We start from the raw sequence: 213,047 nt of genomic DNA, 5'->3' as shown, positions 1-213,047 counted from the left end.
TTTACTTATTTCATCCCCACAACTACTTCACCAGGTCCAGTATCTCTGTTTTTTCCTATTAATTTTTGAAATTAAAGAAGTAAAATGTGTCTATTGTAAAAAAAAGAAAAAAAAATCAAAACATGGAAGTACATAATGAAAATTTTGAAATAATCCTATCAAAGCCTCTCCATCCTTCTCACTCCCCATCTTCCCCAGAGTTTAGCACTGTCAACAATTGGGTGGTATCTTTTCAGAATTTCTTTGTATCAATTTGAACAGTTTCCCCATAACAGATAATTTTCTATAGTTTGTTTCTTTTTTCACTAAATAAGTCATAGTTAAGATGGTGGCGTGACAGGAGAGACAGAGAACTCCCAATACGACATATAATATGAAAATATAGTTAATACAACTAATCCTGAAACAGCAACAGGAAAGAAGGCTGCACCAGACTGCATACACCTGGAGAACAGAGCCGACCTCACCAAACAGGGTAACGTGCCAAAGCCTTGATCCAGCTGGACCCAAGCCCTTCCCACACCCCACCTCACAGAGAGGAGGAAGAGAAACAGAGCAGGGAGAGGGGGTGGAGGCCTAGGACTGCTGAACACCCAGCCCTGGAGATCTGCTTTGGGAGCACAAACCTACATTGCATGGTGCCCTGGAGATTAGTGGACTTAGAAAGCTAAAACAGGTGGAATACTTGGAGAGACTGATATTCCAGCTGTTTGTGGAGGACAGGGTTCCACATCCAGCCACTCTGGGACTAAGGGAAGGCACGTGCTCTAAGAGGCTTCCTAGCAGTGAGAGAGCTGCTGAAGGAGTGGGGATTGCACAGAGCTTGCTGCGTGGGAGAAGAGATAGGTGGACAAGATTGCCTGGGTGGTGTCTGCCAAGCAGGTTGCAAACTTTCAGGAGCTTCAGGTGCTCCATCCCCATGGCTGCCTACTCAGCTATGAGGCCCCCCACTGTGATACGCAGCCGGCTGCACCTTCTTCCTAGCCCGCTGGCACAAGCTCACAAACCCGCAGTCACTGCCCTGGCGTCAGGCCAGCCAGAGGGAGGCCCCGCCTATGACAGTTATAGATGCAAATCACAGAGGCTTACACCTGTGTGTTCCGCCCACTGGCTCTGACAGTGGAGACAGGCGCTGCAGCTGGGAAGCAGGAAACAGCTCTTTCCTCCCCCAAGGCACCAGCGCTGCTCCCCTGTGACCCCTGACTTCACCCCAGGGGGTGAGCAGTTCCAGGGACTAGAAGCCAGAACATAGTCCTGGAGGGCCTAGCCACGGCAATCAGACAACACAAAGAAATAAAAGGCATCCAGATTGGCAAGGGAGAAGTCAAACTGTCCCTGTTTGCAGATGACATGATATTGTACATAAAAACTGTAAAGACTCCACTCCGAAACTACTAAAACTAACATCTGAATTCGGCAAAGTTGCAGGATACAAAATTAATACACAGAAATCTGTTGCTTTCCTATACACTAATGATGACCCAGCAGAAAGAGAAATCATGAAAACAATTCCATTCACAATTGCATTAAAAAGAATAAAATACCTAGGAATAAACCTAACCAAGGAAGTGAAAGACCAATACCCTGAAAACTACAAGACACTCTTAAGAGAAATTAAAGAGTACACTAACAAATGGAAATTCATCCCATACTCTTGGATAGGAAGAATTAATATTGTCAAAATGGCCATCCTGCCTAAAGCAATCTATAGATTCAATGCAATCCCTATCAAAATACCAACAGCATTCTTCAACGAACTGGAACAAATAGTTCTAAAATACATGTGGAACCACAAAAGACCCCAAATTGCCAAAGCAATCCTGAGAAGGAAGAATAAAGCAGGGGGAACTCGCTTCCCAACTTCAAGCTCTACTACAAAGCCACAGTAATCAAGACAATTTTGTACTGGCACAAGAACAGACCCACAGACCAGTGGAACAGAATAGAGACTCCAGATATTAACCCAAACATATATGGTCAATTAATATACAATAAAGGAGCCATGGACATACAATGGGGAAATGACAGCCTCTTCAACAGCTGGTGTTGGCAAAACTGGACAGCTACATGTAAGAGAATAAAACAGGATCATTGTCTAACCCCATACACAAAAGTAAATTCGAAATGGATCAAAGACCTGAATGTAAGTCATGAAACCATAAAACTTGTAGAAAAAAACATAGGCAAAAATCTCTTGGACATAAACATGAGCAACTTCTTCATGAACATATCTCCGTGGGCAAGGGAAACAGAAGCAAAAATAAACAAATGGGACTATATCAAGCTGAAAAGCTTCTGTACGGCAAAGGACACCATCAATAGAACAAAAAGGCATCCTACAGTATGGGAGAATATATTTATAAATGACAGATCTGATAAAGAGTTGACATCCAAAATATACAGAGAGCTCATGCACCTCAACAAACAAAAAGCAAATAATCCAGTTAAAAAATTGGCAGAGGAGCTGAACAGATAGTTCTCTGAAGAAGAAATTCAGATGGCCAACAGACACATGAAAAGATGCTCCACATCCCTAATCAACAGAGAAATGCAAATTAAAACCACAATGAAATATTACCTCACACCAGTAAGGATGGCTGCCATCCAAAAGACAACAACAAATGTTGGTGAGGTTGTGGAGAAAGGGGAATCGTCCTACACTGCTGGTGGGAATGTAAACTAGTTCAACCATAGTGGAAAGCAGTATGGAGGTTCCTCAAAAAACTAAGAATAGAAATATCTTTTGACCCCAGAATTCCACTCCTAGGAATTTACCCTAAGAATGCAAGAGCCTAGTTTGAAAAAGACATATGCACCCCTATGTTTATCACAACACTATTTACAATAGCCAAGAAATGGAAGGAACCTAAGTGTCCCTCAGTAGATGAATGGATAAAGAAGATGTGTTACATATACACAATGGAATATTATTCAGCCATAAGAAGAAAACAAATCCTACCATTTGCAACAACATGGATGGAGCTAGAGGGTATTATGCTCAGTGAAATAAGCCAGGCGGAGAAAGACAAGTATCAAATGACTTCACTCATCTGTGCAGCATAAGAAGAAAGCAAAAACTGAAGGAACAAAACAGCAGCAGACTCACAGAACCCAAGAACAGACTAACAGTCACCAAAGGGAAAGGGACTTGGGGGTGGAGGACTGTGACCAGGAGTCTCACCTGGCCCTGGTGGGCTAGCTCACCACACACGTGTGAGCAATACGTTGCTATTGACTCTGTATACAGAGCCCTGCCCAGTGCCCTGGAACACAAGGCGGCATGGCTGCACAGCTGCAGGAGAGCGGAGATGAGACTGGAGTGGTGGCAGTGCTGAGGACAGAGACTGAGACGGCTGTGGGGGCAGAAAGGCCCAGAGGCAGAGCCCGGCTTGCTGCATGCAGAGTCGCTCTGAGTGGATGAGATTCTAGTGACTGACCTGCCACCGTGGGAATAAAGTTGGGTATGACCCTTTTACCCCAAGAAAGTTCCATTGTCATTCCTCGGTCTCACTGAATCCATAGTGAGCTTGCTGGGGGCTGGAACTCACTGGCAGATCACCTGATCACCCCTCCTCCTCTTTTTACTCTCACTTTGCTGTCCCAGCTTCCTCCTTCCAGCCCCAGGGCCACCAAGGCGCCCCAAGAGCCTGTCATTTATGGGGCAAACCCACATTCACCCTACATGCAGTCTCCCTGCACCTGAAATCTTCAGGCTTAATGCTTCCCTCACCCCATCTTCCTGCCTTCCTCTTTTCTTACACTTTTGTGCCCAAATTGGTTTTGGCCTAGGTCATTTTTTTCTCCTTAAATAATGGTAACATATTTAATGAATACTTACATAATTATAGTATACTTGATGGCTATTCTGTTTCATGGTTGTACCATCCCTTATTTAACTAGTCCCCTACTGATGGCCATCTGGGTTGTTTCTAATAGTCTGCTCTTTCAAACATTGCTGCCGGGACTAACCCTGTAAGTACATCATTTTCTATATGTCCATGTGTGCCTATAGGAGAAACTCTTTAAGGGAAGCTTCTGAGTCAAAGAGATATCTACTTCGAACTTTTTACTTAAAAAAAAAATTTAGTCAAGTCAGCTATCCCCTCGGTCTAATTTCCAGATATTTTCATCACCCTACAAGGAGTGATCAAGCCGACTCAAATACATGATGCTGGGTGAAAAAAGCCTGACACTGAAGGTCACATATTGTATGATTCCATTTACAGGAAATGTCCAGAACAAGTATAAGTCTGTAGCTACAGTGGTTGTAAGGAGGTAAGGGAAGGGGGATGAGGAGTGACTTGCTAACAGGCATGGGGCTTTTTTGTGTGGTGACAACAATGTTCTGGAACTAGATAATGGTGATGGTTGCACAACTCTTTAAGTCTACTAATAACTACTGAATTGTACATATTTAATGGTTGGAATGATATGTGAATTTTCTCTCAAACTGAAAAAAAAGGGTAGGTATTGCTGGTATTATTTTTGTCCCTGGTGCTGTCTTTATTGACCCTAGAAAGCCACATCTAATCTCCCCAGGCTACTGGGATTTGCTCTCTCCCTTCTTATCTCCTTGTAGTCTTTCCCCTGATATGGGGACTTGTCTTTATGTCACATTTCTCTTACTGTCTCTTTCATGTTTGTTCCTTCTACCCGTGTAGCTTCTATGCTTCTTAGGCTGCACACCTGTCTTTTATCTCCCCTGGAGGCAGAGCTGTTACTCGGTAGGTGTTCACTGAGTACCTGTTAAGTAGGTGAAGAGGTGAATGCATGTAGCAGGTGAGCCCCAGCTCCTTGTTTCTGATCGCCGCATGCTGAGGGATTTTCTGCTCACTGTCCTTGTGGAAGTGTGGTTCACAGAGACCAGGCGACCAGGTCGGTCCTGATCCTGTGGCGGCGTTAGAGCAAGGTGCTTGCTGTGGGTAGACACAGCCTCAGTGCACTTACCTAGGTGAGCCCATGCTGGGGGCTTCAGCCTTCATCCACCCCTCCAGCCCAGAACCCTGGTGGCAGCCTGCACGCGGAACCTGCAGGCCCTGGGAGGGGGCAAGGGAGGGACCCCCGGGAGGGACCCCCCCCCCAATGGAGGATCAAAGGATACAACAGGGGACCTTAGCAAGAAGACAAAAAGAGAATTTGCCAACAATTTTGCCTGGAGCAGTGGTTCTCAAACTGTAGCATGTATCCAAATCACCTGCCTTCAGGTGATTCTGGCTTGTTAAACCCAGATTGAAGGGCCCTACCCCCAAAGTTTCCAAGTGTAATTCTGGGGTGGGGCTCGAGAACTTGCAGCTCCAGTTCCATCCCATGTGCTGCTGTTGCACCAGGGACCATATTTTGAGAACCACCAGCCTAGATAATTCCTTACTCTCTCTTTACTTCTAAGTAGATGAGTAAATCGTACTTCAAAAAGGAAAGGGATTGCTGGGGAACATCTCTCCCTATGGAAACACTGTCAGACACCACACAGGAGCCAGCCTTTTCAGGTTTTGGTGCTATGGTGTGGTCACCTGCTTCCCTGTACCACTTGTGCCCTAAATGACAATGGGAAGAACTGACAAGAAGCAGTACGCTCTGAGCTCCCCTAGGGAGGGGCTCCCTCTGGGCCCCTTGCCCGCCCAGCACACACAATGTCAGGGGCTGACTGTGTATTACATGCCAGGAGATGCTGGTGAACAGAACCACCGTGCATCTTGGAGCTCCACTTTTAAAACTGCATGAACACTACCTAATTATAGCCACTTGAGCTTTCTGACTCAATCTAAAACTCTTCCTCAGTTCATTCCATATCCTAGCATTAGCCTTCCCTGTTTTCCAGTGTCAAGATTTTCAGCCATGGAGCAGCTATGTATAGAAGCTCCCCGTTCCCTTCTGCTGAGCATCTTTGATCAATGTTCAAACCGAGAAAAAGGCAGATGTTAGAAAAGTTAAGGAGGACAGAAATTTCAAATGTGTTAGCCCTGGTAAGGTGGTTAAATTCAAATCTACCTAAAGATAAAAAAAATTAGATTCATTTTAGAAAATAAACATATCTCACAGGAAACTAAGCTTGATCAGGGATGTGAAATAAAGAGGAGCAAGAAAAAGATAAATCGCTCAAATTAATGTGAAGAAACAGCTAACCAAGCACTTTAAATGAAATCATGGTCTAATGTAGATGCAAACATAGGTAAACTTCAGGCTAGAGAGAAGCCTATACATGTCTCTGAGGAAAAGGCCCTCAGAACAATAGATGCTTCAAAAAGTATAAGAAAAAGTTTCCTAAAAAGAGAGGCAGAATCTCAGAGGGTAACCCCAACCAAGTCACAGGACCACTGTTTTCCCATTTCTATGAAATGGGGATAAAAATACCCATTCTGAAGGGTGGTAGTGCAGATTAAACATTGGTTGATTTTTGCCCAGAGTCTAACAGAGGCCTGGCACAGAGGGACTCCTCAATAAATGTTGACTAATCAAGAAGCATCCTCAATTGTCACCCACTGTCATTCCTTTCTGACAAGGGACAAGCCTGATTTTCAATGATTACTGAGCATCCAGGACAAACTGTAACCCTCGATAGGAAGGAATTAAACAGGCAGACTGACAGGTTGGAGCCATGTACCTGTGGTTGGAGACCCAGAGAGGAAAAGGGCTTTGCCAAGATGACCCGCTCGCTGGTGGCCACCCTGGGCTCAGACCTGAGTCTGTGGCTTCTAGCTCCCTGTGCTTCTATTACTCTCTCATACAGGTAAAAGAAACATTTGTAAAAGCTTTGCAATTATACATACTTTAAGGAAGGACATTAAAAAAAATTTCTGGAACCAACTGATTTGTTGTAGCAAATTTGAAGCAACATCTGAAAAAACCTTCTGCTAGTCTATTTTTCTTTTGTATTTTCTAACAGCTTTGACATAGTACATATTGTACAACATTTCATTTCTGTTGTTTTTCCCCTTTTCTTTCCTTTTGTTCCAGAATCAATTGGCAAGAAGTTAACTTCTCACTGGAAATGTTTTGCTCTCTCCTTATCTGGTGTGTACCAGGGCCCTGAGTCAAAATTTAAAAGATGTAAAAAAGGAGGAGGTTGGAAGATAGTTCAAGGAAATTACTCAAGAGATAGACAGAGGCCTGGACTTTCAGAGAAGAAAATTAGAGAATCAATCCAGAAGGTCTGACCTCTGAAGAATGGTGTTCCAGAGAAAGAAAAGAGCAAAGGAGGTATCAGATATCCTTCAGAAGTGGTCTTCACCAGAAATGCTACAATAGCAGGGCAACTTTATGAATTGAAAAGTCTCACCTAATAGACTGAACATACAACAAATGTAACATTCATTCAACAAACATTTATTGTACACCTACTATGTGCCTGGCACTGCTCTAGGGGACTCGTGAATGTGAGGATGGAGACATAGATAAAAGTGACGCTTCTACAAGCCGAGGACACCAAAGATGGCCAGAAACCATCAGAAGCTTGCAAAGAGGCCTGGGACAGAGTCGCAGGACCTTCAGAAGGAACCAGTCCTAAGGACATCTTGATGTTTCTGGCCTCAAAATCCATGAGAGAATAAATTTCTGTTAAATCACTCAGATTGTGATATTTTATTATGGCAGCCCTAGGAAACTAATACAATAGGTATTTATTTTTATACTCCAAGTTGCAGTTTATAAACAGGATGGCTTTTATGAGTTGAATTTAAAGCAAAAGGACAAATTAGAATCCAAGGTAGCTTTATGCACAAAAGTCCCCGTCAGACGTTTAAAAAAAAAAAAGCCCTAACAATATTCTTTTAATTCGGATCATGTATGAGTTGGCGCTTTCCTAACTCAAATAATGAAAATGAGAACTTCTTGTCTAGGAAGCACCGAAGATGGAGCGAGAACAGGCCCGAGCTTTGCAATGAAGTCAGAATACAGCTCTGCAAGCCCCGCACTCTGAACAGACCTGTAGCTCTCGGGTGCCCCCTATCGCCTCTATCTGTCACTGCGTCTCCACGACCGCGGGTCCCCCACCCCGCCCCGGGGGCAGCCTTGACCCGGCGCGTCCTGCCCACGCCCGCCCGCGAGATTCGGCTGGCGCACTCAGAATCCGGCCTTGGCCTCTGCTTGACGAGTGTCCGTGCTAGACCTCTAGTGGATGACCAACTTCGCCTCATTCGACATTCCTTGATCGAACACCTGCTATGTGCCACTCGCTGTTCCAGATGCTCGTAATGCAAACGCAGACGTTACTGCCCTGCTCACGAAATAAGCAAGCTGCGGAGGAAAGAAGGCAGGAAAGTCAGGTTGCAGATTGCAGCTGTAAATAGAGGTCAGGGAAGCCTCACCGAATACTTAACATTTAAACAAAGACTCAGAGGAGATGAGGGAGGGAGCTTCGGCCGTGTTTGGGGAGAAGTGGGTCCAGGCAGAGGGAACCGAAGTGCAGAAGCCCCAGGGCAGCAGCGTGGCCTGTGAGCGAGCCCAGGAAGGGGTGTGGTGGGCTGGGTAGGGGGGCGGGGACAGAGTCGGCTGGGTAGGGTCTTTCGGTTCTATTACTCTGAGTTTAAGGTTGCCAGGTAAGTGCAGGATGCCCAGTTAAGGCTAAATTTTAGGTAAACAACCAAGATTGGCTTAGTGTAAGTATGTCCTAAATACTGCATGAGACATACTTACACTAAATTATTTGCTAAATCTGGCAACCCTGTCAGGGATGTGGCAGAAGGGGGGACTCTGAACAGAGAAATGACTTGATCAGACTTTGTTTTAAAAGGAAAGGTGATTTGGGAATTAGCACATTCATCTATCTGACTCCCGTTTATTAAACACGCACTATTCTTGACCGTAACCAGGCTCTGGGCTGTTGGGGACGGCCTTTGTCACTCACATGTTTGAAGGCAGAATGGGAAAGCACCTTCCCCCAGGTCTGAATGCAGCCCGGGAAAGCACCAGCTTGAGAACAACCGGTGCAGCCCTTGGAAGTTATCTGCCCACAAAAACATATCTTGTCCTCGAAGACAAGCCAAGACTCCTCTCTCTGGAAATAGGGAGACCTTGAGGATGTGTGAAAACACCGCCACTGCTTACCAGGCAGTTCCTAAGAAAATCAACAAGGTGCTCTGGCCTGTGCCCCTCTGAGATGGGAAAGATGAGTACAGCACTTGGCTGAGGTCCGAGAAAGGCAGTATAAAAATAAAGGTGCTGCGCCACATCGGGGCTGCAGCCATTGTCTGTCTGTGTTGTCTGTGTTTTTTGTTCTCTCATTTCACCCAAAGAAAACATGTGGCACACTACATCAGATGCCCAAACGTGGGGCGTCCTCTCAGAGTGAGTTGTACATATATTCAGCTCCACGCCTCCCCTTCAGACTGTTCGACTTCGGCAACAGGCACTGTCACTGGGCATTCAGCTGTAAGCATAATGAACTGAATGGCTGCCATCACAGGTGGTTCACTCTGCCCAGGGGCCTCTGTAACGCTTTGGCCTATGCTTATCTGTCCTTGTCCTTTGGAATACAGTCAAATGTCCCAGTCTCCAGGAACCTGTCCAACCCTCGCCCCAGCATGGTTTACGTATACTCGGCACAACATCTAAGCTTCTCCACTCACTCCAACACTTAGCCAAAGCGTGAGCTCCACCGGGACAGATTTGGTCTGTTTTACCGCTGTTTCTCTGGGGTTAGGGCACTGCCAGGGTTAATGAGTATGTGTTGACTGAGTGGCCTTTGTCTAAACCTGGTTTTCCAGCTTTCCTGGTAGTGGTGTGAGCTACCTAATGTTCTTTCAGTAACGCCTGTTGTGTTAAGATCAGTTAGACCTGGCATCTGCTGCTTGCAATAGGGGACCCTGGTGCTACATTGGCTGTAGAGGGGTTTTTGAAGTAGTCAGACCAGAGGAGTGGACAGTGTGAAAAGCTGATGCTCCTTTCTGGTGCTTCTGGAGCACCTGCCACAACAGCAGAGGTGGTCAGGGACTCTCAGAGACAAAGAGGCCCCGGGGCCATGCAGGTAGGAAAATGGACATGTTTGAGTTTTGTCTTCCCAGCCTATTTTTTCTCCTCTTTTGCTTACAGACCCTATCCCTTTGGAGTAGGTACTGTTGGTTGCCCAAACAGCAGCAGTTTCTTGATTTGTTCACGTTCTAGTTAACAAGAGAGGACAAAATGAAGACATTTTGCAGATATTTAAGAGAAGGGAGGTGGGGGGAGAAAACTATGACTTACCACTTAATGAAACACCGAGTAACCATTTAAAATGACATTTACGATTATTTAGGGATATGCTTACGTTAGAGTATTAAGTACAAAAAGCAAGATAAGAAATTATATTATTTTTAATAAGGTTGCATTGAATCCCAAATACATGTATGTTTTACATATACCTGTAGGGCAAGAAAAGATTGGCAGGAAGGATGCCAAGACCCCAGGGGCCGTTGTTTCAGGCGGTGGGAAATTCGGTCGCCCTTTGTCCTTTATCGGGTTTTCTCTATTTTCATAGCTTTATACAGCCATACCAGAAGCTCTTGACACATGGAGTTTCTGTGCTGCAGGGATTCTCGGAGATAAATAAAAATAGCTTTGCAAAATTTAAAGTAAATAAAAATGAGCTGTAAAATTTGAAAATCGTAGTCCCGAGCTATGGCTCCTGTATGTAATTTGAGTTTTCCCTGTGAAAGCCTCCGTTCGCTTTAAGGAGCTATAGGCCTTCTTAAAGGCCCCCGGGTCTCCGTGTTTTCCCGCAGCCAAGGGTTGCAAGACTGGGTGAAAATCGTCCCAGGCGGAGCCTGGAGAGTCCGTGCACACGCGGGGCCCAGTGCAGCTAGAAACCTCATAATTCCAGCGGCAAAGCACGGTTTCAGGTGGCCGGTTAGCTCAGTTGGTTAGAGCGTGGTGCTAATAACGCCAAGGTCGCGGGTTCGATCCCCGTACGGGCCAAGAGACTTGTTTTCCTCCCTATCTCTACAATCATTTCACAACTCTTTTTGAAAATATATGCCTTTGGAGGACTGTGAACAGCGCGCAGACCGGAGAGAACTGCGGAATTCTTGGAGATACTCAACCTCTAAATTGCAGGCCGCCTGCGGCGAGAAACCTCAGGTTACGCGGAAGTTCCCTCCCCGGGTCCCGGCGCTGCACGGCCGCAGTCCGGCGCAAAGTCTGTATGTAGGATGCGCTCGGATGCTATCTACCTTTGCCTCCTAATGCAGAGCTTCTGAGGGCCCTCGGTGGAGACCCCACTTTTCATCTAGTTCTTAGAGTTAAAACTCCAGGCCTGGAGTTTATTCATTTCAAAAGTACTTCTGCACTGCACGCCTGGCACGGCTCTAGGCAGGGTGCAACACAGCAAAGGAGAGACACAGATGCCAGCACGCGTGCTGACAGTGGCCAGCCAACGACTACCATGATTCTAGGGAGGTTCTGGATGCGGAGGCATCGGGAAACCCCTAGCTACTCTTACTTTTCAGAGAGATTGTAGGCTTCATATCTCTACCTCTGGGTTCCGCAGTTCGCAGCCAAAGGACAGTTGCATGGATTTCTCCCTCGTGGTTCAAGTCTCCAGGCGTGATTAGGTGTGTTTAACGTGAAAACCAGTGTTTTTAGGGTCAATGCCATTTTATGGAAGGGTCCAGCAGGGGCTCCAGCCATGTTGGAAAAGTCTCCAGTGAGAACGTCTAGAAAATCATCCGTTCTTTTCTCAAATATGTTTTAAGTTGTGACTTAAATCAGTAACAGCTCCAGTCTACAGACCACAGGGGCAAAGCCTTTGCAAGTGCTCACCGCGTAGTAAAATTGCTCACTAAGTGCTAGTGATGGAAGCATTGTTATTAAGAGAACCTGGGGCTAGTGACACCTTCAACAGACACCTGTACATGTGTTGGATGGCACTCACACCTTGGATGTATGCGCCAAGCATCTTGTTAGATGCAGGGACCGGCAGTGGAGTCAGAGGAGACTGCTGCCCTCAGAGCACATGCTTCCCTAAATAAGGGCTTGAAGAGGCCCAGAATATGCCTGTGCAGCATAAAAATTATTTTGAGCAGAAGGCATTTGAGTTCCTGGAAAGTCTTATCTGCCTAAAAGCAGAGCCTCCCCAGAGAACTCAAAAGAATTCAATTGTCCTAAGTCGTCTCTCTTGCCTGAAGAGAAGTTGGCATCACACCTGTGCAGGCATTGTCACAAAACTATCATATCATCTGCTCTGGTAAGAGTCTGTTTATTTTTCCTAAAAGTCATTTGTTTTCCCATAAGTGCCCTTCTACCCCTTCAATTCCCTGTTAGGGTAGCATATGATCACCTCATTCATATATATATACATATTTATTGAGGTGTCATTGATACACAGTCTTATACTGGTTTCAAGTGTACAACACAGTGGTTCAAGAGTTAACCATATTACTAAATCCTCAACCCCACAGTGCAGTTACTATCTGTCAACATAGGAAGATGTTACAGAATCATTGTCTATATTCTCCATGCTGTACTACCATCCCCGTGACCAGCTTATACTACGGTTGAGAATTTTTGTCCTTCTTTAATCCATCCCCTCACCCTCCCTACCCACATGCCACAACCCCTTCCCCGTGGTAAGCACCAGTCACTGCTCAGTGTCTACGAGTCTACCGCTAGTTTGTTCTTTTTGTTTTGTATTGTTTTTATATTCCACAAGTAAGTGAAATCATATGGTATTTGTCTTTCTCTACCTGGCTTATTTCGCTTAGCATAATACCCTCTAGCTCCATCCATGTTGTTGCAGATGGTAAGATTTGTTTTCTTATGGCTGAGTAATATTCCATTGCGTGTATGTACCACATTTTCTTTATCCATTCATCTGTTGACGGACACTTAGGTTGCTTCTGTAGCCTGGCTATTATAAGTGATCTGTGATAAACATACAGGTGCATATATCTTTTTGAGTCAGGGGTTTTGTGTTCTTTGGGTAAATTCCTAGAAGTGGAATTGCTGGATCCTATGGTATTTCTATTTTTAGTTTTTTGAAGAACATCCATACTGCTTTCCACAGTGGCTGCATCAACTTACTTCTCCCCCAACAGTGTAGGAGGGTTCCCATGTCTTTTCTCTTGTTAATCTGTGCTTTTCAGTTTAATTCACAGGTCCCCAAAGACTGAATCTTGTGCTTTTCAGTTTAATTCACAGGTCCCCAAAGACTGAATCTAAGAGGATAGAGTAAAAGTTTTTCCTTCCTGACAGGTTCAAAAAGATGATAAAATGGGGGTATTGTGTTCTAGATTGGGGAGACAGTTCTTGGCTTATGGGTCGTAGAGGATCTTTCTGACATCTGAGGATAAGAGGATGAGAAAGCCTTTCTTTCAAAAGCTTTGTAGAAATTTAGGAATTGAGACAAATTCCACAAATCTTATCTTCCCTCTGGCCAATCCATAGTGAGCTACTAATGATTTAAGTTAAAACACCCCAGGAAGCATAATGAAATGCAACAGGAATATTTACTATGTTGATAATGATGGTTCTGTAGAGAGAAAAATTATCAGAAAGTCTACCAGAACCTTCTTGGACACTCATGCGTACCAGAAATGCCAGTGTCCTCCTCTTTCTGTATACAGAGGCCAGAACAGCCCCAAGGGCAGAGATGGTGACTCACCCAACAGGTGCCTAACGACTGTTGACTAATGACCTACTGCCCTCCTTGGGGAGGCGAGCTGAGATAGGTGGACACACCGGCAGCTGCAAGACACGCTGGGAAGGACACACAGAGCCAGGACAATAAAGAGGAGGGAAGATCCGGAAAGGCTGGCCGAAGGAGAGAGTCGGTAGAGCTGGTATGAAGGGGACTGCAATGTCAAGAGGGGTGGGAGGTTCGCTCCTTTGGTCGTTCATATTCATCAATCCATCGATCATTTGCTGTGTGTGCACCTGGGCCGGGCCCTGTGCTGGGCTCTGACGAATAAAACTGGGTGAGTGGGTAGGGAGGATTGGGTCGACCTGGGAACAACTTGGGGCTTGGGGGGACTTGCTTGTAAAAAACGCACACTTTGAATCCCCTCCCAGATCTGTTAATCAGAAGGTCTGGATGACGCACACTTTGAATCCCCTCCCAGATCTGTTAATCAGAAGTCAAGAATGAACTTCACAAACACTCAAGGTAGGAGAGCAAGTGAGAGGCTTTTATTTAGAGATAAAGGGAGAAGACAGAGCTCCCGGCTCACGCCCGGAGGGGACAAGAGAGCCCCGGGGTGGTGCGTTGTCTAGGGGTTTTATAGGCGGTTGAGAGACAAAGGGCTAGGGATGTACACCTGCTAAGTGGTCTCAAAATGGTTATCTTTGAAGAGACATTAAGTTTATTATTAGTCTTCTTGATTACTTTACAAAAAATTTACTGCTCTGATTTCCTCTCAGGATAGCAGCTTCCTCGTCTGGGAGCATATCACTTAAGACTGCCTGCTTTGCTCCCAGGGTGGGCTGAGTAATTGTCTTTGTTAAAGAGTATGTTAAGAGACTTACTTTTTAACTAATGGGTCTTAAAATGCAATCTTATTTTTAAGATGGAATCCTTCCTGTTTTTACTACGTTGTTTTGGGCTTGCTAGTTAAATTGACCAGGTTGCAAACCACTTGATTAGGGCTGGAGGAAGAAAAGCAGCACCTGGGTAAAGTCAGAAAATAAACTGGGCCCCCAGCAGGCCAGAGTAAATCTCACCATGGATTACCTCGCGTTGTTTTTTCTGGAAGCCCTCACCCTACTCTGTCTAAACCCACGGTCCCTGTCTCTCACGGAGGTGGGTCCCGGGAATCTGCGCGTCCAGGAAGCAGTGACGTTGAGAACATTTGGATAGCATGAGGTTAGGACAGGGGCCTGGAACCCCCGAAGACCTCGGCCGGAGAGGTCCAGGACAGCTCCTGGAGGGAGCGGTATCTGCAAGTTAAAACGTTCCTGACGAGCAACAAGAAAATAAGGGCGGGGAGAGGCGGAGGGGCGGGACTAGCTCCGGCTCCGCCCTCCGACCTGCGGGTCAGGTGCGGTCGCCCTCTGAGGTGTCTTGGCCTGCGGGGCTCTCGTAGCCGCTCCTTTCCCAGGTGACGCACATTGGAGCCGCCATTTTCTAGTGGCCCGGGTTCGAGTTCCCGCCTCGGCCGCCATGGCAGACGCGGAATTGGAGGCAGAGGAGAGCAGCGAGGATGGCGGCGGCGGCGGCGGCGTGGCTACCCCCCACCAGAGCGGCCGCGCCGCGCGCGTGGCCCCGCTGGGCCCGGAGCAGCTGCGGCGGGTCCTGGAGCAGGTGGCGAAGGCGCGGCTGCCTGCCGAGCCGCCGCCCTTCGTGCTGCAGGACGCGGCGCAGCGGCTGCGGAACGTGGCCCAGCAGGCGGCCTTGCAGCGGGGCCCGGGCGCCGAGCCACCGCGCGCGCAGCGCCTGCTGACCCCTCAGGTGAGCCGCCGGAGGCGTGGGGAAGCGAAGGCCCGCAGGGCGGCCGATGTCTCGCGGCGGGCGGGAGGGCGGGCCCAGGCCGCGCCCCCGTTTCGCCTCGGCGGCCTCAGAGCCGCCCAGCGGCGGAGGCCGGGGTCCGCTGGCGTCGAGCTCAGGCGCCCCCGCACTGAGCTCCACGGGCGCGGCAGCCTCTCAGCTCCTCCGCACGCCTCTCAAGGGCCTGCTGGCCCCCTGCGCAGGGCTCCTCTTCCAGGCAGTTGTTCATTCCGCGTTTGTGGAGCTCGCTGTTCCAGGCGCTGCCCTGGGTGCGGGAGGTGCAGCCTTGAACAGTCGAAGAGACGTAAGGCAGGTTCTGGGAGTGACAGGAGGGTCATGAGGAGGGCCTGGGGCCTGACACCGGGGCCGATTCCGAATGGATTAAAAGGAACCATCGTAGGGGCTTCTCAGGTGAAAGGTGCCCAGGTGCCAAGGCTTAGAACTGGGACAATCCAGCACATTATAGATGGACGCGGGACGTTCCGTCCTGAGCGACGGAGCCTGGGTTCGTAACACCAGCCTCAGCACAGGGCCTGACGTACACCGCATGAGTGAAATACGAGAGCAGCCTGCCTGCTACAGAGCATCACTTCTCAGTGGCCCTGTTTCCCAGGTCACCCGCTCTTGGCCGCTGGGGAAGTTCTTCCAAGCCCAGAGGGCCCAGGGTAGCTCCTGAAGTGGGTTCCTTCCCATCATCTTAAAACCACATTTTTCAATACCGGGGTCGTAAGAAACAGTGCTTTTCACCCCAAAGTTGCTGGAGAGATGCTTCTTCCAATAGAAGAAATAGGTAGAGAATAGAATTAACCATCTCCATTGTTTTTTGTTTTTGACTGAGTGGTTTTGGCTGCTTAGAGTTGTACCCAGTACACGTCTGGAGAAATGGCTTGCTGAAGTTCAGACAAGTATGATTCTGCCCAAAGTACTTCTAGAGGTGTGACCTTGGATAACTCAACATCTTTGGGCTTTGGGTTCCTTATTTGCAGGAGGGAAGGCTTGTTGGATGAGCTTTCTGGCTCATGTTTTGCTGAAGAACCAACTGCCTCTTGCATAAGCCATGCACAGCTGGTGTGGAGTCAGAAGAGGGATGGTGGCTGCCATGTGCAGAGCCTCTGCTCTGCCTGGTGCTGTGCCGGGCCACTTAGTGTTCAGGAGCCACACAAAGTGTAGCAGTGTTTTAGAGATGGGAAACATGCTCAGAGAGGCTGAGTGTGTTTAGGGTCCCCTGGTGTGGTTGCACTCCACGGCCTGTGGAATGTGGCCAGTATTTTGTATTTGGTGTGGCAACTTAGGAAAGAGTCCAAAAGTGACATTTTCCATAAAATAAAGCAAGCTTGGAGTTAGGCAGCATTATTGTATTGAGTACCTAATCTAATCGGGACAATATAAATTCTTCCTGCACTCACAATAATGTAATTTTGTGGTCTATTCGGTGAATACTCTTTGAGCCGCAGCTGTGCGATGGAGGCCACAAAAGCAAACCTGATTTAACCTTGCCCCTAAGGAGGTTATAATCTAACCAAGGAGGTAAAACATGACTCACACAACTTCTAATCAAGGTCAGAAAGCTAGATACACACATAAAGAGTTAATTGCATATAGAGAAAGGGAGAGGTTATTTATGGCTGAGCAGGGTCAGAGCAACTTTGCTGAAGAAGTGGTATCCCAACTGAATTTGGAAGGGTGATAATCTGGAAGTTGGAAATCTGGAAGAGGAGAGGTGGAGTTGGGGGTAGGTTCCAGTGTGCCCTTGGAGAACCCAGGCCTTGTGGTTGTGGGGGTGATGTGGAGCAGAAGGCACAGAACAAGTGGACATACTCTCATGGATCAGGCTCTGTCCTCCCTGTTCCTACCCACAACAGTTTCCAGTTTCCTCCAACATGCAGTGCCCTTTTTCCTGTGTTCACAGATATTTTTCCTTATGCCTAGAATATCTTTTCCACCTCGCAAAAAATTCTCAGGCTTCAAGGCCCGCACAGAGATCACCTCTTTGGGAAAGCCTACCACCCCTCGGCTGTCCTGTCTCCTGTCCCTCCTCTTTTTAAAGGCTTAAATTTTTTAAAATTCAAGTCTTATTGATATACAATCTTATATTGGTTTCAAATACACAACACAGTGGTTCAGCAATTACCCATATTATTAAGTCCTCACCCCAGCTAGTCCAGTTACTGTCTGCCAACATAGGAAGATGTTACACAATCTTTGGCTGTATTCTCCATGTTATATTACCATCCCATGAGCAGTTTATATATATATATATATTTTTTATTACAAAGGTTTCACATGAGCAACATTTCCGTTACTAGATTCACCCATATTATCAAGTCCCACCCACATTCCATTGCAGTCACTGTCCAGCATAGTAAGATGCTATTGAGTCCCTACTTGTCTTCTCTATGCTATACTGCCTTCCCTGTGACCCACCTACATTATGTGTGCTAATCCTAATACCCCTTAACCCCTTCTCCCTCCCTTCTCCCAACCCCTTTGCCTTTGGTAACTGGCAGTCCCTTCTGGGAGTCTGGGACTCTGCTGCTGTTTTGTTCCTTCAGTTTTGCCTGTTATACTCCACAAATGAGGGAAATCATTTGATACTTGTCTTTCTCTGTCTGGCTTATTTCACTGAGCATAATACCCTCTACCTCCACCCATGTTGTTGCAAATGGTAGGATTTGTTTTCTTTTTATGGCTGAATAATATTCCATTGTGTATATGTACCACATCTTCTTTATCCATTCATCTACTGATAGACACTTAGGTTGCTTCCATTCTATGATTTCTTCTAAGAGTTTTTTGGTTTCATGATTTACATTCAGGTCTTTGATCCATTTCAAGTTTACTTTTGTGTATGGAGTTAGACAGTGATCCAGTTTCCTTTTCTTACATGTAGCTGCCCAGTTTTGCCAACACCAGTTGTTGAAGAGGCTGTCATTTCCCCATTGTATGTCCATGGCTCCTTTATTGTATAATAATTGGCTGTGTATGTGTGGGTTAATATCTGGGCTCTCTATTCTATTTCATTGATCTATAGGTTTGTTCTTGTGCCAGTACAAAATTGTCTTGATTACTGTGGCTCTGTAGTAGATGTTGAAGTTTGGGAGCGTAATCCCCCCAGCTTTATTCTTCCTTTTCATGATTGCTTTGGCTATTTGGGGTCTTATATGGTTCCATATGACTTTTAGAACTATTTGTTCTAGTTCGTTGAAGAATGCTGTTGGTATTTTGATAGGGATTGCTTTGAATCTGTAAATTGCTTTAGGCTGGATGGCCATTTTCACAATACTAATTCTTCCTATCCATGAGCCTGGGATGTATTTCCATTTATTGGTGTCTTAGATTTCTCTCATGAATGTCTTGTAGTTTTCAGGGTATAGGTCTTTCACTTCCTTGGTTAGGTTTATTCCTAGGTATTTTATTCTTTCTGTTGGAGTTGTAAATGGAATTGTTTTCCTGATTTCTCTTTCTGCTAGTTCATCATTAATGTATAGGAATGCAACAGATTTCTGTGTATTAATTTTGTATCCTGCAACTTGCTGAATTCTAGTAGTTTTAGGGTGGATTCTTTAGGGATTTTTATGTAGAATGTCATGGCATCTGCAAACAGGGACAGTTTGAATTCTTCCTTACCAATCTGGATGCCTTTTATTTCTTTGTGTTGTTTCATTGCTGTGACTAGGACCTCCAGAACTATGTTGAATAAAAGTAGGGAGAGTGGGCATCCCTGTCTTGTTCTCGACCTTAGAGGAAAAGCTTTCAGCTTCTCGCTGTTAAGTGTGATTTGGGGTCTGTTTGTTGTACATGGCCTTTATTATGTTGAGATACTTGTCCGCTATACCCATTTTGTTGGGAGTTTTTATCATGAATGGATGTTGAATTTTGTTAAATGCTTTTTCAGCATCTATTGAGATGATTGTGTGATTTTTGTCCATCTTTATGTTGATGTGGTGGATGATGTTGATGGATTTTTGAATATTATACCTCCTTGCATCCCTGGAGTAAATCCCACTTGATCATGATGGATGATCTTTTTGATGCATTTTTGAATTTGGTTTGCTAATATTTTATTGAGTATTTTTGCATCTATGCTCATCAGGGATATTGGTCTGTAATTTTCTTTTCTTTTTTTTGTGTGTGTGGTGTCTTTGCCTGGTTTTGGTATTAGACTGATGCTAGCCTCATAGAATGAGTTCGGGAGTATTCCCTCCTCTTCTACTTTTTGGAAAATTTTATGGAGGATGGGTATATTTCTCCTCTAAATGTTTGATAAAATTCAGAGGTGAAGCCATCTGGTCCAGAGACTTTGTTCTTAGGTAGTTTTTTTATTGCAACTTCAAGGTCATTGCTGGTAATTGGTCTTTTCAGATTTTTTGTTTCTTCCTGGATGAGTCTTGGAAGGTTGTATTTTTCTAGAAAGTTGTCCATTTCTTCTAGGTTATCCAATTTAATAGCATGTAAGTTTTCATAGTATTCTCTAATAATTCTTCATATTTCTGTGGTGTCTGTGGTGATTTTTCCTTTCTCATTTCTGATTCTGTTTATGTGTGTAGACTCTCTTTTTGTCTTGATAAGTCTGTCTAAGGGGTTTATCTATTTTGTTTATTTTCTTGAAGAACCAGCTTCTGGTTTCATTGATTCTTTCCATTGTTTTATTCTTCTCAATTTTATTTATTTATGCTCTGATCTTTTTTTATGTCCCTCCTTCTACTAACTTTGTGCCTCATTTGTTCTTCTTTTTCTAGTTTCATTAATTGTGGGTTTAGGTTGTTCATTTGGGATTGTTCTTTCCTAAGGTAGGCCTGTATTGCAATATACATTCCTTTTAGCATGGCCTTTGCTGCATCCCACAGATTTTGTGGTGTTGAATTATTATTGTCATTTGTCTCCATATATTGCTTAATCTCTGCTTTTATTTGGTCATTGATCCATTGATTATTTAGGAGCATGTTGTTAAGCCTCCACATGTTTCTGGGCTTGTTTTCTTTGCGTAATTTATTTCTAGTTTCATAACTTTGTGGTCTGAGAAGCTGGTTGAAACAACTTCAATCTTTCTGAATTTACTGAGGCTCTTTTTGAGGCTCTATTCTGGAAAACATTCCATGTGCACTTGAGAGGAGTGTGTATCCTGCTGCTTTGGATGGAGTGTTCTGTAGATGTCTATTAGGTCCGTCTATTCTGCTTTGTTCAGTGCCTCTGTCTCCTTATTTTCTGTCTGACTGATCTGTCCTGTGGAGTGAGAGGTGTGTTGAAGTCTCCTAAAATGAATGCATTGCATTCTATTTCCCTCTTTAATTCTGTTAGTATTTATTTCACTTATGTAGGTGCTCTTATGTTAGGTGCATAGATATTTATAATGGTTATATCCTCTTGTTGCACTGACTCCTTTATCATGTAATGTTTTTGTCTCTTGTTAGTTTGTTTTGAAATCTATTTTGTCTGATACAAGTACTGCAACTCCTGCTTTTTCCTCCCTATTATTTGCATGAAATATCTTTTTTTATCCCTTCACTTTTAGTCTGTGTATGTCTTTGGGTTTGAAGTGAGTCTCTTGTAGGCAGCATATAGATGGGTCTTGTTTTTTTGTCCATTCTATAATTCTGTGTCTTTTGATTGGTGCCTTCAGTCCATTTACAGTCAGGGTGATTGTCGATAGATGTGTACTTATTGCCATTGCAGGCTTTGATTTGTGGTTATCAAAGGTTCAAGGGCAGCTTCTTTACTATCTAACAGTCTAACAACTTGCTTATTTGCTACTTTAAGCACAATCTAAAGGTTCTTTTTTTTCTCTTTTCTTCCTCCTCCACCCTTATATGTTAGGTGTCATACTCTGTGCTCTTTGTGTATCTCTTGACTGACTTTGTGGTAGTTGATTTAATTTTGCATTTGCTTAGTAATTAATTGGTCTACTTCCTTTACTGTGGTTTTATTTTCTCTAGTGACAGCTGTTTAGCCTAAGGAGCACTTCCATCTATAGCAGTCCATTTAAAATACACTGTAGAGATGGTTTGTGAGAGATAAATTCCCTCAACTTCTGCTTATCTGGGAATTGTTTAATCCCTGCTTCAAATTTAAATGATAATCTAGCCAGGTAGAGTATTCTTGGTTGGAGGCCCTTCTGTTTTGTTGCAATATCATGCCACTCCCTTCTGGCATGTAAGGTTTCTGTTGAGAAGTCTGATGATAGCCTGCTTGGGCTTTCCTTTGTAAGTGATCTTTTTTTCTCCCTGGCTGCTTTTAATACTCTGTCCTTGTCCTTGACCTTTGCCATTTTAATCATTACATGTCTTGGTACTGTCTTCCTAGGGTCCCTTCTGTTGGGAGGTCTTGGCTTTCCATGACCTATTTCCTTCCCCAGATTGGGGAAGTTTTCAGCAATTGTTTCCTCAAAGAGACTTTCTATTCTTTTTCTTCTGGTATCCCTATAATGTGAATATTGTTCCATTTGGATTGGTTGCACAGTTCTCTTATTATTCTTTCATTCCTAGAGATCCTTTTTTCTCCCTGTGCCTCAGCTTCTTTGTATTCCTGTTTTCTAAGTTCTGTTTCATTTACCATCACCTCTACCTCATCTAATCTGCTTTTCAATCCCTCCATTGTATGTTTCATTTCAGCTACTGTATTTTTCAAAGTTTCTGTCTCTTTCTTGAAGTCCTTCCTGAGATCTTGAATATTTTTCTGTAGCTCTGTGCATATGTTTATGATTTTTATTTCAAAATCTTTATCAAGAAGATTGGTGTTTTCAGTTTCACTTAGTTCTCTTTCTGGTGTTTGTGGGATTTTTGTTTTTACAAAACTTTGCTGGTTCATATTTCTAATGATTATTATGGAATAATAACTTTGTGTAGGTGGCGCCCTCTAGTGCCCAGGAACTCTACTGTCTGGAGCCACCCAGCACCTTGAACGATTGTGTGGGTCGCAGGTTCATGGCGCTGTTATCTGATGGAAGAAAAGAGGATGTGATATAAACCATATCGTGTAGCTTCATCAGAAAGGTTGAGAAACACTGCTTGAACAGTACAGATACATTATATAAAACTTTTTAATATGTAAAATGTATTTATAATTTAGAAAAAATTTCAGATTTTTGATGAGAGCAAAATTGTAGAAATGTTGATAAGCATAGCACCTTTCTCTTTCTATTTAAGCAACTGGAGGCCATTTGTGTCAAGGTAACATCTGGAGACAGGAAAGTCCAGGAGAGGCCGATGCCCCTGCTTACCACCATCCTGCCCAAGACAGCCAGACAGGGCCAGCTGCCAGAGAGGCAGTCCAGCGCCTTGGGGCTTGGCATTGCAAGCTCCCAGCTGCTCAGAGCACAGCCCCTCCTGAGCACCGGGCCACAGCTGTGTCTCCTGAGTAACTCACCTCAGCCTCCTGTTCAGTTGTTGGTACAGAGGCCACTGCCTGCCCTCCAACCAGTGCCTGTGAAGAGAGCTTCAACCCGTGAGGTGCCAGATGGGCAGAGCACTGTGCTGGCCCCATTGTCAACCTTTGAGCCACTGGCAGTAACATCTGTTTCATCCAGTTCAGCCAATTTATTTATTTCCAACTCACATACAAAACACACTGAAAAACTAAAAAAATCTTTAAAAGTGAAAACACGTTCTGGACGGATATCTCGGCCTCCCAGATATAAAACTAAAGACTATATATTCATAAAAACGGAGGATTTGGCTGACAGTCACCTGTCGGATTCTGATGATTATTCAGAACTGAGTGTGGAAGAAGATGAAGAGCAGAGAGAAAAGAAGGCGCTCTTTGATGTATCGGGCTGCTCTCTGAGGCCCAAAATGTTTAAGTGTCAGACCTGTGAGAAGTCATACATTGGAAAGGGAGGACTGGCCCGGCATTTAAAGCTGCATCCGGGCCATGGCCAGCTGGAACCTGAGATGCTGCAGTCTGAGAAGGCCAACGGCAGCGTGATCCGGGGCCGTGCCAAGGGCAGGACTGTTAGCCTGACGTCTCCCAGGCTCTCCCCGCCAGCTCTCGTCAGTGAGGAAGGGGCTGGGTCAGCATGGGGTGGCCTGCAGGTAACGTTGCTGTTTGCTGCAGTGTCCTTGCTCCAGCCCGTCACCCTTAGGTTAACCTTACAGTGTCCGATGGGGTTCAGGCGAAGGCTGAAGCAGAGCCAAGGTCCTGGAGGGATCCATGACCCCTGCCGTTGTCTGCGCTGCTGCCGGACGTCAGGGGCTGCGTGTCTTCTGTCTGGGATAACGTAACATACCGAGCGCACACGAGAGGAACATCCCCCGATTCTTTAGATCTGGTCGGTGAAACTCATAGCAGAGCACTCTGGGCTGGTGCAGATAGAACTGGGTTGGGAGAGGTCCGTGGGGGGCAGCAGCCATGGGGTGCTCCCCGGAGCACCAGCAGTAACGCGCTGCTTGGCACACTCTCCCTGTTTTGCCCCTCCTGCTGCCTGCAGTCAGACAAAGCGGTTCTAGTCACGTGAGTTTGCATCACCACGTCACAATATGTTCACTGCAGTTTAAAGTTCTTGAACGTGTTGTGTGCATGGTGTTATTTTAGAAATAGCAGATGGGTCACTTTAACAAGCGGCAGCCCTCTGCCCTCATCCCATCTTGCTTTAACCTCTTTTCTTCCGTTTCCTTTGACTTATTGGCTGTTCCTGTGTCTGTGCTTCTGGCCAGCTGATATTTGTAGTTTCTGAGAAATTACCTAGAGAAACCAGCCTTGGAGTTACTGACTACTCAGGGGCAGCTTGACTTAGTGACTTGGAAAACGCTGAAATGCAAGCCGACCTGCTCCCAGCCGGGGGAGGGGAGCCTGGGGCTGCTGGCTGACAGATCAGCTCTCTGGGGCCTGGACAGGTGTTCTGGGCCCAGGAGAGCCATACTGAAGTTGACTGGCAGAACCACAGGACAACCCTGTGTTGAGATCAAAAACATACCTTGCTCTGTAGCATTGGCCTCAGTAATAATAGAGTAACAATAATGCCATTTATTGCATGCCTACTTTTGGGCATCACATACATTTTCTTAATCTTATGAAAGCTCTGAAAGCAGGTGCAAGAGCTCCTACTTGAAATGAGGTGTGTGGGGTTCAGAGAGGGTAATGAGCAACCCTGTGGAGGCTTGGCTAGGACTCTGCCAGTGTGGGAATTAGGCCCAGGCCTCTTGACTCCAAAGCCCACCCTCTAGACCAGGCTGCCCCTTTCAGGAGGTTCTTTGCCTCTCATGGCTGGTAAGACCCCAACTTTCAGAAACCTCTCTACTTAGGTTGTAGCAGGACCAGGATGATTTGTAGTTTATCATCCAAACCAGGACATTTGGAGGGTGAAAGGAGCGGACAACAGGCATACCCCGCACTTTCACGGTGCCACCAGGCTAACAGGTGCCTCCCACTTCCTTCAGTGATAAGCCCTACACTTCAGCAAAAGCAGCTTCTAGATATTTGACTTCCTGACTATGGGCACCTGGCCTTCGGAACGGTGGCTGGCCAGGTTGCAACAGTGGGGTCATAAGGCTGTGGGGTCCCAGAGCTGGCTCCCCCCAACGGCTGGAGGGGAGAGGGACATGCAGGTCTGTGTCTCTCCTTTCCCAAGTCGTCTGTGAAGGGCCACATGGTACTTAAAGCCACAGAGAGGCCTGGCTTTCCTCCAGAAGCTCCACTGCAGTGACGATGTGGAGGGGAAGTCCTTTAGTCAGGAGGACATCCTTCGTGCTAGCTGCCATGTCAGGCGCACACCTCTTAATGGTTTATTTAACCTTCCCGCGGTCCTGGGGCAGGGGGGTGTTCCGGTCCTGTTTTCAGAGGAGGGCACTGGCCCGGAAGGAGGAAGTAGCTGTGCAGTCACCAGGTCCAGGATTCTCCCAAGCAGCCTGTGTGCATCCGTGGAGAATGAAAGTGGGCAGGTGGCTCCAGGGGCCCGGAGGGAGGGAGGAGTGATGATGCCGATGGGTAGGGGGTCTTTTTCTGGGGCGATGACCGTGTTCGGAAATTAGTGGTGGTGGTTACACAACCTTGTCAATATGCTAAAATCTGCTAACTGAATTTTCAAAGTATGGATTTTATAGTATTTGAAATTTATCCAATAAAAAATTTAAAAAAATTAAAGTCATGGGTAAGCTAGGAATGACCAAGTTCCAGGTTGATTTTTAAGATGGCAGTGATGTCAAGAGTAGCTTCTTGCTCCATTCTGGGCAACACCCCAGGGTTCTGGTTCACTGGCTCAGACTTACTGCCTGGCTGAAACTCATTTTGTGTCTTAAAGGGGTATCTTGTTAGGAAAGTTTAAGATGCATTGATTACACACAGTTAATGTGTCTTGATTATGCAAAGAAGAAATAATTTAGCAAGTTCCTTGCTTTTGACTTGACATTTTTCTGCTTCAAGGTTTTCATTATGGTATATAAAAGCATGATTATTTTATTTTCGTTTTGGCGTGCACCAATACCTAGAATGGTCAGTCTGTAGAAGTTGAAGAGGCGTTGGTGTCTGGACCAGAAAATGGAAGTGTTTCAGCCCTTTTGGGGTCAGAGGGACAGCCAGGCCCTAGAAGGAGTGGCTACTCCATAGGCCCTGCAGAGTCCAGCACAGCCATCCTCGAGCAGAGTGATGAGGCCCCTCCACACAGGGCCGCTGGGGCGCAGAGCACAGCAAGGAGCAGAGCCAGGCTCCAGGAGGTGCGTCACTCTGAGAATGCTGTTCTTCAAACCTCTTTATTTTTTGGCAGGTATATGCAGAGTCACCATTAAGTTTCTGAATTTAAAAGTAAAAGACCCAGGACAACTAAACAGTTTCCCTGAAATGTAACTGGATGAAGTATGTAAGAAATTCAAGGGTAGGGTTATCTGAAATGACTCCTAGGTTTGCCTGTTGGCAGTGGCAGGGGGGTCTTAGGTAGAGCAAGAGCTGCCTGCCTTTGAAGTCTTAGAATGACTATACCTGTGTTTTCATGGTAGCAGTTGAGAAAACAACAGAAATGGTTTTCCACTTGTCTGCAAAAAGTTTCAAGATCTACATGCGTGTTTCACGTTTAAATCCTGGAGTCTCCATTCCAGTCCCTTGAAAGTAGGCTTAGTGAATTTAGTGGGATTGACTTAGAAAAGGGGACCGCTAAACTGTCCCAGATTGTCTTTTTGAGGATGTATTTATTTGCTTGGCAATGGACAGGTACATATCTGAAAGAAAAAAAGTGAAAAATGGCAAGAGAAAATGCAAGATAACAGGTTAGTGAGACAGGTGGCCCTGGGCCCTCCAAACTCCTAAACCCAAGGGGAAGGGGCAGTTTTCAGAGAGGAAGTGGGTTTCTTAGAAAGCTTCATGAGGTTACATGTTCTAGTGGGGAATTTAAACCCTGATGAATTATGTTTTCTCCTGCTGGGCTTGTTAACTAATCCTGGGTGACTAATTTTAGGAGTAGGAGGTAAGGGAGTCCTTGATTCATTCATTAACATTCAAACAGCCGCCATCTAGAAGTGCTGTCTGTGGGCAACTCAGCCATGCTCACCCCCTTGTCCCCGTGCTGAGTTCCAGGTATACCTCATTTCATTGATCCTGTAGTTGTTATTATCTCCACCTAAAAGAGGAGGAACCTACCGGTTTCCTGAGCTCCCTGAGCCTCCTAAGGCCTTCTGTCTCTAAGACGTCTCTGCTCCCCCTCATGTTACTGCCTCCCGGGTGACCTCACCCATCCTGGTGTCTCAAACCATCTTCCCTCTGCTGACACCCACCTCCTTCCTGTACTTCCTGTTCAGACCTTTCTTGAGCTTCGGAGCTCTGACGTCACACCTTCCCACCTGGGTGTCTGGCCTACCATTCCACCTTCCACGTTGCAGCAGAGGCCATGAGCTGCCTTCCTCCCATCCCACACACACCTCGTCTGGGGCCTGACTGGGTGCTCAGTTGGGCATCAAGAGCCATTCATGACCCCTCCCTCCTCCTCCCCCACCCCTCCCCATGTCCTGAGGCCTGTGCCTCCCCCCCCCCCGCATCCCCCCTCCCACACGCAGCCTCTCTGTCATCCCCTCTCTTCTCCCATCCATGGTTCGGCTCGGGTCTCCTGACTGCTGGCTACCTTGGGACTTGCTCGCATCTTTGTCTCTGGTGCTAATTGGTGAGCCCTGAGAGTGGGGAATTCATTTCCCCACTGCTGTGTCCTCATCCAGGGCCTGGTGCCCACGACACACTCAGGGGTGTCAGGAGTCAGACTTGGAATCCAGGAGTGATCAGAGGACTTGGTTAATGGGTGAACAAGCGAGATGTTTAATAAAGCAGAATGTTTATAGCTGAGAGTTGATCAATCACTAAGAATTTTAGGAACTTTCTCTCTTTTATGTTTTTGTGCACAAACTTGTTGGCTACTGGGAAATTCTTGCAGGCTTTCAGAGATGTCAAACACTTTCTTCTGATAGTTTCTCCACCAGTGTGACCGGGAGGCTCTGGTGGAACTGGCTTTGCCTCAACTGGCCCAGGAGGTGACCGTGTATGAATTTCTTCTGACAAAGGTGGGTCTTCTTAGCGTTTCTAACGGGTTGCTCAGGGACTGGGTGACTGGTTAACTTTTATGTGGAGGGTGAGAAAGTGGTGGTTCAAACCGTGGGCAGCCCAGCCCTCAGTAGCTTTCTTTCCGGCACTCAGGACCCTTGCCAACTGAGCCCACACTGACAGGGGGTGCCAGCATGGCTGCCCAGCCCAGTGAGGCCTGGCCACCTCCTGCCTGCAGGCCCTTAGGCCTCTGCCTTCCCTTCCCTCTCCCGAGGCTGTCCCTTCTTCAGAGCTGCAGCCCAGTGCCCTCTGGTGGCCACCACCCTAGGGTGGTCTGCTTTTTGGCCCTTTCTGGTGTCCCTGCCCAGCACAGTGCTCTGCACACACAGGCTCTTGCTGGCGAGGGAGGGAGATGCCCACCATTTCCAGGCCCTGTGTCCTTCCATATTTCCTGTCATTGCCTCAGGCCTAAACGTTGTCCTCTTCCCTTTCACTAAGGTTGACACGGGTCATGGAGGGAAGCCTTTCTTCCCAGCCGTGTACAAGGAGTTTGAAGAGTTGCACAAAATGGTTAAGGAGATGTGTCAGGATTACCTCCGGAATCCTGGGCCGCATTCTCAGGAGCCTCTGGAAATAAACAACAACAAGGTAACCACCCCATGCAGTTAGCCAAAGGAGGATGCCCACCCCACAGCGAGGCTGTTCTTCAGTGACATCTTCATATTCAGCTTCTTTTCAGCTTTTTCCCAGGAAGTGAAATTTTTTTTCTTAATATAAACATGATAAATGCTTATTCCTGGAAATACAGAAATAAAATGCAGATAAACTAAAAGGAAATTGAAAAGATTGTAATCCTCCCATTTACTGCCGATCACAGCTAATACCATGGCTAGTAGAGTGTGTCATTTTCTTCCTTATGCAGGTTTTTGGGGTGGTGGGTTACATGGGGTCATAGTTATCATTTGTGGGTGTTCTGAGAAAATTCTCATTTCTATGTCATTGTCATCAAACTGCCGTTAGATGTTTGTGTTCTTGATGGAAATAGGTTTTGAACTGATGTGGTTTATTTGTTTTGGATAAAACCCTTTATTAGCATAGCATGACCATCTGGTCAGATCATTCTGGGGCCCTGCCAATGTCCAGCCTAGAGACACAGGTCCTTGTCCCCTTGTCCCACTGGTGAGTGCCTCATTGACTCCCACAAAGTCCCGGGACGCCCAGCTCTCAGCCCTTCCTTTGTGAAGGGGAACCACTCTGTTAGGACCCTCTCAGGCTCTTGCATGCCATGGTTTTTAATAGTGCCTTGTTTATTTAAAAAATTGCTCATATAACAAGGAAGAATACATAGGCCCTGTTCCTCTATCTGCTCCTGATATTCTGTTAAACTCATGTTGGACTTGCCTAATCTGTCTTAGAAGGTCTAGTGCTTCACAGAATATGTTACTTCTGGAGCCAGAGGTCTTGGTCACACTGTTATATAATACATGGGTTTTCTTGTTTTTGTTTTTGGTCATTATCATTAGCTTTATACAAGTTTAGTATTTAATCTAACCTAATAAATGTTTATATCTTATTTCTTAAATTATATATTATAAAAATGTAGTGGATTTTTTGCTAAGCCTCCTATAGATGCCCCAGTTGGCAGGAGTCACCTGTATGTTTTTAAACTGTCAGTTAAACAAGTGTGGGTATCCTGTCACAAAGCAGTTTGGATGTGCACCAACGCTGTGCACACCCATAGGGACCTGTCCATTTAGGGGTTAGGCTGTGATGCAGCCTCCTAGGAGCAAAGACAGTGGTTCAGTTTGCAAGGCGACACTGTCAGCTTGGTAGGCATCAAGTTACCGACCCCCTTTTCCATCTGCCCTAGATCTGTGCCCTTCCTGTTCCTCTCTGGTGTTCCCTTTATGGTGGCTGCGTGTAAGGGATGACAGCTGTCAATCGTTACTTTTACATCTGGTGCTCGACATAGGCCTTGCATAGGGAGCTGATTAACCTTCACAGACCCCTTCCAGGCAGCCTAGTCTCTGAAACTAAAAGGAGACCAAGACTTGAGAGATGGGTGGCTGCCAAGGTCACCCAGGCCACAAGCGGAGAAGCTGGGGTCCAGCTGGGCTCTCGGGTTCCCAGACTGCTCTCTCCACCAACTGGGAAAGGTCTGATTCTGGAATTGGTAGGACTGTTTTTTTTTCTTCTTCAAATCTTTATTTATTTATTTAATTTTGGTATCAATGTACAGTTACATGAGGAACATTATGTTTACTAGACTCCCCCCTTCACCAAGTCCCCCCCACAAAACCCATTGCAGCCTTGTCCATCAGCATAGTGAGATACTGTAGAGTCACTACTTGTCTTCTCTGTGTTGTACTGCCCTCCTCGTGTCCCACACACACACATTATACATGCTAATCGTAATCTCCCTTTCTTTCCCCCCACCCCTTTATCCCTCCCTTCCCACCCATCCTCCCCAGTCCCTTTCCCTTTGGTAACTGTTAGTCCATTCTTTTTTTTTTTAATTTTATTTTGTTATCATTAATCTACAATTACATGAAGAACATTATGTTTACTAGGCTCTCCCCTACCCCAAGTCCCCCCCACAAACCCCATTACAGTCACTGTCCATCAGCATAGTAAGATGTTGTAGAATCATTACTTGTCTTCTCTGTTGCAAAGTCCTCTCTTTTCGCCCACCCCCCACATTAAACATGCTAATCATAATATCCCCTTTCTTCTCCCCCCCCCTTATCCCTCCCTACCCACCCATCCTCCCCAGTCCCTTTCCCTTTGGTAACTGTTAGTCCATTCTTGGGTTCTGTGAGTCTGCTGCTGTTTTTTTCCTTCAGTTTTTTTCTTTGTTCTTATACTGCACATAGGAGTAAAATCATTTGGTATTTGTCTTTCTCTGCCTGATTTATTTCACTGAGCATAATACCCTCCAGCTCCATCCATGTTGTTGCAAATGGTAGGATTTGTTTTCTTCCTATGGCTGAATAATATTCCATTGTGTATATGTACCACCTCTTCTTTATCCATTCATCTACTGATGGACACTTAGGTTGCTTCCATACCATGGCTATTGTAAATAGTGGTGCAATAAACATAGGGGTGCATCTGTCTTTTTCAAACTGGGCTGCTGCATTCTTAGGGTAAGTTTCTAGAAGTGGGATTCCTGGGTCAAATGGTGTTTCTATTTTGAGCATTTTGAGGAACTTCCATATTGCTTTCCACAATGGTTGAACTAATTTATATTCCCACCAGCAGTGTAGGAGGGTCCCCCTTTCTCCACAACCTCGCCAACATTTGTTGTTTGGGTAGGACTGTTTTTTAAAAAGGGAGGAATAACAGGCAAGAATGTTCTCTTGGTATCCGACTGACATTACTCAGTTGTGATGAGGCTGAGGAGAGTGTTGTAAAGTTTTAAAAACCCTGTTATAATCCTTGTCTACTCTGCTGACCTAAGGACTTCTGGTTCTGTTTTTTTTTAGGTTGTGTGTTATCAGCTGTTCCTTCTAACTTGATATGTATCTTCATTTTTCTCATTGTTGGACGGCCCCTCGTTGCACTGCATGCTCTGGTCCTGATGTGTTGACACGCGTCTGACTCCTGTGTGTTGGCTCTTCCCCCAGGTTGCCGAGTCCTTAGGAATCACAGAAGAACTGAGGAAAACATGCACAGATTGCATTTGGCCCAGGGACACCAGCCGGGATGTGGACAGAGCGGAGCTGGAGGAAGCTGGCCAACGGAAAAGGGAAATCAAGGTGGGTGTGGTCTGGGGGATGCGCCAGGTCACTGTCTGCAATGCTGAATAATTGCAGTTTGACTTCTTCCATGCACAGCACTGCTCCCCAGGGAGAGGAGGTGCGAGTTTGCCCACTTCTTCTAGTCTCAGCTGACGGGCTTTTCTCTTCACAGACCACAGAGAGGCTGGCCTCGGTGAAAAGGACCAGAAGGGGGCCCCCACCCCAGGACCCTGCCCAGGTGTTGGCTGACACTGGAGGCCAGTGGGCGCTGGCCTTGTGTGCCCCGACCGCCAGTGAGGGTAAGACGCTGCTTGGCGTGCGCTGTGGCTCAGAGCCTGCTCGTCAGGCTGGGCGCCCCTGTGGCAGTTCATCCCAGCCTCCCAGCATCCTGTTGTCCCCTGGCATTTTCCATAAGGCTTTGAGGTTTTCCTAGGTCCTGAGAGCGGGAGTGGGTCCCAAGGACATGCTGCGTCTGTGGCTTGGCTTTCATGGGACTTGGCTCTAGGTGCCAGCTGAGATTTAACATTTGAAAACAAGAAATGTTCTGGCTTTTATTCTGCCTCTAGCCAGACCTGTCAGCTAGACACTGAACATATACAACTTTCTAAAACCTGCCTGATACCCTGCCTGATCCTAAGGTCTCCAGGTTGGAGGCCTTCTCCATTTAATTCTCCAAACTTATGATTTATTTCTGCCATGATAGGGGTGGGGGTGGGGAGCAGATTTAGACAATGAGAACAGTGAAAGCTCTGCCTAGCTAGCCTGTATCTCCTCTTGGAGCTTCATGCATACCTGGAAGCTGCCAATCCCAAGTAGCAAGGAGAGTTTATGTTTTCTTTTTGTGTGTGTGAGAAAACTAATTTGGACTAGCTTGTTTTGGTTGGCGAGCACGGGAACAGGCCGCAGCACATGGAGGTATGCTCACCTGTTTCTCCTGTTTAGGTCTCGGCCCTCGGGTGAATGGGAGCACCTCTCACCATTCTGAAGAAAACTGTACAATGCTGGCTGCTGGTAGCAATGCAAGTGTATCACATGCAGGCCAGCAGCTTACAGCATTTGCTGACTTAGAAGCCAGGAGTGGGTCTGTGGACCCTACTGTCTTGGACCAGAAGGTCAGTGGGCCAGGTCTTTACACTCAGTTAGGAGAGCCCAGGATGCTGGCCCAGGAACAAGTGGCAGCTTTCCTCGAAGAGGATACTCAGGAACACTCTTCAGACTGGAACGCCGGGGACAGCCCGAGGGGCCGGGATCGCTGCAGCACCTTGATATCCACCCAAGGTGTGGTGCCCCTGCTGTCCAGTGGGTCTGGAAACACAGAGGCAGGAAACCCCATCGAGGTGCACAGCTACCACATGAATGGTCACTGTTCCCGCCCCTGTGCCGCCCTGCTCACCGAGGTCACAGCCCCCCTGCCGGAGAAAGTTTTGTCCACAGACATCGTGCCAGTAGACTGTGCCTACAGGACTGTGCCTGAGCCAGGGCCTCAGCCTGGCGGGAACAGGTCACTGTCCCCTGACAGGGGGAACCATATAGGGGACTTGGACCAGTTGCCCTGTGGGACTGGAGTGCCCACTGATCACAGGGAACTGGAGAGCATTGTTGCTGTTGGTGAAACCATGGCTTTTGAATTTACCCACGGGTGCCTCGAGTTGCTGTCTCAGGGACAGGAGCAGATATTTATTCAGACTTCCGATGGGCTGATCTTGTCCCATCCAGGTTCCATAGTGTCTGGGGAGGAGCATGTTGTCATAGTGACAGACGCCCTGCAGACGGGCCCCCTAGAAGGGGCTCCTCTAGAAATCATGGAGGCAGAGCCCTCACAGTGAAATCAGAAACGCAGCCCTAGATTTCTTTGTATTTTACCCAAAGAAGGTCTATTTCAAGTATTGTATATTTTTCTAATGTGAATATGATGCAAAAGAACGTTTTATTTATAAAGAATAATGTCTGCCTTTTCCTCCGTCTTGCTTGGGGCAATTTGGCAGGTGTCCCTCAGACGCAGTGGCCCGCCGATTAGCGCAGTTGCTTGTCTGCCTGCTCCCTACTCCCCGGAACAGGCCCCTCCTCTGCTGTGATATGCTGCTTTTCCACCACATCTGGGTTCAATAAATAAATAAATAAGCTATCCATTCTGGGCAGCACTTTATTGGAAAACAGGAAGGAGTCATTTCTATTCCCATTTCATGGATGAGGGAAGTGAGGCGTAAAGGCCCACAGTGCAGTGGAGCTGAGGTCAGAGCTCCAGATCTTTGATGTCCCACTTGTAAAGTCACCTATTGAGGTCTCTTTCCTTAAAAAATGTTTTTCTTCGCTCTGTTTTGGAGAGGGACAGGGAGGCCGTTTGTCCACAATCAGATGAGAGCATCAAAAGGGCAGAGCTCTCCCCCCCACTGGCAGAGACCTTCAGGAGAGACCCCAAGTGGCCAGAGCTGGGGACCATGGGCTGCCCCCCACCCTGGGCAGGCTTTATACTCTGGGGCCAGTGTTTTCCTACAGTCTTCCAGTGCTGGGGTGGGGTGGCATGTCCTGTCCTTTCCTGGATCTTAACAGGAACAGAGGGGGGGTGTCCTAGAAGGATGGAAGGACCAGCAATGAGCAAGCCACAGCAGCCTGGGATAGTGTGACTCGGGGGTCAGACTGTGCTGTGTCCTGTGGACTCAGGCACGTCTCAGGAGCCCAGAGTGAGTCTCATCCCAGGACCCTGGGGTGTGGACAGAGCCTCCTGCCTCAGGACTGTTCATAACCCCTGTTGGCAACTAACACAACAAGCTGGGGCAAATCTGCATCCTTGGGCCACAGTCTGGACAGAGGCCCTGTTAAATACACATTTATTTTCTATTTACAGGACATTACTCAAATATCCTTACACATCTTAGTTGCAGCATTGTGTATGTGCTACATAAATGGGTAGGGAATTTAGCTAATAGAATAAAAACGACCTGCATTCTGCTGAACAGAGTTGAGAGCCTGGGAAGCTGGACAGCAGCATGTGCACCAGGCCGATGTGTGCTTGCTGGCGGCTGCTGGGCGAGGCCGGGGCTGACCACAGCTGACCACGGCTGCCACTGAGCCTGCGGCCCACCACGAGGACGGTTACTTTCTGGTAAGCTTTTGTTCTAGATATGACTGCCTTGGCTTTTTTTCCATTTGCTTAGCAGTTTTCTTTCTTTTTTGCTATTTGGTTAATTTTTAGCAGAATTATACATGTATGTAAAGTGTCAGTTCTCTAAGACTTAGTTTTTAAAGAAAGCAGCCTCTCCCTTCCTCCTCTTTGTTTTGCTGATTTGATGCTCTCCTGTATTGCAGGGAGCCGCCCTCGCTTTACCCGGCCCTCCTCACGCCCCTGGTCACCACTGTTTTCTTCCTCACCCTCTTGAGGAGGCCTTCTCGTTTGCTCTGGGTATTTCAGTCTACATCATAAGCAACAGGCTTAGCCTGTCACTTTGTGGTTCAGTTTTAGGCATTATTTTTGGCTCATGGAAGATGAGTGCATCCCATGTCACTGCCTTGCACTATGACCACCACGGGTACACTTCCCCACCTTCCACTTAGTAGGACACCCGCTGGTGCTTTAACAAGTAGCAGGATAACAGCGACTTAAAACAAGATAGAATTTTCTTCCTCCTTTTAGTCCATTTGGGCTGTTAGAACTGGGTATCTTACAAACAGCAGGAATTCCTTGCTCACAGTTCTGGAGGCTGGAAGTCGGAGGTCATGGCTGTGTGGTTGGGTGCGGACCCTCTTCCTGCCTGGTAGCCAGCACCACCTCCTGTGGCCTCCAGTAGTGGACGAGGCTGGGGCCTTGTGGAGCCTCTTTTATAAGAGCACTAATCGCAGTCATGAAGGGTCTACCCTCAGGACTTAGGCACCTCCTCAAAGTTCCACCTAACAATACCATCACCTTTGGGGGTTAGGATTTGAACGTACGAGTTTGGGGAGGCCATACCCAGACCATAGCACCTCTCAAGCGAAAAGCAAGCTGGCAGGCATGCAGCAAGTTGAGTGGCTTTGCTCCTGCACCCAGACCCAGGCTGCTTTCTCACCCGCTAGGGGGCCGTCCTCCAAGAGGCCTTAGAAGGCCCATCTCCCTCCTGTGTCCGCTCCGTCCCTCAGGCAAGAAGCAGGAGGAACGCACACAGCTCTTAAGGCCGCGATCTGGCAGCTGGACAAATGACCTCTGCTCTCACCTCATCAGTCACATGGCCACACCTGGCTACAAAGGCGGCTCTGAAACCTAGTGGTAAACTGGTAGCCACCTGCCAGCCAAAACTTTAGTGAGGCAGAGAATAAATACTGAAGGACAACCGGGAGTCTGCCAAACACTGTCTCCCCAAATGTTTGAAACTGCTGTGCGTCAGTCTGGAGAGGCAGTCACAGCTCTAAAATCTAAGCAGCTTAGAACAGCAGAGTGACACAGGTGGCTTGCTATGGAAGGGCCCACTCCTCATGCCCCAGTGCCCCCAGGAGCCACCTAGTGGGACAGACACATCTCAAACACTGCAGTGGCCATGCCAGAGGGAGGGACGCCAGGGGAGGTCAAACCCACGGTAAAGGCATTTCAGAACCAGCCGGTCTCACCCAAGCACAAGGGAACTAGAAATGCCGGCTTTCATGGCCAGGAAGGCAGGACTTCTGGAGTAGATGAACAGCACGAATGGCTGGGCAAATGTTGGTCAACATTATTATTATTATTATTTTCCCTTTGACTAATTTCGGGTTTGTTTTTTTTTTGAAGAACATATTTACTAGGCTCCCCCCTACACCAAGTCCCCCCAACAAACCCCGTTACAGTCATTGTCCATCAGTGTAGTAAGATGCTGTAGAATCACTACTTGTCTTCTCTGTGTTGCACATCCCTCCCTGTGCTCCCCCCCCATATTATACATGCTAATCGTAAGGCCCCCTTTTTCCCCACCCTTATCCCTCCCTTCCCACCCATCCTCCCCAGTCCCTTTCCCTTTGGTAACTGTTAGTCCATTCTTCGGTTCTGTGATTCTGCTGCTGTTTTGTTCCTTCAGTTTTTCTTTGTTCTTATACTCCAATTATGAGTGAAATCATTTGGTACTTGTCTTTCTCCACCTGGCTTATTTCACTGAGCATAATACCGTTTAGCTCCGTCCATGTTGTTGCAAATGGTAGGATTTGTTTTCTTCTTATGGCTCAATAATATTCCATCTTCTTTATCCATTCATCTACTGATGGACACTTAGGTTGCTTCCATTTCTTGGCTATTATAAATAGTGCTGTGATAAACATAGGGGTACATCTATCTTTTTCTAACTGGGTGGCTGCATTCTTAGGGTAAATTCCTAGAAGTGGAATTCCTGGGTCAAATGGTATTTCTATTTTGAGCATTATGAGGAACCTCCATACTACTTTCCACAATGGTTGAAATAGTTTACATTCCCACCAGCAGTGTAGGAGGGTTCCCCTTTCTCCACAACCTCACCAACATTTGTTGTTGTTTGTCTTTTGGGTGGTGGTGATCTTTACTGGTGTGAGGTGATATCTCATTGTGGTTTTAATTTGCATTTCTCTGATGATTAGCTATGTGGAGCATCTTTTCATGTGCCTCTTGGCCATCTGAATTTCTTCTTTGGAGAACTGTCTGTTCAGCTCCTCTGACCATTTTTTAATTGGATTCTTTGCTTTTTGTTTGTTGAGGTGTGTGAGCTCTTTATATATTTAGGATGTCAACACTTTATTGGATCTGTCATTTGTGAATATATTCTCCCATACTGTAGGATACCTTTTTGTTCTATTGATGGTGTCCTTCTGCTGTACAGAAGCTTTTCAGCTTGATATAGTCCCACTTTGTTCATTTTTTGCTTTTGTTTCCCTTGCCTGGGGAGATATGCTCATGAAGTTGCTCATGTTTATGTCTAAGAGATTTTTGCCTATGTTTTTTTCTAAGAGTTTTATGGTTTCATGACTTACATTCAGGTATTTGATCCATTTTGAATTTACTTTTGTGTATGGGGTTAGACAATGATCCAGTTTCATTCTCTTACATGTAGCTGTCCAGTTTTGCCAGCACCATCTATTGAAGAGACTGTCATTTAGGCATTGTATGTCCATGGCTACTTTATCGTATATAAATTGACCATATATGTTTGGGTTAATGTCTGGAGTCTCTATTCTGTTCCACTGGTCTGTGGCTCTGTTCTTGTGCCACTACTAAATTAAATTGTCTTGATTCCTGTGGCTTTGTAGTAGAGCTTGAAGTTGGGGAGCAAGATCCCCCCCACTTTATTCTTCCTCCTCAGGATTGCTTTGGCTATTCAGGGTCTTTGACGGTTCCATATGAATTTTTGAACTATTTGTTCCAGTTCGTTGAAGAATGCTGTTGGTAGTTTGATAGGGATTGCATCGAATCTGTATATTGCTTTGGGCAGGATGGCCATTTTGACGATATTAATTCTTCCTAGCCAGGAGCATGGGACGAGTTTCCATTTGTTAGTGTCCTCTTTAATTTCTGTTCAGAGTGTCTTATATTTTTCAGGGTATAGGTTTTTCACTTCCTTGGTTAGGTTTATTCCTAGGTATTTTATTCTTTTTGATGCTATTGTGAATGGACTTGATTTCCTGATTTCACTTTCTATTAGTTCATTGTTAGTGTATAGGAAAGCCACAGATTTCTGTGTGTTAATTTTGTATCCTGCAACTTTGCTGAATTCCAATATTAGTTCTAGTAGTTTTGGAGTGAAGTCCTTAGGGTTTTTTATGTACAATATCATGTCATCTGCAAATAGTGACAGTTTGACTTCTTCTTTACCAATCTGGATTCCTTGCATTTCTTTGTTTTGTCTAATTGCCATGGCTAGGACCTCCAGTACTATGTTGAATAACAGTGGGGAGAGTGGGCATCCCTGTCTTGTTCCTGATCTCAGAGGAAAAGCTTTCAGTCTCTTGCTGTTCAGTGTGATGTTGGCTGTGGGTTTATCATAGATGGCCTTTATTACGTTGAGGTACTTGCCCTCTATGCCCATTTTGCTGAGAGTTTTTATCATGAATGGACGTTGAATGTTGTCGAATGCTTCTTCAGCATCTATGGAGATGATCATGTGGTTTTTGTCCTTCTTTTTGTTGATGTGGTGGATGATGTTGATGGATTTTCGAATGTTGTACCATCCTTGCATCCCTGGGATGAATCCCACTTGGTCATGGTGTATGATCCTCTTGATGTATATTTGAATTCGGTTTGCTAATATTTTGTTGAGTATTTTTGCATCTATGTTCATCAGGGATATTGGTCTGTAGTTTTCTTTTTTGGTGGGGTCTTTGCCTGGTTTTGGTATTAGGGTGATGTTGGCTTCATAGAATGAGTTTGGGAGTATCCCCTCCTCCTCTGTTTTTTGGAAACCTTTAAGGAGAATGGGTATTATGTCTTCTCTGTATGTCTGATAAAATTCCGAGGTAAATCCATCTGGCCCGGGGGTTTCGTTCTTTGGTAGTTTTTTGATTACCGCTTCAATTTCGTTGCTGGTAATTGGTCTGTTTAGATTTTCTGTTTCTTTCTGGGTCAGTCTTGGAAGGTTGTATTTTTCTAGGAAGTTGTCCATTTCTCCTAGGTTTTCCAGCTTGTTAGCATATAGGTTTTCATAGTATTCTCTAATAATTCTTTGTATTTCTGTGGGGTCCGTCGTGATTTTTCCTTTCCTGTTTCTGATTCTGTTGATGTGTGTTGACTCTCTTTTTCTCTTAATAAGTCTGGCTAGAGGCTTATCTATTTTGTTTATTTTCTTGAAGAACCAGCTCTTGGTTTCATTGATTTTTTTCTATTGCTTAATTCTTCTCAATTTTGTTTATTTCTTCTCTGATCTTTATTATGTCCCTCCTTCTGCTGACCTTAGGCCTCATTTGTTCTTCTTTTCCAATTTCGATAATTGTGACATTATAGACTATTCATTTGGGATTTTTCTTCCTTCTTTATATATGCCTGGATTGCTATATACTTTCCTCTTAAGACTGCTTTTGCTGCGTCCCACAGAAGTTGGGGCTTTGTGTTGTTGTTGTCATTTGTTTCCATATATTGCTTGATCTCTATTTTAATTTGATCGTTGATCCATTGATTATTTAGGAGCATGTTGTTAAGCCTCCATGTGTTTGTGAGCCTTTTTGCTTTCTTTGTACAATTTATTTCTAGTTTTATACCTTTATGGTCTGAAAAGTTGGTTGGTAGGATTTCAATCTTTTTGAATTTACTGAGGCTCTTTTTGTGGCCTAGTATGTGGTCTATTCTGGAGAATGTTCCATGTGCACTTGAGAAGAATGTGTATCCTGCTGCTTTTGGGTGTAGAGTTCTATAGATGTCTATTAGGTCCATCTGTTCTAGTGTGTTGTTCAGTGCCTCTGTGTCCTTATTTTCTGTGTGGTGGATCTGTCCTTTGGAGTAAGTGGTGTGTTAAAGTCTCCCAAAATGAATGCATTGCATTCTATTTCCTCCTTTAATTCTGTTAGTATTTGTTTCACATATATTAGTGCTCCTCTGTTGGGTGCATATATGTTTATAATGGTTAATATCCTCTTGTTGGACTGAGCCCTTTATCATTATGTAATGTCCTTCTTTATCTCTTGTGACTTTCTTTGTTTTGAAGTCTATTTTGTCTGATACTAGTATTGCAACACCTGCTTTTTTCTCCCTATTGTTTGCATGAAATATCTTTTTCCATCCCTTGACTTTTAGTCTGTGTATGTCTTTGGGTTTGAGGTGAGTCTCTCATAAGCAGCATATGGATGGGTCTTGCTTTTTTATCCATTCTCTTACTCTGTGTCTTTTGATTGGTGTATTCAGTCCATTTACATTTAGGGTGATTATTGAAAGATATGTACTTATTGCCATTGCAGGCTTTAGATTCGTGGTTACCAAAGGTTCAAGGTTAGCTTCTTTACTACCTTACTGACCAACTTAACTTGCTTACTGAGCTATTATAAACACAGTCTGATGATTATTTCTCTCCCTTCTTATTCCTCCTCCTCCATTCTTCATATGTTGGGTGTTTTGTTCTGTGCTCTTTTTAGGAGTGCTCCCATCTAGAGCAGTCCCTGTAAGATGCCCTGTAGAGGTGGTTTGTGGTAGGCAATTTCCCTCACCTTTTGCTTGTCTGGGAATTGTTTAATCCCTCCTTCATCTTTAAATAATCGTGCTGGATACAGTATCCTTGGTTCAAGGCCCTTCTGTTTCATTGCATTAAATATATCATGCCATTCTCTTCTGGCCTGTAAGGTTTCTGTTGAGAAGTCTGATGATAGCCTGATGAGTTTTCCTTTGTAGGTGACCTTTTTTCTCTCTCTGGCTGCCTTTAATACTCTGTCCTTGTCCTTGATCTTTGCCATTTTAATCATTATGTGTCTTGGTGTTGTCCTCTTTGCGTCCCTTCTGTTGGGAGTTCTGTGTGCTTGCGTGGTCTGAGTGACTGTTCTCTCCCCCCCGCCCCCGCCCGCCAAGTTTGGGGAAGTTTTCAGCAATTATTTCTTCATAGACACGGTCTATCCCTTTTTCTCTCTCTTCTTCTGGTACCTCTATAATGTAAATATTGTTCTGTTTGGATTGGTCACACAGTTCTCTTAATATTGTTTCTTTCCTGGAGATCCTTTTTTCTCTCTCTGCGTCAGCTTCTCTGCGTTCCTGTTCTCTGATTTCTATTCCATTAATGGCCTCTTGCACCTCGTCCAGTCTGCTCTTAAGTCCTTCCAGAGATTGTTTTATTTCTGTATTCTCCCTCCCTACTTGCTACTTTAGCTCTTGTATATTTCTTTGCAGATCCATCAGCATGGTTATGACCTTTATTTTGAATTCTTTTTTGAGGAGATTGGTTAGGTCTATCTCCCCAGGCCCTCTCTCAGGGGTTGTCTGGACTATTTTGGACTGGACTAAATTCTCCTCCCTTTTCATGGTGATAGCGGTGGCTGTAGGCACATAGTGCGTGTGTCAGCTGGGAGAACAAAATCCTTTCCTGCTTGCTGGTCGCCTTGCCCTTCTCTGCTGCGTGTGTTGGTTACCCGCACTCCTGGAGCAGCCACTGGGTTAATCTCCTAAGCTGCTGTGGGCGGGGTCTCCGTCAGAGTAGCGCAGAGCTCTGCAGTGAGTGGCAGGCGCGCCGGGTGCGCAGTCCTGTGAAAGTGGCGCCGCTGCCGGGCAGCTGTGTGCCAGCAGCAGCCTTTCAGTCCGGCTTGGGCGGCTGTGCGCTGGGCTGAGATTTTGGGCAGCTGCTGGGATTGTGGCTACTTCTGGGCTGCTCCTACGCTGCTGCCACTGGCTCCCGTGGGGTGCTCCCGGGCCCCTCTGGCACCACTGCCACTGGAGCGTGCAGGCCGCTCCCAGGGCACTCAGTTGCTGCCGCTGCGGGCTTGCGCGGGCCGCTCCCGGTCCCCTCTGGCACTGCCACCACGGGCTCGTGTGGGCTGCTCTGGCACCACCACCGCTGGCTCACGCGGGCTGGTCCTAGGCTGCTCGGGCACTGCTACCACGGGCTCGTGTGGGGCACTCTGTTGCCGCCACCAGCTCATGCAGGCCGGCCCTGGGCCACTAGGCCATCGTTGCTGCGGGCTTGCACGGGCCACTCCTGGGCCCCTGTGGTGCCACCGCCCCTGGCGCACGCTGCCACTCTCCCACTACTGGGCTGGTGTGTTGGGGTCCGTGCCAATTGGGGGAATGACTGGCAGGCTGCTTATTGCTGTGAGGATCTTCAGAGCTGTGCTGCCACCCCCAGGGGGTTAGGTTCCCTAGAGTTCCTCCGGATTCCCAGGTGCTAGGCTAAGTGTGCCGGGATAACTTCATCCAGCTGTGGGGTCCCTGTCCCTTTAAGACTTGCAAAAAGCACTCGCTTTTCTTTTGTCTCAGGGTTGCCAGTTGGGGGAATCTGCTTGCCAGTTTTGCTTTTCCGTTTCTCTAATATCCAGCACCCTGTGCACCGTGTGTCTGTGCTCCTGGTGCGGATTTCTAGAGGTGGTTGTTTAGCAGTCCTGGGCTTTCAATCCCTCCCTGCTCCAACTCCTTTGTTTCTGCTGGGGTCTGGGGTGAGGGGAGTGCTCGGGTCCCGCTGGGCTGCGTAGCTTGTATTTTACTCCCTTCATGTGATACTGAGTTCTCGCAGATACAGATGTAGTCTGGCTGTTGTACTGTATCCACTGGTGTCTCTTTTAGGAATAGTTGTATTTGTTGTATTTTCAAAAATATATATGTTTTTGGGAGGAGATTTCTGCTGAACTACTCATGCTGCCATCTTGGCTCCCCCTTCGCTTTAATATTCAACATTATTTTTTATAACATGCAAATATTTTCACGGCTGAGCTGTGTGTGGAATGTTGTGATTACTTTCATGTTGTAGTGTAAGCTTTTGTGTTCCCTAGTTTTTTTTGTTTTACTTATCATGAATTCATCTCCTTCTCCAAACCTGTTCTTTCTTTTTGTGGACTACTACCTTTTTATATTCCTTTTCTGTCTCTTTGGCAATATTTCTGGAGGCAGAGTGTAATGTGTGATCAGTCCATTATGTTTAGAAATGGGATACCAGTTCTCTTGATGGCTTTGTGTTCCCTTGGATAGAAATTGGTCTGCAGCTGTGTAATGATTTTGGAATTCACAAATCCTACAACCAGAGGTCTCTTTCATATGATGCCGCTTCCGTTTTGTGAGGATCTCTGGGGTTATGCTACTGGATGATTTGTCCATTGCTCAGCTTTTGTCTGTCCTTAGCAGTTATTGATCCTTTCCAGTAGTTCCCTATGGCAACGTGGGCATCCATGGATGAAGCATCAAGAGTACATGAATGTCCTACATGGGCTGGTTCGGTATTAAGTCCTTCAGTGTCTCCTCTGGAAAGCATTTATACTTTAGGTGCCTCCAGACGTGGAGCTGACTGCCGATGGCCTCATGCCTCTGGGGACCCCATCCACCCATCTGTCTGTGGCTCATGACAACAGCTTGCTTCCTAAGCCAGCAGGAAGCATGTGCAGGACACCATTTTTGCCAAATGCTAATCATGCAGTTTCCAGGCAGCAAGCTGTCTGGTGGGCCACTTTCATGATGGCTAAATTTTAATACTAAGAAATAGAAGAAATGTTGCCTGTAAATGCTTTTGGTATGTCAACTTGCACTTCTTTCAAAATGCTGACTTTCAGAATCTATCCGTCATATACTGTTTAGGGTCTTTTATATTTGGAATACTTTCTTTCCCTGGGAAGCACTTGCCCCTGGGATCCTAGAGCTTCAGTCTCATGGCAGCACTGATCACAAATATGTGGTCACAGATGTCACACCAAAGGGTTTGTGCCCGAAGCATCGCTCAGCCTGTCACATTCTCAGTATGCAGAGAGGTGGTTTTCAAGAGGCCAATATTTACTCAGTTAACTTTATTGTACTTTTTAAGACAAAAAAAAGTATATTTAATTTAATGTTTAAGGACAGAAGGATGATAGGACTTTGTCTAATGACTGTTTGAGAAAGATGAAAAAGGACAACAGTCTAATCCTTCCTTTTCTTATCCCTCCCCCATTACATTTTTTAAAAATTAAAGTGTCATTAATCTTATGTCGTTTCAAATGTACACCATAGTGGTTCAGCGTGCCCATGATCAACTTACATTGTGCCCCTTTATCTCCCCACCCCTGCCCCTTGGTAACCTCTTGTTACTTCTTAGTGTCTATGAATCTCCTGCTGTTTTGTTCCTTCTATTTTGCTGTTTTTATGCTTCACAGATAAGTGAAATCATATGGCTTTGTCTTTCTCTGCCTGGCTTATTTCACTGAGCATATAATACCCTCTAGCTCCATCCATGTTGTTGCAAATGGGAAGATTTCTTTGCTTTGTATGGCTGAATACTCTATTGTGTATACGTACCACATCTTTACCCATTGGTCTATTGATGGACACTCAGGTTGCTTCTGTAACTTTATGGTATTTAGACACTTGTTGTAGTTACCAAAGTAATACAGTCTCATAAAAATTAAAATAACACAGATAAATATAAAGTAAAAATACTAACCCAGGGGTTTTCTACACAAATGTAATATATGTAAAACACACCTAATTTACAAAACCAAGATCACCCGTCATTGTTAGGCTCATTTATTTCATGCAGATGTCCTCATGGGTGACAGATTCTCAACAGGTGCAGGGGAGGCCGAGTGGCACATGGCACCCAGCAGTGGGCAGCTTACAGAGCAGCAGCAAGTGTGTCTGGAGAGGCTGCAGGGAGCTGGTGAAATGATCCGGTCTCAGAGACCCTAGGAGGTCAGTGGGAAGCCACGCCAGGGAGCAGGGGGTGATCCTGAGGTTCGGTGTTGGGTCCTTGGGAAGCCTGTCCACTTCAAGAGCCATGCAAGAAGCCAGTGCCCTGCGGCCACGCTGGGCACTCACAGCACTCGGTGCCCTGTTTCGAGCAGCATGCCTTCCAGGAGCAGCCTGCTGTCGCTCTCCACGTAGGGCTGGTGCAGCCACATGGACAAGTAGCAGAGGGCGAGGTCGCTGTCTGCAGTGTGGGCCAGCTCCTCGGTGATGGTGTGCTTCAGCAGAAGCTCCTTCCTGTACATGTCAGCGAGCCTGCTGGAGACCTCCCCTGCGACAGATGGAGTCCCCCTTTAACAGCAGTAACGAGAAGGCAGGAGGCCCGCCACTCAAGCCAGACCGAGCAGCAGCCCTTGAGACAGGCTGCCCAGGGAGTGAGCATTCCAGCCAGAGCGGCCTGGGATCGGTGACATGGTGGGCGGCCTGAAAGGAACAGCCCTGTGCGCCTTCCACTCAACTCCTAGGTTCCTGCCATGACTATAAATAGTAGGTTCAGCCCAAACTGACAGTATTTCAACAAACACACGTCATTACACAGTTTCCTCTTTTCGCCTTTATTTAAAGGTGAGGTCTCAAATCAGCCCCAGATTGTTTCACTCCTTTCCTTTTGAACTAATGAAGCCAAGACAACCCTAAGCTCAGAGCTTATTTAAGTCACACATTCCATTTTCCCCACAGTCATCTTCCATGGGGCTAGGTGAAGTGACTCCAATTAATTTTTTTAACTAAAACAAAATAAAAAGCAAAAAACTCATTTTTCTTCAAAAAACAAAAACAAAAACTTCCTGCCTCCACAAAAGGCAGAATTATTTCTCCTCATTGGCTTTAAGGGGCTTCTACAGCAATTTGCTTCATGACTATCTAAGTACACTTAGTATTATTTGTTCATTATTAAGGTAATTAGGGCTAAGAAATAGGCATTTTAAGATGCCCCCATCTCCTTCCCTCCCAATGGATCCACTTGAATCAAATTTCAAAGCCTGTCAGCATCTCTTTAAAGTATCAGATCTAAATGACAGCAAATGCTCTCATAATTTCTACCCTTCAAGATCAAAGCAGAAATACTTACAAAAATGGGCTGTAGGCCACGTGTGAAACAGGGGGGGCCGTTTTTTCTCCTCCCCATAATGGTAGTTTTCCAGTTCACAAATCCCCTTGGTAGTTGAAGACAGCTTTTCCATTTTCACTTGTATTTTGGTCTGAAAAGATATTACTTTGGAATATGAGAATATTACTTGAAATCAACACCAGTTTCAGATTCAGTAACTGTATGGTTTCAAAGCTAAGAAGTTTAACGTCTGTTGAGATCAGAGGTTGGATAATGCAACACCACTAACTCCAAATGCAGCAAATTTCCAGGGAGATAAAAGCAAACAGGTGCTATGGCTACATTATTGGATGACTTCAGCAATAAATCCCGGCTTTCCAGTGCTGAAGAGAAAGCTTGTTGAGTCCCACTTCTAAGATTTGAGAATGGCACTCATTTTTTTGGGCAGGTTCTTGCTTTTGGAGACGGCAAGATAGGAGAAAAGGCATTAAATGAGCTTATTCCTGACTCGAAACTGCCTTTGAGATCACTGAAACCTCGTTGAGGCTTGGATTCCTTGTTTATAAAATGGCAATGAGAAGGGAGCCCTACACACTTCATGCAGGAAGGACCCAGGGAGAACCTGACACCAGTGGCGCCTCAGAGCGCGCTGGGCTGTGTAAAGCCTGCTGGTTGCACATCTGCGTGGCCGCTGTGGTGGGCAGTACCCCCTGCCACGTCCCCTCTGCTTGGCCAGCTGGCACAGACGGTCTGACACAGGGCTTACTTCCGCAGGACCACGTTGGTATTTTTGAAGCACCTCATTAGAGCTATAGAAGGGTTGTTAAATAAAATATATGGGTAAATAAAATTTCAGATTTATTAGTAGCGTAGGCCTATGGAGACCACATTTCTAACTCCTTAGTTAAGTATGTACACAGGGGGATAAGAAAGACATGTAACTTGGCAGAATCTTAACTCCTTACACCAGGTCCTTCAACCACCCTCCAGTCACATCCGGAGTGTCAGGCACTAAATTCAGTTAGCGGTAAGTCCTACAGGACTACATCCTTTCCTCAGGCTTTAGGTTTGATGTTCCACCTGGCCCAGCCCCAAGAGGTGGGACTCATCACCTCCCTGTCATAGCTGGGAAAAGTCTCACGGTTGGTGACCTACGGGAGGACGAGGCCAGGACCCAATACCACGTTTTCTGACTCCGAGTCTCGACGCCCAATCTTATGCTCTCTCCTCTGCAGCCTGCCCCAGCTCCCTATTGCCTTCTAATTCTAAGAAGAGCTTATAGATATCAAGAGAGCAAGGGAAATCCTGAAAGCCTGAACTGGGCCAGCACTGCCTTGATCAGTCAGGAGCTTGGTCCCCACTAGAGAGTGAAGTTCCACACACGTGTGCAGCTGAGCTGGCATCGCGTGAGCAGGGGTCCAGACTCGGAGCCCAACGTTGGCACATCTCCTCCTGCAGCTGAAAGATCACACTGTAAAATGTGCATCCCGCTTAGGGAACGGAGTGCCTCAAACCCCCCACCAAGGTCAAATTCATTAAAGATACTTCAAGTCAAGTCTGGGAAACCATTCTCTCTAAATACTAGAGGAGAATAGGAAAAATAATACTAATATCCCTACAGCATCAACTTACAGTTTTGAAGGTAAAATGTGAACTTGTTTCCAAGCCACTTTAAAATAGAATAAATTCACTGGGGCACCCAGATATAAATGCAAGCATATACGGTCAATTAATATATGATAAAGGAGCCATGGACATACAATGGGAAAATGACAGCCTCTTCAACAGATGGTGTTGGCAAAACTGGACAGCTACATGCAAGAGAATGAAACTGGATCATTGTTTAACCCCATACACAAAAGTAAACTGGAAATGGATCAAAGACCTGAATGTAAGTCATGAAACCATAAAACTCTTAGAACAAAACATAGGCAAAAATCTCTTGGACATAAACATGAGCGACTTCTTCATGAACGTATCTCCCTGGGCAAGGGAAACAAAAGCAAAAACGAACAAGTGCAACTATATCAAGCTGAAAAGCTTCTGTACAGCAAAGGACACCATCAATAGAACAAAAAGGCATCCTACAGTATGGGAGAATATATTCATAAATGGCAGATCTGATAAAGGGTTGACATCCAAAATATATAAAGAGCTCACACACCTCAGCACCCAAAGAACAAATAAAGCTATTAAAAAATGGGCAGAGGATCTGAACACTTTTCAAAAGAAGAAATTCAGATGGCCAACAGGCACATGAAAAGATGCTCCACATCACTAATCACTAGAGAAATGCAAATTAAAACCACAATGAGATACTGCCTCACACCAGTTAGGATGGCCACCATCCAAAAGACAAACAATAAGTGGGATGACATCAAATAAACAGCTTCTGTACAGCAAAGGACACCATCAACAGAATGAAAAGGAAACCTAGTGTGTAAGAGAATATATTTGCAAATGATATATCTGATAAGACTAATATCCAAAATATATAAAGAACTCATACAACTCAACACCAGAAAAACCAAATAACACAATTAAAAAATGGACCTTCCAAAGACATACAGGTGGCCAACTGATTCATGAGAAGATGCTCCACACCACCAATCATCAGGGAAATGCAAATCAAAACCACAATGAGATGTCACCTCCCACCAATCAGAATGGCTAGTATCAATAAGACAAGAAATAACAAGTGTTGGTGAGGATGAGGAGGAAAGGGAGCCTCATGCACTGCTGGTGGGAATATAACTGATGCAGCCATTGTGGAAAACAGTGTGGAGGTTCCTCAAGAAATTAAAAATGGAAATACCATATGACCCAGTAATTCCACTTCTGGGAGTTTACCTGAAGTAAACAAAATTTGAAAGAAAAGAAAAAAAAAATTCACTGGGGCAGAGACCTTTGGTACATGGCAGCGAGCACCTGATCTTGGTTTCTAATACCGTCTCTAACGAAAGGGACCTGGGCTCCTTGGAGAAATGGTGTGTCCAGGGCTGGGGCAGGAAATACACAAGATCAGTCTGGAGCGTCTTGTCATGCCAGAAAGTCAGGAAGTGCTCAAAAAAACCAGACCCAAACTCCCAGTGAGGGAAGTAGTCAAAGGGACCTCGGGGCCAGCCGAACTCAGGGCCAAAGCAGGAAGAGTTTGAGGAGCAAAGCTGGATTGTAGCCCACAGTACAAAGCAAATACCCAGGAGTCCATACTAGAGGTAAATAATTGAGTAAACAACTAAATGGAGGAGAAGAGGCAAATCTCCCGGGCAGAATTCCAAGCAAGCAATGGAGATGCTCTGCCCTCTAGGGGCTGCAGCATAACCCCAGCTTCGCAGGTGTGGGCTGCACAGTGATTTCCTCCCAGAGGACTGGGTAGAAGGGGGAAAAGAGCCCCTTCCCAGGGGAGAAACCTGGCTCATCATGCCCAGGGGCCACCTAGCGGGGCAGACACATCTCAGACTGCGGTGGCCATGCCAGAGGGAGGGACACCAGGAGAGGTCAAACCCGCGGTGAAGGCATTTCAGAACCAGCCAGTCTCATCCAAGCACAAGGGAACTGGAAATGCCGGCTTTCATGGCCAGGAAGGCAGGACTTCTGGAGTAGATGAACAGCACGAATGGCAGCGCAAATGTTGGCAAAATTATTTTTTATGACATGCAAATATTCACAGCTGAGCTGTGTGTGGAATGCTGTGATTTCTTCCATGTTCTGGCAGAGATGAGGTGTTACATCCACATCTGGTGGCCAGTACAGTAGGTACTGAAATTCAATATCTCTGATGTGCTACACCAGGGCCCACAGATCAAACCCAGCTCATGGCTTATTTCTGTATGGCCTGTGAGCTGGGTCTTACATTTTTAAATGATTGAAAAAAGATTTAAAAGTACGAATATTTTGTGACACGTGAAAATATATGAAATTAAAATTTGTGTCCCCCCCAAAAAATGGGAACACAGCCATACCCATTCACTTCTGTACTGTGTCTGGCTCCTTTAGTGCCACATGGTAGAATGGAGTGGTCACAGAGACTGTAGGGCCCACGAAGCCCAAAACATCCGCCACAAAGAAGCCTGGAAGTGGGTGAACTGACCAGGCCAACACACAGGACAAAAGGAACAAAGGTCTAGGGCAGCATCTGGAGAACATGGAGATTTACAGGACAGGTAGAGGAGGAGATACCAGTGGAGAGGAGGAGAGAGAAACCAAAGTCTGGGGAAGGAAAGCCTCTCACGGTGTTGAATGCTGCCAAGCACCAAGCATGACCCCAAACATCCCTGGGACTGACAGTGAGCACAGGTGGCCAGGGTCTTACCAAACCATCGAAGGTGGTCTGCAGCTCCTCACAGAGCATCTCCAGCTCCTTACAATATCCTGGGGGCATCTTTTCTGCACTTTCACTGAAAGCCTGGCTGCTGCTCTCAGACTCCATCCTGTCTTTACTCCTGGACCAAATGGAAAATAATGGGAACAAAATACACTCCAGAAGCATGCCTGATTTCAGTATGTTAAACTCTAGGATAAACTCAATATCCATCATCGTGTCAGCTGTTTGGCACAGGCACTGTTTCATGTCCTTACAACACATATTTACTTACTTGTATATACAACGACTATGTCCAGCAGTTACTCAATTCTGCACCAGAATACAGTCAATCCAAGTCAGCCCTGTGGCATCCTTGGTGTAGGGCATAGTGCTGAGTGTAAATCTGGCGGCTGTGATCCATGGGGCATGATGTTAATCTTGTGGGCTCACAACACTTAAGGTAACAGTTGAGCATTAAAGTAGAATAGGAAATATGAAACAGCTTCTTATGCAATAAGGGTTTAGAACTGTCTGATGGAGCCTGCTGAGGAGGCCCACGAAAAGGCAGCGGGCTGCTAACGTGCACGAAGGGTTCAAGCGAACTGCAGGAGCCAGGGGATTGATTACTTAAGGGCAGGAAGTTAATTAAGACTAGAATCCGGCCTGTGGACAATGATACATGAATATATAACTTTGAGAAATTAAAAAACATACATAGGAAAATGCAAAGAAAAAGCAAACCTTCCCATCGGAACTGGCAAGTGCTATGGCTTTTTTCATAATTCCTTTGTCTTTTTTAAAGAAATTGCTAAGGAAAAACACATTCCTGTGTGTCTGCACAACTCTCAACACCCCACTTTGTTTATGCCACCTAGTCACTCCAAGCTGGGGGGTGTCTCCACACTAAGCAATTCTTGGACACTCCAGACACCTGCCGGACATCCTACAGTTTAGCGGGATTCTGACACCGTCTTCCTGGAGACAACCTCAGATGACCTCACAGGTTCAGGGCTCATTCCCAGAAGACTGTTCCCTGTTCAACTTCAGATGCCAATCACAAGTCCAGGTTGTCATCTGTGCTTCTGACTGACTGGCTGTAAATCAGAGGTTCCTACAACCCCTAGTTGGGTTCAATTGATTTGTGAGAGCAGCTCACAGAACTCAGAAAACAGGTCACTCACTAGATCACTGGTTCATTACGAAGGATATTGAGGATATAAACGAACAGCCAGATGCACGAGTACACAGGTCTGGAAGGGTCTGGGGCACAGGAGCTCTGTCCCTGTGGAGTCTGGGGTACACCGTGGGGTACTCCAGCACGTGGAAATGTTCCTGTTTACCAACAGGCAGCTCTCCAAACCTGTCCTTTCGGGTTTGTGTGGAGGCTTCCTTACGTGGGCATGATTACATCATCGTCTGTTGGTGATTAGTTTGCCCTCCCACCCCTCTCCCCTCCCTGAAAGAGGGTGACAGGGTGGAGCTGAAATTCCAACTCTAATCCATGGCTGATTCTCCTGGCAACCAGCCCCCATCCTTAGTGGCTTTCCACAAGTCACCTCATTAACACAAACTCAGGTGTGGTGGAAAGGGCTTGGGATGAATAACAGGACCTGCCTTTCAACTTTACTGCTCTGGACCTATTTCAGGAAATGGAGGAAAAGAGGCCAAATGGCATAACAAAAGATTTTCCATTGCTCTTAACCATTAAGAAATTATAAGGGTTTTAGAAACTGCATGTCAGGAACAGGGATGAAGATGAAATATCCGTCTGTTGTAAGTCACAGCACCACAGAAATAAAATGTAACATTCTAGGGTCCCATTTACCTACATCCCCAACACTCATTCCTTCTAGAATATACCAGTATCATGAATTGCACTTGTATCCTTCTGATCTTTATATAATTTTGTATACACATGTAATCATGAATATGTAGTATAATTGTGCATTTATTTAAAACCCACATACACAGTTCACACTTGCATATATCATTTTACAACTGGCTCCTTTGCTTAATATAATTTAATTTGTTCATGTTGATAGAGACTACCATTCTCACCCTAAAACACTCCCAGGAAACTTCTGCCCAGTCATTAAGGGTGAAGCACTCAGAGCACGAGGAACTCTGTATGTACTTACAATAAACTGACTTTCAGGTTGACAATTTTATTTGCAGTGGTAAAACCTGCATCATTGAGGGTTTCCCATTTCAGGATTAAATTATGCCAATCGGCTGCATTATCCTTGATTTTTCTTGCACTGACAGATAAGACAGGTTTTCTGGGCGTTGCACTTCCAATAGTCTTTGCTGGTAGGGAAGAAAAGAAACAGTTATTAGGAGATTTGTGAAAATAAAGGAAACTTCATTTAACCTGGGGCGGGGAGTCCTGAAGGGGGAGCTGTCACCCCTGAACCCAGCACCACTGGGGGCAGCCTCAGCAACCAGAAGGAAGATTGACAGGGGAGGGCATCTTTCACACAGAAACATCATCTGCTTTTGAGAAAAAAGTTGAAAGTTCCCCATAATGGCTGTGGTTAAGTTGGTCCACTTGGCTGGGGGAGGACCCTCCCTCCCCCAGCAACAATGCACTAACCACACCTGCAGAAACGGCGATCCTGAGCACTGTTTTTTTCCAGTGAAGTATCGTTCAAAACAACACTCCCCAAATTCCTCCTCAAAACCTGACAAAAAGCTGACCCTCCCTTTGTCTGCTCCAACTTGCTGCTTTGCCTGTCCTGAAGGGCAAGTTTTCAGCTATTACCGAATCAACTCACTTTTAAACTTAAATAAAATTGCTCTTTGCTTTGTTTAAAGTTAACACTACTAGGTGTTAAGAAGTGGGCCCCGAGGGGGACCCCTGAAGGATGACGACCCTGGGATCGAGTGAGGCCCCCACATGACGCCCCCTGTGCTCATCATTCCGTGAGTCTCCGTCTGCTTTCAGTCCGTAACTGTCCTCTCGGATTTCGAGCTCCCTCCCCCTGGCGGAGCTCTGACTCTACGTGGCATCTGTTTAAAGGCTCCGTCCTTTCTGGTGGGTACTTATTTTCCAAATCTCTGATGGTTGGGCATTGGGATCCCAACTTCTAACCTCTCTCAGGAAGGTCCTCCTTCTGAGACCCTCCCTGGCCAATGCTATGTTTTAAAATTTGAAAATTTAAATAAAGGAAACCTCACTGGTATGGTGCTGGGGGGCCAGCAAGGGGAGCTCTCATGCCCACCACTCCTCATCAACTGCAGGTCCAACTGGAAGAGGCAGAAATTGCAAGGTTATCCCACTTTAGCTATTGCTTTTCTACCCAGCAGGAGGAAGGTTCACCCCCAACCCCAGCAACAGCCCAGCCAATGAGAGGCTGTCACCACTCAGCCACTGAGAAGCCATCACACGTGGGACTCCCAGTTTCCTCCAATGGGCTTTTTGTTTAGAATAGCCCTCCCAACCCAGCCTTTCCTTCTATGAAGAGCCTCCTCTCCTTTGTTCTGCCAGACTTGCCTGTGGTTTTGCTGTGGCATACGTGAGCTGAGTTGCAATTCTCTGCTGTTGTGAGGTAAACCCGTATTTTCCTGGTAAAATAACTTGAGTTTTTATTTTTAAGGTTAACAAAAACTATCGTCCCTCCTCATGTGCATTTTTACCAAATGGACTAACTTAACCAAAGACAACTTAGAACTTAAATGGCCATTATGGGGACCTTTCAACTGGGAAACTCCCCAAATTTTTCTCAGAACCAAATTAGAAAGTTGCAGCCTTAAGTTAAACAAACTACATAGGCTAGTTTAAATGGTACCCGGAAACTGCCAAACGTATTTAGGACTCCAAAACCATTGCTTTACAAAGTACAGTTTCTAAATTAACTGAGGCAAACAAGGAAAGACCAAAAAAAGTTCCTTAGGTCTCTTTCTCCCCTCTCCCATCCTCTTTGTCTCTGAAAATGCAACAGCCATAGGCCCCACCCCTGGGGCCACCTTCCTCTTGCCTCCTGCGTGGCCGCACCTTCTATGTATCATCAGCTTCTTCACTCTTCTCCTCTCACTCACCTTCCCTTTTCCTCCAAACCTCGTTTCCTCCCCTCCTGAACCTTCAAAAACCTGCCCCTTTAAAGTCAGACTCTCTGAGGATCCAAATGCTAGGCCCCTAATTTCTCATGTTCCCTGGACTAAAGCTGAATTACAATAAAAAAACTCCCAAATTGACTGAGGATTCTTATAGATTTGCTGAGGAATTTAATATAACTATTCAAATGTGTCAATCTGATATCTCAGATTGACATCAGCTAGTCCACATGCCTGTGGGTGAGGGCCAGGCCCAACACTGGATGAGCACTGCCAATCTGATAATCCTCACAAAGATCTCTAGAACTACAAATAGGGCACTGTTCCCTGCCTTGTTACATGATCAGGTTTGTGCAATAGCTAAACTTCACAGGGCAATTTCTAGGGCTTTCCCAAAACCTGTAGATTGGGGAAATTACTAGCTTCCATCCCTTCTGAAATTAGATTTTTCACCATGGTTGATATGTGGTGACTTCTTTAGCATCCTGGTGGATAATACCAGCCAATACCTCTTTGGCTTTACCTAGGAAGGCGAGCAGTACACCTGAACAGTAACACCCCAGGTTTTCACCTTCTCACAAAGCTCTAGCCCAACAAGCAGAACTATATGCACTCACACGGGCCAGCATCCTAGCCAAGGGCAAGTCTGCCAACATTGATGCTGATGGCAGAATGCCTTTGGAGTGGCTCACAGTGCTGCTGGGCAGCTGCATCTGGGGCGGTCTCTCCCTGCGCATGAGGTGAAGCACTAGGAGAAATCTCAACCTGGACAGGGAAGGGTTCTTGACTCTGAACTAGAAAGAATTCTCAAGTAGGTCAGATGAGTGTAGGTGAGGGAGGATTTCATTAAAGCAGAGTAGTAGGGAATGGCAGCTGCCTTGCAAGCAGCAGAGAGTAAGGAAGGACAGGGAGGAAAGGGAAGCTCACTGAACTACTGCTCAGCATGGGGCAGATCCCTTGCCAACTCCTAAAGCCAGGGTCACCTGGCATCCAATGTCTGCTTGGAGCCGCACGGCGTGAGGACTAAGCCCTTACCACCCCAGGATTTGGGGGTGCTGCAGAATACTGAATGGAGTGAGATTATGTTCTGAGAACTTCCCAAAGGCAAAGAAAGGAGATTTTTGGGCAGGTTACTGAGGAGCAAGATTGTACAGCTATAGTCCTGTCTGGGTCAGGCAAGCCCAAATCAGAGATCTCAGTAGCCCCTCCCTACTTGTCTGTAGTAGAACAGAGACAGTGAAAACTTGTGTCTAAGTCTGGGAAATAGAATGAAACAGCAGTGACAAAGACACCACTGGAAGAGCCTAGAGACAAAATGCACCAAGTTGAGCAGTGAGAGGGTTTTATTTAAAAAGTACACACTCGAAGAAAGGGGAGTGAGGACAACCTCACAGAGGAGGTGCCCTTAAGGGCTTAGGATTCTGTCTTTTAAGGCTTTCAAGAATGAGTGTTGTTACACAAAGACTTGACTTGTGACCTCATGATGTCTCCCTCTAGTGAGAGACATTATGTCTGTATCCACAGTCAGTCTTCTAGATAATTCAGTAAGATAAACTTTACAAGGTATTTATTGATCCAGTTCCTCTCCAAGACAGTGGTTTCCCTCAAGCACTGGGAACATAGCAGTTAATACTGCATGCCCTGCCTTAAGATTGGGTGGGTTATATTGTCTGATTAAAAAGAATATGTTAGGAATCTTACCTTCTAAGTCCCTAGTTTTTAAAATGGAACCTTAACCTTAAGATGGGGTTCCCCTGTTCTTACTATACTGTTTATATCTCAGCGTTTTTCATCTTTTCATCATAGGCAGGAAGAGTTAGTCATGATGCTTGTCCCAGGCCCCTGCCCTGCTGCAACAGTTCTGGAATGTTATGTAATCGTGGCTTCCTTACTTCCAGCAGAGATAAAGTTAAAAACGGTTATGTTCAAAACTATTAGATGCCATACTCATACCAGCTGCTTTGGCTATTATTAAGGTACTTGGGCATTCCAGATTTGACTCCCTGGAGGCTAAAGGAAACCACCAAACTAATATTCCCACTGAGAACACTGCTGTCAAGGGAACCAATAACCAAACCTCTGTCATGACCCAAAGGGATGTTTCTGCAAATGATGATCTAGAAAAACTGGCAAGAGACACCCAACAATTAGCCCTGGAAAAGGAAAAGAAATAGAAATCTAATAATTGTTGGCTTCAGAAAAAGAGAGAACTCTGGTTTGGGCCAAATGACAGTCTAGTCCTGCCAAAGACTCTAAAATTCCCATTATTGATCCTGCTGTATATACATCAAGTCATTGGTCTGCTTATAAAATAACATTTGTAAATCAATACTGGTGGGGAAATAATAAAAAAGCTGCAAAGTGTGTCTACTTTGCTTGTGTCATTTGTCCAAGACACAATCCTGGGACACTTGTCTCCAACTCCCACTATCCTGCCCGACTCTCAAAACTTAAATTGCCCAAGGGACCACTCAAGGTTAAACAAATGGATTTTATTCACATTCTCCCATCTTAGAGATACAAGTAAGTTTTAGTTATGGTGAGTTTTTCTCACTGGACTGCAGTTTTCCCTTGTAGGTAAGCTACAGACTCTTCTGTGCCTAAATTCTAATAGAAAAGATCGTCATCATCTGGGGATCTCACCTCAAACCTCACAGTGGCTGGGGAGCCCACTTCAGGCTGGTGATTCAGATGTTGTGCTGTTTGGCTGGTTCTACAGCACTTGCCCTGTGCGTAGCACCCTCAGTCCTCAGAGTAATCAGACACACTGATGTATTATTAAGATTTAATGGCAGAAAGATGGCAGCATGAGAGAGGTGAGACAGGTCTCCTCCCAAAACCACATATAATACGAAAATATAGTTAATACAACTAATCCTGAAAGAGCAACAGAAAAGAAGGATGCACCAGACTGCATACACCTGGAAAAAATAAAAGACCTTATGGAACAGGGTAATGTACCAAAGCCATGATTTGGCGGGATCCAAGCCCTTCCCACACTCCAGCTCACCGGCAGGAGGAAGAGAAACAGAGCAGGGGAGGCCTAGGACTGCTGAACACCCAGCCCTGGAGATCTGCTCTGAGAGCATGAACCTACATCACATGCTGCTCTGGAGATTAATGGGGTTGGAAAGCTAAGACAGGCAGAATACTTGGAGAGACTCAGATTCCAGCTGCATGTGGAAAACAGAGATACACATCCGGCTGCTCTGGGACAAAAGAAAGGCGGGTAGTCTCAGAGACTTCCTAACAGCGAGAGGGCTGCTAAAGGGGCAAGGATTGCACAGACCTTGTGGCTCAGGAGAAAGGACAGGTGGACAAAACTGTCTGGACACACTCTGCCCACCAGGTTGGGAACTTTCAGGAACTTCAGGTGCTCCATACCACTGGTGGGCTATGCAGCTCCAAGACCCTCCACCATGATACACAGCCTGCCGCACCTTCCTCTTGGCCAGACAGCGCTGGCTAGAAAACTGGCAGCCTCTGCCCTGGCATCAGGCCAGCCAGAGTGGGGACCCGCCTATGGCAGCTACAAACTCAAATCATAGATGATTACATCTGTGTGCCCTGCCAACTGGTTCTGGCAGACGCATAGCACCCAGGAAGCAGGAAACAGCTGTTTCCTCCCACCAGGCACCAGCACCACTCCTCTGCGAACCCCGAAATTGCTCCAGGGGCTGAGCAGCTCCAGAGACTAGAGCTTCTGGGCACTAGAGGGCGCCACATACAAATATAAAATGTCAAAGGAACCTATTTGAACCCCAAATCCCACAAACACCAGAAAAAGGATCAAGTGAAACTGAACTCATCAATCTTCCTGAAAGAGATTTCAAAATAAAAATCATAAACATGTTCGTGTAGGTACAGAAAAATATACAAGAACTCAGGGACGAATTCAGGACTGAGTTTCAAGCATTACATAATATAATATCTGAAATGAAACATACAATGGAGGGATTTAAAAGCAGATTAGATGGAGTAGAGGAGATGGTAAATGGAATAGAAATCAGAGAAGAGGAATACAAAGAAGCTGAGGCACAGAGAGAAAAAGGATCTCTATGAATGAGAGAATAGAGAACTGTGTGACCAATCCAAACAGAACAATATTAGCATTATAGGTGCACCAGAAGAAGAAGAGACAAAAAGGGATAGAAAGTGCTGAAAACTTACCCAATCTGGGGAACGAGATAGTCCCTCAGGCCATGGAGGTGCACAGATCTCCCAGCACAAGGGACCCAAGGAAGACAACACCAAGACACATAGTAATTAAAATGGCAAAAATCAAGGATAAGGAGAGACTATTAAAAGCAGCCAGAGAGACAAAAAAAAGATCACATACAAAGAAAAACCCAACAGGCTATCATCAGACGTCTGAACAGAAATCTTACAGGCCAGAAGGGAGTAGCATGATATATTTAATGCAATAAAGCAGAAAACCCTTGAACCAAGAATACTCTACCCAGTAAGATTATCATTTACATTTGAAGGAAGGATTAAACACTTTCCAGATAAGCAAAAGGTGAGAGAACTTACCTCCCACAAACCATCTCTACAGTGTATTTTGGAGGGACTCCTATAGATGGAAGTATTCCAAAGGTTAAATAGCTGTCACCAGGGGAAACAAACCACAACAAAGTAGAACAATTAATGACTAAGCAGATGCAAAATCAAGGGATAGACAAAGAGTACAGAATATGATACCTAATACATAAAGAATGGAGGCGGAAGAAAAAGGAGGGAAAAAATAACCTTTAGATTGTGTTTGTAATAGCATACTAAGCGAGTTAAATTAGATTGACAGATATTAAGGTAGTTACCCTTGAACCTTTGGTAACCACGAATCGAAAGGCTGCAATGGCAATAAGTACATACCCATCAATAATCACCATAAATGTAAGTGGATTGAATGCACCAATCAAAAGACACAGAGTCACTGAATGCATAAAAAAACCAAGACCCGTCTATATGCTGCTACAAGTGACTCACTTCAAACCCAAAAACATACACAGTCTAAAAGTAAAGGGATGGAAAAAGGTATTCCATGCAACTAACAGGGAGAAAAAGCACGAATTGCAGTACTTGTATCAAACAAAATAGACCTCAAAACAAACAAAATAACGAGACAAAGAAAAACATTACATGATAAAGGGGTCAGTCCAACAAGAGGATATAACCATTATAAATATCTATGCACCCACCATAGGAGCACCTACATGTGTGAAACAAATACTAACAGAATTAAAGGGGGAAATAGAATGCAATGCGTTCATTCTAGGAGACTCAACACTCTAGTCACTCCAAAGGACAGAACATCCAGACAGAAAATAAGTAAGGAGACAGAGGCACTGAACAAGACATTAGAACAGATGGACCTAACAGACATCTACAGAACTCTACACCCAAAAGCAGCAGAATACACATTCTTCTCAAGTGCACATGGAACATTTTCCAGAATAGATCATATACTAGGCCACAAGAAGCACCTCAGTCGATTCAAGAAGATTGAAACTCTACCAACCAGCTTCTCAGGCCAAAAAGGTAGGAAACTAGAAATAAATTATGCAGAGAAAATAAAAAACCCCACAAACATATGGAGGTTTTACCAACATGCTCCTAACTAATCAATGGATCAATTACCAAATAAAAACAGATCAAGCAATATATGGAGACAAAAAACAACTATAATTCAACACTGCAAAATATGTGGGATGCAGAGAAGGCTGTGATAAGCGGAAAGTGTACTGCAATACAGGCCTACCTCAGGAAAGAATAATAATCTTATATGAGCAGTCTAAATTCACAATTAACAAAACTAGAAAAAGAACAAATGAGGCCCAAAGGCAGTAGAAAGAGGGACATAATGAAGATTAGAACAGAAATAATAAAATTGAGAAGAATAAAACAATAGAAAGAATCAATGAAAGCAGGAGATGGTTCTTTGAGAAAATAAACAAAATAGATAAACCCCTAACCAGACTTATCAAGAAAAAAAGAGAGTCTACACACATAAACAGAATAAAAAATGAGAAAGGAAAAGTCACTACAGACACCACAGAAATACAAAGAATTATTAGAAATACTCTGAAAAATTATATGCTAATGAACTGGATAACCTAGAAGAAATGAACAACTTTCTAGAAAAATACAACCTCCCTAGGCTGACCCAGGAAGAAACAGAGACTCTGAACAGACCAATTACCAGCAACAAAACTGAATTGGTAATCAAAAAACTACCTAAGAACAAAACGCCTGGTCCAGATGGCTTCACTGCTGAATTTCATCAAACATTTAGTGAAGCCCTAATACCCACTCTCCTTAAAGTTTTCCAAAAAGTACAAGAGGAGGGAATACCTCCAAACTCATTCTGTGAGGCCCACATGACTCTAATAACAAAACCAGGCAAAGACCCCACCAAAAAATAAAATTACTGACCAGTATCCATGATGAACATAGATGCAAAAATACTCAACAAAATAGTAGCAAACCGAATTTAAAAATACATCAAAAAGATCATCCATCACGGTCAAGTAGGATTTATTCCAGGGATGCAAGGATGGTACAATATTAGAAAATCCATCAGCATTATCCACCACATCAACAAAAAGGACAAAAACCACATGATCATCTATCTACATAGATGCTGAAAAAGCATTTGACAAAATTCAACATCCATACATAATAAAATCTCTAAACAAAATGGGTATAGAGGGCACATAACTCAACATAATAAATGCCATAAATGACAAACTCACAGCGAACATAATACTTAACAGCGAGAAGCTGAAAGCGTTTCACCTAAGATCAGGAACAAGACGAGGATGCCCACTCTCCCCACTTTTATTCAACATAGTTCTGGAGGTCCTAGCCACAGGAAGCAGACAACACAAAGAAATAAAAGGCATCCAGATTGGTAAAGAATCTAAACTGTCACTGTTTGCAGATAACAAGACATTGTACATAAAATACCCTAAAGAATCCACTCCAAAACTACTAGATCTAATATCTGAATTCAGCAAAGTTGCAGGATACAAAATCAGTACACAGAAATCTGTTGCATTCCTACACACTAATGATGAACTAGCAGGAGAAATCAGGAAAACAATTCCATTCACAATTGCATCAAAAAGAATAAAATACCTAGGAATAAACCTAATGAAGGAAGTGAAAGACCCATACTCTGAAAAGTACAAGACACTCATGAGAGAAATTAAAGAAGACACCAATAAATGGAAATACATCCTATGTCATGGATACAATTATATTGTCAAAATGGCCTGCCTAAAGCAATCTACAGATTCAATGCAATCCCTATCAAAATACCAACAGCATTGTTCAATGAACTAGAGCAAATAGTTCTAAAATTCATATGGAACCACAAAAGACCCTGAATAGCCAGAGCAATCTGGAGAAGGAATAATAAAGTGGGGGGACTATGCCCCCCAACTTCAAGCTCTACTACAGAGCCACAGTAATCAAGACAATTTGGTACTGGCACAAAAACAGAACCATAGGCCAACAGAACAGACTAGAGAGCCCAGATATAAACCCAAGTATATATGGTCAATTAATAAGGAGCTATGGACATACAATGGGAAAATGACAGCCTCTTCAACAACTGTTGTTGGCAAAACTGGACAGCTACATGTAAGAGAATGAAGGTGGATTATTGTCTAACCCCCTTTACGAAAGTAAACTAGAAATGGATTAAAGACCTGAATGTAAGTCATGAAAACAAAACTCTTAGAAGAAAACATAGGCAAAAATCTCTTGAATATAAACATGAGCAACTTTTTCCTGAATACATCTCCTCAGGCAAGGGAAACAAAAGCAAAAATGAACACGTGGGACTATATCAAGTTACAAAGCATCCAGCCCCCGATATACAGCCCAGCTGTCAGTGCAGACAACTATAGGGGAGGGCTCCTGGCTGATCACAAGCCACACGGCCCACAACTCTGCACATTGACTGCTCTTCCTCTCACCGTTGTCCATCCATACTGTCTCAGTATTAGGATGGAAAGCTATGGCCCTCCATTTTGGAGGCTGCCCATGGCTGGAGCCATCTGTGTACCATGCATCTTCGGGAATAGGGGCTCTTCCCTCCCAATAGGGACTCTCTGCTACTAATGGTTCAAAAGCAAGTTCTTCCTGCTTTTCACTAGTATATGTCACCAGCCCCAGTAAGTGTTGGAGTTCGTCACTCACGGGGCTACTAGAAAGGGCACTACGCTGCTGTAGGTAAGCACCCCACTTGGCCAGTGTGGGCGTTTGTGCCACACCACTCCTTGGCTTTTGGGTCCAGTCTTGTAACCATCCCAAGATGGGATAGGTGGTTATTATCTTTATCAGGGCCATTCCAGTGATGGGTTCTGTAGCCAGCAAGGTGTGATAAATGGCACCCAGTTTTTCTATCAAAGTATATTGAACCTCTGCCCCTTTCCAGAGTTGTGACCAGAATCCAACAGGTTGGCGAGTTCATTCAAGCTGCTGCCAGAGACCCCAGCCATAACCTTCTTCACCGACATGAACATCCAGCTCACAGGGCCTTGATGGGTCTATCACACTCAAGGCCTGCCCGGCCCTGACTGCCCATTTTGCTGTAGTAAAGGCAGATACACATGCCTCTTCCCGTTCCACCGAACACCTGTTCATACCAACCGGTATAAGGGCTTCAGAATTTGTGCCAAGTGCAGGATAAACACTCTCCAGTAGCCTAGAAGACCCCAAAACACCTGTAACACTGCTACAGTTGGAGGGGTAGGAAAGGCCTGGACTTTTATCTGTAACTGCTTCTGGTATAACTTTGGTCTTACCTGACCAGACAACCCCCAAGAATTTGACAGGCAAAACAGGTCCCTGAACCTTGGTACTGTTGAAAGCCCATCCTTTCTCCTGTAGCTGCTGCAGCAGTCTAGTTGCTGCACCTTCTACATCTGAAAGAGAGTCGGACGTGAGCATGACATCATCAATATAATGGTACAGCCACACCATCGGCGGTTTCTCCTGTGTAGCCAAGTCCTGGGCTACAAGTCCATGACAGATGGTGGGGCTGTGGCGGTATCCCTGTGGAAGGACAGTGAAAGTCCATTGCCGTCCTTCCCACGTGAAGGCAAACTGTTCCTGACTTTCCTGCTCAATGTCAATGGAAAAGAAGGCATTAGCAAGATCTACCACATAATGGTATGTTCTGAAAGAGAGTCGGACGTGAGCATGACATCATCAATATAATGGTACAGCCACACCGTCGGCGGTTTCTCCTGTGTAGCCAAGTCCTGGGCTACAAGTCCATGACAGATGGTGGGGCTGTGGCGGTATCCCTGTGGAAGGACAGTGAAAGTCCATTGCCGTCCTTCCCACGTGAAGGCAAACTGTTCCTGACTTTCCTGCTCAATGTCAATGGAAAAGAAGGCATTAGCAAGATCTACCACATAATGGTATGTTCCTAGTTTATGGCTGAGGGTATCCATCAGGTCTGCAATAGAGGGGACAGCCACATGCACAGGGGGTATGACTTTATTCAATTCTCTGTAATCCACAGTCATATGCCAGAAGCCATCCAGCCTTTTTACTGGCACACTGGAGAATTGAAAGGACTATGAATGGACTTTTTGATACCCACCTTTTCCTGTTCCTGTAGGGTTTCTCCAATTTCTTTATTCCCTCCAGGCAGTTTGTATTGTTTGGTATTAGTCACCCACTGCGGCACAGGCAAAGCTATGGGCGGGTGCCTAGCATGTCCCCTCAGAACTGCCATCCCCACACATACTCTCAGTCTGAACTCATCTGCAGTGGTCTGCAACCATAGACCCTGCAGAGAATCAATCCCCAAAATATACTCAGGGATGGGAGATATAAACACAGTATACTCTTTTGGGGGTAGGCGCCCTATTCCCAAAGGGATGTGGGCTTGTTTCACTCTGATAGCCTTACCCCTGTATCCATCTATGAGAGTGGGGGTACTGGGGAACCGCTCAGGGTTACCATGAATCAGTGAACATTCAGTCCCTGTGTCCACCAGAGCCAGGACATGTTGTATGTTCACTGGGGACTGATGGATAGCGATTTCAACATGTGGCCTCTGGTCCCCCCCTGGTCCCTCAGGGCAGGTACCTCGGCCTTCCCCTCAGTCAAACTGTGTTCCCTAATCACCTTCCTGTGTGCGCTCAAGTGAGGTTGGCTCGCTTTCCAGCAGGAAGTCTTGTAAACACACAGGCCAGACTTGTGGCTCTGTCTCTGACCTCTGCCTCTTTGGTCTTAATGGCTGGAACTGCTGCTCTGGTTTCAGCTGTTGCCATAGCTCCAGTAAGATCCTATTTGACTTCCCGTCTAATTTCCTTCCATCTGCTCCTGCCTGTATTAAATCAACCCACATCTGGGTCCTCATAACCTTCACAGGGCCCTGTAAATTCTTCTTATGAGTAGCAGACCTTATTTCTTTCCGTGTTCTGATTGCTTCAGCCTCTCCTAAGTCTGCTACTGTATGTGTCACCTCGCTTATGGGATGCCCTAAGTAAGGGGCAAGAATGGCCACTAGAGACCCAAAGAGGGATGTGGGAGCCATTTGAAACACAATTATTTCTCATCCCTGTAGTGAAAGGCTGTCCATCTGGGCCATGATTCTCTGGACTATAGATGGCATTTCTAATGCCTAGCTCCCATAACACCTGTTGGAGCTCAGCATATGTCTGCCATCTAGCAGGAGAGAATGGTAGATCACCCTGACAGGGCCACACAGCATGAAGTGCAGCCATAAGCCAGTTGAGGACGGAGTGATTTCCTGGGGTCTGATGTGCAATTTGTAATCGCTGCCTCAAGGTGGGTTGCACTGTCAGGGAAGCCAGCGTTCCCATCTCTGATCCTGACAGAACAATTCCATCCACCCCTAAGTCCCACAGATGCAGGATCCAAGCTGATATTGACTCCGAGGGCTTCTGCCTAAGCCAGGAGCCCAAATCCACCAGCTCAGCCTGAGTATAGGGGCGGACCATAGTGCTCCACGACCTGGGGAGGGGGGTTGTGTCTGAGGGGGAATGCTCAGCTGCTGGGTCTTTATTTTCTTTACAACCACGGGGTGCACTTTCAATACAGGAGGGGTCAGTACCTCCGGCACCACCCCTTCATCCTTCCCCAGCTCCTCCATTTCCGGGGCTGATGGCACCTTTCTCTCCCCTCCCCCGAGTGCCTTCTCTGCTACAACCTTTCCCTTTTCTACCGTGCCTCCCAGCAATGCCAGCTCAGTCTTCAGCAGCTCTCTTACCTTCACCTCAGTGCTTCGCAGCTGACGTGCTTGAGACACCTCCACCTGTGCTTCCCTCAGGAGTTCGTCTTTTTCCTTGATGGCCTTTTCCTCCTTCAGGGCACCTGGCAGCGCTGCCGTCTCGGTCTGTAAGGAATCTTTTACCTCTTCAATGGCACCTCGCTGCTGGTGTTCTCATGCTGCCTCCTCTCACATCAATGCCATTTCCTTCTTCAGGGAATCCACAGAAGTTTGCAGCTTGCATTCTCGTGCTGCCATTTCTTGGTCTTTTTCAGGAGCATGTCCTTCTCTTCTGTAGACTTTTTTAATACTGTGAGAAGCAGCCAACCCTCAGTCCCTGCTGCCTCACGGGCACTCTGTCTCTCAAAAGGCCTACTTACTATACCAAGGGCTATCCGTACTGCCTCAGGTGTCACCTCCCCTTGCCTCTTGTCCTGGGGTGGGGCCCAGTTTTCTAGGAGGCAAGCCACCTCAGACCACATACCCATTGGGGGACGATCTACTGTCTCCCCATTCACAGGGGCAGCCCGCTGAACCACCCCTCCCATAAGGGCAGCCTGTCTTTTTCCTTGGTCAACAATGAACCCTGCCAACTTCGCCAATTGTCTCGCCAATGGGTTTCAGCCCTGGTCAAGTTCACTATGGGTTCAGTGTGACCAAAGAAATGACAGCAAAACATTCTTGGGGTGAAAGGGTTTATTACCCAGGTTGGTCTTCTGCGGTAGGTCGAGCACTAGCATTTCTGCCTCCGACCAGAGCCGATCTCTCTATATATTGCAATATTAGCTTATTGCCTAGGTGTGGAAGTGGTAGCCTAGCAACAGACCAGTTACATCAAGTGGTTTAAGTTCAGTGAGGATCCTGGCCATAGGAACCCCAACCCCCACAGATGACCTCTCAGAGAATGTCATCCAACTCCTCGAACCCATGGCTTGAAAGCGTCAATCAGGAAATTCCAGCTAGTAAATCTATCAATAACTAGCCCTTAGCTGGAGTTCTCTGTGCTCCAGCTGGTTTTATTTTTGTGTGTGGTAGAAAGCATTTCCCATGGGCATAGGAATGCTTAGATAGCTGGTAACCTGGAGGTCAATGTTTATATAACTGACTCTGTTAATGCCTATGACAAATCACAGGTCCCCTTTTGGTCCACCATATTCAGCCTCCATCGCTGTCTTAAGTGAGAACTTCCAGGGAGCATGCATGACTCCTGGTTTGCCTCAGAGGGGAGAGGTTTTCTCCCTTGGGTCAGACTAAGCACCAAGAACACATAACTAGAAATCTCTTAACATTAGGAGAGCTCGTCAATTCCATAGCCAAAGCCATAGCACCCCCAAACTATCAGTTGACTCACTGGCTAATGTCGTGTTGGACAACCATATAGTCCTTGATTATCTATTTGCAGATCAAGGAGGCATTTGTATGATAGCAACCACCACCTGTTACATAGGGATAACTACCTCTGGAGAAACAGATATTTAATTACACAAAATAAGGGAGTAACTGCACTGATTACAACAAATTTCACTCAATGACCCCTGGGCTTTTGATCTATTTAGATGGTTACCTTCAGGTTTGAGCTCTTGTTTTAGAATCATCATACAAACTGGGTTTGTCATATTACTTTTAATTCTGCTTTGTATAATTATTTTTAATAATAAATATTTAAACTTTGTACCTGGTGCCTGTCATACTCTCTGCAGAAGCAATGTACCAAATAGGGTGATGCTAGTTCAGCACTTTGAGATGATCTGCAATGCTTGAGACCTTATGTGGATAAAATGAAAGTTCCTGTGGCCGAGTCTCACCTGAACTTGGTTGGCTAGCTCACTATACACCTATGGGCAATATGTTGCTACCTGACTCTATATAAAGAGCTCCATCCAGTGCTCTAGGCAACACGGTGGCAGAGCTGCAAAGCTGCAGGAGAGCAGAGATGAGACTGGAGTGGTGGCAGTGCTTGGGGACGGCTGAACAGGCAGAGAGGCCCAGAGGCAGAGACTGGCTTGCTGCCTGCAGACTCACTCTGAGTCAATGGGATTTTAGTGATTAACCTGCCACCGTGGAAATAAAGTTGGGTATAACCTTTTCATCCCAAGAACATTTACTGTCATTTCTTTGGTCACACTGAATCCATAGTGAACTTGCCTGGGGCTGAGACCAATTGGCAAGGCACCTTACTAAGGTATAGACTTTCCATGGTAAGTACCTGAGATTTCTCCCTCTAGCCCTCCCTTATTACTCAATTATAACCTCGATGGTTTCCAAGCATTATGCACTTTCCCTCTGATGTGGAACACAACCAGGGAAAGTCCTTCCACTAAATGCAGAAAACCTGACTCTTGATCAGCAGTGCTTTCAAGGAAAGATCTTGATCAAAAGAGAGAAATGTGAAAATAAAGGAAACCCCATTTCCAATGGAGTTGGGAAGCCCTGAACGGCGAGCACTATGCTCGTACCACCAGGTGCAGCCTGCATAACCAGCCAGGAGAGAGGCATTATTTTGATAAGGGAGGACATTTTTCACGTAAGAATTTCATCTACTTTTAAGAAGAGGAAGCAAGAAAGCCCCAATTATAGCCACAACCTCAAACTCTTCTTCTCCAATGAATCTCCCCAATTTCCTTCTAAAACCTAATAAAAACTGACTTTCCCTTTGCCTTTTTGGACCTGCTTATGTTTTACCATAGCCTGCTTGTCCTGAATGGCAATTCATCTACTATTTTGAAATCAGCTCATTCTTAACTTAAAGTTGCTATTTTCTGTTTAAATTTAATACATTTATGATTTTGTTGGAGGGCAAATTTCCTTATAGCTTCCAAGAGTAAAACTATTGACATTCTACATCACCTGGACAAAAAATGTGGAAACTCAGGTTTGGATGAATGTGAAAGCTGCTGGAACAAGAGAAAACAGAATTGTTCTTGTATTTTAATTTAAGACTCACCAGAGATGGTTGACCTATTCTAGCTTAATAGCTCCACAGAGTTTTACCTTGAGCACTTTGACCACTTTCAAAGGTTGGAATTATGTTGTGACTTACTGCTAAAACTCTCCAGTGCCTCCACTCCTTAGTATTCCCACTGTGATACCTGAAGTTTGTTCAGAGCATCTGGCTTCCAAGTGCTGGTCATTTCAAGATACTCAGAAGGCTGGACCCCAGAGATTCACAGATGATCTCCAAGCCCATAATGCAGGAGAAAATCTGAATTCCTCCAGGACTTGGCTACACCTCAGCCTCAACACTTACCTCAACCTTGAACATCCCCCACACCTCCTATATTCAGATAAAGTGAATTACTGGCAGCTCTTGAAAAGCTGAATGGCCTGCAGTCTGCAATTCTCTCTTCTAGAGAACTCCTTCCTTCAAGAAAATGGCACCTGTAATTCTAAGACTCATCGAGATCCCAGCTCCTGAGGAAAGAAATCCCCAGACCATGAAAAACCAACTCAGCCTGTATGGGCCCTCCCAGCCCTGTCTCCTTGTCTACTTAGAATCCTTCAACGGCTTCTCATGGCCCACAGCATAAAAAGTCCAGATTCTGTGAGAGGCCCCGTGAGGAATGCAGAACACACAAGAGAGGTATCGTTTGGAGTCTAGTGTCTGACAACCATACAGACTAGGTTTGAATCCCAGCTCTGCCGTTACCAGCTGTGCAGTCTTGGTAAAGTTAACCTCTCAGAGCCTCAATGTTCTCATCTCTAGATTAAAAACACCTATTTCATAGAGTTTGTACCTGCACACATACCCCCCTTTTGATGAAGCCCCTCAGACTTCCCAATAACAAGAGAAGCCCGAGTACCTCAATTATGACTCATAGGGTGAGAATTAGACTAATTAGAGATCAAAGAAACTGGGAGTTAGAGAACCAAGGTGGAGCCAGAAAACTGAGATCTAAGACTCCTGGAAGAGTCCCATCACCTCACCACTGACCAGCGAGAAGGGTGGGCACAACCTGAGCACACACCCTGCAACCCTGTCCCCTAAGTTTGCCCTTAAAAAACCCTGCTTGTAACCCTATAGGGAGTTGGGCACCTTGAGCATTAGCTCCCTGTTCTCCTTGCTTGGCACCCTGCAATAAGTGCCCACCTTTCACTTCAGCCCAACATCAGTTTGGCTTTGCAGTGTGATGGTGGGGGGAGTGGACCCAGGCTGGTTTGGTTTGGTAACAAGCTGATGTGAAGATTAGATGATACAAGTAAAGCTGTGTGGGCCTGGAACAGAGAAGGTATTCAGCATAGTATCTGCTATCACAAAGGCCTCTCCAACAGCAGCAGGCAATCAACTCAGTTATGACACTATTACCTGGAGGAGATAGCATCAGATCCCACAGGTGACCTCCACCGCCCACTTCAAATGCCAACCCTGCCTCCAGGTTGTCACCTGTGCTTCCAACAGAATGGCTACAGAGTGGAGGTTTCCATGACTCTCACCCTGCGTTCGATTAATTTGGTAGAGCAGCTCACAAAACTTAGAAAAACAGTGTACTAATTAGATTACCAGTTTATTACAAAGGATTTAACTCAGAAACCAGCCAGATGGAAAAGATGCACAGGGCAACATATGTGGGAAGGTGCATGGAGCTTCTCTGCTCTCGGGACACCACTCTCCCTGAATCTTCACATGTTCACCAACATGGAGGTCTCTGAACCCCTTCCTTGTGCTCTGGATTTTTATGGAGGCTTCATAACATAGGCATGGTTGATTACATCATTGGCCATGGGCTGTTGATTCAACCTCCAGCCCCTCTTCCCCAGCTGAACTGGGCTGGGACTGAAAGTTCCCATCCTCTGATTAGTTGGTTGGTTCCCCCGGCAACCAGTCCCCACCCACAGAATACCTAGGGTCTCCCTAAAGTCACTTGTTAACAGAACAAAAGACACCTTGATCATTCTTGTCACTTAGGCAATACCAAAGGTTTTAGAAGCTCTGTGCTAGGAATGGGGATAAAGACCAAATGTTCGTTTCTTATTATAAACCACAATACCACAGGCTCTGTCCATTTCTTCTTCAGCGACCCCCACTTGCTTTCTATGCCTCAGTGCTGGCTCTGTACAAGTTATGACTTTGACCTGCGATATTTTTCCAATTAGTGTGTCCTCACTCCTCTGGTTAACTGCTAGTATTCTTTAGAGCTCTGCTTTAAATATCACTGGTTTTTCATCCATTCTTTATACAATTAACCAATATTAGTTGAGTGCCTACATTATGGCAGGCACTGGGAAGTGACTGAACTAGACAGACCAGGACCAAAGAGGAGGAAGATGATTGACAGATGATCATGATCAGTTTGAATCATAAGGCCACCCAGAAAATAAAGTGGGGTTGTGTGTTAGAGTTGTGAAACACAAGTTGACCACCCTATTAGGGAGCACCAAAAAGATTTCTAAGGCCTAAGTATTGAAAGTTTCATTAAACTCTGGGAGTCTCAAAATAGATCATCCTTGAAAACTTTAACTTTCTAATCCTATAATAGCATTTGTTAATTAAAACCAAGTTAAATGCTAAGCAAAGTATGTTATCACATCTGTTCTCCCTTTCGATCAGGATTCCTACTCAAGTGCATTTGATAAGATAAAATAAGCAAGACTGGTTGCCCTTTGGTGCCAAGATGTATATCAAACCCAACCTTTTTTTCAGTATCTTGTATTTTAGGTAAATGGAATGTATCCCTTTTGAAATTCTGTCTTTCTTGCTTCTCTCCCTGAGGATATAAAAACTTCTGTATGACTTGGACTCCTTGAAACATTTCTCCTATCCATGGGAGTTAATGTTTGTTTCTCAGCTTACCGATCCTCAGCCAGGCTCAAATAAAACTCCATCTTTATCTCAAGGTGACTTAAACGAATTTTTGTTGACAGAGTGAACTCCTGAGAAGGTGTCATTTAGGCTGAGACCTGAATGATAAGTCAACAGCATGGGGCCTAATGGGACAATGAGCTTGATGAGTCTGAAGAAAAGAAAAAGACCGGCGTGGCTAGAATGAAATGTAAAGGCAGAGTAGCACGTGAGGAGACAGTCAGGCTACCAGAAACTTATAGGCCAAAATAAGACCTTTAGATTTATTCCAAGTCAATGGAAAGTAAGCTTGGAATAGAGAAGTGACATAATCTGATTTAGGTTTTTAGAAAGTCACTTCCACAAAGAACTCTTCCTGGATCCCCAGGCTGGGTTAGGACTCACTGCACTAGAATCTGGAACACTCCATACTTTAGCTATCATGACACTGACCAGTGTAGTGTATTTGCTTGTTTAATGTCGATATTCCCTGCTAGACTGTAAATTCTCACAGAGTAGTGACTATGTCTTGTTGCCGCCCATAACCTTGGTACACAGCTGGTGCTGAATAAAATGTGTAAAAATGGATAGTTCTTGCCACATGAACTATAACGTTCTAAGGCTTTCTCTCCCCCACTGGGAGCTCCTTGAGGGTGAGGACTACATCCGATTCACCGGATCCACACCCAGCACATATTTAGGAACCAAAAGCAATTCTGACCTTAAGAAACTCACAGGCTAGTTAGTAAGAGCCCAGTATCAGGGTCACAGCCCAGCTCACAGCGAGGCAAAGCATAGCGGTCAGTTACTTATCCCGTCCCACCCGCAGCCTCGGCTCCCAATCTGTTGAGTTTACCTGGGATCGCTGTGAGGCTCACGAGCTGATCCACGTTAGGTACGAGAACAGCAGTGGGCACACAATGAGTGCTCGATATATGATACCTTTTATTACAAGCAGCCCCGTTACCGGTAATTCTGAAGGGGTTTCAGGGAAAGGTTTCGGGAGGGGCTGGGCATGCAAGGTTTGGCATCCAATTTATAACGACAATTACAATTTGAGTGTCAGGTTATGGTGACATCTCTTTGCATACAACGGGTAGTTTTCGCACGTGAAAAAACTGAAGTTCGGCAAAACTGACCGGCTCCCGGGCCTACTGCAGAGACTGCGCGGGGCCCGGACCCCCACTCAACCCGGCGGCTCCGAGCCCCCGGTCCAAGCCGCAGCCCGTAACACTCACAGCCTACCCATTTGCAGAACGCGGCCGCCTCACCCACCTTCCATGCGGTCCGCCGGGATCCCGGAAGGAGACCCGAAGTCCCGGTCACGTCGCCGGAAGCAGTGGACGTCTCTTCCGGCCCGCCCCTCTGGCTGCTGCCAGTGGCTCTGCCGCTCTAGCTCCCGGCTGAGCTGGCTGCGGCTCGGAGGTGCCGGCCCGGTTGCCCAGGGAACGGGCTCCCGGCAGGCCCTGCGGCCCGGAGTCCGTCCCCACCTCCTCCGGGCGCGCCGGGCCGAGAAGCCCGGAGGGGTTTGCCGCGGCAGGTGAGTCCCGCGAAGCCGCTTTCGGCCCCGCCGCCCGACCCTCGCCCCCTTCTCGGCCTCCCCGCCGCTGCTCACTCTCCTCCCCGGGCCACCCTTCCCTCGCCTCGGCGCCTCAGGGTGGCACTGCGCGTTTCGCCCCCTTTCCCGGCCGGGTCTCCGCCGCGCGCGGCCGCCGAGAGCGAACGCCAGGACACTTGAAGTGCCAGGCAGGCCGCCGGGCAGAAGCCGGCGTCCGCCGAGGGAGCGGTTTCGCGCACTTGCCCTCGGCCCCGCTGGTCCCCGCCCCCGCCCTCGGGCCATCCTCGCCCCTCTGCCGCGCTCCGCAGCCCCGCCTTCGGGCTGCCCGCTGGCCCCGTGGCTCCGAGCTCCTGAGTCTTACGATTGACGTTGCGTTCTTTCCCCCGACCAGCGCAGTCCCCGTCCCTTCAACCGCCCACCAGCGCTGGCACCAGGCTTTGGCACGTTCCCAGTAGATGCTCAGTAAGAGTTCGTTAAATAGAGAAGTGACGGCTCCTCTCAGCCCTATTTTAAGGCCTTGGAGACAGAATAGGTAGTACAGATTAAAGAGTGGGGTACCCTGGAGTCAGATCCGGGTTCAGGTCACAGCTCTCCCCCTTCCTTGCTGTGTGCTGGAGCAAGAGGTACCACCTCACAGTGCTTCAGTTTCACAGGCAGTAAAATGCAGATGGTAATAATTTCTACCTCTGTCTTGGAGGGAGGGTTAAACGGGTCAGTACATGTAACGTGCAAAGTACTGTGCCTGGCACGCGGTACATTTCGATAAAAGATACCCCCTCCTATCCCTGCCCACATGCTCCACTTCCATCTCTCTTCCCTGCTCTTTGTTCTAACTCACTTTCTCACCAAGATCCAGGAGTTTTATTCTGTTGCTTCTGTTCCATCCGTTGGCACAATGCAGCTTGATAAGCCTCTAGTCTCGCTTTTTTTTTAATAACCCGAGTTATATGTGGGTTCATTCATTCATGAATGTTTGCTAATTCGGCTGTCGGTGTCCTTTGTATGTCAGCCACCGTGTCAGGCTCTTGGGATGTTGTAATGGACCACAGACCCAGTCCCTGCCCTCAGGGAACCTTTCTCACCTGAGAACCGGTAGGTGCCAGGATAGGGGACACTATTCTTGAGTTCTCAGGACTGGCATAGAGAACGTTGGGGAAAATGGGCTGAGGATAGTCTTTTGCTGAAAGACTGACTGTTGAGTAGCTTTTCTTAGGTTTAAGTTATTTTGTTGCCACATTGTCTTTTTCAAGAGAAGATTGGCTCCTACATGGGATTTGTTTCTATTTTTCTCTTAGAGAAGTTACACTTCAAGTTTGAGGAAGGTGTCACTCATATTAGCTTCTGTGTCATTTGGTCAAAATGGCCACTGGAACGTGGGGAAAAAAAGGAAGGAAATGGGCATCAAGCAGAGGAGTTGACTGAACTTGAAAAGTGAAGAACTGACCGGGAAACCCATACATAATGGAAACAAGCTTTGGCATCAAGCATAGAGATACAGTGAAACACAAGGCACTTGGACGAATCAGGAGGAAGCCGTTGATGACTCTGAACTGCCGAGGTAGAAGTGGGCTGCTGTTCAGTGTGTGTTCGACTTAAAAGGAATGGATTATTTGGACCTGGACATCAGAGACCAATGAATTTTTGCCTAAGGATAGATGTAACTGAGACAGAGAGTAGTCTTATATTTTGGGCTATCGTACTTGAGGAAATCTGGCACAGTGTTTTAAGAGATTAATTCAACAAGTATATGTTGAGTGTTGATTGTACCACACTCTACTGATTTTTGAAGTACCACAAAATATGTAAACTTGCAGGATGTGGGCAAAGACTAGGAGTCCATTGAAGGAGTCAGAAAACAGATGATGAGGGTGCTGTGGGCTGACTGTCCTGTGGTGTTCAGTGACAGTAGAGAAATATCAGCTCAGTGTGAGAGGGAGTCTCTGAAGGCTTCCTGGCGCAGTAGTTCTTTTCTTTTTCAGTTTTTTATTAAGGTATTATTGATATATACTCTTATGAAGGCTTCACTTGAAAAACAATGTGGTTACTACATTGACCCATATTATCGAGTCCCCTCCATACCCCATTGCAGTCACTGTCCATCAGTATAGTAAGATGCCACAGAGTCACTATTTGCCTTCTCTGTGCTGCCCTGTCTTCCCCATGATCCCCCACACACCATGTGTGCCAATCATAATACCCCTCAATCCCCTTCTCCCTGCCTCCCCACCGGCCCTCACCCACCCCTTCCCTTTGGTAACTGCTAGTCCCTTCTTGAAGTCTGTGAGTCTGCTGCTGCTTTGTTCCTTCAGTTTTGGTTCTGGTTATTCTCCACAGATGAGTGAAGTCATTTGGTACTTGTCCTTCTCCGCCTGGCTTATTTCACTGAGCATAATATCCTTCAGCTCCATCCATGTTGTTGCAACTGGTAGGATTTGTTTCTTTCTTATGGCTGAATAATATTCCACAGTGCATATGTACCAAATTTTCTTTATCCATTCATCTACTGCTGGACCACTTAGGTTGCTTCCAAATCTTGGCTATTGTAAATAGTGCTGCAATAAACATAGGGGTGCATATGTCTTTTTCAATTGGAGAACTTGTATTCTTTGGGTAAATTCCTAGGAGTGGAATTCCTGGGTCAAATGGTATTTCTATTTTGAGCTTTCTGAGGAACCTCCATATTGCTTTTCACAATAGTTGAACTAGCTTACATTCCCAACAGCAGTGGAAGAGGGTACCCCTTTCTCCACATCCTCGCCAGCATTTGTTGTTCTTAGTCTTTTCCATGCTGACCATCCTAACTGGTGTGAGGTAATATCTCATTGTGGTTTTAATTTGCATTTCCCTGATGATTAGTGATGTGGAGCATCTTTTCATGTGCCTGTTGGCCATCTGAATTTCTTCTCTGGAGAATTGTCTGTTCATATCTTCTACCCATTTTTTTAATCTGGTTATTTGCTTTTTGGTTGTTGAGTCATGTGAGTTCTTTATGTATTTTGGATGTTAGCCCCTTGTTGGATATGTCATTTACAAATATATTCTCCCATACTGTTGGATGCCATTTTGTTCTACTGATGGTGTCCTTTGCTGTACAGGAGCTTTTTAGCTTGATGTAGTCTCATGTGCTCATTTTTACTTTTGTTTCCCTTGCCCAAGGAGATGCGTTCAGGATAAAGTTGCTCGTGTTTATATTCAAGAGATTTTGGCCTGTGTTGTCCTCTAAGATTTTTATGGTTTTATGACTTACATTCAGGTCTTGGATCCTTTTCAAGTTTAGTTTTGTGTATGGGGTTAGACAATAATCCATGGATTTGCTAATCCTTAGTAGGATTATTTGCTAATAATCCTTAGTAGCAAATTCTGGTTATTCTCCACAAACTAGCTGTCCAGTTTGCCAACACCAGTTGTTGAAGAGGCTGTCATTTCCCCATTGTATGTCCATGGCTCCTTTATCATATATTACTTGATCATATATGCCTGGCTTTATATGTGGGCTCTCTAGTCTGTTCCATTGGTCTATGGTTCTGTTCTTGTACCAGGACCAAAGTGTCTTGATTACTGTGGCATTCTGTAGAGCTTGAAGTCAGGGAGCATAATCCCCCCAACTTTATTCTTCCTTCTCAGGATTGCTTTGGCTATTCAGGGTCTTTTGTGGTTCCATATGAATTTTAGAACTATTTGCTGTAGTTCGTTGAAGAATGCTGTTGGTATTTTGATAGGGACTGCATTGAATCTATAGATTGCTTTAGGCAGGATGGCCATTTTGATAATATTAATTCTTCCTATCCATGAGCACGGGATGTCTTTCCATTTATTTGTATCTTCTTTAATTTCTCTCATGAGTGTCTTGTAGTTTTCAGAGTATAGGTCTTTCACTTCTTTGGGTAGGTTTATTCCTAGATATTTTATTGTTTTTGATGCAATTGTGAATGGAATTGTTTTCCTGATTTCTTTCCCTGCTAGTGCATTGTTAGTGTATAGGAATGCAACAGATTTCTGTGTATTAATTTTGTATCCTGCAACTTTGCTGAATTCAGATATTAGATCTAGTAGTTTGGGAGTGGATTCTTTAGGGTTTTTTATGTCCGATATCATGTCATCTGCAAACAGTGACAGTTTAACTTCTTTACCAATCTGGATGCCTTTTCTTTTTTTAATTTTATTTTGTTGTCATTAATCTACAATTACATGAAGAACATTATGTTTACTAGGGTCACCCCTTCACCGCCATTACAGTCACTGTCCATCAGTGTAGTAAGATGCTGTAGAATCACTACTTGTCTTCTCTGTGTTGCACAGCCCTCCCCATGCCCCCCCACATTATGCATGCTAATTGTAATACCCCCTTTCTTTTTCCCCACGCTTATCCCTCCCTTCCCTCCCATTCTCCCCAGTCCCTTTCCCTTTAGTAACTGTTAGTCCATTCTTGGGTTCTGTGATTCTGCTGCTGTTTTGTTTCTTCAGTCTTTCTTTGTTCCTATACTCCACATGTGAGTGAAATCATTTGGTGTTTGTCTTTCTCCACCTGGCTTATTTATACCCTCTAGCTCCATCCATGTTGTTGCAAATGGTAGGATTTGTTTTCTTCTTATGGCTGAATAATATTCCATTGTGTATATGTACCACCTCTTCTTTATCCATTCATCTACTGATGGACACTTAGGTTGCTTTGCTTCCATTTCTTGGCTATTGTAAATAGTGGCTTTTAGGTGTAGAGTTCTATAGATATCTATTAGGTCCAACTGTTCTAGGGTGTTGTTCAGTGCCTCTGTGTCCTTACTTATTTTCTGTCCAGTGGATCTATCCTTTGGAGTGAGTGGCGTGTTGAAGTCTCCTAAAATGAATGCATTGCATTCTCTTTCCTCCTTTAGTTCTGTTAGTATTTGTTTTACATATGTTGGTGCTCCTGTGTTGGGTGCATATATATTTATAATGGTTATATCCTCTTGTTGGACTGAGCCCTTTATCATTACATAATGTCCTTCTTTTTTGTTATTTTGTTTTGAGGTCTATTTTGTCTGATACTACTGCAACACCTGCTTTTTTCTCCCTGTTGTTTGCATGAAATATCTTTTTTCATCCCTTAGCTTTTAGTCTGTGCATGTCTTTGGGTTTGAGGTGAGTCTCTTGTAGGCAGCATAGAGATGGGTCTTGCTTTTTTATCCATTCTATTACTCTGTGTCTTTTGATTGGTACATTCAGTCCATTTACATTTAGGGTGATTATTGAAAGATATGTACTTATTGCCATTGCAGGCTTTAGATTTGTGGTTACCAAAGGTTCAAAGTTATCTTCTTTGGTGTCTTACTGTCTAACTTAACTCACTTATTGAGCTATTATAAACACTGGTGATTCTTTGTTTTTCTCCCTTCTTATTCCTTCTCCTCCGTTCTTTATATGTTGGTTGTTTTATTCTGTGCTCTTTTGTGTTTCCTTTAACTGCTTTTGTGGGTAGTTGATTTTATTTTTTGCCGTTAGTTAGTATTTGGTTGGTCTGCTTTCTTTGCTGTGATTTTATTTGCTCTGGTGACATTTATTTAGTTTTAGGAGTGCTCCCATCTAGAGCAGTCCCTCTAAAATACCCTGTAGAGGTGGTTTGTGGGAAGCAAATTCCCTCAACTTTTGCTTGTCTGGGAATTGTTTAATCCCTCCTTCATATTTAAATGATAATCGTGCTGGATACAGTGTTCTTGGTTCAAGGCCCTTCTGTTTCATTGCATTAAATGTATCATGCCATTCTCTTCTGGTCTCTAAGGTTTCTGTGGAGAAGTCTGATGATAGCCTGATGGGTTTTCCTTTGTAGGTGACCTTTTTCCTCTCTTTAGCTGCCTTTAAAACTCTGTCCTTGTCCTTGATCTTTGTCATTTTAATTATTATGTGTCTTGGTGTTGTTCTCCTTGGGTCCCTTCTGTTGGGGGTTCTGTGCATTTCCGTCATCTGATCAATTATTTCCTTCCCCAGTTTGGGGAAGTTTTCAGCAGTTATTTCTTCAAATATACTTTCTATCCCTTTTTCTCTCTCTTCTTCTTCTGGCACCCCTATAATGCGGATATTATTCCTTTTGGATTGGTCACAAAGTTCTCTTAATATTGTTTCATTCCTGGAGATCCTTTTATCTCTCTCTGCATCAGCTTCTATGTGTTCCTGTTCTCTGGTTTCTATTCCATCAATGGCCTCTTGCATCTTATCCATTCTGCTTATAAATCCTTCCAGAGATTGTTTCATTTCTGTGATCTCCCTCCAGACATCATCCCTTAGCTCTTGCATATTTCTCTGCAGCTCCATCAGCATGGTTATGAGCTTTATTTTTAATTCTTTTTCAGGGAGATTGGTTAGGTCTATCTCCTTCTCAGGGTTTGCCTCTGTGATCTTGGTCTGTATCAAATTCTTCTGCCTTTTCATGGTGATAAGAGGTAGTTGTGGGGAGTTGGCGTGTGTTGGCTAAGAGAAAGTCCCTTCTTGCTGGTTTGTGGCCCTCCTCTCCTGGGAGAACAGTGACCCCTAATGGCTTGTGCTGGGTAGCTGCATGCAGGTGGGGTTTCTAATTCTTTCCCAGCTGCTGGGCTAAGTGTCCCAGAACGCTTCCGTCCAGCTGTAGGGTTCCTGTCCCTTTAAGACTTTCAAAAGGCACTTGCTTTTCTTTGTCCCAGGGGCGCCGGCTGCGGGGACCCACTCGCAGGTTTTCCTGCCCCGTTTCCCTTGTATCTAGCACACCATGCGCTGTGTGTCTGCGCTCTGGCCCGGATGGCTGGGGCTGGGTGTTCGGCAGTCCTGGGCTCCCTCCCCCTCCCGCTCCGACTCCTCTCCTCCCCCGGGAGCTGGGGGGAGGGGCGCTTGGGTCCCGCCAGGCCGCGGCTTGTAACTTACCCCCTTCTCGAGGCGCTGGTTCTCTCAGGTGTAGATGTAGCCTGGCTGTTGTGCTGTATCTTCTGGTCTCTCTTTCAGGAATAGTTGTATTTGTTGTATTTTCAAAAATATTTATGGTTTTCGGAGGAGATTTCTGCTGCTCTACTCATGCCGCCATCTTGGTTCTCCCCTGGATGCCTTTTATTTCTTTGTGTTGTCTGATTGCTGTGGCGAGGACCTCCAGAACTATGTTGAGTCAAAGAGGAGAGAGTGCGCATCCTTGTCTTGTTCTTGATCTTAGAGGAAAAGCTTTCAGCTTCTTGCTGTTCAGTATGCTGTGGGTTTGTTGTATATGGCCTTTATTATATTGAGGTACGTGCCCTCTATACCTATTTTGTTCAGAGTTTTTATCATGAATAGAGGTTGAATTTTGTCGAATGCTTTTCTGGCATCTATGCATAGATAATCATGTGGTTTTTGCCCTTCTTTTTGTTGATGTGGTGGATGATGTTGATGGATATTCTAATATTGTACCATCCTTGCATCCCTGGAATAAATCCCACTTGGTCATGATGGATGATCTTTTTGATTTATTTTTGAATTCAGTTTGCTAATATTTTGTTGAGTATTTTTGCATCTGTGTTCATCAAGGATACTGGTCTGTAATTTTCTTTTTTTGTGGTGGCTTTGCCTGGTATTGGTATTAGAGTGATGCGGGCCCCATAGAATGAGTTTGGAACTATTCCCTCCTCTTCTACTTTTGGAAAACTTTATGGAGGATGGGTATTAGGTCTCCACTAAATGTTTGATAAAATTCAGCAGTGAAGCCATCTGGTCCAGGTGTTTTTTTCTTAGGTAGTTTTTTGATTAAGAATTCAATTACAGGTGAGGCTTAGAACCTCACCCCCCCTATTCTGAGAGAAATCTTCTGCATCCGTGGATGTTTTATTGCCCTTGTCTAGCTTGGATTAACACATAGTCTACAGGCACACACCTGATCATCTACATTTGCTCTCTTACAACACTAAACTATGTTTTCTACCTTTATCTTGTATCTACCTACCACTTCAGCATTTTATTAAAAATAATAATAATAAAGAGAGAAATGTGGTATCCACATATAAATCAAGTATAAAAACTAAATGAGTATTCATATTTGAACTGACTGTTTAGAGTTCATAATGCATGAGCAAAACCGAAAGTTTCTGTGATGACTGCCCTTGTACTGTTCACCATGTAACTTATTCATTATGTAAGAATTTGTTCTACATGTAAGAACTTGTTTGTTATGCCTCAGAAGATTGGAGACTGACGAAAATTAGGCTTGGGGTGGATTAATGATTGTGCATTGAGCATTGACTCCCCTATACAGAATTTTATTGTCGTTAACAACCATTTGATCAATAAATATGAGAGATGCCCTCACAAAAAAAAAAAAAAAAAAAAAAAAAAGGACAGACTTCCAATGGTAAAATAAATAAGTAACCGGGATGTAATGTATAGCATAAGGAATATAGTCAAGATATTGTAACAGCTTGGTAGGGTGATAGCTGGAACCTAGAATGTATATAAATGTTCTATCACTGTGTTGTACACTTGAAACTAATGTAATGTAATACTGTGCATCAACTACCCTTCAATAAAAAATAATTATTAAAAAAAAATTAAATTAAATTAAATTAAATTAAATTAAATTAAAAAAAAAAAGAATTCAATTACATTGCTGATATTTAGTCGATTCAGATTTTCTGTTACTTCCTGGGTCAGCCTTGGAAGGTTGTATTTTTCTAGAAAGTTGTCCATTTCTTCTAGATTATCCAGTTTGTTACCATGTAATTTTTCATGGTATTCTCTAATAATTCTTTGTAGTTCTGTGGTGTCCGTAGTGATTTTTCCTTTCTCATTTCTGATTCTGTTTGTGTAGACTGCCTGTTTTTCTTGATAAGTCTGGTTTGGGGTTTATCTATTTTGTTTATTTTCTCAAAGAACCAGCTCCTGATTTTATTGATTCTTTCTATTGTTTTATTTTTCTCAATTTTATTTATTTGTGCTCTAATGTTTATTATGTCTCTCCTTCTACTTGCTTTGGGCCTCATTTGTTCTTCTTTTTCTCGTTTCGTTAATTGTGAGTTTAGACTGTTCATTTGGGATTGTTCTTCTCTCCTGAGGTAGGCCTGTATTGCAATATACTTCCCTCTTGGCAAGGCCTTTGCTGCATCCCACAGATTTTGTGGTTAAATTATTGTTCTCATTTGTCTCCATATATTGCTTGATCTCGGTTTTTATTTCGTCATTGATCCATTGGTTATTTAGGAGCAGGTTGTTAAGCCTCCATGTATTTGTGGGCTTTTTCATTTTCTTTGCATAATTTCTAGTTTCATACCTTTGTGGTCTGAGAAGCTGGTTGGTACAGTTACAGTCTTTTTAAATTGACTGAGACTCTTTTTGTGGCCTAGTATATGATCTGTTCTTGAAAATGTTCCATGTGCACTTGAGAGGAATGTGTATCTTGCCACTCTTGAGTGTAGAGTTCTGTAGATGTCTATTAGGTCCATCTGTTCTAATGTGTTGTTCAGTACCTCTGTGTCCTCATGTATTTTCTGTCTGGTTGATCTGTACTTAGGAGTGAATGAAGTGTTGTGGTCTCCTAGAATGAATGCATTAAATTCTATTTCCCCTTTTAATTCTGTTAGTATTTGTTTCACATATGTAAGTGCTCCTGTGTTGGGTGCATAGATATTTATAATGGTTATATCCTCTTGTTGGACTGACCCCTTTATCATTGTGTAATGTCCTTCTTTGTCTCTTGTGACTTTCTTTCTTTTGACGTCTATTTTGTCTGATACAAGTACTGCAACTGCTGCTTTTTTCTCCCTTTTAGTTACATGAAAAATCTTTTTCCATCCCTTCACTTTTAGTTTGTGTATGTCTTTGGGTTTGAGGTGAGTCTCTTGTAGGCAGCATATAGTTGGGTCTTGTTTTTTTATCCATTCAGTGACTCTGTGTCTTTTGATTGGTGCATTCACAGCATTTACATTTAGGGTGATTATCGATAGGTATGTACTTATTGCCATTGCAGGCTTTAGATTCATGGTTACCAACTGTTCAAGGGTAACTTTCTTACTATCTAAGAATCTAACTCAACTCAGTATGTTATTACAAACAGAATCTAAAGTTTTTTTCTCCTGCTTTTTCTTCCTCCTCCATTCTTTGTATCATACTCTGTCCTCTTTGTCTATCCCTTCACTGACTTTGGGGGTAGTTGATTTAATTTTGCATTTGCTTAGTAATTAGCTCTTCTACTTTCTTTACTGTGGTTTCATTACCTCTGGTGACAGCTATTAAACCTTAGGATCACTTCCATCTGTAGCAGTGACTCCAAAATACACTGTACATACAGTTTTGGGGAGGTAAATTCTCTTAGCTTTTGCTTATCTGTAGATTGTTTAGTCCCTCCCTCAAATTGAAATGATAATCTTGCCAGATAGAGTATTCTTGGTTTGAGGTCCTTCTGCTTCATTGCATTAAATATATCATGCCTCTCCCTTCTGGCCTGTAAGGTTTCTATGAGAAGTCTGATGATAGTCTGATGGGTTTTCCTTTGTATTTGATCTTTTTTCTCTCTCTGGCTGCTTTTAATAGTCTGTTCTTATCCTTGATCTTTGCCATTTTAATTATTATGTGTCTTGGTCCTCCTTGGGTCCCTTGTGTTGGGAGATCTGTGCACCTCCATGGCCTGAGAGACTATCTCCTTCCCCAGATTGATGAAGTTTTCAGCAATTACCTCCTCAAAGACACTTTCTATCCCTTTTCCTCTCTCTTTTTCTTCTGGTACCCCTATAATGTGAATGTTGTTCCGTTTGGATTGGTCACACAGTTCTCTCAATATTCTTTCATTCCTCGAGATCCTTTTTTCTTTCTGTGCCTTGGCTTCTCTGTATTCCTCTTCTGTAATTTCTATTTCATTTACTATCTCCACCGTATCTATTCTGCTTTTAAATCCCTCCATTTTATTCCATAATGATTGGATCTCCATCCTGAATTCATTCCTGAGTTCTTGAATATTTTTCTATACCTCCATGGGCATGTTTATGATTTTTATTTTGAAATCTCTTTCAGGAAGATTGATGAGTTCAGTTTCACTTGAACCTTCCTGTGGTGTTTGTGGGATTTTGTTTTGAACCACGTTTCTTTGACATTTCACATTTGTATGTGGCGCCCTCTAATGCCCATAAGCTCTACTCTCTGGAGCTCCTCAGCCCCTGGGGTGATGTCTGAGGTCTCAGGGGAGTGATGCTGGTGTCTGGGGGGAAGAAAGAGCCTGTCTCCGCTGCCAGAACCAGTCGACTGAACACACAGGTGTAAGCTTCTGTGCTTTGCCTTTGTAGCTGCTATAGACAGGGCTTCCCTTTGGCTGGCCTGATGCCAGGACAGGGGCTGCTGGTTTGCGATCCTGATGTGGGCTGGCTGGGAGAAAGGTACAGCAGGCTGCGTATCACGGTGGGGCGCCTTGGAGCTGCGTAGCCCACCAATGGGATGGAGCGCCTGAAGCTCCTGAAAGTTCCCAACCTGCTGGGCAGAGTGAGCTCGGACAATTTTGTCTACCTCTTCTTTCTCCTGAGCAGTAAGCTCCGTGCAGTCCCTGCCCCTTTAGCAGCCCTCTCGCTGTTAGGAAGCCTCTCAGACTGCCCATGTTTCTTTTGTCCCAGAGCAGCTGGATATGGATCTCTAGTTTCCACAAGCAGCTGGAATATCAGTCTTTCCAGATATTCTGCCTGTGTTAGCTTTCCAACCCCAGTATTCACCAGAGCACCATGCAATGTAGGTTTGTGCTCCCAGAGCAGATCTCCAGGGCTGGGTGTTCATCAGTCCCAGGCCTCTACTCCCTCCCCACTCCATTTCTCTTCCTCTTGCCAGTGAGTTGGAGTTGCGGAAAGGCTTGGGTCCCGCCGGATCACAGCTTTGGTATGTTACCCTGTTCTGTGATACTGTTCTTTTCTCCAGGTGTATGCAGTCTGGTGCAGCCTTCTTTCCTGTTGCTCTTTCAGGATTAGTTGTGTTAATTATATTTTTGTATTATATGTGGTTTTGGGAGGAGGCCTCTCTCTCACCTCTCACGCCGCCATCTTTATTCTGGTGCTGGAGAAGTTTTTGCAAGTTGTTTGGGAGGAATGGAGAAGGGAGGTAGGCCCTTGCAAAGACGTACAAGTCATGGCATGTTCAGGGACTGTTGTGGAAGGCTCGTTGCAGCTGCAGTATACAGTGTGTGGAAAGAGAGTATCCTGAGATGAAGCTAGACACAGGCCATTCTGCAAAATGTTCTACTTCCATACTGTTATCATGCTGTCTCATGCAGACAGTTTTATCTGGAAGATAAATGACTACATCAGTCTCATAGGTTCAGCTATAGGATTTTAACACTTAAAAGAATAATGGATGTTGTAGCCAGACTTTAAAAATAGCTTGTACAATAGGAAAACTAATTGTCATTTCTTAGAAACTTTGGAGTGAATCTGGGAGCCAGTAGAATTGTCAGAGTGCTCTGGCAACTTATGGTCACTGTACTGTTGAGTGAATCATTTAGACTATATACTGTTAGTCCCAGCTCCAGTTTTGAAAAGCTGAGCACCAAGATGGCATTAGGGTGCTCTTAGTGAGCTTGAAGGTCAGCTGTCACCTTCAGTGTATGGGGTTGATGTCATTAATTGGGTAGGGAAGCATCCAATGTTGTAGAGTGGTGTTTTGTATTGTTGATGGAAAAATTTGTGACCAGTAAAGCATTACTGATTTTAAAGCTTGAATTGAGAATATTCTTTTGCAGTAAGACCTGAAGTTAACATTTTATTTATTCACTCAACAAATCTTTATTGAATATCTACTCTGTGCCAAAGATATTTTTAGGTACTAAGTTTTACATTGGTCACAAGAGAGAATTTGTGTGCCACACATTTTCATGAGAGAAATAATCATGAAACTGTTAGCAAATAGACTAAAGATTGTGATGAGAATTATGAAGGAGGTATACAAAGAGGATATGATAGTAGAAGGAGAGGACTGATCAATACTGTAAGTGATCTGGTCAGGGAAGGCCTTTCTGAAGCCAGTTTATGGAATGAGATGAAAGATCATTTGGAATTGGTGGGTATAGTCAGCTCCTCAGCCTGGAGAGGGAGACAGGGGGTCAAGGGAGCTGGAGCTTGGAGGACAAGAAGAGAGGGGTAGAGTTGTGATAGGGGAGCCAGGAAGGGGCTGACCACACAGGGCCTTGTAGCCTATGGAAAAGCATTTGGTTCTCTGCACACTGGGGAACCACTAAAGAATTTTGAATAGGGTGGGTGGTATGAGACCTATCCATTTCTCTTTCAAAGAGGTCTGTCTGTCTTTTTTAAAGACTTAATTTTTTCAAAGCAGTTTTAGGTTTCACCAAAATTGAAGAGAAGTTACAGAGATTTCTCATAAATCCCTTGTCTCTGCACATATGCAAGGTCTTCTCCATTATCAGCATCTCCCACCAGAATGGTACATTCCTTCCAATTGGTGAACCTACATTGATTCATCATAATTACTCAGAGTCCATAGTATACCTTGGGGTTCACTCTTGATGTTGTACATTCTGTGGATTTCAACAAATGTATGATGATATGAACCCATCATTATGGTTTCAGAGTACTTTCACTGACCTAAAATCCTCTGTGCTCTGTTTATTTATTCCCCTTCCCCCCACCCCTAGCAACCACAGATCTTTTTAATGTCTCCTAGTTTTCCTTTTCCAGGATGTTTTATAGTTGGAATTATACAGCATGTAGCTTTCAGATTGACCCCTTTCACTTAGTATTATGCATTTGATGTTCCTCCATGTCTTCTCATGGCTTAATAGCCCATGTCTTTTTAGGGCTGAATAATATCCCATTGTCTGGATATAACACAGTTTATTTATCCACTCACCTACTAAAGGACATTATACTTGCTTCCAAGTTTTCACAATCATGAATAAAGCTGCTTCAGATACACTGGTGAAAGTTTTTGTGTGGATGTAGTTTTCAACTCCTATAGATAAATACCAAGAAGCATAATTGTTGGGTCATAGGGTAAGATATGTTTAGTTTTGTAAGAAACCACTAAATTGTCTTCCAAAGTGGCTGTACCATTTGCATTCCCACCAGCAATGAATAAGAATTCCTGTTGTTCCACATCCCTAACAGCATTTGGTGTTTTCAGTGCTCTGGATTTTGGCCATTGTATTAGGTGTGTATCTCGTTTTCATTTGCATTTCCTGATGACATAAGGATGTGGAGTATCTTTTCCAGTGCTTTTGTCCCCCAGTGCCATCCATCTGTATATCTTCTTTGGTGATGTATCTATTTAGGTCTTTGGCTCATTTTTTAATTTGGTTGTTTTCTTATTGTTGAGTTTTAAGAGTTCTTTATATGTTTTGGATAATAGCCCTTTATCACTTGTGTCTTTTGCAAATATTTCCTCCCAGTCTGTAGCTTGTCTTCTCACTCCTTTGAATTAGCTTGTCAGTTTTAATGAAGCATACCTTGTCAGTTATATTTCATTTCATTCATAATATAATTATATGTCATGCCTTTGGTGTTGTATCTAAAATGTAATCACCATACTCAAGGTCATCTAGTTTTTCTCCTACATTATCCTACATTTTCTACTACATTATATATAGTTTTGCATTTTACATTTAGGTCTGTGATCTGTTTTGAGTTAATTTTGTAAAGGATATAAGGTATGAGGATGTCCACTTATTCCAGCAATGTTTGTTGAAAAGACTATCATTGCTCCATTACATTGCCTTTTCTCCTTTGTGAAAGATCAGCTGATTATACTTAAGGGGGTCAATTTCTGGGCTCTCTATTCTTTACTGTTGATCTGTTTATTCTATCATCAATTTCACACTGTCTTAATTACTGTAGCTTTACAGTATATTTTTCAGTTGGCTAGTATTAATCCTATAACTTCGTTCGTTCATTCTCCTTCAATATTGTGTTGACTATTATGGGTCTTTTGCCTCTCCAAATAAACTTTAGAATCAGTTTGTTGATATCCATGAAATACCTTGCTGGGATTCTTATTGGGATTTCATTGAACTGTAGATCAACTCAGGATGAGTTGGCATCTGGACAATATTGAATCTTCCTGTCGATGAGCATGGGATATCTGTTCATTTATTTAGTTCTCCTTTGTTTTTGTTCATGAGAGTTTTGTAGTTTTTCTCTTAAAAATCTTGTACATATTTTTGTTAGATTTTTATCCCAGTATTTAGTTTTGGGGGATACTAATCTAAATGGTATTGTTCTTTTAACTTCAAATTACATTTGTTCATAGCTGGTATATAGGAAAGGATTGACTTTTGTACATTAACCTTGTATCCTGCAACCTTGCTGTAATTGCTTATTAGTTTCAGGAGTTTTTTGTTGATTCTTTTGGTCTTTTGACTTAGATTATCATGTCATCTGCAAACAAAGGCAGTTTTACTTCTTCCTTTCTAATCTGTATGCCATTTCTTCTTCTTGTCTTACTGCATTAGCTAGACCTTCCAGTGTGATGGAAAGGAATGTTGAGAGAGGGAGGTCCTTTCCTTATACCTGATCTTAGTGAGGAACCTTCAAGTTCATCACCACTTAGTACAATGTTAGCTCTTTTTTTCATAGATATTCCTTATCAAGTTGAGGAAGTTTCCCCCATTCCTAGTTCACTGAAATTTTTATCATGAATGGGTGTTGGAGAAGTGATTTTTCTCTACTTTCCTCCTCCTCCTTCTCCTTCATCTTCTTGTAATAGCTTTATTGAGGTGTAATTCACATACCATATAATTTACCCATTTAAAGTACACAATTCAAAGGTTTTTAAAATATTCACATTATTATGTAACCATTACTATAGTCAATTTTAGAACTTTGTCATCACCCTGAAAAGAGACCCAACACCCTTTAGCAGTCACTCCTGCCTCTGCCCCCTTCTTCTCCCATTCCTAGGCAATCACTGATTTGTTTTCTGTCTGTAGGTTTGCTTATACGGGGGATTTCATATAAATGGAATCATCCAATAAATGGTCTTTTGTGTCTGGCTTCTTTCACTTAGCATAATATTTTCAAGGTTGATCATGTTATAGCATGTACCAGAACTTGATTCCTTTTTATTGCTGAATAGTATTCCATTGTATGGATATACCATATTTGTTTATCCATTCATCAGTTCATGGATGGGTTCTTTTTTTATTTTTTACTATTATGCATAGCAATATTCTGAATATTGGTGTATAACTTTTTGTGTAGACGTATGTTTTTTACTTCTATTGAATATGTACCTAGAAGTGGAATTGCTGGGTCATATAACTCTATGTTTAATCTTTTGAGGAGCTGCCAGAGTTTCTCATAGTGGCTGCACTTATTTTCTAACAGCCGTGTATGAGAATTGCAGTTTCTCTACATCCTTGTTACCAGTTGTCTGTCTTTTTGATTATAGCCATGCTGGTGAGTGTGAAGTGGTACCTCGTGTGGTTTTGTTTTGTACCTCACTGTTGATCAGTGATGGTGAACATCTTTTCATGTGCTTATTGGCCACTTTTATGTCATTTTTGGGGAGGTGTCTATTCAACTCCTTTGTCCATTTTAAGGTATTTTTATTATTTAGTTTTAAGAGTTCTTTTTATGTATTGTGAATACAAGTCCTTTATACAAGAAAATATCAGAAAAAATATTTTCTCCCTTTCTATGTGTTATGTTTTAACTTTCTTGATGGTGTTTTTCGGAGCACCAAAGTTTTTAATTTTGGTGAAGTCAAAGAGCTTATTCTGGGTGCTGTGTATGAGCATAGATTCTACGGGGCAAGTGTGGAAGCAGGAGAGAAGTTATTGAAAGAATATCACAGTGATCCAGGTGAGAGGTGTGATGGCTTCATCTCAGGCCTGGCCGCAGAGATGATGAAAAAGGGTCATGTGTGAGGTAGGTTAGGCAACAGAGCTGGTGGATTAAGGTGCAGGATTGTTGTAGAAGTGAGGCAGAGGGAGAAATCAGGGATAATGCTAGGATTTGAGCTTAAAAGATTTTGATTCAAATTTTGATCATGCATCTGCTACCTGCCACAGAATTGTGGTAATTTTTAATCCATGCTGCAGCCTGGTAAGTGAGCCCTGCACTCTTAAATATGTAAGGAAGGATCTTTACACATTTTCAAGTTGCTTTTGGTAGTATTATCACTGATTGTGCTAAGGAGTGGCTCCAGGAATTTTTACCTTCCATAATATCTATTAATATCTCCTAAGCCTTTATAATAGAGCTGACCATAATCTAAAGTGGAATAGTGTACTGTTGTGCAGGTAAATTTTTGAGGCAGATTCTCTGACCCCCTTCTCAGCAGACCAAAATCTCAAAGCCTCTCCTGTAGAGATTTATGGAGCTATCAGTGAATAGTATCAAAACAAGTGAATAAATGTTTGAAATCTAAATGTCATAATTTGACAAAGCTACTCTGAGGAAAAAGATTTTTAAAGGAGGACATAGTACTAGCTGACATTTGTGAAGTACTTACTTCTTCCGCTTGCTTCCTAGGAGATCTTGTCAGAAAAAGCAGAGATTAAAACGTTTGGTGGAGAAAATTTTGGTTTATGCACACAGTGTGTTCTCTGCAGCTTTTCTATACAGTCATTAAAAATCTGTTCTAGGGGAATACTTAATGACATGCAAGTGCTCATGATTTATTAAGTGAAAAGCTGTGTGTGTCTACACACATGTGTCTATAGGTATATGTCTATATGACATATTTCTCTGTGATGGGATCATGAGTGGCATTTATTTAATTCTTTGTCCTTTTCTGTATTCCTGAATTTTTATGGTGAATATTTATAACTGTTATAAAAAGAAAATTTGATTTTAAGAACATTACACGAACTGTGGTGCATCAGCATGTTCATGCACATGCACCAACCAAAGAAACAAGACCTTCATTGCTCCTGTGCCACCTTCATGCCTGAAGACAGATGGTTGTTGAAATGGGAACAACCTCCTCATCTGTAAAGTGCAGATACCAGTGGAGCCTGCCTCGTGGGTTTTTTATGAGTATTTAATGAGTTAGTATCTAAAGGACAGTTTCTACTAGGTCATAGTGTTAGCTCTTACCATTACTGCTCTTGTTGTTTTAGTTTTAGTTTCTCATCTTTGATGATCTGCATGCTTTGCTGAGATGTCTGCCTGTGGCTGCCTGTGGCTATTCTCACTTGAGTTGGTTGTTTCATTTTCATTTGATTTCTGGTCATGTGGGTCTTGCTCATCTTCCTGGAGTACTTGACCAACCAGCAATCCATCTTGCCATTGAAGAGTTGTGAATTTATGAACCGTGCTGTGGTATGTTCTGGACCTGTATTCACCATCCAAATTTCTGTTGCAACAAGGCACTGAAAATTGTGATGGCAGGCAAATTTCTGAACCTCCCAGAAAAGAGCATGCATTAGTCAGTGTTCTTAACCATCATGGAGGAATATGGTTGCTTTTGTTCCTTTTAGGAACGTCTACCTAAGTCACCATGCTTGGTTCACTGTATTGGCTCTGGTGACTGTCAAATGAAATAGGAATTGAAAAATGCTTGGGAAACTGGATAGGCTACACAGATTTAGGGGATTGTTATGCCAGCATTGATTTGAGGCCATATTGGAGTAAAGATGATATCTTGCTGCTCTTTTCTTCTTGTCACTCATTCCTTTCTTGCAGATTCTCCTTTTTCATAACTCATTCGTTCATTCAGGAAATACTTCCTGAGCACTTCCAATGTGCCCAACCCTTTTCTGAGTGCTAGGGATCAAGGGGTAGTGAGGCAGATGTGCTTTTGTGGGGCTCACAGACCAGTGGGGGGAGGGAGGCCACTTGAGGGGCCTTGCAGAGGAGGGGACATCTTATTAGAGACCTACATGCTGTGAAGAAGCAAAGCTGAGTGACATCTGGAAAAGAGCATTCCAGTTAGAAGGAATAGCCAATGCAAGGGCCCCTGGGTGAGAAGGGGTTGGTCAGTCAGCTGTAGAAATGGAAACCCCTCAGTTCAAGCACACGGCAAATCCGGCATCCCAAGAAGTTTTTACTGGAGGGGCTTGAAAAGTCTCCATGAACCTAAAGGCAAACCTAGGCCTCCAGGTCTGATCAGGTATGGAGCACTCCCCCGGAGCTGTTGCTCATCTGCCTGAGCACTGTCTGTGCTATTAGAAAAGGCCCAGGACTTGAAGGGAGAGACCTAGATTCAGTTCAGGTCTTGGCTGTGTGATCTTGGACAAGTCTTAGGACCCTGTGGCCCTCAGTTCCTTCATCTCAAAGTCGGGGATCATGCCACCCATTTTATAGGGTAGGATAAGGATTAAATGAGTGAGTGAGCACATCATAAATTATAGCATGCTATTTAAGGACTTTGTGTCTTTACTGAGGGAAGCGTTGAATCCAGAGTGCCAAGAGGTATGGGTCTCAGTGTGGACTGGACGAGAGGTGCTGTGTAGCTGAGGCTCTGAGCAGCTGGGAACCCATCTCTCTACCATCTCAACACAGCGTTTATCTGTGTGGGATTGCTTCCCTGTTCTAGTACAGAGTGTCTTTCCTGTCTCTCTTTTCCACATTCTGTCCTTGCTGGTGATCTTCATAGTTCAGAATGTTTCCAGTGAAGCCTTTTCCACACTCTGATTCATATTGCTCTCTCCCTCTTGCTACCAAGACCCACAAATGAGCAACAAACCACATGTGGTTTTGTGTATTTTCACTGTTTCTTTGGCCTTCTTGGCTAGGTCAAAGTTACTTGAGGATAAGAACTGTTTTTAATATTCTTACACCCCTCCATAGCATTTACCACAAAATAAATTTAAGGGCCAGTATATATTGAAGTGCATTTTGAATTTAAAATACTTAAAAGTGATCTTAATGACACCTGGTTTACTTTCTCTTTTTAATTGAGCTCCAGCTATAATGTTTACCCACCTGAAAGTTTCTTGTTCCTACTATTAAACATGACTTCTCTTTGGCATGACTAGACATTGAAATAAATATAATGCCATGTTTTTTAGTCTCCAGGTTTCCCTAGATGCTAAGTAAAATATTCCTCTTCCGGCCTGAAGATCATCTGTGGGAACCTTGGCCATGGCATCAATATCAGAGCCAGTTACATTCAGAGAGTTCTGCCCTCTGTACTATCTCCTCAATGCCATTCCCACAAAGATCCAGAAGGGATTCCGCTCTCTTGTGGTCTACCTCACGGCCCTTGACACCAATGGAGACTACATTGCTGTGGGCAGCAGCATTGGCATGCTCTATCTGTACTGCAGGCACTTCAATCAGATGAAAAAGTACAACTTTGAGGTGAGTCTTGCTTTTTTAAATACCTTAGCATGCATGAGCCATGCCTAATGTTTAACATGCATGTGAATTCTAGGATGGGCTAATTTACTTCTGACTTGATAGAATATGTTGTAGTGTCCCATAACTAAAAATGTTGATATTTTAAACTTTTTTTTCCTGCCACCAAAAATCTAGCATTACTTTAAAAGAGAATATTTCAGTACTTAACACTTAGTAGAAAACTTTGCAAGTAGGTATTTTTTTCTAAGTGTTTTGTTTCTCAATGTACATTGACTGACTGACTTGAATAATCTCTAGTTATTCTGTTGAAATTATTATGGAAGTAGGATTAGTATCATTATTGGCTAGCTCCTGGAACATGTACATCGTAAATAAGATCACTTTTGTAGAGCACTGCCGTTGGGATCCTGATGTACCTCTGTTCTGCACTGGTTGATTGGGCATGTCTGTGTGTTGTAGATATTGGTGGACGCCAGCAAGAAATATTGATGGACCATCATCGAGGTCACCCATTTAGTCATTATCCATGGTTTACTGAGTACGTGACTTTCCTGAGAGACTCAAATGTGACTGAGTTGTGGATCCTACCTCACTGCCTCATGGGGTTCTACTCTGATTAGTGGGCTTTTATAGACTAAGACAAGGTTTTTGTGTTTAAGAGAAATGCTTACAAATATCTGTATTTTAATATTCAACTTATTTAAGTTTTAATTTTTAAAAATTAGTTTTCCTTAAGCCTCTATACTCAATTTAAAATAACAAAATAGTTAGCATGCATACATAGCACTTACTCAATGCTAGCCATTATTCTAAACTTTTACATATGTTAACTCATTTCATCCTCACAAAAACTCTATAAGATATTACTGTTACCCCCATTTTACCAGGGAGACAGCTGAGGCACAGAGAGGTTAAGTGACTTGCCCAAAACCAGGCAGTTAGTAAATATTGACACATTGTCAGAACTTGGGCAGATTGCCTCTAGAGTTTATATTAATACTTTTGTATAAAAATTTAAACTATTTGCTGTTTCTTTTCTTTGAATAATAGTTCATGGTTTTGACTGATTAAATTCCCCAAATATTCAAGACCATTGCATAGTTAGTTAACCTTTAAAACTACACTTATGAATTTATGTCTGAAATCTCTCAAATACTTCAAACACTTAACTAGGGAAACTTATGGATCCAATAACAAACTCCTAGCAGAATAAACCAAAGAAATCCCTGTCCAGACACATTGTAATCAAACTGCTAAAAATTAAAGACAAAGAAAAATATTAAAAGTAACCAGAGAAAAATGATGCATCTACTTGTAGAGAACAATGATTTGAATGACTGCAGATTTCTCATTGGAAACCATGGGTGCTAAAAGACAATGGTATGATACTTTTTAAGTACTAGAAGAAGACTTGTCAACTGAGAATTCTTTACACAGCCAAACATATCTGTCAGGAAAGAAGGTGAAGTAAAAATATTATTAGATGAGGGAAAAGTAAGGGGATTCATTGCCAGCAGACCTGCTAAAAATAATTGCTTTGGAAAGGTCTTCAGACAAAAGGGAAATGATACCAGAAGGAAACCTGGAGCATCAGTAATCAAGGAAGAATAATAGTAAATATCTGGGTAAGTACAATAGGCTGTTTCTTCTGTCTTGAGTTTGTTAAAATATATTGACAATTAGCAACAGTTAAACATTGAGTTTTCAATATGTATAGATGTAGTAATATATAAGATAATTATAAGGGGGGAATAAGGTGAGGTTGATGGTGATGGTATATATGATGATAAGATTTCTGTATTCTACCTGAAGTGGTAAAATATTGAATCTAAATAGATTTTGAAAAAAATATGTTTTTACACACACACACACACACACACACGGTAATCATTAGAGCAACCACTAAAAAACCCTATACAATGTGCTATAGTAAAAATCACTACAAGTATATCAAAATGGGATTTAAAAATATGTTCAAACAATTCATAAAAAGCAAGAAGGGGGAAACAGAAAAGGGAAAACAGAAGGAACAAACAGAAAAAAAAATGATAGAATTAAATCAGAACATACCAATAAGTATATTAAATGCAAATGATCTATACATACCACTTAAAAGAAATTGTTGAAATGGAGAAAAAAATCATGAACCAAAACTATATGTTGTCTGTACATGCAGTTCAAGGTTAATGATATAGGTAGATAAAAAGTAAAAGGATGGGAAAAGATATACCATATAAATGTTAAACAGAAGAAAATTGGAGGGACTATATTAATATCAAAATAGTCTGAGCAAAGAAATAACTAGGGATAAAGAAATTCATAATGATAAAAGTTCATCAAAAAGACATAGCAATCCTAAATGTGTATTCAACTTAACAGCAGAGCTTCACAATATATGAAGCAAAAACTGGCATAACTGAAAAAATAAAGAAAATCACAATTATAGTTGGAAACTTCCGCACCCCCCTCTCTTAGTAATAGAAGTAGTAGAGAAAATCAGGGTTATAGAACTGAACAGCACTATTAATCTAACATGATCTAATCCACATTTACAAGTGAACATGGAACATTCATGAACACAGCCATATTCTGGATCATAAAACACACCTCAACAAATTTACATCAGAGCAGGCTTTCCAGGCTCTTGTGTTTTACTTTGTTTTGTTTTTTTCAATTTTTAATTGAAGTATAATTTACATAAGTGTACAGATCTGCAGTGTACAGCTTGATGAGTTTATGTGTATGCATCGGTGTGCTCACCCAGCCCAAGATACAGAGCATTTCCAGCAGCCCAGGAGGCTCCCTGTGCCACTTCCCAGTCAGTATTCCTCCCCCAGGCACCTACCCTCTTGACATCTGACACCGTAGAGTGGGTCGTAGTAGTTAGGCTAGCCCGTTGGGCTTTAATTCACTGTTGCGTAGCCTTTGCCATTCTGGTTTACTGTTGTAGGGTTTTATTGTTGTTGTTGTTCCACAAAGTGTTTTCGGATGGAACTGGGAAGAGTAGGACACAGAGCAGTGCAATAAGGTTGGAAAGGGGGATGGGGCTCCCAGTGAAGTTGATGGCTGGGACCTGCTTCTGGGGCGGGGTCGGTTTCGGGATGCTTCAGGACTGTGCTGGGAAGGGTCCATTGAAGGGTGCATTAGGGGAATTTGGACCTCTTGCTCAGGTTGCAGTTACAACACAGTTCTCTTTTATAAAACATGTCTCATCGATCACCATTTTATCATCTTTTTTTTTATAACTACATAACTGTTTTAAAAATTTCAGCCATCAAACTCAGAAAAACTTAAGCAAACAAGAGTTTAGCACTCCCTAGAATGAACCTACAAATTACACCTGACTGCCAATTTTATAGTTTTATCCCATTTAGTTCTCTATTTATGATATGATGAGCCCCATAAGCTTTGAAGGAGTGTGCTGTGCTAGGATGGCCTCTTTAGGGATAACCAGAGTTTGGGGGATCTAGTGTAAACTACTGGGCCCATCAGACTAGGAGGGGACTCCAGGAAAAATCCTGTGTATGTATTTTCAGCTGGTTTTCCCTTACTGAGGGTCCATAAAAAATGTGTTTTACTGGGGCCAAAATAAAAAATTCTAAAAATTGTCTATTACTAAGAATGTTTCCCTACATTGCTTGTATAAACACAAAACACAAAGGTTTGTTTTGAGCTTTGGCTCTCAAGTCATTGGCTGTGTGATCCTAGAGATGAATGGACTATTTATGTCAATGTTATTGTCATTTTGGTCTTCAGAGCTGTGTGACTCTGAGTCATTTGGTACAACCCCCCACGTTTTATAGATAAAGAAATGGTAAGATTCCTGCTCCTGGTCACAGAGCTAGCTGCCTAATCATTGTGCTCACTTCTTGTTAGGGAAGGCAGGGCTTCCACAGAATTCTGGATTTAGAGGACAGTAGAAACCAGCTTCAGGGTCTCTTTGGAATTTCCATGTAAAAATTGAGAGCTGCATCAACTAGTTTAATTTAGGGAATATCGAAGATTTCATGGGAAGGTAAATAGAAATAAAAGTTAGTTTACCCTCTAATAAATCCATATGGTGTGGATGAAAGATCACGTTTTTAAATTAAATTTTGTTCCTAAAGAATAAAGCAAACCTTTTATGTGGTAGATATAGCCTGGCATGCATTTTCAAGAATAATGCTTTAAATCTTTTTCCTACGCAAGTTTGTGGGAGAGGGCAGATGGAGACACAAGAAATTCTTCCTAGATAGTGTCAAAAGCACTAAGAAAATGCTGTGAGGAGCAACCAGTACAAAAATGTTATAAACTTGTTAAATACATAGAATAGACCAGAAAGGTAACTTGGTTGAGTTTCTAATTTTCTGTTTTGAAAGTATGATCTCTTTTCTTAGCATTCAGCAAGTTGTTCAAATTTCATGGATTTGCCTTCAGAACTGTCTTAGCATTAACCACAGCAATGCTAGTTCTCATTTCTGCAACTTGCTTTCCCAGTGAATCTTTCAGTAAGTATTTATTGAGAGCTTACCATGGGCCAGGCCCATTTTAGGTACTGGAGATGCAGCTGAGAACAGGACAGGCAAAGTCCCTGCCCTCAGGGGGCTTAGAGTCTAATGGGGAGAGCCAGAAAAATGAATAGGAGATGTCAAAACACAAACAAGGTGGGGAAAATAAACCACAGAAGGGGATGAGAAGAGCCCGCAAGGGATCTTGTTAAATAGGAAGTTCAGGGAAGGTCTGACTGAGCAGGGGACCATTGAACAAAGACCTAAAAAGAGTGAACAGCAGACCATGCAGATGTATCTGGGGTAGCGACACCAGGTGGAAGGAAGGAGAGGCCTGAGCATAGAAACATGTCTGGGATGTTTTCCAGTTAGAAAACTCATGCTTCACAATGTTATGGATGTTTCAATGACTCCTACCTGGTATAATCCTTTTTTAAGTAATGCAGAAATGAGAGTTTTTGTCTCACGACATCAGCCAACTGTGCATTTGCCTAATGCCTTTCCTCGTCATTCCCTATGGAAGCAACCCATAGATCCATTCATCAGGATTTTGTGATCTAACTTCCAGTATGTTAGTAGCATGACAATATAGGGTTTTACGGGTGTCCCTCTCAACATGGATTGCTCCTATTCATTAGTTGCTGGGAATTTAGCTTTCAATTTTTTTATAGTGACTTATAGTAAAAACTATGTTTTATTAGATGTCCATTCTTCCTAAATTGACATAAATTCAGTTTAATCCCAAGTTTTTCTTTTAAATGGCAATTGAGAGGGTGATTTAAAAATCTGTTTGAAATTGTAGTGGGTCAACGAAGGGTCAAGATACTAGTGGAGAAAGAAGATGGGAGAAGTTGCTCTAATGGGAAACAAGACTTATAAAGCCTCAGTAATTAAGCCAATGTGGTATTAGCACAATAATAGGTAACCAGATCACTGGAACAGAATAGAGAAGCCAGAAATATATGTGAGTCATTTGAGTTATTACAAGGTGATACTATGAAGCTTTTCCAACTAATGGTGTTGGGCAGTTGGATAGAACATGGGGGAAATAAATGAAATTGATTCCTACCTCACATCATATGGTTATCTTGTCTTACCACTTTGAAGGTATTACACCATTGTCTCCTGACTGCTGAGAACTGCTGGTGGTCTAATTGTTTTCCTTTTTGGTAATTTGCCTTATATCTCTGTAAGATCTCTGGGGATAGAGTCTCAGTCCCAAGGGACTTCCTTCAAGTCTTGTGGACATTTCCTACTCTAATTTACCCTATGGAGTTAAGGGAATTTTTTTCCAGAAAAGCAGATTAACTTTTAGCTTGGTTTACTTTTTAGCTCATTAAAATGTTGTTTAAATATTCAGACATTAAACTGTGGTTCTTTGTATTAGGAAAGAAGGAAAATAGTAAAACAATTCTTATGAATTTAATGAATTCATATCTTATTTGAGTCTCCTTAAATATTTCAGATAATTGGTTATTTGATATGCTAGCAGTTTCTACTAAGCATTAAGCTTTGGCATATCACAAGAAGCTCATAAAGAAAGCCTTGTTAGACTTCAGTTCCCATGAACTTGCTCACAAAGAATACTTTTCCCCTGATGCAGCTTTGTCTTGTGTGTAAAAGGAAAACTGCCTGCCAGGGAGCCTGAAAGGGTTGGCTGAATGCTGTCCTCATGGCAAAGTGTTTGTCCAGAAAACCATTGCTGCCTTCTTTCAAATCAAACATTTTTCCCTTTAATTTTTTTATTCTGTTTGAGGACAATAGGTTGCCACGGACAACAAGAAGTGTCCCCTAGGAAGTTGAAAATGAGGGAAACATGAGTTAAAGATGCAGTAGATGAAATCTGAGAAGGCCAGTCTCCTTAAAGACACAGAAGAGTGGCTCCCAGGCCAAAATAAGACTGAGCAGTCCCTGTATCAAAAGAAAAGAGAATGTGACAGAAGGAAGAGAGTGTATAGTCTGTAACTTGGGAAAATTAAAGATCAGGCCAAATTACCTGTGCAGCTGCAGGTGCGGAAGAGCCCTTTGAGCGCTGTGACCCCCTTGGCTTGGCTGGCTCCAGTGCTTACAGTGGTTTGACTAGAAATTGCTCCATGTGTGCTACACAGCTTTTGGACTAAAGCTGCCCACAGAGGAAGAATGTACATACAGGTCATACCTACATGAGCATGCTGGTTTGTACAACTGTTTAATTCACTTTAAAATAATAAATTGGTTTTTTGACTTATACTTCAACTTCTTGTGCATTATACGGTCACAAGACAACCTCCCTGGGCTGACCGAGAAGAGGACACTGGAAAGATTGAGTATCTGGGTCAGGAAGGATGAGGGCCAGACCCCTCATGTCCTAATTCAACAATGTGAATCTGGGTGTTAGGCACATATACCCACATTAGTGTGTAAGGATGCATGCACACGTGGTAGAGCTGTGAGTAAAAGCAAAGGAATAATTAATCCCAGCTTCAGGGTTGTCATTTTGGTGGGGTGGGGGTATGCAATCAGGGAGAAGGCCATGGGGGTTTCAGAGGTACTCTTTTTTTTGGGTATAATTAATGCATAATTACGTGAGCAACATTATGGTTACTAGACAACCCCCCCCATTATAAAGTCCCTACCACATATCCAATTACAGTCACTGTCCATCAGTGTAGAAAGATGCTATAGAATTACTACTTGTCTTCTCTGTGTTATACGGCCTTCCCCGTGTTGCCCCCTCTACATTATACATGCTAATCGTAATGCCCCTTTTCCCCCCTTATCCCTCCCTTCCCACCCATCCTCCCCAGTCCCTTTCCCTTTGGTAACTGTTAGTCAGTCCATTCTTGGGTTCTATGATTCTGCTGCTGCTTTGTTCCTTCAGTTATTTTCTTTGTTCTTATGCTCCACATATGAGGGTTATCATTTGGTACTTGTCTTTCTCCGCCTGCCTTATTTCACTGAGCATAATACCCTCTAGTTCCATCCATGTTGTTGCAAATGGTAGGATTTGTTTTCTTCTTATGGCTGAATAATATTCCATTGTGTATATGTACCACATCTTCTTTATCCATTCATCTACTGATGGACACTTAGGTTGCTTCCATTTCTTGGCTATTGTAAATAGTGCTGCAATAAACATAGGGGTACATATGTCTTTTTGAAACTGGGCTGCTGCATTCTTAGGGTAGATTCCTAGGAGTGGGATTCCTGGGTCAAATGGTATTTCTATTTTGAGTTTTTTGAGGAACCTCCATACTGCTTTCCACAATGGTTGAACTAATTTACATTCCCACCAGCAGTGTAGGAGGGTTCCCCTTTCTCCACAACCTCGCCAACATTTGTTGTTGTTTGTCTTTTGGATGGTGGCCATACTTACTGGTGTGAGGTGATATCTCATTGTGGTTTTAATTTGCATTTCTCTGATGATTAGTGATGTGGAGCATCTTTTCATGTGCCTCTTGGCCATCTGAATTTCTTCTTTGGAGAAGTGTCTATTCAGATCCTCTGCCCATTTTTTAATTGGATTCTTTGCTTTTTGTTTGTTGAGGTATATGAGCTTTTTATATATTTTGAATATCAACCCTTTATCGGATCTGTCATTTATGAATATATTCTCCCATACTGTAGGATGCCTTTTTGTTCTATTGGTGGTGTCCTTTGCTGTACAGAAGCTTTTCATCTTGATATAGTCCCACCTGTCCATTTTTGCGTTTGTTTCCCTTGCCTGGGGAGATATGTTCATGAAGAAGCCGTTCATGTTTATGTCCAAGAGATTTTTGCCTATGGTTTTTTCTAAGAGTTTTATGGTTTCATGGCTTACATTCAGGTCTCTGATCCATTTTGAATTTACTTTTGTGTATGGGGTTAGACAGTGATCCAGTTTCATTCTCTTAAAAGTAGATGTCCAGTTTTGAAAACATTAGCTGTTGAAGAGGCTGTCATTTCTCCATTGTATATCCACGGCACCTTTATCATATATTAATTGACAATATATGTTTGGGTTAGTATCTGGACTCCCTATTCTGTTCCACTGGTCTGTGGGTCTGTTCTTGTGCCACTACCTAATTGTCTTGATTACTGTGGCCTTGTAGTAGAGCTTGAAGTTGGGAGTGAGATTCCCCCTGCTTTACTCTTCCTTCTCAGGATTGCTTTGGCTGTTCGGGGTCTTTTGTGGTTCCGTATGAATTTTAGAACTATTTGTTCCAGTTTGTTAAAGAATCCTGTTGGTATTTTGATAGGGATTGCATTGAATTCTGTAGATTGCTTTAGGCAGGATGACCGTTTTGACAATATTAATTCTTCCTAGCCAGGAGCATGGGATGAGTTTCCATTTGTTAGTGTCCTCTTTAATTTCTCTCAAGAGTGGCTCGTAGTTTTCAGGGTATAGGTCTTTCACTCCCTTGGTTAGGTTTATTCCTAGGTATTTTATTCTTTTTGATGCTATTGTGAATGGACTTGATTTCCTGATTTCACTTTCTATTAGTTCATTGTTAGTGTATAGGAAAGCAACAGATTTCTGTGTATTAATTTTGTATCCTGCAACTTTGCTGAATTCAGATATTAGATCTAGTGGTTTTGGAGTGGAGTCTTTAGGGTTTTTTATGTACAATATCATGTCATCTGCAAATAGTGACAGTTTGAATTCTTCCTTACCAATCTGGATGCCTTTTATTTCTTTGTGTTGTCTGATTGCTGTGGCTAGGACCTCCAGTACTATGTTGAATAGAAGTGGGGAGAGTGGGCATCCCTGTCTTGTTCCCGATCTTAGGTGAAAAGCTTTCAGGTTCTTGCTGTTAAGTATAATGTTGGCTCTGGGTTTATCATATATGGCCTTTATTATGTTGAGGTACTTGCCCTGCATACCCATTTTGTTGAGAGCTTTTATCATGAATGGATGTTGAATTTTGTCAAATGCTTTTTCAACATCTGTGGAGATGGTCATGTGGTTTTTGTCCTTCTTTTGTTGATGTGGTGGATGATGTTGATGGATTTTCGAATGTTGTACCATCCTTGCTTCCCTGGGATGAATCCCACTCTCATGGCGTATGATCTGCTTGATGTGCTTTTGAATTTGGTTTGCTAATATTTTGTTGAGTATTTTTTGCATATCTGTTCATCAGGGATATTGGTCTGTAATTTTCCTATTTTGTGGTGTCTTTGCCTTGTTTTGGTATTAGAGTAATGCTGGCTTTATGGAATGAGATTGGAAGTATTCCCTCCTCTTCTATTTTTTGGAAAAATTTAAGGAGAATGGGTATTATGTCTTCTCTAAATGTCTAATAAGATTCAGCAGTGAATCCATCTGGCCCAGGGGTTTTGTTCTTGGGTAGTTTTTTGATTACCAGTTCGATTTCATTGCTGGTAATTGGTCTGTTTAGATTTTCTCTTTCTTCCTGGTCAGTCTTGGAAGGTTGTATTTTTCTAGAAAGTTGTCTGTTTCTCTAGGTTATCCAGCTTTTAGCATATAGAGTTTCATAGTATTCCCTAATAATTCTTTGTATTTCTGTGGTGTCCATCATGATTTTTCCTTTCTCATTTCTGATTCTATTTATGTGTGTAGATTCTCTTTTTCTCTTAATAAGTCTGGCTAGGGGTTTATCTATTTTGTTTGTTTTCTCAAAGAACCAGCTCTTGGTTTCATTGATTTTTTTCTGTTGTTTTATTCTTCTCAATTTTATTTATTTCTTCTCTGATCTTTATTATGTCCCTCCTTCTGCTGACTTTGGGCCTCATTTGTTCTTCTTTTTGCAGTTTCAATAATTGTGACTTTAGACTATTCATTTGGGATTGTTCTTCCTTCTTTAAATAGGCCTGGATTGCTATGTATAATTTCCTCTTAGAACTGCCTTCACTGTGTCCCACAGAAGTTGGGGCTTTGTGATGTTGTTGTCATTTGTGTCTATATATTGCTTGATCTCTGTTTTAATTTGGTCATTGATCCATTGATTATTTAGGAGTATGTTGTTAAGCCTCCATATTTTTGTGAGCCTTTTTGCTTTCTTTGTACAGTTTATTTCTAGTTTTATACCTTTGTAATCTGAGAAGTTGGTTGGTAGAATTTCAATCTTTTTAAATTTACTGAGGCTCTTTTTGTGGCCTAGTATGTGGTCTATTCTGGAAAATGTTCCATGTGCACTTGAGAAAAATGTATATACTGCTGCTTTTGGGTGTAGAGTTCTGTAGATGTCTGTTAGGTCCATCTGTTCTAGTGTGCTATTCAGTGCCTCTGTGTCCTTACTTATTTTCTGTCTGGTTGATATGTCCTTTGGAGAGAGTGGTGTGTTGAAGTCTCCTAGAATGAATGCATTGCATTCTGTTTCCTCCTGTAATTCAGTCAGTATTTGTTTCACATATGTTGGTGCTCCTGTGTTGGGTACATATATATTTATAATGATTATATCCTCTTGTTGGACTGAGTCCTTTATCATTATGTAATGTCCTTCTTTATCTCTTGTTATTTTTTTTGTTTTGAAGTCTATTTTGTCTGATACAAGTACTGCAACAACACCTGCTTTTTCCCCCTTTTTGTTTGCATGAAATATCTTTTTCCATCTGTTCACTTTTAGTCTGTGTATGTCTTTGGGTTTGAGGTGAGTCTCTTGTAAGCAGCATATACATGGGTCTTGCATTTTTATCCATTCTATTACTTTGTGTCTTTAAATTGGTGCTTTCAGTCCATTTACATTTAGGGTGATTGTTGAAAGATATGTACTTATTGCCATTGCAGGCTTTGAATTTGTGGTTACCAGAGGTTCAAGGTTAGCTTCTTTACTATCTAACTGTTTAACTTTAACTCACTTATTACGGTATTATAAACAGAGTCTGATTCATTATTTCTCTCCCTTCTTATTCTGCCTCCTCCACTCTTTATCTGATTGGTGTTTTATTCTGTACTCTTTTGTGTTTCCCTTGACTGCTTTTGTGGATAGCTGATTTTATTTTTTGCCTTTAGTTAGTATTTGGTTGGTCTGCTTTCTTTGCTGTGATTTTATTTTCTGTGGTGACATCTATTTAGCCTTAGGAGTGCTTCCATAGGGAATAAAGGAGTCCCTTTAAAATACCCTGTAGAGGTGGTTTATGGGAGGCAAATTCCCTCAACTTTTGCTTATCTGGAAATTGTTTAATCCCTCCTTCAAATTTAAGTGATAATCTTGCTGGATACGGTATTCTTGGTTCAAAGCCCTTCTGTTTCATTGCATTAAATATATCATGCCACTCTCTTCTGGCCTGTAATGTTTCTGTTGAGAAGTCTGATGATAGCCTGATGGGTTTTCCTTTGTTGGTGATCTTTTTTGTCTCTCTGGCTGTCTTTAATACCCTGTCCTTGTATTTGATCTTTGCCATTTTAATTATTATGTATCTCGGTGTTGTCCTTCTTGGGTCCCTTGTGTTGGGAGATCTGTGGGCTTCCATGGTCTGAGAGACTATTTCCTTCCCCAGTTTGGGGAAGTTTTCAGCAATTATTTCTTAAAAGACACTTTCTATCCCTTTTTCTCTCTTCTTCTTCTGCTACCCCTATTATGTGAGTATTGGTCCATTTGTATTGGTCACACAGTTCTCTTACTATTCTTTCATTCCTAGAAATCCTTTTATCTGTCTCTGCCTCAGCGTCTCTGTATTCCTGTTCTCTGATTTCTAGTCCATTAACAGTCCCTTGCAACTCATCCAGTCTGCTCTTAAGTCCTTCCATTGTTTGTTTCATTTCTATTTTCCCCCTCTGGACTTCATCCCTTAGCTCTTGCATGTTTCTCTGCATTTCCATCAGCATGGTTATGATTTTTATTTTGAATTCTTTTTCTGGGAGATTGATTATATCTATCTCGCCAGGCCCTCTCTCTCTGGCATTGTTTGAGTGATTTTGGACTGGACCAGGTTCTTCTGCCTTTTCATGGCAATAGAAGTGATCGCCAGCGAGAGGCACATGTGTCAGCTGGGAGAACAAAGTCCCTTCCTGCTTGCTGGGCATCTTGCCCTTCTCCGCTGCCTATGCCAGTGAACTGCACATAGGGAGCAGTTTCTGGGTTAATTGCCTGAGCTGCCATGGGTAGGCCAGTCCTCAGGGTGGCCTAGGGAACTGCTGGGGGTCGAGGGCATGGGGTGTGTGTTCTCCTGTGAGAATGGTGCCCCTTCATGCCTTCTGGACTTTGCGCCTGCTTCTTCTGCCTGAGCCGGGCAGCTGAGTGCAGGGGGGCAGCCTCTGGGTCTGGCCCAGTTAGCTTCATGCTGGGAGAAGACTCTGCATGGTTGCTGTGGGCAGGACCGCTCCCCGGCTGGTCTGCAGCAATGGCAGGTCAGCTGGTTTGCTCGCAGTGCTGGCATGGGGGAATGAATGGCAAGCTGCTTATCACCATGAGGGGCTTCAGAGCTGCATTGCCACCCAGGGGATTAGGGCATTTGAAGTTCCTTAAGATTTCCAGCCTGCTGGGCTGAGTGTGCTGGGATGATTTTGTCCACCTGTTAAACCCTTGTCCCTTTAATACTTTTAAAGTGCCTGCTTTTCTTTTGTCCCAGGGTAGCCGGCTGTGGGGACCTGCTCACAGTCTCTGTATCAGATTTTACTTTTCCATTTCTCTAATATCCAGTAGACCATGCAATGTGTGTCTGTGCTCCCAGTGCAGATTACTAGAGCTGGGTATTTAGCAGTCCTGTGCTTCCACTCCCTCCCCACTCTGATTCTTTTCCTCCCGCCAGTGAGCTGGGGTAGGGGGAGTGCTCAGGCCCCGCCCGGTCACGGCTTTGTATCTTACCCTTTTTGTGAGATGCTGAGTTCTTGCAGATGTAGATGTAGCCTGGCTGTTGTCCTGTATCTTCTGGTGTCTCTTTTAGGAGCAGTTGTATTTGCTGTATTTTCAAAATATATATGGTTTTGGGAGGAGATTTCTGCCGCCCTACTCATACTGCTGTCTTGAGCGCCTCTCAGAGGTACTCTTGATGTTCCCTTTCCCAAGCTATGGGACTCCACTGGTCTTTAAACTGTTGTATATAGTCATGTCATATATAGTCTTGTATATATGGTTATTCATTATTCAAAAAAATGAAAACAAAAAGATATCTTACCTTGCAGCACTTGGTATCCAGTAGGTGTCCAGCTGGCATCCTGAAGGCCACAACCTTGCCTCTCCTCCCTCTCATGCACCTGTCTGAGCTGACCATATCCTTCCTGGGACCCACCTGTATGTGTGTGTCAGTGACAACGATGCTTGGTTCCTGTATTTGTTGATGGGTCTTGCTCCTTTTCCTAGACCGTGAGTCCCCCTGAAAGCAACACCCTAGTTTGTGTCCACCACAATGAGCCCAGTGAAACCATCAGTAAACACTGACCTGCTTAGCCCTACCTCAGCGTCTCATTTTAAATTAGCCATTCTTTTAAGTAGGCTATTTGATGTTACTAATAGCCTATAAAACTAACAGTTTTGTGTAGCCTGATTCAGTCATAAAAAAGTTACCCTTGTATTTTATCTCTTTAAATGAAATGAAATTGTTGTCAATGTCTTTTTACTCTGTATTTCACCTGGTCATAACCTAATTCCAACCCCTGTCTTCCTGTGAGGAGCATGACTGATGAGCACTCTGAGTCCACCACCATGCTCATACCAAGACCAGAATGACTGTCCGCTCCCAGTCAGTGACTGAGTAGCTCGGACAAGAATGTAGACTCAGTCCTGTGAGACAGGAGCCTCCTCTGATAGTGACGTTGGCTTGGGGTGGCTCATTGGCTTGGCCAAAACTTTCTTAGACCACACTGCAGTGTGAGGTGTACCTATCTAACCCTCCTTCCTTCATTCTTTCCTTCCCGGCATGCAGACCTGCATTGTGCTCTGATAATTCTTGCCCCATCCAGCTGTTACCCCTTTTCTTCCACAGGCGTTTCCTCACACAACTGCCTCACACATCTAATTCCATCTTCGGGGCCTGCCTCACTGGGCACAGACTAATGCCCTGCTATGGTTTATTCTTTCAGGACTTCCATAGCCTACTTGTTCTGCCAATTACTGTGAGAGGAAGGTTGAAATCTCTGAACAAAATTGTGCCTTTGTTCTTTCAGTCTGTCAGTTTTTGCTTCATATTTTTTTGATTGTGGTAAAATATACATACCTAAGGTAAAAGTTACCATTTTAATCATCTTTAAGTGTATAGTTCAGTGTCATTAACTGCATCCACATAGTTGGGTTGCTTCATGCATTTTAAAGCTCTGTTACTGAGTACCTATTCATTTAGGACTATTACATCTCGTTGTTGAACTGATCCTTTTATCACTATAAAATGTCTCCTTATCTCTGGTAATATTCCTTGTTTACTTTGTCTAATATTAGTATAGCCACTCCTGTTTTCTTGTAATTAGAGCTTGCATGGTCTGTCTTTCTCTATTCTTACTTTTAGCTTTTCTGTGCCTTTATATCTAAAGTACATTTTTTGTAGATAGCATAAACTTGGGTCTACTTTTTTTATCCAGTTTGATAATCTCTACTTTCTAATTGACACATTTAGGCCATTTATATTTGATGTAATTACTAGTATGGTTAGGTTTAAGTCAAGCTTTCTCAACCTGACATTAGTGACGTTTGGTCTCAGAGTGCTGTCCTTTGCGTACTATAGGGTGTTCAGCAGCATCTCTGGTTTCTACCTTGACAACAATAGCATCTCCCCAGTTGTAGCCACTGCCATCATTGCCAAATGTCCCATGAGGCAGGGGCTGTGGCTGGGGGTTGGGGGTGTAAAATGGCCCCCTTTTAAAAACCAAAATCTGTCATCTTGGTGATTGTTTTCTACTTATCCCATCTTTTCTTTATTCTGTTTTTGTTTTTGCTTTTCCCTTTTCCTACTGCTTTTGGGTCAATTATTTTTTCATATTTCTATTTTATGTGCAGTATGGTTTATTAGGCATTACCTTTTTTTTGATAGTGTTTTAGGGTTTACAGCATGTGTCTTTTAACTTATCTCAGTCTACCTCAAGTAATTTCACTACATAGATAATATAAGAACTATACAGCAGTTTTGTTTTATTTTTTCTTGCTAGTATATAGAAATATAGTTGATTTTTATATAATTCCCTTATATCCTGCTTTGTAAATTTCTTAGGGTTTCTGCATAGATGACAATGTCTATCTATGAAGAAAGGGTTTTACTTCATCCTTTCAAATCTGTAGGTCTTTATTTTTTTTACTTGGCTTACTTAATTGGCTTGGTCATCCTGTGTAACGTCCACAGTGAGACTGGACATCTTTGCCTCAGCGTTTAGCTTTCACAACTACATTAGCTGTAGATTGCTCATAGATGCTTTTTACTTCTACTTACTTCAATCCTAGTTTTCTGGAGAGTTTTTATCATGACTGAGTATTGAAGTTTGTCAAATACTTTTTCTGAATCTGTTGAGAGGATATGACTTTCTTCTTTATTAATATGGCATATTATATGTGTTGAGTTTTGGTTATTAATCCAATTATGTATTACTCTTGCAAACCCTACCTTGTCATGATATAGTATCCTTTTCAAAATCTTGCTGTATTCATTTTAGTAAATAAAAAAAATTTGTTTTGCAATTTTTCATCATGAAAGACGATGATAGCCTTCTGCTCAACAGCTCTTGATTTTTACTTTCTTGGAATATAGGTGATAAACAATATTATATTGGTTTCAAATGTATAACATAGTGATTTGATAATTATATATTTTACTACATACTCACCATGGTAAGTGTAGTTACTCCCTGCTACGATACCAAGATAATACAATATTATTGGTTATATTCTCTATGCTGTACTTCCATTTGAATGACTAATTTATTTTATAATTTGAAATTTGTACCTTGTTATCCCCTTCACCTATTTCACACATCCCCCAAACTCCTCCCTATGATAACCAACAGTCTGTTATCTATTTATAGGTCTATTTCCTTTTTATTTGTTTTGTTTTTATAGATTCCACATGTAAGTGAAATCATGTGGTATTTGGTTTCTCTGTCTGATTTATTTCACTTAGCCTGATACCCTGTAGGCCTATCCACATTGTCACAAATGGCAAGATTTCCTTCTTTTTTATGGCTGGGTAGTATTCCATTGTGTGCATGTACTGCATCTTCTTTATCCATTCATCTATCGGTGGCCACTTGGGTTGCTTTCATATCTTGGCCTTATCATTGTAAATAATGCTGCAGTAAACATAGGTGTGCATGTATCTTCTGAATCAGTGATTTTGTTTTCTTTGGGAAAATTCCTAGAAGTGGAATTGCTGGGTCATATGGTATTTATATTTTTAGTTTTTTTGAGTATCCTCCATACTGTTTTCCATAGTGGCTAGACCCATTTATGTTCCTACCAACAGTATGGGTGGGTTCCCTTTTCTCCACATCCTCACCAACACTTATTTCTTGTCTTTTGGATAGTAACCAATCTGATTGTGTGAGGTGATATCTCACTCTGATTTTGATTTGCATTTCCCTGATGATTAGTGTTGTTGAGCATCTTTCCATGTGCCTGTGAGCCATCTATATGTCTTCCTTGGAAAAATGTCTGTTCAAGTCCTCTGCCCATTTTTTAATTGGGTTATTTGGGGGTTTTTGGCATTGAATTGTATGAATTCTTTATATACTTTGGATATTAGCCCTTTATTGAATATATCATTTGCAAATATATTCTCCCGTACAGTAGGTTGTCTTTTTGTTTTGTTGATGGTTTCCTTTGCTGTACAGAAGCTTTTTAGTTTGATACAGTCCCATCTGTTTATTTTTGGTATTGTTCCCTTGCCCAGGGAGACATATCCAGAAAAAGTTACTCATGGTGATGTTCAAGAGATTTCTGCCTATGTGTTCTTCTAAGAAATTTATGATTTCTTATCTTACAGTTAGGTCTTTAATCCATTTAGAGTTTACTTTTGTGTATGGCAGTGATCTGGTTTCATTGTCTTACATGTAGCTGTCCAGTTTTCCCAACACCTTGTGTTGAAGAGATTGTCATTTCCCCATTGTATATTCTTGCCACCTTTGTCATATACTAATTAACCATATATCTGTGGGTTTACTTCTGAGCTCTCTCATATGTTCCATTGATCCAAAATCTATTCTTATGCCAGTACCATACTATTTTAATCACCATAGCTTTGTAACATAGCTTGAAATCAGGGAGCGTGATATCTCCAGCTTTGTTCTTCTTTCTCTGGATGCATTGGCTATTAATGGTCTTTTGTGCTCCATATAAATTTTTAGGATTATTTGCTCTAGTTCATTGAAAAATGTCATTGGTATTTTGATGGGATTGCACTGAATCTGTAAATTGCTTTGGGTAGGATGGCCATTTTAACAATATTAATTCTTCCTATCCATGAACGTGGGACCTCCTTCCCATTTATTTGTGTCTTCTTCAGTTTCTTTTATCAAATGTCTTATAGTTTTCAGAGTACAGGTCTTTCACCTCCTTAGTTAGATTTATTCCTAGATATTTTATTATTTTTGATGCAATTGTAAATGGAATTGTTTTCTTGATTTTTTCTTTTTGCTAGCTTGTTATTAGTATATAGAAATACAACACATTTCTGTATATTGATTTTGTATCCTGAGACTTTACTGAATTCATTTATTAGTTCTAATAGTTTTTTGGTGGAGTCTTTGGAGTTATCTATATATGGAATCATGTCATCTGCAAATAGTGACAGTTTTACTTTTTCCCTACCAGTCAGGATGCCGTTTATTTCTTTGTCTTGTCTGATTGTTGTGGCTAGGACTTCCAGGACTATGAATAAAAGTGGTAAAAGTGGGCAGTTTTTTTCTTGTAATTGATATCTAGTTTCATACCATTGTAGTCTGAAAAGATGCTTGATACAATTCCAGTCTTCTTAAATTTATTGAGATTTGTTTTGTGTCCTAATATTTTGTATTGTGTCCTATTATTTTCTTAGTCTTGATTTTGTTTATTTCTGCTCTGCTCTTTATTATGTCTCTCCTAACTACTAATTAGCTCTGGAGAACATTCCACGTACACTTGAGAAGAATGTGTATTCTGCTGCTTTTGGGTGGAATGTTCTGTTTATATATGTTATGTCCATCTAGTGTAATGTGTTGTTCAATGCCAGTGTTTCCTTATTTATTTTTTGTCTTATTTATTTTCTATCCATTGATGTAAGTGGGGAGTGTTAAAGTCCTCTGCTATTATTGTGTTACTGTCAATTTCTCCCTTTAGGTCTGTTAGTACTTGCTTTATATAATTAGGTGCTCCCATTTTGGATGCATAGATATTTATAGTTGTTACATTCTGTTGTTGGACTGATCCCTTTATCATTATGTAATGTCTTTTTTTGACTCATTACTTTCTTTGTCTTGAAGTCTGTATTTTCTGATACAAGTATTGCTACTCCAGCTTTTTTTTTTCATTGCTGTTTGTGTGGAATATCTTTTCTCATCCCTTCAGTTTCAGTCTGTGTGTTTTAGGTATGAATTGAGTCTCTTACAGGCAGCAAATAGATGGGTCTTGTTTTTTTTTAACACATTTAGTTACCCTTTGTCTTTTTATTGTACTAGGTAGTCCATTTACATTTAAATAAATTACTGAAATGTGTGTACTTATTGCCATTTTGTTAAATGTTTCATGACTAAAAATGTTTTTTAATTGAAGTATAATTGACAATATTATATTGGTTTTGAGTATACAACATACTGATTCAACAGTTAAATACACTATAAAATGTTGTTCATCATGATAAGTGTGGTTACTGTCACCATACAAAGATATTAGTAATGTTAAGATATTTTATGTCTATATTCATGAGGGATATTGGTCTAGTTTTCTTATAATGTCTTTGGCCTTTTTCATCATATATGTAATTGTCTAGTATTTTAGTTCTATTTTTAACTACCCAAATTGGACATTATTACTATTATTGTATTTTATACTCACCATTTAGATTATCTCACATTCTTACTGGCTTCTTCACTGCCACTCCTTGTTACATCTCAGTTCGTCCCTTTGCAACCATTCTCCTTCTTGCTGGAATACATCCTTTAGTAGTTCTTGTGTTGAGATCTTTTGGTGATAAGTACTTTTGCTTTTTTGCTTGTCTGAGTGTCTCCCTGTCTCTGAACTCCTGAGACAGGTGTATTATTCAAGACTAACACTTTTTTTCTCTTGGCACTTTGAGGATGATTTTCCTCTGTCTCCTGGATGCCATTATTGCTGCGGAGAAGTTTGTTTTTAAATAATTATTCATACTTGGTTAGTTGCCTTTTTTCTCTGACATATTAATAATCTTCTCATTGTCTTTGAGGTTTTACTCTTTCACAGCAGATGCATATATGTGTATTTGTTTTCATTAATCTTGTTCAATGTTTGTGCTCCTGAGGTCTTTCATCAGTTTTGGATAATTTTCACCCCTTATCTCTGAAGATGGTGCCTTCCGTGTTCTCCTCTTTCCTTTTAGAATCCCAGTTAAATGCAGGTTGGATCTTATATTCTGTCCACTGTGACTCTTAACTTCTTCATTTTTTAAATCTTTTTGTCTCTCGTTGCACAGATCTGTGACCTAGTTCAAAATTTTCTTTCAGTTGTGACTCATCTGCTGTTTAATCCATCACTGACATTTTAAATTCTTTTGATTTTCATTTCTATTTGACCATTTCTGATAGTAGCTTATACTTATGTTCAAATTTCCTTTTATATTTCTTTAACACTTTCAGGCATATTTCTTTTATGTTCTGGGTCTCTTCAATGTACATGAAATACTTGAGTGGAGGTGAGGGATTGTCCAATTCTATTATTGGTTTTTTTAGCTGATTTTTCTCCATGGGCCTATTTGCCTGTGGCAATTTCTAATGATAAGATATATGGCTGATCTTGGTATGTGTGAATGCTGAGGGTCCCGAGTTGAGGCTGTGTCCCACAGACAGGGCTCACGTTCACTCTTCACCGTGGGGTTCTGCTAGCTAAGAAGGACTTCAGGTAAATTGCTTAGCATGGAGCTTCTGTTGAGTAGAAAGGGAGAATAAATTCAAACTCGGGTGCTGAAGAGGGCAGGCTTGTGGTTACAGATTCTTGGAACCGTTCTTCCTTTCTATTCACTCCAATCAGTGCCGGAGACAAAACAAAGTTCTATTTGCCAGGGAAGCAATTTTTCCCTAGTTTACACTTTCACTAAGGACTGGGTCTTCAGAGGCTCTGGCTTTGTACCTCATCTGACCTAAAGCCTTGTCCGCATTAACCCTGCTCAGATGAGAAAACCAAGGCCCTGGCATTGCCCAGATAGTTCCAGGGTAGCCTGTGGCTTCAGGGCTCGCTTCTCTTTTGGTATGACAATATGCTTTTTTGTTTTTGCCTCCTGTAGATTTTTCTTTACTTTCTAGAGATCATCCGTTCATTTAAAAGGATGTTCTATGCTTTATGTTTTATATTGATCTTACTCAGCATTTCTAAGTGTTTGGAGAGGAATGTTTTTCTGAATAGCTAGACTATTATGCTGTTGGAAGTTGAAGCCGCATATTTTTTTCTATCTGAAGTATAGTTAAGTATTGATAATGTGATTCTTGGGATGTTTTGTTTCTTGAGTCAAGAACTATAACATTAGTAATTATATTAAATAACATTAACTCAGCTTAATACATTGGTTTATTTTTAAAAAGTGTGTACAAGTACTGCACATAGAAGTTCAGGCTTCCAGCCCATTTTGAAACCATTCATTCAGAAAAATTACATAACCATTTTTGAGTTTGTGTTATGACATAGCAAGATCTCCAATAAATGATTTTGATTCTTGATGTGGTAGCAGTTTTTATAGTTACAAATTCTCAGGGAACATACTCTCTTTTCAACATCCTGCTGCCATGTGAAGAGTGTACATATCTAAAACACATGGAGTCACTTTCTTCCCTCAAAGCAGCACCAGTGGATTCTGCAAATGGAACCGTCACTCATGTTAGCCATGTTCAGATGATGAAGTCCTCTCATTCTCCATTCTCCTTCCTCTCCACCAGCCTACCAAGGTTTCCATCTGCAGGGCCCATAGAATCCGTCACAGGGAAAGCATAGAGCTGAGAGGCAGAGCAGGGTCTCTGGAGATAGTCACGCTTGGAAGTGACTCCAAACTCCTGATTCTTTTGAGCTGCATGACCTTAGACAAATCACTTAACCTTTGTAAACTGAGGATAACCACAGTGCCGCTCCCATGGCTGAGGATCCAAGGAGACAACCTATGTAAAGTGCTTAACAGGTTGCCTGATGCAGAGAGTGCTCAGTAAAGGAGAGCTGCCGTGCTCGTATCATTGCCGCTGCATCGGACTGACCAGGCCTTACCGTAGGCTTCTTTCTTCATCAGAGCTCACTGCCTCTGTGCTTGTTCCCTTTGCCGCCTGTCTGGGTAGGCGCATACAGCCTCTGGCCTGACTGTTGCAAAGGCTTCTAGCTGGTGTTCCTGCCTGGTGCCACACCACCCTTCTTCCATCCTGCTCCTGATCGGGGCTGTCAGAAACACTTCTGACTGACACACTGGCAAAGTCAGAATCTTCAAGGACTCCCCTTTGCTTTCTTATAGCTTTAGATGCAAATTCCTTACTCTCAATCACAATCTGTCAGCAGATATATTTATAGTCCATGAGAATACCCTGGAAGCTATAAAGTACCAGGTGAAAGTGAGCTCTGTCATTACCACCCCCACTGTCTGCAGGCAGCTTTTCATGAGCCCCTGTCATTGCTCCAGCTGAGCTTTAAGAGGGTGGACCTGCGACCTACTTTAGTTTCTTTACCATAGCAGCTGACTCAGTGCCCTGAGCGTGGTGGGCATGCTTACTACATATTTGACAGATTGATTGTCATGTAAATTTCTACACCAGGGATCAAAATGGTTCATTGGAGATGTTACCATATGTCTTGCAAGGTCAAAGTGGTTGTGTAATTTTTCTGAATGAATGGTTTCAAAATTAAAAATCACTCAAGTGGGCTGGAAGCCTGAATCTCTATATATGATGCTTGTACAAGTGCTTTTTAATAAAGTATTGAGCTTGAGTTAATAGTATTTAATGTGATTATTTCTCTAATACACCAGGAATCAGCTTATAAAGCACCTTCAGATGTATCATCTCACTGATCTTCACAGCAGTAGACCATGAGCTACAGTGGTTTAGTGACTTGTCTGCATTAAGAGAAGAAAGTGGGGCTCAGGTTTGGGTTAGTTCTTTCACTGCAGACTCCTTTTTGCGGGGGTAACTCCTTGTCCAGGCTCCTTAGGACTCTCTTTGTAAGAACGCAGTATTTTCACACTTGATTGATCAGGATTTCCTTCAAGAAAGCAGTTTTGTCATTTCAATGATTAAAAACCTAGAGAGAAAAAAGAGGGCTTTAACTGATTTAATTATCTTTTGGAATTGTGTATGTTTTTAATCAGGAATATTGCTTCAGCCCCATGAAGTTTTCTCCTCCTTTAGTAATGTTGTACATTTTGAAAGCCAGCCTGGTTACAGGCCCATTTGTGTCTGCGTGTTTCCTCGTTTAGGGGAAAACAGAGCCCGTCTCGGCGGTGAAGCTGCTGAGCTGCTTCGATGACCTTGTGGCTGCGGGCACAGCCTCTGGGAGGGTCGCAGTTTTTCAGCTTGTGTCTTCATTGCCCGGGAGAAATAAACAGGTAAGGACTGATCATTTTAGCATTTCTTTACTTCTTGGCAAATTCCTCATGTATTTTAAATGAGAAATCCTCACCTGCCTAGAAAACATATGCTCAGGAAAGCTGACCACCGTGCTCTCCATAATCAGCTAACACATCTCTGTTACTGGTAGGACACTTGGCAAAAAGCACATATCAATAATTTAAATTTTGCGTATTATTCTCTGGCTGTTCTCTCTCAGCTTTGAGGGTAAATGTACAGATGGAGCCTTGTACAGGATTCTGCATGGAGAGCAAGGTTGGGAAAATGAGCTCCTCCATAAACAGGAGGGATTGTGTACCACCTTATCCACATAGCTCCATCTAACAGTGTTTAATCCTTTTCTTTTTCTTGTGTGTATTTTTATCGTTTATTCATAGCTGCGAAGATTCGATGTCACTGGTATTCATAAAAATAGCATAACAGCCCTGGCTTGGAGCCCCAATGGAATGAAATTGTTCTCTGGGGATGACAAAGGGAAAATTGTCTATTCTTCTCTGGATCTAGACCAGGTAAGATTATTCTCAGAAATATTGTGGACCCTCTTATATTTGGAGAAATTCTTCATGATTGTATTTTTTTAGTCAGCTTGTATTCTATTGGTGATCCCTTTATAATCTCAGTTGTTATTTGTAACATATCGTTCAGGGACTTTTCTGATAAGCTTCTACTTCTGTGACGAGAGAGTTGGCCTTTCTCCTGAAGCATTGACTTATTCCATTCTCCTGTTCTCTACTGCCACTACTTGGAAAAGAGGAAAAGAAGCCATTTCATTACTCATTCCTTGTGGGGTTTGTAGGAGCGACACAAAGCATTTCATAATCATAACTTTGGACCAACGTCAGTGCTGTCAGTGGGTGGAGAACTCACCCCTGCCAAGCCTTGCCTGTGTGGGATGATCTGGTGGGAGAGAGAGTGGCAGAGGAGACGGTTTGGTGGCATCTTGGTGCCCAGCCCCCACCTCATGTTTGTTACTATATTGAATCCTCACTACAGTGCCCTGAGGTATGTGTGCTCATCCCCTCAACAGACGAAGAAACCGAGGCTCCGAGAGATCCGGGCACTAGTCCAGGGTCCCATCGAATATCTGGCAGAGCTCACCTGGAGACCCATGTTGCCCCAAAGCCCCTGCCTTTTCCACAGCACCTCTGCTTTGCTTTGTCATGTCTGCACAGCTAGAATGAACCCCTTGGTGGCACAATCCTGTCATTTCCTTATTTGTAGCTGTCATTCCTGAGGCCTGATAGGAATTCAGGCATTACTTACTGAATGACTTTCAGTCTGATCTAAGACTAACCTGCCTATTGCAAACATTCTCTAGCAGCAGTTCCCAAACATTTTGGTTTCTGGACCCCTTTACACTCTTAAAAAGAGGACCTCAAAGAACTTTCATTTGTAGGTTATATCTACTGAGTGTACTGTGTCAGAAATTAAAACTGAGAAATTTCAAAATACTTATTTTGAAATAATAAACCTATTATATGTTAACATAAAAACATTTTTGTGAAACCAGCTAATATCAAAACAAGTGAAAAGAGTGACATTGCTTTACATTTTTGCAAATCTCTTTAATGTCTGGTTTAATAAAAGACATCTGGGTTCTGCATTCAGTCTGGTGCAAATACATTCGCTTTGGTTGGAGTGCATAAAGAAAGTCTGGCCTTACACAGACATGTAGTTGGAAACAGGAGTAAGTTTTAATAGGCTTTTCAGAGAATTGTAGATTTCTTCTTTAACCACGCCCCCAAATTGACTAGTGGTGGTTTCTTTAAAGGTTAGTCACACTGTGGAATCTCACACCACAGAGAGGAATTTTTTAACAGTAAAACCCTTTGGTCTGTCCTGCTGTTTGAGTAGCAATTTGACCCAGAAGTGATTTTGTAACATTATTTTCACTTGGAAAACGTTGATCCACTGAGCCGATGCAGATCTTCCAAGTGTTGGTATATCTAATTATATAATATCACAGAAAGCACCTTTGTTAATTTTGCCATCATTCTGACCAGAAAAGTCTTTAGCTATTGGGAATCTGTCAAGTTCACAAGGGCTGATACAAGTTTCCAAATTCTAATCCTTACTTGAAAACTTGATTTTATCATCAGCAACAAATACCATCACTTGTTCTCCTTGAAGTGACGAGCTTACTTTGTTCTTCCTGAGAAAATGTCTGCCAAATACCCAAGTTGGGAACTCTAGTATTTTGGGTAAAAATGGTGTTCTGTGAAAACAGTGGCTGGTTTAGCTCTCAGCTGTGCTTTTTCTTGAGAGAATCCAAGTACTTCAGTGTACAGCAGAAGGACTGTGTGTGTACAGAAAACTTCATGTACCAAAGGTCGAGATTTAGTGAAATTACAGTTTTTTTGGTATGAAAGACCCTAAGTGACATGCCCGTATTCACTGTAAGAACATGGCAGTGAACAACTCAACGAGTCTGGGGTCCTTCTCAGTTTGGGCTGACTTGAGGTTCTAGTAGCTCTACCCATGTGGTACCCCATTAGTACAAATGCCAACCCATGAACAAGGCAGATGTAACTAGTATTATAATGAAAATGATTTGGGCCTAGCAGACCTCTTGAACAGGGTTATAAGGACCCTCAGGGATTGCGGGCTGCACTTTGAGGACCACTGCTCTCCAGGCAAATGTTTCGTCCAGATTACTCGGTGTCCCCATAGTTATGCTTTCCTGCCGCCATTGCCCCAGCCTGTGGGCAGCCCAGAGAGAGTGTTTCCAAGCATGCACCGCTTCAGGGAGTGGGGGGAAAACCACACGCAGAAAACATTGTCCTTAGCACTTTGAAAATTTCCTCCCAGCTTTATTGAGGTTCTGATAATTTTTTTTAAAGACATGAGTACTTTGTGAGATTTGCAGAAAGAGACAGGGAGGATGCATGTTCTTGTGACAGTAACTCCATTACAAGCTAAGTCAAAAACTGAGAAGCTACAGTTTTCATAACTACAGTTGTAGGAGGGAATTCTGCCTTAGAAGTCCTCAATATTTTGGGGGTAATGGGAATTTCTCTATCTTGATTGTGTTGGTGGTTACATGACTGTATGCATGTCAAAATTCATAGAATTGTGTATCTAAGAGGAGGAATTTCAATACATGTAAATTTGACTACTATATTTGATGGCTGCTCCCTGTTTTCCCTCAAAAAAGGTCTATGTTTTTGTATCACTGTTTCTTAAACAATGGAAGAAACAGGTTCAAGAGAAGACTGACTTGTCAAAGCAGATTTTGACACCAAGAAATATAGTTTGTGTTAGTAGTAAAATGCCTTCTAGAATTTTACTTTGTTCTTTAATATACTTAAATTAATTTTAACTTCTTTCTAACCTCCTGTTTTCTCTGACCCTTAGAGTTGCAAGGGTATAATATCCCCAGTGATGCTTTGACTGTCTGTGGAGGCATAGTGTAATATGAATTTGGCTGATTGCTGTCACAATAATTTTACAGAAAGTCCCATTGTGTTTTATTATAACTGAATAAATAATATGCATAGTGCAATACACTTCTGCTTATATGGATTCTTCTTTGAACTGAGAACATTTTTTTAATTATATGGAATTTTGAAATGTTTCTTGTCAAACTTGATGTAGCCTGAGATAGGTGGTAACATTGACTATTTTCTCCTAAGTAAGGACTTTTCCAAATAATTTCATCGAAATGGGTTGACACTGAATCTGAGGAGGATGAAAGCGTGTACTCGCCCTAAGTGCAGGTAACAGAAAGGATGCCTCCCGCTTCTGGGGAGCGTTGGGTTACTTTGACCCCACATTGAGTTCGGGTTAACTGGGCTTTCTTTTAACAGGGTGTCTGTAACTCCCATTTGGTGTTAGAAGAGCCGTCTTCAATTGTGCAGCTGGACTATAGCCAGAAAGTGCTGCTTGTCTCTACTCTGCAAAGAAGTCTGCTTTTTTACACCGAGGAAAAGTCTGTCAAGCAAATTGGAACTCAGCCAAGGAAAAGGTAAGCTCCAAATGTTCCAGCTTGGTGGTTCTAGAGGATCTGTAAGTACCTCCAGGTTCCTGTTTGCCACATGCCAACCACAGTGGCTCGTAGCCTGGGCTGCAGGTGAGTCCACCACCTGCCTGGGATGCCTTGTCCTTGTGTCAAACAGGAGGAACATGCAGGCTTGGCAGCTGAGCCTTGAGTGCCAGGGTCTGGAGCTGCCCCCAAGGCAGTGGGCTCCATGCCCACTCCTTGTGCCTCTGCCCTCTGTGCAGGCTTGGTGCAACTGGTAGACAAGGCCCACTGTCATGGAAGCATAATAAACTCAGCCAAAAAGTTGCATTACCTGCTGTGGAGCAATGCGCAGGGTGCCGTGGAGTTTAAGCAGGCCTACTGGCTGGGGGACAAGGAAGACTTCCTGGAGGAGTGGGCAGAGGCAGGAATGGGACCAGTGAGCGGAGGGATTGGAAGGGGTCAGGATTCCAGGCTGAGACATTGTCCCTCCTTTGACTGCTATGTGGAAGGACAGTGATGAGTGGGGCTGGGCTAGGGCCACCCGCCTTCCAGCCCTGGGAAGCAGGCAGCAGGAACACACGGGTGCTCTACAGGCCATAGCCTGCTCAACATGGCCGCTGGCATGGGATGGGGCCAGGAGGAGGGGGCAGGAAGCCAGGCTGGGGACGGGAGGAGAAGGTGGGCATCAGTGCCACCAAAGATCATAGGTCTGGAGGAGTGGGGACCCCAGTGACGGGGCACTGTTGCCTATGGAGAACTGGGACAAGTAGGCAGCTGGGCTTGAAGGCGGGGAGGGCCCTGGCCCCTTGGCAATGAACTGGGATTGGCCGGCACTGCTGAGGGCCCGCTGAGGCTGGTGGTGCCTGGGGCTGGGCGAGGCCAGGCACGGAGAGGGCCACTGAGGTGGGATGGGTGAAGCCAGCCTCGGCCTCTCGGCCTCCATTGTTCTGTGTCCAGGCTTTGCAGTGACACAGTGCCTGTTTATTCTCTTCACTGTGGGGCAGCCCTTGGGTGTTGAAAGTCACTGTCATGCCTCCCCTTCGGCTTCTGTTTTCCATGCTGAATACCCCCTAAATTCCATAAAAAATTTGGCCTTTGGCAAGCAGTAATCTCCCTCTTGGTCCCTGGAAAACTCAGTGGAATTTTTAGGTTGGGCTTAGTGGTTCTGCAGATCTTGGTTCACTTTCCCTCTACCCATGTCCTGCTCCTCTGCCCAACGTCTCTCCTGGTCCATCTGTCAATGTCATGCTGCACTGTGTCTTTTTGGAAGAAGGTGGAGTATAGAGAGTTAAAAACCAGTTACCTTTGCATGGATCATGTATCCAACAGTCTTTCTTCTAAAACTTGGCCTTCCAACGTCTTGTGTGGAAATCTAAGCAGCATTCTGTGAACCTCTCCTGGAGCATTTGTGTAAAGTCAAGTGTTTTCGGCAGCATTGATTAAGTGTGTCCGCCAAGCACTGTTCCAGGATGCATAATCAAATAGTGTGCCCCCTTTCTCTGAGGGAGGTAGTTTTATTGAGCCCTAAAGAGGTGGGGGATAACACAGCCTGAATGAGAATATTTTTAACCTCTGTGTCTTAAGGGCTTGTCTTTCTGTTGTGTGCTGTTGTAGGTCATACTTGGGGAAGGGCGGCAGCCATGTTTGCCCCCTGGAGATGGTGCTTCATTCAGCAAGTGTTTGGTGAGTGTTGGCTGGGCAGCAGGGCCATGAGCAAGAGGACAGGCATCTGTCCTCAAGCATGAGACGTGTATAGGCTGCAAGAGCTCCTGAACCTGCAGTGTAAGGCCTGCCATGGCAGTGGGCTGCTTCTCTTAGATAGAGCAGCCAGGCAGGCCTCCATGGGCAGGTGATGTCTGAGCTGAAGCTGAAGTGTGGGAAGAGCTGGCAGAAGAGCATTCTAGGCTCGGGGAGCATCACACAGCAAGGCCCCAGATTGGGCCAGGGCTCGGCACGTTCAAGGAGCCAGAACGGGCTGGGCTGGCTGTGCAGGGGTCGGGTGCATTGGTGTAAAACGAAGTTGGAAAGGAAGGCCTGAGCCAGCGCCGGCATGGGGTTCTGTCTCCCGCTCTTCTGGGCCTGATGGAACGCCACCAGAGGGCTTAGGTGGAGAATGACAATCTGAGTTTCAGAGCTCACCTGCTTCTGTGTGGGGCTGACTTGGAGCTGGGCAGAAGGGGCTGAGAAGGGCCTTTGGGTTTGGGGCCTGGTGGCCGGCATCCCTCCCTCGTCGAGAGCAGGCCCCACGGTGGAGGGGGCTGAAGGAGAAGGGTGGACAGGGCATGTCGATGACTTTTTGGAGGGCATCTTTGTGCAAGGGAGCACAGAACCTGGGGCACTGCCTAGAGGTGGAGGTATGGTCTGGTGAGTTTTTAAAAGATGGGCTGGTGGCAGCATACGGGAGATGGGGTGGCTCCACAGAGAAAACGGTGGTGCAGGTCGTTGATCCCTGGAGCCCTCTGGTGGGTGCCAGACAGATTAGCCTGAATAGGGTCAGGGGTGTTCTCTCAGCTGAGGAAGCAGAGCCCAGGTACAGGTGCAGGCAAGTGGGGCATCTCGGCCATATAAGGTGAGGGCCTCTTCCCATCAAGTCTGTGAACTGCCTCAGATTGAACAAAACAATATATATGTTCCCGCAGCAAATCTCGAAGACCCCAGGCATCCCCAAGCGTGCACTACAGTCTTGTGCTCCTCCATGTTTCCATTGCACTGTTCTGTGCCAGAGCTCTCTGCACACCTCTTGCTGTGTCCCCTGCGGCCCACTTGTCAGGGCTAACCCATGTCTGCAGCATCTCCATGTTGCAGTCCGAGCCAGGTGTGGGCGAAGCATCAAGTTCGGGACAGGGCCACCGTGGTGCCTGTGGGATGACCTTGGGGCATTTGGCTGTTGAGATTATTTTCAGGGCTTTCGCTCATTCCTCACCCATCTTTCTTGGTTCCAGGCTCTGTCTGAGCTCAGCATTTCTGGTCTATGGCACCATAATTATGTATTAAGTTAGAAAACACTATCTTATGGTTAGAATTTGTTAGCCAGAAAACACTCCTTTCATATGAATGTGGCTCATAAAGGGAATTAAAGTACTTTAAGTCATCAGTGGTTTTTTTGGAAATCATGTCCACCAGAAGTAAGAACGAGGTTAATTTATTTATGATTTTAGAACCCTGCAGTGCTCAGACCTTAAAAGTTGGAGTTTTAGCATCTGATTGAGACTGACATGAGCAAATGCTGAAGAATCACATAGCAGGTGGGTGGTGGCCAAGAAGGGGTTTAGGACAATTTGCACCTGGCCTTCGCTAGTTATCCCCTTCCCAGCCTGCTCGCCACGTGTTAGAGCAGCTCCTTAGAGCTAGCTGCTTGCCGGGACCCTGCTCAGCGTGTTCTTTTCCCCAGAATGCCTGTTCCCCTTTTCTCCACATGGCAATAGTCCACCCAGGATCCCAGGTGTGGCCTTTTTATGCCACAGTCACAGGTGTCCCCTTGGTACTCCTCGAGCGGCTCTGTAAGCCTCAGGTGTGGCGCCTCCAGGTGGTGTGGGAGCTGTTCATGCCCACACCTACTGCAGCGTGTTCTAAGGCAGGGCTGGGGTCTCATCTTATTTACCTTTTCTGTCACCCGCAGCACTAGGGTGTCGCATAGTGCAGGGACTCCCAGATGTTTGTTCAGATGAACACTTAGTGACCTAAGGAGAACAAATCAAAATGGAGGGGACAGGACATCTGTAAGAGGGCCTGTACATAGAAGAAAACATTTACAAATTGAATCACCAGATAGAAATTGATTCCACAGGAGAGTAGGAAGAAGAGGTTATGGGCTGCCCTGCTAGAACTCCTCGGGGTCCCTCCGTTTGGAGAACCTTTCCAGAACACATGCCCCTCAGGCAGTGATCAAACATGGTGCTGATTGTAGAGTTGTCCATGAATGATCTACAGAGTTAAAACACTCTCGGTTAGTCTAAGGACCTTTTTTCAAAGCTGCATTTGGTATTTGATGTCCTCCTTGGACCCCCTCCAAAGGGACCTCGTGAGATACTGAAGTGCAGGGAACAGCCACACTAGTTTATCTGTGTGACTGTGGGATGGGCTGTGGGGACAGTCTCCCAGGCCACTGTGTGCAGTGAGGTGGGAGAGGGGCACGGCCCATGTGACGAACAGGCAGCAGTGCCACAGCGTGAGGTGGGAGGCTGGGGATTAGGGGCAGCCCCCAGCTGCAGCCTCCGCGTGGCAGGCAGTGTTGTGGGGACTCAGAGTGTCACAAGTGTTGCTCTTTGTGCCTCTGCAGATGATGTCATTTAATTCTCCCTTCAGCCTCTGAGATGGGAATTGTCATCCCTGGCTTACAGATTAGGACACTGAGATCCAGAAAGATTACACATCACATAGCTCTTAAATATCAGGGTGAAAATGACCCGAGCTGTCCATCTAAAGCTAGTACTCTTTCTACTGTTCAAAATCAGAGAAATATTTTGGAGGGAAAATCAGCAGGACTTAAAGTTGTACTGAAACTCCTAAATCAACTCTGTGGAAGTCTAAGACTTGGCAAAGGTGTGGCACAATGAGAACTCAGACGCTGACAGGGGTATAGGTTTGTATGATCACACTGGAAAAGTTTGGAACTGTCTTCTCAACTTGAGGCAGCTCTTCTCCACATCCCGGCTGTCACTCCACAGCTCAACAGTTCCACTGCCGAAACGCCCTTGACAAACTGCTGCTGTGTGCTGGTGGGTCATGTGCAAAAGCTCTGACAGCACTGCTTTTCCAAGTCAAAAAGTAGAAAAAATTCAAATACCCACTGACAAGAGAGTGAATAAACATACTGTGGGACACTGTACAGCAGGGAAAATGGATGAGCCACAGCTTTTTTATCAGCACAGATAAATCTCAGAAATGTAATGCAAGTTAAAAGCAAGTTGCAAAAGTATGCAAATAGCATCGTTTTTTAATACAAATGAAAGAATGCTGAATTGTGTAATGCTCAGGAATACATAGAAATGTGGTTAAATTATCAATAAAAGCAAGGAAATAATAAACACAAATTTCAGTGTAGAAGCATAGGTTCTGTTGTTTGTGTTAGCTATTTCATAATTTTAAAAACAGAAAAAAATACCAAGCCTGGGGACCGGAAGGGAGATTGGTCACTCTGATGGGTTTAGAGAAATTCAGAAAGGGCTGCCTCAGTTCTTCATACAAAGCTCATTCATTGGGATGTTGGAGCAAGCATAGCAACCAGACAATAGAAGGAACAGAATTTCAAAGCACAGAGAGGATGTCGGACCCAGATTTGCACCTTCTGCCTCAGTTTCCTCTTTTCTAAAATGGAAGTTGTCACATCTGTCCTGCAGGGTTGTCGTGAGGAATGAGAGAGTGGAGATGAAGCCCCGAGTGCAGTGTGAACCAGGATGTGTGCCAGCAGGTACACCCTCTGGGTATAAAGTGGGGAGCATAAGACCAAGACCTTGTTCTGTGGACACAGAGGTGACAGTGTGGTTCAATTAACAGCAGTAACAAATGTAGAAAGGGTTTGAAAAGAAATCAATCTTGCTGAGGCTTAGCCAAGAAATTCTTGTTAGAGTTAGTATCAGGGGTTGACAGCTACCACCTTAAATCAGCCCCTGTCTGTTCTCCCTCTTTTTTCCTTGTAATTTCAGCACTGGGAAATTTGGTGCTTGTTTTATACCAGGACTTTGTAAGCAAAGCGATCTAACCTTGTATGCAGCACGGCCTGGGCTCCGGCTGTGGAAGGCTGACATCCACGGATCTGTTCAAGCCACGTTCATCTTAAAGGATGTCTTTGCGGGAGGAATCAAGCCTTTCGAATTGTACCCTCGTCTGGAATCCTCCGACCAGGAAGGTGGCAGCTTACCCGGGAAACACCTGGGGCTTGTTTCATGTTTCTTTCAAGAAGGCTGGGTGTTGAGTTGGAATGAATATAGTATTTACCTTCTCGACACCATCAACCAGGTAAGTGAAGTGATTGCGCCACATCTTCGGTGTCTAGAGTTCTGGGCTATCACTCAGAATGATAGAAGGAACAGTGTTGATTCTAATGCTTTCCTTTTCCTTTGGGCCAGTCCAGGAAATCAAATGAAAAGTTTTGTAGATTTGAAAAAACATTTGATTTTGATAAAGCCACCTTCTTCCTGAAGGCCGCAGCCTGGTTGTGCCTCTGACCATGAGTCTCATCACCTGGAACGTGGGGGGGAAGGGGCAAGTCCTGTCAGAGGGGTCACCAGGCTGCCGTTAAGCCCTGGGTCTCTTTTCTTAAGGAACATCTTGAAAGACATTTTTGTATTCTTCCCCAATTACAGAGAATTTAACTTTTTGTCTTTCTCTGTGTACTCTTTGAACTCACTGCGCACTTACTAATCAGTGGGTCAGGACACTTGGTGATTGTATATCAGTTCTTTCTTCTGAGCCCGTAGTCCAGGAGCAGACAGTGTGGCTGCCATCAGAGTCGAACTAGCAACGGGATTGACAGCTTTCAAACTAATGTGTTTCTAGCTGTTTATTAGGAGTATTTAAAAATTAACAAAGAACTCAGATCCTTTTTCTTTCCACAATGAAATGGTCTCTTTCTTTCACTGTTGGCTGAAAAGCAAGAATTTTCTTTTTTGAACCAGTGTGGGCTCAGGATGTCCTGTGTTTTGTTTGCTGTCTGCTTTTAGGTGGTATAGGGCAGCCCTCTCTCCTCCCTGCCTCCCCACTGCATTCAGGGCCATGAGTCACACTGCGTACTAGTCTCTCCCGCGGGAGCGCACCCTGCGGGGGCTGGGCTGTCAGCTCATTGCTGCAGCCCAGGGGTGATGTGTGTCGTGTCCTGAGCTGTATGGAGCTGAAAGGAGTCCCGGCTGTTACCACGGAGGGTGAGCTCCTGAGGAGTGCTTCCCAGAACTCTCCTGGGAAGCAAGGGGCAGGAAACTACGCTGACAGTGGGCATGGCTGGCGGCATGGCGGGCAGGTCCTGCCCAGGAGGAGGGACCTCCCACATCACAAGGAGGGGGAGCAAGGTGGGACACGGTGCTGGAAGTGGCCAAGAGATGGGGAGGGTGCTGGCTCAGAAGTGGGATTCGCTGGCAAGGTATGCAACTCCAGGTCACATATCTGTCAGCTGTTGCATTACTCTAAGAAATTTCAGAAAGTTGTCTTAACAGTGTAGTACCACTTGACTTACTGGGACTCCTACACGTGCTTATATGCTCTGAACTGGTCCCATTGCCTGGTTTTGTGATTTTTTTTTTTTTTGACAGGCCACCATTGCTGGTTTGGAAGGCTCAGGTGACATTGTGTCGGTTTCCTGCACAGAAAATGAAATATTTTTCTTAAAGGGCGACAGGAACATTATAAGAATATCGAGCAGACCTGAAGGACTAGCATCAATAGGTTTGTATTCGTTATAAAATGTACGGTGTATGTGATTGCAGTTCAGAACACAGAAAACTTACCATTATTTTTCTGGCTGACGATTGTAGGTTTATCTAAACTAGGAGGTATGGAGGGTTTCCTCTGATTTTGATTGGCTGTTCACAGTTCTTTCCATGAAACTGACCTATTCTGAAGCTCTGTCAGGCCAGCTTGCATCTGGCAGGGTCGCTGCTGTGGGTCTGGAATGTGGGGCGTCTAAGAGAGGAGGGCAGAGGACTCCGCTCACTCTGAGGCTCTGGGACAGCATGTGGGTGTCCTGCTTCAAAGGTCACGAATCTGTGTAAGATGCTGGAACTTTCACATATGTCATCTGGCACATCCTGTAGCCCTACCAGCTCTTCCTTGTGGTGCTGGTGATTGTTTGTGCTTTTGACTTTTTAATTCATGCAAGCTCACAGTCTCATGAGCAAAGAATCTTAATACGCATTCTCGCACACACATCCGAGGCCCTTTGGGGACCATCAGAGAGCTTTTTCCTGGTGGTGACGACAGCAGCCTGGCCGCTCTGCCCCCTGCCCCCGTTACTCTCCGCTCACTATGTCCAGAGACTGTGGGAGCACTTTGCATTCATGATCTTAAAGAACCCCCAGAACAACCCTAAATGGAAGGCACTGATTCTACAGAGGAGGGGCACCCAGCCTCACAGGGGTCGTGACCCCTTGACAGACCTGCAGGAGACTCCCCGGGCTGGGAGTGGCGTCTCTGCCGCCTCCCTGCTCTCTGCGCTCCTGTGGCCCCATTTGCGGGGTGCCTCACTGCTGCCAGCTCCCCGTCTTGGCTCCTGCTGCCGCCCACTCAGCCCAGGGCACCAGCCACGTCCATGCTCTGGATTTGTGCTGCCTGGAGCATGGCTGCCTTTCCCTTTGCTCTCCTCCCAACTCCTTATTCAGTACCCAGTTCCGATGTTACTGCCGCTGGGACACTTCTCAGTGCCTGGCGACGGCAGCCTCTCCCTCCCTTCACTGAGTCCAGGGGGCCTTTCCTCCTTCAGCTGTTTGACTTCAGTCCTTCACTTACTGCTTATCTCCCCCTCACGAAGTGATAGGTTTTTCCTTGCCAGGATCTTGTGGCTCACCTTTGTGCCTCAGCACAGCACGTGGCACAGAGAAGAGACCCCGTAACTATTTGATAGTAAGTGGTGTCCTCGCTTTACAGATCATAAAAACGAGGTTTGGGGCAGTGAGTGACGAGCCCCCAGTCGAGCAGTGAGTCCTGATTTCCACTGCCTCACTAAGCTAGTCAGAAGGGCGGCCCCTTTGCTGTCACTGGGCAGCCCTGCTGGTTCCTGGGGGATTTTGGCCACAGGGGCATCTCCAGTGTGATTTCTACCCTCGGCAGTTTCAGCTGAGGGATGAGTGACTGCAGGAGATGGGGTGAGATTCTGGATAGGACCCGGCACCCACTGCTAACCCCAAGGCCCTCCGAGGGCTGGACGGCAGCCAGGACGCAGAGCTCTAGCCTCTGGACACTGGAGGCCACTCCACACCCATGGCCTGCTGGAGGCATCACTAAACTTTTTCTCTTTTTGGAATGTTAGGTTACAAAGGTAGCCAGTAGGAAAATATCGAAAACAGTCCCTCATTAGCCAGACAGTTAACACCTGGATAGATGAACCTGTAATGAGAGCTGTCTTGGCTCTAAACTTACAATCTCTTAAGAGATGGGGTAAGGGAGTGAATTGCCTTTTAAGTCACAGAGGGCAAGTTGTGATGAATATCATTCCAAAATTATAATTCTTACAGAAAGTGTATAAGCTGTGACTTGAGTTTATATGTTCGAGCCACCCAGGTTGAGCTCCAGGCCCCGCTGTCCAGTAGGCGACGCTGCCCGCATGTGGCTGCTGAGCACTTGAAATGTGGTAGTGCAACTGAGGAATCTAAACCTCAATTCATTTTGATTAGTTTAAATTTGAATAACTTCCTGTGGCAGTGGCTGTTGGGTGGCTCTAGGCCAAGATCTGCCATTAGCCTGTGACCTTGGACAAGTCCCTGCCCTGCCTGCGCTTCACTCCCAGCAGAGGCCTGCCCTTCCTGTCCCCAGGGTGCCCTCCAGAGCCTGCAGTCTGCTTCTGATGATGCCAGTACAGGACAGGAATGCCATCTGTCTGGTTGATGGCCATGTCCCAGCACGGGGAACGGTGTGTGGCATGGTTCACACTCACTAACAAGAGGATGACTGAGTGGACCAAAGTGGGCCAGGCCTGTGTTGAGGGTGCTTTGGCAGGAACCATTCTGGCCCTGGTGGACTTTTGGCATCATAGGGAGAGAAGGACGGGTCCATAGAGATGGGAAGCTCACCGGCTGTAGTCATGGGGACGAAGCATGGGGCCCCATTCTGCTGTCCACTTGCATCAGACACAGCTTCGTCAATGTACTTGGCTGTCTTGAGTTTGTTCTGGTGGAAAATTACGTTCCCTTTCTTGAATTTCCGGAAATTTAATTACAGGTACACATACATTTTTCAAATGCCCATTGAGTAGTAGTAAAGTGTATTTAAGTCATGGTATAAGTATGAGGCGTCACTAAGTCCTTTTTATAGACAGGTGTCTCCCTTACAGATTGAGTCAAAGTGAGAAATGCTGTATACTAGTGCTATTTCCTTACTACTGAGTTATGACACAGCTGTAGGGAATTATTTTACTGATTTTGCTATGTGGATTTCCTAGAGAGCAAAAACCATTTGTTGGAATCTCTTGTGCAATTCTTTTAGTTTTGCTCAGTTCTCTGAAGTTAGCAGGCTGGTGTCGGGGCCAGCAAACCTGAGCAAGAACATGGCAGCTTTCTCCGGGGCAGCCGCTTGTAAAGCCATGCTCTTCTTTCTCAGCACGAGACAGGCTGGAGACAACAGGGTGCGCAGAGCAGGCCCACGTGCAGCATGTGGAGAAGCTTTCAGGGGCCACGGTTTCTGAGACGAGGCTCAGAGGCTGTTCCGTGGCCAGCGAGCCAAGGAGCAGGAGCAGCTCACTCAACTCCACCGACAGCGGCTCTGGGCTCCAGGCAGCCCCCGGGCTGGGCAAGGGGAGCCAGCCCGCCTCGCAGCGATTCAGTGTGATTAGCTCGGAAGACTTTGACCAGGAGCTTGTGGTGATGCCTCTCAAAGTGAGAAAGAAGAGGAGGAGGAAGACAGGTACGTCCACAGCAGAGCACACACAGCCACCCCTTTGCTCTCTGGGGGGCCTCAGCAAGCCCTGTGGGAGCACTGTTCCTCTGAGAAGCAGAGCAGGTCCTCAGGAAATGAACGTATTCCTCCCTCCAAGGAGTTTTACTGTGAAATAATTCATATATCCAAAAAGAATACTACACACACATGTAAAGTGTCTGTGCATGGTTTAAATAATACTACCTGCTTAATGGGTCTGGGTTTTCTACTTTTCAATATTTAGATAAAAACGCTGGATTGTCCACTTATACCATTCATTAGAGCAGAGAGTCTATGAACCTGGATGGAAAGTCATGGAAATAGAAGATTTACACTGGTATCTGGATGGATCCTTTTATGTTTAGTGTTAGAAATGTGTTACTAGAGGGATCTAACATTCAGGTTTTTTAAAATCTATTACCCTTTGCCTATTAGTCTTCTCAAGCTGAAGATCACTACAGTATTGAAGGATAATATTAATCAGATTCCTAAGCATTTCAGTGATTTAAAAAAATTGGCCTGTGATCCATTTGTCCTTCGTTTTTCTTAGTTAACATTTCTTGAGTGAAGCCCCAAAGCCCATCATGTGTACCATAGTCCCATCCATTTTGAACATCCCTCCATTGGGATAATTTGTACTTACGAGATTTATTCTTTACCAACTAAATATCCTTCATTTAAAATGTATTTTTTCTTGAGCCAAAATTTTGTTTTTCAGTCTCTTACTATTTATGTGGAGTCATACCTCATTTTAAGCTTCCCTGTTTTATATTAGAAGGCGGAAGCAGGAACACCTGCCACAGCTCCCTTGAATCAACTCCCTGCTGTGAGTTTCCTGGTGACAGTCCCCAGTCCCTGAACGCAGACCTTCTGTCCTTGACCTCAAGTTTGGGCAGCATTGTGGATCGGTGGAGCACAGAGTCTCCTGACCAGGAGAGCAACTTCAGTGGTGAGGCGAATGGGGTCCTGCAGGAAAATAATGACCCTGAGGACACCTTTAGTGTCCTGGAGGTACCTGAGCCCACCCCTGACTCACTGAATGAAGGGAAAGACAATAGAGCTGAAAGCCTGCCACTTACCTGCACGGGGGAGCTGGGGCCACACAGCGGGGTGCTGAGCCCGCCCTCACCACCGAGGGGAGACTTGGAGGGGAGCAGCATCACAGCACGCGAAGAGGAGCGCTGTCCTGAGAGCGGTGGGCCAGAGAGCAGCCCCTCGCCCTGCCGAGACCAGAGCGGCTCTGCTGAGACCTGGGAGGTGCGGGCCGCAGAACCTGATGGCCCTCAAGCCCCACTCCTGGACTCAGCCCTGGTGCCTTCCAGCCTCCGTTGGGCCCCCAGTGCTGAGCAGTGGCTGCCGAGGACCAGCGCTGATGAAGGCAGCGCTGAGGAGCCCAGGCAAGGGCAGGGCTTCCAGACGCACGCGGGGGCCCCTGGCCACCTCAGCTCAACTCCCTGGCGCACTGTCGAAGATAGCGCCACAGGGCAAAAGGAAATGGTCATTTCTGATTATGACTTGGGGAGTGTGGCAGGGCGAGTGACACCCCTGGCCTCTGCCTTGGTAGCCAAAACCCGTGAGCCTTGGCTTGAGCAGCCTTCCCGGGAACAGGTGTTGACATCCAGTGACGAGGAGGACATCTATGCCCACGGGCTGCCCTCTTCATCCTCAGAGACGAGTGTGACAGAGCTCGGCAGTGGTCGCTCCCTGCAGGACCTGAGCCGGCCAGGCACGGAGGACCCCGGGCTGCTGAAGGCAGACCAGGTATGTGGCTTCTTTCTCAAGGGAATCTTTGGCAGACGGTTATCCTTCTGGGAAGAAATTCTATTCCTGCAGCAAACCTTTGGCCACATGTTTCAAAGTGTGAGTTGGGAGGTTTGGGCACAGGGCTCTTGAATGACTCAGACCGGTGCTGAGTGGTCATCCCTGCTCAGTGACCCGCTCTGCCAGTGCGATGGCATCTCGCTGTTTACTGCAGCCTGGCGAGGCCAGACCAGCACAGGCTTAGTGTCAGTCATCTCAGAGGAGGGCTGGCCTGGCCTGGCCATTCCAGAGAACTGGTCTGCCCTGGAGGAGAAGGCTCTGCGTGGCTGCGAGGCAAGGAGGCCTCTCCGGGGGACCGGCAGCAAGAAGCAGGTGTCTCCAGTCTCCTTGACCCAAAAGCAGCTCCAAGGCCCCCTGCAGGCTATGCAGAGACGGGGTGTTGGGTGACCAGTCTCCTGGGGTCCACCCAGCCCATGCAATTATGCAGTGATTATTAACTGTTCTTGGTTATTTTATTCAAAAAGGTGATTTTTTTAGTACTTTTAGTACTTACTTTCCTTAGCAAATGATTACTATTTGTTATGTTGTACTTCAAATCTACCCTTGTACTGTAACTTTCCCTACCAAGTTGCAAGGTGTGGATTGCAACTTACAGCCACGTGTGCTTTCCCCACATGTCCCACTGGAATCTCTTGGGTGTCGCTAGTGTGTGACCTGTGGGCAGCCGTCGCTGTATGCCAGGCACCGCATGCTAAGCACTTCCTCAGGCTTGCTGACTGACTGCTCTAAAAACAGAGCAAACATGAAACAGGCGGTGTCGTGGTGCCACTTGGAAGGGGACTGAGACACAGACAGTGGAACAGCTTGTGCAGGTCACAGAGCGAGTGAAAGGCAACGCTGGCCCCAGGGCCCCTCGGCCTCTGTGCTGTCCTGCCCCAAAAGTGAGACATACTGCTTACTTGTTTTGAGACAAATGCCAAAAAGTGGCTCCCACTCAGTCTAACCTGCGTTGACCCTTTCTGGAGGGCCTTTGGCTACCTGATCCTGGGTCTGGTTCTGGAGTTGCCTCAGGCATGTGACAGCCAATCAGAAGGCTCAGTCCTAGGGAGGAGCCCAACATGCATGCGTATCATTACGGGTGAGTGGGGCCCGGGTGACAGTAGTTAGCAAGGTGAGCAGGGCTGTGGGAGCCACACAGGGGTGCCTGGGGACACCACTGCCCAGCAGATGGTCTGGGATTCTAGGCCAGAACTTCAGAAAAGCCCTTCCCTTGGTGAGAGGGAACCTGGTACTTTGAGGACCTCTCCCCTGCACTCCTTTTACCCCCTTGGCCCCTCCAGGTAGCAGGAAAGCCAAGAAATTTTGGGTCAGGGGGGTCCAGGTGCGGGAGCGGCCCGTGATGGCGAGCAGCGGCAGGCTGCGAGGGCTGGGCCCCTTTCTGTCCTGTGCAGTGTGCAAATGCATTGATTTGTAGTTTTAGGAAACTGAAAGTACCAAGGCTTTATTTAGCTTTGATTTTTAAAAGAATCCTAGCAACTAAACCTTAATTTACCTAATTGAGTGAGGCAATGTCTTGGCCAGATTTCCACCAGCCACATGATGTGTCTGATGATTGGAGCAGTGCTTGAAAAAAATATGGTGAAAAAACTAAGAAAGTGGTAGTGTTGCTTCTCCTAAAGCTTCTATGATGATTAGATGTACAACATCAATCTGCCCTTGAGTATCCAGGAACACGTCTGTGTAAAGTGAGGTTTACCTTTAGAACAAAGCCAGATCCTTTGAATGTAGCGCTCCGTTGGGAAGGATGTTACAAGCTGATAGAGGGCTATCTGGGGATGTCATGGGGTCCCCATAGGGGGACAACAGCTCCCGTTTCAGAATGCTTCTGTTAGCGCGTGGTCCAGTGATGCCTGGGGTGGGTCTCTTGCATGGCTTCTCCAAGATCCTCTCAGCTCCTTGATTCTGGCATCCTGCACACTTTTCTTGTTGGCAACAGTACGACAAGCGTCCTCTGCCGCGGGCTCACTGGGCTCTGCCCTTGTTAGTTTGCAGAAAGCTGGATGGGCTACTCTGGTCCTGGCTGCGGCATCCTCAGCCTGGCGGTCTCTGAGAAGTACATTTGGTGCCTGGACTACAAAGGCTGTCTGTTCTGCAGTGCCCTGCCCGGCGCTGGGCTGCGCTGGCACAAGTTTGAAGAAGCCGTCCAGCAGGTGGCAGTCTCGCCCTCAGGTTTGCCTCCCCAGCTCCCCTCTCCGGCCCCAGGTGCAGAAGGCTTAGCACACCCAGCAGCCCCTGCAGCAACTCTAGTCCATCCTACAGGCTGGCCTTTTCCCGAGGGTGCGAGGGGCTTTCCCCAGAGATCATGAATTCACTTGATGTCAGTTAATAAATACTGTAAATGGATTTGGGGTTTGGTTTGGGGTTCTTGCCAATTTCAGTGGTAACACGGGAACATATTTTTGTAAACTAAACAAATAGCTTGAATTTTGAGGTTTCTTTTTTTTTTTTTAGGAGAGATATTGACATACTAACTCCTTATAAAAATAAAATGTGTTTCTGTTTCCTAGTGTTGCTTTATAGCAACTGAACTAATGAAGATGGGCCCATGGATATGTTGAATATGTTCAGATTATTTGGTTGCCTTTCCGTAAATTATTTCTTTAAGGACCTGTATATATGCTTTGGGTGAACAGCCTACTTCCTGACTGTAAAAAGACAGTGCATTCATTCATTCTTTCATGCCATGATGAGGCCATTTTCAGTGACTTGGAGTAGACAGACACTTCCTGAATGAGGTTCTGCTAGACCGAAATACCTCCCCAGTCTGTGCAGGATCAGTTGCTCATCTGTTCATACGTTGGCCACCTTGTCTACTGGGAGGCCGGGAAATAGGTGGAACAGAAGTATTTGTGTGCCTTTGCCTCGGAGAAACTGGTTTACTGTTGGGATGTTGGAACAGGAGTCAGACGGGAGGCTGTGGACTTGCCCCTGTAACATGGCTGAGTGTGGAGATGGGCTCCTTGGCTCTCCTGGCCTCTGGCCCGTCTTGACTTGAAATGCTAGTTCGTGCAAGGCTACTTTGCGTCCCCTCTTTGCTTGTTTGAACAGTGTTTCTCCTTAGAGACTGAATTGATGACTTACTACTACACTAGCTGGCGTTATATAATTGAGCATTTCTTTCTTTTTCTGTCATTTACCTTTGGGTTCATCTCCCCAGCCATTTAGAAAACTTTGTTTCTTTCCTGATTATATTAATTACTTTGTGTTTCCAAGCCACTCAGTCCCTTGTTACTCTAGGAAGAACTGTGTCTCCACCAGATTAGTGAACTCATCTGAGATGTCCTTCGGGGCCACACTCAGCTGGCTCCAGAGCCCCTGTGCACCGTGGCACTCAGGGTGTGCTGCGGCTTGGCTGTCTGTCTTGCTTTTCTGCTCTCACTTGAGCTCCTCACGGTCAGACCCTCTGGTCTGGCCCATCTGTGCTCAGGTGATTCTCGAGTGGTATCTTAACACTTCGCCACCTATTCCATGCCAAACGCTGCATCTACGTATAGTGCCTTCCTGTCTTCCCTTCCTCTCCTTCCCTCCCTGTTCCATTTCCATTTATGAGAACCCCTTTCTGAGTGAGAAAGGACGCCCAGCTTCAGTGCTTCCTCTCCCTGCCCCTGGTCCACTTGGCTGGTCCAGAGCGGACGCCTTTGAGTCCCTCTAGAACTGTTGAGCCTCTCAGAGGACACTGGCTGTGCCTGCTGGTATAACAGTGACGGCACTACCTCCCTCCTGTTGGGGCATGCCCCCCATCCATCCAGCTCTGGGTGCTGTGTCGTCAATGCAGCCTCACCTCCAGCCTTTCTAACAGCCCTGTAAGGCAGAGATGGTCCCCATTTCACAGATGAGAAAATGAGGCCTGGAGATGTTAGTGACATGACACCTGAAGCCACACAGCTAGTGGGCAGTGTCCAGGGGTTCAGGCCTCAGCACTGCAGGCTCTTTCCCCAGTTGGAGTGAAAGCAAAGCAGTGGGGGATAGAAAACGCCATCCCTGAAGCACCCAGAATGATGATTTTGTGTAAATAATTCTTGGTATTTTTGGGCAGTGAGTAGAATTGTTATTTCCACAGGAGCCCTTCTCTGGAAGATTGAGCAGAAATCTAACCGAGCTTTTGCTTGTGGGAAAGTGACCATCAAGGGGAAGCGGCACTGGTACGAAGCTCTGCCCCAGGCAGTGTTTGTGGCCCTGAGTGATGACACAGCCTGGATCATCAGGACAAATGGGGACCTGTACCTGCAGACAGGTGACTGAAGGGAGCCCCGGGGCAGTCGCTGCTGGCATAATTGCTTCAAGTTGCCCCTTGCTTTGGTAGTGACTGGCTGAGAGGCTAGGAGTAATTCATGTTAAAACAATTCTGGAAGGAGAGTGTCTGCTGTTGGACTATGTCAGCAGTTTCCTGCTACTTACTCAAATTCAACCCAGGTCAAATTTCGGACAAGAATTAACGGGATTATTTAATGAGGTATAGAAGGATAGAAACAGAATCTTATTATTCTCCCTATGGCTAATGGCTAACCATTGAGTATCACTTGTCCTGCAATATCAGGTCTTAGAAGAAAAGAGTAACAGGGAAATGACATTAGCTTGGCTTATGGCTGGATTTTTGGCTTATGGCTGGATTTTTTTTCAGCCAGGTTTAAAGCCCTGTTTCTATAAACTTATTTACATGTGCATCAGGAAATAACAAGAAATAATTTGCTCTAAATAGCAGTTCAAGTTGTCCTAAGAAACTGCCCTGAGGGGAACCATTAGCTGCTGGAAGAGACACAGTGGGACTTGTTTATTAAAAATAAGCTGTAATGAGAGTCAGTGTTTATGCACTGTCAGTAAAACGGGATGTGGTTCCAAAAGCAGTGCAGTGTTCAGGATCTGGGAGGGGGTATGGGGCACGCGCTCTGTGTTGTTTGTCAAGAGGCCGTATTGGATTTCTGTGAAGATCAAGCTCACCATTTAATGTTGCGGGTTCAGAGGGAATGTTTTAATCTCTGTTATGAACTGTCAGCCAGGGATGACTCTCTGAGACGGAAAGCCCCGCACACCTGGCTGGCTCTCAGGTGTAGGGGAGCTGGCGCATCCAACAAGCTCCCGCGTGTGCCTGGTGGGCAGCCTTGCCAGCTTCTGGGCCATGTGTCCAGCCTGGTTTCTGTGTCTCCCTCCATGTGAAAACAGCCCTGGAAAGGCATATACATACCCAACTCGCAAGGTCATCTGAGTTTCGCTCCTGGTGGGGAGATGGGAGTGCTTCTGGTAAGGGTTGAGGAGTGGGTGACCTCTTGACCACTAATGCCTTAAAGGTCACCCGGGCTGTGGTTTCAGATGAGCCTGCTAGAGGAGATCCTGTGGGGCTGGCCCAGGGGATTGTAGCATAAGAGTCCTGCAGGGCCATCTCCCTAACTGAGTGTGAGGAAATAGAAGCCAAGGGCTGCGATACTATAGGTGCTGTGGTCAGGCAGGGCGCGCATGTGAGCACAGGATGGAACTGCAGGCCGAGGCCACGGGCTGTGCGGTTGGGTAGCAGCTGTTCTGCCAGCTCCCCTGGGAGTGGCTCTCAAGCTCATCAGAGGCTGCAAGGTGGGGGCACAGAGCCCTGGACTGGGTGTCAGGGACTGGGCACTCTCGCCGTGTAACAGAGCTCATCTTTGATGTAGGAAATTTGGGGGCTTTCATTGCAGCAGAATCCCAGCCCGCACTAGGTAAGAGTAGGGAGAGGGAAGCCACTTTGCTGGGCCTGCTTGGTGGAGGATGGCGGCAGGCCTCAGATCCCTGCGGGCCCCTCCGTATACTTAGCAGGGACACAGCAAGACCCGACACTGGAGGCTGAGCAGCTCTGCTCATCCGAAGCGCCGGCCACAACCGGGGAGCACAGGAGGGCGTCCCTGGGCGCCGGCATCCTCCTCCTGGGTCCTCTTGCCCCAGCATTCAGCTTCTTCCAGAATGTCTTAAGGTGCTTGGGACACCAGCGGATTCTGAATTATTACTCCATCATTTGCAAAGAGTATCTGAAAGCCCTTCAGATAGATGTTATGTTTAAGCACAATTTAACCATTTTATGTTGACTCCTCCTTAAAAAGAAAAAGCTCTTATTATAAAAGAATATAGCAAAGTACCAAAAAAGGAAAATAAGCAAACAACAAAATAAAATGAGGTATGAAATCCTGATTATGTGTCTTTGGGGCCTTCCTGTCTGTCTCCTTGACAGGTCTCAGTGTGGATCGTCCCTGTGCCAGAGCTGTGAAGGTCGATTGTCCCTACCCGCTGTCCCAGGTCACAGCCCGAAACAGCGTTGTGTGGGCGCTGACGGAGCAGAGAGCCCTCCTCTACCGGGAGGGCGTGAGCAGCTTCTGCCCTGAGGGGGAACAATGGGCATGTGACATCATCAGGTACCAGCGGGGAGGGGAAGGGACCCCTCAGCATCTGTCTGTCCCACCTCCATTCTTTATCAGCTTGACTTCCCTTGAGGCGCCCATGGGAGCCTTTCCTGGGCAAAGCTGGTTCCCTGAAGACTTCTGTGGTAATAGTGTTTACTGAACTTGTCAGAGCCAGTTTCAGCAGGCTGACCTTTCAGAGACCTGTCCCCTACCTCTGACTGGCACACTGAACCTTGGGTCAAAGTTCAGTATCTAAAAATGCTGCTTCCCTCTTGTGTAACATACAGTCGAGCATCATATCGTCTAGTCTCTCATGACAGTGTCTATTCAGAACTGCCCGGTGTCAGGTAGTTTCTGTTTAGAATTTCACATGGTTTAGGGCTAAATACCTTTCTTTATTATCCGAGTCAGTTGAAATTGGTCTCTGAATTGTAACTTATTTGGTTACTTTATATATATTAATTATGGAATTACTGTCAAATCATTTTGCTAACATGAAATCATTAATAGTCTTTAGGAAAATTATATTAGGGTATTCTTGGTTTGAAGTTAGCAACCCACTCACTTGAGCAAGCACCTCTGGGTGCTAGAACTGTGCTAGGCTGTGTGTGGGAGATGCCTGGCCCCTGCCTGCCCGACAGAGCTTCCGTCTGGGGCGGCCCTGAAAGCAGGCTGACGCCAGTCAGCACACATCCCTTAGGTCATTCCTCTCAGGAGCTTTCCCTGCCATTCTGGGTCTTCAGTGTCTTTCAGAAGCTACCACAGAGTAATTTAACTCAGAACTCAAGCTTCCTTCCTGAGAACTTGTGGGTGAGGAGCATCTCTTCACCTAGGCAAAACCCACACACGAGACCCTTGACATTGGCAGTCCTAGACATGGTGCTGACTCCCATGTTCTCCTCCTGGTTTTCAGTGAAAGGCAGGCCTTAGAGCCTGTCTGTGTAACTCTTGGGGACCAGCAGACTCTGTGGGCTCTGGACATCCGCGGAAACCTGTGGTTCAGAACTGGCATCGTTTCCAAGACGCCCCAAGGAGATGATGACCACTGGTGGCAGGTAGGTGTCCACCAGCCAGGTCCTGAGCTGGGGCTTCTGCTCCCCTTTCATGGCCCTTCTTTTTCTCAAAGAGATTGGGGAGGTTGCATTAAATTAACAGTTCACTTTCACCAGTTGATGAGTTAGATTTCACTATATTTGAGCACTATAGAAATACCAAGGACTTTTCACAATAGGAAATAACTTGGAAGCTCTCTTTGTTTGAATATGCAGGCTCTGTTTATTAATTTATTTGGGTGTTACTTAGAAATTTGTCATTTTATGCTAAATAAACCCATTGCCACCCAGATGAAGACCTAGGTGATAATGATGCTTGACTCTGAGTAAATGTGCTAAGGAGAGAGTCTAGGCAATAGGTTTGAAAACCCCAACCCACAGTTTCGTCTCTCTCTGCTTGTTCAAAAGGCCTCTAAGTAAATGATATTCCAACAAAGGAGAACTTTTCCACATGCTTCCAGCAAAGGAAACCCTCTGAGAAATAAGTGGGTGTCGTCACCCTTTCTATGACTGGATCCCAGCCAGCATGGCCTAGAATGTACTTTCAAAGGAGTCATTCCTTTCCCCCTGTTTGGTACCCCATTCGTTGTAAACATAGCTCCCACGGTCTCCCACTGTGGCAGGAGGGTTATACTGACACCCAGCAGTTGTGAAACACAGTGTCTCTTTAGTCCTGTCCCCTTTGGTGTGGGTCTTACTGTTGCTCAGATGCCCCTCGTTGGAGTCAGGCCTTTCCATCGGCTGCTGCTCCTAGGTCTCGGGTGAGAATGTGGAAACCCGAGTCGCAGTTGCCCCTTGGTGCATATGCATGTGTGTATGCGTACATAGGTCTCCAATCTGATATGCTAGAAAAGCTATACCGATTATTTTAAAATCCCTTCTCTATACTCGTAACCATATTATATGCTTTTATACATACACACACAGAAACACACCCTCACATGTATATATATTTACTAAATTCTGCTTTTAAGTAGCCTAAAGAAAACTAGATATCATTTTATGATATTCAGAACAATATCTTTAGAGAATATGACAGAATCATCTTTGAGGTATTTGGAGTCAGAGTATTTTAATCACTGTAAGATTGATTTCTTTGCAGTGCTGCAGCCAGCATTATGTTTGACTGCTCAGCCTCTCTTTTCTTTGTTTTAATTTGCATCCTGCATACCTACAAATCAGGAGCTAGGACTGAGCCTGTGGCAGACCGTGTGGCCTTGGCATTGCGCAGACGCTTGAGGAGGGGCAGAGGTCCCTGAGCCATCCCACAGCCGTGTGGCTCATTGCCTGCCTTTGGTGGGCTCCAGCAGAGACCGCCCAGCCTGCTGGTGGAGGCTTGCTGAGAGTGAGGAGGGGGCTCAGGGCTCTACGGCAGGGCCTCAGGGTCCTGATATGGTAAAGCCATTCCCAGAAACTTCAGAGGGCAGCAGCTCAGTCAAGGGAGCTCTTTCACAGATATGAGGGCAGTGTTTGTGCATGTAATAAACTACTGATTTCTGTCACAATTCCTTTTTCTTTGTGTTTATTATAAAGTAAGTTCCCTATGATGAATGATGTCACGTTCAGTCAACATTTCATTGTGTGTGACTTGGGAATGTGGCCTGCATGAGGCTGTCCTAGGAGTAGAACAACACCATTCTCCATAATCAAACCCAGCAGAGCATTCTGACCCATCTTAGAAAGAACCTTCTAACACCCTATTTGAGCTGCTGGTTGTTTTCCTCATGGGAGGCTCCCTGGAGAAGCATGTCCAGGAATGTCAAAGAAGCGGTTTGTGGATCTGGGCCAGGGCTCATCCTGCGTGTCCACGGCAGTCCTGGTTTGTGCTAAATTCTGATTTAGAGCATAAATTACCTCATCACCCCACTTCTCCTACCTTTTTTAAACCCATATTATGATTCTAAGTATTGTACACTGTTGTTCATTGGAAATATGTAAATTTAAGAGCAAAATTATCCTCTCTCACTGATCAGAGTAAAAGACTTCAGGGGGATAAGGGGGTGATATTTGAACACAAAAATAATGCGTGCTTGTTGAAACAGGTCCATGTGGTATAAAAGTGTATAAAATTTTATTCTATTCCTCAGCAGTTATAGTTAGAGGTTTGGTGCTATCCTGTCTGACTTTATTGTTGTCCTTACACAAATGGGCATGTGCACGTGTGTTTGGCACTTGCTGGACATGGGCAAGAACCTTACCTCTCAGCAACGAGCATACAGAAGGCGCTTGTAACTGCACTGAAAGCAGGGTGTCTGCCCATCTCCCCCTCTAGGTGAGCATCACAGACTACGTGGTGTTCGACCAGTGCAGCTTATTCCAGACCATAATTCACGCCACACACTCAGTGGCCACGGCGGCCCAAGTGCCCGTCGAAAAGGTGGCAGATAAATTGCGCACAGCATTTTGGTCCCAGCAGCTTCAGTGCCAGCCGAGCCTTCTAGGGGTCAACAACAGTGGTGTCTGGATCTCTTCAGGCAAGAATGAATTCCACGTCGCCAAAGGAAGTCTCATCGGTGGGTGGATTGCTTTTATTTTCACGTTGGCTTGTTAGGCAGCTTTACTTTGAAGCCAGTACTGAAAGGAAAGCTTTAAGAACTCAACCTGAGAAGATAACTGAGTGCATAGGGGTGAAATGTTTGTGATCGAGGTGTTCTTAGGCTTTGTAGCCACTTCTTTTCTGCATACCAGTGGCTGGGGGCTGCGCGATCGGATTCCTGGGAGCCTATGATAGCAGAACTAGTGGAGCTCATTTTTATGTTCATAATCTCACATTCAATTGAAAAAAATCCACCCAACCTGAAGAGCCCAGTGAGAAGAGTCCATTTCCTAGTGGAAAATTATCACACCACTGAAAATGCCAGGCTCTGGCCAGGTCTGTAAATGTAGGTGCAAATCCTCACGTACTGACCCAGGTTTTGTTTCTGTGAGTGGATACCTGCTTTGTGAGTTTTCTCCAGCTCTCATCTCACCTCGAGACCTCCCCCTGACCCTGGGCGTGATGGTGGTTCTGCCCGTCAGCATTGAGAGAGGAATAAGGGAAGGGCCTTTGCCTTGCTGGGTTGCACCGCTTGAGATAAGGGCACTGTGGACTTAGCTGTCTAGAAGGAAAGCTCTGAAGTGTGTTTTTTCTTGTTTTGTCTTTAACACATTCCTGTTTATTCTTTCTAGGCACTTACTGGAGCCATGTGGTTCCCCGTGGGACAGCTTCTGCGACAAGATGGGCCTTTGTGTTGGCTTCCACTGCCCCTACAAATGAAGGTTGGTGGAGAAATACAGCACATGATTTGGCAGTTGAAAAACCTAAACCATGGTCTGACTGGCCAAGTTCGGGTGAGGTGCAGCTCTGTGGACCTCAGAGATAAGATGTGGGATCACAGGCACGGAACCCTTGGTGGCTGAGCTGAGGGCCTCGGGAGCTGGAGAGACCTGAGCAGGAGAGCAAGATCTAGTGACGGGAGCTGAGTGAGTGAGAGGCCCAGCGCCTTTCAGGGAGAGGACATGCAGGGTGTCTGTGGCCGCTGGGGCTGGCAGCTAGTGGTGCGTGCATCCTGGGCCAGAGCACTGTGGCCAGGAGGCACCAGGCTTCTCTGAGCGCCTCCTGTTTGCCCTTGTGAATTCCCCTCGGTCCCATCCCAGAATCTGCCTCCCTTCTGGTAGACAGCCTCCGGCTGGCCTGATCTCCAGGGGGGGCCCTGTTAGGGCTGACCTCCCCTGCAGAGTCAGGTCTCCCCCCGACTCCTCAGAGCTCACAGCCCCTCCCAAAGCACAGAGTTTGGAGCCAGGAGAGGCAGCGCAGCCACCCAGCGAGCTGGGAGCCCTGCAGGCAGGTGACGACACCTTGGGATTGTGCTGAGGGTCACATGAGAAGCCTGTGGTTCAGAGGGAACAGTTGCTGAGTTCAAGGCAATAGACCCCGTGGGGGTGGCGACCTGGTCAGTGCGATAGAGCATTCTTGCCACATTCTGAACCCAGTCCTGAAATCAGTAAGTTCTGAAAACTGTAGGTTACCTCTGAGTTTGGCACAAATTCATTCAGCAGCAAAACCTGACCTGAACTGATGTGAGGCCACATAGTGTCTGTGGGCCAGTGGCTGTGGCTGTGGCCACACACATTTGGTTGCAGGATCATCACTGTACTTCGTAGGGCAGGCTGCTTGCCCCTGGGGCTGTTACTTAAATACATGGCATACTTCCTACCTCAGGTTTTAAAATACAAAACAGTTTGAGTTCCAAAACATATCTGGTAGTACTTTAGAGACTATGCTGTGACCAATTTTAACTTCCCAGGGGGCCATTTGCATTTTAAACTGAACCTGTAAAGGCTCTAAAAATGGTGGAGGCAGCAAAGGGTATACTTTTAAGATGAGGATGGGAAGAGGAGGCTTTCCAGCAGCCATCCACCGGCCCACCCACCCCAGTACCAGAACAGGGCAATTCTGAGGGACGGTTGGCCTCACTCCCTCCAGAGCACCGAGGAAACACACCACGCTGGTGGCCTGCCAGCCAGCTGCCAATGTCCAAGGGCAGAGCTGAGAAGCCAGCAGTGTAGCCTTCATAAAGTCTCCCAAACCTTGCTTTCTTTCATTTCTTTAAAACATGCCGGCCTGTTTCCTGCTCACCTGCTGACCGTGGCGTTTCCCACCGACTCAGAGGGTCCTGCTGTGTGGGAGTGGGGGCAGGGGCGTTGGAAGCAGCAGGGCGGCTGCTGTCAGGTGTCAGTGCCTGAAGGCAGAGGCCACCCAGTACATTTTGTCCATAACTGATGTGAACCGTTTCTGCAGGAAGCTCCCTGTGGCTCTGCCAGAGCAGCAAAGACTTGTGCAGCGTCAGCGCCCAGAAGGCCCAGTCGCGCCCCTGCACCCTGCAGCTGCCTCCTGACACGGAGATGAGGGCATACGCCGCCTGCCAAGACGCCCTGTGGGCCCTGGACAGCCTCGGCCAGGTGTTTATCAGGACTCTCTCCAAGAGCTGCCCCACGGGCATGCACTGGACGAGGCTGGACCTTTCCCAGCTAGGTATGGCCTCCTCGGGAGCACATTCGGCCCCTTGCCTGTACCTTAAAGCCCTGTCAGAACGTGACATCTGACAAAACTTCCCAGGGCCCCTGTGTGCAATTTGTGTGCCATTTTGTACTTTGTTGGATTTTAGGAGGTTGGTCAGCCACTCTTGCAGATGAAATGGACCTCTGAATTTCGTAAGGCTACTTCCCCACCCCTTACAGTTGGCAGGGTTCCCGGAACCCATGAGGGGCATCTGCCAGAGAAGGTCGCCACCAGGAACTGCCTGAAACAAAACTTGTTGCAGCTGCCTGTGCCAGGCCATCTGAACAGGGCGTGTTGCTTTGTGCCCTTTCCGTCTGGAAAATGGTGTGTCCTGTGCCAGGAGCAGTGGCCCATTTACCTGTTTCCTCTGTCCCTGGGGGAGCGCCTGGCACAGAGCAGTGGCTCAGCAAGCGAGTGTTGGTTTTCCCAGGCAGACTGAAGGCCTGATGTGCGTCTCTTCTCACCACCTCTCTTCTCCGTCTCTCCCCTTAGGGGGTACAGAGCGGGCCAAGTAGCGTGATGCCATTCGTAAGTAATTCATTCATATTCCAGGAAATAGGATAAGAGAATGAGCCCACAACATTAGGTTATTCCCTCAGCAAATTCCTGGTGACCAGCAGCGTAGGCATTGGCTTGTCTGAAGGCAGAGGCCGCACCCGGCCGCTCCGGAGGGTCCATGCGAGCCGCAGGGGTACTTCCCTGCCATACAGTTTGCCGTTTTGGTAACTGGCAACCAGTATTTCGTTAGGTGATAGAACTGAATTGTACCAGCATTTAATGTTTGAGAATTCAACCACACGTGCTCCTTATGCAAAGGGGATGGGAGAAGGAGAAAGCAAGCAAGAAACAGAAGGGGGAGGACTTGTCTGCCTCCCGCCCAGCAGCCCCAGCTGCATCTCCAGCTGACGGGCCTCTTCTCATCCCACAGAACAGGCCAGAGCCAGGCTGGCGGGCACACGGCCAGCCTGAGCCCGTGTGGTTCCCGTGGGGTGCTGCGTAAGAGATTGTCGTGCTTTGTCCAGCAAGGCCCCCAGGCGTAATCCGGCTTACCTGAGGGAGCAGGTTGGTTCTCAACTGAAGAAGCAAGCTCTGTTCCAAAGCCAGGAATCTTCCAGGGTCATTTTCATTGCTTATGCTCCCGGCCTCACATCAGCACCAGGGCCGGTCGCCTCCCGGCATTCCTGACAGTGACTGACCGCACGAGGCCACAGCTGGTCATCGTCCTGAATGCTGGCGCTGATGATCCCCTGCCCTGGGAAGCCTTTCATTTGTTCAGAGACCCACTGGCCTCAACCTTTCTCCATCAGTTTGGGAGATGCCACAAGTTCCTTCTGAAGGTATGAAGGCCAGGGCCTGGTTTGTGTCTTCTCCACAACTGCGTCCTGAGAGCTGAGGGAGGCGTGCTCATTTGCACCACTGGGTCAGAAGCAGGCTGCATCCCTCACACACACACACAGTCCCTCGGAGGCCACTGCACTGCAGCGAGTGTGGAGGGGTCGGGCCTTGTGCCAGTCTCCACGGTGCTGGAACCAGCACAGCGGGGCCTCCAGGCCCCTGCTCACAGCCCATGCCTCCCTTCCAGTTCCGTCCAGTCCTCCAGGCACTGGCTCACTGGCTAGAGAGGTGCAGGTCTCACAGGTGCCCATTTGGGCTTCACTGGGGTGGTGTCCGTTCTTTCTAGGGGACAAATTCAACTTTGGTGGGATTGAGTCTCAATTTGAGAGAGCTGGGCCCTGAGCAGGCTCTAGGACCCTGGGCAAACTGCTGGGTTACCTTGAAACCTCGATTTCTCATCTCTCTAGTGGGAACAGTAATTCTCTCTCTAATGAGAACAGCAAATCCCACCCCAGAGAGATGATGCAAGTAAGCCTCCTGTGTAAATGTGACCTGCCTTGGGCATGTGTGACGTCCTAAAAGCTGTACCACGTCCTGCTTGGGGTCATTCAGGCCATCATTGGCTGCATAACCCCTCAGGCTGGTGGGGGAGGGCTCCTTGAGTGTAAAGGTGTGCGTGACAGGGCCAAGGCACTGCCTTTCTTAGTCTTTATCCTGCTCTGAGCTCTCGATTTTACCTATTTATTTAGGTTACTGACTGCTACTGAAATGATGTGAACATCCTGAGAAAATGCAGCAAGTCAGAGTTGATAGGTTTTGCGTTGAGGCAGGGAAGGAGGGCAGGGTGCTGTGGGAAGGGTGCTGGCCTGCTGTGTCAGGGTGGGGGCAGGGAGGCAGGTCAGGGCCACCGGGTGGTCTGTTATTGGGCTCTCTCCAGGTATGGTCTCTGTAGCCTGTGGGACGAATAGGTGAATTGAGGGTTTTAAAAAATTATTATTTAAATTAGGGGTGCAGACATTGAGTTCAGATGTGTGCCCCCTGCCCAGGACCCTGCGTGTGTGCACCCCTGGCACCTGTCCTCAGGCATCTAGGTGGCATGAATGCTGCCTCTCCGTACCTACCTGGGTCACCTGGGCAGCTTCCTTGTTCTTTTGAAAGTTGGTGGTGCAGGTGCTCCCAGCTGCAAAAGGAAGCACAGCCTTGACACGCTTTGACTTTGCACATGAGGATTTTGTTCACTATCAAATTTCTCTTTCCCAAACTTGCTCTTTCCTGACGTGGCTCCTCTGCTCCCACTGAATTCTGCTGGGAAGGGCAGAGGCTCTCTGGCTGTTTGTGCTTCCCTGCTCTGGCCAGTGTGGTCAGTGACATTCTTTCCACCTGCCCTGGGAGGCCTCCCAGGCTGTCTTGTCCCTGCCTCCTTCCCCACACTGCCAGGGCCAGAGCCCCTTAGCACCTGTGCTACTGCAGTACTGCCTCATGGGGCTGCATGTGCCCCGACCCGCCACGGCCAGGTGAGCGAGCTGGCACCCTGGGCAGGCGTCCTCACTGTTGAGTGGCTGCACATCGCCCCTAGAGTCAGGTTCCTGCCTGCAAGGTGACACCCAGGCCCTCAGAGCCTGGCCCAGCCCACCTGCCACAGGCCCTCCCGCCCCACCCTGCGACTCCTGGTTCTGCTGCTGTGCCGTGTCGTGGCGCGTCCTCCCTGCTCTGCCCTTTCCTCAGCTCTTCAGGCCTCTGCCAGGACTGTCCCCTCCCCTTGAGCTTTCTTCCATGGGCTGTCCCTGATGTGTTCCTTCCCATGTTCTCTGCATCGTGCTCTTACTCTGTGACGACAGCCACTCTGTCCGACTCAGGTGGTGTTGACACATGGAGGGTACTGTGGGCAGGGACCACATGCTTGGCCACATCTACACCCAAGCAGAAATTAAACTGTCAGAGAAAGTTGTTATTATTTGTAACTCCACTTCTAAGTAATTCTGAGATAGGAGTTTTGATCCTGTATTTGATCTTGATACTGATAATCTCAAATGGAACTGCTAACATGTAGGCACAAGATGTCATCACCCATAATTAGTTTGTCCATCTCCACATTGCCGGCAGCCTGCCCAGGTCCTTGGGCAGGAGGTGTTGGGTTCACAGAGCCTGTTCAGAGAGGTGGTTTATCTGTCGTCTTCTCTTCAGCCCTAGCCTCTTCTTTACAGATGTTCTGACATTGAAAAATAAACAGTGAAAGCCTCTCTTTCTGGTGCCTCATAACATGATCTGGACTTCCTGGTGCCGACTTTGACCTTGGACAGCACCAAGTCACTGTAAAGTCTAGAATGTCACCAGTCTTCACACTGAAAGCAGAAATTGCAATGTCAAGGATGACTTCAACAAAGTATCAAGTCATGAACATGATTTCTACCTTTAATTTCTTTTTTAAAACCTAGCATCACTGTTTTCTGCTTTTATGCAAATTGCCAAGTCAATTGCTGCTTTGAGATTAAAATAGAATTCTCAAATCAATTGGCCACTGAACCCAGTTATAGAGACCGAATGTGAAACTTGGTGACTTAGTGCAATCCTAATTTTTGGAAGAAAATTTGCATCATTTAGCAAATATTTAAGATGCTCATAATACTTCATCTCCCACTACACATAAATGTGTATTATGTGAAGCATTGGAATGTTTATCAAACTAATGCACTTTGTAATTTTTAATTCATCTGATCACAGCATTTAATGAAGTAATAAATACTCAGTGTCAGTTTTTGCCTTTAGGTAACAAGTAGGATTATTTTATGTAAAAAGCTGTTTTATAAATAGTAAAACACCAAATAAATGCCATTTTTTGTTTTAAAATATATGTTTAAAAGTAATCGTAAAGGGGAAATGTCTGCTTTGTTGAATAAAGCAGTTAAGACTTTTTTTTTTTAATGGGAGAGAAAAGCAAAGCTGAGAAAGGCAGGAAAATTGGAGCATGTCTCTTAGTCAGGCTGACAACTGCGTCCTAACAAGCCCCGGATTCCAGGAGCTTGACACAGTGAACGTTGCTTTCCTGTCCTGCCAGTCTTTTAGGATCCTTGTCCCCTGGGGGGCTGCTTCTCGATCCCGCTGCAGTACTGTCTCCCCCATCATGGTCACTGCAGTAGGGGACAGCTGATCAGTTCAGAAGTGACAGATGGCTTCAGCTCACAGCCCATTGTCCCGACCAGTGACAGGGGAGCCATGGCGTGTTTGGGGAGGGCAGTAGCCTCTGCCGCCGGCGCAGCACCTTCTCTTTGGAATGGTCTCATAAACCTTCTGCCCTCGGGCAGCCCAGGAGACCCCTGGAGGTAGTCTGCAGTACAGTTCTCGACTAAACGCTCTCTTCTTTGACCTGTCTTTTGACTTTAGAATAAGCTGGCTTATACACTGAAGTCTGTATTCTAGCAGCCTTTTGTATTCATTCTGAAAGAATGTTCCCTTGTAATACAAGCCCCATGTTCTGTTGACGGTGCTGTTACTCACTGCTCATTCTGAGACGCTGACCCAGTGTGTTTTTGTCACCATGTAACTCTTCCCAGGATCAGCTACTGCCTCTGGTTCCTATTAGGGCAGATTGAAGACTCTAACATAAAATCGGTTTTTAATTAGCATTTTTAAATTAGCATTTGTTTCTCAGCTATTTCTGGAATTTACTGCTGAGGATACTTTACTGTGACTGGTACAAGTCTCAATATGTCATGTTAGAGCTCTAGGGAGTGTACTTGAGCTCTCTGGTAAGACTTTCTATGAGGTTAAGGAAGGAAGTAAAGTTAATCTCAGTATAAGAGAAATCATCATCTTCAGTGATTGCATAAAATAATACAGAGAATTTTTTGTAAGGTGGTGAGTTAATACTTTTAAGCTGGTAGCATAACTGCAGGCATGTGACAAGATTTCCCCATAGCAGGATCCGTGCCTGAGTGTTCTGGGGCAGACACATGGGCTGTCATCTGATGCCAGTGACAACTGTGAAGTGGCCTCAGTACACATGTAGCTGCACTGCCTTCTCCCTGCTTTACAGTCAAAGCGACCAGTCAAAACTGAAATCTCATCACAGACCCTGAAGAAAATGAATGGACAAGCCACAAATGAGAGGAAAGATTCCCAATACATATATATATATCTGACAGAAGACTTGTCACAGAATATACAAGAACTCCTTTAACTCAGTCAACAAAAGACAAGCCATTTAACTTGAAAAATGGGCCAAAGATTTGAGCAGGCCCTTCACAAAAGAAGGTATATCAATGCCCCATCAGCATGTTAAAAGATTTTCTACATCATTAGTTATCAGGGAAGTGCAAATTCAAACCATGACAAGATAGGACTTCACACCCACTAGGATGGCTGACAGGAGAGAGGTGCCCAACTGGATGCTGGTGAGGGCATGGCCATCGTGTACACTACCTGTGAGCATGCCAAGTGGTAGCACACAGCTACCCAGCAGCTGGCCCACAGCTCCACTCCCAGGTATTATCCGAGGAAAACAGCACAAGTCCACAAAAAGTCTTCTGCAAGATTGATTATAGCAGCTTTACTCCTGGTTGCAAGAAGTGAGCTGGTCTTCAGAATTTACCCAAAGAAAACAAAATCTCTGATTTGAAAAGATATATTCACCCCTGTGCTTATTGCCACATCATTTACAATAGCCAGGATATGGAAGCAACCTGTATTCATCAGTAGATGAATGGATAAAGAAGATGTACTTATATACATAGTAGAATATTACTCAGCCATTAAAAAAGAAAGAAATCCTGCCATTTGCAACAACGTGGATGGAGCTAGAGGGTATTATGCTAAGTGAAATAAGCCAGGTGGAGAAAGATAAATGCCATATTATTTCATTTATTTGTGGACTATAAAAAAACAAAATGTACAAAATAACACGACTCATAGACACTGAGAAGTGACTGGTGGTAACCATGGGGGAGAGTTTGGGGTGGGTGGGTGGGGAGCATGAAAAGGATAAAGGGGCACAAAAATCTCAATCATCCTTCAATTTGATGATGGGGATGGAAGTACAGCATGGAGAATTTAGCCAATGATGCTGTAACATCTTCCTATGTTGACAGACAGTTACTGCACTAGTGGGGCTGAGGATTTAATAATATGGGTAGCAGGTAAACTACTGAGTCGTATACTTGAAACCAATATAAGATTGTATATCAGTGATACTTCAATTAAAAAAAAAAGTGAACTGGCCCAAATGCCCATCACCAGGTGAATGGATAAACCGGCATTTACATCAGTGGAATAATACTCAGCAATACACAGGCCACTCTGTGGAGGAGTCTCACCTACGTGAGGAGCTGACCGCCGAGAGTGCATGCTGTGACCCTGCAATCCAGCGGACGTCTGGCCGCACTGAACTGGTCTGCAGTGATGGAGATCAGAAGGCTGCCTCGGGGCGCAGGGGGTTGACGCAGGCCTGAGGGAACTCTCTGGGGTGATAAAAGTGTACTGTAACTTGACAGTGTATTCATTTGTCAGAACTGACTGACCTGCATGTGGAAGATCTGAGCATGCCCTGGGCCCCGAGAGGTCAGAGGCAGCTGATGGCGTGGAGTCAGGCCGGCCGCCGCATTCCCCCTGTGGGATCTTGGGCAGATGCCTTCCTGTCTGAGTCCCCATGGCCTTCATCTGCACTGGGACAACGGCAGCACAGCACTGTTGCAAGGCTGAAATAAGGATGTGAAAGACACAGCTGAGAACCCATCCTGCTGCGGCCGCTCAGTGACTGCCTAGGGGCTGTTGCTGTTTTTGCCAGCTAGACAATCAAATGTAATTTCTCTTACAGGCTCCTCCCATTTTCTTTCCTCTTAAAATCAATTAATCAGCAGGAAGAAATGTAAAAAGAAAAATGAAGACTGACAGTCTTAGTTGGTTAATCTTAATTCTAATTAGGATCACAATCACCAGTAAAGAGGAGTTCCCTCTCCCCAGGTCAAGAATTTGCTGGTAATAGTCACGCACCTGATGAAGTGAAGGAGGGCCCCCACACTGAGACATCAGTCCCTGGGCTGACGGCCTCTGAGCCTCTTTGCCCGTGGGGCCAGAGGGCTATCTTAGGGTGCCTGGCAGGTGGCCCTCTGTGCTGTGATGTTCTCAGATGGCAGAGTTCAACTACCAGTGCAGCCTCATCTCTCTTTGAAATGTAAAATCAAAGTTCATAGATTAAATGAAAGGTGAGTCATTTTGCAAAAGCAATTAGTGTGTGTGCTTTTCCTTTATTTGTCCACAGGCGCTATAAAGCTGACGAGCTTGGCATGTGGAAATCAGCACGTCTGGGCCTGCGATTCCAGGGGTGGGGTATACTTCCGAGTAGGGACCCAGCCTCTAAACCCCAGTCTGATGCTCCCGGCCTGGATAATGATTGAGCCACCTATCCAGGTAAGCAAAAGTTAACTGATACCAACTTGCTCCTCAGTAGGACAGAAACTGTTACAATCTTGAAAAGGACCACACCTTCCTATGTAGGATTCCCAGCATGTGTGGGCAGAGGCGTGCGTCTGGGGAATGAGACTTGCCCCGAGTCAGCACATGATCATTCATTGGCATCCCAGTCGTGGAATTTGAGATTTGTGGAGTTTAAAGCTAAACAGCTTGTTAAGGATGATCTGAGCCAACACAAAGCTTTTTCTCTTTCAAAATAAAAATACTGTGTTTCTAACTTTCTACAAGATGAACACTTTTTTTTTTTAATCAAACAATACCCAAAACTATGGAGAAGAAAGTAAAAGGCACTGAATATCTTATAGAGATAATCTATTCTCAGCCTTTTGTGAGCAGCTTTGCAGGTTTGTTAGACATTCTACTTCCCATCTGCCCTCCCTTCTTCTCCCTCTCCTGCCATCTCAGTTCACCATGTGCTGTAAATGTTTCTCTTTCTCTTGACTGCTTCACCATTCAGCTCAGGAGCAGAAGTCTGATTTTAGTGTGCTGTTACTCTTAAAGACCTAACAGGCCTGGTTGCTCTGCTACATGTATTTTTGTTAAAATTTAGAATGAGGGGCTGTGATTTAATGAGTTATCTGCTCCAACTACTGCTAGTCCCTGTTTTGTGATTTTGTTGGAAAAACCTGAAATTGCCATGTACAGAGGCAGTGGGGCAGGAGTGGGTTAAACCTTGAACCAAAAAATGCTTAAATGGAGACAGGAAGGAAATCAAGGGTTTCCTGATTTGGGTAAATGCCTATGTTCATGACCATCTACATTTTGGGCATCTGTGGCTGGGCTGAGCACTGTGGGTGCATGGTGATGTTGAAAGGCAAGCCAACATGTAGTTAGTTTCATTATTGTTCTTACATATTATTATTATTGTTCTTTTATATTATCTCTGCACAAGGCACCTTGTGCTGCCTGAGTCCTGTGGTACATCATTGTCAACATCTTCCTATTTTTTTTCCAACATCTTTATGTTATTTCTTCTAAGAATTATAATTTACCCTTTTACAGTAGATAATTCCAGGGTTTTAGTATATTCACTAAGTTGTGTAACAGTCACTATTATATGTTTCCATAACTTGTTCATTACACCAAAAAGAAACACAGTGCTCATTACTAGTCACTCCCTTTTCTCCTGGAATCCACACCCCTCTCACCCCTGGTAGCCATTAACCTACTTTTATTTCTATACATTGTGTCTTCTGGATTTGCCCATTTCATATAGATGCAGCCATACAACACGTGGCCTTTCATGTCTGCCTTATTTCACTCAGTATTGTGTTTTCAAAGTTCATTCATATTGTAACATTGCATCAGTACTTCATCCCTTTTTATGACTGAATAGTACTCCATTGTATGGATGGACCACCTTTTGATGATGGACATGTGGGTTGTTCTTACTGTTTGACTGCTGTGAATAATGCTGCTTGAAGATTCATGATGAGTCTTTGTGTGAACGTGTGTTTTCAACTCTCTGGGTATTTACCTTTAGATGTAATTGCAGGGTTATGTGATGGTTTGTGTTTAAAGTTTTAAGGAACTGCTGAACTGTGTTCCACAATGGCTTCATCATTTTACATTCCACTAGGAATGAATGAGTATTCCAGCTTCTCCACATCCTCACCAAAAAAATGTTCTTGCCCAATATTTTTTATTTTAGCCATTGTAATAGGTGTGAAATGGTATCTCATTGTGGCTTTGATTTGCATTTCCCTAATGACTAATGATGCTGATCATCCTTTCATATGCTTATTGGCATTTGCATATCTTTGGAGAACTGCATATTATATCCTTTGCTCATTTTTTAATTGGGTTATGTGTCTTTTTATTGTTGAGTTATAGGAGTTCTTTATGTATTCTGATACTAGATCCTTACCAGTTACATGATTTACACTTTCTTCCATTCTGTGGATTATCTTTTCACTTCCATTGTGGTATCCTTTGATGCATGTAAGTTTTATATTTTGATGAAGTCCAACCTACGTATTTTTTCTTTTGTTGCTCATGCTTTTGGTGTCATATCTAAGAACTGTTGCATAATCCGAGATCACAAAGATTTACATTTGTGTTCTCTTCTAGAAGTCTAACTCATACATTTAGGTGTTTGATTTATTTTCAGTTAATTTTTATATATAATATGAGGTAAGTAGCCAAATTCATTCTTTTACACATGGGTATCCAATTATACGAGCACTGTTTTTCGAAAAGACTATTCTTCCCCCATTGAAATGTCTTGACAGCTTTGTCAGAATCAAGTGAGCATAAACGTGAAGATTTATTACTGGACTCTTAAATCTATTCAGTGATGTATATGTCTGTCGTTATGCCAATAGCATACTGTCCTGATTAGTTAACTTTGTTGTATATTTTGAAATCAGGCAGTGATTTTATTTTTCAAGATCGTTTTGGCTACTCTAGGTCCTTTACATATCCATATGAATTTTAGGATAAGTTTATCAATCTCTGCAAAAAAACAACTGGGATTTTGATGGCAACTGTGTTGAATCTATAGATCAGTTGGGGAAGTACTGGCACCTTAACAGTATTGTCTTCCGATCCATGAACATGGGATGTCTTTCCATTTATGTAGGTCTTCTTTAATTTCTTTCAATAGTTTTTCATGGTTTTCAGAGTATATGTTTTTTTGCTTATTTTGTTAAATTTATTCCTAAATCATTTGATGCTTTATGATGCTGTTGTAAATGAATGTTTTCCTAGTTGTGTTTTCAGATTATTCATTGCTAGTAGAGGTTTGGGTTTTGTTTTGTTTTGTTTTTTGGTGTGGTGGGGCTTCAGCCTCTCTTATCAGGTAGGCAAAGCCCAGGAAATCCACCACTAATTTGGAGAAAGGCCTCATCAGCTCATCTGGCCTTCTTGGTGGAGGGTTACTCAGGACCAGGATACCTGTCAGGGATGGAATGGTGAGGGAGGGTGTTTTTCCTTCAATGTGTTTTTTAAAATTTTTAATTGAATTATAGTTGATAGACATTCTTATATTGATTTCAAGTATACAACATAGTGGTTCAACAGTTACCCACATTATTAAATCCTCACTCCAATTAGTGCAGTTACTATCTGTCAAGATAGAAAGATGTTACAGAATCATTGGCTGTATTCTCCATGCTGACTGCTGGTATAGATTTTTGTGTTTTGAGCTTGTATCTGGAAACCTTACTAAACTTGTTTATTAGTTCTAATAACTTTTTTGTAGATTCCTTAGGATTTCCTTTTTACAAGATCATGGAATCTACAGAGATAATTTTATTTCTTCCTTTCCTATATGGAATGTCTTTTATTTCTTTTTTCTGGCTTTATTGCCTTGACCAGAATCCCCTGTACATTGTTGAATAGAAGTGGTGGGACTTCCTTGTCTTGTTCCTGATCTTAGGGGGAAAGCATCTAGTCTCTCACCATTAAATAATGATATTATCTTTGTGTTTTTTCTAGATGTCCTTTTCAGATTGAGAAGGTTCCCTTCTATTCCTAGTTTGCTTAATGTTTTTGTCATGAAGCAATATTGGATTTTGTCAACATCTACATCTTTTCCTACACCTTTTGAGATAATCATGTGGGTTTTCCCTTTTAAATATGATGTATTAATTATATTGATTAACTTTTGTATTTTGAACTGCCTTTCCTTTTTAAGTTCTGCTTGGCCATGATATATAATCCTTTATCTATGCTGGATTGGTTTGCTATTATTTCATTAAAGATTTTGGGGTTCATATTCATAAGGGAAATTGATCTTCTGTTTTCTTTTCTTGTAATGTATTGGGTTTTGGTGTTGGTAATGCTGGCCTCTTAGGATGAATTGAGAAGTGTTTCCTCCTCTTCTGTTTTCTTGGAAGAATTTCTGAAGGATTGGTCTAATATTCTTTAAGCATTTGTTAGAATTCACCAGTAAAAACCTGGGCTTTTCTTTGTGGATATTTTTAAATTATTCATTCTCTTTACTTGTGATAGGTCTATTCAGAATTTCCTGTTTCTTATTGATTCACTTTGAGTAGTTTGTCTTTCTAGGAATTAATTCATTTCATATGAATTAATGGTATGCATACTAATTTGGTATGCAGTTGTTCATAGCATTACCTTATAATCCTTTATTTCTGTAAGGTCAGTGGTTATGCCCTTTCATTTCTGATTATGGTAATTCAAATCTTATCTTTTTTTCTTAGTCTAGTCAAGTTTGTCAGTTTTGTTGATCTCTAAAAAAAATCTTTAGGTTTGTTGACTTTTCTTTATTGTTTTTCTATTCCCTGGTTCATCTCTTTTCACTCTAATCTTTATTCTTCCACACTTGCTCATGCATGGTGCTTTGCTCAGTAGTGATGTTCCTCTGATAGCTCCAAGCAGTGTTTGTCACATTTATCACGCACCTGTAGAAGAGCCACAGTGACCATAGACTGGAAAGGCTTGCAGGGATGCAGGGTGGTGCCATTTGTGGGCAGTAAAGGGCTGCTGAGTGGAAGAGTGCGGTCAGCCAGATGATGGCGGCAAGGGTGTTGTTGAGTGGACTGGAGCATGTGTGTGCCTGGCTTCAGCCTCGTCCCGTCGAGCCAAAGGCAAGGAAACAGGAGAGTGGGGCCAGGCAGTAAGCAGCGAGCAGCCATGGGGCCCAGCCAGTGTAACCTCTGAATGTGCATGGCCCACTGCACATCGGACCACTGGGCACCTGGCTGAATTGCAGCTCAGCCATAGAGTTACAATGAAGACTGTGTGAAACCGCAAATGCCTCTTCCTTTCTCTTCCATTTAGATTTTAGAATAACCTCTCAGAAGCAAAGCCAAGATTGGGGAAAGAAAGCATTACTTGGAGTACTCTGTTGCCTGTAGTGATCAACAGCTTTGCCCAGGAAAATGGCCAAATAGAACAAATTCACGTGAAAGGGCCTCAAAGCTGTTCTCTGAATGAAGTTATTGCTAAGTGAGCTTTTGAACTATTTTTCAAGTAGTTTTGCTGAATATAACCACATTTTCTTGGTCAGTTAGCATTTAGTGTGCTATAGAAGAAATTCACTTAGCTGTGGAATTTGTAGATACAAAATGCTTTTCAAATTGGTTCCTGTGGGAAAAAAATCAGGCTTAGTATTTGCACAGACCTTTATACTCTTCTTGCCAAGCACTGCCCTGTCCATAGTTCTGTCTGTACCCCAGGAGGCAGAAGTCAGGAGTGGTTCTCAACAGAGGAAGCATGTTACTTAGGACAGTTGAATGACTGTCCAGCACCACAACCTGGTAAGTGACTGAGCCTGACCTCAGGCCCCAGCCCGCCATGCTAGCATGCTCTGTGGGGAGTCTGTGCGTCCTGAGAAGCTGGGGCTGACCACGTAGGTCCTGAGATCAGGCAGGACTGCAGGCACTCACCTTGTGTCAGGCTAAGTGCTTTCAGCACATCTTCCCATCCCATCCTCACAGCATCCCAGTAAGTGATTATTGCTGTCCCCATTTAAGAACACCTAGCTCAGAGAGGATCTGAAAGGTGCTGGCGACCGTATAGCTAGCAGGGGCAGAGCTACAGTCTGGGTGTGTGTCACGCCAACTTGGTGCTGAGGACCAAGGCCTGGGCCAGGACACCGACTGCAGGAGCCAAGATGGAGCCCCATGAGATGTGAGATGAGGAGGTGGAGCTGCGTGCTGCAGGCTCAGCAACCTCACGCATAGTGTTTTAGGATAAAGCCTACCCAAATCTAAAAATTGCAGAGCATCCTTAGATGAGTCTAGCAGAGGGAGGGGAGATGAGGCTGCATTAAAATGATTTAGAAAGTCAGGACGATGTAGCGGAATCCAAGTATTAGAATGTAAATGGGAGTTACATGTTTTGATCATAATTGACCTCTTTTCTGCTTCATTTTATTTTTCAACTTGAGCTTGTTGGTCTACCTGTAGGATGTGTTGGCACTTGACACAAATGGAAGCAGGTAGTAGATGCTGAAGGGCCCAGTGAAGTGAAGCAACAACAGTCTTTTTAAATTGGCAGCAGTTTCTCTATTTCTGTTTCCTATTCTCTTCTCTGGTAAAGCCTCCCTCCGGTAGTGGTTTTGGGGTGAAGTTTTAACAAAGTACTCAAAACAAATGACTCAGTTCTCAGAATTGCTAACATATGGACAGATTTGGAGAAAATATTTATAGTTGTGTTTATCTTTTTTTTGGAGTTTGCAGCTTCAGTGAGAGAATTTTCTGGCCATGTGAGAGGCAGCTCTAAAGCACGCACAGGGATAACATGGTTTTCACAGTACTGTGGGAGCTGTGGGCCTGAGTGAGAGAGGGGGCAGTGGGCCCCCAGCCGACTCTTCTTATGTGGGCCTGCCCCCTCTGCTCGCTAGGGCTCGTTTACTCTACCTGGACTACAGCTTTGCCTAAAAAAGAGAAATTTGGGAAACCAAGACAAATGTGACTGGCAAATGGCCACACTAACATTTTAAAAATTATTTCCAATTCAGCTGCTTTAGGTATTTTTAGCTATATGAACAAGGAAAACATAAATACACGAGCATGATAGCAGATAATACCTGTGAGAATGCCATGATCACAGATACTGCCCGTGGGGAGACCACTTGACGTAACTTTATAAGTCAAGATCTTTAGAAAAGTTCACACCAGAGGACAGGGAGGCTTTCCTAGAGGAGACCTCCCCCACCCCCCTGCTGCCCAGCCTGCGCTGGCCTTTCACTGATGGGTCAAATGAAATGCCACCCGCAGGGCCCAGACGGGGCAGAGAAAGGAATGTTTACTGGCATTGCCCCTGGTAAGGCAGCTCCAGGCGGTCCTCGCTGTCACTCTTGCTCTGTCCACCCTCTGGTGGCACCCCTCGCCTGGCACAGGTTGCTCATGCCAGGGTACAAAGACGTCAGGAGGCGTATGCCCACACCCCAGAGCCAAGCTTGTGGGTACAGCTGAGCACTGCTTGCAGGAGCTGTGGGGTGTTCTGACACCTTGTCTTCCCTCCCGAAATAACAATGCTGGGCCTTGGGGACAATTACACCAGATCTCTCTCCCGTCATTTGGGAGCCCTCTTTGTGCCCTAGAGAGCAATACCACACAGCAGATCAGCCTCCTACCTGAACAGGAGTTTCCCCAACATAGCACGCGCTCCCCACAGCTGGAGGAGTGACCTGACCAGCAGGGAGGGCAGCGCTTCACGTGCCAGGGCAGCAGACGGAATCTCTTTTGTAAGAGAAAGAAAAAACATTGCTAGCTATATGGTTAATGTCTGGGAGGTCTCTGCTCCTTAAGAAGGGTGTACCCAAGGATTTCCTGTGAGGGCTGAGTTAAGTCATGATGTATTCATACTGTGGAATCTGCTACAACTCTTACACATCCCTTCACAGAAGAATTTTTATTCCCATGGAGAAATGCTTCCAGTACATTAAAACTCACAGTACTAAAACATAAGTTATGAAACATGTTTGAAGGTTCTATTTTTGTGTAAAAAAGGTATGTATACATTGAAATAGCCCGTAAGGATATCCCCCAAAATGATAACAGTAGTTATGTCTGGGTGATTTTGACTATTGTGGCTAATTTTTTTATTTAGTTTACCTCTATTTTCTGAATATCTTGCAATGAATTTATATTACTTATGGAATAAGTAGCTCATAACTGAGTAATCTACTAGCCAGAATCAGTCTTAGGAGATAATCAGAAATATTCCCAAAGCTGTTGGTTGTTACACTATTTATAACTGTGAAAACTTGGCTGTGTTCTGTTGCCTGTGGGTGGCAAATGAAGCAGATGTGGCTCTGTGTTGGTGAAGAGTTCACTTAGCAAATTATCATGATGACAGTTGTTATAAATAACCAAGGACACACTTTGAAAGGCCATTTGAAATTGTGTTCTGGCTGGTATTGTAAGGAGAATTGCTCTGAGTCTGGAGCTTGCCTCTCACTCTTTCTGTCTTTCTTGGCTTTGTCTTTACTAAGCAAATGCAGATGACGCAGAAGTACCCCATGCTCCTGGGGTTTGGGGAGGAAATGGGGGTGGCCCTGACCAGCTAGTTAGTGGCAGTCACCAGTACCTGCTCAGCATTCAAGCAGAGTGTCTTGAGTGAGTGTCAGCACAGGACCACGCTCCATATTGGGTTGTGGGCCAGGTCCCAGCAGCCACAGAGCATTGCTGGCCTGGGTCACAGGACTGGGGGCTTCATTTGGGCAGCGAGTGGAATTTTCCTAAAATTTCCACTGAACATCTCTGCTCTTAGAAGGAAAGATTTTGTATAGACATACTTCAGATATATTGCGGGCTCGGTCCCAATAAAACAAATATTGCAGTAAAGGGAGTCCGATTAATTTTTTGGTTTTCTAGTGGATATGAAAGTCAAGTTTACACTATACTGTAGTCTATAAAGTGTGCAATAGCATTACGTCTAAAAAAAAGTAGATACCTTAAATTTAAAAGTACTTTATTGCTAAAAAAATTATGCTGACTACCATCTGAGCTTTAATTATAAGTGTCATAATCTTTTTGTGGTGGAGGGTCTCACCTCAGTGCTGACGGCTACTGACTGATCAGGGTGCTGGGTGCTGAAGGCTGGGGTGGCTGTAGTCATTTCTTAAAATAAGACAACAGTGACATTTGCCACATTGACTTTTCCTTTCATGAATGATTTCTCTGTAGCATGTGGTGATGTTTGATGGTGTTTTACCCACAGTGGAACTTGTTTCAAAATTGGAGTCAATCCTCTCAAACTCTGCTGCTGCCTTATAAATAAGTTTATGTGATATTATAAATCCTTTGTTGTCATTTCAACAGTCTTCACAGCCTCTTCACCCGTAGATTCCATCTCAGGAAACCATTCTCTTTGCTCATTCTCCAGACTATTGTCTCTTTCATATGCTCTTCTTCTAGCAAGACTAACAGCTGGCATAATTAGCCCTGTGAGGTTAAAATAGATAGTATATGTAAGATACCTCACCCAGTCCTCACACACAGTAGGGGTCACCTTGGACATGAAATCTGAAGCTTTAGACCAATCAAATTGCCTTCTGCCTCCAACCAAAACAGAGTAACAGGAACCAGATTTACCCTCCTCCCTGAAACAACTAAAAATCCAGACAAAATATATAAAACAGTGGTTTTCAAGACATTGGACATACAGCAAAGGACAGTGATCCCTGGGAAACAGGAAATACATGAGGTGAACCCTGGAGTCATTGATCACAAGCACAGGAAGGGAGACCCTAGACAGAGACTAGCAGAGCCCAGCCTGCTTCCTGACTTGAAGGGATAGGGCTGGGATCCAGAGAGGCCAAGGAGGCAGGAACTCACAGATAAAATACCAGATATCAGCAGAGGGTCCCCCCACAAGGCGAGAGCTGAGTGCAGAACAGCACGTGTGTGTGGGGAACTGCCCAAAGCCAAAGAACCACCTGAGAGAATTAGAAGGAACATTCCTGGGAGCTCAGAGAGGGCCAGAAATAGTTTCTGATCATACCAGTCAGGGTGGGAAACCTCCTAAGGGATATGCGTCCATAATTTAGTCATATGCCCAAGAGCATTTTGCCTCAGTTATGGGTTAAAGTCAGCCCTATTCTAAATGTAACTCTGGCTCTGGTAATCAAAGCTTAAAAGCAAGACCTAGAACGATCAAACTGTTTCTAAGTAACTTAACAAGCATCTCAGAAAAAAACTCAAAAATATTTATAAATTACAAAAATACCCAGCACCAACAAGGTAAAGTTCACAATGTCCTGTATCTAGTCAGAACTTAGTAGACAAGCAAAGAAACAGGAAAATACCACCTTTAATGAAGGGAGGTAAATCCATTAATAGAAGCTGACCTAGAAATTATATAGATGACAAAATTCATAGGCTGGGCATTAGAATAGTTGTGAACAGTTGTTACAACTTTACCTTTATGTTCTAGAAGCTGGAGAGAAAGATTTTGTAGAAAAGTAGAGTACTTAAATAGAAAAATAGAGCTATACAAAAGACCCATAACCAAGTGGGATTTATTCCAGGGATGCAAGGATGGTATATTATTCGAGAATCAGTCATCATCCACCACATCAACAAAAACGACAAAAATCATATGATTATCTCAAAAGATGCTGAAAAATGTTTGACAAAATGGGTATAGAAGGCAAGTACCTCAACATAATAAAGTCTGTATGTGACAAACCCACAGCCAATGTCATATGTAATAGTGAAAAACTGAAAGCTTTTCCTTTAAAATCGGGAGCAAGACAAGGATGCCCACTCTCCCCACTTTAATTCAACATGTACTGGAGGTCCTAGCCACGGCAATCAGACAACACAAAGAAATAAAAGGCATCTAGATTGGCAAGGAAGAAGTTAAACTGTCACTGTTTGCAGATGACATGATATTGTACATAAACCCTAAAGAATCCACCAAAAAACTACTAGAACTAATAACTGAATTCAGCAAAGTTGCAGGATACAAAATTAACACACAGACATCTGTTGCATTCCTATATACTAACAATGAACTACCAGAAAGAGAAATCATGAAAACAACTCCATTTACAATTGCATCAAAAAGAATAAAATACCTAGGAATAAACCTAACCATGGAGGTGAAAGACCTATACCCTGAAAACTACAAGACACTCAGAGAAATTAAAGAGGACACTAACAAATGGCTCCCATGATCACGGATAAGAAGAATTAATATTATCAAAATAGCCATCCTGCCTAAAGCAATCTATAGATTCAGTACAATCCCTATCAAAATACCAACAGCATTCTTCAACAAACTGAAACAAATAGCTCTAAAATTCATATGGAACCACAAAAGACCCTGAATAGCCCAAGCAATCCTGAGAAGGAAGAACAAAGCTGGGGGGATTACACTGCCTAACTTCAAGCTCTACTACAAAGCCACAGTAATCAAGAAAATTTTGTACTGGCACAAGAACAGACCTATAGATCAATGGAACAGAATAGAGAGCCCAGATATAAACCCAAACATATACGGCCAATTAATATACAGTAAAGGAGCCATGGACATACAGTGGGGTGAAAATAGCCTCTTCAACAAATGATGTTGGCAAAACTGGACAGCTACATGCAAGAGAATGAAACCAGATTATAGTCTTAATTCCATACACAAAAGTGAACCCAAAATGGATTAAAGACCTGAATGTAAGTCATGAAACCATAAAACTCATAAAAGAAAACACAGGCAAAAATCTTAAATATAAACATGAGCAACTTTATCCTGAACACGTCTCCTTGGGCAAGGGAAACAAAAGCAAAAATGAGCAAATGGGAAAAATCAAACTAGAAAGCTTCTGTACAGCAAAGGACATCAACAGCAGAACAATAAAGCATCCTACAATATGGGAGAATATATTTGTAAATCACTTATCTGATAGGGGTTAACATCCAAAATATATGAAGAATTCACACACCTCAACACCCAAAATATAACCTGATTAAAAAATGGGTGGAGGATCTGAACAGACACTTCTCCAAAGAAGAAATTCAAATGGCCAACAGACAGATGAAAAGATGCTCCACATCGCTAATTAAAATGCAAATTAAAACCACAATGAGATATCACCTCACGCCAGTTAGGATGGCCAACATCCAAAAGACAAACAACAAATGTTGACCAAGTATGTGGAGAAAGGGGATCCCTCCTACACTGCTGGTGGGAATGTAAATTAGTTCAACCATTGTGGAAAGCAGTATGGAGGTTCCTCAAAAAACTCAAAATAGAAATACCATTTGACCCAGGAATTCTACTCCTAGGAATTTACCCTAAGAATGCAGGAGTGCAGTTTCAAAAAGACATATGCACCCCTATGTTTATCACAGCACTATTTACAATAGCCAAGAAATGGAAGCAACCTAAGTGTCCATCAGTAAATGAATGGATGGAATATTATTCAGCCATAAGAAGAAAACAAATTGCAACAATTGGCAGGGGGCAACATTTGCAACAGCATGGATGGAGCTAGAGGGTATTTTGCTTAGTGAAATTAGCCAGGCAGAGAAAGACAAGTACCAAATGATTTCACTAATCTGTGAAGCATAAGAACAAAGCAAAAACTGAAGGAACAAAACAGCAGCAGACTCACAGAACCCAAGAATGGACTAACAGTTGCCAAAGGGAAAGGGACTGGGGAGGGTGGGTGGGAAGGGAGGGAGAAGGGGAATAAGGGGCATTACAATTAGCACACATAACATGGAGGGGGGTCACGTGGAAGACACTGTAGCACAGAGAAGACAAGTAGTGATTCTGCAGCATCTTACTACACTAATGGACAGTGACTGTAATGGGGTATGTGGTGGGGACTTGAGAATGGGGGGAATCTAGTAACCACAGTGTTGCTCATGTGATTGTATATTAATGATAACAAAAGAAAAATAATAAAAAATAAATAAGCAGGAGTTTGTGTGTTCACACACACACATGCGCACACTCACCCCTTCACAGCCTTTGGAAGCACACCAAGACTATACATAATTTTTTAGCATTTCCAACTAATTTTTAAATCTTCAACTCTTTATTTACTCCATTTTACACTTGCAACTCTTATTGTTATCTTTTCATTTTTATGAAGTTTTGAATATGAATAAGCCAAAATTTGAGGCTGCCAACTTTTTTTTTTAATTGAAATGATCTGCAATTATCTCAATTCTCTAATTGAGATAATTGCAGATTCACATGCATTTGTAAGAGATACTAGAGACAAGATGTGTCCTTCACCCAGTTTCCCCCAAAGATAACATCTTGCAAACAGTAGTACACTGTCAGGCTTGCTAACTTTTTCTTTAAAAAAAAACGATGGTGAAATACGCATAGCATAAAGTGTGCCATTAGTGGCATTTAGTACATTGACAGTGTTGTGTAACCTTCACCACTATCGAGTTCCAGAGCATTTGCATTAGGTTTCAGGAAACCCCGTACCCAGCAGCAGTCAGTCTCCATTCCTGCCTCCCCCAGCCCACAGCATCCACTCCTCTGCCTTCCCTTGGAATGTGTTTCCCCCTCTGGACAGTCCACACAGATGGGATCATACAGTAGGCAGCCTTCTGTGTTAGCTCTCCTCTTCTGCATCTCAGTCTCAGTGTGTCGTTCCTTTTTATGACTAAACAATACTCCATCGTGTGGATGGACCACAGCTTGTTTATCTCATCTTTGTTGAACAGTTGGGTTGTTTCCACCTTCTCGTTATTGTGAAGAGTATTGATGTGAATTTTGGTATAGTTTTTGTTTGAACATCTGTTCCAGTTATTTTGTATCTATCTAGGAGGGGGGGGGGTTAGGTCATATGGTAATTGTGTTTAACCTTCTGTGCCAACTGTTTAATGGTTCGTGCCAAATTGTTTTCCACAGTGGCTACACCATTTTACATTCCCATCAGTAATACAAGACAGTTTTTATTCTCTAATTAGCTGTTATTTTCCATTTTCTTTTTTCTAGTCACCCTAGTGCATGTGAGGTGGTGTCTGATTGCATTTTTGAGCTGTGTTTCCCTCAGTAACTGTTGATATTGACGTCTTTTCATATGGTTGTTGGCCATTTGTATCTTATCTTTGGAGAAACGTCTGTCCAGGTTCTCTGCCCATTTTTTATTTGGGTCGTTTGTCATTTTGTTTTTGGAGTTCTTTATTCAGGATACTAGACTCTTATCAGATACGTAATTTGCAAATACTTTCCCAATCTCTGGTTGTCTTTCCTTTTTCTTTATATAGTGTCCTTTGATACAAAAGTTTTCAATTCTAATGAAGTCCAGTTTATCTTTCCTCTTCCACTGCTTGTGCCTTTAGTATCATATCCAAGAAATGATTGCCACATTTAGTTCTTACATTTAATTTTGGTCTGTTCAAGTTAATTTTGTATATGGTGTGAGGTAAGGGTCCAGCGTCATTTACTTGCGTGTGGAATTCCAGGTGTTCCAGCATCACTTGTTGATAAGGCTGTTCTTTTCTCATGGAGATCTTGGCAGCCTTCTCAAAAATCACTTGGCTGTATGGATTTATTTCTGAGCTCTCAGTTCTATTCCACTGATTTTATGTCTGTCTTTATGCCGGTACCACACTATTTGATGACTATACTTCAAAAGAGTTTTGAAGTAGAGAGTTGTGAGTCTTCCAAATTTGTTCTTTTTCAATATTGTTTTGGCTATTCAGAGTCCCTTCCAACTCCGCATGAGTTTCAGGATCAGCTTTCCCATTTCTGCAGAAAGACCAGCCAGAACTTTGGCGGGGGCTGCACAGAGAGCTGCAGGCGGCTTTGGGCGGCACTGCCGCGCCCGTTTGACAGAAGTGTAGGGCATCGCTCAGAAGGTGGTCCACAGACGGCCGGGATCACAATCGCCTGGGATGCTTGTTTTAAACGTCATCTCTGGGCCCCAGCCCCAAAGTCTGGTGTGGAAGGGCTGCCCTGGGCCCGGAATGTGCCATCTTAACACATCTCCCACTTGAGTCCCGGGGACTTGATAGCTTTAAGAACCACTGGACCTGATCTTACTCACCTTCCCTCTGGGTTCAGCAAGGACAAGTTTCCTAGTTTGAAAATGGCCTGTGAGTGTGTAGTCTTCTGGACACCACCTCGAGGTGTTTTGGCCCTTCCTTGACCACTGGGATTTGTTCCAGTTGACATTTGTGAAGCAGTGTTTCCTGGGCCACTAGGGGAACCCTTTGCTGCCTTATCACCCTGGGCAGGTGCCTGTCTTTTCCATACCGCATCCAACAAACCCCTCTCCTCCCAAAGGTCAGGACAGGCTGCCCATCTGACTGCCACTGGGTCCTCAGTCCAGCTGGGCAGCCCCTTGTATGCTGCCTCATGCCTCTTACCATCTACCCTCAGCTCCCTTTCCAAACCCCTCTCTCTGAGCACCTTCAGGCTCAGTCCTAGTGCCCAGCAGACCCGCCACAACTCACCAAGGGGACATGCCTTTGTGGCACTGCCTGGCGCCAGCCCCTCGCGCCTCACGCCTCTCCCCTACTGTGCTCTCCCTCTGCTGGCACGCTCTTCTCTGCCCTCCTCCTGGCTCCCGGCTGGGGCAGCCTCCTCCGACCTGGCCTAGCTCCCAGCTCTCAGAGTACCTCGTTCTTCGCCTTCGCGGCTCTCACCTATCGCAGTCTCATATTTCTTTGTGTGACAGTTAGCGATGTGTCTCTCATAAGATTTTAAAGTCCAAGAGTCTCAAAAATTGACCCCTAGCACCTGGCATAGTGCCTGGCCTACAGATGCTCAAGTAAATTTTGGGTGGGTGGATAGGTGGGCGCAGGAGGCATGAGTGGGCAGATGCGTGGAGGGGAGGGTGCGAGAGTCCCCCCTGCACAGTGGTGGCAGTAAACCAGCGGGCCTGGGCTTGTTGCTTCTCCTTTGCTCTCAGAGGAAGGCCTGAGAAGAGTGTAGTCTATTCTAGTGGGGGCGCATATCCTTATCAGTGCATTTCAGAAAGTGAAGCAAACAAAAGAACAAATCCAGTGGTGACAGTTAAAAAAAAAATCTAAATTCATAAAATAAATACAGCAGAGACCCAGTGAGGCTGCTAATGAGTCAACTCAAGGTAACAAGCCAGTGTGTAGCATTGCTGTGGGTTAACCAGGTGGAACCTGTTACTGCTTAGTTTACGTGAACAGGCAGAGCAGGATTCCCCGCTCCCAGGACCTCTTGCTCTTGCTCACAGGGAATTACCCTGGGGCCTGTAAGCAACCTTCTTCTCCAGAGGAAGATGATGAAGTCATTGCTTTTAGTTCCAATGATTTTCACTATGTCTGACCTAATGCAAAATAATGCCCGCCTATGTCCAGTGCTGCCTGGCCTGTCCTGCCCCTGCAGGCTTTGTGTCGTGACCTCGCACAGCATGAGCCCCCGGCAGGCTCAGCTGGTGGGCAGATCAGGCCCCTCAACTGAGAGGGCCGACAGCAATGTAACCCCCTGCCCACCAACTGGGCAAGCAGTTGTTTTTTTCCTTTGGAAAAGAACACCAGCTCGAGGCCTCTGCACTCTCTGGCCCCCTGCTCCTTGTGCTCGTGTTTGCATTTGTCAACCAAAGTGTTCTGAGTGCCTGCTCTGAAGGGGTCCAGGATCCAGCAGGGCACCCCCGCCCCATGACTGCTGGTCCAGCAGGGCATCCCCGCCTGTGACTGCTGGTCTTCCCGCAGATCCCCTGCGCTTGCCTTCGAGTCACCTCTCCAGTCCTCCAGCACCGCCCGGGCCAAGCCGTCCTCACCCGAGTTATCATACCAGCTTCCAGGATGGGGCCTCTGCTCTGCTCAGGCCTCCCTGGGGCCTGTCCTCACGGCTGCCTGTGTCTGCTATGGCACTTCTGTTCAGAACCGTCTAGTGGCTTCCCACCTCACTCAGCACAAAATCCCACTTCTTCCCTAAGCCTGGCTTCCTGCCTTGGTCCCACAGCCCTCCAGCCTCCCTGATCTCTCGCTCTCTGGGCTCCAGCCAGCCTGCCTCCTTACTGATCCCCAGCCTGTCCCCCTCCTGTTAACCGGGGTGGCTGGTGTGTCTGCACCTCACCTGACCCTCCCAGGAGAATGCAAGCTCCCGAGGGTCAACGTGTGGTTTGTTTGCAGTTGAGGTTTTCCCAGCCAAGCACAGGGCCTGGCATGTTGGAGGTGCTCAGTGTCTATCAAACAAATGGTTGTGGCCCCAGTGAGGTGTCCAGGAGGCAGCTGATCTGAGAGCTTGGAGGCCAGGAAGAGGAGACGACAGAGAGCCTTGGTGGCTGAGTGACAGACCTGGGTCCAGTCGAGGCAGACCAAGAAGGCAGGGCCTGGGAACAGGCGGAACGACTGTGGGTCCAGAAGAACAGACAGCATTTGTTGGTTGCTGGTCAGTTGGGGGTGGACAGCCAGACCTTAAAGTTTTGGTCACTTTCCAGTACTGCCAGTGACCAGAGGCTTGGCCCCCTCTAAGACAGTGCTGCCCTCACCGACATCAAGGCCTTGTCTGGCCAGGGGGTGGGCAACCCTGGGGCAAAGTGAAGCTGGTCAGTGGACAGCAAACAAGACATTGGAGGGGCTGCCTCTCATCCTGTTAGACGTGGACAGTAAACCAGAGGATGTCGAGTGTGGGCAAGGCTGGCCAAGGAGTAGGAGCAGTGAGCGCCATTGCGCCCACCCCGGGAGGCTGGCTCTGGCCCAGGTTTCCACACCTGCTTCTCACAAGGCTGGGGCAGCCACTGTTAGCCCCCCACAGGAGTGCAAAACCAACTCAGCCAGGGACATCACCTGCCCAAGGGGCAGACAGGAGGAGTCCTCCCCTTGGACGTCAGGGCACTGGGGTGGGCGTGGGCCAAGCCAGGTGGGCGTCTCCAGATGGACACCAGGAGAGGGCTCACAGAGGGCAAGGACATCGCTGGAGACAGCAGGGGTTAAGTGGGGCCCTCATTCTCAGTAGCTGCCTTGGTCCTGAGGCCACTGAGGGCCAGGCCTGTGCCCGGCTCTAGAACCCGGGACCTAGCGTGCCTCTCACGGGACCAGGTAGAACGGCACCTTCCCGTCTCAGGCTGGGCAGGGTTGCTGGCCTCCTCACCTGCTGGTGCCGGCTTCTGGGGCCACTCATGGCAGCCCTGCACAGCCAGCCTCGCCCTTGTCCTGGCCCGGTATTTATGGGAGTGGAGCTGAAGAGGGTGGCTGTGGGCATGGGGGGAGGCCCAGCAGCCAGCACCCAGTGCACCCAGTACCTGCCCCCGACGGCACCCCTGAGGCCGGTTCTCACACCCCGCGCTCCCCGCCGTGACCCTGGTGTGGCACTCACGACCCCAACAGCACTTTTTGTGGTTTTCATTTTTGTAATTTTCAAAGTTAAACTTTATTTTGGAAAAACTTTGGACCAACAGAAAACTCACAGGCCTATTTCAATAAAAGTTCCCTAGACACTTCACCCTCACTCACCCACCGTTAATGCTGCTTTCTCTTCAAGCACAAGCCCAGCACGTGTGCCTGCGACTGCGCTTGCGAGGACCCCAAGAGGCCGGACCCTCCCCCGATCCTTAAGCAAGTGTTTCCCAGAGCTGGCCTTCCCTCCGCTCCCCCACAGCACCTGCCACCAGACGGGGCATGGGCACGGGCTGCTGTCACTGCCCTTCCCAGCAGCCTCCTCCCCGCCCAGGAGCCCTGGGTGCCTCTCACGGTGCCCCCTTCTTCTCAGCACCTGGCCCATCTCCACCTCGCAGCCCCTCAGGACGCACGAGCCTCTTGTTTGGTGGGCGGTCCCTCGGTGTGAGTCTGGTGGTGCGCAGATAGCTGCCCTCAGAGGGCACCCGAGGACGTGCAACTGGACCTGGTTCGTCCACTCTGCTCCCCACCAGGCCCGCACGCCTGCTGGCTCCTGTGTCTGGCTGACCAGGGCTGCTACACCTGCTGACTTCAGGTCTCTGAACCTTCTGTCCCTGCCTTCCAAAAATAACATGCTCCCCACCTCCTTCCTGCTTCCAGCCTGCCGGGGTCACGTTGGTGAGCGTCTGTTCCAGCCCCAATGACCAGATGCTGTGGGCGCTCGACAGCAGGTGGAATGTGCACGTCCGAGCTGGGATCACCGAGGAGATGCCAGTGGGGACTGACTGGGAGCATGTGCCAGGTAGAAACAGTCAAGCACTTGGTGGCTGTCCCCTCACACGGGCCGGCCAAGCGCTGTGATCACAGGGCACTGTGGGCAGCCTGCCCCCCGCACAGCCGCCACAATTTCCCACAGCGGGCTTTGTTTTGCTTCTGCTGTTCCACTGTGGCAGGCGGCAATCACACGTCTGAACTCGCAGTCGTCGTGTGAGGAGCCGGCACTGTAGAACACCAGCCAGCCCCTGGGCCTCGGGGGTCTATGCGGGATGGTCATTCCCAGAATGCTGGGCCCTTCCGTCCTTTGGCCTGGGGCTCTCAGCAGCGTCACTAGCACCTCTGACGCGTCCTTTCCCCGGGCTCCCGCTCCAGGAGCAGCGCCCGGCAGTTACACCAGGATGCCCTGGGGGCACAGCGCAGTGTTAGGAGAGAGCAGGCCCACGGGAAGGGGTGGTCTGTTTGTCTGCAGCCAGGGTCTGAGGACAGACAGGTTCCCTTTTTTGCCTGCAGGGCTGCAGGCCTGCCAGTTGGCTCTGAGCACCAGGACTGTGTGGGCCCGCTGCCCCAATGGTGACCTTGCCCGACGGTATGGCGTCACCGACAAGCGTCCGGCCGGAGACTACTGGAAGAAGGTCCCTGGGAACGTGACATGCTTCACAGGCAGGTGCCGGGCCCGAGGCTGCACGGTTCTCCCCGGACTCCCAGGGAGGCCGGCGGGCTTTCCCAAGAGGCTGCTCCCCACAGGAGCCCGTCTCAGGGCCACACCTGAGGTGGGGTTCCCAGCACCTGGGCTCAACCAGAGTCTTCCAGGAAAAGGGCAGGGCACTGGGCCACCCGCTTTAAAGCTGGGGAAACGGAGGCACAGGTTGGGGGTGGCATGTCCAGGGCCCACCCCCAGAAACCCAGAAAGTGCCCTGTCGGGATGAGGACCTGAGCTCCTGACTGCATGTGGGCCCCACCCCTGGCTGAGTGACTAACGAGTGTGTGGCTGGGTCTGTCCCTGCAGTGACCTCATCAGATGAACTGTGGGCAGTGGGGCCCCCCGGCTGCCTCCTCCAGCGGCTGACCAGGACATTCAGCCACTCGCACGGTGCCCAGAGCAGCCACGCCACCACCCCCCACCCTGAGGACCTGGGGGACGAGTGGGAGGTCATCTGAAGGGGCTCCCAGCAAAGCCGCTCCAGGGAGGAGGCTGAGATGTGTGCTGCTGGGCACAGTGGTTCCCAGGTCACTCACTCTTGGACACGCCTCATCAGATCCTGTCCAGACACGTCTGGCCAGATTGGACACCCACACTGGCTTTCATCCATGTTTGCTTCCATCTTATTCCAGAACCCACAGCCTTGGCTGAGGGACGTGGAGCCGTTGCTATAACAGCAGCACCTCTGACCTCTGGCAGAGGTCATCTTGAGGTGGGCAGTGGCTGCTGCCAGCTGCCCGCACTGCAGGTCCTCAGGCACTGCAGTTGTGCTCTGAGCACTGACCACTCCAGTCCCTCACGGGGGATGACAGCAGGGAGCCTCCTGCGGGCAGGACCAGGTCAAGGGGCACACCCGTGAGCCCTGCACACAGCCACATTAGTAGCCCGGGGCTAAGCGGAGCCGAAGGCCAGTGCTCTGCAGCCACTGACTGTCCCGTGGCAGCTTCATCCCCATCACAGGGTCCCACCACCTCCTCTCTGAGGGACCCAGGTTCCAGCACACACTCCATGCTGGACACCTCATTGAGAAACCCGGCTGAGTTTGAGAGGTGGGCGCTGAGCTGTGCCAGGGTGGGGAATGCACGTGACCACAGACACCACAGCACACTGTTGCTGCCCGCCCCCGGCAGGGCTCCTCCTGGAGAACGCACTTCAGCCGAAACAGTAAAGGCCAGTGGATGAGGTGGAACTCACCATGTGCACCCGTGTCCAAGGTGGGGCTGGCACAGGAAGGTGTGGCCAGGCCTGGGGGACCTTAGGCACGTTAGCTAACTTAGAAATGTGTTTAGAGCAATCCTCAGCTAACACTGTGGTGGATGTCATAAAAATCAAGAAGCATCCTCAGAGGATGAATCTACTAATTATTGCCTTTTCTGTTTGTTGAATTACAAACCTGCATAAGATACCTCATTTGAAATCAAATCTTACAAATTTAGAAAAGAAATGTATTTTCTGAAACTAGTGGAAGGCATTTCATTCCTCCCCATGGTTTATCCTGAGCCTGCAGTGCGTCTGCTGTGGCTTCAGAAAGGGTGGGCTACCCCCTGTGCGTGTCCTCAGTACGCAAGGCAGTCATGGAACCTGCTGGCCAGCTCCGAGCGGGCAGCGGCTGACAGCCCCAGAAGGCTGAAGCTGGAGCCTGCTGTGGCATCTCTGTGGCCACCTCAGGCACCAGGGCTTGGGGTCAGCCTGCACCACCCACCCTTCTGGCTGGCACCTGAGCCACAGCACCCCGCCGCCCACCCACACATCCCGCCCTGAGCCCACCACCCCTCCCTCCAGAGGCCACCCCAGAGCAGGGTCCTGCCTCGGGGCTTGTTTAAGCCTGCCCCTGGCCCAGGGCCTGTGCTGGGTGTCTACTTCCTGCTAAGCCAGTGTGTGCAAGAGCCCCCAGCCCAGGTAAAGAACAATAAAGTGTGTTCTCTGTCAGGACCCTGCCAGCCATGAGATGGAGGTTTTCCAGACCTAAATGAGGACAAGATGCTGGTTCCAGGCCTTCCATCCCACTTCCCTGTTACAGAATCAATTTTTAAGGTTTGGTGAGAGCAGAGGCTGCCCCAGGATGGCTGCAGCTCCTCTTCTGTGAATGTTGTGCCTTGCCCGGCTGCTCTCAGAGGGCAGAGCCCTCCTGAACCCACAGGACGCTAGTGCAATTAAACCCAAGTCTAGTTTGATACTTTTAAACTACTTTTAGCTTCAGTGCTTTCTGCAGTTTTCTTTCTGGTTTTCATTCTTAGCTGTGCTTTGAGACAGTGCAGTCAACTAGCCTTTTTCCTAACTGGTTGAGTCTGATGTTTGAACTGTGAGAAGGTGCGCTCTGCAGCACTCTTGAGGGCTGGCGTACCTGCCTTGCTGAGAGGAACTGCCCATGGCATTTGCCAGCCCAGCCCCATTGCCAGGGCACATCGGATAGGATTTCATGACCTGGCTGGCGTTTCAGTGGATGTTCCCCAGCTTGTCCACGGGGAGTGGTCACCGCGGAAGTAGAAGTAGCCCCCAGTAGCCTCTGGGTAGGACCCTCACGTGAGGCAGAGCACAGGGCTGTCTCAAGGAGGCCAAGCCACTGTGGGCAGGCTTCAGAAGGGTTCGAGCTCCTGGGTCTAAGTCTCCATCCAAGAAACAAAACCACCAGAAGTGCCCTACTGGAAACCAACATGCGGAAAAAGACCATTCCTAACAGAAGCAGGACTCGTCACGTACCAGGAAACAACCTGAGCAAGAAATGCCAAACTTTTGTCAAGAAGTGGCCAAGCTTTGCAGAAGACGTGGAAGAAAACTTGCATGGAGGAAGATGTGCTCACCCTTCCTAAAGAAGACCAATATGTTGTGCACAGACATCAGGCCTCTCCAAAGGGATGAATGGGCTTCACTAAGGTGTCAAAATCCCTCCTGGAATTTTGTTGAGGAGAGGCTGGGAGAAATTAAAAATATAGTGTTCGTGTTCACAAACACCCCCTCAACTGTGCCAGACATGCTGCTAGGGTCTCGTCGTCACCAGGGCCCCATGCAGTAAATACTGTTAGCCCCAGTGAGACGCAGAGAGGGTAGGTGATGGCTCAAGGTTACACAGCGAGTGTGGAGATTGGAACCGAGCTCCATGGTTCCCAGTGGTATCTGAGGCCACGTCACTGTCCTGAGAGGAAGGAACAAGTGAGAATCGCCAAAACTGTGGATGACAGTGAGTGAAGCATGGTGTGAGCGACGGGCGGGTGATGGCGGTCGGACCAGTGAGACCTGCGGGGGCTGGTGGGAAGGTGGCAGTGCTGGAGAGGAGGCTGAGGTCACAGCATGGGTGGGCACTGGGTACTTAGAGAAAATAAATATGAAGTGGATTAAAGAATCCAAACTAGGTGGGGAAGTAGTGTCTGATTTCTGGATGGAGGGGAAAAAATCAAAGAGGAAAATGAGCATATAGATTTTATTTCTTCAAAATGTAAAAATGCTGTAACCCTAAAACCCCACATAAAACTAAAAGGGGAAATACTTACACAAATGTGACAACGTTGAATATATGCTTTAGAAACCTGTACCCCAGTAGGCAGAACCCAAGAGGCATATGGAATGGACAGCAGGTGAAGGGGTGCCGCCAGGTGGAAGCAGGTGGAGCAAAGAGGGGAGCCCCTGCTGTCTGTCCATCAGCAGCCTCAACACTTTCAAGTCCACAAACCACTTGCACACACCTGTCCTCAAGAACAAACCCTGCGTCAGGTAAAACAGGACAGCCTTGTTTAGAATCGTGAAACACTGAAACAGCCGGCATTCGGGGCCGCTGCTCTGCTGAGGCCATAGCAGGTAAAACGTTTGCTGCTGGAGGAAGTGAGCTGGGCAGCCTGGTACGTGGTTTTATGGTACCAATGCTAAATGTCTTGGTTGTGGAAACGATTTTGTAGAAGACTGTATATATATATATATATATAGGGAACAAGAAAGGAAGGGGAAAAGGAAGCAATAATGCGAATGTGTTCATTGTACTCTTTTTGTGGGTTCAAGTATTTTATAATTCCAGGAGGCACACAAGGGGCAGCAAAAAACAAGTTCACTAGACAAGCAGCTGGTCGCAGTGATTGCCTGTAGTATACATACACTTTTGGTACCTTTTGAATTTTGAGCCATGTAAATGTATTATTTATTCCAAGAATAAAGTTCACATTGGAAAACAGTCCTCTCCGATACTGGCTCCTGACAGTATCAACACTAGCTGACTCACTTCACAGAATAAACACCAAAGACTTCTTAAAAATCATATTTACAAAATGATGTACAGTACAGGGAAATGCTTATTCTACAGTAAGCTTGAAACTGCAATTGTGTAAATGATCTGATGTAAAAAATACACATAGAAAAAAACAGGAAGAAAATACACCAAAATGCCGGCAGTGGCTGTCTTGGTGGCGGGATGTTGGCAGGGAGTCGGCCCCTTTATTGGGGAGCCACACGCTGAGGGGGAGCAGAACAGTTGGTCTCCAGGGCAGCGCATTGGCAGGGCCCTGTCCTGGGTTTGTCTCGGCACAGTCTGGGGCCTTCTACCGTGAAGCATGAATTCCACAAGCGGGAATTCCTTTTCAAAATCACCGAAGATAGAAACCTCTGTCTTCACCCTTTGATGATTGGGCTTGTAGACATTTGTGAGAAGTCCTGAAACTACTCTTAGTGTGCATGTTCATTAAATGTCAGTTATGCCTCAATTGTAAAACACAGCAGGACAACGCCCATCACTGTGGGGCCGGCTTCCTTGCCCGTCGCTCCCCAAGCAGGCTCGGGTCGCACGGCTTTCTCCAGCGGTGCTCAGCTTCCCTCCTTCCTGCCTTCCAGGAAGCATCCTCCTTTTCAACGGGATTTGGGATAACTTGGGAAACTACTCCCAATACTATAAAGTTGGTGAAGAAATTGGGAGGGAGGGAAAGCAGAGGAGGAAAACCAGGCAATGTCCGGATGAAGTCGCATGCACAGGAGGTCATGGCACCCCAGCCAAAGGAGGGGCAGAGTGGGCCCTGTTCCCCAGCCCCTTAGGGCTGCCTCCCCCAGGCTACCCCACTATCTGGCTATCACATGCCCTTTTCAGGTTCCAGGCACAAGGTCACAACGTCTTGGGAAGGAATGGCCCAACCTCTGTCCTCCCCAACAGGTGTCTGGGGTACAGAGACCCTGGACCCTGAGCTCTAACAGGTTGGGGTACACCAGGCCTCAGGGTGTGATGGGAGTGCAGTACTGGCCGCAGCCACGTTTTGCTTAGGAAGATTGGTGGGATGAATGACCTGACCAGCCAAGCAGTGTGCTTCGCCCCAGAGGAAAGTGGGCCTTGTTCCAGGCGAGGCAGTTGTCTCTGAGAGTCCATCAAGGCCACCTGCCAAAGGCCAAGAGCTGAGGCGCTGTCTGCCACAGGGCACCTTGGCTGGGCCTGGCCAACTCCAGCCCTGCCGAGGGCTCCATGCTCACTGCCAAGGACACATTGGGGCTGCGGCCCGGGGAACCGGTAAACCCAGTGCTGGGGCCTGCCCTTCCCCCACCTCTCCCTCTGGCCAGCAGCAGCGCCAGATAACCCAAGGCTGCTATCTCCCCGCACCAGTCCTCTGGGCCCTCTGCTCACACTGAAGTCCGGGGTGCCAGTGAATCACGGTGGGAGCCGTGCCAGGAGTCGGGTCCCGACCTGGGGCCGTAGGGCTGATGCCGGCCTGGCCTCGGTTTCCTCACCTGTGCGGTTCTGTGCAGTGGGAAGGCCCTTAGTTCCTGGCCCCACCTGGCCCTGCCCCCAACAGCAGGGACGTCAGGAGCGAATGCCCAGCGACACCCTCCTGCCCTCCCAGTCCTCCAAGGCATAGGGGCCAAGGGAGCCACCAGATGGACTCCAAAGTCACCCAGCTGATGGGGCAGTCCCCACAGCTACTGACTAGTCCCCAGAGCCACTTCCAGTTTGGTTCCCAAACCCAGTCACCCCGCTGGGCCCAGACTGTCCCCTAAACCTGTGCTCAGGCTGGCCCCCCCCCTTGCTGCGGTGCCCATGTTCCTCCTGCCTATTCCGGCCCCACACCCAGAAGCAGTGCCTCCTGCTTGCCGGACAATAGGTTCTGAGGGGCCCCCAGGGCCTGCCAGGGCCCCTGCATCACCTTCCCCAGCACAAGGCACTCAGAGGAGGTTGTCACCAAAGGGACAGCTGTGGGTCTAGAGAGGAAGTGGGGGCGGGCCAAGCCCTGGGTCGGGAGGGCAGGCCCCACCGGGGACAGAACGGGCTGGGAGGGCACGAGGGGAACGTCCAGGTCCCATCAGGTGCCTGGGGTCTCTGGGCAGAAGCTGCTGGGCTAGCAGGGTGTCAAGGGTTCCCAACCCCCAGGAGCCACTGCCACGCCAGGCCACTGCTCCACTCTCCATCCCCTCCGCGGGAAGTGCGTCCTCCCACAGCAGCATCTGTGGCATGGGCACCTGGAGCTGCCCCGGAGTGTCAGGGCTCAGAAAGGCCGTTTAACTGGCCCAGAACACACAGCACAGGGAGGAGCCCTCACTCCTTGGAACCTAGGATCAGCTACTGGGCTGTGTACCCCTCCTCTCGCGCCGCCCACTGGGGCTGTGCACCCACCCACACTTCCCAGGTAACATCCTTTTCTGAGTAGGGAGCTTGGAGATGGCCCGAAATACCTTGAAAACAGATGAGGACACTGAAACCCAGGGCAGGAGCTTGGCTAAGATCACCCTGAAAGCAGGTGGCGGGTGCGGGCCAGAACCAGGCGTCTCAGGCAGGATCTTCCTGCTGCCTAAGCTCCTCCCACTGCCGCCCCGCTATGGCTCGCCACCCCGGACTCCACCACCACCCAAAGCCTCTCTGGCCCCCAGGCATGCTCCCCTCATGGCCGCTGGGGGGAGGGTGGGCGGTAGGTGCCCCCAGCCACGCGTCCCCTCCATCCAGCAGACCTTTAGCCTTCTGTTCCCGGCAGGACATTGTGGCCGTCCAGCCCAGGCCAGGATGGGTTGAACTTCATGGCCCAGCAGAATTCCCAGGCAAGGCAGCCTGGCCATCCTCCCTGGTCCCAGGGCTCCTCAGGGCATTGACCCAGCTTTTCAGCCAGTCTCTGTCTGGAAGGATCAATGGAAGTCGCCCTGGTGGCAACTTCCATTAACAAGTCTCCATCTTCAGAACCTTCCTGCAGAAACCAGCTGAGGCAGTACCCCCACAGCAGTGGTGGGGGCAGCCAGGCCCAGGGCTAGGTGCCTACTAATGGTAGGGGGAGAGCAAAGGGTGATGGGGACAAGTCAGGGCTGGGTAGACCAGCTCTGGGAGGGGTGAGAGCGTCACAGTGACACCCTAGGAGGGCAGGTGACCATTTTGGGATGAGGGAGGACCAAGAGGCCCAGCCTGTGTCAAGCCTCCCTCTCCAGCACAGCAGGTCTTCCTGCCCGCCTCCAGCCCTCTGGATGGAGTCCAAGCCCCACAGGGGAGTTTCCAAGGCCCTGTGTACTGACTGTGCAGAGGACCTCCTAGAACCTCCGGGGAACCCTGTTTCCAGGCCTTTGCACGTTACCCTGCCTGCTTGGACGAGTCAGTCCACACCCCCGCCCCCAATTCCTTCTGCTCAGCTCAGCTGTCAGTCTCTCTGGGACACCTTCCTGCTGCCCCAAGATCAAGGTGGAGGCTGGTCCTCACCCTCCTCAGGGACCCAGCAGTGAGCTGGGAACAGGGGCTGGCTCTCAGGAGTCACATGAGCCCTCATTCCCCACCCCCTGCTGGAAGGTGGGGAGCCGAGCCCAGCTAGAATCAGAAAACCTGCAGCATGGGGCCCACCTGACCACCCCGGCCCAGTCCCTAGGGCATGCAACAGACTAGGCAGATTCTGCTGTACAGAGATCAATGTATGTAAAGTGCTGGGTACAACGCTCTGAAAAATAGTATTCTCCAAAAATCCAGTGCCCAGGGTGCCCTGTGGTCTAGCCCTTGCCCGTGAGGTCCAGTGGTTGCAGGAAGGGTGGCAGCGGCAGCTCGTCTAAGGCCTCTGGGAAGCGACCAGGCGAGATGGCGGTGACCAGCACCTGCATGGCGCGTGTGAAGAGTGAGGGTGGCGAAAGGCCCGTCAGCCACTGGAACTTGTCTTCACCCAGCAGCCGCTGCCAGCGCGGCCGGTCGCCCAGCAGCTCTAGGCGGGCAGGGCCTGTGGCACCTGCAGGCGTGTACAGCGCCAGCAGATCGAGAAGCAGCAAGTGGCGCTGGCAAGGCTCGCTGGGTGCCCCGTTGGCAGGGGCGGTCCCTACGTCGTGGCCCAGCTGGCGCAGCAGCAGGTCAAGCGGTGTGAGGCCACCACTGTCACGCAGGCCCGGAGAGGCGCCGTGGCCAAGCAGCAGGAAGAGGCACTCGGGGCGCACCAGCTCACACGCCACATGCAGCGACGTGCCACCGCCCTCCACGCGGCTACAGCCACGCCGGTCGAGCACCCGTGTGCGCTCCTCGGGCGGGAAGTCACAGAGGGTGCGCAGGATGTGGCGCAGGATGCCCACTCGGTTGTAGCGCACCGCCAGCGCCACGTGCGGCCCCGGCGCGGCGCAGCAGCGGAACCCGGCGCTGGGTGGCGCGAGGGCGCGCCGCGGGAAGGTGGCCAGCAGGTAGTGCGCGTACGCCTGGTGGTCGTGCACGAGCGCGTAGAGCAGCGCCTCGGAAGGCGAGTAGGCGGCGGCGCGCCCACGCTCGTCCCAGTGGAAGGCCTCACTGGCGCGCATGTCCTCTAGCAGCCACACTGGCAGCAGGTCGCGCACCGCTTGGTAGAAGGCAAATGAAGACTTGCGGCATTGCTTCTGCAACCGCGAGCGTGCCGCGCCTGCGCCCTCAGGGCCGCTGTCGGCGCCACCGCCTGGCCGCCGCGCGTCCCACGGCATGCTGGCGGGGCGCCTCCCGGACTCACCACATGGCCTGGCGGCCGTCCACCTGTGGGCAGAGGGGGTGGTGGTGAGGGGCTGGGCCGAGAAGGGACTCCAGTCCACTCTTCATCCTGCCCCACCCATCAAACCGTCCGTCCATCCGGTCATCGGTTGCAACCCCCTTCTTTCTCAGGCCCGGAACCAGCGCCACATCCTTGATCTAGTTGCACCTGATCTGCCTCCCTGAAACTGTCCTGTTCTCTGGCACCTCTGCTACAGTGCCCCTCCCTGCGCTTGACCTCCCAGCCCCACCCACCGTCGAAGCCACATTGAAACCCTATCCCCCACCCCCTCCAGCCCCGGACCTGCAGAGTTCCCGGTCCCACTTGGGCCAGGTGCATCCACCCCCAAATAGAGAAAAGGCCAGGTAAGGGGTAGGAAAGCTGCAGTCCGTATCTCAAGCTGAGCCAAGTCCTTTCTGTAGCCCAAGCTCGCTGTCCCCAACCCTACCTAAACTTGGCCCTGTCCCTCTGACCTCTACCAGCAGTAAGCGCCCCTCGGGCCTTCCCCCAGTCCCGGCAGGGGCAGAGCCCTAGGCTCAAACCTACCTGGTTCCTACGAGGCGATCAGGTCGTGGGTGTATCACTTTCCTTCTGTGAGCCTCAGCTTCCTCATCTGCAAGAAAAGGGGAGCAGAAATGCAGGCTGAGCCCCAGCAGTGTGAGTATGTAGGGAGGAGCTCTGACCTTCTATGTAAACACGGTGTTTGCTGGGTGTTGGCACCCTAGCTCCTGGGAGGAGGCACGAGCACGAAATCACCCTAGAGACAGTGCATACAACACTTGGTCTGCAGCTCCCTTCCAGGCCGGCTACCTCTCTTGATCTCCCCAACTAACAGACGAGGCAGGTACTGTCACCCCATTTTCCAGCAAGAGACAAGCTTGGCCGAAGTCAGTCAGGAGGTCAGGTAGAACCAAGCACAGAACCCAGGTCTCTTGCCTCCCGTTTTGGACTCATTCCAGACGTGGGGGGACTCTCCAACCCACAGAGAACCATCCTGAGCTCTGCCCCTGCCCTCGGAGCCCCCAGAAGCAACCTGAGCCTTGCCCTCTGACCCCTGGCTCTGGCCCAAGTTCCTTACTGCTTTCTCTTAAGGGTAGGTAAGCCCTTGGTCACAAGGGCCTGGGGTGCGGACAGGCCTTGTGCACACACACAGGGTAACTAAGTTACAGAGATGGGTACTGTGGGGGCGGCTGAAGCCACACTGCTCTTTTGGGGCGTGGGCACAATGACCGGGGCAACCCCCAAGCCTGGGCCTCCGTGCCCCAAGGCGTACCCTGTATGGACAACCGTGGGGCACCGGGCGGGTTACGTAAAGTTGGGCCGCCCCACGTCACTGGGCAGCGAGTCACAGCCGCGGCTCCGTGAATGGCCTCGGTTGGGCCACCGAGGACAGGGCTGCGCGCTACGGACGCCCGCCTGCTTCTCCCCATCTCCTCCCGGCGGCCGCGGATAGCGGGGGGCGAGGCCAAGGTGTCTGCGGGCCGGTAGCCGGCGCAGCGAGGGCTGCACCTGCGTGTGCGTATGCCCAAGGGGCAGGAGGGAGCGTCGGCAGGGGTCTGGGTGCGGAGCGGGCCGAGCGAGGGGGGACTCACCGTGGGGGGCTGCGAGGCCGCGGGCCTGGGTCCCCGCACCCACGGGTAGGCGCGCAGGCGAAGGTCCCAAGAAGGCCGGACAGGCGGGCGCCGCCGCCACCCGCGCCCGCCGCAGCCGCACTCTGAGCCGCCGCGGCCCGATCACTGGGCGGCGGCGCCGGCGGCGGGTGGGACGGCGGCGGTCGAGCGGGTGGCGGGCGGGCCGGCGGCAGGGGGACGGCGCAGTGCGGCCCCGGCCCGGCTGGACCGCGGGACCGTCCGCCGTCGCCATTGGCCCGCGCTGCCGGGCCCCGCCGCCGCCCATTGGCCCCCGCGCTGCACCATTGTTACGTCACTGGCCAGCGGGCGGAGAGCCCAGAAGGACCCGCGGAAAAGTTGGGAGAAACTTGAGGGCGCGCGGGGGTGGGGACCGTCACGGGAAGGGCGGGGCTCCGGAAACCCGAGCCTCGGGCAGAGACCGTCTGCTGGGCGGAGGGCGGCGGGGGTCTGGGCCGCAAGTGCGGGACGCTGCTCAGTGAGAGTCCGGAGGCGCACGCAGGCTTCCCGGCAGCACCGAGCCTGACTCTTCTCTTCCCCTCGAGTCTTATTCCAAGTCCCCTTTGCACTGACCCTCAGTGACCTTGGGGAAGAGCTCCGGGACTATTTTCACGTGTGTGCATGGAGGGGTCAAAGGGTAAGAGCTGTGACCCCTTCGGGCCCCACAGACTGCGTCTGCCTGGCCGGGGCGGTGCTTCGCGAGTCCCTGCCCTGGGCTGACGTTCCCAGGGAATGGATGAATGGATGCAGTTATTTATGAGCGTCTGCTGTGTGCCTATTTCTACTGAACATACTCGATTTCGCTTCATTTTCACAACGGGTAGCATGGGAATTACGACCCTCAATCCATCGGGCAGGAAATCGGAGCTCAGAGGGAAGTGGCCTCCAAGTGAGCAGCGGCCCGGAAGGAAGACAGGTACTTCCCTGCTTTCTTGCATATATTTGTGGGGGATTGCGTCCCCACAAGGGGTCCAAGATTTGGGGTGCCTCACATGCACGCACCGGAGGTGGTGCTGAGACCCCACCGGATACCCTCAGCGCAATGTGACCTTGCAGACCTCCAAGAGGGCCGTGGACCACCGAGGAGGGGCTGGGACAGCGGTACTCCAGGGGTGCAGTCTTGCAGGCCTTTCGGAGGGGTCTGGCGGACCCCTGTGGGACAGTGCTGGTAGGGGAGGAGTCGATCCAGCGGCACTCCAGGGCTGCAGCCTTGGGGGACTATCGGAGGCGTTCTGGCGGACCCCTATTGATCTGTGCTGGTGGTAGAGGGGTCGGGCGAGCGGCACTCCAGGGATGCAACCTTGGGGCCTATTGGAGGGGGTCCTGGCGGACCCGATGTTCTGTGCTGGCGGGGGAGGTGTCGCGCCAGCGGCACTCCAGGGCTGCAACCTTGTGGACCTATGGAAAGGGTTCTGGCGGGCCCATATTGGTCTGTGCTCGTGGGGGAGGTGTCGGGACAGCCGTACTCCAGGGGTGCAGTCTAGCTCCTGTGTTCCAACTACAAGGAGCTAAAGGTGATCTGGAGGGTGAAGAAGAGAGAATGTCTATTACAATAAAGCAAGGCCCAGCATGTATTTAGAGTTTGTAAAATCAGAAGAGAAAACTACACTACAAAATTGAAGATAATTATTTTATAAAAATTTTTTTTTATAAGACAAAACCCTTTCGGAGGGTTCTGACGGACTCCTGTGGGACAGTGCTGGTGGGGGAGGTGTCGATCCAGCGGCACTCCAGGGCTGCAGCCTTCGGGAACTATCCGATGGGGTCCTGGCGGACCCCTATGGATTTGTGTTGCTGGGGGAGGGCTCGGGCCAGCGGTCCTCCAGGGGGGCAGCCTTTGGGCCTCTCGGAGGTGTACTGGCGTACCCCTATGTGTGTGTGCTGCGCGGGGAGGCTCAGGGACAATGGCACTCCAGGGATGCAGCCTTGGGGGCCGACCGGAGGGGGTCCTGGCGGACCCTATCGTCTGTGCTGGTGGGGGAGGGGTCGGTCCAGCGGCACTCCAGGGGTGCAGCCTTGCAGTCCCTTGTGGGACTATCGGAGGGGGTCCTGACACACCCTAAGGTCTGTGCTGGCAGGGGAGGGGTCGGCCAGCGGCAATCCAGGAGTGCAAACTTGGGGCCTATTGGAAGGGTTCCTGGCGGACCCCTATGGGTCTTCGCTGGTGGGCAGGGGTAGGGCCAGCGGCACTCCAGGGCTTCAGCCTCGCGGGCCAATCGGTGAGGGTCCTGGCGGACCTGAAGTTCTGTGCTGACGGGGGAGGTGTCGCGCCAGCGGCACTACAGGGTTGCAGCCTTGTGGGCCTATCGAAGGGGGTCCGGGCGGACCCCTGTAGGTCTGTGGGGGGGGAGGGGGAGGGCCACCGGTACTGCAGGGGTACAGCCTTAGGGCCTGTCAGAGGGGTCCTGGTGGTCCCTATGATCTGTGCGGGTGGGGGAGAGGTCGCGCCAGCGGCACTCTCTGGCTGCAACCTTTGGGGCCTATTGGAGGGGGTCCTGGCGTACCCCTTTGTGTCTGTGCTGCGGCGGAGGCTCCGGGACAGCGGCACTCCAGGGGTGCAGCCTTGGGAGCGGGTTCAAATATATAACATGGTGGTGATCAGCATGGTTTATTCAGAAAGCATCTACCGAAGAGTTATCCTCAGAACCATCCAGCCACCAAGTCTGAAACAACTGACTCTAATATGGGGCCTCCATTTTCTTTCCCTTCATGTTCTTGGCCATATTCTCAGGTAAGAAAAGTCACATTCAATGACTTTCCTTTCACCTCTCAAAGTAAATAATTAGAAATGTTGAGTGATTTAGTAATAGTTTGTCAGAAATGTTTTAAATGGGAAATACCTGCCACACAGAAAGATGGAAGAAGTAATTTCAGAAGATATATAGACAAGAGGCATAAAACCAGTAACTGGGTGATATAACAATGACTAGTTTGGTGTGGCTTAAGAGAAGCAGGGCAAGGGAAGAGGGAAAGCAGAACATTACAGTGGAAAGAAAACTCGTCTAAAAGGATTATGAAGTCTGTGAATATTCAGGTTCATCTACCTTAAAGGATATGGTTTTGCATAATCATCTAGGACTGTATGGTCATACAGAAAGGGGTTCAAATCCTGGGTTTGCAATTTTCTATTTATGTGCTCTTGGAAAATATAACTTACTTTAGCCTGAGTTTTCTCATATTTTAAAATGGAAATAACAGATTGTTACAGGAATCATGCGTACACTAGCACCAGCCGCCATTACTTGAATTCTTCAGTGCCTGTCACTCAATATACTTTTCTGTATCCCTTACCTTAGTACTGTTAGGTTATCTGTTTTTGATACAGAAATTTTCAGCTAGTGATGTAGATTTCTCAAGAAAATAAATGGCACAAATTGTATGTTTTTCAGTGTAAGATTACAATAAATGAAACAGAATCCAACTTATCTCCAAATTATGACCTCCTACTTGACAATTTTTTCTTATATCTAGTGAAAGGAAATAATGAAAGTAAAGAGCCTATGACCTTTAGCTCCTTGTAGTTGGAACACAGGAAATAGTGCTTCTCTTTTCATTGAAAACATTGTAGTTGTTTCAGATTGTTGAGTGTAGGTGTGATCAGAACCATTCTGCTGGGAAATATCGATCTGTAGTGATATTGAAAATGGATTACATATGAGAAAAGTTGTACAGAGATGCCATTTAGGGAGCTGTTGAAGTAATAGAGTTAAGAAATAAGACTATAGAGCTAAGTGATGGGATGGAAAAGGGACGAGCAAAGAATATATATATATATATGTGTATATATATATATATATACACATATATATATATATAAAACCATACTCTCTCTGGTGGTTATTTGTTCCTTTATATATATATATATATAAAAGATATATATGCATAATATATATATTAGAGAAAAAAATAGCATACAGGTAATACCCCTTACTAGGACATGTGTGTACCATGATGGCAGGTACCGTATCTCTTATGTATTTCAGTGTCTTGCTAGATGGCACTTAGTATGTATTCAGCAGGTATTTGTTGCTGGAAGAAAGTATATTAATACCAGATGTAGTGGTTATATTGATCTGGAGGGTGAAGAAGAGAGAATGCCTATTACAATAAAGCAAGGCCCAGCATGTATTTAGAGTTTGTAAAATCAGAAGAGAAAACTACACTACAAAATTGAAGATAATTATTTTATAAAAATTTGACTTAAAAATTGAAGATAATTATTTCATAAAAATTTAACTTAAAAAATAGATGATCAAAACCACATTCTGATATCTTAGTTATCTTTTTTACCTAAAAATTCCATCCCTAATTTTTATTGTACAAATGTATAAATATGAAAAATGATGTATTATTAGGATTTTCATGAAATCATTGTAATAGTAGAGGAGGAAATAAACTAGCTGCTCATTCCTAGAAGACTGGTTAAAAATTATGGTAAACTTAACAACTGAGATAGTAAACAGCCAATTAGGGGAAATAATTAAGGTGCTTAATTATATTGACATAGAGATACCCTCATTGCATTGTCAAAGGAGAAAATAAGGAGTAAAACAGTGTATACAGTGTGCTACCAATTGTGTGGAAAGATATTCAAATATATTTAAAAATACATTGTCTGTAATGTATTTGGTGTGAGACCTGGTACATATAATTGGGTTCTAGATAGGGAAAGAGATGGAGGGAATTGGGAAGAGAAAGCTATTGTAAACTGTTTGCCCTTTTCATCTTTACGATTTGATTCAATTTTCTTGCATAACCTACTAAAAAACTAAACACAATTAACAACTTAAAAGATCACCAATCTGTTTTTTTTTTCCCATGTCATCTATTTCTCTATTTTAATTGATGTCACTTGAAGTTAGTGCTTGTTAAGAGCGATGTTTGGTTCTTAGAAATCACGCCATGTACTCAATTCTCGGCTGAAAATATTCCTTTCCTTACCCATTTTTCTGACTATAGCCTGTGCTTCTTATGTGTCACCTCCTTCAAAAAGGGGAAATGGTGCCCACTCTCTGCTATCTTGACTCTGGGTCTATTGTCCGATTTACTTCTTACATTGTAGCATTGATCACACTACTGTAAATTCCTGTTTGTTTGTTTGCACCCACTGTTAGATTCACAGTTTCTTGAGGGCAGAACCATAGTGACTTATAGTTGTATCTCTCTATCTTACTATAGTTCTGGCACAGTAATAGACTTTAAATTTGTTGTAATGTTTTTGGTAAATTTGAATGAATGCTTGGATTACATCCGCAGCCCCTGCTCCGTGCTCTATCACAGGTTAGTAAGCCAGGCTACTAATCTGAACTCCTGTGCCTGGGCTAGAGCCCTGACCACCAGCAAGGTAGGTTTCCATAGGACACTCAATGGATGAATTTAACTTTAGTTAAATTTATGTGAAGGCATAAGTGTGTACACTCACTGGAATGTAAAGCAGGGCCATTGCAAATGCAAGTGGAACCCTAGGTATAGATTTGGAACCATTCATATTGAAATCATTTAAGATTGTATAAACTGAAAAAATTACCAAGGAACCTTGTGAAAGTGAGCCTGACTGAATAAAACTTTTGAGGAAACCCCAACTTAAGAAGTGAGGGAAGAAAGAGGAATCATCACATGGAAAAGGTGAGGAGGCCAAAAAGAAACATTTGTACCAAACCGAGAACAAGAAGCAGAAGCGTAAGACCCAGTGGATACCATTGTACTCAGTGGCCCCAAAGCCACTCCATGTTCTTATTCACTGTTTTCTAGATGCTTCTTATTTTGGAATATATGAACTGTATATATACATATACATACATATATATATATGTATATGTATATGTAGTGATGGATGGACTTCAAAATAAACTTGAGAAGCAGTAGAAAAGATGAGTTATGAAATATAAGTTTTAAGAAATAGATAATATCTATCATCTCCTTGAGGAGTTTGACCACTAAAGAAAGGAACAAATAACCACCAGAGAGAGTATGGTTGGTTGGCTGATGCTAGGGCCTTTATGGGACATGGTGGACCTAAAGGTGACTGAAAAAGAAAGTGTGTTCTGAAGAGGGAAAACAAGGCCTTCAGGACGGGGGCAAGGGAGAGGAACCTGGCCGCAGAAAGCACAGAGACGGAGAAGGGGGTACAGAGGGGAGCTCATGCCTGACAGCTCTTACGTCTGGAGTGTTTATGATGGCATCTCCTGTAGGGTAAGGTTGGAAATGCTGGAAAGGGTCCTGTGATGTGGAGAAGGTTTTAATAGGCATTAAACAGCACATGCTTGATTCATCAGGGAATCATTAAAAGGAATTTGGGATAGTTTGAAGGCCCAGTTCAAATAATTCAGATTCCAATTCAGAAATAGGACAAGCCTGCTTGATCCCATGATTTTTGGAAACTGTATAATATGGTCAAGAAAAAAAATGAAGGGACCAAAATATTCAGGCTATGAGATGTAATGGGAAGATTCTGCCTTGAGGTTTGGTTAAAAAAATCCAGAGGCATTAAATACATACTATACTGTGGGAATGAATGCTATTGATTTAAATTCTTGAAGTTGAATAACTTCATTTTTACTTTTGTGTTTATGGTATATTCCAGTATCTTCAACCCAACCTTTGAAAACAAGTGTTTTTAAACTACAAAAGGGTCCGGAGTCTGCACTTACTGTAGAGGGAGGAAACGAAGCTAACATTCAAAGGGGACAAAAGGAATCGACTAAGCCGGGAGATAGCAACATGCAAGGACGACCAGGGCATCCTAACCAGCCGGGAGAACCGGGGGATTCCAGTCAGCCCGGGGGTCTGCAAGGGAATCAGGAGGGTCTAGTGAGCAAGGGAGGCAGGATCTTCTGGCCACCAAGGAGAACCAGGATTGTCTAGGCAACAACAGAGATCAAGACCTTTTTACACTCAACAAGAAAGAAAAACTGTAGACAACCCTTTGAATCACAATCTAAAGGAGATTCAGGTTAGTGCTAATTTCTTGTTTTTTTCCCTCAGTAACTTACCTCAGCCATTATATTTTCCAAGACTTGAAATAGTTAACAGAAACACTGAACTAATGATAAACGCTAATGACACTAATTCAATGAAATGAGAAAGAATTGAGATGATTGTTTTTGTATACACCTATGATTATTAAGGAGTAGCAAGCATGCCCTTCCGTTTCATCGCATTGCTGCCTGTTTTCCACGCAAGCCTTTCTACCTGTACTGAACTAGCTCAGACCCTCATTAACTGAGCCCACATCTCCACCAAATTTAACTTTCATGCCCATCTCCATCCCATCTATGATCTACAAACCTCTTAAGTGCTACTTGTAAGCACAAATCTAATATATTTTTCCCTGCTGAAAAATTTTCAGTAGTGTCACACTACCTAGAAGATAAAATCCGAATTTCTCAGCATGGCATTTAAAACTTTTCATGATTAAACCAAGTCTATGATTGGGCACGACTGGATATTTCATGTCACTCTCGCTCAGACATCATCCACATTGTACAGAATCCTCTGATTTTCCATGAATTAGTATTGGAAAATCTAAAGAAAACCTTTAATGTAGACTGTATCATATCGCTCTGTAATTGATTTGTTTATTCAATTGTATCATGAACTCCTTAAAGAGAGTGGCATTTCTTTTCAAATGATATCCCCAGATCTTAGAACAAGGCAGGTATATAATAGAGTCTCGTGAGCTATTTGTCAGATGAGTGAACAAGTGATATTCGGAAGTCATCACTGCAAACGTGCACATCCGTAGCTCGTCTCTTCCCTTCTCAGTCCTGCTGAGCACTGCCTCCCTAGCCAGTCTTTCTCCCAACCACCAGACTCCTAAATCCATTTAACAATGACCCTAGACACTACACTTAATACATCCAACACAGTTTTCCAGAACACTTCCTACATCACATCACATTATCTTAACAGAAACTGAGTTTTTAAACTCATACCTTACCATTCCTCAACACCCTTTCAAATTAAATATGTGTGTCCCTCCTGGTCTATGTCTCGGCTGGCAGGAAGCAGTAATCTCCCAGGGACACTCATACCGTCCACACCTAATGTCACCACCAGCAGGTTTCTGAGTGTTTAGATTGTCACTTAAAATTTCTCAGTTGTATATTCTTTTCTGAAACAGGGATGCTAACCCTGTCCATTTCACAGAGTATGTGTGAGTGAAAGTAATGGATTGGTGTGAAAAGCACGGTTACCTAGAACCAGTGGAGAAGACCAAGAGACCTGTTCATCCTCCTCGGTTCTACGAGCGCTGAGCCCTCTGTCGAAGGTCCTCACCCTCCCATGTAGTGTCTCTGTCCTCATCTGCTAGTCAAAGCTTCTTTATGCGCACAGGCTTTTGTCATTCTATAACTTGATTCTGAGAAAATGCTTCAAGTACTTACTACTCAGCTGAACTCTGCAAAATTCTACCTCCTGATTCATTTTCTTTCATGGAATATGAAAGGCTCAAAAAATTATGGCCATTTGTGTTTTGTATTTGTACGCGTGACTTCTCCTGAATTATTGCTTCCTCAGGTGGGGAAAGGCTTGTCTACAGAGTTAAAGTGGCAGCAGTCTGGCATGTAGTCAGAGCAGGGGCCCCAGCGTCAGGTAACTCAGGGTCTGGATCCCAGCGTGAGTATTGAATCCTCACATTGTGGGCTTGTCACTTAAATGCCTTGTGTGCCTGAGACTATACAATAGGGCACAATATACTTTCCTTTCAGTATTGTTGCATGGATTAAATAAAAATACAAAGGACCAGCAAAATGAAAGATTTAACACAATGCTTAATCAATAATTAATTTTATTACAATATCAGAATTAAATTAAGTTCCCTATACTCACCTAATGGTCTTAAACATTACTGTAGACTGGCAGTACCGGCAACGAGAACCCAACTGGACATATAAACTGTCAGTCAGCCTACCAGCCAGTCTGTGGCTCTGATGGGAAGGCCTGTGGTGACCACTGCCTCTTCAATGAAGCAAAGAGTTAAGAGGATGTTAATGTTTTATTGTATCAGGAAGTGCTATTCTTATCCAGAGGGAGTAATAGAACATATTTCTCTGTGTCTCTAGTTTTCTCTCAAATGTGCCTTTGGTGTTTGTCCAAAGGAAACATAACAGGATATTTAGCACTTGAATAGTAAACTCGTTTTCTGAGAAAATGTGATACATTCAGCTTTTAAGTAGGAATAAATGTATTATTGAGTCATTCATCTGCCAGTATTTATTAAACACCCACTATGTGCCAGGAATTGCTCTAAGCACTAGAGGTAAGGTGGTGAGCAAAGCATATCGAATCTCCTGCCTCCTGCTTCCATGGAGCTGTCATTTTGCAGAAGACAGCAAACAACCAAAATATATTAAAGAATGAAGAGCATTATGAATCCCATGGATTACTTAGTGTTGACCACTAAAATATATTTTAAACTTGAATAACAATATTAAAAGTTGGATCTGATGAGCCATTCAAACAACTCTCTATATAAATAATAAGATGATTAGAAGGCTTTTTAAAATTAGATCACATGGCAAAAAAAGAGATATCTCAGCTTTTAAAATTAATAAATGTTTATCTATGAAGGTAGGAATAAAGTGAAAAGTATACCTTTCTCATTTTTAATAGTTCCAAATTTTATTGAGTGCTTGGTGAATTGTTATTGCAGAAATAAATGTTAAGGTAAGTGTCCCCTATGGTCTAAAAGTTAGACTCGGAAGGGACTCTGGACACCCATTCTCTCATTTTATAGATGAGATGCAAGGGCAAGAAAGGTCTGTACAAGTGCACGAATTCTCCGAGTAGTCAAGGTGACCCAGGCGAGCCAGAGCTGAGACCTGCCTTTTCTCATGTGATTGTTAAGTAATCACATTGTCTCTCTATGGCGGTAATACAATTACTTGACCCTTGACTTTTCTCATTATCTTATTTTCAGGTTGAGTAATAGAAAACAGAATCTGAACTATAAAGGGAAATGCTAAGTATTTAGAGGAACCAAATTACTTGGAATCTCAAAATCTACGTTCAAGTCTTTTTCACAATGGATTTGCCTGGGAGCTCCACCGAGGTCAGCATGAGTTCTGTAGCTATGATGGATCCGGCATTATTGTCAAGTTTGTTCCACTGCTAATAAAGTCAGTTCTAGACTTGCTTCTGATTTCTGGGAGATTTATTTTCTACATTTTTCTAAACCTTGTGTCTATGATCCACCTGTGCCCAACATGCCAAAATGGTTACAACTTCAGGACCTACAACAGCAATTTGTAAACCCTAATAGATGTAAGAGTGTCAGGATTGCTTGTCAAACAAAGACTTCCCACTTTAGAAATATTGAAATTGTAGGTCTCTGATAGAGTTAAAGAAACTGCAGTTTTAAACCACATTTCAGGTGTTTCTAATGAAGGTGGTCTCTGGACATTTCACATGAAATTGATTTATGACTTTTTAAGGATGTATTAATGGGCTTCAGAGGATCCATGTGTTAGGCAGAAAGACAGGGATGAAAAGGAGAAAGGGCCCCCCAGAGATGACTCAGGGAGTTGATCAAATAGAATCAGAAAGCCAGAAATGACTCACAGTTAATCAGATGAAGCCACAGGGTCCAAGAGTGACTCAGGAAATGTCCAGGGTCCTCCCAGATAAGAAACATGAGAGGCACAGGCACAGCACAGCCCCTGTCCCCATTTCACCAATCAGAACAAGCCTAGAGAACTGACAGCTGTCAATCAAGGACCTCTCTGCCCTGCCAAAACTGCCTAAAAGAAGCCTCACAATGAGTATCCACGCCTGCCTGTCTTGTCTCAGGCAGGCCCGCTCTGCTGCTCTGTGCTGAGTGCATTAAAACTGACTCTGCTTTCTTGACTTTGGTCTCTCGTCTCACTGTATCTGACTTCCCTGCAACACCGAGACTAGTCCTTTCCTTCCTAACACATGGAACCAAATGCAAAATAAATTCTCCATGTACTTTTTTCTTAAGAGTGTCCAAAATTCTCATTAGATTCTTAAAGGGGTACATAACCCTATATGGGCACAGATAGATTTAAAAAGAACTGACGTACAAGATACTGAAAGGTGGAAATTTAATGTATCTATCTGAGTTGTATTTTAAGTCTCTATGGGTAAAATTGCAATATTTCCAGAATCTCCATGTGTAATATTTCCACATTCTCTCGCCTGGCCTTAGTGCATCTACAAAATAATAGGTGTTTCTAAGGGGTGGAGAGAAGTAATCCATCTCCATATCAATAAGTGATTACAAGGGGGAGCAAAGGCAGATCTGGACCCCAGAGGTTTGGTGGGGCCCCTTTTGCAGCCGGGTTGCAAGAGAGAGACATGGGCGAGCAGAAGTAGATAACTGCTTGTAAGCAAGAAATGGGTTTCTCCCACTTTATTTCTTCCTTTGGCTGATTTTGGCTTTAAAGGTTATTTGCCCCAAGCTGGGAACATATTTTCCCATTGTAGTTACAGTCTGGCATAGTGTAAAACCCAGATGGTTAGAAGAATTTCACCAGGACATTATCATATTGGTTAGCAACATGGGGCTCAAGAAAGCAAACCAGACCCAACATTATGACAGGAGCAGGGCCGGTAAAAAGAATAGTTTAATGAAAATGACTTCAGAGAGGTGGAGCGAGAGCTGGAGGTCAGTGACAAATGCAAGTTCTTTTACATCCAGGGGAGCTCTGTTTAGCAGTAGGGAATTCAGACAGCAACTTATATTTGGACGGTATGGATCCGACACAACAAATGTAGCAGAAAAGCAGACCATGGAACAGGACACATGGTCCAGATAAAGGGCAGAGACTGTAGGATCAGATAGGATAAGTGGTTACATCTAAGGAAAAGGAAACATGATAGCAGCCCCAAGTGTGATGGAGAGCTATGGTCTAGAAAGGCGAGGAAGAAAAGATGCAGAAGGCTATAGCTGAAGGAAACGTAGGTCCTTAAAAAGGTGCGTTATGAAGGGCATTCAATCCTACATCTAACTAGTAATGAATGAAACTCAGAGATCAAATGTGGAATCCACTCACACGTTTGGCTCAGAGAAGATGAAGATTCATCTGGACACTCAATCCCAAATTCAATCAATAGACTCTAGACAAACTTTGCTCTATGTTGGTCTAGTCCCAGTACCCCAACATGTTTCCTTATGATATGATTTAATGGAAGATTAAACAGTTTAATTAAATGAGCTCCGAGCAAAACCCCTCATATAGTAGGTAGTAAATAAGTATTTTGAAATTAATATATGTTCATAGGAAGGAAAATTGAATGCTGCAAAATACCTCAGAACTTAATAATTAATTTCATTCAAATTATTAGCAAGCAATACAATTTAGACTAAACATAGACCTCAGCCTTCAGACACACAGATTCCACTGCAGAGACAGAATTTGTAACTTTTTCTTAAATACTTGATAAAAGATGAAGTTCTATATTAAAACCAGAGGGTTTTTTTGCATACACACGACAAAAATAGCTATTTCTGTTTGTTTTGGACGGAAGGGCCTGCCGTACGGGGGCGTGGCCACGCAGCCGCCGTCCGGCCGTCGCGGTTCACGTGCCGGCGGCGGCGGCGGCCGCTCCTGGACCCGTCGTGGCCCGGCCGGGGACTCCGAGCCTCAGCAGCGAGGTAAGTGCCGCGGTCCGGGGGCCTTTTCGGGCCTCGGAACGGCCCCCCTGCGTCCCTCCGGCGGGCGCGCGGTCTGGCGCCGAGCGAGGGCGGGGAGGGCGGCTGCGGGCGGGCGTCCCGGGGGGCGTGTGATGCGGCCCGTGGGTGTCTGGGGGGGGCCTCGGGGAGATGATTCAGGCCCTGCATCCAGTGCCCTCGTCTGCCCACGAAGCCCGTGGTGCTTTCCTCCCAAGGCCGTGAGAGCCGTGCTGACCGGAGTCCGGGAGGCGCGCTGCCACCCCGCGTTACCCGCCTTTCCTGGCCGCCGGAGGGGAGGGCGGGATGGAGACCCTTGGGGGGTTCCTGACCCGCGGCTCCTCTTGCACGGGACCGTGTCGTCTGTAACTGTGTGTGTTCGTTGCCGCATGTCTTCTCTCCATTCACACCGAAATTTTAAGAGAAAGCCGTGGATGCGCGCCGTGTCCAGTTCTCTTCCTCGTTCGTAGATGCAGCCTTGAATCGGGCATTTGTCTCCTCACCTCCACCGTAACGTGTCACGGTCACTAGGCCACCCTTCCTGTGCCCATCGTCTTTCCACTTTCCGCTCCTCTTCAAGGGAGTCCTAGGTCATCTGAAGACCTAAAGTCATCTGGGAGAGCAAGGGTCACATGAGGGTCTCACAGCTACAGCAAAGGAATTATTTTGTTGTCTTTATTCAGTGGGTATGAGGGTGTCTGCCCGTGAGTAAGCCACTGTTCATACTTTGTGTAGTTGTGCATGACACACTCTCAGTGGTCAGGCAAGCCACACTCATAGGAAAGGGTAGGAAACACCCACCTGGGATACAGAATAATGCCCAGAGCAAAGTGCGGCGAGTGATGTTTGTTCTTGTTTTTTAAGGATCTTACACAGGAATCGCAGTTGGTGATTAGGGAAGGGGAAGAGGGCATTCCAGGCAGAGGGACTGGATAAGCAGGGAAGGGGTGCAGTAGGGAGCCTCTTGGAACGTATAGGGATAGATAACTCTCCATTGATGGGAACTTGTGGGGTGAAGTAGGAAATAAAACTGAAATACGTTACTGCTTTGCTGCTAGGTTTTAAGCCTAGATTTCATTTTAAATATATTGAAAAGGGAACCTGTGAGGGCATTTAGTATATATTCATAAGCATACATTAAGCTTGTGCTAGTTCCAGAGAACATTTGGGGGGCTTCTACCGTTACTGATTACCTCTGAGGTAGTCTGAGACCTCACCTGGAATGATATCCCTGGGAATTCATGGAAAATGCTAGTGAGCTTCCCGTCCAGTTCTGAAATTACTCCGAGAGTAGGAGTGATAGTCATTTACCACTCTTCATTTACGGCTCTTTCTTCTTGCACTTAGTTTCCAGGCCCCTTCAGAACAGTTAACATTTGACCTTCAGGGAGTCTTGACTAATTCTCCTCAGTCTGGGCGAGGTGTCTGTTCTGTGTGCAGCCGGAGTGCTTTCTGCTTTGGGAACACTTGTGCCTGTTTCTGTTTTGTGTATATGTCTCTCCCCTACAACGCAGTGCTCTGTAAATGTGTGCTGGATGTCTGAATGACCTATACACATCCTACACTGAAGCAAATTTTTTGTGTTCTAGGGGGAAAAAAGACAAAAAAGTGGAGAGGAGGGAAGGTGTTGAAATTGAAAATAAATGAAAGAAAAACTACAAAGGGAAAAAAATACGGATACATGTACAGAAAATCTGAAGAACATGCCAAGGAAAAAAATAGGACAACCAATTAGAAAAAAGAAATACAGCAAATATGACATAAACAGCTAATGTCATTACTATAAAATAGCTCATGAAAATTAAAGAGAATGTGTCACAGAAAATTGGCAGAAGAATTAACTTCAAGGGAAAAAATGTATCTGAAAAAGAATTCAAATCCACTATTATCTTTCAGATCTCTGCATTGCTGTTTACTCAGCACCCTCATCCTGGTCTAGGTTGTGTCTCCCACCAACTCCCAGCTATTTTCCCTGACCCTTCACTACCTCTAATCTGATCTGTCCAGTGCAGCTGGTGTGCTGTCTTCAAAACATAAATCTGATCAGGTGACTCCCCACCCCTTTCTTGAAACCTAGGTGGTGGCTCCGTTGGTTTTGGTGAAGAGCCAATAAGGCCAGTCTCTCCCCTTGTGTCACATATACCACGTCCTCCGCAGTCTCTGTGCTTCAGCTGCACTGGGCCTTCCTCCGCTGCCCAGCACAGCACCCTGTAGATCCTTTGCACGTGGTGTTCCTTTGACCCAAAGCTCTTTTTCCTCTCGTTATTACATTTCATACTTGTACTTTACTTTTCACTTTTTCAGGGAAACCTTTGACTTTAATTTACCCTCTTTATAAGCTCTTCTTGCACCATTTATTTAGCACTTCTGGTCATTGTTCCGTGTGTGTGCGCGTGAGAGAGATTTCTTAGGCCCTCCGCCTCTCAGTAAATTTTTGCTTACTGATCATATCCTCAGTGCTTATCTGTTAAATGAAAACTTGAGGCATTATTTTTATGATCCTTAATAGCTCAGTTTTCTTCGTACTGCAAGCTTCCCTAGGAGAGTACTAGCTCTTGGAGTCATTGTTTCCTAAGAACCCTGGGGCTTTGTTGCAGGCTAATTAAAATGCACGGCAGAGTCAGTGCATCACTAGAGGAGGCCGGCTAGTTGGCTGGCTGGCAGACAGCCGACTGAGGGTCGGTTCACAGCAGAGTTTGCCTTTACGTTTGCTCTCAGCTTTGTAGATTGGACACGTGTTATCAGTGTCACCCCACAAGTATAGGTCATTCTCTCAAAAGCAAGCTCACATTGACCATAAGCTTATAGAAGTCTACATACATGAGAAAGCTGGTTTATTAAGAAATATATGTAATGTAGATAGGAGCTTTCATCTTGTAAAACACATTAGTTTCCTTTCCTTTGACCTACATTAGCTGCTTGGCATGTAGAACCACAGAAAGGGTTTTGTTTTAGTTGCATGATTCAGTGTTTAGTTATGACACATCTGTCCCCATTATGGAGTTATTCCAGCACAAATTGGATTTCTTAAGTCTCTGAGCAGGGGAACTCTTCTTAGAATCTCCTTGAGTTGGACACTGCCAGCTTTTCCTCTTTGTGTGTCCCTTTTTGTGTCATTGCGTACGGAAGAGGTGATGCAGGTTACATTACCAGGCTACCTGAGGGCATCCGCACGGCTGGGGTCTCGGTGACACCTCCCTCCCGGCACCTGTGCTGTGCGCTCCTGTGTGCAAGTCCTCACTCCTCCTCCTGCTCTCATAGATTGTATTAAATGCGTTCTTTTGCTGTTTGGAGGCGCTCAGCTTGGGCTTGTCAGTCTTAGTGATGACCTACGAATTTGTCCTTCAGTTTCTGTCTTCATGTTTTTTCCTATCGTTTCTCTTTCATTTTATTTCTACTCTGTCAGCACATAGGATTTCCATTATATGCCACTGTTTTCTCCCGCTCACTTTATTTCTCTTTCCTTCTTTCCCCCCCATCAAAATCATACTTTTTCACATTTCTAACAGTGATAGTTCTGTGTGCTTTTCGTTGAAGAATAAAAAAAAAAACAAAAAACATTGGTCTTCAAACAGTGCATGGCCTTCTGATGATATTGGGTGTTTTAGGCCTGTTTGTTGGCTTTTGGGTTATCTGTCAACCAGCTTCATAGTAGGTGCGAATTCATTGTCAACCTTTTAAATCTTGACTGAAAGGCTATTGGTAGCTAGCTACCTGTCAGTGGAACAAAAATGTAAATGCTCGCAAGAAACTAAGTGCTTGAGGTGAGTAGGTGGGAGAAAAATAAAACTAACTCCATTTTTTTTTAATGATATTTTATGGTGCATTTACACCAAGTTACTTTTCTCTTTTTTTTTTTGAGAGGGCATCTCTCATATTTACTGATCAAATGGTTGTTAACAACAATAAAATTCTGTATAGGGGACTCAATGCACAGTCATTAATCAACCCCAAGCCTATACCTCAACAGTCTCCAATCTTCTGAAGCATAACAAACAAGTTCTTACATAGTGAATAAGTTCTTACATGGTGAACAGTGCAAGGGCAGTCACCACAGAAACTTTTGGTTTTGATCACGCATCATGAACTATAAACAATCAAGTCAGATATTATTCGTTTCATTTTTATACTTGATTTATATGTGAATCCCACATTTCTCCCTTATTATTATTACTATTTTTTAATAAAATGCTGAAGTGGTAGGTAGATGCAAGATAAAGGTAGAAAACATAATTTAGTGCTGTAAGAGGGCAAATGTAGATGATCAGGTGTGTGCCTATAGACTAATTATTAATCCAAGCTAGACCAGGGCAACAAAACATCCACGGATGCAGAAGATTCCTCTCAAAACAGGGGGGGTGAGGTTCTAAGCCTCCCCTTTGTTGGTCCCCAATTTCTCTCCTGATGGCCCCCCTGCGACTGTGCCTGTCTTAGGTTGTTCCTCCCTTGAGGAATCTTACCCGTCTCTGGCTAACCAGTCGTCTTCCGGGGCCATACAGGGAAATGTAAAGTTGGTAAGTGAGAGAGAAGCAATATTGTTTGAAAAGGTTAGCTTTTTACTTCTTTGCAGATTTATGCCCTGTGGCTTCTATGCCCGGCATTTGTCTTGAGGTATCTTTACCACTTGGAAGAACTATGATACTCGGTAATTTTCAATATGAGGCACTAATTCTACTAAAGGGTTGTAATTAGGAAGGAAGAAGAAAAGCTATAGAAGTAGCAGGCGGAAGAAAACATGGGAAGATTGATTATTTCTTTGGCATATCTTCTTGTAGAGTAACTTCAGCATGTATAGGTTTTAAGCTACTAATTAAATTGCATACACACATTAACATAATAGGAATACAGCTACATAACCAAAGCAGACCTACAATTACCAGCCATATCCAGTGAAACCAAGAAAACCAGTTAGCTACCCTAGGCATTTGTGAAAACTTATCAATGATATGATGGATATTGTCTAACTGAGTTTGAATAGTTTGAGAAAAATCAGACAGATTAAAACAACACGTTCCTGGGAACTGTTCACAGCCCATGTGTTCTTTTAACAGTAGGTAGTCTATAGTCACACGATTTTGGAGCGCTGCAACTTGCACTTCTCCTAATTCTTGGTTGAGTTCCGACAGTATAGATCCAGTCAAATTTGTTGTTTTACTGTATGCACAGGCCAGCTTAGATATCTCCTTCTTCATTCCCATGGCAAGTCCAGGAACCGGTGGGATGAATGCAGCTACAACTGCAGCATCGCCTGGATCTTTGTTGAGGTTTTTTGATGTTCATCTTCTGGAATGACTCTTTCAGAGGATGTTGATGTTGGAAGTTCTTCTTCATATTGTATCTTAATTCGTTTTCTGGGTAGGCAAATTAGGCTTTGATCCTCTGTATAAACACAAACAAACCCTTTGCCCACACTTTGACATACCCTTTATACCATTGTGAAGAACTTATTGGAGATCACCACACAGGAACTGCTTTTTTTTTTTTTAAGAGAAAGGAATATTATCAGAAAAATGTACTTCCATAGCTGATCATCTGACACCCTTTGAAAGATCAAAATTAAGGATATGTAAAGCATGCATTAATCGTTGATTTGCAGTTAGTTTTATCCTATCAGTGAGTAATCCCCCTTTATTTTCTCTTTTTTTTCTGTTATCATTAATCTACAATTACATGAAGAATATTATGTTTACTAGGCTCTCCCCTATACCAAGTCCCCCCAACAAACCCCATTACAGTCACTGTCCATCAGCATAGCAAAATGTTGTAGAATCACTACTTGTCTTCTCTGTGTTGCACAGCCGTCCCCTTTCTCCTACCCCCCACATTATGCATGCTAATCATAATACCCCCTTACTTCTTCCCCCCCTTATCCCTCCCTACCCGCCCATCCCCTCCAGTCCCTTTCCCTTTGGTACCTGTTAGTCCATTCTTGGGTTCTGTGATTCTGCTGCTGTTTTGTTCCTTCAGTTTTTCCTTTGTTCTTATACTCCACAGATGAGTGAAATCATTTGGTATTTCTCTTTCTCCGCCTGGCTTATTTCACTGAGCATAATACCCTCTAGCTCCATCCATGTTGTTGCAAATGGTAGGATTTGTTTTCTTCTTACGGCTGAATAATGTTCCATTGTGTATATGTACCACATCTTCTTTATCCATTCATCTACTGAGGGACACTTAGGTTGCTTCCAATTCTTGGCTCTTGTAAATAGTGCTGCGATAAACATAGGGGTGCATCTGTCTTTTTCAAACTGGGCTCCTGCATTCTTAGGGTAAATTCCTAGGAGTGGAATTCCTGGGTCAAATGGTAAGTCTATTTTGAGCATTTTGAGGAACGTCCTACTGCTTTTCACAATGGTTGAACTAATTTACATTCCCACCAGCAGTGTAGGAGGGTTCCCCTTTCTCCACAACCTCTCCAACATTAGTTGTTGTTTGTCTTTTGGATGGTAGCCATCCTTACTGGTGGGAGGTGATATCTCATTGTGGTTTTAATTTGCATTTCTCTGATGACTAGCGATGTGGAGCATCTTTTCATGTGTCTGTTGGCCATCTGAATTTCTTTTTTGGAGAACTGTCTGTTCAGTTTCTCTGCCCATTTTTTAATTGGATTATTTGCTTTTTGTTTTTTGAGGTGGGTGAGCTCTTTATATATTTTGGATCTCAAGCCTTTATCAGATCTGTCATTTACAAATATATTCTCCCATACTGTAGGGTACCTTTTTGTTTTATTGATGGTGTCTTTTGCTGTACAGAAGCTTTTCAGCTTAATATAGTCTCACTTGTTCATTTTTGCTATTCTTTTCCTTGCCCGGGGAGATATGTTCATGAAGAAGTTGCTCATGTTTATGTCCAAGAGATTTTTGCCTATGTTTTTTTCTAAGAGTTTTATGGTTTCATGACTTACATTCAGGTCTTTGATCCATTTTGAATTTACTTTTGTGTATGGGGTTAGACAGTGGTCCAGTTTCATTCTCCTACATGTAGCTGTCCTGTTTTGCCAGCACCATCTGTTGAATAGACTTTCATTTCCCCATTGTATGTCCATGGCTCCTTTATCAAATATTAATTGACCATATATGTTTGGGTTAATGTCTGGAGTCTCTAATCTGTTCCACTGGTCTGTGGCTCTGTTCTTGTGGCAATACCAAACCGTCTTGATTACTGTGGCTTTGTAGTAGAGCTTGAAGTTGGGGAGCGAGATCTCCCCACTTTATTCTTCCTTCTCAGGCTTGCTTTGGCTATTCGGTGTCTTTGGTGTTTCCATATGAATTTTAGAACTATTTGTTCCAGTTTGTTGAAGAATGTTGCTGGTAATTTGATAGGGATTGCATCAAATCTGTATATTGCTTTGGGCAGGATGGCCAATTTGACGATATTAATTCTTCCTAGCCAAGTGCATGGGATGAGTTTCCATTTGTTAGTGACCTCTTTAATTTCTCTTAAGAGTGTCTTGTAGTTTTCAGGGTATAGGTCTTTCACTTCTTTGGTTAGGTTTATTCCTAGGTATTTTATTCTTTTTGATGCAATTGTGAATGGAGTTGTTTTCCTGATGTCTCTTTCTATTGGTTCATTGTTAGTGTATAGGAAAGCCACAGATTTCTGTATTTTAATTTTGTATCCTGCAACTTTGCTGTATTCTGATATCAGTTCTATTAGTTGTGGAGTGGAGTCTTTAGGATTTTTTATGTACAATATCATGTCATCTGAAAATAGTGACAGTTTTAACTTCTTTACCAATCTGGATTCCTTGTATTTCTTTGTTTTGTCTGATTGCTGTGGCTAGGACCTCCAGTACTATGTTAAATAACGGTGGGGAGAGTGGGCATCCCTGTCTAGTTCCCGATCTCAGCGGAAATGCTTTCAGCTTCTTGCTATTCAATATAATGTTGGCTGTGGGTTTTTCATAGATGGCCTTTATTATGTTGAGGTACTTGCCCTCTATTCCCATTTTGCTGAGAGTTTTTATCATGAATGGATGTTGAATTTTGTCAAATGATTTTTCAGCATCTATGGAGATGATCATGTGGTTTTTGTCCTTCTTTTTGTTGATGTGGTGGATGATGTTGATGGATTTTCAAATGTTGTACCATCCTTGCATCCCTGGGATGAATCCCACTTGGTCATGGTGTATGATCCTTTTGATATATTTTTGAATTTGGTTTGCTAATATTTTATTGAGTATTTTTGCATCTACATTCATCAGGGATATTGGTCTGTAATTTTCTTTTTTGGTTGGGTCTTTGCCTGGTTTTGGTATTAGGGTGATGTTGGCTTCATAGAATGAGTTTGGGAGTATTCCCTCCTCTTCTATTTTTTGGAAAACTTTAAGGAGAATAGGTATTATATCTTCTCTGTATGTCTGATAAAATTCCGAGGTAAATCCATCTGGCCCGGGGGTTTTGTTCTTGGGTAGTTTTTTGAGTACCGTTTCAGTTTCTTTGCTTGTAAGTGGTTTGTTTAACTTTTGTGTTTCTGCCTTGGTCAGTCTTGGAAGGTTGTATTTTTCTAGGAAGTTGTCCATTTCTTCTTGGTTTTCCAGCTTGTTAGCATATAGGTTTTCATAGTAGTCTCTAATAATTCTTTGTATTTCTGTGGGGTCTGTCGTGATTTTTCCATTCTCATTTCTAATTCTGTTGATGTGTGTTGATTCTCTTTTTCTCTTAATAAGTTTGGCTAGAGGCTTATCTATTTTGTTTATTTTCTCAAAGAACCAGCTCTTGGTTTCATTGATTTTTGCTATTGTTTTATTCTTCTCAATTTTGTTTATTTCTTCTCTAATCTTTATTATGCCCGTCCTTCTGCTGACTTTAGGCCTCATTTGTTCTTCTTTTTCCAATTTCGATAATTGTGACATTAGACCATTCATTTGGGATTGCTCTTCCTTTTTTAAATATGCTTGGATTGCTATATACTTTCCTCTTAAGACTGCTTTTGCTGTGTCCCACAGAAGTTGGGGCTTAGTGTTGTTGTTGTCAATTGTTTCCATATATTGCTGGATCTCCATTTTGATTTGGTCATTGATCCATTGATTATTTAGGAGCGTGCTGTTAAGCCTCCATGTGTTTGTGAGCCTTTCTGCTTTCTTTGTACAGTTTATTTCTAGTTTTATGCTTTTGTCATCTGAAAAGTTGGTTGGTAGGATTTCAATCTTTTGGAATTTACTGAGGCTCTTTTTGTGGCCTAGTATGTGGTCTATTCTGGAGAATGTTCCATGTGCACTTGAGAAGAATGTATATCCTGTTGCTTTTGGATGTAGAGTTCTATAGATGTCTATTAGGTCCATCTGCTGTACTGTGTTGTTCAGTGCTTCCGTGTCCTTACTTATTTTCTGCCCAGTGGATCTATCCTTTGGGGTGAGTGGTGTGTTGAAGTCTCCTAGAATGAATGCATCGCAGTCTATTTCCCCCTTTAGTTCTGTTAGTATTTGTTTCACATATGCTGGGGCTCCTGTGTTGGGTGCATATATATTTAGAATGGTTATATCCTCTTGTTGGACTGAGCCCTTTTATCATTATGTAGTGTCCTTCTTTATCTCTTGTTACTTTCTTTGTTTTGAAGTCTATTTTGTCTGATATTAGTACTGCCACACCTGCTTTCTTCTCGCTGTTGTTTGCCTGAAATGTGTTTTTCCATCCCTTGACTTTTAGTCTGTACATGTCTTTGGGTTTGAGATGAGTTTCTTGTAAGCAGCATATAGATAGGTCTTGCTTTTTTATCCATTCTATTACTCTGTGTCTTTTGATTGGTGCATTCAGTCCATTAACATTTAGGGTGACTATTGAAAGATATGTACTTATTGCCATTGCAGGCTTTAAATTTGTGGTTACCAAAGGTTCAAGGTTAGCCTCTTTGGTATCTTACTGCCTAACTTAGCTCGCTTATTGAGCTGTTATATGCACTGTCTGGAGATTTTTTTCTTTTCTCCCTTCTTATTCCTCCTCCTCCATTCTTCATATGTTGGGTGTTTTGTGCTGTGCTCTTTCTAGGAGTGCTCCCATCTAGAGCAGTCCCTGTAAGATGTCCTGTAGAGGTGGTTTGTGGGAAGCAAATTCCCTCAGCTTTTGTTTGGAAATTGTTTAATCCCACCATCATATTTAAATGATAGTAATGCTGGATACAGTATCCTTGGTTCAAGGCCCTTCTGTTTCATTGCATTAAATATATCATGCCATTCTCTTCTGGCCTGTAAGGTTTCTGTTGAGAAGTCTAATGTTAGCCTGATGGGTTTCCCTTTACAGGTGACCTTTTTCTCTCTAGCTGCCTTTAAAACTCTTTCCTTGTCCTTGATCTTTGCCATTTTATTTATTATGTGTCTTGGTGTTGTCCTCCTTGGATCCTTTCTGTTGGGGGTTCTGTGTATTTCTGTGGTCTGTTCAATTATTTCCTCCCCCAGTTTGGGGAAGTTTTCAGCAATTATTTCTTCCATGATACTTTCCATCCCTTTTCCTCTCTCTTCTTCTTCTGGTACCCCTATAATACAGATATTGTTCCTTTTGGATTGGTCACACAGTTCTCTTAATATTGTTTCATTCCTGGAGATCCTTTTATCTCTCTCTATGTCAGCTTCTATGCGTTCCTGTTCTCTGATTTCAATTCCATCAATGGCCTCTTGCATTCTATCCATTCTGCTTATAAACCCTTCCAGAGTTTGTTTCATTTCTGCGATCTCCTTTCTGGCATCTGTGATCTCCCTCCGGACTTCATCCCATTTCTCTTGCGTATTTCTCTGCATCTCTGTCAGCATGTTTATGATTCTTATTTTGAATTCTTTTTCAGGAAGACTGGTTAGGTCTGTCTCCTTCTCTGGTGTTGTCTCTGTGATCTTTGCCTGTAGCTTTGCCTTTTCATGGTGATAGGAATAGTTTGCAGAGCTGGGATGAGTGACAGCTGGAAGGACTTCCCTTCCTGTTGGTTTGTGGCCCTCCTCTCCTGGGAGAACAGCGGCCTCTAGTGGCTTGTGCTGCGCAGCTGCGCGCAGACAGGGTTTCTGCTTCCTGCCCGGCTGCTATGGAGTTAATCTCCGCCGTTGCTGTGGGCGTGGCCTGGCTCGGGCAGCTGCTCCAAAATGGTGGAGTCGCGTTGGAGCAGGAGCTGCTGGGAGGCTATTTATCTCCGTAAGGGGCCTCCCTGCTCCCTGCAGCTCAGGGGTTAGGGTGCCCAGAGATCCCGGATTCCCTACCTCTGGATTAAGTGTCCCGCCCTGCCCCTTTAAGACTTCCAAAAAGCATCCGCCAAAACAAAACAACGACCACCAAAAAAAAAAAAAAATGTTTAAATTAAAAAAATAAAAAATAAATTTAAAATGGCAGCTCGTTTTTCTTTATTCTCCGGCGCCAGCCTCAGGCATCTGCTCACCAGTCTTGCTGCCCCGTTTCCCTAGTATTGGGGTCCCTATCCCTTTAAGACTTCCAAAAAGCGCTCGCCAAAACAAAACAGCAAAATAAATAAATAAATAAAATAAATGGCCGCTCGCTTTTCTTATGTCGTCAGGCGCCAGGCTTCCGGTGCCCGCTCACTGTTCTTGCTGCCCTGTTTCCCTAGCATCCAGGGCCCCCCGTGCACGCACTGTGTCTGCGCTCTGGCCCGGATGGCGGGGGCTGGGTGCTCGGCAGTCCTGGGCTCCGTCTCCCTCCCGCTCTGCCTGCTCTTCTCCCCCGGGGAGCTGGGGGGAGGGGCGCTCGGCTCCCGCTGGGCCGGGGCTTGTATCTTACCCCCTTCGCGAGGCGCTGGGTTCTCTCAGGTGCGGATGTGGTCTGGATATTGTCCTGTGTCCTCTGGTCTTTATTCTAGGAAGGGTTGTCTTTGTTATATTTTCATAGATATATGTTGTTTTGGGAGGAGATTTCCGCTGCTCTACTCATGCCGCCATCTTGGCTCCACCCTTCAAGAATTACTCGTAGAGCGCCTGGACCAGCTCCACCAGCACCCACGGCTCCGAGACGGCCGCCATTCCGAGCCGCTCCGGCTTCCTTCCCTGAAGAGACTCTTTAGAGTGTGATTTTTTTCTAAATGGATCTAACTTTGAAACAAATTCTAAAGAGGTTAACATATCTAGTGGGAAAGAAACGTGATTACTCTGCATTCTGTTAGTATATACTCTGCACTTCAAACAGTGAATGAATACGTGAGTATTGCAAAGTTTCTGGTTGTTGATTTAACAAATATTTATTGAACAATTGGTATGTCATCCACTGTGTTAGGTGGTAAGATTCAGTGTTGAGTAAAACCAGATACTTGACCTTCATGGAACTTAAAACCTACTGGAAGGAAGACACATTAAACCTAATTAGATTAAAAGTAAAATTAAACTAAATTAAACTAACAGTCATGATAAGTTCTAGCAGCAGTCTATGTGCTCATAAATGGAATGTTTTACCTTCTCCAGGAGGCCAGAAAATATTTCCCTGAGAAATGACAGTTGAGCCAACATCAGAGGATAAGATGTTTATGAGCTAACTTGGGGAGAAAGACCATTCATACCAGAGAATATTATTGCAAGTGTAAAGACTTGGAGGTAGATGTGATCCTGGCGAGTATGAAGGAATAAAAAAGGCCCGAGTGACCATCCTAAGAGCAAGTGGAAACCACTGGGGAGAGTTAAGTAAAAGTGTGTCATCGGATCTGCATGTTAAATAATGTATTATGACTGAATTGTGGATAACTGGGGAGGGACAAGTGTGAGTTGGGAATAATTTTAATCACACCCAAGAGGAAATACCAGGTAGGCAGTTGCAGTTGTATATTTAGATCTGGACTGAAAGAGAGATCTCAGACAAAGGTAGAAATTTTTGAGTCATCTTTGGTTAGGTGGCAAATTAAAACAATATGTACGTGTACATCTTTAGGGTTCAAAAGTATATTGTGAAAAGAAGAGTTGGCCTTGAACTCATGACTGATCAGAGGTCTGTGAGCCTTAGAAAACCAAGACAGAGCGTGTAGAGAGGAAGGAGGAAAACCAGGGGAGCGATCTGTCCTGGAAACCGAGGACGGAGCGTTTCAAGGAGGAGGCAGTCAGCAGTGTCCAATGCTGCTCACATGTCAAGTAAATGAAGTCTGAAAAATTCCTGTTGAATTTTGTGATGGTTTAAAGTGCACCATTGGGAAGGGTAACTGGAATTATGTGGAATGCGTAAAATAGTTTGAACTCTTTAAAAGCTAATCTCTGAGGCAGTTGGATTGAGAGGGTGCTCCCAGTCAACTTTGTAGTGTGGATGTTTTGTTGTGTCTTTAGTGAAAATGATCCTGGCATGATTAAAAATCACTGGGAAACATCCATTTAAAGAGATTGACAATGCTAGAGGAAAGGAATAGTCTATAGAAAGGGTTCTAGGAAGGCAGAAAAGGACGGGCTCCCAAAACACAATTAGGAAACTAACCTGACATGTGTAGGGGTATTTCTTATAACTTTATTTATTAATAGAGGATGAGAATGCAAGTAAATTTGTATTTGTGGTAATAAAAAATGATGGTTCCCATCTGATATTTATTTTCTCCATGAAATTGAAAAAAAGAGGAAGAAGGTCAGATGTTTTAGGAAAACATGCGAAGGTTTAAAATAGTCGTTGTAGAGTGTATTGACCAAGAAAGTACAGTAGAGTTGCTAGGAAATGTAGAGGCCAGTCAAGGTTAGCCCTGGGGGGTCTATTGTAGAATTTCAAGTATTTCCTGCCTCCTGGAGTGCGGTGAAAAAAAGACTCAGAATGTTGCTTTCATCCAGGATTAACCAGAGGGAGTTTAAGGTATTGGCAAGTGTTGATCATGTACCCAAACTGGATAAAAGGAAAATTAAAAGGCCTAATAACTATTTGAGAGAAGGTGAAAGGGGTCAGTGAACTGGTGGTTTCAGTGAAGTCACAGACCATGTGGTGGATGAATTTGAATAAGCAAGCTGATGGAAGTTGTGATCTCATTGTGGAGTATTTGAATTCGTGGTTTTAGAAATGGAGTCGTTATTAGTGATGACAAGGGCTACAGTATGACCATGGAATTGTGGGTGGCTGAGATGGAAAAGATTAGGTCATTAGATAAGAGGAAGTCAAGAAGTGAGGATGTAATATCAGATGGGTTGTTCAAGTGGACATCTACCTCACCCAGAGTGATGGCAAAACGTAGGATGGAGAGAAATTGTAAATTGGTTGCCAATATCTTCAGTGGATAAGGGATGAATGATGCTAAAAGGAGATAAGAGAAGCTGTTAAGGCTAAATTCAAGAGCCTTGAAGAAACAGGATGAGGTTGATAATACTATTTTGGTGAGAAGAATTTGAGGGCTTGTGTGTGCCAGGCACTCTTGCAAGGCACAGAAAACACTGTGTCCTGTCCTCTGAGAGGAGGTCAGACTATAGAAGAAGGCAGCCTAACATGTGCAGTTAGTGACAGTACAGTGAGATCCTACCTTCGAAGTATGGTGGGAACCTCAAGGAAGAACAGGTTATGTTTAGCTGAAGAAATAAATCATTGAAGGTTTCACAGGAGAGATTATATCTGAACTGAAGTTTATGTAGTTCCTCAAGTGGAAAAGGAGAAGGACATTACAGGAAGAATTATAAGATGTAATGCTCCTAACAATGACAAATGAACATAAACTCAAAGTGATAGCATCCCTTCTCGTAGTAAGCACTGTCGTAATACAGAGTTCTTTATCATTATAATATCTTCATCTCTTTGGCCATAGTTCTGTTTTTTTGTTCTAGAGTTCAACATTTTTCTCTAATGGGATGATTGAAAGCATGTATCTGGTGTGTGTATGTCCTTGTGTCTTTGGTGTTTCTTTTAAAGTTATGCTTGAAATAATACATTACCAAAAATAAATGCGGAGGTGCTCTATAAATAAATACAATACAGTTCTTTGACATAATTTGCTATTGTTGTTACAAACACTCCTTCAGAAAAATTAAATGTCTCCCATTATGGGTGAAGTTATGTTTTAAACCACAAGGACTCAAAGATGAACATGATGGTCTCTGACCTCAGGGAACTCATCGTTTATTATGATTCAGGAACAGGATGTACGGGTGATATCAATATACTAACCACAGGGAATGCTATGACCTTTTTAAAAATCACAACTTATTTCTCTTAAATCCTCAGACATGTTTTTAGAATGTTGATTTATTCCTTTGCTGTTTATGGAAGAGGTTTGATTTCATCAAACTGAATATAGTTAAACAAAAATTTGGTTCAATTGGTAATCTATAATAAAACAAAGTATGCTTCTTTTTGAATTAAGAGCCTTCCTAATTTTGACTTTATTCCTCACAGGTTGGGAAGATGAGAAAAGAAGTGAAGAGAATCGGGAGTTTTTAACTGAAAACTTGTCAGGAGTGTGAGCAGACTGGAGTCAAAAAAGTAAGTCACTTAAACTAATGGTCCTGGGACTAATAAAATGTGAAAAGTTGTTTTTATTCAGTATTTACAAAAGTGAAGAAGTGTGGGACCTAGAGGAATAATTAAATATCTTACTCAGGCAGCACTTTGTTTTATTAAATGTGGAAAGGATGTGAGGGAGACAAAATGTGCTGTGTCAGCATATCATTATATGATTTGGACCTTATTTACTTTAAAATATGTGATGAATTCTTCTGATTTTTTCCCAAACTCTCCTTTCTGCCATTTTGGAATGAAAGCCCTTTGGGGTTGTTTATGTGTTTTATGTTATTGGAAGTTACTTTAAGATGTTGCTATAGTTTAACAAATGTACTAATACTTTGGATCAGTTACAAAGATTTTATATCACTTTATTCCTTGAATTGGTGATTAATTTGAAATTCTCAGTGTCTTGTGGAAGTGCTTATGAAAACAACTTGTTCAACCTAATTTTTTTTGAAAATGTACTTTGTAATTTTAGTTTCACTAGTATTAGAGGAAAAATATGCTATTTATAGTTTTTATGCTTTAAGATGTGTTTTATTCCTGATTAGCTTCTTGTTCCTTCTTAATAAATATTTCAGAAGATAGCCTTCCTCTCCAGTATAATCAGATTTTTAACTTAGATATTCCATTAATTCCAGAAAGCAAGTTTTCATTTAATAAAATTTAATTCAACCTTTAATTATAGCTTATGAAATTTGTATTACATTAAAACTAAGTGTTTTTAATCTGTTAATTAAAAAATATTATTTGGCCATCCTATTAAGGAATAGAAGGCAAACTGTTAATATCAATAGTCATTAATATAATGCTGGGACAATGCTTCTTTTGCCAAATCTTGAGTTTGTTGATGGAATTGAGTTTGTTGAGGACAGTACAGGATGACAGAGTGTTATTTAGAGATTTATTATGCCTTTTTAAAAGAAATGAAGAAATTTTTCATTTGATATGAGTCTAAGAGAAATGCTTTTCTTGGCTACATATTGTATTATCTGCAGGGGCACTGAAGATGCACTGTTAAAAAGCCAGAGACGAGCACGACGATTGCTTGAAGAAATCCCTGCCATGAAGGTAAGGACTTACCACATGGGTGTGTGCACGTGTGTGTGTCCATGTCTCCTGTCAGCCTGCACTTTGTGGGTGTGCCAGGGGGTAGGGGTAAGTGGTGTTATTTACTTGAATATTAGTTCGAGTTGACTAAGACTTATTTATATGGGTCTGTTTGGTGCAGAATGTAGCACATTTAGAAAATTGTAATGTTTAAGCTTGCATTTTTTCATGTTTTTTCTGGAATTTGTTAAAGTGCTAGACTAATTTAAGCTAAACCATGCCAAATCAAACTCATCTATGTTTAATGATGCCTCATGCCTAAGGTTTTTGTTTTTACTGTAATGTTAGCCATAAAGTCTAAGAAGTTCAAGCATTGAATGTTCATGCTGTGTGGTAATGTGGATGGTGATACTGGAGGCTAACATCATGCTTTGCCTATTGCCAACTCAATAAATTTTTGTGTGGTGCTGTCAGCATTTTATTCAGCTCTGTAGGAACTTGAAATAAAATTAGTGTTGGATCAAAATGATCCATATTTTTGTTTCTTTCAGCCAGACTCTTCACTAGCGTAATTTTTAGGTCTTCTCACTGCTGTTATTTGTGGAAACTTTCATTTACCAAGTGACATACTATTAAATGTCTGGGAGACTGTTTTATTGCAGAACTTAAAAACAACATTTGGTATCAACAATTATCTTAATTGTAAGGTCATTTTGCATATATATTTGACTATTAGTTTTGGTATTCTAAGTTTTGAGATAGATAAGAAAGCAAGGTAATTCTCCAATAATATTTTAATTTAGATTATCAAACTTCTCACCATGTTTTCCTTTTGAAGAGATGATTAAGTGTTTTATAGGACAAAATTACCACAGTTAATCTGAGTGAAAGTTGTCGGACATGGTTTTTCTTTGGTGTGAGGTGCGTTTTTTGTGAGGTATTTTCTTTGGTGTGAGGTACGTTTTTTGTGAGGTATTTTCATTTGTTTTATTTTCATGATACTGCAGAATTCATGGAATCCATTTGATGCATCATTCTCAAAGCTCCAACCCCCTTCTTATCCAGTCATTCAGTAACAATACCCTATATTTGACTTCTGATTATCATTTGTGTGAATTTGGGTTACACATTATTTAGGCTTTTTCGTATACTGTTTTTTTCCCTATAAAATTCCGATAGAAATAAAGTCTCCAGAGACCTTTGTTCTGAGGACGACACTGAGACGGGAATCATGATTCATCCTTTTGCCTCTTAACACTTTCTCTTAGCTGAGGCCCTCACTAAATTACATTCCTTTACCTAGATTTTTCCATATAATTTCTTTTGGATAGTTTATAATCATAGTCCTAAATTATTCAGAGGCTTTGAACTACTATACAATTGCTGATTTTATTTTATCATGGAAGGATGCATAATATATATATAATAAGGCTGTGTGCAGTGTGTGAAGAGTTTGAAAACAGAAGATTCATTACTCCTTAGAATACTTCCCTTCTGTAATTCAGTAGTTGCTTTAATTTAATTAATTAAAAAAGGAAATCCTATTTGATCTATATGTGGAAGTTGTTTTTTCT

At 45.0% G+C, this 213,047-nt stretch overlaps 4 protein-coding genes, 2 long non-coding RNA genes and 1 other non-coding gene across 19 annotated transcripts; 5 read left to right on the top strand and 2 right to left on the bottom strand.

The window, feature by feature from the left end:
• The first annotated feature begins 10,813 nt into the window (after window positions 1–10,813).
• Window positions 10,814–10,887, top strand: TRNAI-AAU (transfer RNA isoleucine (anticodon AAU)). The gene has a single exon. It is a non-coding gene; the product is annotated as a tRNA-Ile (tRNA).
• A 2,844-nt stretch (window positions 10,888–13,731) lies between these two features.
• Window positions 13,732–33,704, top strand: ZNF839 (zinc finger protein 839). 3 transcript variants are annotated; one of them, XM_057488132.1, is made up of 8 exons: window positions 13,732–13,748; window positions 22,531–23,415; window positions 25,807–26,031; window positions 27,763–27,855; window positions 28,334–28,483; window positions 31,462–31,593; window positions 31,748–31,874; window positions 32,518–33,704. In XM_057488132.1, exons 2-8 carry the CDS (start codon window positions 22,591–22,593, stop codon window positions 33,399–33,401), a joined length of 2,436 nt encoding a protein of 811 aa, XP_057344115.1. In that variant the 5' UTR covers window positions 13,732–13,748; window positions 22,531–22,590; the 3' UTR covers window positions 33,402–33,704. The 3 variants fall into 3 exon arrangements, with proteins under 3 accessions (XP_057344115.1, XP_036738443.2, XP_036738444.2); XM_036882548.2 differs by lacking the exon at window positions 13,732–13,748 and adding an exon at window positions 14,961–15,352; XM_036882549.2 differs by lacking the exons at window positions 13,732–13,748; window positions 25,807–26,031 and adding an exon at window positions 14,964–15,352.
• Window positions 33,705–44,628: 10,924 nt separating this feature from the next.
• Window positions 44,629–73,155, bottom strand: CINP (cyclin dependent kinase 2 interacting protein). 3 transcript variants are annotated; one of them, XM_036882553.2, is made up of 6 exons: window positions 72,577–73,155; window positions 72,157–72,199; window positions 52,353–52,521; window positions 50,224–50,353; window positions 45,933–46,062; window positions 44,629–45,134 (listed from the first exon to the last, which is right to left on the bottom strand). In XM_036882553.2, exons 1-6 carry the CDS (start codon window positions 73,138–73,140, stop codon window positions 44,932–44,934), a joined length of 1,239 nt encoding a protein of 412 aa, XP_036738448.2. In that variant the 5' UTR covers window positions 73,141–73,155; the 3' UTR covers window positions 44,629–44,931. The 3 variants fall into 3 exon arrangements, with proteins under 3 accessions (XP_036738448.2, XP_036738450.2, XP_057344114.1); XM_036882555.2 differs by lacking the exon at window positions 72,157–72,199 and having other exon boundaries at window positions 72,576–73,155; XM_057488131.1 differs by lacking the exons at window positions 72,157–72,199; window positions 72,577–73,155 and adding an exon at window positions 72,546–72,564.
• On the top strand, window positions 72,699–176,056 carry TECPR2 (tectonin beta-propeller repeat containing 2). Of its 7 annotated transcripts, XM_057488128.1 has the most exons (21): window positions 72,743–72,840; window positions 75,193–75,283; window positions 92,753–93,044; window positions 115,976–116,104; window positions 116,504–116,635; window positions 119,933–120,090; window positions 125,733–126,045; window positions 127,332–127,464; window positions 130,330–130,632; window positions 131,420–132,405; window positions 134,451–134,634; window positions 136,526–136,699; window positions 138,656–138,836; window positions 139,738–139,879; window positions 142,149–142,389; window positions 143,045–143,134; window positions 144,657–144,890; window positions 152,506–152,654; window positions 171,083–171,224; window positions 171,710–171,859; window positions 172,206–176,056. In XM_057488128.1, the coding sequence occupies exons 3-21, from the start codon at window positions 92,826–92,828 to the stop codon at window positions 172,355–172,357; spliced, it is 4,212 nt and encodes a 1,403-aa protein (XP_057344111.1). In that variant the 5' UTR covers window positions 72,743–72,840; window positions 75,193–75,283; window positions 92,753–92,825; the 3' UTR covers window positions 172,358–176,056. The 7 variants fall into 7 exon arrangements, with proteins under 7 accessions (XP_057344108.1, XP_057344109.1, XP_057344106.1 ...); XM_057488126.1 differs by lacking the exon at window positions 75,193–75,283 and adding an exon at window positions 74,154–74,601 and having other exon boundaries at window positions 72,707–72,840; window positions 171,710–172,348; XM_057488123.1 differs by having other exon boundaries at window positions 72,742–72,840; window positions 171,710–172,348.
• Window positions 176,057–177,514: 1,458 nt separating this feature from the next.
• On the bottom strand, window positions 177,515–182,664 carry ANKRD9 (ankyrin repeat domain 9). The gene is made up of 3 exons (XM_036882550.2): window positions 182,389–182,664; window positions 181,343–181,409; window positions 177,515–180,801 (listed from the first exon to the last, which is right to left on the bottom strand). The coding sequence occupies exons 1-3, from the start codon at window positions 182,657–182,659 to the stop codon at window positions 179,814–179,816; spliced, it is 1,326 nt and encodes a 441-aa protein (XP_036738445.2). The 5' UTR covers window positions 182,660–182,664; the 3' UTR covers window positions 177,515–179,813.
• A 127-nt stretch (window positions 182,665–182,791) lies between these two features.
• On the top strand, window positions 182,792–192,558 carry LOC118910927 (uncharacterized). 3 transcript variants are annotated; one of them, XR_008992387.1, is made up of 5 exons: window positions 182,794–183,061; window positions 183,249–183,340; window positions 185,041–185,155; window positions 189,008–189,376; window positions 192,344–192,558. It is a non-coding gene; the product is annotated as an uncharacterized LOC118910927 (long non-coding RNA). The 3 variants fall into 3 exon arrangements; XR_005024246.2 differs by having other exon boundaries at window positions 190,547–192,558; XR_008992386.1 differs by lacking the exon at window positions 185,041–185,155 and having other exon boundaries at window positions 182,792–183,061; window positions 190,547–192,558.
• A 2,309-nt stretch (window positions 192,559–194,867) lies between these two features.
• Window positions 194,868–207,584, top strand: LOC118910725 (uncharacterized). The gene is made up of 3 exons (XR_008992385.1): window positions 194,868–195,040; window positions 206,875–207,179; window positions 207,441–207,584. It is a non-coding gene; the product is annotated as an uncharacterized LOC118910725 (long non-coding RNA).
• Window positions 207,585–213,047: the final 5,463 nt, after the last annotated feature.

The sequence above is a fragment of the Manis pentadactyla genome, chromosome 11, assembly GCF_030020395.1.
Source record: "Manis pentadactyla isolate mManPen7 chromosome 11, mManPen7.hap1, whole genome shotgun sequence".
NCBI classification, from domain to species: Eukaryota; Metazoa; Chordata; class Mammalia; order Pholidota; family Manidae; genus Manis; species Manis pentadactyla.
Note: the sequence above shows the minus strand (reverse complement) of the source record. Positions and strands in the feature narration are given on the sequence as shown.

Excerpts from the sequence above, each read along its gene's own strand:
- ANKRD9 (XM_036882550.2), bottom strand. The coding sequence starts at position 182,659 with ATGGCGACGGCGGACGGTCCCGCGGTCCAGCCGGGCCGGGGCCGCACT. Across the intron at positions 181,410-182,388 it reads CGGCCTCGCAGCCCCCCACG|ATGAGGAAGCTGAGGCTCAC; the intron begins GTGAGTCCCCCC and ends CTTTTCTTGCAG. Across the intron at positions 180,802-181,342 it reads GATCGCCTCGTAGGAACCAG|GTGGACGGCCGCCAGGCCAT; the intron begins GTAGGTTTGAGC and ends CTCTGCCCACAG.
- CINP (XM_036882553.2), bottom strand. The coding sequence starts at position 73,140 with ATGGCCCGAGGGCGGGGGCGGGGACCAGCGGGGCCGAGGGCAAGTGCG. Across the intron at positions 52,522-72,156 it reads GAGCCTCACAGCGATCCCAG|CAAAGACTATTGGAAGTGCA; the intron begins GTAAACTCAACA and ends CTTCCCTACCAG. Across the intron at positions 45,135-45,932 it reads GTGGCCTACAGCCCATTTTT|GGGAGGTCTCCAGCAGGCTC; the intron begins GTAAGTATTTCT and ends CATCTGTCGCAG.
- ZNF839 (XM_036882548.2), top strand. The coding sequence starts at position 15,065 with ATGGCAGACGCGGAATTGGAGGCAGAGGAGAGCAGCGAGGATGGCGGC. Across the intron at positions 28,484-31,461 it reads TGGAAATAAACAACAACAAG|GTTGCCGAGTCCTTAGGAAT; the intron begins GTAACCACCCCA and ends CTCTTCCCCCAG. Across the intron at positions 31,594-31,747 it reads AACGGAAAAGGGAAATCAAG|ACCACAGAGAGGCTGGCCTC; the intron begins GTGGGTGTGGTC and ends TTCTCTTCACAG.
- TECPR2 (XM_057488125.1), top strand. The coding sequence starts at position 92,826 with ATGGCATCAATATCAGAGCCAGTTACATTCAGAGAGTTCTGCCCTCTG. Across the intron at positions 93,045-115,975 it reads TGAAAAAGTACAACTTTGAG|GGGAAAACAGAGCCCGTCTC; the intron begins GTGAGTCTTGCT and ends TTCCTCGTTTAG. Across the intron at positions 132,406-134,450 it reads GGCTGCTGAAGGCAGACCAG|TTTGCAGAAAGCTGGATGGG; the intron begins GTATGTGGCTTC and ends TGCCCTTGTTAG.